The 256,086-nt window shown below is 54.7% G+C and overlaps 7 protein-coding genes and 1 non-coding gene across 11 annotated transcripts; 3 read left to right on the forward strand and 5 right to left on the reverse strand.

The window, feature by feature from the left end:
* Window positions 1-3,136: 3,136 nt before the first annotated feature.
* Window positions 3,137-30,318, forward strand: ABCA3 (ATP binding cassette subfamily A member 3). The gene is made up of 30 exons (XM_058815717.1): window positions 3,137-3,315; window positions 6,037-6,301; window positions 6,928-7,055; window positions 7,526-7,691; window positions 9,649-9,908; window positions 10,599-10,715; window positions 11,234-11,354; window positions 12,177-12,350; window positions 12,969-13,150; window positions 14,299-14,445; window positions 14,772-14,901; window positions 15,626-15,780; window positions 16,515-16,670; window positions 16,954-17,164; window positions 17,438-17,588; window positions 18,516-18,614; window positions 18,775-18,967; window positions 19,789-20,092; window positions 20,581-20,854; window positions 21,748-21,952; window positions 22,420-22,639; window positions 22,879-23,037; window positions 23,519-23,691; window positions 23,958-24,092; window positions 24,198-24,392; window positions 25,331-25,518; window positions 25,676-25,846; window positions 26,245-26,432; window positions 26,538-26,611; window positions 27,877-30,318. The coding sequence occupies exons 1-30, from the start codon at window positions 3,163-3,165 to the stop codon at window positions 28,006-28,008; spliced, it is 5,226 nt and encodes a 1,741-aa protein (XP_058671700.1). The 5' UTR covers window positions 3,137-3,162; the 3' UTR covers window positions 28,009-30,318.
* A 612-nt stretch (window positions 30,319-30,930) lies between these two features.
* MCRIP2 (MAPK regulated corepressor interacting protein 2) lies at window positions 30,931-34,450 on the reverse strand. The gene is made up of 5 exons (XM_058816216.1): window positions 34,351-34,450; window positions 34,193-34,274; window positions 32,475-32,602; window positions 32,173-32,274; window positions 30,931-31,369 (listed from the first exon to the last, which is right to left on the reverse strand). Exons 1-5 carry the CDS (start codon window positions 34,400-34,402, stop codon window positions 31,299-31,301), a joined length of 435 nt encoding a protein of 144 aa, XP_058672199.1. The 5' UTR covers window positions 34,403-34,450; the 3' UTR covers window positions 30,931-31,298.
* Window positions 34,451-35,930: 1,480 nt separating this feature from the next.
* Window positions 35,931-36,001, forward strand: TRNAG-CCC (transfer RNA glycine (anticodon CCC)). Its single transcript has one exon. It is a non-coding gene; the product is annotated as a tRNA-Gly (tRNA).
* Window positions 36,002-36,455: 454 nt separating this feature from the next.
* On the forward strand, window positions 36,456-39,190 carry METTL26 (methyltransferase like 26). Of its 2 annotated transcripts, XM_058816166.1 has the most exons (6): window positions 36,456-36,646; window positions 37,797-37,959; window positions 38,054-38,113; window positions 38,480-38,547; window positions 38,720-38,798; window positions 38,901-39,190. In XM_058816166.1, exons 1-6 carry the CDS (start codon window positions 36,456-36,458, stop codon window positions 38,946-38,948), a joined length of 609 nt encoding a protein of 202 aa, XP_058672149.1. In that variant the 3' UTR covers window positions 38,949-39,190. The 2 variants fall into 2 exon arrangements, with proteins under 2 accessions (XP_058672149.1, XP_058672151.1); XM_058816168.1 differs by lacking the exon at window positions 38,054-38,113.
* A 579-nt stretch (window positions 39,191-39,769) lies between these two features.
* On the reverse strand, window positions 39,770-42,314 carry WFIKKN1 (WAP, follistatin/kazal, immunoglobulin, kunitz and netrin domain containing 1). The gene is made up of 2 exons (XM_058816291.1): window positions 42,090-42,314; window positions 39,770-41,260 (listed from the first exon to the last, which is right to left on the reverse strand). The coding sequence occupies exons 1-2, from the start codon at window positions 42,312-42,314 to the stop codon at window positions 39,770-39,772; spliced, it is 1,716 nt and encodes a 571-aa protein (XP_058672274.1).
* Window positions 42,315-46,156: 3,842 nt separating this feature from the next.
* RAB40C (RAB40C, member RAS oncogene family) lies at window positions 46,157-82,091 on the reverse strand. Its single transcript, XM_058815866.1, has 6 exons — window positions 81,854-82,091; window positions 64,322-64,382; window positions 61,579-61,639; window positions 51,463-51,540; window positions 50,825-51,047; window positions 46,157-49,085 (listed from the first exon to the last, which is right to left on the reverse strand). Exons 1-6 carry the CDS (start codon window positions 82,005-82,007, stop codon window positions 48,805-48,807), a joined length of 858 nt encoding a protein of 285 aa, XP_058671849.1. The 5' UTR covers window positions 82,008-82,091; the 3' UTR covers window positions 46,157-48,804.
* Window positions 82,092-86,050: 3,959 nt separating this feature from the next.
* On the reverse strand, window positions 86,051-123,955 carry PIGQ (phosphatidylinositol glycan anchor biosynthesis class Q). 3 transcript variants are annotated; one of them, XM_058815786.1, is made up of 11 exons: window positions 123,828-123,955; window positions 120,095-120,785; window positions 114,344-114,475; window positions 112,672-112,792; window positions 106,103-106,229; window positions 104,819-104,972; window positions 102,118-102,229; window positions 99,620-99,700; window positions 98,557-98,671; window positions 94,495-94,556; window positions 86,051-90,177 (listed from the first exon to the last, which is right to left on the reverse strand). In XM_058815786.1, the coding sequence occupies exons 2-11, from the start codon at window positions 120,757-120,759 to the stop codon at window positions 90,025-90,027; spliced, it is 1,722 nt and encodes a 573-aa protein (XP_058671769.1). In that variant the 5' UTR covers window positions 120,760-120,785; window positions 123,828-123,955; the 3' UTR covers window positions 86,051-90,024. The 3 variants fall into 3 exon arrangements, with proteins under 3 accessions (XP_058671769.1, XP_058671770.1, XP_058671771.1); XM_058815787.1 differs by lacking the exon at window positions 123,828-123,955 and adding an exon at window positions 120,945-121,060; XM_058815788.1 differs by lacking the exon at window positions 99,620-99,700.
* Window positions 123,956-193,564: 69,609 nt separating this feature from the next.
* On the reverse strand, window positions 193,565-245,614 carry CAPN15 (calpain 15). Its single transcript, XM_058816072.1, has 14 exons — window positions 245,428-245,614; window positions 245,169-245,336; window positions 234,947-235,263; window positions 207,035-208,535; window positions 203,578-203,786; window positions 202,746-202,929; window positions 199,847-200,070; window positions 198,831-198,956; window positions 198,083-198,235; window positions 197,682-197,843; window positions 196,890-197,116; window positions 196,540-196,700; window positions 196,090-196,268; window positions 193,565-195,379 (listed from the first exon to the last, which is right to left on the reverse strand). The coding sequence occupies exons 3-14, from the start codon at window positions 235,120-235,122 to the stop codon at window positions 195,202-195,204; spliced, it is 3,480 nt and encodes a 1,159-aa protein (XP_058672055.1). The 5' UTR covers window positions 235,123-235,263; window positions 245,169-245,336; window positions 245,428-245,614; the 3' UTR covers window positions 193,565-195,201.
* Window positions 245,615-256,086: the final 10,472 nt, after the last annotated feature.

The following is a 256,086-nucleotide window of genomic DNA, read 5'->3' on the forward strand; positions in this document are numbered from 1 at the left end:
CATTTGCAGGGCTGGTTTCTATGGGAACGGGACATCAGAAGAGCAGAACTGCCGTGTGTGCTCTAAAATAACTGCAGGCTCCCGGGAGCATGTGGCCTTTGCTCGGCCCTTTCCGCTGAGGCGGTGGCCGGGCACAGCCACCTCCCAGCAGCGAGGCGGGGTGGAAGTGGGTCAGGAGGTGGGATGCTGTGGCCTTGATCCCTGCCAGTGCTCAGCCTGTCCTCATCTAAATCCACTGGCAGAACAGCTCTGGTCCAGGCTGGCAGCTGGTGCCACCACGTTACCCGGCACAGCCTGGTACTGCGGCAGGGGCTGGTGGGGACCAGGTGGTGAGGAGCAGTCTCCTATCCACTCATGCAGGCTGTGGGCAGGCAGGAGTGTCTCCTTCCTCACTGACCTCCCTGAGGATGGTGAGGGTGTGTCCACACTCGTGTATTCAGGAGACCCTTCCTCCAGGGAAGAGGAAGGGAGGAACTCCTCAGCAGGGAGAGGAACTGGGTTGCTCTCCCAGAAGCTGGTGGTGGTCACTTCTCTTGCTTCCCAGATCTTTTGCCCTGCCTTTTGGTGGGAAATTCAGTCGTGTGGTGCTTGAAGTCAGGTGGGAGCATCTCTGGCTGGCACAGCCCAATGTGCTGCCCAGCAAGGCACCGAGGTCATCATCCACCTGTGGCACTCAGCCCTCCCTTACTGCCAAATATGGGCCCAGACATGGGCTCAGGCCCTGTTCTGTCCTCTGATCATGGACATCTCAGAGCTGATCCAGGCAGCACTTCCCAAAACAGGTTTTCTCTCTTGGGTTGCAAAAAAAAATTTGTGCTTCGGATACTAGAGCCTGGAAAGCCATTTTTGCTCTCAAATCCAGCAAGAACTTTTGTAAGTTTGCTTCTTCCTGCTCTCATCTCCAGCAAGCGAAAGGTCCAGAACGAGTTTTCTTGGAACACTTAAAAACTTGGAAAATATTTATTGGCAATAATGCAATTTTCAGTCTTTGTATAGTGTTTGTGTTACCCAAGAGCTGCTTGACATTTTCCCAGCAGCAGCTGTAAGGCCCGTGGGGCGGCCGGGGGGGCAGCTTCAGTTGGAGGGTGCGGCGGGGCCAGCAGGGTTTGGGATCAGCAGCTGCTCCTGCCTCACCTGCAGCATTCGTCCTTTAAAGTGAGCCACAGCTTGGATTCCCTTGGTTTGCTCTGCATTCCTTCAAGGGGGTGCAGAACAAAGGTTTCTGCTTGGGGCTGGGGGGGCTTATTTGGGGCACTTCAGATGCTGCTGTGTGGGTGTGGGGGCCTGGGGAGCTGCTAAGGGATCCTGGGGCACAGCATGGATGTTCTGCCTGGCCACACATGGACCAGAGGCCAGCTGGAGACAAGGCACTTCGGGAGGCACCTGAAGGTGCCTTTACCAAGTCCCCATTGCTATTCCTTTCCTGCTTCCTCTGGGTGGGGTTCTGGTGGACTTTTTGGGGCTGAAGCATAAGACTTCTGCTTTTTCCTGCCTAGAGAAAGATCCTTGAACACAGATGTCCCTGCTGTTGTGGGAATCTGTCTTCTGTGCATAGAGTGGCAAAGAGCTGGTGGGGTTTTTGTGCTCTGAGAACACATCTGAGTTTAGCTTTGGGGCTGGGAAGGTGCTTGCAAAGCCAGGAGAAGGCTCTTGGTTTAGGGTTGAGCCTGGGAGGGTGTGTGCCAGGGCAGGAGAAGGCTCCTGGTTCAGAGCTGGGGCTGGAAGGTGTGTGCCAGGGCAGAAGGCTCCTGGTTTAGGATTGGGGCTGGAAGGTGCTTGCAAAGCCAGGAGAAGGCTCCTGGTTCAGGGTTGGGGCTGGAAGGCGTGTGCCAAGGCAGGAGAAGGCTCCTGGTTTGGTGTTGGGCTGGAAGGTGTGTGCCAGGGCAGGAGAAGGCTCCTGGTTTGGGGTTGGGCTGGAAGGCGTGTGCCAAGGCAGGAGAAGGCTCCTGGTTTAGGGTTGGGGCTGGAAGGGGTGTGCCAAGGCTGGAGAAGGCTCCTGGTTTGGGGTTGGGCTGGAAGGTGTGTGCCAGGGCAGGAGAAGGCTCCTGGGTTCAGAGGTGGGGCTGGAAGGTGTGCCAAGGCTGGAGAAGGCTCCTGGAGAGCTGAAGGAGCTGGTGGCACAGGGCAGGAGAGGCAGGTGGGTGTTGTTGCTGTGCCCTTGTGTGTCTCAGGTTGCTGCAGCTCTGTTGCCACCGGAGCTGTGCTCGCTGTGTGCGCTCACCAGCCCGGGAGCCAAGGTTGGCAGGGTGGGTCAGCAACCTCCATCCCCTCACTGGGGCACCCTGAAACCCCTGCTCGGCTTGCTGGGTGCCAGCTGCACCCAGGGAGCTGATACCATCCCAACCAGGGCTGGAGAATGTGCTGTGGGGCGCCTGCCAGGGCATTGCTCGTGGGTTCTGTGCCCCCCCCCCCCGTGTCCCTGTGGCACTTCCAGTGCTGCCAGGCTTTGGAGCACAGCTCAGAGCTGACCCCACAGCTGCCCACTGTGATCCTGTCAGGGTTTGCCATGCTCAGACTGGCACTGCTCCATGGGGGCTGCCCCGAGTCCGGCAGTGCGGGCAGGAGCCTCTGCTGGTGCCAGGGCTGCCCCTTCCTCCTCCGTGCTGCTCCGCAAGCCCAGAATCCCAGCCAGTGGGATAGCAGCGCTCCGTCAGGAAATGCCGCTGCAAATGGAGACACAAACAACTTGAAGGGACGGCGGATGCTTCCCGGGAGGGGGAGGAGGCAGCGGGGGATCATTCTCGAGCACCGACCTTCCCCTGTGCTTCCCTTGCCCTTTTCTCATCCTTGCCTCTCCCAGCAGAGTTTCTGCTGGGAAAGCACCCAGTGTTGCGGAACCAACTCTTCACACGGCAGGGGGTGGAGGCACAGCCTGCAATCTCCACCCATCCCAAAATAATAGGCTGCCAAGAGTTTGACAGCCTTCCTGGGGCTGGTGTTTGTGGTTCTGTAATCCTATGCTCCTGTAGTTTGAGGAAAGCTGCTGGGAAGGACCCAGGGCTGGGTACTGAAACAGCAGCTTCCATCTCTGGGAACAGCCATGCCAGAAACCAGGGGCACTTACTCTTAGGAGAGCAAGCACAATGGTTCTTTTTGGGGTGAAGCTGTCTGCTGTGGCTCCAGGCTGGGAGCAGAGCTGCCCTGGGCTGTGTGGGGTGTGGGATGCTGCCCTCCTGTGCCCAGCTCCACCAGCAGCTGGCACTCACAGCTCTCTCCTCTCTCTCCTCCAGGGTCCTGCGCTGGGCCTCTTCTGATGGGAGGATGGTTCTGCTCAGGCAGTTCAGGCTGCTGCTCTGGAAGAACTACATCCTGCAGGTAGGCTGGCACTGCACCCGGGGGCTGCTTCTGGCACTGCTAAATGGGGGCACATCAGAGCTTGCCCAGCCTCTGGCTTCGTCAGGAAACCTCCCCTGTGGACACAGGGCATCTCTAGGAGGAGAACTGGGTTATTTGTGCACGTGATGTCTTTTGTGCTGGGCTGTGTGACCTTAGGGGCTGTGCTCTGTCCTCAGTTTCCTTGTCCCTGGCTCCCCAGCCTGCCCTCCTTTCTCCTGGGACTGGGTAACCCACGCCCATCCTGTGACAGTGGGGTTTTCTGAGCTGTCTCATTGCACAACCTCCTCTGGAAGTCCTGGTGCCTCCAAAACCCACTGGAACCCTGGGGTTCTTCTTCTCCATTGCTTTCTACCACTCTCAGGAGCAGCTTTTAGGGGTCTTAAAAATATCGAACCACTGGCACCCCCTGCCAGCCACCTCCCACCATGACAGCTGGGTGGCACTGAGGGATCTGGGGACCGCAGGGTCCTGCCTGGTGCTGGCCCAGGTCACAGCCCCTTTAGGTGTTCCTGGGTGGATTCTGTGGCTCCATTGGGACCCAGAGCCAGCCCTGGCAGAGTGTGGAGGAAGAGGAGGGAGCAGGGATGGCTGCAGCCTGGCTTTACACTTTCAGTTACCGTCTGCAGCTCGGCACAGCGTTGCTGTAAAAATAACCCAAAGGAAGAGGGAAGTGCTGGCTGCACTCGGCCTTCTGGCAGCACAGAACAGGGAACTGGCCTTGGAGAGGACAAAAGGGACTGGCAGCAGGGCTGATTTGCAGCCAGGAGCATCCCCCATCCCCTCTGCAGGGGAAAATTGTTGTTTTCTGGGTGTGCTCCAGGGTGGGGATACATCTCAGTGTCTTTTCCAAGGCCACAAGCTGACTCAGGTCTGCTGTGCCAGGGTACAGCTAAAAGTCCTGTTCCTGATAAAGAAACAGAGCTCCCAAATCACCCCCAGCCCGCTGAGAGGACAGTGGCTCTCCAGAGCTGCTTGTGGTGATTATGGATGAGTATCCCTGGCACCTCTGGAATAGAGACTTGAATGACTTCTGCTGCAGAGCTGGTGAATGTGTGTGAGCCTGCAAGTTCAGGGAGGCAGAGCTGTTCTGAAGGCAGCCCAGGAGACAGGGAGAGGTTTAGTGCCATAGTAAATCAGTGGGAGGCAGCTGGGCTGCCAGGGCTGCATTATAAACCCATCAGACATCTGCAGCGTTTGCTTTTATGAGCGTGGCTTTGGGAAAGCTCCTTTTTCTCTGCCTGCCTGAAACTTCTGCTTCCTGCCTGTGCTGCTGGGGCTGGCTGTGGCTGGAGTAGACTCTTCCTGCCAGGGGAATCCCCAAGAGGTGTTTTGGGCTTTGACAGTGGGTGCTGAGAGCCAGGGTAATGGTAGTCCCCTTATCATTTCCTCACAAACTGTCCAATATCCTGTTCACCCTGGCTCCTGCAGGGCTGTCTCCCTTCCCAGGCTGCATTCAGGGCTCCCTACCTGCCCCACTGGAGACTCTGCCCACCTGAGCCTGCCCACCAGCTGCTGCATAAAATCCAGTTGCTGAGACAGCAAAGTTGTGACACTTAAGCTCTTGGAGCTCCTCTTTCCAGCCCGGCAAAGGGGGAGGGTGCAAAATCCCCGTGTCTTGTGAAGCCCAAATTAGCCAGAGGTCTCAGAAAAGGTTAATGCTGCTGCTGCAGGCACATGCTCTGAGCAGCCATGAACCTCTGTGGGCAGGGACACCTCTGAGCTGTCACTGCTGAGGCTGAGTGTGCTGTGCTACTCTTGAGCCTGGCCTGGGGTGAAGGCAGTTCCGTTTGCAGGAGGAAACCACAGAATCCCAGAATGGTTTGGATTGGAAGGGACCATCCATCCCACTGCCCTGCCATGGGCAGGGACACTTCCCACAAGATCAGGTTGCTCGATGGCCACAGTTCCCCTGGGACACCGTTTGAAATGCTAATTGACCTGGGTTGGATGCTAATGGACCTGTGTTGGTGGGGGCTGTCACTGGCTAGGAGGCATTGTGCAGGAGAGATAGCCCTGGGGGAATTGATGCATGAAGGTCCAGAGTGCAGCGCTGGAGTTCATTCTCCAGTTGCTTGAATCTCAATTAAAAAAAAAAAAAAAAAGAAAAATAAAAGAGCCACTGTGTGTAGTGCAGGAGTGGCTTGGGTATGCCCATGGGTGTGCTTGGCTCTGCTGGGCCCCATCCTGGGATGCAGATCCAACATCCAGCTGCCTGGAGCAACTCAGCTCCAGCAGGAAAAGTTGCACTGGTTCCAGCAGTGTTGCTGCACAGCAGAGCCCCAGGGCACAGGGAAGGAGCAAAGCACAAGCCTGGGTCATTCAGCCCAGCGGTGTGTGAGGAAGGCTTTGGTGGAGGCTGCTTTGAGCTGGAGCAGTGCTTAGGGCGGGGGATCCCTTGGCTGGAGAGCCCTGAAGGATGTGGGAACCAGCACAGTGTCATTCCTGGCCTCTGGAAAAACCCAGGTTGTGAAACCTTGTGGAATGCAAGAACGCTACTGCTCCTTGGTGTTCTCATGCCCTGAACCTGATGACTGTCTCATCTACCTTCTGTGTTTGCATCTTCATTTTTATCTCTTGAGAGAGAGAGAGAGAGGGAGAGTGTACTATTGGTATCTGTCTACAGATACACACTGATGGTAGTTGTCTGGATGTGTGTATTTTATATCCTTGTCCCATGTTTGTGTCTCCCCTGGGCTGCAGAAGAGGCAGATCCTGGTGACGCTGATCGAGGTGTGCCTGCCGCTGCTCTTCGCCGCCATCCTGATCGCGCTGCGGCACCGCGTGCACTCCGTCAGCCACCCCAACGCCACCCTCTACCCCAGCCAGTCTGTGGATGAGCTGCCCAGCTTCTTCTCCTCCCAGCATGCCAGCAACCCCTGGGAGCTGGCCTACGTCCCCTCCAACAGCAGCGCCGTCCGGAGCATCGCCGAGGCGGTGGAGAGAGCTCTGCCCATCAACATCAGAGGTGAGCAGGGCTGGGGCTGCTCCTTCCACCCCAGAAATTGCTGTGAGTCTTTACTCTGGGCAGCCTAGTCCAGTGGCAGGTGTCCCTGCCCATGGCAGGGTCTTGGAACTGGATGGTCTTTCATGTCCCTTCCAGCCCAAACCATTCTGTGACTGATTCTGAATCCTTGTGCTCCTGGAACACCATTTTTTGCTGAACTTCAAGGCTACCGTTTGATGGTTTTTGGTTTTTTTTTCAGTAAAATGACAGGATTTGGGGTTGCTTTTTGGTCTCATTTTATTGCAGTTTCCGTCTTGAAAAATATCACCCTAAAACAGTTAAAGAAGGTGGCAGCATTTCCCTGTGAAAGAGTATTTTTGGAAATCTTTTGGCACAGAAAATTTTAGCACTTGGTGTTCCAAGCTGTTAGAATTTTCTGTGGGAAAGCTGACTCCTGCTCTCAAGGAGGAGGAATGTCTGCGTGCCCAGGATAGAGGGCAGTATCCTATGTAACTCCCCCGTGTCTGTCAGCAGTCAGGGCACATCCCTCCTGTCCTGGACCCAGCGATGCTCCTGGGGCTGGCTGAGCAGCAGTGCATGGTGCCTTGCTGTGTCCTGTCCCTGCATCTCCTCTTTCTGCCCCACAGCTCAGGGCTTCCCCTCGGAGCGGGACTTTGAGGAGTACGTCAGGCTGGACAACCGCTCGGGCAGCGTCCTGGCCGCCGTCGTGTTCCGGCACCGTTTCCCGCACAGCTCGGCCCCGCTGCCCCTCCAGGTGAGCCAGGGCAGGTGGGACAGCATCCCCCAGCCGGGTGTCACCCGGGCCTGGCCACCCTCCAGTGAGCCAGGGAAGGTGGGACAGCCTCCCCCAGCCAGGTGACACCTGGGCCTGGCCACCCTCCAGTGAGCCAGGGAAGGTGGGACAGCCTCCCCCAGCCAGGTGTCACCTGGGCCTGTCCCACCCATTGGTGAGCCAGGGCACAGTGGGACAGCATCCCCCAGCCGGGTGTCACCCAGGTCTGTGCCACCCTCCAGTGAGCCAGGGAAGGTGGGACAGCCTCCCCCAGCCAGGTGACACCTGGGCCTGGCCACCCTCCAGTGAGCCAGGGAAGGTGGGACAGCATCCCCCAGCCAGGTGTCACCTGGGCCTGTCCCACCCATTGGTGAGCCAGGGCACAGTGGGACAGCCTCCCCCAGCCGGGTGTCACCTGGGCCTGTGCCACCCAGCTCCAACCCTCCGTGCAGGTGGAGTATGAGCTGCGCTTCAAGTACAGCCCCAGGAACGCCCCGCGGAGCGAGCAGACGGGGCTGAACCCCAACCTGGACCGGGACTGGCACACCAGTTACCTCTTCCCGCTCTTCCAGCTGCCCGGGCCCCGCGAGGCCAAGTTTGCTGATGGGGGCACGCCAGGTGAGCACGGCCCAGGACCTGGGGTCACCTTCCTACAGCACCTGGCAGGCTATGAGCTTTTTAAGAAATAGGTGCCTTTAAAAGAAATCATTAAATTCAGTTAAGTATAATGAATTATTATTTATATCAACACTAAATTTATTATCTGTATAAGGTGAACAATTAAATATTTGTTTGTTATAAGCATATATTTATTTTATATATACAAGCAATTAAATATTTATATATATTAAAATGTTAAAATTTACATATAAATCTTTATGAATATATAAATAGTTAAATGGTTATGCTTTTCTATAGATGTTTGTATTCAGTTTTGTGCATAGATAAACAATTCATCAAATAATGACACAATTCTAAATTAATATTTAAATATTAATTATTTACTGTAGAGCTTCTTAATATTTATTTATATATTAATTATAAATAATTTATTATTTTTATATTAATATGTCTTTATTTTGTTGAATTATTATTCATTGCTTAGATGCAATTGGACTATAGTTAGAATTTTGTTATATTTGTTATATTATAGCTATCCTTTATTTAAATTTTATTGTGTGACTTCATGGGCACTGCTTGGCCTCTGGGCACCTCTGCTGCGCAGGGTTGGATTAGAATACATTTTAATGTGCATGAATCATTTTAAAATTTAATTTTTTTCCCATTTCAATTTTTAATGGAAATTTTATATCACTATCCAAACTGCCCTGTGTTTATTGTACTGCTTAAGTACTTGAAAAGTAAATAGAGCAGTTCTATGGTATGGTTAAGGGCAGCCAAACCACTGGCAGAGCATGAGCCAGCAGGGACATTGTTGGAGCTGCTGCTGGCTCAGGACTGGATTTTTGGGAACTCCTCCTGTGGTGGCAAAGGAAATATTTCCCTCAGTGGGATTTCTCCCTCTGTATTCGATTTCAGTGTCCAGGGAGAGTGAGGGCAAGGAAGTGGGCGAACAGGTTTTGCTCACAGTGTGTAAATAAAGCAGAGTGTTTGCTCAGTACATGAGTTAATATCAAACAAAGTTCCCAATCTCATAATTCCACTGTTATCTTCTCTCTCTGTGGGTCATTTTAGCCCACTGACTTTCAAAATGTTCATTTGGGGTTTTGTAAGAGAACTTAAGTTCCTGTTCAGGTAACATTTGGCAGCAATTCCACTTAAAAATAAACTATTTTAAGTTGATTTTGTTATCTAAAGCTGTGTCGAGAGAGGTTTTGATTAGGGAAAAGCTCTTCCCCCAGAGGGTGCTGGCACTGCCCAGGCTCCCCAGGGAATGGGCACAGCCCCAGGGCTGCCAGAGCTCCAGGAGAGCTTGGACAGCGCTGCCAGGGATGCCCAGGGTGGGATTGTTGGGGTGTCTGTGCAGGGCCAGGAGTTGGCCTCATGATCCTTGTGGGTCCCTTCCCACTTGGGAGTTGCTGTTGGGAAATTGAAATATTTGCAGTGTTTTCTAATGCACAAAAATTAACACCACATGTGTGAGTCACAGGATATACTTCTGACTGCAACCTGTGTAGTATTGCCTATTCTTCTGGTTTACAAAGAAAAAGAGGAGAAACACAAGCCCAGTGACTTGTGGAGGTTGGTGGTGACAGAGAATCTCCCCATAACAAAGTCGCAACCATCTTGCAGGACAGCAACCATGAACAGAGTTTTCCTGGCAGCTCCTCCTAAATGATGGTTATGCAAGATCCTGGTTGGGTCTAGTGGAAGGTTACCCTGCCCGTGGCAGGATGTAGAACAAGATAAACTTCAAGCTCCCTTCCAGGCCAAACCAGTGATTCAGTGAATTTGCTGTGGTATCAGTCCTTCCCCAGCCCCCCATGTGTCAGTGATGCTTATATTGCTTTTCCTCTGCACTCCAGATTTAGTCCCTGTTCCCCTTCCCACAAGGGCTGTTTGTCCCTCCAGCCCCAGCCCCATGTCTATTCCTGGTGTGGCTCTTGCTGTGCAGGTTATCTCCGGGAGGGGTTCCTGGCGGTGCAGCACGCGGTGGACAGGGCTATCATGCAGTACCACGGCGGTGCCAGCTCTGCCAGCCTGCTGGAGAACATCACGGTGGTGGTGCAGCGCTTCCCCTTCCCAGCCTACGTCAACGACCTCTTCCTCCTGGCCATCCAGAACCAGCTGCCCCTGCTGCTCATGCTCAGCTTCACCTACACCTCGCTCAACATCGTCCGCGCCGTCGTCCACGAGAAGGAGAAGAAGCTGAAGGTGAGAGCTGGGATGTGCTCCCCTCCCTCTGCAGCTTTCCCCAATGGATGATGCCTTTAGATTAGGAACAAAATCCTTGCTGGGTGTAGAGCCAGTGAGCAGGATGGGGGGATGGCAGCGGATTAGCGAGCCCCAGGGAAGAATGTTGCTAATCCTGCTGCCATGAGGAGGCTGGGCTCTCCTTGCCATGCAGCCCGGGCTGCTGGACCACAGGGATGGTGTTTCTCCAGGGCTGGGAGAGAGGGCAACATGCCTGGGTTCCACAGCTTGTGGATTCAAGAGTTCAGCCTGTTTGAAGGAAGGTTTTTGCCTTTTGCATGTAGAAACCCGTTGTGCGTGTGCTGTGGGGGCGGCTGGAGCTCGGCCACGTGCTTACAACAGCAGGGCTTGGCTTCCCCCAGGCACTGGCTGTCCTGCCCTGTGCTGGGTGGCCCTGGTGGCACCACTGGCACCCTGCTCTGGGTTTTGGGCTCAGCTCAGCTCTCTGGGAACTCCTCCAGTGTGACAGCCCTTGTCTGGGGAGGTGGGGGACACCACACCATGCTGGTGGCTGTGCAGGACCACTCTGCTGGTACCTGGGGCTGCCACCTCCTCTTTGCTTGTTCCACGAGGGAAAGCCACCTGTGCCTTGCCCTGTCTGTGCCCAGGGAGTGTGGGTGCAGCTGTGGGTGACACTGTGACCTCCCACAGGAGTACATGCACATGATGGGCCTCAGCAACTGGTTGCACTGGAGTGCCTGGTTCCTCATGTTCTTCCTCTTCCTCCTGGTGTCCGTGTTCTTCGTCACCGTGCTCTTCTGTGTCAAGGTGAGCGTCTGTCCCCAGGCCACAAACTCTGTGCTGGCAAGGCACAGGGATGACAGGGCCACTCTGCCATGGGACTGTCCTGGTGTCCCAGGGCTCCTCCAAAGACTGGAGTTTGGGTTTCCTGGACTGAAATGAGCAGTGCTGGCCACAGCTGCATTCATGGCAGGGTCAGTCCCCCCAGAGGCAGGTGGGGATGGGAGCTCCAGGGACACTGCATGCAGAGCAGGGCCACCCTGCTCCCACAGCCTCTGCAGCTCCTCGAGCTCTCCCCTCTGCATGTGCCCACACCAGGGGAAGCAGGAGGGGACTCTCTGGGTGTTGGCCAGGGTATCCCCTGCCCCTTAGATCCTGCACCACATGAAGGCAACCTGCGTTTCCACTCTCTGGAGGGGTCTGGGAGTTTCTGGGTGTCCTCACCCACCTGAGATGGTCTCCAGCACTTGGAGAACATCAGGTCTGTGCTGCTGACACCACAGCTGGCTCCAGCAGCTCTGGGCTTCACAAGATTTTCTTGGCAGGTGAGCGAACAGGGAGCAGTGCTCACCAACAGTGACCCCACCCTGGTGTTCACCTTCCTCGCTGTCTTCTCCATCTCCTCCATCTCCTTCAACTTCATGGTGAGCACCTTCTTCTCACGAGGTGAGTCCCCCTGCGCTGCCTCCTTTTGTTACTGACACTGGGACTTGTGGAGGGGGCGTTTCTTCCCATTTTTGGCTGCATTTTCTGCACAGTGTGTGGAAAGGGATGTGGGTACTGTTGCTTCCCAAACCAGAGCAGGTCCAAGGCCTGGAGCCCCTCTGCTCTGGAGCCAGGCTGGGAGAGCTGGGGGTGCTCACCTGGAGAGGAGAAGCTCCAGGGACACCTCAGAGCCCCTGCCAGGGCCTGAAGGGGCTCCAGGAGAGCTGCAGAGGGACTGGGGACAAGGGATGGAGGGACAGGACACAGGGAATGGCTCCCACTGCCAGAGGGCAGGGATGGATGGGATATTGGGAATGAAGAATTGTTCCCTGTGAGGGTGGGCAGGCCCTGGCACAGGGTGCCCAGAGCAGCTGTGGCTGCCCCATCCCTGGCACTGTTCAAGACCAGGTTGGATGGGGTTTGGAGCAACTTGGAATAGGGGAAGGTGTCCCTTCCCATGGCAGGGGGTGGGACAAGGTGGTCTTTAATGCCCCTTCCAACCCAGAGCATTCCCTGGTACCAGCTCCTGTCTCAGGGCCTCATCTGGCTGGCTTGGCCCCGGACTCTGCTCTGGGATGGGCAGAGGCTTCTGGAGCTGCCCACCATGGGGCTGGGGCTGGGGTCAGGCTCCTGCCTTGCTGGGATGTGGGCGTGTCCCTGTGCTGCCCCTACATAACCGTGCTTAGTGCCCAAATCAGGAAAGTCCCTGGGTGGGAAGCTGCTGAGCAGTGCTGGGTGGCCTCACCCTGACGTTCTCCCTCCTGCTTTTCCCTGTGCTGGCAGCAAACGTTGCAGCTGCTGCTGGTGGCTTCCTCTACTTCTTCTCCTACATCCCCTACTTCTTCATCTCGCCCCGCTACGACCTGATGTCCCACAGCCAGAAGCTGGCGTCCTGCCTCATCTCCAACGTGGCCATGGCCATGGGGGCGCAGCTCATTGGCATGTTTGAAGGGAAAGGTGAGCAGGGCCATGTGTTCCTGGGGAGAGCAGCATCCCCTTCCTGTCAGCCTCGTATGTGGTGGGGTGCCACTGCCTTGGTGGAGAGACGTTGGACAGAAGAAGCAATTTCCTTCTTACTAGAGCTGATTGCTCCCATACCAGGGCTCTCTGAACTTGTGCCTGTGCCCCTGGGCTGTGCAATCCTCACTTTAATTACCAGAAGAATTCTGTTCTAATGGATGGGAACCATTGCATTTCCTCCTTCACAATATATATCCTTAATTTCTTTAATTTAAAAGAATTAATTTATGTAATTTAAAATTTAATTTAAATTTGTTGGTTCCATGCAGAGCCATGCATTTACTAGGTGTGGCAGTAGTGATTGGAGGGGTGATGCTGGAGAAGGGATCATTTCTTCCCAGGCAGTGGCAGAGAATGCCATGGAAGGATCATGGTGGGGTGGGGAGCCTCGAGGGGTCAGTGTCTGTTTTCCCTCCATCTGCAGAGGATCACAGAGCTGTGCAGGGGCTCCTGGTTAGGGAGCAGTGAGCTGGCAGAGGGGCTGCTCTCTGCCAGTCCTGGAGAAGATGGCCCTCCTGGGGATGCAGAGGGAGCAGTGTCCCATGTGCCTTGCAGGGACTGGCATACAGTGGAGGGACCTCATGAAGCCTGTCAGCGTGGATGACAACTTCACCTTGGCCCAGGTGCTGGGGATGCTGCTGCTGGACTCGGTGCTGTATGGTGTGGTGGCCTGGTACGTGGAGGCTGTGTTCCCTGGGGAGTACGGTGTGCCACAGCCCTGGTACTTCTTCCTCACGGTGAGCACTGCTTGCACCCCTCCCTGGGCTGGAGGGGCATCCCTGGGGACAGTCACCACTGCTGTGCCGTGCATTAGGCCAGACAGATGGCCAAGGGTGGCACCATCTGGCCTCCAAAATCACAGGGCCTGCAGCATGTCCTCACTAAAGGCTGATGCAGCTGTTGATTTTTACTGTGGATGAAGGTCATGTTGGCTTTAGAGCTCTCTCCCAGCACTTCCTGGCATGGAAGGGTGTTTTTAAATGTCTCCAGGCCCCAGCAAAGGCATTGGAGAGAAACCCCAGGTGGGAGGAGCCAGATGCAGCTATTTGACACCCCTGAGCACTGCCATGCAGGCGGGCATGGCTGACCTGTGTGTCACTGCCAGCTGCCACATGCCAGGGGTGGGTGTCACCCCTCAGCTGAGCCACCCTCGCTCTGCCAAGCCAAACACTTGGCATCACCCTCTGCAGCTGCAGCTGCGTGGGCACTGCAGCTACATGGCTGCAGGGAGAATCTGTTCTGTTTGCATACTGGAGATGGATCCTTTGTTATTTGATAGAGAGGCTTTTCCTTCTCCCTTCCAAATTCCTCATCCTAGAGTGGTTTCACGCCAGCATCTCACTCCCTCTTGCAGTCAGACTGGGGAAACAGAGATGCAGTCATTGACAAAAGCTGATTTTGCATCCAGGAGTTATTGAATTGTTATTCCCACCAGGATTTAAGGTCCCAAACACTTAGTTTCATTCCTAGAGAGCCATGTAAAAAAAAGGGGCTGTGACTGCAGCAGCTGGACCCCAGGCTGTATTTAGTGTTTTTCAGGAGCTTTGGAGGGGATGGTCATCCATGGGCTCTCCTGGGCAGGATGATTCTGCCTGAGTGATTTTACTTCTCAGTGGAATTTTTTCCATGGGGATGAAGATGGGGAAGAGCTGCTGTGTAAGCACAGGCAGCCCTGCTGTAAGGGAGAGATGGGGGAGGGCAGGAGGAGCTGTTCCATCGTGTCAGCCCTGCTGCTGAAGATGTTCTGCTTGGTAATTCCCAGGCCGAGGAGAGCAGTCTGGGAGATCCTTGGGAGATGTCAGTGGGAGGAGGGGGGTGGCCAAGGCTGGGATGAAGAGATGGGCTCTGCCTGTGCCTGATTTCTGTCTCTCCCTTCCTCCATCAGCCCTCGTACTGGTGTGGGCGGCCCAGGACTGTTGTGGGGAAAGAGAAAGAGGAGGAGGAGGACCCTGAGAAAGCCCTGAAGAGTCAGTACATTGAGGAGGAGCCAGCTGACCTCGTGTCAGGCATCAAAATAAAGCACCTGTCCAAGGTACTGACTGCCCAGCAGGGCACAAGCACACCATAATGTTGGTTTTGTAAAATCTGTTGCCTGCAGGCAGCTTCTGTGTCCTTGTGCTGCCCTGGGGCTGGGTATGGCTCTTCCCCAGAGCTGGCTGCATTTTGTGGTGGGATGAAGTGCTGTGTACTTAGAGGTGCAGTGACATCTGTATTTAACTTGTTGGCAGCTGAATTTAACCTGAATTAGACCTGTTGTCTCCTGGTAACACCCCGTGAGCATCCCAGGCTTTGCCTGCTGGGTGGAGCTGAGGCACTTGCCTGAAGCACAGCACCAACTCATGGACTTGATCTCCACAGGTCTTCAAAGTGGGAAACAAGACAAAAGAGGCAGTGAAGGACTTGACAGTGAACATGTACGAGGGGCAGATCACTGTCCTGTTGGGACACAACGGTGCTGGGAAGACCACCACTCTATCCATGCTCACAGGTAGGAGTTTCCTGCTGCAGGAGCTGATGGCTTTACCCTTGAACAAGAGCCAGACCCTGTCTCTGAGGGTGGGGAGGGGTTTTTGATCTCCTTGGAGCACCTTCAGTTTCCTGAGGCATTGGCTAGGAGTGCCAGGGTAGTGAGAGGGGCACAGAAGGAGCATGGGGGTCCCTGCTCAGCCCTCCACAAGAGTGGGATCAGCCAGTGGGTGAAATGGCAGCCAGGTTTTGTGCTGGAGAGCTGTGAGAAGAGACTGCTGTCCAGGATTGCTCTCTGTAGGCTTTGCCATGGTAACACAGATAAGGTGGATCTGCTGTTTGTCATTCTTGATCTGCTGGGCTCCAGGATACCTATTTTGGCACAAGGGACACGATGACCTTTGATTGTGCCCTTCTGCTCTCTATTGCTCTGAGCTGCTCCTGGCAGCTCAGGGGGCTCACGGGACCTTCCTGGAACTCTGCCCTGGCCCTGCCTGGCTCTCTGCACGGCTCAGAACCGTCTTTGACCTGCCTGTTCCTCTCCTGTCTGCACTGGGGGCCAGTTCCCACCTGTGGGTGCCCTGCAGCCCGTCCTGTAGCAGGAGGAAGCTGCTGTCCCCCAGGCTGAGCACGAGACAGACCTGCTCTGGTTTTTGGCAGAAAACTGGTGGGGGGGGGGATGCTCATCAGGACCCTCCACATTTCCACTGTCTCCTTGCACTGGGGTCACCCTGAGCTCCCCACAGGTCTGCACTCCCCGACGGGCGGGCAGGCCTACATCAATGGCTACGAGATCTCCCAGGACATGGTGCTGATCCGCCGCAGCCTGGGGCTGTGCCCCCAGCACGACGTCCTCTTCGACAACTTGACAGTGGAAGAGCACCTCCACTTCTATGCAGGGGTGAGCCTGGCACTGAGCAGGGGGACAGCCCTTGGGGAGGCACCTGGGCTTCTGGGGGTGAGATATATCAGGTGGGTCCAAAATGGTCAGAGGGTAGAACACCTCTGCTCTGGAGCCAGGCTGGGGGTGTTCACCTGGAGAAGAGAAGGCTCCAGGGTGACCTTGGAGCCTCTCGCCGTGACTACAGAGATTCCAGGAGAGGGATTTTGGACAAGGGCCTGGAATGACAAGACAATGGGGAATGGTTTTACACTGAGAGGGGGCAGGGTTGAATGGGATATATAGAAGAAATTCTTCCCTGTGAGGGTGATGAGGCCCTGGCACAGGTTACCTACAGAAGCTGTGGCTGCCCCTGGATCCCTGAAGGTGTCCAAGTCCAGGTTGGATGGGGCTGGAGCAGCCTGGGATAGTGGAAGGTGTCCCTGCCCAAGGCGGGGCAGTTGGCCTAAATGATCTTATAGGACCCTTCCAACCCAAACTGTTCCATGATTCCATGATAAGCAGAACAGCCCTTGCATCCCCTTCCCACCTCATCTGCAGGCTGGTGGAGGAGTGCAGGGTCTCAGTCAGCATAACTCCATGGAGCCACCCCTGCCAGCTGTGCCAGCTCCTGCAGGGGTGGGCAGGAGTCCAGCTCTGCTTCCCCACTTTCCTGTCTGAGTGTGGAGCCGGGAGTGTGGGGGGGTTTGGCAGCCCTGCAGGTGGGCTCACCCCTCCCTTCCCCTGTCTGGCAGCTGAAGGGGTACCCAGCCTCCAAGTGTCCTGAGGAGATCACCCACATCCTGAGGATCCTGGGCCTGGAGGACAAGCGCCGCTCGCTGAGCAAGGCCCTGTCTGGGGGCATGAAGCGCAAGCTGTCCATCGGCATCGCCCTCATCGGGGACTCCAAGGCAGGTGCCTTTGCTGGGTCCCCCTCACACCTGGGCCACTGCAGCTCCTTGGGGTGGCTCCCAGGCTGTTCCTCATCTGCCCTGAGCCAGTGGGAGAAGCAGGGACAGCGGGGAGCGGGCAGGAGCACCCCCACTCTGAGGGCCATGCCCTGAGGCTCTGCTGTCTGGCAGCTGCTCCCCAAGATCATTGCTGTGAGGTTTCTCCTGGGCCCTGAGGTTGTCCCTCCCGTGCTGCTGGGCCTCCCCCAGCCCTTTCTGACCTGCTCCCCTCTCCTGAGTGCAGGTGGTGATGCTGGACGAGCCGACCTCGGGGATGGACCCAGCCTCCCGCAGAGCCACGTGGGATCTCCTGCAGCAGCAGAGGAGCAACAGGACCATCCTGCTGACCACTCACTTCATGGACGAGGCAGACCTGCTGGGGGACCGCATAGCCATCATGGCCAAGGGCGAGCTGCAGTGCTGCGGCTCCTCGCTCTTCCTCAAGCGCAAATACGGTATGGGAGCAGAGCAGGCTGTGCTCCGTGTGCTCTCCTGGCCAGGGAGGAGCAGGAGAGGTATAGAGAGCAGGGAGGGCATCCATTGCTCCTTGCCTGATGGCTGGTGCTCCCCATCCTGCTGTTCAGCCTCTCCTGTGGCCCATCCCCACGTTTGCTCTTGCATCGTGTCCGTGTCCGGTGCAGAGCGGTGCCTGTGCATCCCTCTCTGTCCCAGCCCCCTGCCCAGGCTGGGATTGACCCTCCTCTCCCTTCTCTCGTGGCTCCCATCAGGGGCTGGGTATCACATGGTGATGGTGAAGGAGCCCTACTGCAACCTGGGCGAGATCTCCCGCCTCATCTGCCAGTACGTGCCCAACGCCACCATGGAGAGCAACGCCGGGGCAGAGCTGTCCTTCATCCTGCCCAAGGAGAGCACCCACAGGTAATGGCATTGTCCTCTGCTGCCCCTCCCTGGGGGGTCCCTTCTCTTCACACACTGTCTCACAGGCTTGCTGGAAAGGGGAGCTGCTCCCTGCATCAGCACTGGTCGTGGAAAATGGGATTCAGTTCCTCCTGTAGTGCTGAGGGTGGCACACACAAGGCAGGATGTTCTGGCTCTGAAATCAGATCTACAGACCCAGGAGGTCAGGGGAGCTGATTGTCTCCTTCTGCTCTGTTCTCGTGAGACCTCTCCTGCAGTGCTCCCTCCCAGTCTGGAGGCACCAGCAGGAGGATGTGGAGCTCCTGGAGCAAGTCCAGGGAGGCCACAGGGATGCTCCAAGGGCTGGAGCCAGGCTGGGAGAGCTGGGGATGCTCACCTGGAGAGGAGAAGCTCCAGGGACACCTCAGAGCCCCTGCCAGGGCCTGAAGGGGCTCCAGGAGAGCTGCAGAGGGACTGGGGACAAGGGATGGAGGGACAGGACACAGGGAATGGCTCCCACTGCCAGAGGGCAGGGCTGGATGGGATATTGGGAATTGGGAATTGTTCCCTGTGAGGGTGGGCAGGCCCTGGCACAGGGTGCCCAGAGCAGCTGTGGCTGCCCCTGGATCCCTGGCAGTGCCCAAAGCCAGTGGATATGGTTTGGAGCACCCTGGGATAGTGGAAGCAGGAGGTGGAAGGGGATGGTCAGTAAGGTCCATTCCAAACTCAAACCCTTTTGTGTTTCCATGATTCTGTGATAGCTGAGGCAAGAACAGCCAGTGGAGCCCAAAGTCTGCCCTGGGGGACAGCGGTGTGCTCAGTGCCAAGGTCACTCTGGGGGTGGATGCAAGACTCCAGCCAGCAGCAGGACTGATACCCAGAGGGTCTTTACCCCTGAGTGCCCCCTCCCACGAGTGTCAGTGTCTGATGTCTCCCTTCTCTGCTCAGGTTTGAGGCCCTGTTCACAGAGCTGGAGCAGAGGCGGGAGGAGCTGGGCATCGCCAGCTACGGCGCCTCGGTCACCACCATGGAGGAGGTGTTCCTCAGGTAGGCGCAGGGGTGACCAGTGCCCACGTGCTTTGGTGATGGCCAGCACAGCCCTCCGGGGCACTCGTTGGCTTTGGTCTCTGGTCTTTGGCTTTCCCAGCTCAGAAGAGCTGTATCCTGCCTGGATCTGTTTCATCACCTGCTTTCCCTCCTGGCACAGGGTTGGGAAGCTCGTGGACTCCAGCATGGATATCCAGGCCATCCAGCTGCCTGCTCTGCAGTACCAGCACGAGAGGCGCTCCAACGACTGGGCCATGGATGACTCCAGCAGCCTGAGTGGCATGACAGACATGACGGACGACAGCGGGGCGCTCATTACTGAGGACTGCTCCAGCATCAAGCTCAACACCGGGGTGAGTGCTGGGGGGTCAGTGCAGCAGGAATGGGGAGATGATGTGTGAAGGGAGGGGCTTGAAGTAGGGCTACCAGGTGGAGCCTCCCCCACAGTTGCTCTTGTTGCATGTGGTTTGGAACCACAATCAAATTGAAAGTTCAAGTTGGAATCTGCATCATTAAGAAAAATGATTTTTAGGGTTGATAGGGTTACTCTTTATATTAATCTTGGGATCCAAGTTGCTCTTCAAGGTGATCCAATGTGGTTTTCCACCTGCTGTTGTTCTATCGTTGGGGTTTTCCAGAAGGAAGATGAGGAAATCCATCTTCCTTCCCTCGCTAGGCTCGTGTTCCAGTTCCCTGGCAGCCCTTCATGCCCCGCTGCCTCAGCGCCTGTGATCAATGTCCCTTGTCTTCCCAAGGGCACGTCTCAAAGGCAGAGGGGGAGGAGGATGTTGCTGGGTTTGAAAAGCACAGAAGGTGTTGGCAGGGGCTGGGCGGGGCACTCGCAGGTGCTCACCCGGTAGCCCTGCAGTAATCCTGTTTGGGAGCCTCAGCTGCTGGGAGGTGGAGGAAGGTAAAGGTCATGGCTAAAGCTGCTTTTAACACCTGAGATCTCAAAGTGACTGTGACTCGTTTGGAAGCCATGGAGCTGGATGAGCTGGAGCTGGGCAGCTGCCCTGCTAATCCCTTTATAGACTTAGCTGGAGAGCAGACTCTGCTGCAGGCTGGCAGGTGCATAAAGGATGGCGGTGGTTTGGGGTCACTTTCACATCAGCTGCATGGGGTGACGTGTCCCCAGCTGGCAGGGCTCACCGTGACCCGGCCTCTCCCCTCGCAGTTCTACCTGTGCTGCCAGCAGTTCTACGCCATGTTCATGAAGCGGGCCATGTACAGCTGGCGCAACTGGAAGATGGTGGCGGCGCAGTTCCTTGTGCCTCTGATCTTCACTGCCTTTGCCCTCATCGTGGCCAAGACCTTCCCGGGCCCGCGGGACTCGTCCCAGCTGCGGCTGACACTGGAGCCCTACGGCCAGACCATCGTGCCTTTCTCGGTGTCGGGCGCCGCGGGGCTGCCGCAGAGGCTGGCGGAGCAGTACACGGAGCTGCTGGATGCCCAGCATCAGTCGCCACTGGAGGTGCTGGGTGAGGGCTCAGAGAGTGCCCCTGGAGCAGGTGGTGCCTGGTGGGGTGTCCAGGGCCACTGGTGTGGGTGGTTTAGATCCCAGCTGTGCCATATCTGATGCTTTTCTTTCCTGCGTGGGAGTGTCGCGTCATTGGCAGGACCTCTCCTCATCTGAGCAGAGCTGTCTTCTCCACAACCCCATGTTTGTGGCCACTGGAGCAGACTCCCCAGGGAATGGTCGCGGCCCCAGTGCTCCCAGAGCTCAAGGAGCTTTGGATAACACTCTCAAGCACATGGTGGCATTGTTGGGATGTTCTATGCAGGGCCAGAAATTGGACTTGATTATCCTTGTGGGTCCTTTCCAACTCATGAGATTCTATGTATCTGTGTTTCTGTGATGAGGACTAGGGTGGGCCACCAGGGCTGAGTCTGCTTGGGGTCTTTTCCAGTTGTCCTCAGTTAACAGTGGTGTGATGGACCCGCCCGTAACAGCGGTGGTGTTTGGCAGGTGGGCTGGAGGAGTACCTCATCTCCAGAGCCTCCGAGGAGGGAGGAGCCTTCAACGAGCACTACATTGCAGCCGCCTCCTTCGAGGCCGCGGGGAACCGCACGCTGGTCACGGCGCTCTTCAACAACCAGGCCTACCACTCCCCGGCCACCGCCCTCATGCTGGCTGACAGCGCCATCCTCAGGGTGCTGGCAGGCCCCAACGCCTCCATCACCGTCACCAACTACCCCCAGCCCCGCAACATCACCGAGAAGGCCAAGGACCAGCTCATGGAGTACGTGTGGTGACGGCACAGGGCTCGCTTTCCTGCTAGGGCTCCCATGGGTGCAGGTTGGCCTGGTTGTGCTGGAGTCAGTGAAGAAGCCAGGCTGGAGCTTCTCAGACCCAAATGCATCTGTGATTGCACTCAGGAAGTCAGGGGGGCAAAGCTGTGCAGATGACTTCCCTGCTGAGCTGGGCAGCCATGTCATCCCATGCACATCTCAGAGTTGGCTGTTCCCCTCGAGATACTGGCTGGGGTTAGTTTTCCTGGGTGGCCATAGTAGTGGAGGCCATGTGGCCATGCTCTTCACAAAACCCACATCCAGGGCCTCTGAACCACACCTAGACCAGAGGGGCCATGTCTGGGACCTCGCTAAGGCAGTGTGGAGGTTTGTGGTGTGCAGGGTGGGCTGTGCCTGGGGGGTGATTGACTCCCTTGAGTGTGTCTTCAGCATGTTGGCCAAGTGTAGTCTCTTCAAGGAGCCCAGTGTGGGTGTGCTGGCCACAGTTTTCTCAAGAGTGGCAGCAGAGGGGCAGGTGCTGATCTCTGCTCTCTGTGACCAGAGACAGGACCCAAAGGAACGGCTGAAGCCGTGTCAGGGAAGGGTTAGGCTGGAAATCAAGGAAAGGTTCTTCCCCCAGAGGGTGTTGGGGCACTGACCATGCTCCCCAGGGAATGGTCCTGGTCTCAAGGCTGCCAGAGCTCCAGGAGCATTTGGACAACACTTTCAGGGGCGCACAGGATGGGATTGTTGGGGTGTCTGTGCAGGACCAGGAGCTGGGCTGGATGATCCCTGTGGGTCCTGTCTAACTGAGACTACTCTATGATTCTGTGCTGTCCTTGTGTAGCCTCAGCATTGGTTGGCTGAGGTGTCCCTGCCCTAACGTGTCCCCCTGTCCCCACAGAGGCCAGACTGGCTTTGCCATTGCTATCAACCTGCTGTATGGGATGGCCTCTCTCGCCAGCACCTTCGCGCTGCTGCTGGTCAGCGAACGCGCCATCAAGGCCAAGCACGTCCAGTTCGTCAGCGGCGTGTACGTGGTCAACTTCTGGCTTTCTGCCCTGCTCTGGGACATCATCAACTTCCTCATCCCTTGCGCTCTGATGTTGGTGAGTCACCCCTGGCACCCCAATGCCCTCCCCGTTATTGGGATGCTGGGCTCTGCTCCTCAGGGATGTGTGTGGGTGCAGGGAGAAGGACAGGGCCACTGGCAATGTCTCTGTAGAAAGGACCCACTAGAAAGCTGTCCCTTGGTCCTGCTGGGAGCTGGACCACGGCCAACCAGCTGGGGCAGTGTCCTTTGTCCTCTGGCAGTGTGCTTTGTCCTCCCTCTTGCTGCTGGGACTAGAAAATGTTAAATCCATGAGATGTTGGAGAGGAATTCCCCAGATCTCTTCTGCATTCCAGTCTGCAGAAAGGGCCTCCCCTGGGGACAGCCATGGGTTGCTGGTGGGTCCCATCCATGAGGAGCTGTCTGGGTCAGTGCAGTGCTGATGTTACCCTGGGCCACTGGGACAAGGAGACATCGCCTGAGGTCAAGCCAAATGTACCTTCTCCCCGCATTGCTGTGCCCCAGGTGATATTCCAAGCCTTCAACGTGCAAGCCTTCACCCAAGACAGCCACCTCGTTGATGTGATGCTGATCTTCCTCCTTTATGGCTGGGCCATCATCCCCCTCATGTACCTCCTCAGCTTCTTCTTCTCGGTGGCAGCCACGGCCTACACCCGTCTGACCATCTTCAACATCCTCTCTGGCACCGCCACCTTCCTCGCCGTCACCATCATGAGCATCCCAGGTGGGTCACTGCCCTCTACCTGCCCAGCCATCACCAATAAGGTCCAGCCCCCAGAAGGGCTCTCTGACCCCAGGGCTGGTCCCACAATAGCCATAAAACACTGCAACAGTCCATTCTCACTCATTAAATGTGACAAAATATGTTTGGTTTCTCTCTAAACTTCAGAGCTTTTCAAGTATCAAGGTTTCTTCTCCCAAACCAGCAGTCTCTAATTCATTGATCCACCTGCTCTCTTTCAGAACTAGGCTTGGTGGACCTCTCCAAAACCCTGGATAAAGTTTTTCTCATCTTACCCAATTACTGCTTGGGCCAGTGCATCAGTGACTTCTACCAGAACTATGAGTTCATTCAGTTCTGCACCTCCTCTGTTGAAGCCATCTTCATCTGCAAGGCCTTCAGTGAGTCTCTACATCCTCACCTGGCCAGCCCCCACAGCATCACTGGGGGGTTGTGTGGGGTGGATGGTGGAACTGGGCACTGTCATGGGGCCTCTGCCTGGGCAGTAGCTGCAGGTACCATTTTAGAGCAAAAACTAGGCAGCATATTAGGACATACATAGGAAAAAATTCCTTAACTGGATCACCTTACTCATGATTTGGAGGAAAAATGTGTGCTAGGGGAAGTTTCAGAGATGAGTGAAGAAATCCCAATCCCAAGATTGGTGTCCTCAGCCTGCCTCCAGTGGGCATCTTCTGCCAGATCCCTTCCAGACGCAAATCCTCCTGTGGGAAGCATTGGGAAGAGCTGTGGGCAGGGAGCCAGTGTGGGATGAAGATAAGCCTGGCAAAGCTTTGGGCTCACAGCTTCCTCTGGAGTTTATCTGCCCCTCCCCAAAGTGTGGATTGATCCTGGAGTTGATTTTGTTCCATCTTTCCTCAGATATCAGTTATCAGATGAACTACTTTTCCTGGGAAACCCCTGGGATTGGGCGGTACCTGACCTCCTTGGCCATCCAGGGTTTCTCCTTCCTCTTCCTCCTCTTCCTCATTGAGACAAACCTTCTCTGGAGACTGAGAACTCTGGTCTGTGGCATCTGCAGGCGGCGAAAATGGGTGAGTGAAGCACGTGGGAGGGAGCTGTGCCCTCCAAGCCCAGCCCAGGAGTCCCTGTGAGCTGGAGATGGGCCCTCATCACCTACATCATCTTCCAGGGAGCATCCCTGGAGCTTGGAGGAGCCACTCCTGTTAAGTGTGTGGATTGGCAAAGGGAGTGAGGCATCTCCAGAGGGATGGATCCTCCCAGGGTTGGGGACACTGGAGGAACCCATTCATCCCCCAGCAGCCAGGTGACACAGAGTGTGTCTTCCCCCTGTGTTCAGGTGGCCCTGCTGAACAGGGTGTCTGTGCTGCCAGAGGACAGGGACGTGGCAGATGAGAGGAAGAAGGTTTTGGAGTCACCACCAGAACTGCTGTCGTCTCTCAGCAGCCCTCTGGTCATCAAGGAGCTGACCAAGGTGAGGCAGGGTGACCAGAGCATCCTGCTGCCATCTGAGCCGTGTCCTCCCGGGCCTTGCCATGCCATCAGGCAGTGACATGTGGCTCGTGTGTGGCTCCTCCAGGTCTATGACAGCCGGGAGTCCCTGCTGGCAGTGGACAGGATCTCCTTGGCTGTCAGCAAAGGGGAGTGCTTTGGTCTCCTTGGCTTCAATGGAGCGGGCAAAACCACCACCTTCAAGATGCTGACGGGTGACGAGAGCATCACATCGGGGGACGCCTTTGTGGATGGCCACAGCATTCTGGCCAACATCAAGAAGGTACCCAAGGCTGCAGGGGCGAGGGTGGTGTTGCAGACCATCCTGTGTTTGCCTGGGCTGAGCCACCTTGCAGGTGCCTCCAAGAGGACATGGTTGCAGTTCCAGAGACAGGGACAATAAATATCCCAGGGACATTGTGTCCTTGGCTGGCTCAGCTCTCCATTATCTGGCCATGAGGAAGCAGTTTCCTCTCCACTGGGATTACAGATGTGATACAAATGGTGACCAAACCTGATGAGGGTAGCAAACCCTTCATCAAAGGGTTTTACCTCCATAGCTGGAAATGTGGAAAATATTGGAGGATGGTCTCTAAAATGAGTGTATCAAACCTTTCCAGAGCTCTGCTAGGGGTGTCCTTGCTGGGAATTGCCCACTTCCTTTGGGAGAGGAAGAGATGAGCAGGGGTTAGACTTTCAGTCCAGTCCTTCCTCTACCACTGTCCCAGACTTCACAGAGTACTCTGATTTGGAAGGGACCCACAAGGACCATCAAGTCCGACTCTTAAATGAATTGGGATCCCAGGCAAGGTCAGACATGAAGAACATTCTTTGAGAGCATGCCCCAAATTGCTTCCTTCCCTGAAACTGCCTTCTCTCATGCTCTTGTCCCTGCAAGTGAGCAGGACATGGGGGAGGTACCAGCCCTCCAGCATTTTCCTTCTTCTGAGAGCCTGGGCACCCCAAGATGGTCCCTCACACTGAGGAACCAGCTTGGCAAAGGCATTGTGAGCCCACTAGCTGCTGTCCAGAGACACATCTGTCCATCCCTGTCAGCCCAGCTGCTCCAGGGGGCATTTCCCTCTCATTTTCCCCACGGTTTCAGAGCTGCGGCTCAGTTCCATCACTCTGAGAGGAGCAGCAGGGCCCGTGGGCGCCCAGGCAGCCCTGGCTCGGAGCCCTGCCCGTGAGCTGATTGCCCTGTGCTGCTCTGGGCCACAGGTGCAGCAGAGGATCGGGTACTGCCCGCAGTTTGACGCCCTGCTGGAGCACATGACGGGCCGCGAGACGCTGAGCATGTACGCGCGGCTGCGCGGCATCCCCGAGCGCTACATCGGCAGCTGCGTGGAGAACATGCTGCGGGGGCTGCTCCTGGAGCCGCACGCCGACAAGCTCGTCAGGACCTACAGGTGAGAGCAGGCCTGGCCAAACTGCTGTCCCTCCTCTGGTGTGCTGCTCCTGTGCTCCTACTGGGGCTCTGTCCCCATTCCTTGCTCCCGTTTTCAGCTGAGCTTGGTGATCTCGCAGGTTGTTTCCAACCCTAATGGTTCTGTGATTCCTCTGCAGCGGTGGGAACAAGCGGAAGCTGAGTGCTGGCATTGCCCTCATTGGTGGCCCCCCTGTGATCTTCCTGGACGAGCCCTCCACTGGCATGGACCCCGTGGCCCGGCGCTTGCTCTGGGACGCAGTGACACGGACACGGGAGTGTGGCAAATCCATCATCTTCACCTCCCACAGGTGACACCTGGCTGGGCAGGGCTTGGCATAAGAGATCAGGGAGAGTGGTGGGATCCGAGGGATGGGACACACCTCCAGGGCCTGGTGGGTGGGCATACACTGCCTGCAGCCAGTGGCTGGCTCGACCCAAATCTCCCTCCTCAAAGAGTCCAGAGCTTCAGTCCCTCCTCAAAACCTCCAGCCGCTTCCCAGAAGCTTCTGCTTGTGTCTGGTGCTTACATGCCCAGAGAAGCTGTGGCTGCTCCATCTCTGGGGGCATGCTGGACTGGGCTTGGAGCAGTCTGTTCTAGTGGAAGGTGTCCATGTCCGTGGCAGGGGGTAGAACAAGATGAGCTTTAAGGTTCCTTCCAGCCCAACCCATCCTGGGATTCTCTGAACGAGTCCTCTCCTTCCTGCAGCATGGAGGAGTGCGAGGCACTGTGCACACGACTGGCCATCATGGTGAATGGGCAGTTCAAGTGCCTGGGCAGCCCCCAGCACCTCAAAAGCAAGTTTGGTAGTGGATACACCTTGCTGGCCAAAACCCGGAGCGAGGAGGAGGGTGAGCTGCAGGCCTTCAAGGCCTTCGTGGAGAAGACTTTCCCAGGTACCGTGAGCTGCTGGAGTGGTTGCCCGCGGAGCAGGGGCAGGTGCTGGGTGTGAACTGCAGCACCTTCCCTAACGCAGAGCCTCTCCCTGCTCCATTCCCCAGGCAGTGTCCTGAAGCATGAGCACCAGGGCATGGTGCATTACCACTTGACCAACAAGAACCTCAGCTGGGCACAGGTAAGGGGGCGCTGGGAACCCTTCTCCTGCCCCTTCCCATGTTCTTGGTGCTTTGCTTTTGGTGGTGCATCCTCCCCACGCTGCATTACACTGTGGAAACCTGGCATGGGTGGGCACAGCTTCCCCGTGCTGACTGCTCCCTGCTCCTGCCCCTCAGCCCCAGGAACCCCCTGGCAGTGCTTCAGTGTGGTCCCACTGAGGCTGTGGGCAGTGGCTCTCCCCAGCCACTGATCCTGAGGGGTCCTAGCCCAGGGACACCAATAAAACCCCACAGTACAGATACAGTATGTAACCCTCTGCATACAGAATACAGGGTTAGGTATAGAGCATACCTAGTATAGCTCTCTGTATATACTGTCTACATGTACATTATCTATATGTGAATACATAGAGAGATACTCATAGTATATAGATAGTTTTCATATTCAGATCTAAGTGTATATATATATATATGTATATATATATGTATATATCTGTATATTACATGCACTGGATGTAGTGTATATCATATACTTTAATTGTATTTATACAATATATAATATATACTCAATAGGGTATGTGGTATAGGTAATACTCTATAAGATTATATACTCTATATACTCTATATCAAGTATATAGTATAGTCTATAGAGTATATATAGAGAGAGTACATAGTATACAGATTATATTAAAACTATGTATAGGATTATATAAAAACTAGAGAGTGAGTTTATCAATATGTATATCACATGTAGCTCAATATAAAAATTATGTGTATGCTAGATACAGATAGTTATGTATAGTGTATATAGTATCCTGTTATTTCTATATTATGTAAATATTTTATATATATAATGTGTTAGCAGAAGCCTTGGGCAGGGATTCAAACCCAGATATCTGTGTGTGTATATATATAAATACATATATACATGTATCTCTATGTATGTATTTGTATATATGTATATATGTGTGCATTTATCACATATAATTGTGTAAAACAATCATATCCATAGCATATGTTTTAAAATGGTGTCAGATGCTCCTGGCTTCCCCTCACTCTCCTGCCAGGGAAGGTGTCATTTTCCTGGGTCTCCCTGGAGAGCAAAGCTTTCTCTGCTTTCCCTGCCACAGCTGGGAGGTTCCCTGTCACAGTGGGAGTTCCCTGTCACAGTGGGAGTTCCCTGTCACAGTGGGTGCTCCCTGTCACAGCCTGGGGCTCCCCTCTGGTCCTGGGAGTCCCCCCACACCGAAGTCACGCTGCCTCCTGTCCCTGCCCTCCCTTGCAGGTCTTTGGGGCCCTGGAGAAAGCCAAAGAGAAATATCGCTTGGAGGACTACTCGGTGAGCCAGATCTCCCTGGAGCAGGTCTTCATGAGCTTCACTCGCTTCCAGCACTACACAGAGGACAGAGGGAAATGAGCCCCTGGTGCCCTGGCACGGACTGGCCCTCAGCCTATACATAGTATATATAGAGACAGTAATTTATATATCAGCGTGTCTTAAATACTGTATCAATGTAAACCTTCCCAGCGAGGGTGAGGGGATGGCAGCTCTGGCTCCGGGGTGCGTGGGTGTGCGTGTGTGTGCGCATGTGACACTGCCACTCTCCAGCCTTCTTCATCCATACAGCAAAAAACTCCACCCAAAAACCCGGGAGAGCCTGGATGGGTGGAGAGGGGCGTTGGACTTGGGATGGCAGAGGAGGATCCCCTGTGCTCCCTCCTCCCTGCTCTCACTCACACCCAGCGGGACGCGCCCCGCGCTCCTCACCCGCATGTCCCTGTGTTGTTTGGTGGTTGCTCGTGGTTTAGCAGGAGGCTGTCACATAGCTCAGATCCAAACTGTCCTTGGGGCAGCAGGATGTGCTGGGATCACCCCTGGGAGCACTTTGTGTGCAGCCAGGGGGGGACAGCTCAGCTCCTGTCTGGCACCTGCCTGGCATGGAAAGAGGAGGCTCTGTCTCCTTTAAGCGCTAGGGAAAGCTTGCCAAGCGTGGCTCGAGGAGCTGGCTCTGGCCCCAGCTGTGCAGGGGGAGCTGTGGTGCCAGGAGCTGGCTCTGGGTGAGAGGTAGCCATGGAGCAGTGCCCAGAGCTCGGCCTCAGAACAGCACGTGATGGGCAGGGCTGGGAGCCAGAGCTGGGGGCAGTGAGGGGTGCCCAGGGACACTGCAGGGACGGGTGAGAGGTGCCACAAGGTCCCTGGGGACGCTGTGGGTTGAGGGAGAGGTGCTGCAGGGTCTTGGCTGTGCTCTGTGGGATGTGTATGAAGTGTCACAGGGTGCCCAGGGATGCTGCTGGCCTCAGTGCTGTGCCCATGCAGGGGCTGTGCTAGCAGCACGGCCCCACACTGTGCAGTGCAGCCACAGGACCAGCTTGAAGCCAGCGATGATGCCCTCACTGTGCCCATGTCCTGCTGAGCTCACCTCTTTACACCCCACACAGCTCCAACCTGACCACATCTGTCCTGCATCTGCCTCCTCATCCCCTCTGCCCCTGACCAGGCTGTGCCAGCAGCAGGCAGGAGCAAAGGCCCTGTCCTGCCCCTGCCTGGCTCCAGGATGCTGCTGGGCACCAGCATTGCCCAGCCTTGCCTGGGCCCAGTTGGAGGAGGCAGCTCCTTTTTGGAGTTTCCCAATGACTGGGTTGGGGTTTTTTTTGTTTGTTTGTTGGAAATCTGTGTTGATTCTTGTCTGTCCTTAACTAGTCCCTGTGTCACCTGGGGCAGCCCCTTGGGAGCTGCCCCATGATCAATGCAGAGCTATTTGCACTATAGTACTACACACAATTGCACATAATTAATATTTATGGCAAGGGGGGCTGATTCCCTCCCAGTGATTGCATTGTCAGGGGTTGGGTTATATTTTTTTGGGTTGGGTTTTCATTTTTTTCCTTGTGACTGACTCATTTATTCCTGTTCAATTTCTTTCCTTTGCCTAATGTTGTTGTTCAGAATAATGGTGCATCATGTTACTAAGAATTTCCCTGGATCTTAAAGATGTGTGCTTTTATTAGTCAGCAGCCAGCAGGCCTGCTCTGACACCTTGGAGTCCTGTGGAGTTGCTGCCAGGGAGGGATTGCACCCTGGGAACATCCTGGTGGGCAGCAGAGCCAGCCAATGCCAGGGCACCATGCAGGGGGAATCCCAGCAGCAGGGACTGTCCCAGGGAGGGAAGAGAAAGGGGGGATGCTTTTAGCTGGGAGGATGGGCTGGCAGTGCCCTGAGCACAGCAGCAACTGTTCATGTTGGCTCTGGTGCCCCTGCAAGGCTTGGTGCTGGGTGGGGACACGGAGGCAGCTTCACCCCCTCCCTGCTCATGCTGCCATGGCAGAGCTGGGGGAGAGTCCACGGCAGGGATGACATCCCCTGGCCCCAGCCCTCCATCACTCTGGGGCCACCCTGGCCTGAATGAAGGAGGTGTTATGGAAGCAGCATTGCCCTGTCCCAGGGCTGGAACACCCTGCCTGGCAGCGAGGCAGGCACTGTGGGCTGTGCGTGGTGCTGCTCCTGATTTCAGTCACAGCCACAGTGCCTGGTGTGCCAGCCTGGGGCTGGGAGCAGGACCAGGAGTGCTCCATGGGCAGGTGCCAGGGGCACAGCTGCTGCTGGCACTGCTCTGGCCTCCCAGGTGGGAGAAGCAACACAGCTCCTGGCCAGCTTCTACTCCCCCCTGGCTGCAGTGTGGTTGTTGTTCCCCTCATAGGAATAATAAAGATGATTTTTTTTTTCCAGTGGGTGTTTCCTGGCCTCCTTTCGAGTCAGACTCTGTTCAGCCTGTGCTGGTCTTCTGCTCTCTGCCTGGGCAGAAGGGCATGGGGGTAGAGGGGTGTCCTACAAACCAGAAGGAGAAGAGCTCAGTCTGGCTTGAAAAGCCCATCAGCTGAGGAGTTTTTTTTGTAGAAGCAGAAGGTGGGGTCCCCATTCTCTTTACTTCAGGTAGCCACAACTATCCCCTCTCAGCTCTCCCAAACAGCCACAGTGAGGGGGAGACCTGGAGCCTTTTGGCCTCCATGGCAGTGGGCAGCTGGCCCTGGCCCTGCCATTCCTGCAGCTTTGCCCACCTACATGCTGCAGCACAGCTCTGGAGCACAGCCAGGGTGCTCAGCCCCCCTTGCAGATTCCCATATGCCCCCCAATCCCAAACATCACCTAAGACAGCAGCAGCCCCTGCTGAGCCCCGGGAGATGAGGCAGCATCGGGGCAAGGATGCAGCTGCAAGGGAGAGGAGCTCCAAGCCCTTGGATCCAGAGGAGCCACGGGTCAGCTGGGAGCATCCCCTCTCCAGGGGCACGGCGCTGCAGCCCCTGCTTCCCCTGTTCCCCCCGGCACAGGCGCGGCTCCACGGGCAGTTTCAGCGCTTTATTGTCTGGCGGTGCTGCTGCAGCACCCCCTGGCCTCCCGCGGCCGCAGGGGGAGCCGCTCCCTGTCCCCAGCGTGGCACCGCAGTGTCCCTGGAGCTGGAGGCTGCAGGAGCCGCAGCAGGCCGAGAACTGGCACTTAAGGAATCCTGGCTGGGGCTGCACGCTGCTCCTGTGCCGGGCACGGGGAGGGCGCGGGGCCGGGCATGGCTGTGGTCCGGTGCTCGGGGCTGGCTCGCTCCACCTCGGGCGTCTCAAAAACGCTTCAAAAACGCCTCCGATGCTGGGCTGTCACCAGGTGCTCGCAGCTTCGTTTCTCTTAGAAAGAAACCAAAGGCAACCTTTTCTTCCCTTTTATGAGCTGTTCTCGATTTTGGCCAGAAATTGCTGTGCCCACCAATCCTCCAGGTCGATGGGAACGAAGTCTGAGAAAGAGGGGAGGGAGAGAGGGGAACAGCTGGAGCAGGAGCAGAGCTCTGGGTGCCCCTTCCAAACCCCAGAAAAAATAACCATGGAATCACAGAATATCCTCAGCTGGAAGGGATCCACAGGAATCACCCAGCCCAGCTCCTGGCCCTGCACAGACACCCCAACAATCCCACCCTGGACATCCCTGTCCAAGCTCTCCTGGAGCTCTGGCAGCCCCGGGGCTGTGCCCATTCCCTGGGGAGCCTGGGCAGTGCCAGCACCCTCTGGGGCAAGAACCTTTCCTGATCTCCAATCTAATGACACCCCCAGGTCTCCTCCACCCCTGTGCCGTGTCCCCAAAAGGCCAGATTGGATCTACAGGGACATTCTCTTCCTTGGGGAGCTCTCAGCTGCTGTGAGAGCGCAAAGGCTGCTGACTCCAGGTGCCACCAGACAAGTGTTGTCCCCGAGCCCAATTGGTCCTGCTGGCCCCAGAAGAAGCAGGTTTCCACAGGCAGCTCCTCTCTCTCCAGCATGATGCTGAACCCCTTGGTGGCAGGAGAGGGCCTGAATCCCAGAGGAGTCAGCAACACAGTGGAACATGCAAGGGATGCAGTGGGACATCCCCACCCCAGTGCCTGGGGACAGCTGTGCCCCCAGCACCAGCAGGACAGACCCATCCAGCCCCTCTGGCACATCCAGCACTGGAATCCTCCTCCTCCTTCCACTACAGCCCCGTTCAGCTGCAGGCTGAGCCCACAGCCCCTCCCTGCACCCCGAGCCTGATGCACCCCAAAGGGCCACAACCACTGCCACTCACTTTTGAGTCCGGGGTTGGGGGTTTTCTCCACGTACTGCACGGGGCCGCAGGCGCTGTCCCCGCTCCGGCTGCTGTCCAGCTGCTGCTCTACCTGCTGCCAGGCTGGGGAGGGAACGAGGCCGGGTGGGTTTGGGACCGGCTCGCAGGGCAGGGGGCTGCGGGACAGGAGCGGGAGGCGGGAAAGGAGGGAAGTGCCCAGGCTGGGGACTCCGTGCCTGTCCCCAGCACGGGGCAGGTGCTGGGGAGGGGCTCCACGTGCTCCAGCTCCCCTGGCTGCTGCCCCAGGGACCCTGTGCCCTCACCTTCATAGACAAAGCGGACGTTCTCCTCGTGGGCCAGCGTGTAACATTCTTCAGGGGCTGAGATCTGCTGCAGCAGCAGTGGGGGCCTCTTGCCATTCACTCTGTTGAAGACGAGTTTCTGTGCTGGGCTGTGGAGGGAGGGAAGCAAGGGGGAGGTGAGGGCACAGGCAGCTCTGCCCACCCCAGCAAGAACTGGGGTGGTTCAGGTGTCCTGAACTGTGTCCCCACAGGGCACACACTCACCCACAGCTGCAGCCACCCTGCCCTGTCCCCAAGGACTGCAATGGAAAGGGACCCAGCCCCAGGGACAGGGGATTCTGACACAGGAGGGGTGCAAGGGAGCCTCCCTGGGGAAAAGCCCCAGCTGCCCATCTCCTTCCCATCCTCCAATCTAGTACCAAGTGTAGTCCCTAAGATAAAGAATCTGCCACCAAAAGTGCAGGAATATCAGGAAATGGAAGTGAAATTCAGTCAGGTACTGGACAGGGGATGTGCCATCCTCTGCAGATCAAACACCCAGGTTCACAGGAACAGCTCTGGCCCCAGCATGGGGCACACAAGGTGTCCCAGGACTGGGATGTTACACTCTGAAAAGTGGGAGCAGGTCAGGCTTCCTAAGAGCTGGGATCCCCTCTGGTGAGGGGCACTTCAACCACTCCCTGCCCAGATGCACCAACACCCACCAGAGCTAAAGGCAAGACTTGGGATGAGACCTGGGAGCACATTCAATGCAAACTCCAGCATTTTGGTTTTTCTGCCCAGCTCTAGGGCAGGACACGCTTGCAACAGCCACGTTCCTCGCAGGGCAAAGTCTAAGGGGCCCTAGGAGTGGGACTGGAGGGCAGGAGGGACTGGGAGGAGGCAGCTCCTGCAGATCTGCAGGCAGGGGCTGGGGAGGGCAGCGACTCTCAAGCCGCCACAGCCTGGGGCAGGGAGGAGGGCAAGTGTGGAGAAGCCACTCCAGTGAATTCCAGGGGTCCTGGGAAGGAGAGGAACTGGGGGGTAAGGGGGAGCTCATTTCTTGGAGCTGGAGAGGACGTGCAGAACCAGTGGGGTCCCACTACCCTGTCTGGGTGCGCTGTGACTCCCGGCCTCCAGTGGGGAAAGAGTCTCTGTAGGGATCCCATCCGCACCTCCCAGCCCCTGGAATACCCCACAGCACCCTGCCAACAGCTCCGGGTGCTGCTGCGGGACACTGGTATTCACCAGAAAGTGCCGCCCGGCTTTCGGGGCAGAGGGGAGCGCCGGCTCCGCGTGGGCTCCGCGGCCCCCGGGGGTGCGCGGCGCGGCCAAGGCGGGCGGGACCGGCGCTGGCCCCGCCGCCCGCTTCGTGCAATCGGGGCCGCCGGCGGAGGGGCTGGACCAGCCCGGCCCCGGCTCTGCCCGCACCGGGACCCCCCCGCGCCGCCTCCTTGGCGTGACCCCGCCGGTCCCACTGCCCGCGGGTTTGGGGACGGCCCGTGGGCAGGAGGGGGGGGCGGCCACCCCGGCGCGTCCCCGACGCGGGGCGGCCACGGCTCCGGGCACCGAGCCCAGGCGTGCCCGGCGCTCCGCGGGACGCGCGAGCACCGCCGAGACCCCCGGGCCGAGCGGCACCGAGCGGAGCCCCCGGGCCCCCGTCCCGCGTCCGGCCCGGCCGTCCCGGTCCCATTCCCGTTCCCTTCAAGGTCAGGCCCGGCCGCCCCGCGCCGCTCCCCGCCAAGGTCACCGGCGCTCACCTGGCCGGGGGCCACAGGCCGGGCTGCGCTCGCCCCCGGAACTCGCCCAGCTTGCTGCTCTCCACCGCCTGCTGCGTGGGACCTGCGGGGAGCGCGGGGCGTCAGCGCGGCCGGGCGGGACGGAGCCCCCGCGGCCCCGGCCCCGCGCCCCCCGGTACCTGTGCGCCGCTGCGTGGCGAGCTTGCTGGGGCCCCGCGTCAGCGTGTACATGGTGCGGGCCCCGGCCCACGGCCCCGCCGCCCTCTCGAGTGCCGCAGGTGCCCCTCGCCGGGGCCTTAAGCAGGCAGGGCCGGGCCCCCCCGGCTCCGACACGCCCCCGCGCTTAAAGGGGAACGCGCAGGGAGCGAGGGGGACGCGGAGACGGCGCCCAGAGCCCGGGGGGAGCGGGGGACACCCGCGGGACGGGTCGGGGGGGGACACAGATCGGTGGGAGGCGTGCGGGGACACGCGCGACACGTGTGTGCTGTGCAAGAGACGTGTCTGCCTTGTGGGGACACACAGGGGACGCGCACGGGATACATCGGCAGCACGCGTGTGGATTTACGGGGACACACAGGATGCAGGAACAAGCGGGGCACATGCTGCGAGCACATGTGGGGACTTCCATGGGACACAGAGGGGACATGCGGGAGACTCGCACAGGACACACGGAACGCGCAGAAGGGACATTGGACCATGCGGGGCTGAAGTAGGGGAGAGGGCACAGCAGGCACGTGGGACACAAGATGGCACAGGCGCGCAGGGGACACGGGAGTCACGGCAAACTCGGCGGGGACCCGCACGGGGACATTCGGGACACGGGACACTGGAGCCCCGGCACACACAGGGGACAGATAGGGGTCATTCCTGGGACACAAAGGACCCGGGCAGGGAAAAGTGAAGGGGTGCAGAGGCAGGGGCTGAGGTACCACCCCACGGGGACAGCGCAGGGAGCCGGGTGGGCAGCCGCGTCCCCGCCAGCACGGTGATCTTTGGAGCGGGAGGTTCCGCCAAGGTGTCCCCACGTGGCAGGAGGTGCAGACCCAGGACACGACCCCGAGCTGGTCCCCCGCCACCCCACAGTGTCCACCGGCCGCCCCCGTGGCTGGCTACAGCACCCAGAATTTTGGGGAGAGGCCGTGTGACAAACACACTGGGGTCTCCCGGAGGCTCCGGGGGCTGCAAAGCCACCCCACGAAGGTGACCTTTGCCTTTCCGCCACGTTGCCCCGGTAGAGGCTGGAGAGGGAGGGCTGTAGGAGGGTACCTCCCATAAAAGCCCGGCCTCGCCTGGCCCTTGGTGGGTGCCGGGCACGCGTGGGGCCTGCGTGGGTGTGCATCCACTGCTGCCACCCCCAACCCTGTTACTGTGCCTAAATACACCCCTGACCCACGGGATGCCACCAGTGGCTGTCACCCGCCTTGTAACGTGCTGGGGGCTGTGCCTCAGTTTCCTCCGGATCTGCCCGGGGTTTCTAAGCGCCTGTTGGCGCATCCCTGAGCCTTTCCATGCTGGGGAGGGCTGAACCCCTAATCCCTGTGCTCCAGATGGATGCCTCCGGACCTCCATCACCACTGACAGCTGCCGCGGAAGAGGGGGGCTGGTTCCCCCCCGGCCCCGTTTCCCTGGGGTGTCCGCGCAGAGCCTCACTTTGTCCCTTTTGGGGGGTGCCGGTGCTGGGGGAGCGGCTGGGCCGGGGCCGGGGGTCCCCGCGGGGGCGGCGACACCGAGGGGCAGCGGGGCAGAAGCGCTCCCGGCCGCGCCGCTGGTGTAGTGGTATCATGCAAGATTCCCATTCTTGCGACCCGGGTTCGATTCCCGGGCGGCGCAGTTACTTTTTGTCTTGCTCGATGTCGCCACAGGGCACGAAACACGCCAGCACCGCTGCTCTCAGGGCGAAGAAAAGGGGGAGTTTGTTTTCTGACTCCAACATTCACAGTTTTCCAAAAATGACAGTGAATTGGACGGTGACTGTGCCACCTCTCCAACGACACCGGACAAACCCACAGTCCATCAAATTTCTCCTCCTCCATAAAAGAATGCGAAACAATAAGTTATTTACAGAAAGTGTGTGTGAAAGTTTACTACAAGAATGTAAGCATCAGAAGGCTTAGAAAATCTCAACGACTCAGGGCGGCCGCTGCGCCTTTCCCCTCCCCGCCGTGCGTTGCTCCTCCCGCGGCGCGGGGCGGTGCCGCGGCCGCGCTTCCCCCCCGGCCCGGCCATGCAGGTCCCGGCCATGCAGGTCCCGGCCATGCAGGTCCCGGCCATGCAGGTCCCGGCCATGCAGGTCCCGGCGGCGGCGGAGCGGAACAAGGGCCCGATCCTGGCGGTGCTGCGGGAGTGCGCGGGGCCGGGCGCGCTGCGGGTGCTGGAGGTGGGCGCGGGCTCGGGGCTCCACGCCGCGCACTTCGCGCGGGCGCTGCCGCAGATGCGCTGGCAGCCCTCGGACATCGACCCGCGGGCGCTGCGCAGGTGAGCGGGGCCGGGGGTCCCGGGGGGACGGGGGAGCCCGAAGCACTCCGGGGGCACCGCCTGCAGCCCCTCCCTCGGGCCATGCACCGCGGCCTCGGTTCCCTGCTCCCCGTTTTGTTTTTTCTTTATTTATTTTATTCCGTTTGGGGATTTGGGGAAAACCCCAATATCTAATTCTCCCGAAGGCCTGGCTCTCCTGCTTAGGGCTTTGCTCCCTCCAGGAAAACCCCAATATCCAGCTCTTGGAATAACTGGATACATATTTTTTTCCCAGAAAAGACCCACTCAACAGTGGGCTCAGGCTCCACATTATTTTATTTTTTCAGGAAAAACTCCAATAGCCAACTCTCCAGCAGCTCAAGCTCCCCTGCTCAGTACTGTACTCTTTCCAGGAAAACCCCAATATCCTGCTCTCAGATGAGATTAATGTGTATTTTTTCACAGCAAAGACCCCCTTGGACAGTCCAGGCTCCCTGGCTTGACGCTTTATTTTTTCCCGGCAAACCACAATATTCAGCTCTTGCCCAGCCCAGGCTCCCCAGGTCAATACTCACTATATTTTTTTCAATAGATCCCCAATATGCAACTCCCAAACAACCCATGCTCCCCAGCTCAGGACTTTATTTTTTCCCAGAAAACCCCCAAAATCCAGCTTTCCACTGTAGAAAAAAAAAAAAAAAAAAAAAAAAGCCTGTTGGGGAGATGCTGGAACCAGCCCCTGTCCTGGAGGAGTTTTGTGCTGCCCACCCAGCAGCACCCACCACCCTGGGTAAAAATAATCTCCAGGCTGGGAGGCTGCAGGAGCTGAGACCTCGGTGGTGAATGTGCCAGAAAGGGTGTAAATAACACCAAAATCAGGAGGTGCTGGTGCAGTGGTGCCAAGGGGGTTCCCCACAAGGGGAGAGTGCCCCAAACTTGGCGAGGTTGGGCCCTGGGGCCTGTGCATCCCCATGCTGCTGGTTGTCCAGGTGCTTCCAGTTCTCCGTGTGGCAGCTGGAAGCAGAGGGCGGGGTAAGGACCCCCAGGCTGTGCTGGACCCACATCCCTGTGGGTGTTTTGCCTCTCCTGAGGGTCCGTGCAGGGCTCTGTCCCTGTCTGCAGCGGCTGCAGGGGCACCCGGCCGGCCTTGAGCTGGGCTTGGTGCCCACAGCATCGCTGCCTACGTGGAGGCCACGGGGCTGCCCAACCTGCTGCCCCCCATCCTGCTGGACGTGTCCCAGGGCTGGGAGACCTGGGGGGGCACCCAGCCCGCCAGCCTGGACCTGCTGGTCAGCATCAACATGATGCACATCTCAGAGCTGCGCTGCACCGAGGTGAGCGCCCTCCCCAGCCCCTGTCCCTGCTCAGGGGGGGCTCCCGGGGGTGTCCCCAGCCCCCTGACCTGTCCCCACCTCTCTCGTCCCCCAGGGCCTGTTCAGGGGTGCCGGGGTGCTGCTGAAGCCTGGAGGTGTGCTCTTCACCTATGGGGTGGGTCCCCTGTCCTGGTGCAGGAGCATCCTGGGGGCTGCAGGGTGCCAGAGCAGATACTGGGGGGCAGCTCCGCTCATGGCTTAGGGAGGGAGCTGGGAAATGCAGGGGCTTGGCTTTTGGGGGGTCTCTGCCTTTTGGGGCACATGCTGAGCACTGAAAGGGGCAGTTTTGGAGGAGGCAGGTCCTGTCCTCCCTCACCTTATCCAAAGCAGGGTCTGGGGTGCCTGCAGAGGGGGACAGGACTCCTTGAGGGCCGTGTCTCTTCCCGCTTGGCTTCTGTGCTTGGTGGGGGGGGCAGCCCGTGGCAGGGGACTGGGGGGCACAGGGGGGTTCCTGCCTGCAGCTCCAGCTGTGTCCCACCAGCCCTACGCCGTGGACGGCCTCATCAGCCCCCAGAGCAACGTGGACTTTGATCGCAGCCTGAGGCAGAGGTAGGACGGGGCTGGGAGCTCCTGGGGCCCATCCTGTCCTCTGTGTCCCACCCCTGCAGCTGCAGGAAGCTCCCTCCCAGCGTGGTCCTTCAAGATAAGCCAGGCCTGAGGGCAGCCCCCAGCCGGGGCCTGCTCTGGGTGTCCCGGGTGTGACCCCCGGCTCCTCCCGCAGCAATCCCGCCTGGGGGCTGCGGGACACGGCAATGCTGCGGGAGCTGGCCGAGGCCAACGGGCTGAGCCTGGAGAGGATGGTACGTGCTGGGCCCGGGGCTGAGCCTGCAGAGGATGGTACGTGCTGGGCCCGGGGCTGCCCGTGCTGCTGGGCACCTCTGAGCCCGGCTCTGTGCTTCCAGGTGGACATGCCGGCCAACAACAAGAGCCTGATCTTCCGCAAGCTGTAACCAGCCCTGCCGGCACTGCCAGCTCCTCCCGGCACTGCTGTCCCCACTGCTGCCTCCTGCAGGGTGTCACTGTCCCGCCGTGGCTGCCGCTGGGGCTGGGGACAGCAGTGATGGGGCAGAGCCCCGCTCACCCAGCTGGGGCTGGCTTGGCTGGGCAGGGTCCATCTGCCCTGGTGCCTTTGGGGCTCCCTTTGCAGTGGGGTGCCGCAGCCTGGGCCACAGGACCCAGCACAGCTGCCACAGGGGCCACAGGTGTGGGGGGGGGACAACACCCCTGGGCATGGGGGAGACTCCTTGCTCCATTTCCTCGGAGGATGCTGTGCCAATGGTGTCTCCCTTCCCCCTTTCCTCAGGATTGTGCTGTTGTCCCCCCAATAAACTCTGTGGCTTTGCCCCCCGCACCCCAGCAGCTCCCTGATGTTTTCAGCACAAACACTGGGGGTGGGTGTGTCCCCAGTTCCAACTCCAGCACCAATGAAGGGTCAGGTCCAGCACCCAGGGGTGTTACACTGGGCCCAGAGGCTTTGGTGAAGTGGGAAGATTTTATGGGTGGGGTGTTCCCAGCAGGTCTCCCACCCCTCTGCAGCCCAACCCAGTTCTCCATTGCTTCTGGACAGGCTGGGGTAGGGGTCACATGGTGGGGGAACATGCAGCAGATAAATTACAGCGGAGGTGGGAGCTGGTCTGGGGCTCAGCACGGGGTGAGGGGAGAACTACCTGACAGTGGTAACCTCTAGACACAGGCACTGGTACGGGGGCTCCCTCAGGCTGCCCCCTCATGCTGTGTCTGCAGCTCCCCCTGTCAGCACATCCTGACTCCCCTAGTCCTGGAAGCGGTTCAGGAGGTCGCAGGTTTTCTTCTCCATCAGCTCATAGATCTTCTTCACCCGTTTGTCGTTGGCGGCCCGGACGTAGCTGCTGGGGTCCAGCGTGGCCATTCCGTCGTGCACCTCGCCCATGATGATCAGGGGCCCGTCCTCCGCCGTCATGTTGGGGCAGGGGCAGCTCCAGTCCATGTCGGTCAGGGTCACCTCCAGGTACTTGATGTTGAAGAACTTGAGGCCCATCTTCTCATCCTTGAGGACGTCCTCGAGGGCGAAGCGGGCTATGCCGGAGTCCTGGTCCTCCACGATCTCCATGAGCCGCCCCACGATGGCGAAGTCGCTGCGGCAGAGGCTCAGCACCATCTTGCTCTTCAGGCGGCAGGCCTTGCACTGCAGGCTCTTGGGGAAGGGGCACACGTCCTCGCAGGTCTCCTTGCTCTCAAAGTTGTTGGTGTTGCCCTCGCAGCCGCCATAGACGAAGGAGTGGCACTGCTTCAGCAGGTGGTTGTACGCCCAGCGCGGCTCCCAGTTCTGGCAGGGCCCCTGCACCATGGGCAGGAGGCAGGTGGGGCGGGCGCTGCCCAGGCAGGCGGCTCGGCACTCCTCGTACGTCTCGAAGTGGTTCCTGTTGGCCCCGCAGCCGCCGTAGCGGAAGGTCAGGCAGGAGCCCTGCTTGGCATCGAAATGCCAGCGCACCTCCGTGGGCTCGCAGCGCCGCCGGTCCGGCTCCTTCAGGCACTCGGCGCTGGGGAAGGGCTGGGGGCTGCCGCTCCGCGGGGTCCCCCCCGGCTCCCGCCGGAGCACCGACAGCGGGAAGTCGGCGCGGAGCAGCCCGGCGGCGTTGCGGGCCGTGCAGGTGTAGATGCCGGCGTCCTCGTAGCGGGCGTTGTAGATGACCAGCTGGCCGATGTTGGTGACCACCACGTTGCCGTACATCTGGTCCGGCCGCATGATGAAGTTCTCCTCCCGCTCGCTCTGCTTCTCCCAGGTGATGTCGGGCTGCGGGCGGCCGCTCACGTCGCAGCGGAAGCTGACGGTGCCGCCGGCGCGCACGGACTGGTGGAAGGGGTTGGTGTAGAGCGCGGGCGGCACCGGCAGCTCGGGGCCCGCGCCCGGCGTGGGGCGCGCCGTGGTCTCCTGCGGCACGGGGCTGGTGTCGGGCCAGGTGAAGATGTGCTTGCAGGGCACGGTGGTGAGGCGGGTGCCGCGCAGACACGCCTCGGCGTCCATGTAGCACTTGTTGTAGTAGGTGAGGCCGTCGGAGGCGCAAGTGAAGTTGGGCTCCTTCTCGCAGCGGTCCTTGCACTTGCACACGGGCTGCCCGTCCCAGATGTCGCAGTCGGAGCCCTGCTGCGCGCACACGAAGCTCTCGCAGGACGCTGCGGGCGCCAGCGCCAGCGCCGGGACGCTGCCGTCGGCAAAGCGAGCGGCCACGCAGCTCCGCAGCCCACACACGTTGGTGCAGCATTTCTCAAAGTCTTCGCAGTCCTGCCCGGGGAGGGAGAAGAGATTGGGGGGGGACGTGGAGGTCACCGCTGTGCTGGGGCTGTGGGTGCTGTTCCCACCCCTGTGGGACTTTGGGGTGGGCAGGTGTCCCCCGCGCAGCCCCGTGCATTTTCAGCATCGCTGGGCTCCGGCCAGAGCCAGAGCTCCCCGGCACAGCTATCCCAGCCCCAGCCCACCCTCAGCACCCCCAGGATGTTTTGGGGTGCACCGCAGTGATGATGATGGTCCCTTCTCCTCACAGCAGAGAGCAACTTGCCCTTCTCAGCTTTTGCTGGCCGAGGGGAGGCAGGACCAACAGATGAATTGTGAAGGAGTCTCCCCTCGGGGTTCAGACAGCCCTAAGCGGGGTGGGGTTACCCCTGCTCAGCCTGGTGGAGCCAGGGCTCTCTGGAATGGACAGCCCGGTCCGTGGGTGGGCTCCGGCCCCCAGGGGAAATCTGGGAGAGGATTCTGTTCTCGGGCTGATGGGGTCCGTGTCCCAGCACACCCATTCCCTTCATCCCAGCCAGCCCTTTGACAGGGTGGAAGCACCCTGGGGGTGCACAAGGATGTTCTGACCATGGGACACAGTCTGAGGGGGTGACACGAGGGGGCAACAAGCAGTTTCTCTGCCTGTGGACAACAGGGGAGCCCAGCAGACAGGAGGGTCTTAGGGGGCAAAGCTGCAGCAGGGCTGCAGAGCCCGTTGCTCTCAAACAACTGAACCGGCTGTGCCACCCAGCACAGGACCCACACCACACCCCAAAGCATCTCCTTCGGCTGCCTGGGGATGCCCCCCAAACCCCGTTACCGCCGCAGCCCCCTCGCTCACCTGGTCGGCCTGGCACTCCCGCTCGCAGGTGCTCTGGGCATCCACCCACAGGTTGGGGTTCAGCTGGTTGGGGCACACGCCCAGGTGCCGCATCCTGCCCGGCTGCAGGCTGAGCCCGGCCGCCGCCGCCAGCACGGGCAGGAGCAGCGCGATGCGCAGCGGGCCCCGCTGCCGGCCCGCCCGCTGCCCGCGGGCCCCGCGCCCGCCTCTGCCCCGAGGAGCCATCGCGGCCGCCCCGCGCCGCCGGCCCGGCTCGCTGGCGAGGGCTCGGGGTAAATCACATTCAGGACGGACGGGATGAGGGAGAAGGCGGGCGGGGGGACAAAGAGTAGGAGGAGAGGACCAAACCTCTGTCCCTCAGCACACCCGGCGCCCGCCGGAGCACCGGCGATGCCGCCCGCCGCCTCCATCCATCGCGGTCGGCTCTCGGGGACGCGGCGGCAGTGGCGGGCGGCTCTCGGGGCTCAGTCCATCCCCGGCACGGCCAGCGGGGCGAGTGGGGTGGAAGGGGAGGACGGGAAGGTTGTAATCTGAGTCCCCTCCCTTCCCACTGATGTTTCTGGGTGTTTGGAATGGGAAAGGCGCTGACCTCAGCCTCTAACCCCGGCGAGCCCGGCGATCCCTGGGCAAACACGGGGGGAGATCAAAGGCAGAATGCAGAAAGTCTCCAAAGAGGGAGAGTGAAAGGGGGGGCGGGGGGGCGCACACAGAAACCCGCCCGGCCCACGGAGCCGAATTCCTGCAGGATGAGAAAAGAGCCGGAGCCTGCGGTCCCCTCGGACGGGGCGGCCGGCGGGAGGGACGCGGAGCCCACGGAGCCCACGGCGGGACCCGGCGGGCCCGGGCGCCCTCACCCAGCACCGCATCTCGGGCACCACCGGCCCCGCAGCCGAAGGTGCCGGGAGCGGGACAGCGGCACGGATCCATCCCGGCTTTCCAGCCCGCATCCCACCCGTGCCGTGCTGCGGGCACAGGACCGTGTCTGGCCTGGCGGGGTGGGTGCCCACCCAGGCCCCCCGGAGGGGCTCCCAGCCCTCCCTCCCCGGTGATTTACAGCCAGGATGTTTCCTGAGCCGCACCAGACCCCGGCACGTTGTGCTGGGGCTCAACCAGCACGTCCCGCACCAGCCCAGAGCTGGCAGGAGCCGGCCCCGGCTCCCAGGCCAGATCCCCCTAATCCCCGATGGAGACTGACCTGCAGCAGGAACATTTAATGGCATTTTGGGAGCATTAACTCTTCCGGCTCTGGTGAGAGCCTCAGCCCTGAGGGGGGTTTGCAGCCCCTGTGAAACAGCAAACCCCAGGGCGTTTTGCCCCGGGGAGCAGCTCAGCACCTCCGTTCTCCCCTCTTGGGGAGCACGTGGTGGACAGGACAAAAAAACCGGTGGGAGCCCTTTCCCTTTTTTGTTGGGGTTTTTTTTTGTGGTGGGGGTGACCCAACCCAGCCCCACTCCAGAGCTGCTTTCACATGGAATGGTTTGGTGCTCCCCCAGTCTGTGGCTCCTTGGGGAAGCCCTTTTCACCCTAGACCCGGTGATTCGGGGGACCCTCAGCACCCCCACGCTGGTGTGAGCAGGGTGCACCACAATGCTCTGGCACAGTGACCTCCAGCCAGCAGCACTGACAGTGCTGTGACCACCGTGCCACCCGTGCCACCTGTGCCACCAGCACACAGCACTGCTGCTGCCTCTGGGCTGCCCATGGTGATCCTGGGGCTCTCTGGGACCCAAACCCCAAAGCACAGCCAGGTCTGTCACCAGCTGGCCATGGCCATGCATGGAGGGCTGCAGCGTGTCCATGGCTGTGCCCTGAATCCCATTCCACAGCCAAGGTGGCTCCCAAGGGTCCATCCAGCTGCAGATGCTGAGGGAGGGTTACCCTGCCCTGGGACACTCAGGGGAGGCTGATGTTCTGCAAACAGGGAATTGCATCAGGCCAGCCCAGGCAGGAGCTGCCAGGGCCTGTACCCTGCATGCCCTGGCAGCCTGAAAGCCCCAGACTGACCCAGCTGGCCCCAGGCACTCCCTGATCCACAAACCCACGAATTCCAGCTGGGAAGGAACATGGCAGATGCACAGCACCTTGGTCCCAGAGGCACAGGGCCACTTTGGGGTGTCCCAGGGTCCTTCCAGGGGAACTGGTGCAGGAGGGAAAGGGGAACAAGACCTGGAGCCCAACTTCTGCCCATAGCCATGTCTGAGCTCTGTGTGGTCACAGCATAATGCCAGTGCCAGGCTCTGGGTTGGTTCTTGTCCCACTGCTCCTTTCCACAGCCAGAGGAGGAGTGCCAGAGGATGGCACGTGTCACACTGGAGCCTAAGGTGCCTCATGCCTGTGCTCCCAAGATCAGAAGCTGCAAGGACAAGCCAGGAACCTTCACCTCAGTGGTGCAAGGCTGGATGGAAGAATGGCAGCTGCTGCATGGCTGGAAAAGCAGCTCCCAACAACTGGAAATCCTCACCCACACCTTGGGACCCTGACCCAGCCTCTTTTAGTGCTTCTTCAGCTGAAGGTGAACGACAAAGCAACTCTTCCCACCCTGACCAAGCCCACAGAAATTCCACCATCTCAACAGTTCCCAGATGTTCACCTCCATGTGTCTAGGCACCAACTGCACCCTAGAACAGGGATTTTTTTGGGTCACTTTCAAAGATCCCAGACACAGATGAGGATTTTATGGTTCATCTTCTCCCTCCAAGACAAGGAATTGGCCCAGCACTGTGTCCTGGAGGGAAGGGTGCCGTGCCACCTATCCCTGCTCCCAGAACCCAGCAGGCTCCTGCCCCTCCAATGCACCCGTGGGCAGCTGCACCCTCATTTTCAAGCATCTTGCAGTTGTATGAAGGTCACCACCTCTTCCCAGCCTATGTGGGACAGTGGGACCAACCCAAGAAACCTCTCATCAGAAAGGTGAGTGCGGAGAAACACACTCAGTGACCAAAGCCCTGAATCATGCCAGAGCAACCTGCTCCCTCCTTTCTCCGAGGAGCAGAGAGCCTTGAAGCTCTCCCAGCCTTCCCACCCGGCTCAGGCTGTGCAGTGTTTTCCTGCCCGGCTCTTCCCAGGCACAGCTGCGGCCCCGCAGCCCCCGCTGCTCCGCCCTAATGGGCTCCGGCTGTCCCGACCCCACCTGAAACCACACACAGCCTTTGTTTCGGCCCTGGGAGAGGGAACAGACACTTCCAGAACCCCCTGAAGAAAAAGAGGAAAAAAAAGGCCTGTGTGACTCTTCCCTGACCAGGCTTTCACCTTAGCTCCAGGGTTTTCCAGGCTGCAGACACGATCTCATTTCCCCCTGCCCCCTCCCAGCCCCAGCAATTACTACTTAAGCTGTTAAAACAAGCGTGGCCAGTCTGGTACGAAGTGGAAAATCTGATCCTAGGGAAGTGAGAAGGCAAGGGAAAAGGGAGGTCAAGGGGAGGTGGGCTGGGAGAAGGGGATCAGACAAGAAGTCTCCCTCCACCCCAGGATCAAATCCCCTTTCTCTGGGGCTCCTGGTGCCTCCAAAGGCCACTCTGGTGTGACACTGGTGCTCCGAGCTCCCTGCAGCATCCTCTCCCTTTCAGTCCCATTTGTCCCAGGATGGCTTCCAGCTTGCTCCAGTCTGGGCTGCCACAGCACTCTCTGCTCCCTCAGGATCACCCAGACCCAGAGAAGGGATTTAGGGTTTGACTGTACTTGTCCTGCCCTGTGGAGCAGGGACTGGGCACAACTCCTGGCAAACTGCTGGAGAGTGTGGCTTCCTGCAGCCACCTACGGGACCAGCCCTGTTGGAGATGAGTTTGTGTTTCCTTAGGGCTCCACTACCCCAAATCAGTGGTTCTGTGAGAATCAAGAACAGATTTCTGTAGATTTCTGCAGATTTCTGCATCAACAGAACAGGAATCATGGCTCCCCAGAAAATGTAATTCAAGTTATTTTGTGGATGACCTGGAAATGGGAATATACACCTGTAACACAAACAGTCCCAAATCCCCATGCATGGGCAAAACCACCACCTTTTCCCCTTCAGCCTCTTTCCAGCCCACACAAAAACGAATACTTCTCCTTTCAACTGGCAGTTCAAAACAAACAAAAAGACTTTAATTTATACAAAACATAACCATGTAGAATCAGTTAAACAACACTGACTGTACAAAGGAATAAAAAAATAAAAGGATAGTCCAAAAAAACCCAACTCAGGAATGGTACAAGTGTTGGAGAGCAGCTACAGACTAGTGTTGACATCAGATGCAAGAATCTTTTCCTTTTAAATTAAAAAATAAAAAAAGTTTGTTGCCGGGCAATCACTCCAGGAAAATCTTCCATCCCCATTCCAGACAGGATCTGCGAGACTTCACAGGGTGACAAAACCTAAACCAACCACAGGGAAACAGCGTGGGGAGGTGGCACACGTGGCACAGCCAAACCAAAGCAGAGGTACAGCAAGTTTTGAGCCATGCAGCAGCTTGGTGGTTCCAGGAAGGATCCCTTTCTCCCTCTGTGTCCCGCACACCGGCCGGGCCGGGGGTGATCCTGGAGGAGCCGCCCTTGGCGGTGCCGGTCACCTGTTGGCCGTATATCCCTGTGCTGCTGAGCCAGCGATTGTCTTCTGCTGCCTGTTAAGTGATGGGAAACAGGTGCCAGCCATCCAGACAGGTTCTCCAAATCCCCCGGCCTTCGTGCCACCGGGACAGCCCGGCTGCGGCTTTGCTCTCGAGCCAAAGCATCCCTTCAAAGGATTCCTCTCCCCCTCCACCTGCCTGGGGTTTAATTCTGTCCTCGCTCACTTGAGCTGGGTGATAAAGCACGAGAGAGCTGAGCCAAGAGACCTGCCCATGCTGGGCTCTGCAGGGAGGGGAGGGGGAAGCCTCTGGCACCCCCTAGGTCGGCTTGGGAGGGAGGGAAGCGGTGTCCCCACAGGGGGACGTGTCCCTGCTGTCCCTGCTGCCTGGACACAGCGGGTCCGTCAGCCACGCCGGAGCTGCAGCGGCTTCATCCTGCCCACACAGTGCCCCAGGCTGCCTGGAAAGGGGGAGCAGAGCAAGCTGATCCCAGGAGGAGATGGCAGCACTGTATACTTCACTTACTACCACCCTACTCACAGTCTACACACCCTGGCCACCTATGAGAACCTGCCACCAAAGCCCAGCCCCACTGCCAGGCTCCCTTAGCTTTTGGGATAAGGGCTGAGTGCTATTTCTCAGTTTGCAGGTGAATTTCCAGCACAGGTCAGCTGTGGAACAAAGCCAGAGAGGCAGGTGCACTTGCTCGACAGAAGATCCATCCCAAGCTATTTCCCCTCCAAGATCCAGGAGCCATGCCATGGAGCAAAGCAGTTTGCTCTCCCAGTCTCCTGGGACTGCTCCAAGAGCCAGGTGATTTTGCCACTGAGGGACCTGGAGATGGCCATTTCCTCATCCCAACCTTCCACCTTCCCAGTCCCTGCTCCTTCATGCTCCAGTGGGAAGAGCCACTTCTGTCCTTTCCCACTTTCATCCAGGAGGAGCCACAGCAGCACGAGCTCAGGCAGCATCTTTGGGAAAGCAAAGCTGGAAGCAGCCAGGATCCAGGAGCTGTCATGGACAGAGGGCACTAGAAGCGATGGATGAGACTTTGCAACAATAAGGGACAAAATTTCAACATTTTTCCCCTGCTTTAGGCACAATGCTTCCACCCCCTGCTCCCAAATCCCCGATGAGAAAGCACAAAGTGAGCAAGGCCTCAGTCTGACCCCAGAGCTGCCTCTTCCTCCTGCCTGCCAAAGCACTCCAACCCCCCAGGACCCTGGCCTCGCTGCTCTGCTTCTCCAAGCACTGCCATCCCACCCTGCCTTCAGCACTCACAGGTTCTAGTGAATGGTAGGAATAGAGCAGCTTGGGGCATGTTCCATGCCAATCATCCTTTCCTTCTGCACATGTAGTATTTAAAAGCACCAGCACGAGCCCAGAGGTGAGGGAAAGTCTCTTAAAGCATTTATGTGTTTTCATTGGAAAATCCTCCACTTGTCCCCTTTGCTGACACTGGGAAAGTCAATCCAGTGCTTGTATTTACATGGCTGCATAAAATTTTCCCTGACTGCTTCTTAAAAAAACCCTTAAAAAACAAGTGATATTTATATATATGTATATATTTACATAAATAAGTGAAGGCAGCAAACGGAGCGCTGCCTTCCCCTTTCCAATTGGCCACCTCTTGCCTTGTTTTATGTTTTTTTTGGCAACAGCAGGTTAACATCCTGGTGAAAACTGTCATTAGTCCCCCGTCCCTGCTTCTTTTTGTCTACATCCAATGACCACTATTGCACCAGCAATCTGTTCAGGAGGCCAAGAGTTAAAGTTGCAGCACAGACTCTCCTTGCCTACTCCCTTAAGCCTCTCAATCTTCCATTAAATCCATTGCTCCATTGAGACTGGATGAGCTTTCTTTCCCCTTCCCCCCTCCCTAACCCGGCAGCTGCTGAATTTTCCACCCCAGGCCAAGAGGCAAAGCCCAAAGCATTCTTGGAGGGTCACTTGGCAGATCCTCTCCCCGCCAGCGCTGCGGGATCCAGCCGGCACCATGCTTCTTCCTATGCCAAGCCAAAACGTGAGCACATTCCTAACGCTCGTGCGTGCCATTGGAAAAGCAACCGTGGCCCATCTGCAAGGATCCAGCGGAGAAGGGTTCAGTGTGCAAACAGCTGTACACGGGCGGGCGGGCGCGGATCCGACAGAAGCTCGGGGTGCCCATCCTGCTAAGAGATCTTGCAGTTGTTGCGCGAGCAGTTCTGTGGGGGGCTCTGGGGCGGCCGGATGGATTTGGATCTCTTCAAGCTGTTCCCTTTGCTGCTGCTGCCGCCCCCGCTGCTGGCCAGGGAATAGGAGCGGCCGTGCATCATCACGGCGTTCATGCCGTTGGCCATGGAGAAGGATTTCAGGTGGCTCTTGATGGTGACGGGCAAGGGCAGCTTGTCAATGAGGTGCACCGGGGTGCAGGACACGATGGCTCGGCAGCACAGGTCCTGTAAGCTGAACACTGCGGGGACAAAGGATCACACGGTCAAGGGCCAGGAGAGCTCCTGGGCTGCCCTTCCCCACAACCATTCCTTACACTGCACAGCTCCAGCTCCTCAGGGAGTCATGTCAGTAATGACTGCACAGGAGTGGGAGCAGGGAGCAGGGTGTTTAGCACAAAAGCTTGGGAAATCAAGGTGAGCTTTGCTGTTGGAGGTTGGTGCTTTGCCAGACACCAGCTTTGGTGTGAACACAGGGTTAGGCACTGCCAGCCCTGCTCTCAGCACCCGGGGCTGGCAGAGCCTGGCTCACATTCCTGACAGACACTTGGCTTCTCACCCCATCCTCTGGCAACCAGGGCATGCCTGGCAAAGAGGCAACAGGGTCAGCAAGTCCTGGAACAGGACAGTGTCAGCTGGGATCTGCTGAACCCCAGGGCGCATAGACCCCAGCAAGCCAGAGCACTCAGAACATCACTCTGCCCGTCCGGGTTTCCAGCATCCTCCCAGCTCAGCCTGCACCCTGTGAGCCTGCCTGCCTTGGGAAGTCCCTCTCCCTGCCGGGAATTCCCAGCCAGGGGCCACACGAGGGCACTCGTTATCCTCCTGCCTGCCAAAGCCACGCTGCCATTCCCGAGCAGGCCGATCCCCACTCCCTGCTAGGGAGCTCCCGTTCATGGAATCACAGAACCATTTCAGTTAGAAAGGCCTTCTAAGACCATTCAGTTCAACCATTCCCCCAGCACTGCCAATGCCTCCACTAAACCATGTCCCCAAGTGCCACATCTGCATTATTTTTGAACACCTTCAGGGAAGGTGACTCCACCACTGCCCTGGACAGCCTGTTTAAGTGCCTGACTACCCTTTTTGTGAGGAAATTTCCCTTAATGTCTAATCTAAATCTCCTCTGGCACAGTTTGAGGCCATTTCCTTTTGACCTTTCCATTCCCAAGGAGGCACTCTGCAGTCTCAAATCCTCTGGAAAAGATGCAGGAAAGGTCTGTGCATTCAGCCCATCCCTGCCCACCATCCCTGTGACCTGCAGACCATGGCACAGCAGCCAGGTTGGGGACAGGAGCCCAGGCAGAAAATTTGGTGACTGGGGCTGGCAAAGAGGATTTTCTCATCCTGCTGAGCAGGGGCTGAAGGTCCATATGAGAGCAGGACACCCCACAAACACAGATCTGCTGCTGCTCAGACTGCAGTGGGACACACTGCTACCTCCAGCCAGGAATAATGTGGGAAGTGAGATTATTCTGCTTCAAACTCAACAGGCTGAGACATAACATGGAATCTGCTTGTGGTTTCCCTCCTTGTGGCACACATGCCTGGATATATGGAATAACCCAGCCCACTGCTGCATGCTGACAGCAGGGATGAGATTAGTCCCTTTCAGCTCCTTGGGCACACTGCTTCCATCCAAAACAAAGACAGGCTCAGGCAAGGGAAAGGAGTGAGGTGCTTACACTTGGATTTATCCCACACAAATGTTTGATTGAAGTACTTTCAATGTGGGAGCTTATTTGCCCTCAGCCTCATCCAGAGTAAGTGGAAAGGCAGAGGACGCCCCAGAGCACTGCAGCTCCCAGACATGCTGAGCTGCCCTCTGGAGCTGCCCGTCCCTACACCAGCACAGGCAGCTCCTGGCTCAGCTTCAGCTTGCCTGGCCTGAGGGATTCCCCCATGTCTGGAGGGTGCAGCTCCCACAGCTCCCACCCAGGCAGCCCCAGGGCCCCCCCAAGCTCCCCTCCTGCCCACTGACCTCGGTTGGGTCTCCAGATCTTCTCCATGCCGTGGCGCATGAGGACGATGCGGGACAGCTCCGTGAAGGACTCGATGACGTTGAAGTTGCACAGGGGGCTCACCTCGAAGAAGGTCATGCAGTTCTTCTCGGCGTAGGCGCGCGCCTGCTCCGTGGGCACCTGCCGCTTGAAGGCCAGGTGCAGCCTGTTCCCCACCAGGATCCGGGGCACACCTGGGGCGTGCTGCAGCAAGGAAAGGGGTGAGGAAATCATGGCTACACCCAGCATTTGCTTAGCTGCAATAGCAGCGAGGGGAAAATAAACAGAAGCTGCCCTGTGGCTGAGGGACTGCCCAGCAGCACCTCTCTGTGGTGGGGACAACTCATTTGTCACCTCCCATTTCTGAGGGAACTTTCCCAGTCCATTCATTTCTAAGAGAACTTTCCTGTCTTTTCTTGACCATTCCTGAGCCATCTCCCTACTACTCCAGATTTACAAAGAGATGGAGGGCAGACATTTATTGCTTTGCTCCACTTATGACTGCACTACCATCGTGTCCCCTCCACAGCAGAGCTGTCCCCATGTCAGGTAACACCTTGGGTGATCCCTCCCCATGTCTCTGCTGTGGATCATTGCATGGGTTCCTCCATTCACTCACCTCATCTATTTCCTTTATCCATCGGTCTATCCCATCAAAGGACCAGCGATTAGTGATGTCGTACACCAAGAGAATTCCCTGGTGGAAGACAATCAGAAGCAGTCAGGAAGTTCCATAGCAGGGCAGGACACCCCTGACACGACCCTCACATGCAGAAACCAAAAAGCAAAGGGACAGAACATTGCTCCAGCCACACCATTTGTGTGCTGATAGTGCAAAAATTGAGACAACGGGGCTGTGCTAATGCAGTCCCAGGTCAGTAGGGAACATTTTAATCCTGTTTTGGCTCTGGTATCTGCCAAATAATTTCCAAAGCTGTAGTCTCTACAGAGGAGGAGGAACTGCCTTGGTGGCTGTACTGGAGGAGCAAAACACACCTTTCTCCTGTCACAACTCTGATACAAACTTGCTGAGGCACAAACACACCTTTTTTCTATCCCCTTACTGGCAGCTGCAGTCAATGGGGAGGTGGCAGTAGGACAGGAAGGAATTTTCAAGCACATCCCTCTTCACCAGAACCTGTGTCACTGTGAGTCCTTTGCTGACAAGGAAGGAGATGAATAATGCTGATAAGCACCACAGTATCTCCGCAGACTGAGCTCTCAGGACTGGGATCCATCCTGACTTCACTGAAGGTGTTTCTCACTGTCACTGCCACACTGGCAGAGAGCAGGCCAGAGGTACCTACAGCATCCTCACGTTGACATCCACTGTCCCTGAACACCTCATCCATGACTTGCTTCCCAGTCACCTCCTGAGGTGCAGCACGTGGTGCTGGCAGCAGCACAGGCACGACTCAAGGCAGGAAAGACAAGGGACAGCTCTGAGGAGTCTCCATCTCACCCCAAGGAGGCTGGCAGGACCCAGGAGCATGGCCAGGCTGTTGGCCATCACTCAGGTCCACAGCATCTCCCAGCAAATGAGCTTCTCTTGAATCTGAGTATTTCTGAGGACAGACACAAGGAAAGTAGGCTGTGCCTGGCCCCGCAGGCACACAAGTCAGGAGCTGCTGCTTGGCACCAGTTGGGCACAGACAGCATTTATAGAATTGTCCTCAGCAGAGCCTTTCTGCAACCCTCCCATTATTTTTCTGACTTCTTGTCACTCTTCTTTGCAATAAAGGACATTCCAAGTGACAACAGGCACTCCAAGCTGACTTGGCAGAATCACAGTACAAGATGCCTGGAATGGGAACTAGGGAGGAGGAGATGATGCTGTGCTGAGAGAGGAGGAACCCAGCTGGGAAGGCAGTGCTGGATGAAAGGGAACCCAGCAGCAGCAAGGCTAAGGGCAAACCAAACCACACCATTGAGCACCAGGCTCTGCAGAATCAGCTTTCCCTGAACCAGGGGCATCCTCCAGGAACAGCCATCCCCTATAGCAAAGCCCCAGCATAGGCAGAGATCTTAAACTGGCAAAGGAAAGTGTCAGCTTTCAGCCCAGTCCTCTCTATGGACTGAGCAGAGGGAAGGAGAGAGCTGAGACACTCCCAGCATCAGCCCTGGGATGAGTCAGGGACCTGGAGCAGCCTCCTGTACCTTTGCTTACTGAAATGAAAGGTGTGCTACACAGATGGGAAGCACAAGCTACCCAGTCCTCCCAAACCCCAGCTGTACAGTCCCTGCTGCTGCCAGCCCCTGTGCTGAACTGAGAGCAGCCTGTGCAGAAGCTCTGTGGATGATATACCTCTAATTTACAAAAAAATCCCCATTAACATGAAATGTGAAGCACACAGGAATGATAAACTGGCATCTGGGCCACAAAGGCACCTGAATCCTCATAATGAAGTCACATGTGGAGCTGGCACTAGCACTGCTCCCCCCTCATGGAGCAGCAGCCGTTCCCGGAACGCTCTGGGTGTGCCTCGACCTTGTCTGCCTTTCCCTCAGCTCCTCTGAAATAAGCAGCTCTCAAAGCCTGAACAATTTTATAATTTTATAACAATTCAGATGCTTCCTTGAAGAACAATTCTGATTCTTGAGCTGCACCCCCAGCCTCCCTGCCCACTGCTTCCAGCCCAGGCAGTCCCTCTCCAGGTGAAGTTTGTTTTTTCTGTCCTTGCTGGCCCTCCAGCATCTCCACATCTGCACTTGTACCCCCACAGAAAGGCTCAAATGCACAAAAACAGAAGGGCAGAGGGCACAAAAGCCAAGCCAGATGGGTTGGCTTGATGTTTGACACTCCAACACAAAGAGCAAGCCCTTCAAAGTCTGGGTTTGAGGTTGTTTGTAGGACCTGAAGTGAGTTTACATAATGGCAGAAATATCTGTGGGGTGGGGGGGAAGCATCTTCAGTTTCCTTCAAGGAAAGTCTGGAGCTCCTACCTAGAGTCTGTAATTTTTTGTAGCCCCATTTCTAGGACAGTCCAGAAACTTCATAATCAAAAGAAGTGGAGTTTTTTTTTGTTTTGGAGGACAAAAGGATCAGTTTCTCCAAGATTTAGAGAGGAAAAGTAAGAAGGAAGTAATGATTTTCTGTAATTAAAAAATGCCACAAAACCAAAGATACTGCTTCTCAAGGACCCAATCTGGAAATACCTACTAGCAGGATACATCACATTATAATTGCATATAAAAAAAAAAAAAAGAAGACTCTGTGCTTTCTTTTAATTTTTCCTCTATTTGTTTTGATTTCCAGCTTCCATGGCTGTGTGTGAGAATTAATGACAGTCAGGAAAAAACAAAGCAAAGGGTTTGATGAGCCCCTTCCAACACAAATGGCCAGCAAGATAAATAAAGTCTACTTGCTTCATTTCTGGATGGACAAGTTCCTTCAGCCAAGAAAAACAGACCCAAGACCTAGTTTGTGACGATTATTTCTGCCAGGAATATGCCTGAGGAGGAGAGAGTTTTTAAACTTTCTGGCAGCTTCTGCTTGGATCTTCTTTGAATAGGAATAAGGATAAAACTTGAGCAAAAACACACCCCTAATTTCTCAGCAGGATAGAAGGTCAAGATCATGATTTCTAAATGTAAAACATGATCCTTTGTCTGCCAGCTGAGCCTCCAAGCCACACCATGGCTCCAATATCCACATTTAGAGCCTCCATGGCTCCAGCACCCACATTTGGAGTGCAGACTGTCCAGGAGAGCTTCTCAAAGGCCAAGGTGCCCTTGCCTTGCTCCATCCCCATCCTGCCCAGCTGGGTATGGAGCCCAGCTGTGCTGCAGCTCAGCAGGGGCAGCAAGAAGGCTGCTCAACCCCTGGCCAGCTCCTGGTGCTTCAGAGAACCTCACACAGCTTCCAAGGAGCACTGGCATGCTGCAGACACCACGTTTCCAGAGCATGCATCCCAAATGCACTGTCACTGCCATTGCTGCCCCAGAGAGAACAGCACTCAGCCCTGCACAGGGAGGGGGCTGGCTCCAGCTCTGCACACAGTTCCAAGTAAGATCTGTCAGGCTTTTTTAAAGTCTCCTTTGGAATAACGCGCACAGAATTTTAATTTCCCCAACTCAACAAATGAACAGTTTCCCATTTGCAGCCTAATTTGTTCTCTAAGTGCTTAGATGGTTGTCAACACCGTATTATCTCCACAGCTTTCAATTTTTAGTTTCACAAAGCCCTTTTGTACCATTATGTACCCCAGGTTCCCACAGTATGGAGTGAAAAGCTCCACGCTCAGCTTCTCAGACCAAGGAGACCTGGAGCCCTCACAAGCCTCCAAAATCCTTCCTTCTTTTCCTCCTCAGTCTGCCTACAGCTTCTGTGTAGGCAGAAGCTGACTGGACTCATCCCCAGATCCATCTGGGGTCTTTTCACAGTTGGATTTTCAGAGTTCGTTGCCACTCTGGTTTTGTTCCACACTACTGGGATTGGCACAACCCTCAGCAGCCAGCGACAGAAATTTCCACATGAGTGCCTCCCATAGTGAACAAGGAACACAGACAGAGCACCAGTTATTGTATCCAGCAGCACATGTGGACACTTACTCTGCCAAAACCCAAATTTGCTTCCAGCAGGAGCTTACACAAAGATCTGTCCATGTAACTGAGGTGGTGATGGGGAAATATCATCTCTGCCTGCTTGCAGCAGGTTTGGACCAGGTTTATAAGCAAAAAGCTTTTAAAGGTAAGAGAAAATCAGCTTGCACACTCTCAATGCAAAGCAGGCTTGTCCAAAAAGACTTCCCAGATGGCTTTAGGGGCTTCCAGCACACAAGGAGCTGCTAGGAACACTTGCACAACTGCCAAGGACCTCAGCCCAAGGCAGGCAGGTGACAGGGTGGCCAGGAAAGTGTCACTTGCTGATATTCTCCACTGACGGAAAAAGGCTGCTGCTGAAGAAGGCTGAAGAGCCCCTCAGAGTGAATTTTCTGTCCCACAGGATGAAATAAACCTTAACCAGAAAGTCCAGTGCTGACAGGAACCAGAACACTCTGTCTCCTGCCTGCTCTTTCACATCTCCATTTATCGTGGCTTTCCAGCTGGCACCTCTGACACTGGCTCATGGACACCCTGCTGCCAAACCTCTTCCCAGCATTGGGGGTATTTATCACTGAGCTTTTGATAAGTATTTTGCAGGCAGGGCAGGCTCCTCCAGCAGCTGGGCAATCCTGTCTGAATGACCCAAGGCAGGTGAGGCATTTGTTGTAACCAAAAGAGCCATAAGGGAGGGCTCAATCTACACCTGAGTCTGCTGAGCTGCCAAAAATCCACCACCTTCCTGCATACTAAGAAGCCCTGAACAGGAGAAACAGCAGCTCCTCAAACCACCTGCCTAAGCTGAACTCAACAATATTCATAATTTCTTTAGGGCTGCAGCTTTGCTGCAAGATGGAAGCATTTTATCACACTGTCTGGGAAGGGTTTGGCAAGCCACACTTTCAGAAACAGTTTAAATCACTGGCATATGAGGACATCAGGAATGATCTTGACACTGCTTCTTCCTGGCTGGATCAGGAAGCACCACCACAGCTCCTTCTCCCCTCTGTGATCACTCTTGGAATAGTTTGCATTTGCTCACAGCAGCCAGAACAGTCACAGCTGCTCAAACAGCTGAGATCAGCCAGCCAGCTCTGCTGCAATGACTGAGACCTGGAAGCCAAGAAGAAAAAAAACAGGAGTCCAAGAGCAAAAAAGGTTTCTGCAGCACTTTTAAGCACACTAAAGGTGTGCTTAAATATTCTTTTCACTGTACCCCATGCTGTGACAATTAACATAAAATCCTTGTGCAGCACAGCAAGCTCCACTGCCCAAGCTGGCTCTGCAGGGCACAGCACTGCTTGGTTTCCATCTCTGCCTCCTCCCTGGCCCTGCAGTCACCATCACTGGCTGCACACTCCCCCTGCCCCATCTGTGCCTGGAGGCCAGTGCTCTGCTATCCCAGACACAAATGCTCCTCTTTTGCCCCAAAAGGAGACCCTGAAGTGATGTGCTCAGGACCTGCTGGCCCATCAGAACCAAACAGAGAAGGGGTTGAAGTGGAAACTCAACACCTAGGGAAGCAAGAGAAAAGGAGAGGGCTCCCAGGCACACCAGCACCACAAGCCCCCACCTGGAGCCCAAGAGCTCTGTCCCTGACAAGATCAGATCTGCTAAAGCAGGGCAGGGAGGAAGGCAAGAGCCCTGTGATCCTCAGAGCAAACCCTGAGGCAGTCATGCTGGAAGAAGGGGCTGGTTCTTGCTCAGAGCCAGCTCATCAGGGGCAGCAAGGATGTTTTACTGCAGATAATTTCAGGAGGAAGGAGCTCCTGCTGAATGTGACAGTCACATGGCTCAGGATCCAGGCCAGTGGGGTGGAGGAGAAACTGGGGAAGGCATCAAGGAGTCCTTTCCCTGGGGAGGGAGCAGCCAATTCAGCCTGAGCACTGCACCAGGCTGTGCCATGAGGGAAAAAAGAACTCCCAAGAAGGTCTGCTTGCTGTCTGGAGACTGTTTTTCCATGTTGCAACTTCTCCAGGGTCTACTTCAGAAAATTCAGGGTTTTTTTATCACTACACTTGAGAAACAATAGTGTGTGGGAAAGTCAGGCATGCTTCCCTGGCTTGGAGGTACTTTTCATACCAAGTGTTCTCTCAAGCACTGGCTATTCAGACCTGGGCAAGGGCTGCCAGGTTGCTGAGCCAGTCTCCTGCTCTCACAGCCAACCTGTACAAGTTCTCTCTGGAACCTCATTCTTCAAGCTCCCCTTGAGCTCTTTAGTCCTCTACTCAGTGAGAACCTTCCACTAATTCTCATCATGAAGGTGCTCAAGGCCAGTTTACACCAATCTGTTCCTGTACAAATATCACACTGAATTCAAACAGAGCTTTTCCCATGCTGGCACATCTTTCCTGTGCTGGATTTGTTCTTCCTGAGCTGTTGGGTTGTAGTTTCAATAAGCTGTTTCTCTTGCCTCCAAGGGGATTTGCACCAGCCTTCCTACAGCAGAAGTCTTCAAGTCTGATGATTCCAAGACAGTAGAAAGGAAAGCAAACAGCCCTGAATGCATCCTGGAGACCACACCTGGAGTACTGCACCCAGCTCTGGGGCCTCCAGCATGAGAGGGATGTGGGCATCTTGTAACAGTCCAGAGGAAGCCACAGAGATGCCCCAAGGGCTGGAGCCCCTCTGCTCTGGAGCCAGGCTGGCAGAGCTGGGGGTGCTCACCCGGAGAGGAGAAGCTCCAGGGACACCTCAGAGCCCCTGCCAGGGCCTGAAGGGGCTCCAGGAGAGCTGCAGGGAGACTGGGGACAAGGGATGGAGGGACAGGACACAGGGAATGGCTCCCACTGCCAGAGGGCAGGGATGGATGGGATATTGGGAATTGGGAATTGTTCCCTGTGAGGGTGGGCAGGCCCTGGCACAGGGTGCCCAGAGCAGCTGTGGCTGCCCCTGCATCCCTGGCAGTGCCCAAGGCCAGGCTGGGCAGGGCTGGGAGCAGCCTGGGACAGTGAAAGGTGTCCCTGGACATGGCAGGGGGTGGAACAGGATGGGCTTTAAGGTCCCTTCCAACCCAAACCACTCCATAATTCTAAATCACAGAACTCAGAAGCATTTCTGTGTTTCTCTGCCAAGACCACATTGGTTATGCTGTATTTATGCTAAGGCCATGCCAGAAGAAGTCAGCTTCTGCATACCGAAAATAACTGGAGGTGTTGGAAGTCCACCCTTGCAGTCACACAGGCATTTGTTATTCAAAACAAACAGTCCTCTTCTTTGGTTAACCATTCAGAGTATAAATTTTGATATTTTCTTCTTCCACTGAAAGTTGTGGCGAGTTATTTAAGAGACGTGGTATCTGTATTCCTGCTAATACAGGAACATGGGAGCCAACCACTTGTGGCTGAAAACAATCTGAGTTTTACTCCAAGCCACCTGGAGAAGACTGTACAAGGACTCCAGCCATTTTCAACAGGCATTTTCCCTGTGGTCATCTCCTGGGCACTTCCAGAGGGCCTGGAGAGACTTCCCTTGGGAATTACCTCTCCTCATCCTAGGCTGCCTTGCTCCTTAGGGCTGGTTTGCTGCTTTTAAGCACTGACTGTTTGTGCAGACCAGGATTAAAGCATCACAACAGCACTTTGCAAAAGGCATTTGTTGCACAAGCAGAGGGCAGTCTTGAGGCAAAGGTGTGAGCTACACCTTGCTGTGCAAGGGAGCTCCATTCTCCAGCATTCAGCAGTGAAGTGCTGTCTACAACTTCCTGAAAGAAGGTGGGAGTCAGGTGGGGATTGGTCTCTCCTCCCAAGTAACAAGTGACAGGGTGAGAAGAAGCAACCTCAAGTTGTGCTAGGGGAGGTTTACATTGCATTTTGGGGTAATTTCTTCATTAAAAGTGTGGTCAGGCATTAGCACAGGCTGTCCAGTGCACTGGTGGAGTCAACATCCCTGGATATTTTAAAAAAATCCACGCAGAATGTGGTGCTGAGAGACATGGTTTACCTGGGCCTTGGCAGTTCTGGGTTCCTAGTTTGACTTGATGACCTCAGAGGGCTTTTTCAGCCTTAGGGATTCCATGGCTCTCTAAAGCATTCACACTAGAGGTCCCCCTGTCTGGCTGATGAGGTTCACTGTCTCTCAGACTCACTCCTCGGGAGGGCTAGGCAGTGAGATGGATGAGGCAAACCTTGCTGATGTTCAGGTGAGAGTTCCTGCAGCAATACTGATAAATACAGCTGAAGAAGGTCAAGAGCCTCACTTTGAGGAAGGACGAGAAAATCAATCCCTTTCAAGCCTGCGGGCAGCCAGGTACACGACACCTTGTGGCACCCAAGGGTAGTGTCCAGGGAGAACAGGCTGCAGGAATCACAGGGAGGTGCTGTGCCAGTGCCTCACAGCTCCAGGCAGGTTCCAGACAGATGTGTCCCTCTCCCCATCCAACTGGAATGTTCTCATCACTGCCCATTTCAGCTCTGCCCTGTGCCCCAGTTTGCCCTGTGGCAGCAGCAGGTGCAAGGTCTGGTGTGTGGGCTCAGGCTCTGAGGGTGCAGTGTCTCTGCAGACACTTGCTCTGAGGAGCTCCAGGTCACACCAAGGGGAGTTACCACAGTGCACAGTGGCTGCACAGAGGGCCAAAAGCCCCCAGGTGACATTCCTGGACACAGCAGCTGCTGCTTTCCATTCCCAGTGTGATCTGACACAGCAAGGTCTTAGAAAGAGCCTGATCAAAGCTGAGTTCTGTGGTCACCAGAAAACCACACTGACCAGTTCTGTTCACCTCTAACTAGTGAGGGAAGCCACAAGGCCTCAAGCCCACAGGTTCCATGAGAAGGTTCTGGATTCCTAATCCCTGGAATTGCTCAAGGCCAGGCTGGATGGGGCTTGGAGCACACTGGTCTAGTGGAGGGTGTCCCTGCAGATGGGAGAGGGTTGGAATGAGATGAGCCTCAAGGTCCCTTCCAAAGCAAACAGTGATTATGTGATGGGGGTTACAGATTTTTTCTGAAAAGTAGTAAAGGCTGAAAGAAAATGCAATGTAGAAGCTGAAAGAAACTCAGACACAGGACTGAACATGTGAACAGGAGATCCTGCACTCTCCCACCGCAGAACTCCACCAGGAGCACCAGGAAATTGGCCTCTGCTTCAAAGGAGCTGCCTCAAAGCATCCAGACCACCAGAGATGTGCACTAACATGAATAAACAGGACATGGGGAGATCTCAACAGCACACTCCAGGTGAGGGGCTCCTATGTCTAGAGCACAAGTGAATTTGCAGGAAGTCAGAGAAAGAGAACAACACAGATTCTGCCAGTTAGCAAAGCAAATGTCTACAGATACAAGCAGCAAAAAGCCAAAAGTGGTAAGAGCTTGAGTAGAAGTAAAATGTTTCCCAAAGGCTGGGAATCTCCCAGGATACTGGCCTGCTTAGGAGGCTGACAGACAGCTTCTGACTCCTAGTGCCTAACAAAAGAGGAATTTTCTCCAAAGCTTTACAACTTGAAAACAATAAGGAAAATAAAGGGGCTCATTTAACTTAGGTAAACTTTATCCTGGAGGGACCCTGCCATGCTACTAAAAGGACAACAGCAGAACTGTCTGAAAGCACTATTAAACAGCAATTTATTAAATGCAATTTTCCAGAGGACCACGAGATTTTTGTGCTGTTGAGGATCTTGATGTTATTCTGGAGCAGGGCCCAAAGAAGAAACTCAAAATGTAACACTGTGCCTCATGTTTTGAGGAACACACATACTTTACGTTCCAATTGAGCTGCTCTAGTTTCAAGTCTGCCTCAGACACACAAGTAGGAGCCACCCCTATTTTTGGAACTGACTCGAAAGCAACACAGACTGGAAGAACTCCACTGGGAAAGCCAGTGCCATATTTAAACAAATTTTAAAAACCTCAGAAAGTAGGAGCTCCCACATTAAAGCTGAGGCAGATCTAGAGCGAGAATTGCCTCATCCTCCCTGACGACCTCTCAGCCCTCCTCTAGAAATTAAGAGTGAATATTGTCTGCACAGACCTTTTCTGTAGGAGTTTAGCAAAGTCTGCCATTCACTCCCTTCTCTCCCACCACTTCATAAGAACAGAATCCCAGGCAACATGACAACACTGAGTGTCTCTTGTCATCTACAGAGATCCTTTTGGTGATCAGTGCATTCCTCTTCAGAGCTCTTTACTATGGCAGGAAAGACTTACACATCCCAAAGTTCAAGCACATATCCCATCAAAGCCCTGAAAGCAGCACTTACCTGGGCTCCCCTGGAGTAGGATCTGAAAATAGTGCAAAATCTTCCTTGCCCTGAGGTGTCCCTAAAACACAGAAAAGTTACAGCTATGAGAGGTGGAGAACTGACTCCCATACTGCACATCTCCTACTGGCCATAAAGAAATAAAATAAAATAAAAATCAGGGTTGATCTAGTCAGATCTTTAGGACAGGCAGGGTACCCAAAGTCCTCTGCACTGTGGGTTCTTCTGGGGAAGAACTGGTGAATACATCTCCACCTTTGGGTAGAGGTTGTCACTGTCATTGTGCTTCCCATGGAGAAGACACATGCCCAAACCTTGGGCTGCAGCACTGCTGGATGATGTGTGAGGGTATAAGTCATTTTACTCCCTTGGGCAAAGGATTTTCTGCCTGGTTCCCTTCAGTCCACAGGAGTTCAAAGTCAGAGTGAGTGTACAGAGGTTTCCCAGCCATGGAGAACAGCCAACCTAAATATGACCACTCACAGGAGGAGAAACTGCCTTGCACTAGGCTTCACCTGTTTTTCCACTACATTTTAACCAAAATAAAGGGAATTCTCTTGGAATTCTCTTTATACCCAGATCCCTGACAGACCTGGTCTATATACCCTACAGAAAGTGAGGATCAGGAGTGGGGTACAGTGTTTCTAGACCACTGTGACAATAAGGGGCCTTTCAGTCACTGTAACTTGTCTTGTCTGGACAAGGTGCAAATAAGTGTGACAACACTGCCAGCACCTCACAGTGACCTTCTGGAATAAGACAGCAGAGTCCAGCACTCTGATTTAACCAGGATATACTGAAATGTGTCAGGCTCATCAGAGACACATTATGGTGTTTCTCAAATCTATTCCCTGGGCCAGGATAAAAGACACTTTAATGACCACTGAGAAGGCTGAGGAATCCCTCAGCCCCAGATTTGCAGCTCTAGGAAAAACACATTGACCTCACATGCAGGACAGTCATTTTCTCAGATGTAAAGCTTTGTAGGATCCTGGACATCAATCTAACAGCCTGTGCTTACACATCCTTCTCCCTCAACAATCAAATACTGGGTAAGTAATGGTAAAAGATTACTCTAAGGCATCATCAATCAGTGTTATCAGCTTTTCAGTTTCTGTGCTGTTCTCCAGCTCAAGAATTACATTATAAAAAGGGAAGCACTAAGTTACTACACACCTGGGGCTGAAATGTTAAAATAGGTTTCTTACAAGAGAGACAAGAATGCAAGTGGCACATAAAAACATGGAGGCTACAAGAGATAAATTAGCTGCTTCTGTTCTTTTTTGTAAGAAAAATGAGGACATTCAGCTTCAAAGAGCAGGGGTGTAATTAAACCACCAAACTACACACTGCCAGAGTCAGTCACTGAGGCTTAGAACATGGAGTTCATTCCTATTTAACAATTCACACATGTTACTAATATCCCTGTTACTTGACCCAAGCATTTCTAAGGGGATATTTAACTCCATGTTTTAGGACTGTGTCATTCCCTAATTCCCAGATCTGGGTGAAAACCAGGGTAGGGACAGACAACCTATCCTGTCCTTCCCTTCCTCTTTCATCTCCACAGCCTGCTGTGTCAGCTCCTCAGCAAGTCAGACAAAGCTCAGCCAGAAGGGCTCCAGCTGTCCCTCAGGTGCTGACAGATAAGGCTGGGGTTACCCCTCCCATGCAGGGCTCTCCATCTGTGTCCCAGGCTCTGGTCACTCCAGTCAGTCCTGCTCCCCAGGGGCCCACCCCACCCTGAGGTGGTGATGCCTCCTCACTGCTTGTTTGAATTTTCTACTCAAGGCCTTGAGAAATATCCAGCTGCTGAGGGACCAAGGGTTTCACCTGTTTTATTCTTCTGCTTTCCTTCTCTTGTTTCTGTTTCTCATCCTTGGATATCAGGAAAATCCAGTATTGCTTCCAAAACAATACCAGTCCCTCAGTGATTGAGAGCAGTACAGGAACATAGAATGATGGAATGGTTTGGTTGGAAGGGATGTTATACACCAAGCAGCTCCACCCCTGCTATGCAGGGACACCTCCCACTGTCCCAGGTCACTCCAAGCCCTGCCCAGCCTGGCCTTGGGCACTGCCAGGGATCCAGGGGCAGCCACAGCTGCTCTGGGCACCCTGTGCCAGGGCCTGCCCACCCTCCCAGGGAACAATTCCTCATTCCCAATATCCCATCCAGCCCTGCCCTCTGGCAGTGGGAGCCATTCCCTGTGTCCTGTCCCTCCATCCCTTGTCCCCAGTCCCTCTCCAGCTCTCCTGGAGCCCCTTCAGGCCCTGGCAGGGGCTCTGAGGTGTCCCTGGAGCTTCTCCTCTCCAGGGGAGCACCCCCAGCTCTCCCAGCCTGGCTCAGAGCAGAGGGGCTCCAGCCCTTGGAGCACCTTCATGGCCTCCTCTGAACCTGTTCTAACATATCCATGTGCTTCTTGTGCCAGGAGCTCTGGACAAGAGAACTACAGGTGGGGTCTCAAGTGCAGAGTAACAGTGAAAATGGTCAGTTATGACAGACAATGACTGAATTCAGACCATTCCAGCAAAGAGTAGCATGGTGTTTGTGCTACTTGACTGACAGAAAGGAATCTTCTTTGCCAGAGTAACTTTCAGGGAAAAACAGCCAGGAAGTCTCACCACACCCCAGGGATGGTCCACACTCTCCACAGCCTGGTAGAGCATCCCCCAGCCCTGTGTCCCTGCTCACCTGGCCTGAGCTCCCAGGGCTTGGGTTACAGAGGCTCAGAACACTCACCAGAGTTCCAGCTTGACCCTTCTGCCGTCCAACAGGATAGTAGTGGTCTTGTAGTCAATTCCTGAAAGAAAAGCAATGAAAAGCTGAGCAAACCCTGAGAACATCTTCAGAGATGCACAAGAACCTTGCTCTGCCCACATGGAACTCTCATTTCATGTTTCCTAAAGGGATGTATTCTCCTTGTTCTGCTGCCTCTTTGAGGAGAGCTACAGAGACCTGACAGGACCAGACTCCTGCTCCATGGCAAAGGCAGCTCTGTGGAGCTCTATGAAAACACACTTAACCCCTACATTGCTTCTCACTTCTCCATTGTGGTTTTAAACCTCTCAGAACTTGAGTTCTAGGAGAAATTGGATGGGGCTTAGAGCAACCTAGGAAGATGTCCTTGACCATGGCACAGGGGATGGAAAAAGGTGAGCTTCAGGGTTCCTTGTAACCCAAGTCACTCCATGATTCTCAGAGATTCAGTGATTTGTAGCATTATCCCACATGGCAGTGATAAATTAGACTGCTAGGGGGTGAACAGACAGAAACAATTTGGATACATCTCTGCTACATCAGCCTGCAGTCCCAGCATTTCTCAACCGCAGCAGCAGGGCACTTTGGGAGAGCTTACAGGAAGGCTGTCCAAAGATTGCTGTCCCTCCTTCTGAGCAGCTCTGGGGTGTGGATCACAGGGGGCAGGTAAGGCAGGACACACTCCCCCCTTGTGAAGGCCTGAGAAGCAGCACAGACATCTGCTTTTGCTTTTCACAGAGCCCCAGCACTGGAGCAGCAGAAACCCCACAAACCACAACAACCAGCTGGGCTGGCATGCAACTCACTCACACAAGGGGCGTCACTACCTTCAGATACATCAGAAATTTGTTAAAGCTGGGAGCCTGTCTCACAGACAGACTGAAAAGTTTGAAAAGAAACATCTCCCCTTACAAGCAACAGGCCCAACCCACATGGAACACAGCATTCCCTGCAGCCCCAGGCACAGGGCAAGAGGCACAACTGCACCTCCCACCTCCTGCCCAAAGCTGAGGGGCACCAGGAAAAGCAGCTTCTCTGCAAGCTCTTGTTAATGAGCTTCAAGTGTAGTGAAATTGCATAAACAAAGCAGAGAGCACCATTACTGCACACCCACTGAAGCATCAACTAATTTACAACCTTTTAATAAAGCACAGTCACTTCACTCTAATTACATCAACTTTAGTTTTTCTTCTTGCCAACAGATATCAAACTTTGAATATCTATTAAAACCCCACACTGTGTTATGTGTTATGACCTGCATTTCCCTTTTCCTGCAAGGAGAGCACTGCCCTGACAACCAGACAAGTTTGTCAATAAAGCAAATGGATTTTTCTGAGTCATCCGCAGGAGTTCCCTGTTAGTGAAAACAAATTAGATTTCAGCCTTCATAGGGTGCTATAAAAAGCAATAAAGATAATTATCTTAAATTCCAACTATTTCCAGTGCTGCATCACAGAAAATAGGCAGTTTACATTTTATCTTCCTCCAGAGACAAGTGAATGATCTGTATTTATTTCCAGGCAGACATAAATCTCCCTCATCCCCAGGGATGGTGAGGAGTAGTGGGAGTAAGGCTGCTCTGCTACCAGAAGGGAGCATCCAGACATTTTCCCCTGCCAGCTCCTGAACCAGGACCTGCTGGGCTGTTAGGGAATAGGCTAATTCAGCCCATTGCTCTGATTCAGATGCAAAATCCCGACAGACTCTGGCCCCTCCTCAGGCACAAGAGCTCCCTGTCAGCAGTGAGTCCCAATCACCCCCAGTGCCAGCAGGGCACAGCTGGAGCAGCTGTGTGAAAGCACCATGGGTGGGAACAGGGACAGTTTTCAGGGCACCGAGGCCACATGCTTCCAAAAATGCCACTGCTGAGCTGAAACAAATCGCTTGACTACAGCTTTTAAAAGTGAGAGAGGTTCAGCTAAACTGGGAAGAGAAGGAAACTTGTTAATGGAAATGTCAAATCCGCAGATGTCGTCATTGTGCTCCTCGCCCGCTAACTGCCCAGCCTACATCCCCAGAGGAACATGGGGTCCCTGTCCTCAAAACTCATGACCTGGTCACCAGAGAAATGCTTTAAATAATCCATGTTCATCTCAAACTATACACATACTTTAATCCAGAGGGACACCAGTTTTTGGGCGTTGCATATGCTGGCCCAAGGAGGTCACACACACTCCAGTTAAAAGCAAGCTGGTATCTGGTTATGGGCCGAGGAAAGTGCTGCACTTTTAAATGTACAAACACCCAAACTGAGACTAAAGGTTTTGGAGCAAACTCTGCCTACAAGCTCATTAATGAAAGACAAAAATCTGCACAACTGCAATGTTTTGGAGAAAATTTCAGCTTCCCTTTTCCATAAACACTCAGTGCATCAGGACAGCTCAAAGGCACTCCCTGGTTTTGGTCTGTTATTTTAGCTGGTTAGCACTGAGTATGCTGCAGTTCACAAGCACAGCTCTCTTGTGGCTCTCCTGGTGAGACAAAACCTGCATCAATTTGGAGGTGCCCTCAAAATCATGGGACTCTGCACTGTGCTGAACACCAGTACTGGCCCCTTTCAGTCCCAGTAACCCACAACCATGTCCTGAGCAGCAGCCCAAGGCACTCCCTCATTTACAGCTCACAGGGAAGCTGAGCAGCCAAGCTCCCTTTCCCAGGCCCAGCCTACAGCTCAAGCTCAGCCCTGGCTCCCTCCTTGTCCCAGAGATCTGGGGACAGAGGGTCACAGCAGCCACTAGATGCCACCTCTGCTCTGATGCTGCTGGCAGTGCATGGCCACGGCCATACCAGGGCTGCCCCTCCATCTTTACATTTCAGGCAGCACAGACACAAGGGAAGTTTTCAGAACTTCTTTTCTACAGGTGACAGGGTTTCCCCCACCTGAGCATCACTCTGCTCACAGCCAAGCACAGCTGATTTCGGGATGGACACTGAGTGGCTCTGATGCCACTCCCCTGACAGAGAGGGACCAGCCCCAGCACGGGCTGCTCCCGCAGCACACCCGGCCCAGCACGGGCTGCTCCCACAGCACACACAGCACGGGCTGCTCCCACAGCACACCCGGCCCAGCACGGGCTGCTCCTGCAGCACACACAGCACGGGCTGCTCCCGCAGCACACACAGCACGGGCTGCTCCTGCAGCACACACAGCACGGGCTGCTCCTGCAGCACACACAGCACGGGCTGCTCCCGCAGCACACCCGGCCCAGCACGGGCTGCTCCCGCAGCACACACAGCACAGGCTGCTCCCGCAGCACACACAGCACGGGCTGCTCCCGCAGCACACACAGCACAGGCTGCTCCCGCAGCACACACAGCACAGGCTGCTCCCGCAGCACACCCGGCCCAGCACGGGCTGCTCCCGCAGCACACACAGCACAGGCTGCTCCCGCAGCACACCCAGCCCAGCACGGGCTGCTCCCGCAGCACACACAGCACGGGCTGCTCCTGCAGCACACACAGCCCAGCACGGGCTGCTCCTGCAGCACACCCAGCACGGGCTGCTCCTGCAGCACACACAGCACGGGCTGCTCCTGCAGCACACACAGCCCAGCACGGGCTGCTCCTGCAGCACACACAGCCTAGCACGGGCTGCTCCCGCAGCACACACAGCCCAGCACGGGCTGCTCCCGCAGCACACACAGCCCAGCACGGGCTGCTCCCGCAGCACACACAGCCCCAGCACGGGCTGCTCCCGCAGCACACACGGCCCAGAGATCCGGCCCTGCCCGGCCCCGCAGCAGCAGCGCTGGGGGAAAAGAAACCACTCTTGTTTAAAGCCTATTTTATATCAACTGATCTCTTTCTGGGCCGATATTACCATGATGCAACAAAGCAAATGAGGCTCAGAGAACAAGTCTGGGCTGTTCTCTGGGATTTAGCATTCAGGCCGACTCCTGTGTTATTTTTCCAGCCCTGCTTTAGACTCCTGTTATGCTGATGCCATCCCAGCCCCATTCCTGCAGCAGAGAGATGACCTGGCACAGAGGGATCTGCTGTACCACTCCTGTATCTGCCAGCCTGGCACAGAGGGATCTGCTGTACCAAGCCTGTATCTGCCAGCCTGGCACAGAGGGATCTGCTGTACAAATCCTGTACCTGCCAGCCTGGCACAAAGGGATCTGCTGTACCAAGCCTGTATCTGCCAGCCTGGCACAGAGGGATCTGCTGTACCACTCCTGTACCTGCCAGCCTGGCACAGAGGGATCTGCTGTACCAAGGCTGTATCTGCTAACCTGGCACAGAGGGATCTGCTGTACCAAGCCTGATGTCAGACACCACACTCTCCTCCATGGAGCTGGGTTCCATGCTCCTGGGCAAGGTTCTGGGAAATCCCAAACCTTTCCTTCTTTCTTTTGCCAGTTGCTCTAAGGAAAATCTAAGAAAGCAAGTCATTTTCCCATGGGAATCCACAGGATGTGTTATAGGAAACTCTGATCTCTTCCAAATTACTCATGCCAAGCCCAACACACTTGGCATCAGTATCACCTGAAAACTCCACACCCAACCTGAGCTTACTTAAAGCTTTCACCCAAAAGATGACACTTGATGTAAAAAGGAAAAGTTAAACCCCTCCAAGAGAAATGGTAACTTTTTCCCAGCACTTGATACCACTTTGTATCAGGCTGTTACCTTTCCCCTGGGAATTCATGGCTCAGACACACGTGTATGTCCACTCTGCCAAGCTTCTGCTCTGCACCTGCATGAGCAGCAAAAACACAAAGGAGGGGGCAGCGGCCAAGCAGGTACATGGGTCTGGAAGTCACACTGGAAAAGGGAGAAACACAAGGGAGATGTGCATTTCATGCTCTCCCTTTAAAGAGGTTGATCCCAGGAAAATTGCTTTAAACAGCTCAAGTGAACAAAGCTCTATAAATATTTACTACTGAAACATGGTGGCCTGTTTTTGTGGGTTTTGTGTGGGTCTTTGTTTCAGAGAAGAGGAGACAAGTTTGCAGCTGTACACTCATCAGGTGGCTCTGCCCTAACACCTGGGTGGAGGCCAGGAGGGCACCTCCCCTTAACAAGGCAGGTTTGAGCAAAACCCAAGAGCAGCAAGTGCCTCTTTCCTCCTTCAGCTTCCCAAGCTGATCCCCACTGCCCTGGGGGAGGGAGATTGCAGCTCCCAGGGTAATGCCAGAGCCAACACTGCTGCTGTGGTCACTGGTCCACATCAAGTGTCCTCCTCCAGGGATGCTCTAATGATCCAAGGCCCAGCTAACACACACATCACAAAGGTACAACCAGGGATGAAGGGCTCAGCCCACATTAACCAAGCCAGCAGCAGGATTTCCTGAGACCTTCCCCAAAAGCTGCCAGCACCATCTCCAGTGGGTATCTGCAGTGTCTCTAAGAAGAACATAATTTATTCACAAATCTGGGCCAGGAGACATTCCAGGTGATGCTCAAAAATCTCTTTCCAAAGGAAAAAAAATGAAAAGTAGTAAAAATAAATCAACGTACTCAAGTGAAACACTGATATAGTTTTAAGACTTAAAGCTTGCTTTCCTTCTGAGGGAGACTCCTTGTCACTTGCAGTCATTTCCAGTTTGTGTGAGTCAGATTGGTCAAAGATGCTTTTTCCACCTCATTTCTTACATGAATGTTTCTGCTTGTGGGAGCTTGGAATCCACCTCGCTGTTAGTCCACCCACAAAAAAAAAAAACCCAGTGCACATTATTTTAACTTCATTAAAACTCAGTTCCCCCAGCTTGCAGACATGTGCTATATGATGCAACCTCAGCTTTTTTCCTCCTTTTAAAGATTAAATTTGGTTTCATTTATTTTTAATTCAAAAGAAGATAACCAACCTGCTTGCAAAGAGATACATAAGGTCAACAGGCAAAATTGGAGGTGTGCAGTGATGATGAGCCAAGGCCAAACCTTTACTCAATGCATCATATAAATAAGAAATAAGATAAACTGAGTGGACTTTTGTTACCTGACTAATGCTGCAATTCAGTGGATTGTTCCTTTATCTACAGACATAATTAAGTCAGAGTGGCTGCATTCTGCAACTCTTGATGGCATCTGAGCACTCAGAAGAGGGCTAAAGGTGAGCTGTGCCTGGCCTCTTGCAGCCCTGCAGAAATGCTCTGCTTGACTGGGAAATCTTAAGGCTGGCTCAGAAGCCACAGAAAGACTCAATGTGTCACCACAGAGCCTCACCCAGCCAGCCTGGTGATGGACTTTGGTTTGTGACTGTCATTAGTGCAGCTGAAGCCACCACACCACAGATGTGTAACTGAAAAAGTTGCATTTTCCCCCAAACACCCCCGGCTCCTCTGTTTGCTCACAGGTCATCAGCTCTGTACAAGGTCTGGGGCACTCAAAAGGCCTCACTAAAGCTTTGTAGGTTTAGTGCCACACTGACCACTGGCTGCTGGGAGGAGGGGACAGCACAGGGCTGGAATGAAAACATAGAGAATACACATCAAATATTTAACTTGCTGAGATTTCACAGTGAACTCGAGTGAGCCGCTGTGAAGGGCTGGTCATGCTGTGTGGCAGCACAGAGGAGCCTCAAGAGAAAGGGACACAGAGCTCTGGGGGCAGGGAGCTGACAGATTGAAACATGCCATGATCATAAAACACCAACAGTATCCAGCCAGGAATTTGTAACCTGTGTCGTGACAATCCCTCCTTACCACACAGGGAAGGATCAAAGCCACAATCACTCAGTGTGCAGCTGGGCTTAGAGGCATGTTCTCACTGCCACAAAGGTAGATAAGCACTTAGGAACACTTCAGAGTTGGTCAATGGACTGCAAATCCTTTACTGTGTGTCTGCAAAAGGAAAATATCAAGGATGAATCTGTGGTGAAGCTTCTCAGCACCAAGGATCCAGGAGCTGTGACTAAGCAGGGGTGGGTAAATTTGGTTTTAAAACCTTATCAACAGTTTTGTCAACACTGTGGGTGCCAAGAACACCACAGCAATTGTGAATTTTTGTGAGAACATAAACCATGCATGAGAGCCCTGTCCCTTCCAGCCAGGGGTCCCCAGGAGGGGTCTGGTGAGGGTGTCCCCTCTTCTGAGCCCTCTTGCAGGGCTGGCACAGCCTGGCTGGGTGTCACTCAGGCTCCCCCTGGCACACCTTTGGGGACATACCATACATGTGTTTCTGTCACATAAACTAGCTGTCATCTTACTGGTGTGTATGCAAGACATGAGCTGCTGAAAGGTCCCTCCCTCTCCCTCCAAAGGGCCTGTGCCAACCTTCCTGCTGGATTTAAAAAGGAAAAAACAATTTGTGCTGCACACAGTGCAGAGGCTGCCCCTTCTTCAGTGCTGGAACTGGAACTGCACTCTGCTAAGTCCAGCCCAAGGCCATTAATGCAGAAATTCATTTATCCCAAATGCCAGTGATACCCCAGCAGTGTCCAAAGGCTCCTTGTGGATTAAAATGTCTTATTTTATGGTTTTGTTGTTCTGGGTTTTTTTACCTCACCAGCCTGTGAGTGAAAAGGCAGAATTCACCTATCAGAATTGGTTGTTTGTGGGTAAAAGCTGATAGAGGAGGACTTGTTGCTTCACTTCTAGTCAAACAAGGCAGACTGGCATGGAAACCACAGGTGGCCAGGAGCTGCTGAAAGCATGTTCAGAGCAAACAGGTCTAACCAAGTGTACTAATCCAACACCAAACCCACTCCCAGGCAGAAGGAGCTGCTGGGCCAGCACCCAGGTTATGCATGCACCCACAGATGCAGCTTTAAGATCCTCTAGTTTCACAAGCACTTTAAAAACAGGCAGAAACATCTGTAAGAAGATACCACAGGTGCATTATCTTCCATCCCTAGCTTAGAGGAATAGTTACTGTCTCTGTCATCTGTAAGTGATACTAAATTGTTCAGAAAAAACGTGGCATGAGGCACAACATAACAGATGTTGCAAATGTGGCATCAACATAACAGATGAAAAAAAGAGAATTCAAGCTATTCAAATAGCAACTGATGAAGTCACCCAACCTTAAAAAGTGTGTACAGCAGCACATTAACAGCAGCAATTGAACTAGTCAGCTCAGAGCTGCGAGCCACGGGAAAAATCCCTTCCAAACAACACATGAGCTCATCCTTTTGAGTCATGCATTCAATTACCTACTCTTTAGAGAGAGAAACAAATTATCATCACCAACAACAGGGGTCAACCAAACACAGGCGGATTCATCCCAGGTCTGTGCCTTTCAGTGTCACAGTTTACTTCACAGTATCACTGCTCTGTTTTGAGCAGGATGAGAGAAGTTCCCCAACAGCATCACAGCAGAACAGCCCAGTTCTGCCTGCAGAGCTGGGACTGAGGGTCAGCAAACGTGATTTTACCTCTGTGATCCTATCCTGCACCCTAGCTGAGCTTTGGGAACGGGATCAAGAAACCCAACGAGCTGCCAAGCACCCCGTACAGACACCTGTTGAAACTGAGAGAGAACAAAGCCTTTCAATTATCTGTAGTTACCCAGATTTGTACATTTTCCCCTGAAAAACATACTCCATCTTCCACTCACAGCCGCTTCATTTCAGCTGAGAGGGATTTCCATTTAGCCTGGAAGCCTTTCACAGGAAGCCTGCTCACATCAGTTCCCAGGCATCTTCATCTCCAGCTGAGAGGGTTTGGAGGTGGGGATCTCCGGCAAATAATTGCTTGTTTGGTTTTGTAACCAGCCAAAAGGAAAACATTGATTTGGAGACCTCGAAGAAGGGCGGATTTGCAGATTTCACTTGCTCACTGCTTGCCACAAGCCCAGCACCGTTTCAGCAGCTATATGGTCCTCACACAGAGGAACTTTGTTCTGGGCACACTTAAGGGGGACAATTGCATCAGAAAATGGCATTTGAAGCCAGGAGCAAATCTGTTCCTAAAGCTCCAACAATTTCAGCAGACACCCGGGAAATCCCAGAAACAGTCCAAAGTCAGTCCAGAACCAGGGATGTGAAGTGGATTTGTGCTTTAGAAGAAAATCAAGAATGATTTTATGCACAGAAGCGACAACAAACAAAAGAGTTTCTTCATGCCTTGCAATTCAGATCTCCATAAAAACCACACAGCTGCAGGCAGAAACAAAGGCAGCCTGTGAGGGAAATCAGAGGGCACCATAACAGTCTGCATTGTTGCTGGATGACCGTACAAACATCAAGATATGCTGGGAGACAAAAAAATCCCCAACACTCAAAAAAATCCAAGCGTTTGTCCAAAATGCTTTGAATATCCTATCCCTCCATAGTTACACTTCTGTGGACACTGTGCAGGGGAACGCTGCCCTGCAGCATCAGAGCCTCGAGGCAGCCCCACACCGTGCCTGGGCAGCCTGCAGGGTGCATGCCAGCCTCAGGTGCACACCTGCTCAGGGATCCTGCAGAGGCTGCCTCTGATCCTGCGATCCCCAGCCACACCTCACTGGCATTTCTGGGTTTTGCCAGCAACAAAACAGCATTTCCAGAGCCATGCTTCACACCCAAACACCCAGAGAGAGCTGCAGCCCTCAAGCTGGGTGTAGACAGGTTAAGCAGACACTTGCAGAGTTCCCAGAACAGCCACAGAGATTCCACTCCCCAGGAATTTCTCTGGCTCCCAAGTTTGGTCTTGCTGCACCAACCACAGCCAGGAAAGGGCTGCTGCATGTTGGGAGCACCAGGATGGCTGCTAACATTGGTTTCACCTTTCCATGGGCTGTTTCCAATGACAACAAATCTCCAGGGGCCTGACTTACAGTGCATGGCAGGTGTGCTCAGCTCTCCCTCCTTGTCCTTGAAGGATGGACTGGCCCTGTTGGCACAGCAAGCACCTCAACACACACCTGTACAAACTCTGCTGCCTCACAGCAGCTCTCAGCAGCCTGAAACCAGGTTTTCCAAGCCCAAATTGGAGCCTCCCAGGTCCCCTCCTGACCTACAGGACGAAGATCTCACTCCAGCTACCCTGGCAGCCACTCTGGAGCACTTTTGCTGCCACCAGGGAAAAGCCAGCATTTGACATTTAAAAAACCAGAACAAAGTATTGAATTTCAGCCTTTTAATAAAGATGAGTCCTACAAGAACACAAGTGTGTCTCACCCACAGAGGTGTTCCACAGCAAACACACTGGCTGGCAGGGTGAGCAGCACAGGTAAGATCTACCCTGCAGAGTTTCATCTCCTTGTGCCACAGCACAGGCTGCAGTTTCCTGGATGGATTTTACCACTAAGTTGCTCAGGCAGCTTGACGATGTAAGAAAAACAACAATTCTTGGGACAAGAAAGGATTTAAGATTAAATAAATGATGGGCAAAATGGGGTGAGGGGTGGGTTGCTGCATTTTCTTTGTTCATTGCTTGGTTGGGTTTTTTTCCATCTAGTTCTTCTCCAGTCCACTTGGCCTCCACTCCAGAACCATGGGCAAAAGGCCTGTTACAGGTGCTGCTACAGCTGGTACCAAAGGAAACAAGGCAGGGTAATTTCTGTGCCCAGGACTGAGCAGGGAGCAGGGCCAATCACCTGCACAGAGAGGCAAATGGTATAACAAAGCCCCAAATGGTGCCAGGAACCCAGCAGCCTGGCTGGAAACAAGTTAAAATCTCTAAAAAAAAGAATTTTTTTTTAACTCTGCATTTTATTTAAAAGGTTACCCCAAAGATGCTCAGAACCTTCTGTTAAACTGCCATTTAATTACAGCCTTTCAGTGTGCCCTTTCTGCCTGTCTCCTCCTTAACCACTCATGGTTTAAGCAGCAAATATTATGTTTGAATTGCACAAAGATTTTTGTCCCAATTCAATGCCCAATCCTGCACAGAACATGCAGGACATTAAGAATTTCAGGTGTTATATTTATAGGAGAACAGGTGTCAAAGTCTTAAAATGATCTAACAATATCTAGAATGAGCCAATGGAAATGAAAAAAAGATGAAGCAGAAAAGAGGAAGAAAATCTAAAAAGCTGTGGCAACATAAAAATCCTTTCAGCAAACAGAAGCTCTATAGGAACAAACAATCTCCAAGCTATGTTGCAACCTTACTATTTACTACAACTTTTGCAGAAGCAAACAGACTCTTTGATGGAGGTTTCTTGCCTTGAGCCACCACCCTGTGTGCCCCATGGTAATTTTCTTTCAGGTGAGTCTCACCTTACAGCAAAGCCTTTAGCAAAACAAAGCTGAAGGTTTTCACATTGCAGCTTCCTTCCTCCTCCAGTGCCTGCAATCACACAGGAATTGATATGACATAATGCTCCTCTGGAGTGCCAGGGGACAGTGAGGAGTAAAGGGAGAGAAATCCAGATTTTAACCAGCAGGGTGATAAAAGCACAGCTCAGAGCCTAGCTATTCTCAAGTGCAATGGAAAGATGCTCTGTTGTTCTGAGACATCGAGGCTGCAGAGGAAAACATGCCAGGGAACAGCTGGAAACAAAAGCTGGAGGAGGAGGAGGAGGAGGAGGAGGAGCAGACTAACTTCCGTGGTCTTTCCTATGCAGCTTAAATACTGAACCAACCAAAAACCTCCACACCAGGAGAGGTGTGGACAATTTTGGTGTGGAATCTGGAGAGAGCAAAACCTGCCTGCTTTTTACAAACCAAAACCACAGCGAAACTTTTAATCCCAGTTATCAGAAGAACATTCCACCCATTTCAGCTTTGTACTGCTCAGCTCCCATCACCTTTGTGCACTCGGGGCTCTGGAACACGTTTACAGCCATAAAAGCACAGCTTTTATAGAGGGATTAGGGGTGGTGAGAACTCTGCAGTGCAACCCAGAACTTTGCAGAGTAGGTCCCTCCCCAGCTTTATAAAATCTCCACAAAAACACAACCCTCCTCAGATGTTCTGCACACATAACAACCTACACTGTTGTGCACATCTAATCCTGACTAGGGAGAGACACCAAACCTGCCAGACACTCACTTTGGGGGTTGGGTTTTGGCTTGATGGGGATTTTTTTGTTTGGCTTTGTTTTGGAATTTAAGTTTAAATCACAGCTGGTTAGTCCCACAACAAGCAGGGCTGGAGGTTCAGCACTGTATCTTTGGAACTATTTTTCACACAAAGGTTATGTAGTAAACAATGGAGAAACAAGAGATGCTGGAGCTGTTTCTGAGTTGCCTGCTCTGATGAGATCAGCTCTGCATCTCTGATGACAGGGAAGTGAACATCCCTGAAGGACACTGATGCAAGTGCTGGCAGACAGCAGGAATTGCTGCAACAACCACTCTGCACTCTGCAAGCCATCCAAAGAGGTTTCCAGCAGCACAACCAGCACAGTCCAGCTCAAACATTTCCTGCACATCAGTTGTGCAGCCACTACAGGAACGTGATGGCTGGGCTGCACTTGGAACACTTTGCCTCAATCCTCCTTGCACCAGAGAGCTAAAGCCTCAAACTGAAACATTATTCCAAGCATTATTCCAAAGAATCCAGTCCTGCCAGAAAACAAAGAGCAGTTTCCATGGGTGTGCAGCAGCTGAAGCAGTGGGGCAGCCATGGCCAGGGACAGGGCTACTCCAGCAGAGCAGGACACACCGGGTGGGAGCAGGCCAGGTGAGGAGGAGGAGGCAGCAAAGCAGCACCAGAACCAAGGCTTCCCCTTCCCTCCCTGCTGATGCCAGAGAGCCCTGACAGTGCAGCAGCAGACAGCTGCTGTCAGAAACCTGGGCTCAGCACCAGTAGCTCTCATGCCTATGCCCAGCAGGTGCCACTACATCAGTGCTCGCCCTGGCTGAGGTTTCACTGCACACGGGGTCACCCAGCAATTCCTGTCTGCTCAGGAGGGTCAGCCAGTTTGAAGAGACGTCCTGTGCTTACACAAGTTCAAGTTTAGAGCAGAGCTGCTCAGCTACACACTTTTTAAGGCTGTGAAAAGCAAACCAGTGTAGCAGGACCTGCAGCCAAACACGGCAGCACCACAGAGGCTGCAGATCAGAAGTGAGAGACCATGTCCATGGTCAGTCTTGGAAACCCAGCAGGCAAGGAGCAGAAGCACTGGGAAATATCTCTTCACATGCCCTCCATGGCAGCAGGGAGGATCACACCAAGTGTGTCCTCACCCTGTGCCTGTGCAGGCTGCTGCAGGACAGGTTATCTCCTGCTCGGCATGGAACTACCAGGGGAGTTTCTGGTTGCACGCTGGTGCCTGAGGGGTCACAGGACAGATCAGGAGAGGAACTGCTGTAAAGGAAGACTTGGAAGAAACATCTTAGAGATCTCCAGATTCAGACAGTTGCACAAAAACAACCAGAGGGAAAAGACATCCAAAACTGTGGATCACTCAGACAAACAACCTGGTAATTAACAGCAGCCCCCAGGCAAACTGGAAGGGACCGACCACCTCCAAGGGCTGGGCAGTGTCTTCAGCTGCCTCTCCCGTTCCTCCTGGCCAGGAAAGGGGCAGGAAGCTGCACTGCCCCAGCCCTTGCTCCTGGCAGGGAACCCCAGCCCTGGTGGGCTTGCTGTTGCTGCTGCCCAGGAGCTGAATTCCTGCACCTCTGCTGTTGGGGAAGGGCTCTTGGGAAAGATCCAGTTTTCACCTGAACCACAAAACCTGTCAGCAGCACTTGAGGTGCCTTTTCCCTGACATTGCCTTGGGCCTGGATAACAGTGGGATGCAGAGCACCAAAGGATGGTGCCTGAATAAAGGTACTAAAGCCCAGCCAAGGGACAAGGTTGAAAGGAGGTGCTGGGACTCGGTGTGTTAGGGCTGGTGTCAGCACCAACTCTGTGCAGGGCAGGGCTCTCATTTCAGCTTTTGTGTGCTCAATGCAAGATCAGAGTGAGGACATTGGCTGCATCCTCATCACTTTCTTAATACAAGCTGAGGACAGGGAAAATAAAAATAAAAATCCACCCCCCTTCCAGTCAAAGCCATCTGCTCCAAAACACGCTCTACTCTCTCCCTAACACACATTTTTGCTTCTTTCCTGTGGGAACAGCAGCAGGTGAGGGGGAAGCAGCGGCAGAAAAAGCCCTCCATCATGTGAGGAGGGGCACATCACCCTCAGTCTGTGCTGAGCCCAGCCCTGGCCCTGTTCTGGGGCAGCAGCCCTGTCTCCCAGGGCAGCCCCAGCCCTGTCTCCCAGGGCAGCCCCAGCCCTCTCCTGCCGAGCACTGAGAGCTGCCCTGACTCACCAGGGCTCAGCTCAGGGCTGGCTGCTCCTGCAAGCCAACAAACCTGCTGGGTGAGCTCATTCCAGCACATGAACAACCAGCTATTCGAGAGTGGATGTGTGACACGGTGGTGACAAAGCCACCGCGGGTCCCTCAGGTGAGGAGCAGCCTCGTGCCCCTAATGCATGGCATGCACACTGTCCCTGCTTCACCTGCAGCTCCACCACAGCCATGGCCCAAACCACCCCAGGACCAACACACTTCTGTCCTGCTTCAGTGCTCGGGGATGGATGAGGACAGCTGTGTGATCTGTGCAGGGCACTCACCCACAAGTAAAGCAGTTTCACTGAGTCTGGTGTAACCCCAGGCTCATGGCACAGAGCAGCCCCTCCCTGCACCTGGGGAGAAGGAGGCAGCACTGACAGCACAGAGGGCATTCAGGGAAAATGCAGGATTTCAGGTTCCCAGGTGAGATTCTCCAGCTTCCAGAGCAGCAGAACCTCTCAGAACAGCATCCTGCCTCCACAACTACACATTTGGGAAAGGGAGGGTGAAAGCTGGGAAGAAGGACAATGTTGGAAGCCCAGAAAAGCATTAATGTTCTCCCTGTCCAAACAACAGTAGGAGGGCTTAATTCAGGGTCTTCTGTGGATGGCCAAGAAAAGGCAAAAGCTAAGTCCAAACCAGTTACAATATGCAGGGAGCATGCTTGGCTGATGCTCCTGGAGACTGAGACATTCCATAGCTCAGCACAAACCTAGTAAGGAACACACAAGTGACACCTGGACATCAGTTTCCTCCTCAAAATGCCACCTTTTTGTCACTAGGAGTTCCATACTCACTGGCCTCACAGCTTGGTGCAGCAATGGTGCTCACATCTCCTGCACCAGGAGTAACAACCACCTCTGCTCCCACAGAGGAGCTTTATTTTGCCAGCAATTTAAAGAAAGGACATTGCTGAGGCCTTGCTATGCACCACAGGAACTGCAGAGGCTAATATAAGATGTGCCTGATTTAGACTGAGATGCCAAGCTCCAAGGCTGTGCTGAGAAGTGACATTGCTGTTCAGGGATCCTGGAAAAGGATGGACAGAAGCACCTATGGTGCTCTGTGACAGACACAGCTCCCACTGCACCCCAGGCTCTCAGATACTGGACACAGGCAGGCAGAGGCTGCTTACAGCACCTAAAATCCAACAGAAAAAGGGCTTTTCATCACTCAGCTGTGTGCTGATCCAACACCCAGTGCCCACGGAGCAGAGAGGAATCCCTGGATCCCTTTTCTAATAGGCTGGGTAAGAGCAGCTAAAATACAGAGCAGCTAAAATACAGAGCTACATTTACAGAGCTTCACTTCTGAGGGTGTGCCTTCCCCGAGCTGGAAAGGACAATCCATTCCATGCTGCATCACAAAACCTGGCTGCTCACAACTGTTTCCACAAAACAGAGCAAAAGCAGCAGACCCTAACCAGACAGAGAAGGCAAATGCTCTCTCTCCCATCCTGCCAAGGTCAGGGACCTGAGCTCCACACGAGATGTCCCCACCACAAGAGCAGCTCAAAGCACACACCAGTTGTACTTTCTGCACTGACCAAAACAGTGGGAGATGACACAATACTCATTTTAAAATTGGGATGTGGGATATGGGAGGGGATGAGGACAAGGACAACGTGCTTACAAGCAGATTTACAAAGACAACCTCCACATAACATTCTGGCATTGCTGTTTTGGGATGGCATTAGGTACGTGCCAAAGAGGACGCCAGGCTCGAGCTGTTCCCAAAACCCAAGAGCCCAGGGGATGGTGTCTGTCAGGGAAGGAGCAGCATGCCCTGTCAGCACGTCCCAGCTGTGCCAGAGGCACAGGGAGTTCCACTGCCAAGGCTGTCAGCAGCATCAGCAGGATCAAATTCACTTGGATATCAAAGCCACTCCAGCTGATTATCCTAAAGGTGCGTCGCCTCCCAGAATCAACAGAAGCAGAGCCTGTCAGAGCATATATTACTGTGAAACAACAGTGTGTGACCTAATTCTCTAATTAGGAATGGGCTCAATTGCCCACAGAGGACAAGGGAAGGTTCTGAAATCATTCACTGAGATTTCTTTTTCCAACAAAAAGATGCTGGTATTTAGTTGCTACAAAACAGTGGGTTCTGAGACAAAAGGTCTACAGCCATAGCCAAAATCCCTGTTCTTTGGGTGTAAACCAAAGACCCCACTTAACTCACTCCTTATTCCTACCCTGTCTGCTTCAAACCCACTTCAATCAGAAGACAATTCCAGCTGCAACATTTCACTTAAAACAGCCACCCCGTTACACTCTACATAGTAAACACCAACCCCACGGAGCAGTCCCACAGCTCCCGGGTGAGACAGGTTCTCCAGAAACACAAACTCTCTTCAGGGAAGCTCTGAAGGGCCCAGCACCTCCTCAAAGGCAAACCACACCAGCCCAGCCAGGCACCCGAGGAGATGAACGATAGCAAAGCCTTCTCCTTCCTGAAGAGCTGCTCCCATTTCACAGGCAGCTCCACTTCTGAGTCACCACCTCCCGGTAAATCTCCGTGGAGCAGGTGTGCATTTGCATCAGCTCCTGGGGAGCTGGTGGTGGCTCCAAGGACCGAGTGTGGTCGAAGCCACACCACTCTGCACACTCCAAATTTGGCCCGTGCAGAGCACCAAGGAGCTCCCGATTCCCTCGGGTTCCTGATACAGGCAAACCTCGGCACTACCTGCTCCTGCCCTGGGCTCCAGCGATGATGCAGGGTCCGAGCCCTTGGGGATGTTATTGTGCACGGAGGAGGGGAAGGATGACAGATTGACACCCACAGCAGGACCCGCACCCCGCCAGGCCGCGCTACACCGTAACTGCAGGAAATGCACAGCGCTACTCCTTGGCTCTTAATTACGGTCTTGTGATAGCGTAGTTAATGGTCTATCATGGGCTCCATTAGGAACCTCGACGCTGGCAGGAGGTGGATCAGCCAACGCGGCCGCTCCCGGTACAGCCACCGAGGCAGAGCGGCTCCGGGCTGGGAATCAGGCTCCAGTTCTTTTGTTACAGCCCCGGCTTCCTCTGGGAACGGCTCGGTCCTTGTGGCAGCCGGGGAGAGGGAGGGAGGGCAGCCGTGGGACCGCTCGGGAAGGGTCCGGCTGCGCATCCCGGGATTACATCAGACACCAGCCCCGCTGCCCACATTCTCCTCCAGATTTGGGGCATTTCAAGGAGCTGAGGAGGCCTCTGAGCTGCCTGCCACGCGCTGCGCTCCCAGTTAATGGAAAAAAAAAAACAAAGGAAAAAGCAAAACAACCCCTCCCTGGCCGCCAGCTCGGCGCTGGGGTGACGGCCCTCGGGGTCCCCGCGGGATGCGGTGACAGCAATGGCGGGGGAGGTGACAGCGGCAGGGGTGTGACAGCGATGGGGTCCCGCGGCCCGGTGCCCCCCAGCCCCCCTTACCGTTGCTGTAGGCGTAGGGGGACTCGGAGGCGCCGTCCTGCAGGCTCTCCAGGATCTCCCCCTTGCCCACGTCGCTGTCCCCCACCAGCAGGAACTTGAGCAGGTAATCGTAGCTCTTCACCGGGCTGCCCTGGGTGCCCATCCTGCCTCTCATCGGCGGGGCGGCCCGGCCCGCATCCTCCGCCCGCCAGCCTCGGGCTGCGGCCTCTGCCCCGCCGCCGCTCACCGCTGGCCGCGCATCTTCCGCCGGGGCCGCGCTGGGACCTGCGGCGGAGGAGGAGGAGGAGGAGGAGGAGAAGGCGGAGGAAGGGCCCGGCCCGGCCCGGCCCCGCAGCGCCCCCGCCGCTGACACGGCTCCGCTCCGCCCTCCCACTCGCACAAAGCGCCGCCGCCCCACCGGGCCCCGAGCCCGCTCCGCCCCGCCGGGCCGCAGCACCGCGCCAGGTCAGCCCCAGCTCCGGTCCCGCCACCCACCTCAGCCGGGCAGGGCCGCCCCCGCCTCACGGAGCCGCCGTGCCCGCCCGAGCCCAGGCGGCGCCTCGGCCCCGCTCTCGCCGCTCCCATAGGCTAAACCGCACGTCAATCAGAAATGGCCACGCCTCCTCCACATATTCGCCGCTTCAATAGGCTCAGAAGCCTATCAATCAGAAGCGCCCCGCCCCGGCGCGCCCCTGAGAGCTCAAGGGGCAGGGCCAGTGGACGGCTGGGCGGCTGAGGACTACAGCTCCCGGCATACCTTGCGGGAAGCGGAGCATGATGGGATAGCGAGTCGGGCGGGGAAGTGCTCGACGCGGGAGGGACTGGGGGAGCGGGATTGGGGGAGCGGGATTGGGGGAGCGGGATTGGGGGAGCGGGATTGGGGGAGCAGGATTGGGGGAGAGGGATTGAGGAAACCGGGACTGCGGGGGAACCGGGATTGGGGAACCGGGATTGGGGGAGAGGGATTGAGGGAACCGGGATTGGGGGAGCGGGACTGGGGCACATCCGTGTGTGCGGGGCACCCAGGTGTCATCCAGGACGGGGTGGCATCCAATGTGAGCTGAGCATACCCATGGGAGGGGCTCGTAGATGGGGGCACATCCAGATGTGTGGGACATCCAAGAAGAGGCGGCACCCAGGATTTGGGACATCCAGGTGTCAGAGATGTCCAGGTGGGTGGGCACGTGGGTGGGAGGGCATACAGGTGTCCTCCTCCAGATATGGGGTGGGCATCCAGAAAGAGGGGCACCCACAGTTTGGGGCATCCAGGTGGGTGATCATCCATGTTATGGCAGGCGGCGGGTTTTGGGGTGGGAGGTGTGTGCACCCCGTTGTCGGTGGGGCAGGGGGCAGCCATGGGGACGTGCAGCGTGTCCCCAGGGAATGGGGCTGTGGGTGCTGTACCAGGCTGTACCTGGATGTTCTCCAATGCAATCCCTTGGCATTGGCCTGAGGAACCACTCCCAAACCCAATCCCAGGGGATTCCCCATGGAAGGTGTGGAGGATCCTCTCCCTGCCACCATTGCTGACAAATCCCTGTGCTGAACAGAGCATCCAGAGCTGGGCATTTCACCATCCACATTCCCAGCCTGCTGCTCCAGGGAATGCCATGCCCATGACCCACATGCCCTGAGCCTGTGAGGATCCTGCAGCTCCTGGGGGAGCTCTGCTGGCTGCTCATGCCAGGGGGTCACTCATGGATGGAGAGGGAGAGGGGATGGATTCAAGGGGGATGTTTTTATAGAACCACAGAATGGTTTGTGTTGGAGGGGATCTCAGAGACCACCCAGTGCCACCCCTGCCATGGCAGGGACACCTCCCACTGTCCCAGGCTGCTCCCAGCCCTGCCCAGCCCGGCCTTGGGCACTGCCAGGGATCCAGGGGCAGCCACAGCTGCTCTGGGCACCCTGTGCCAGGGCCTGCCCACCCTCACAGGGAACAATTCCTCATTCCCAATATCCCATCCAGCCCTGCCCTCTGGCAGTGGGAGCCATTCCCTGTGTCCTGTCCCTCCATCCCTTGTCCCCAGTCCCTCTGCAGCTCTCCTGGAGCCCCTTCAGGCCCTGGCAGGGGCTCTGAGGTGTCCCTGGAGCTTCTCCTCTCCAGGTGAGCACCCCCAGCTCTGCCAGCCTGGCTCCAGAGCAGAGGGGCTCCAGCCCTTGGGGCATCTCTGTGGCCTCCCTGGGCTCTCTCCAGAGCTGTCCCCTCTCACAGGGATGGGGGGCTGCCCCATCTTTGGGGGTCTCTGTCTGGCTCCCTCTCCTCTCCCACAGCCTGAGGGCTCCTGTGCTGCCCTAGGGCTCTGGATCCCTTTGGGCCCTGTGCTCGTGAGGGGTTTGTGTCCTGTGGGACAAGGGGATCCTCACCCTCAGCTGCTCAGTTTGGCTTCTCCATTGGCAGGGCCAAACCCAGCCCCCCTCTGTGCCCTCTGCCAGCTCCCACGGCTGCTGCCAAGCACAGTGAGAGCAGGGACAGGGGAAAACAAAACAGCAGCTAGAGCACACCCAAAGAGCAGCTAAAGCCACCCCAAAGAGCAGCTAGAGCAACCCCAAAGAGCAGCTAAAGCCACCCCAAAGAGCAGCTAGAGCAACCCCAAAGAGCAGCTAGAGCACACCCAAAGAGCAGCTAGAGCACACCCAAAGAGCAGCTAAAGCCACCCCAAAGAGCAGATGTCCTCCTGCAGCCACTGCCATCCCTGGCCACTGCATTGCCAGGGTAAAGGGGCTTGGAAGGTGAAGCCTGTGCAGAAACACCCACCCAGGGCACAGCCTGGTGGGCAGAGCAGGGGAAGGGGAGAGGGGGACATGGGGATGTTTCTTTTCTCCAGGAGGAGAGAAAAGCCTCATTTCTGTCCAACAGCCCAATGGATCCAAAGCAGTGCAGGTGGACAGGAGAAGATGAGCAGCAATCTCCTCTATTTTATTTCTTTTCTGAGCCTCTGGGTCTCAGTCCTGCTGCTCCACAGGGCCAGCCAAACCCTCACTCATTCCAGGGATTTCTCCTGTCTTTGGTGGGATGGTGGAAACCAAACAGAGCCCAGCCAGGTGGGAATTGTGGCAAGAGGTGGGAGGCAGAGGGAGAGGGGAAATCCTGGCAGGGGCTTGCTGCAATGTGGGGACTTTGTCACAGCCATGCATTCAGCTGGGAGAGGGAACAGGAGAAAGGGATGGAATTCAAGGGAGTGAGTGCTCTGGTGTGAGGAGAGAAGGAGAGGCCAGAAGGATCCACCACTCCCAGGCCCAGCTTGGGCTGCTGCTCAGATTGTGCAGAGGATTGTCCCCTGTCCTGCCCCTCACACTGAGCACACCCCATGGGCAGGGCAGGCCCATGGGACACCAAGGATCCCCCTCTGGATCACAGAACACCCAGAGCTGGGGGAGCATCATTTCAACCACCTCCCAGGCCTGACGTGGCATCTTTGGATCCTCCTTGCACAGGCTTTGTGTTTTGGCCTTGGTAGAACAATTATAGGTGGACAAATGCTGAAATACCCCAGTGTGTGAGAGCAGAGGTGTGGGAGCAGCCCAGCCAGGCCCTGGGGTGGGCATGAACAGCCTGGATCAGCTGAGGCTGCAGCAGCTGCCCTGCCTGTCCCTGTGCTGCTCACAGCCACACTGTGCTCAGCAGCAAGGCAAGCTACAGGTAAGGGCTGGATGTTCCTCCCAACATCTTTATTCTGGAGTAATCAAAATCTGATTAAAAGGTTGAGTTAACCAATAAAACCTATCAGTAGAACAAAGCTCTCCATCCCTAAACTTGCACACAAGCACTGGAATGTGCAGCATCCCTCAGCCCTGCTGCAGCTGGCACTGCTGGCACTGTCACTGTCCTGCTGTGCCACTGCTCTGCCCAGCACTCCTGCCTGCACAGCTGGAGCTCTGATGAGCCTGAAGCCAGGCAGGACTCGTTCCTGGACTGGTGCAGGGGACTGTGTGTGTTTCACATCACCAGGCTGCATTTTACATCACCAGGCTGTGTTTCACATCAGGGCTGCAGGGGGAAGGAAGTCATCTTCAGCTGGGGCTGGTGGTGACATTTAGAACAAGCCCTGTGTCACTGCTGTGGGAGCACTCTGCTCCTGCTGAACGCCTGGTGCCTCACGTGAGGGAAGGAGAAATGCACAGTGGCTTTGAACTTCCCTGCCAAACCTCATCACAAACACTCACACACTTCTAATGAAACTCTCAATGAGTCAGTGCTCTTTTATAATACTTTACTCAAAACCAGAAAACACTGTGAGGAGGATTGATTACAAGAACTGTGAAGTTCTCACAAACTTCCCCAGTGCCAGATGTTCACTAACAGTGGATGGCAGAGGAGCTGCAGCCTGTCCCTGCCCCGAGCTGGGCCTCGGTTCTTCCCCCAGACACCTCCACTGCTCCCAGCCCCAGCACCTGCCTGGGAATGCAGGGCAGTGTTCTGTCACCTGCAGCACTCATCAGTGCAGGAACACTCCTCATATTTAGCTTGCTGAGATGGTAAATGGGGGGTTTGAGCTTTCCTGTTTTGAGGCCCAGGCATGGATAAGGGCTGGAGCCAAAGGTGACAGACTCTTGCAGCAACCCCTAATGCAAAATGGTGGGCTAGAGACAAAGGTGGTGGGCACTGTTCTCATCCAGGAAGGCAGATCAGCTGCCCACATGGGGCTTGGATTGCTCTGAACGTGTTTATCCTGCACCCAAAGCTCCCAATCCAGCTGGGAAGCCCTGTGGCCTCCTGTCATGTGGGAGATGAGCTGAGACCCAGAGCCATCCCCTGTGTGTGCACAGCACAGTCCCCCTGCAGAGCCCAGGGCTCCACACTCTGGGCTGTTCCCTGACACTGCCAGGTTTGGGGTACTGCTCCCCCTGTGAGCTCAGCACAGGCAGGAGTGTGGCAGGAAAGGGCTCTCTGCTCCCAAGTCCAGAAAAGGACCAAGGAGCAGGAAAGGGATCTGAGTCAATGCACAGGCACCCCCTAACCAAGGCTCTTTCCCCCAAAAGGCAAAGGGGCTGCAAGCAATGCCTGAAGAGGGGGAACATGAGCAGAGATGGCACAGCACTGCCAATGCTCTCATTCCTGAGGCAATCTGAGTTACGGTGTCACCGAGCTCTGCACAACACCAGGACGAGAGTCATGAACTGAAACACTTCAAACCCTGCTGGGAGAGGGAACAGCCTTTCACTGAGGGGGTCACCAGGCACACCTTTCACTGAGGGGGTCACCAGGCACACCTTTCACTGAGGGGGTCACCAGGCACACCTTTCACTGTGGGGGTCACCAGCCACACCTTTCACTGAGGGTGTCACCAGCCACACCTTTCACTGAGGGGGTCATCAGGCACACCTTTCACTGTGGGGGTCATCAGCCACTGGCACAGGTTGTTGGAGCTGCCATCCTCAGAGATAGCCCAAAGCCAGTCCTGGGTGACCAGCCTTGGGTGGCCCTGCATGAGCAGGGGCTGGAACAGATGATCACAACCTCCAGCAGCTCCCTGGGATGGTGTGACCAGCAGGTCTGAGCATAAAGGCTAAACCACTGAGGGATAAAGTTATGCAAGAAGATGGTGTTGGAGCAGCAGGAAGAGGCAGCACAGGGCAGAAGGAAAGCAGCTCATTCTCTGCAGGGTGAAATGTAGATTTTCCTTACACTACTGGAAGTCAATATATGGGCTGTGTATTTGTGCAAGAGTCTTTGTGTGGGCCTGAACAGGGCACAGTCCAGCAGCAGCATCAGGGAAGACTCCCAAACCCATAACCAGAGCTTTCAGTGCAGTAATTACTGAGGTTTCCTTTCAGCATTGTCACACGCTGTCCTGGTTAGGGGAAGAAAGTATTTCTCCAAGGCAGAATTTCTCTCTAGGATAGAGTTTTTCACACAGTGAATCACATTTTCCTTCACAAACCCCCTGCCTAAGTAAAGAGGGGATTTGTGGCAGCACTGGGAACCAAAGGTGGGAGAAATAATAATAAGGAAATGCAGTATTAAAAGAAGTCTGTAAGATTAGAGTCTTTGACTGATATGGCTGGCAAAGCCTGCTTGCTGCCTGCTATAAGGGGTGCATGGTAGGAATGGGAGAACTGGAATTTTTAACTACTTCTCATCCAAGAGCTGCTCTGGATAACATGGATCTGAGGACAAATCAGAGCCAGAGCCTTACCAGCAGCCTCTTCCCGGAGGAAATGCCAGCACTGGGCCAGTCTGTGCTGCTGTGGAAGATGAGGCAGACCCTAACTCTAATTAGAGAGATGACATAAGGTCAGGTGCTCCTGAGCAGGATGTCTGCTGCACTGCTGTAATGTCCCTGCACACAGTCGGAAAGGGTGGGGGAAGACTCTTCCAGCAGGGACTGGAAAGGAAGAGGAGAGACATGGCAAACATCCAGCAGGAGCAACTCAGATGCTCAGATACCACTGCAGGCAAGGAGAACAGCCAGTGCAAGGAGCAGAGAGGCAGCTCAGGCACCACTCTGGGTGACACAGGAGAACTGCAAGCACAAGGAGCTGCCACTGCCCAGCTGGGCTGCTCAAGGTTCTCCCTTGCAGAAGACTCAGGGTCTCAGGTTTGAGGAGGAGCTTTTCCTTGGTTTGGTATTTCCTCACGCCAGAGTCAGTATCAGCCTTCAGTAAACAAACCCAACACTGGAACATCTGATACATCTGGCAGGGTCCCAGTAGGAAGGTCACAGCTGCTGGTGTTTGTGGCTCTGTGCTGTCATTTGGGCTATCATGGCATTTGTACCTAAGGATTTGTACCTTGATTAGGACCAGCATGAACTGTCTGGTCCCACAGACAGATTTTAAAAGCCAGGATATTAGAAACATTACTTTCACAAGACCAAAAATAACAAAGTTTCTCACAGCAGTCAGCAAACTGAACTGTGCAGGCGTGGGAGGAACCAGGGGATACCATTTAGAAGCTCCACAGGAAAGACCAGAGGGAGGTGAGGTGTAAACCTGCTCTGCTCAGTGCCAGGTGAGGATGGGGCTCATGACTCTGACTTCAGCTGGAGTGAAAATGTTATTTACACCATTCATCCACTGAGTGCATCACAGCTTGCAGTTATTCACACCTGGAGTGCAGAGAATTCCTCAGGTAGTGATCATTCCAGGACAAGAAGATGCTGCACAGGAGTTTTAAGCCCAGAACAGCTTGTTCTCTGCAGTTTCTGCAGGCAGGGATGCCCCAGCCAGAGCCTGTAAAGGCAGATGGTGAGGGGGGCTTTGCCACACTGGCTTTCCCAGGGATTTGCCCTGGCTCAGGGTGACAGGGCACCATGTAGTGCCCATGTAGTCCTGCATCCCTCACATGGCCCTAAGAAACCTCAAAGGCCTTGTCTGAGCTGGGGCAGAGGAATGAGCAGAGCTGCAGGAAGTGTATTTTGGGTCAGGACTGTATTTTGGGTCAGGACTGTATTTTGGGTAAGGACTGTATTTAAATTTGACACAACCACTGATGCCCAGTGGGACATCCTGCAGTGCACAGGCACTCTTTCCAAGAGAGAGAATAGGAGACACATCAAAATGAGACCAGAACATGGAAAGCCAAGCACTCCTGCACTTTGGAAATGTATCCAAAGCACTCTCCCAAGAGAAATCACAGAATCATGATAAAACAGTCTGTGCTTCTGGGCCTCCAGCCTCACTTTCCAACACCTCTGGTGCTGCAGTGAGGGTGAGTGCAGGCCCTCCTCAAAAGAAGTTAATAAATATCCCATGAGCTCAGACACCCAGCTGTTCAGTTTTCAGTGTAGGACTCCACGAGCTGATTCTCCACATGGTTTTGATCAGCTGGCTTGAGGTCTGAAGCATAAAAACATGCTCTGGCTGAAGGCACCACAGCATTGTGGCTCCAAACCACCTGAGGGGCTGATTTGCTATGGCCCTGTGAGCTGACATGGAAGGAGAAATTCATCCCCAGACCATTTGGGAGCTGCTCCCTCCGTGACACTGAGTGTTGGTTTCATGAGGCACTGATGGGTTTCACCTTTTGCTTCCAAAATAATCATTAGCATAATATACAAACACAGTGCAGGGGAGGAGAAAGTTGAAAAATAATGTTTAAAAATACTTGCCTTTAAAAATTCAGCCCTTCCTATGTTATCAAAATCTGTTTAAAGGGATGAAGCAGTTGCTGGCTCTGAGCAGCCTTTGGTCCCAAAGCATTAGTTGTTAAGTTTTTCAGGTCAAGTTCCCAAGTTCTTCCACTGTCTTTAGTTCTGCTTGTCTCCTTTGTGTTTCCAAGGGTAGATGAGCTCTCCAAGGAAGAGTTTCTTGCAGAGAGATGCCCAGGAGTCCCTGGGATAGCAGCTGTAGGTGGGCAGTCTGTAGGTCTGGACCACACCTCCATAGGAGAGGGGGTTGATCTGTGTGGAGAAAGAGGGACAGCAGCAAGGGCAGCATCAGTGCTGCTCCTCACACAGCACAGAACCCCTCCCTGCCTTGCTGAGGCTGTTTATCCTTCTCCTGCATCCCCCAACATTAATACATTGAGTTTGGCAGGGGGTGATACTAGAATCATTCCCAAGCAGAGGGGCAGACAAGAGCCAGCATGAGAGGAATGGGAGGGGAGTGTGTTACACACCAGTGGAGGGGACAGTGGCTGGAGAGACAGCAGACAGCAACAGAATCACAGAGTCATGGCATTTTTGTAGTTTGGAAAAGACCTTTAAGATCACTGAGTCCAACCCTTAAGCCAGTACTGCCAAAGCCACCACTAGCCCATGTCCCCAAATGCCACATCCACACTGCTTGTGAACATCTCAGGGATGCTGATTCCACCACTGCCCTGGGCAGCTGTGCCACCATCTCACCACCCTTCCCATGAAGAAATGTTTCCTAATATCTAATTTAAATCTACATCTAGTACTGCACTGGGACTCCAGGAACTCCTCTGGAATTTGGCTGTACCTGTTATGAGCCAAATATTTCCCAATATCTAATTTAAATCTACATCTATACTGCACTAGGGATGCACTGAGACTCCAGGAACTCCTCTGGAATTTGGCTGTACCTGTTATGAGCCCTCAGCCCACAGCTGGGTGTGAAGTCAAACCTGGTATCACCTGAAACCACCCAGTGGAACCAAGTGTCAGCACAACAGGATCACACCAGAGCTCCTCATTACCATTTTCAATTAAGTCTCCTAGGCTGAGTTAATCTTTTTTAATTTGACTTCAATCAGCCCCCCGAGTCTGTGCCCACGGTCCCCAGTTGCTGCACTGACCTTCTGAAGACAGGGATGTGAACAGACATTTACTGTGCAAGGGGTGACAGAAGCATGTCAGACCTTGGAAATGCTCATCCCAGTGAAGCACTCAGGGTAGGGAGGCAGCTGAAGTCCCCAGAATGGATCCAGTGTGGCAGGAAAAGGATGCACAGCCACCAAAGGACCAAAAGAGATGGCACAGAAGTGGTGGGGCTTAGGGCATAGACCATGAGAGATGCCCAGGGTGGGGACTTACAGAGCTGGGTCAGTGGAGAGAAATGGAAGGACATCCCTCTCTAGCAGAAGGGTTCAGCTCTGCTGGAACCAACCAAGCAGCTCTGGGAAAGGAGACTGTGATTCACAGCACAGAATCCAGCCACAAAGGAAAGAGAGACAGCAAACCCATGCACAGAGTCACTACTTGGTCAAAGCTGAGTATTTTTTTTGTCCACTAAAAAGCATCTGGGTTTCTGGGAGTTTGCCTGTGCCACCAGCTTGCTTCAGCTGCTTGGAGCTCATGGAGTGCTGAGGGATGAACCCCCAGTGCCTACAGAGATGGAGCCCTTGGAAAGCAGGGTTGAGCTAAGATTTCCTTAGAACTAACCCTGGAGATCTTTGTCAAATTAGTTTCAAAGTACAAGATTGCTCAAGCAGAAGGGGAAATGCCTGTACACAGAAGCATCTCTAGGAAGTTTAGACAAAAGGTCAGGGCAGCTGCTTGCAGGGAAAATTATAAAATAGAATAAACAGCAGGGGGGAAAAAGGCCAAAGAAACCTGTCCCCAGCAGTAACAGCTGTAAAACCCAAGGAACAATTTCTGCCCAAGTAACAAGTAAAACCCAAGTAACTATTTCTGCCCATTTCCTCAGCTGTAGGCAAAGCAAAGTGTCTGAAGTGCAAACATGCTGGGGGAGGAGGACAGGAACTGCTGCTCCACAAGGGAGAGACACAGAGTGTGCTCCTTTGGCTATGAGCTGTGTGGGCTGGGAGGTCTGACACAACATTTCTTGCTGAGAAGCATCTCTGGGTGCAGTGGTGATACCCAGGGGCAGCACTGGCCACTGTAATAGCCAGGGTTCCTTACACCCAGAGCAATTCACATCCCTGCCTCTCCTGGTACCAATGCAAGCAAACAGGCAAAACTCATTATTAGTGAAGAGGCAATATTTGTTCCCCTTATGAAAGTTCTGTAGGTCAAAGCTGTAACAAACCCTGCTAGAATATCCATCCTAATGGAAATGTTCCCTTCTCCCTTCCTCTGCTGTTTAACCCTTTCCAAAGCAATTGCTGGAGAAGATGAGACTTTCAGCAGAAGGTACATGAATGGATCAAACTCATTGTGATCTAGAATCTCAAAATCTCAGACTGTTTGGGTTGGAGGGAACCTTAAAGCCCACCCAGTGCCACCCCTGCCATGGCAGGGACACCTCCCACTGTCCCAGGCTGCTCCCAGCCCTGCCCAGCCTGGCCTTGGGCACTGCCAGGGATGCAGGGGCAGCCACAGCTGCTCTGGGCACCCTGTGCCAGGGCCTGCCCACCCTCACAGGGAACAATTTTTGCCCAATATCTACTCCAGACCTGCCCTCCTTCAGCTTAAAGCCAGTTTTCTCCCTGGGCTATCACTTCTGTTGAGCCACACTGCCAGAAATATTCCTTCTTGTGCACCAAAAGAAATGACTTTAAACACTAATGAAAATACTGACCTATGTAAGAGTTCCTGAAGAATATTAAGTAGCATATGAAATGGAAATATCATCCCCCATCCTCTGCCCCCCTCCAGGGTCTGGACTTTGCATTCCAGAGGCACTATCTTAAAAATCAAAAATAATCCATTGGCTGAGCCAGGAGCTGGTTGGGAATGCTCAAAGCCAGCATTATTGATTTCTAATCCATCCCCAGTGCCCCACAGGACAGCTCAGACTATCACCTACAGCTGCAATTATTTTGGGTGTAGGTCCATGCATCCAGCCTGACTTCACCAGACACTGCTGCAAGGGGGCTTCCACACAGAGAGGGGGCAAAGCCACTGCAGATTCTCAAGAAAGGCACATCACTGTGTACAATAAATAAGAATTTCACTTAAAAATAGGTTTTTTAGACTACCCTCTCCAAAGGCCTATCACAAAGTGGGATATTCAGCAGAATTTCTGACACAAGCCCATTTTTTACTTCCACCAGCACAAAGAGAGAAAAAAATTGCCTTTTCTGACTGTCTGCTCATTACTATTGGAACAGAAGGCTGGGACAGACATCTACAGCAGCACTTCCACCTCTTGAGTGATGACTTGTGCTATATTCCAGATAGAAAATGGATCTTCCTGCAGTGGTCCAAAGAAAATTCATCACAGTCATATGACTCATTGCCTTTGCTCTTTAAGTCGTGGTCTTTTCTCTCTGGAGAGTCCATCCACCTCATCTCACACACACTGATGCCAAAGCCTCTGCTCAGCACCTCCTATGCCTCATCTCTGGTGTCTGGTTTCCTTTCTCTGGAGTCTCCTGGCCATAGAGGATGGCAGATTTTGGTTCTTACACCACAATCCCACTGAAAGGCAGGAGCTGGGAAGACAGCTTGCTCAGAGAATGCTGGTTTTGCCCCAGAGGACATCTGTAGAAAGGATTCCCTCTGGAATTGCTACTAGCTGGTTTGCTGGTTCCCTGCTAGCCTGACCTTTGCTGAAATTGGGTGGGACAGTGATGGAAAAAGCAAAAGGACTGAGAAGCTGCAATTAAATCTTTCCCACTCACTCCCCCAGTGTCCAAGTGCTTTTATAAGTGTTATACACTACTGGCAGCCTCTCCTCTTTAGGATGCAGAGAGCAAGAAAAGCCTCTCTGGGACATGGCTGTGTTCCTGCTGGGTCAGGAGATGGAAATTTCACTCCTGAAAGTGTAAGGAGAACTTCCCTGCTGCCAACACCTCATTTCTTTTCAGAAGATAATTTCCTTTAGTATCTTTGATGCCAGAGCATGGAATGGGGGGGTTACAAAAGCACAGGTGAGCTGTGCCCATACCCCTCACCAGGGCAACTCTGGAGAAAAGCAGGAGGCCCTTTCCTCTCTCATCTTGCCCAGGCTCTCATTCTGCTCTCTCATGGAGCAGCCAAAGCTTTCCAGCACCACTGGAGGGGAAGAGCTTTTCCTGCTGCTTCATTCTGCCTTCTTTTTCTTCTCCCAGTGTCAGCAATTATGAAATGAAGCTGCACAGAGGCAGGAGGTGATAATGGCATGAGTCCCAGAAGTAACACAGCTCTGTGCTTCTCCTTCTACCCTTCTGCATTTCACCTCACACCATCCAGGGCACTGCATTTCCTCCAAACAGGACACAAGCACAGAAAGCAGCAGCCAGCCACAGCAACACGAGATTATTTCCCTTGTTTCAGCATTTTAGAGCTGATAATGTTGAAGTGGAGCCTTTCAGTGGGAGCAGCACAGAGGGGCTGGGGTCACTCTGGGGGAAGGCACAGGGGCCTTACCTGCATCAGGAGACGTAGAGGTTTTCCATCCTGCTGCTCAAGGACTCTGAACTTCACTCCAGCTGCAAAGACACAAAACAAGGAAAGCAAACCCATGGGGGGATTGTTGGGGTGTCCTGTGCAGGGCCAGGAGTTGGACTCGATGATCCTTGTGGTCCTTTCCCACTCAGGGTATTCCATGGTTCAATGCCTGGAGCACAGACCATGAATTTGCTGCCCAGTGCTGTTGGCTGAGCACTGATTCCCTAGAAACTGTCTTCAACCTTTCTGGATTTGGGAACATTCCCCATTTTCAACAGGAAGCATGGATTGTCTCTCCAATGCTTTAAGCCTAATGTCACAGCTCCATTAAAAGTAACCCCTCCCTCCTCCAGCTTGAAAACTCAGTCCTAGGGCAAGCACAAAGCCTAGAAATGAGCCAGCCAGACCTGAGGATGGTAGAGTGACTGGAAAAACCTTCCAATTTCCCCAAACTTCCATCAAAATGGGAACTCCATGTTAGCAGCAGGCAGAGAGCCCACCTTTAATTTGTGCTCATGTGGACAGTGCAAATCTGTCCCTTGTTCAGGCTGAGGGAGGGAAGTGGCTGACCTGGAGGCACTGAAACATTTCAAAGCAATCCCTGCCCATTAATCCCAGCATCCAATGTTTTTAAGAGGCTAACCCCATCCAACCTGCCACTTTCCTATTTTCTCTTGGATTTGCCTCATTGCTGATACTGTAAAGATAAATAGGAAAGATCTTGGATTCCAAGGGTGACACAGCGCACACACATTTAATACAATGTTTCAAAGGTAACAGCTTGGACCAGAGAGGCATTTTTCTTACAAAGATGTCAAATTACTTCACAGAAATAAAATCACCAATCCATCTCTGCAAACCTGTTCCAGCCAAGCATGCCCTGTTATTCTTTCCTGCAGGTAAGAAGATGAGCCAAGACTAAGGCACAGATCAAACACTGACAGGACCACAAACAGAGTAACACTGCTCACCATTGAAAGTGTAAGTGCCATTGCTGCAGAATCTCTATGACTCTTGAACACTGAAAAACCAAAATGTTTTCTCTTTTCCCTAAAGCTTTGAATTAATTAAAATCATACAGTTCACTCCTGGGATAGAATGCTTTTCTCTAGCACACAGCTCTGGTTTAAACTCTCTCCCCAAATCATAAAACTTTTTCTGTCCAGGACAGGAGGGATTTATCTGCATTTTGCTGGATTATATTGATAGAGGGGCTTCCCCCATGGCTTGAAATAGATATTTGAGTACCCTGGGCCTAAACAAGCAAATGTGCTGGATGACCAAAGTGCTCAATGTGATTCACAGAGCTTTGGCTATGAGGAAGTGTCTAAGCCATTCCAGGAACTACTTTTCTGGCAAACTTTGTCACAAAGAGACAGAAACAAGCAGGCACTGAAGGTTCAGATATGTGCTTGGGCACTCTGGAGTCTGACCCCAGAACAGTAATCCATTATCCCAGCAAATGCTGCTTCTCTAGGTCCTGGCCACACAGCTCCCTTCTCAAGATACAAGCCAACACTTTCTTAATTAGATTATTTAATTGCTCAAGAGTCTTAAACTTCTAAGAAAACACGAGCACAAAAAGGCTATAAATTAATTTTAGAATGACCTGCAGGTGACTGCAGAGCTCAGGACTCTGAGCAGTTCCCTCCTCACAGGAAGAGGGGAAGGCTCAGGCTCCTGCAGATCACTCCAGCACAGAAGAACCTGAACTATTCCCTGACTTCCAGCCAGCTCCAGAGCTCAGGGCTCTGCTTTCCCTGTACAAAGGCCTCAGCAATGGCACAGGAGAGCTCAGGACATGGATTCATTTGCTTTGTTTCACATGACAGCACACTCAAGTGAGGGTTTGTACTCCAGCAATTGTGGCAGGTCCAGCAGGACTGTGACAAAACCTGTCCCAACAGGTTTTGGGACAATTCCACTGTGAATGTTGGGAAAGGGAAGTACAGGAAAAACAAGCTGGCCTGTTCACAATCAAACAATGCTGGTAACCTGTGTGTGGGCACTCTGAGAGCCCTGAAACCCCTGCTGTTCCTTTCTTCATGCTGTGAATCCACATCCCAACCAAGCTGGCACCCCTTGAGCTGGCACTGGGTGCACAGAGGACATCAGCTTGTGATCTAGATAAGACAGGCTTTTGGAAGTCATAAATATGTCAATTTGGATGCACAGAAAGAAAAAAAATGCATTTAGTTTCTGTGTGTGGATGGATCATTCACCTACCCCTGGCCTGGCCTTCATCAGTGAAATATTTTGTCAGTTCAGACACTGAATCAAAGAACTTGGAGGCCACATGCCACAATGAATTCAACTCCCTTTCCACCAGCAAAAACTATTCATTCATGTTGGTAGAACCATCTTGATGGTGCTTGTAAATCAGCTGCCCCAACACCTGCCAGAGGATGTCTTCTCCAAGTTCTGAGTCTGACAAGGGAGGCAGCACCTCAGCAGTGAGCACACCATGTGATGTGTACTCTCTCAAGTCCTCTGAGTTGGATTCAACTGCTCCATCTGTTCCTGTTGCCATGCCACAGTTTTGTGCTGGGGCAGGGACACAGGCTGCAGAACTGCTCAGAGATGCCTCTTCCTCTCACAGGCAGCAGTGCCAGTTAAGGAACACAGCTGAGAAGTCAATCCCTGCTCAGGTGGGGGCTTGCTTCCTGCAGCAGAGACCTGGCTGAACAGGAATGAGGAGAAGTAACCTGTGGCCTTACATAACCTAAAGGAATTCGTGGTGTGAAACCTCTCAGTGGCACCGGGATTTCCTCCTGCCCTACATCCTGCACATTACTGGGTCAGGTTTCTTCAGCATCTCTGGTTCCCCAAAGACAGCCCTGAAGGGTTTAAGAGGTTTCTGCCAGGAAATTCACAGGAACCTGCTGAAGGCTCCCATGGAAAAGCACCAGAGTTGGTAACAGAGCTCAGCTCTACCTTCCCAAAGCTGAGCCTGGCAGTGCTCCAGCAGACAAAGCTGCTGAGGTTGCCTCGAGCTTCCTCTGCCTTTGATGACTGGCCTTGGTTTACTGATGATCAAGCTCTTTCTTCTATGCTAAATTCCTGCTGCATGCTCTTTAAAAGGATGGGAGATAATAATTTAGATGTGCTTGACTGTAACTAGATCAACCATAGCTGTGGACAGTCAAAGGCATTCCAAAATGGGTCCTTACTCTGGTGCCAGCCCTGGTTTATGGTTATCCAAAGTGAAAAAACAATGACTGGTTTCAAAATGGTGACAGATTAGTCGCAAAAAGGGAATGATTATCTGAACTCTGCCCAGAGCTTTGAAATTCATCCAAACACCAGGGCTTCAGCCAGTCAAAGTCAGCATAGAACTGAAAGAGCTCCATTGATTTGCAACCACTGCAGATCCAACCCTTTGGAACAGCTGATATTCCAAGTATTTTTGTGATCTGGCTTGTTTCAGAGGCCAAACACCCAAAGTTACGAGCTTGTTTTACAGAACTATGTAATATCCTGATTTGGAAGGGACAAGGATCATCCAGCCCAGCTCCTGTCCCTGCACAGACCCCCCAACAATCCCACCCTGTCCATCCCTGGCAGCGCTGTCCAAGCTCTCCTGGAGCTCTGGCAGCCCCGGGGCTGTGCCCATTCCCTGGGCAGCCTGGGCAGTGCCAGCACCCTCTGGGGGAAGAACCTTTCCTGAGATCCAACCTGAACCTGCCCTGGCACAGCTCCATGCTATGTTTGACTCACAGAAGTTTTACCTGACCTGGTAGTCTGGAACTGCAATAAAATATGACCTTGTTTATATGGTGCTTGTTTGGATGCAATTTTTAGTGGCCAAGGACTTTCTAAAGGTTCTCCAGATTCTGCTTCAGGTTCAGATTTCTTTCCATTGACATCCTCATCCTGCTCCTTGCAGGAACTGGTTCACAGCAGCGACACCTGCACAACTCAAGCCTTGGGTTCTTCCCTACCCCCACTGCATCCTCAATCCAGGAGTGACCCAGTGCACCAAAATCAAGCACATAATGCAAAATGCTTGAAGTGCTGCAGGGGCAGAGCTGAGGGACTCACCTGCGAGCCTGTAGGATCTGCAGAGGCGAAGGATGAGGGAATAAAGAGGCAGGGAGTCAATCAGGTCCACCAGCAAGTGTATGAGGCCCTGCACAATCACCACCAGCAAGCGGAGCTGCAAAAACCAGTTTGACAGAACATCTCAGGAAACAGGAGATTAAACACTTGTAAATTCCTGAGCTGAGCTTGGATCTAACACTGCTGTGTGCTAAGCTAAGGCCTCCCAAAGTGGGTGTGATGGCTGGAAGTGCTGAGCATCCAGACCCTGTGTCCTCACCAGTCTGGGTTTAAGGGGTAACTGGAATGAAGCTCCTACAGCTAGAGAAGCTGTGACCTGCAAGGACATGAGAACTATTCCACTTTCAACAGCCACAGTTGGAAAGGAAGCCCAAATTCTCCCACTTTGAGTCAATTCCATCACTGTGTACCAGTGAATGTAAATTTTCCTCTCTCCAACAGTGAGCTGCAACTGCTCATTTCAGCCTGGAGAAACCCCACGTAGAGCTTAAGCAAGGCAGAAATGAGCTTCCTGCTCTGTGTTTTCTGTCCCTGCATAAAGCACCTCCTTTTGTCACAATGCAGTTATTTTCTGCTGCCAAGCTCATCTGAAAAGAGAGGGCTCAAAAAAGATGCTGAAAGCATGTGATGGCCACTGTCTGTGGAAAATTTGGCTCTGGGCAGACTGTGGAGAGGACTGGTCATGTTGGGGGAAGGAAAAAAAATAAAGAAGTTTCAAACCCCTGAGGAAAGCTTGGCTGAAAACATTTAATACAGCAAGTTAATTCCCTGGAAAAAAAGTTCTGGATCAGACTAGAGAGGCCATCACCACAGATGTGGACAGAAACATCAACTTCTGAGAGAAAGTAAAGAGAACAGTTTGTCTTGTGGACAGGATTTGCTGGGAATTTCCTTTGGAAAAATACAAACCTGAGCTGATGTGAGAGAATCCTTCCTAAGACATCCACATTTTTATTTTCTTTATGGATGACCATAAATGTCTAGGAAACCATTTTTTACTACCTCAGAAGAGAGTGTTTGACTTGTTTCAAGGGTTAAATCTTACCAGGGTAAACACCAAATAATACAGTGCAGTTGTAGGCAGAAGGAACAGCAGGATTGTGAACAGCAAAGTGCCAATAAATAACTGGGGAAAAAGGAAACACAATCATGAGCAGAGCAATGGTAAAATAAAATACATTACAAATAAAAAATAGGAGACTCTGAGGCAATAGAAGTTTGCAGGACTTCTCAATGTGTTTTTATCTTGCCTATGGGAATAATGCTGTTATCTTGGATATTTTCAGTATTTCCCCTCTCACTGGACCTTCTTCAACACTCCTTATTATGGGAGTACATTTGGAAAGATAAAAGCTGGATCCTGACAGCACTTTTCCTTTACAGACAACATTCAAGATTTCCCATTTCAGGCCAGCTTCCTTAGGAAACTAGACTTAACTGATCTTGCAATTTTTCCATTCTCTGTCCCCAAAAGTTTTAGAGCCACTGACCAGATTTTACCAGAGAAATGTGGAAAATAACAAAGAAGTGGTAATTTGAATGGGAATTCTGGAAAGAACTGAGAAGTACTTTTGTTCCTCCTTGTTTTAGCAGTGCAGGCACCTGGTGCAAACCTAACAGAATTATTTGTGATAAACATTCCCAGCAGCAACTGGCTGAGCTTCCAGCCACAGGAATTCTGTTTCTTGCTCAGTGGGAAGGTGGGAGAGAAGCTGGAGTCAGGGAGCAATATTTAGAGGATGCAGGAGAAAAATCCCTAAGGAAGGAGGTGCCATTAGCTCCACTGCCCACAGAAAAAGTTATTTTTATTCTGGGCCAGCGTAGGTTGGCGTAGGTCTAAATAATTCCAAGTGGGAGAATTCAGATTTATACCAAACAGGAACCTGACTCTTCTATTTCCAGCTACCACTTCCAGATGAGAGAGGCCACAGAAGAACAGGGCACTGCAACCTCTGCAAAAAGGGACCCTGGCTGCAGGATGTCATGAAAGAAAACAACCCAGCAGCCACAGCACAGAGGTGGATCAGCACCACAGCTTTAGGGATGTAACCAGGAATAAATCACAACCCAATCCATTCTCCTCACAGCAGTTGTTTCCCCTTTCTCCTATCACTCCACTGCAGTTGTTTAAACCTCCAAGAGTCTTTTAGGTCTGCTTTGAATGTCTCTTCCTACCCGGCCAGCAACACAATTCCCTCTGGTCTCCAGAGCAGCAGGATGAAGCCTCAAGTGCCAAACCAATTCTCCTCAAAGTACACAGGGAGGAGATGATGCAAACCTGGCACAGAGGCTTTTAATCACCAAAGAAACAGAAACCAGCTCTCAGCTGTGGTGCAAGAAGCTCAAGGTTATCTGTTGTAATAGAAAGAGGAGCTGACCCTGCAAGTTTCCAAATATTATTGTATTATTTCAGTGATGTTTGCAGCTGCTGGCCTGCAGCAGTTCAGTCTCTGTTGGACTTTTGCATGGCATTTCAGAAATTAAAAAGAGCTTACAGCACTTCACAAAGAACTGCCTCTGCCTGAGCGAGAGTGTGTGGGCCAGGCTCCAGCACAACGTGAATGAAACAGGGCCTTTTAATAGAAACGCTGCCACGGCTGTTACTGTGGCAACACTGCTGGGCACCACATTTCCCACTGCCTCCAGCCCTCCCCCACTGCCACTCCAGGCTCAGAGCTCCGGCATCTGCAGCACCCAGCACAGCTCAGCCTGCAGGGTGGGGATGGGATGGGGTGGGATGGATGGGACGGGATGGGATGGGAGGGGATGGGATGGGATGGGATGGGATGGGATGGGATGGGATGGGGTGGGATGGATGGGATGGGATGGGATGGGATGGGGTGGGATGGGATGGGATGGGATGGGATGGGATGGGATGGGATGGGTGGGGTGGGATGGGATGGGATGGGATGGGTGGGATGGGATGGGATGGGATGGGATGGGATGGGATGGGATGGGATGGGATGGGATGGGATGGGTGGGATGGGATGGGATGGGATGGGATGGGATGGGATGGGATGGGATGGGATGGGATGGGTGGGATGGGAGGGGATGGGATGGGATGGGTGGGATGGGATGGGATGGGATGGGATGGGATGGGATGGGATGGGTGGGATGGGATGGGATGGGATGGGATGGGATGGGATGGGATGGGATGGGATGGGTGGGATGGGATGCTGGAGAGCAGGGATAGAGTGCAGGATAGGGAAGAGGTGAAACAAAGGAGTGCAGGGCAGGGAAGAGGCACTGCAGGGAAGGGGAGGGGTGCAGGGAATGGAAGTGGTATAGGGAAGGGAAGAACTGCTGCAGGTAAGGAAGGGGTGTTGGAGGGCAGGGAAGGAGTCCATGGCAATGAAGGGGTGCTGCAGGCAGTCAAGGAGTGCTGTAAGGCAGCAGAAGAGCCGTGGGCTCAGAGCGTTGGGACATGTCCTTGTTCTGGGCACCACAAAGGCTCCTGTGTCTGTGTCCCAGTATCAGTCAGAGCCGGAGGGAGGGCATCACTGAGGGCAGTACCCTGGGGTGTCCCCAGGGCTGTGGCACTACCTGGTCCAGGTCGTAGGAGCAGGAATCCACCCGCTGCCGCAGCACGTTCCACTTCTTGCCCCGGAACAGGCGCCACAGAGAGGACAGGCCGTAGATCTTCAGGCAGTAGAGCCTGAGCAAAGAGAAGACTCTGCAGCACAGCTGGCAGCTCCCAGCTCCAGCAGCACCCAGCTGTCACCAGCACAGCCCCACACCCACTCACCCACCTGCAGAGCCAGGGGGGGCAAAAAAAATACTCTGGGAATGCTGCAGATAAACCCCCATGGCTCAGTCAAGCCTGTCTGGGCTGCTCCCTGGCACGGGGCTGCTGCAGCCAGCTCTGGGCCACTGCAGGGCTATGGCCATGCCATGGACATGCAGCAACCACCAGCCTCATGGCAACACCTTCCCTGCAGCAAAAGGGTGCTGAGGCCCTGGCACAGGGTGCCCAGAGAAGCTGTGGCTGCCCCTGGATCCCCAGAAGTGGCCATGACCAGGATGGATGGGACTTGGAGCAGCTGGGGTAGTGGAAGGTGTCCCTGCCATGGCAGGAGATGAGCTTTAAGGCCCCTTCCCACCCAAACCATTCCATGATTCTCTGAGAAGAACCAGCAGGTCTATTTCCCCAAGGTCACCTGTGTCTCCCCAGTTCAGATCTGTCCCTTCCCCTGCCTTCAGACCCTTCCAGACACAGCTGGCCAAGATATTACCCCCACACCTGAGTCAATGCAATGCAATTGTGCCTCTGCAGCAGAGACACAAGGGAGAGGAGTGGAGCCCCTGAAGCATCCCTAGTAGCCCACAGCTCTACAAATCCTTAAGAGTGGGAAGAGACCAGTGAAATGCTTGGTGGCCCCTACTGCATCCCTTCCTTAGGCTTTCAGAATTTGGTGCTATGAGACTTGGAGCTACTTCCCTCACAGAAAATCACAACAGTGAGGGAAGCTTGAGGTGACAAGGGGTGGGAAAAAGACACCTCTTTATGGAGTAACAGCAAGGAAGAAAGAGCCCTTGCAATGGAGAGGAGGCACAAAGTGCCCTGGGCAGCAGTGCCAACACACAGGGATGTAAAGAAAGGGTACATGGCCAATGTGTGGGGCAGAACAGAGTCTGAGAAAGCCTGAGCTGCAAAAGCCAGACTGGCAAACCAGGCTAGCTAAGGTGTGGAGGCTGCTCAGACTTCACAGCAGCAATGTGAAAGCAGAGGTAAGGAGTCTTATCCAAGAGAAGAATCTGGTTTGAGGAACACCAACTGCTTCAAGGAATTGGCAGGGTGCCTCCAGACGGGCAGGCACAGCTTGGTGCACTAATCCCTAGCAGGAGGGAGCCCAGGACAGCTCCTCCAGGGTCTGGCACACACCTGCCCATGGCTCTGACTAAGGCCAGGCTCTCCCTGCACCCCTGACATGACACCCAGTGGGTGCTGCTGCAGTGGCACCTGCCCCACCTGCCCTGCTGCCTGCACACACATTCCTGCCCTCGTTTCACTCTGTGTTTGCTCCACAGGGGATCTCAGGCATCACCAGCACCTGAACCAGCAAATCCTTCCTCCTGCCAGCTGCAGGAATTGAAGGGGCTGTGCTGGCTGTGGGTGACTGCTGACTCTTCCTGACTCTCCACGGGGACAGCACACAGCTGTACACTCTGTACTTCTGACAAACACAAGACAGGTAGGCTGGCTCCCTGCAGCTCCAGGGAAGAACAATCAGCTGACAAAATGCTTTTCCTGCTTCCTACTACCACTCTGCACAACCAGGATGAGCAAGGCCATTCCTCCCAGACCCACACAGAAATTCCAGTGATTACAGGAGTTGGGAAGAGACCTCCCACTCCTGACATTACTGATTCTGGGTGTGTGACCTATGCTCACAACAGACCTGGCTCATCAATCAGGTCTCAATATTTCCAACCATCCCCTAAACTACCCATATCTAAAGATTTACTATTTCTTGTGCTGTTTCCTGTGTAAAGTCTGAGGAGAGACAATGGCCATTCTGTACTTAATAAGGCAAAAGGTCCTTTATCTCTTCTATCCATCCCATCTCCCTGGCAAGCACATCCTGTGGCCTGTGGGACTCCTTGGTGCAGCACAAGTAAGAGGAGAGCAGGAACAGAGCACAGTGATGGGCACCTCTTGCACAGGAAGCCCAATATGCCCTAGATGTGCCCCAAAGCCCCTTGCAGTCCCCCCTGCTCATTCAGAGCCTCTGCCCAGCTCTCAGGCCATGGGACCTTTGAGACAATGACACCAGGATAGTGTCACAGACCCTCTGTAACCCCAAACCTGCCACCTGTGCTCCACAGTGCAGGCAAGGACCTCTGAAGCAGGGCAGAGATAGGGATTTTGGGGGTTCTCCTAAACTGCAGGGGTTCCCCTGTCCTCCTCATCTTCTCCAGTTCCCCTCCAAATCTCTAGCAGGGTGCAATGGAGGAGAGTACTATGAGCTGGATCAAAGGGATGGGGTGAGCTGCTTTCTTGTCCTCTGCCTGTCATGCAGTTTCATTTTTCCAGGTCACTACCACAACAGATAAATATCTAAATGGAGGAGAAATGAAACATGGCTTGCTTGCACTGCTGTGGCCATCACTTCTACAGGCTTAAAAAAGACTGCAAGAAATTACTGTGGGTTAAAAAGTGAATTCAGGAGAACTACACCAGGACTGAATGCTCCACACAGCCTGAGGGGTTTCCAAACACAGCCCAGAGAGGGAGGGGACTCACCTGGCCCCGTAGACATAGAAGCAGTAGATGTGGAAGGTGAGGAGCGCGATGATGTCGGACAGGATGCAGAGAGCCACGGTCAGCCCCAGGCAGGCCGACAGCCCCACGTACCACAGGATCATCTCAATGAACGGGGACAGCAGGTGGATGTAGCCTGGGGGACATGGCACAGGGTCAGTGTTTGACTGGGTCATCTCCCTCCTGACCCTCTCAAAAGGCTGATTCCCCTCGCCCTAGAACGCTGCTCCAGAAATCAGAGCCATGACAACATGGAAGGGCAGCTGGAAAACTCCTTTAGATGCCATCTTCTCTTTAGGAGGGCCAACAAAAACTCTCCTGCCCAAGTTTCTGCCCACTGGGAGGATGGGGAGGAGTGTGCACAGCTTGAACACAGCAGTCACCATTCTCCACATGGGATTTCATGGAATTAGCATGGCATGGTTTGGGTTGCAAGGCACCTTAAAGATAATTTAGTGCCACCCCCTGCCATGGGCAGGGACACCTTGCACCAGACCAGGTTGTTTCAATCCCTACCCAATCTGGCCTTCAACACTTCCAGGGATGTAACATTTGATTTCCTATATTTGTGTCCAGGTTCTTAAGTACATTTTTAACTGTACACGTCAACCTTTACTGCAACCATTCCTGGTTTTCTGCTCTTCCCACAAAAGCCCCCTCATATGGCTTTTGTAAAATAAAGCAGTATGGACAAACAGTCTCTTTCATCACCAAAGTGAGGCAAAGTCACAGAAACAAGACCATACTTGACTGGTAAGCAAAGCAAATCAGTAAAATAACTGTGGAGTTCATGTCCATCATGCCTGTACTCCTCCATCAAGGATAACAAGAGTGTTTTATTTCAAGGAAGAAACTGAAATAATAAAATTGCACTGAGCTGAAGTTTGAGATAGCACAGGGCTGGCATTTGCATCCTTGCACACTTCTCATCCCTATTCCAAGAGCTGCTCCTCTCACATGGCAAGAGCACAAACCCCTCACAGCAGCGCCTTCCCTTGGACACTCACCACCAGTGACACCAAGGAACTGAGCCCCAGCAGCATCCACACTTCTTGCAGAGCATCAATACCAGCACTTTATTTAATATGCATGAATTCCTTGTGTGGGAATCCAACTTTGGCTTCAGTTCCCACAGCAGGAAGACTCCCAGACAAGTCTGTACTTGCAGAAGTGCATTTTGATTCATTACTCACCTCTAGGCAAACATTAAACACTCAGAGGGAAGAGATGAAAAGGGAGGCTGGAAAGTTAAACAATTTCACTTACTGATCCACAGATGGATGTGATAAAGGAAGAAGCGGCCCAAGACTTGATCCAAGGCTCGGTTCATTTTCAGTCCAGCTGGGGCTCCCATCAGCCACTGGAGCAGGTCCTGCAGCTCTTCAGCCACGTGCTGCAAGCACAAGGAAACCAGGCCATGGAGAGAACAGACTCACACTGAACAGGGCCAGTGCACCCTAACTGCTGCCCCCCCAAGTATTCCGCCACTACCTTCAAACCAATGTGAAAAAATCCAAACAGCTGCTTTACAGACAGCTACCTAAATCAGAAATGCAGTTTTATTAACTCCTTACTGAATCAAACACAACAGCTGAGAGGAAACTGAATTGCTTCAGTGGTCTCTGTGCTGGGAACACGGAATTATGTCACCTCTGGCCACCTCTGGAAGGCTTGCACTGTGGGATTTCTTGGGGTAACGAGGGTTCTGGAAATAGATGGCAAACACTGGTGCACAAATCCACTTCTGGGGACAGTCAAGTGAAAAGTCAGAGCTGAGTTTGGGAAAGGCTGTTAGGATTTTAAAAGGGGGGAAGGTGGCAGTGCACTAATGGGCAAAAGAGAGTTAATTTTTATAAACAATCTGTGTTTGTTTAGAGCAGGGTAGAAAACACTGAATTACATAAATGTATTTCGTGCACACACTCTCTTGATACATTGTGGTGTACTAGACAATATCCCTGATCTTGCCTATCACACTCTGCAGGCTTCATGGGTACTCATGGCAGCCCAGCAACAAAGCAGCCTTGGAATCACTGAGGAAAAACACGAATGGAGGTGCTCCCCACATCACTGAATCAGAAAATCATCATGGTTGGAAAAGCCCTCTAACATCAAGTCCTATGAACCTTATACTGCCCGGTGCAGCACTAACTTACATCCCCAAGTGCCACATCCACATGGCATTTGAACACTTTCAGTTACTCCACCACATCCTGGGCAGCCTGTGACAGTGCCTGACCACCCTCTTCATTAAGGAATTTTCCCAATATCCAACTTAAACCTCCCCTGATGCAACTTGAAGCTCTTTCCTCTTGTCCTGTCCCTTGTTCCCTGGCTGTCTCCTCCTGTCAGGAGCTGTGCAGAGCCACAAGGTCCCCCCTGAGCCTCCTTTGCTCCAGGCTGAGCCCCTTTCCCAGCTCCCTCAGCCCCTCCTCGTGCTCCAGCCCCTTCCCCAGGTCTGTTCCCTTCCCTGGACCTGCTCCAGGCCCATGTGCTGTCACTTTACTGCTGCAGAAGAAACCCAACCCCAGCTCTGGGCTTGTTCTTCCCTACCTCAAATGTGCGCTCCAGACTCTTCACTGAGGGCTGTTATTCACTTTTTCTGGTGATTTCAGCCCAGGCTGGTGTTATTTATTTGTTTTATCTCTCCACTCCACTACTCCACACTCCCCTTGCAGCTGGGTGATTTTTCTCCTCAGAACTTCACACCTGCCCTGCTCCCCTGAGCTGAAACCATTGCTGAGCACCAGTTACCAAGCTGTGAGCTGAGGGAGCTGATAATCTTCAGCAAACAGGTGGGGAAAACATCTGGAAGAAGTAACCCCTTACACTGTCCCACATGGACAGAGATTGTGAGGAAAAGCCCCCTTTCTCCAAAAATCCCACTTACAGTCCACACAAGTGAAGGGCACTGAAAACTACCCACATGCAGAACCACCAAGCCACACTCCCTAAAGTGATGCACTGTAGCCTACTTTCTTATCATTCACGTGTATAACTTCCCTGTGGAAAAAAATATTTCCAAGGAGTGGTTCCATTTTCTTTATTAACCAATAGATGCTGGCAAAATGAGTTTGTAAACATTTACTTTTAATGCAGTGGCAAAATTAATGGCTCCATTTTCAACTTCTCCAAAAGGCTTGTCTTTCTATTCCCTTCCTTTTCAATCTGTCTCACTGCAAGTCAGGACTGATTGGATCCCATGGAGCTCACCTCTGTGGCTGAGAAGCATTTGCTGCTTTATAAATAGATTGCTTTTAATATTTAAAGTGTTGGATTGGTAACTTAGAAAAAGCATTTGGGGATTTTAATGAAATATTTAAATGCTTGAAAGCAGTCCTTCAGCAAGGCTGAGTTTTAGCAGGGAGTATTTCTGGAGGCTGCCAGTCCCAGAGGTGCTGCTAAAGCCTGGCAGGGGCACGTAGCCCTGGGAAGGTGCCCTACATTGCTGGTATTGAGCTGGGCAAAACAAGAGTCCTGGAGCATAACCTTGCAGGTTGTTTTCCAGACAGATATTTTAGGACTGATCAATAGCAAGCAGAATGAGGAAAGGTGACGGTGAGTCCGATTCTCCTCCTGCAGTCATGAATACTGAATGTGGGCATATTAATAAATCAGATACAGTGGTTTGGAAGTGTTTCATAACAGGGTACTAGGACATGACCAAACTGGAGAGAGACTGGTGCTAACCAGGGTTAGATGAGCTCACTGTGGAAATATTCTCTTTCCTGTCATGCTCTTCTTCCTAGTTTCCATGTGCAGAGGTAAATGCTGTTGTGACATGGCTTGAGAAGGACACACAGGGCACTGTGATACTCCAGGGAACAGAGCTGGGAAGGGGCTGGAGCACCAGGAGGGGCTGAGGGAGGTGGGAAGGGGCTCAGCCTGGAGAAAAGGAGGCTCAGGGGGCACCTTGTGGCTCTGCACAGCTCCTGACAGGAGGGGACAGCCGGGGGGTTGGGCTGTGCTCCCAGGGAACAGAACAAGGGGAAATGGCTTTAAGTTGTGCCAGGAGAGATTTACATTGGATATTGAGAAAATTTCTTCACTGAAAGGGTGGTCAGGCACTGACAGAGCTGCCTGGGGCAGTGGTGGAGTCCCCATCCCTGGGGGCCCTTGTGGCCAGGGGTTAGGGTGAACACAGGGGTGCTGGGCTGATGGTTGGACTTGGTGATCCTGAAGGTCTTTTCCAGCTTTAAGGCTTCCATCTGGTGCAAGTCAGAGCATGCAGAGGCAAAGCTGTCCCTGTCAGACACACCTGCCCTGTGTCTGTGGCAGGTGGTTGGGGCTCTAAGATACACTATTTTATAAATTAACATCTAAAAATATTTTTCAGGAAGCGCTCTCTCTGCTGGCTTTGTTTATGGATCAGTGGAACAAGACTGACTAGGAGCATACATCCAATTATCTCCAAGCCCCAGAAAAGCTTTTGCAGGCACAATCTATGATAAATATGTAACTGTTTCAAACAGATTGCAACTTAGGAAAAAGAGACATCAGCAAGGATAAAAGAGATAAAGGGGGGAAAAAAAGGAGATGGTTTATGAGCAGCTCTGTTTAAAACCAGTGCAAATCTTTGAGTCAGGTATTTCTGAAAGAAGGCTGTCTTGTGGAAGGCAAAAGCAAGGACAACCATTGGGAAGCCTGGTGGGATCAAGAGTAGGAGGAAGGTAGGAGTTGTGAGGGCACCTACAGAGAGACGATTATTCAAGTTTTCCATTTTTGGATTTGAAAGGCTGCTTCAAAAATCAGTCTTTCCTAACAGCTCCTTGCCAGTTACTCCCTGGGTGTCTCTGAATCACATCTGCCTCACTGAGTGACAAAAGCAGCTTGTTATTACAGCCAGCACAGTACAGCTCACCACGCTAGAAAAGTGGGAGCTGCACTCAGAGATGTCTCGTGCAGCATCAACAATTGCCACCCAAGTGCTGATTTGAGATCCATTTTATCAGAGGATAAAAAATGGATGGTCAGGGAACACAGCTTGAACTCCTGGCAGCAGGCTGAGCTTGTGACCCTGGCAGTGCTGAGAGTCAAAATCACCCACCTGCACTGCTTCCTCCCAGAGAAATGTTGGTTGGAATAAACCCAAGCACTGCACCCAGAGGCCACACAGCTAGGATTTTGTCAATGTTAAAATCAATCAATCAAACCAGTAAGGTTATGTGTTATATAAGGGTAGTCTGTCAATATTAAAATCAATAAGGTTAAAGTGAGGTTATGTATATAGACTTATATAGACAATCTTATAGTTATGTATAGTTATATATATATAGTTATAGTTATATATATATATAGTTATGTATATAGCCTTATTATACATAACAATCTTATTACAGTAGCAACACAGAATATCCTGGGTGGAAAGGACCTTCAGGGATCATTCAGTCCAGCTGCTGTCCCTGCACAGACACCCCAACAATCCCACCCTGGGCATCCCTGGCAGCGCTGTCCAAGCTCTCCTGGAGCTCTGGCAGCCCCAGGGCTGTGCCCATTCCCTGGGGAGCCTGGGCAGTGCCAGCACCCTCTGGGCATATGAGATACCCAATGTTGTATTTACCAACAGACACAGAGGTGTAGGGTCAATGCTATCAGCATATCTGGGCACAGCTCACAGCAGAAGAGTGTTAGGGAAGGAACAGGGGCTCTCTGCACACAGGGAATGCTGAGTTACTGAACCTGGCAACACACAAGCACTTGAGAAAGCCCAGTGATGGGAATAATGCAGACCAGATGGACACTCAGCAGCAGAGAGGAAACCCACTGCTGAATGGCTGAGGGGAGATTTTGCTGTCATACTGGAAAAGAAGTGGTGCTGGCTTGCACACCACATGCTGAAGTCATTAGTATATTTTGGGATCACTCAGATCTGCATTTTTTAAGGCCTGCATATAATGCATATAAATCAATGCCCAGCAAAGGGAGTAAAAAGACTCCAAAAGATTTTATGTCCACAATCTCATATGCCTGAAAGAAGAAACTAAGGCTAGAAAAAAGAAGAGTTGTGAATGGCCTGAACTGATAAGCCAGGAAAAACAGGGAAGAAAGGCACTGACTGGCTATCAGCCCCCCCAGCCATGGAGGAGTCAGCACTTCCAGGAATGAAAGCAAACAGCTCCTGGTGATAGCCAGGCACCAGAGTCCACACACGGCGGAGGAGACTTGCTGAAGACAGCTGTCACTATGAGGCAAAAGTTGAGTGACAGATGAGCTAAATTACTGAAAGAGGAACAAACAAGCAACCCTCACAAGAAAGCCTGTCCAGGACAGGTGCTGGGGTTGGACACACCTTGAGCATGGAGAGTGTCCATCTGCCAAAGACACTGGGCAGATGGAATCCCTCCCAGAGCCACCTGTGCAACCAGGAATGCAGCCAAAGCCACTTCCCTGCAGACTTGTTAAGAAATCAGATTTCTGAGAGCTGGGCACTTCCAGTAATCCCAAAGGAAAAGCTCTAGAGAACTTAAACTTCTCCAGCTGAAATATCTGTAAGGGAAAAGATGTAAGAATAAGGCTTGGAAGAATATTTGCAGTGTATAGCTCAAACACAAGACCAAGTGTCCTGCAACAAATGTGCTTCTCCCTACCCACCAGCACTGCTGAGTAGTGCCTACAGCACACATGCTGTCCTTAAAAGTTTGACTTGAAAGACAAGAAAACCAATAGTCCTGATCCACAGCTATGCTGGACAATCCATACATGCTTTCTCCAAGTCCAGCAAGTACAAGACTGATCAGAGACCTTGCAATAATTAAGGAGCTCAACATGGACCAAAAAGACTGTCGTGAAAGGAAATGTGAGGTCTTCCCAGGAAATGCAGCATAAGTAGGAAAAATAAACCACTGCTGGAATTTTCTGATCAAAATCAAATTCTTCTCAACCAAGAAGCTGGAGAAAGAGCAGAGAGAAGACATTCTCCAGCTGCTAGAAAGAACCCAATGGAAAGAGCCATGTAGAAATGAAAGAAAAGTGGGCAGAGAAAGGATTAGGCTGTGCAGCTGCATGGCAGGGCTCAAAATTGGCTGCACATGTAATCCCAAGATACAGAAGCTCTTAAAAGAGAGCTGACCTCAGATTAGTGGTCTGGTCTCTAGCCTCTGAAGTACATTATATGTTCCTTACTGCCACTAAACAGATAAACTGGAGCTCTGCATAAAATGAACCACCAGAAGAGCAGGACAATGTGGCTCACACCAGCTACCCATGAATTTCTGCTGATGTTGGGGGATTTCAGTGGGCAAGAGGAGTTCTGTTTAAGAAAATCACAACACACAGCAGGTTTTCCTTGTCTGGCCATATCGCAGAGCTCTTAGGCAGGATTTCAGGTGTTTGTACCCTGACCAGCAAAGCCTTTGGACTTCCCCATGAAACTCCTTCCACAAGCACAGTTGCACTGCTTATCATATTTGACTTTCCAGCAGTTTATCAGACTCAACCCAGGTTACAGCATTTTTTTCACCACAAACACCCCATATAGCAACAACTTGAGGACACTTTCTGTCGACTCCAGAAAAAAATAAAATAAAACAAAAGCACTATGGCTCCATAACCACCTAACCTGCAGCTGCAGAGCTCTGTCCAAGCCATAATTGTTCCTTTAGAAGCTTGAGGAGCCCTCCCATAAACATCTAATTACTATTCACAGCACATGCAAAGCAGAGCTGAGTTTCTTTTGAGCAGCCCCAACAGGCCTGATTTGAAGATTTCACTGTTCTTGAGGAGACCTAATTTGCATGACTTCAGACAGGTCTCTCAGAAAGCTTGTGTGAGAGGCATTGCCTCCTTAAAAACCAACCCAGAGCAGGTGAAAGGGGATCAGATTTGGCCAGACTTACGTCAGCCACAGGTATGAGGGTGTCAGCAAGGTGACCAATGCGGTTCTTCCTGTACAGCCACGACATCAGCAGTATCCCCAGGGCCACATCAATCAGCAGAGACACAAAGATGTTGGCTTTCCTGCAGGCAGGGCAGAGAGAAACAGAGTTAAAGGAAGGACAGTGTTTAATGTTTCAATGACAGTTGTTGGCTTTGCTTATGTAGCACCTTTAATGTCCCAGGGACACCAGGACAACTCATTGAAGAGGAACAATTTTGGAATATTTTCATATCCACTGGTGTGCTGCTCCTGTAGCCAAGCACAGGAGAGGTTTGTTCAGCCTGGAGAAGGGAAGACTGAGGGGACACCTCCCAGCTGTTTACAGCTCTCTCCTCAGGAGCAGCTCTGCTCTGTGACCAGGGACAGGACCCAAAGGAGCAGCTGGAGCTGTGCCAGGGCAGGTTTAGGTTGGAGATCAGGAAAGGTTCATCCCCAGAGGGTGCTGGCACTGCCCAGGCTGCCCAGGGAATGGGCACAGCCCCGGGGTTGCCAGAGCTCCAGGAGAGCTTGGACAATGATCTCAGGGGTGCACAGGGTGGGATTGTTGGGGTGTCTGTGCAGAGCCAGGGGCTGGGCTGGATGATCCCTGAGGGTCCCTTCCCACTCAGGATATTCTGTGATTCCATGATTCTAAACTCAGAGCCATTCACAGCCTGCCACATCACAAAACCTTTCTTAGTAGGGAGCAAAGAGGGGATTGAAGCAACAAGAGGAATGTTAGACAGAAAGGTATATGCACACTCAGGGGGGATTTACCAATTACCTGTACCAAGGGCAGCAGCACTTGGCACATCCACACTGAGATCAGATGGCTTTCCCAGACAAGGCAATAAATAGTGGTTCTGGGTTCATACACAAACCCAGAAGAGCTGCTGGGCTGCCCCTTCCTCACTAGAGTTTCTGAATGGAATTCCATGACGTGAGTTACTCAGGAATCAGACAGAACAATCACAGTTACTTCTGGCCTTCAAATCTGTTAATCTATTTTAAGTGTTCCCTGGGAGTCTATTACTGCAGGATCAGAGAATCACACAGAACAAGACTGGCTGTGGAAGAGCTGTAGGGTATCCAATATCTATCTCAGATCTCTGCTCTGCTCCTCTCACTGTGCTGCATGTTTGCTTTTTCCCTTAAACTTTGTTACTGTTCTAACAGTGTAAGTGGAGTCTCTGGTCTGCAGTTTCTGCACAAAGAGCTTTCCCAAAAGAGTGGGTGAAAGAGGGGAGCATTTAAACCTTTCTGCTCTTATGGAAAATGCCACTGAACACTGATGGATGGCTGTGGTTGACAGCAGCACATGTGAAAGCAATGTGCCTGTGGGAGTAGTGACAGCAAAGCACTCACACATGGGTGCAGCACAAGCTTTTGGGGTGCAATATCCCAGTTGCCTTTCCTAAGCTAGGGAAAAAGGCAGGTATCTGGTAAAAGACATGATTAACACATAAAAATACAAATATACATGCATATGAATAGAGTGTAGAGTAAAGATATGCAAACTAGCAGGGAATAGAGGAACATGATAGGGTGCAGTGAGGGCCTAGTTCTGTCCAGGCATGGGATACAAGGTTTGGGTTCCCCACAGGAGATAGGGATAGAGCCAAGACACATCTAACTTTACATGTACTCCATACCTCATCAGCTGATTTTGGTTTTGAGCCTTCTTGTTGCTGCTGATGACCTGGAGGTGCTGCAGGCGGTGTCCCAGCTGCTCACAGGTTGAGAGTTTGCTCCACAAGAAAGACAAAGGCCAAAACTTCAGCACCCTGCAAAACACATGGGAATGTCTCCTCTTGCCTTTGCCATGGTGCAGGCCAGCATCCAACATCCATGCAAAACACTCAGTGTGAAGTTAAGGTTGGGCAACCAGAGCGGGTGATTAGATGTTAATGACTCTCTGAAAGGTTAAAAGAATTAAGGCAGCCTTGCCAGACCAAGACATGCAGACAACCCAAGCTCTCATTTGCACTCTGTCAAACCATGTCTCACTCTTCCAAGGAAGCCACAAGGCAATCCTGATCCCAACCTCTACTTTGGATACATCACTGGGCTTGCACAATGCTCCAATCTCCAGGAGAGCAGAGTCAAGTTGTGTTCAGTGCAACAATTCAACGTGGTGTAACTGCTGCACAAACCCCAGTGTTACTCATTACAGATTGTGGAATGGGTTGAGTTGGAAAGAACCTTAAAGCTCATCCCATCCTACCCCTGCCATGGCAGGGACACCTCCCACTGTCCCAGGCTGCTCCCAGCCCTGCCCAGCCTGGCCTTGGGCACTGCCAGGGATCCAGGGGCAGCCACAGCTGCTCTGGGCACCCTGTGCCAGGGCCTGCCCACCCTCACAGGGAACAATTCCCAATTCCCAATATCCCATCCATCCCTACCCTCTGGGAGCCATTCCCCCTTGTGCTGTCCCTCCATCTCTTGTCCCCTCTCCCTCCCAGTACCTCTCCCTCTTCAGTCCCCAGTCCCTCTCCCTCCCTCACATCTGCTGGAGCCCCTTTAGGCACTGGAAAGGACTCTAATGTCCCCCCAGAGCCTTCAGCTCTCCAGGTGAATCCCTCCAGCTCCCCCAGCCTGGCTCCAGAGCAGAGGTGATCACAACTCTCTGTGTGGTGTGAGCCTGGTATAACAAATAGCTGTGCCCTCCATGCAGTTTATGTCCCTTCCCCCCTGCTTTTCTTTTTTCTTCCACTTGATCCTTCTCTTCTTTTTTTTTTTTTTTTATTACTTCCAAATTCTTTTTTCAGGGTCTTCACTTCTACCTTCTCTCCACTGCCTTGCAGTGACCAGCATTATGTAGATAACCAACTTTTAGCATTTAATTAGGTTTCAAAGTTAACATCCACATTAGGCCTGTAGGGGAGGAAACAGTCACAAGGTTCTTTTCTTATGACTCAGAAGAAAAGTACAAAATGATGCTCAATTATTTTGGGGAGTTACTTTTATTACCACACAACCTATAAAGCAAGGATAGTTGGTGATTTGTGCAGGCTGAAGTGACACAGCACTGGGAGCAGGCTGGTCACAGAAACCACAGCAACACATGGCACCAGGTTTGGTTTGGGGGATAAATTCTGATGTGGCCATAATTTGGATCACTTCTCTCCTGTACACAGGACTACACCACCCAGCGCAGTTGTTGCACTATTTTCACAGTGTTTTACTGGTTTTTGTTAAAGGTCCAGGAATCCATGGTCACTTTTAGTCACTTTATCTACTCTCCTGTGCTGCTCTGGCACTGTTTTTCAGGTTACATTCATTTCACACAGTACCATTATTCCTGGTATCCTGCTTCACTCTGGAAATTGCACAGCTGCCTGGACCATTCCTGAGCAGGGCCTGGAGATGGATGTCCCTGCAAACTGTGTGTGCCTTGCATGGATTTCACCCAGAGCCTGCCAGCCCATGCCCAGCAGCAGATGCCTCCACAACAGGCCAGGATGGGCACACTGGGCTGCCCACTGCTATTTATGCAATTCACACCAATCACAAAGGTACAGTTCCTCCAAACCCTGCTCAGTCCCCTGGGGCTGCTGTCCCTCTCCTCCCCACACCCTCCTGAGCCCTTTGAACCCCACTTTGTGCATCATTTGTCAGCTGAAGGACCAGAGTGTTGAAGTCCGCCTCTTCCCCCTCCCTCCCCATTCAAATTTCAGACACATTGGGTTTGAAGCACACGCAGTGTACTGTGAATCATTCTTAATTTGAGGTCTCCAAGTTACTCAGCTCTGCTACAGCCTCCCACCTTGGAGACAAATGAATGCACTGTTCCTCAGCTGACTTGTCAGGAGGAGGGAGCTGGGGCGGTGGAGAAAAGAGCAGTGCAGGGGAGGGAGAGGGGGTGACTGCTCTGGCCACGGATCACACACACCTGGCCTCACAGATTCACCAAGACACCAGAGCAGATGAGTTTTCCCTTCCAATTATGCCCCAGCTCAGTGGTTACAAACTCTGGTGTGGCAAAACTTGACTAGAGCAGAGAATTGCACTTGAAATGTAAAGAAGGGGAAGGAGGAACGCTCTACCTGTGGGATTATGTACAGATGGCTGAAGGTGAAGAATTATGGGTCAAACACCAGCTGCCAGACCGTGTCAGCTCAGGCAGAAAGCAGCAGCTCTGGGGCCTGTGCTACAGCACACACTCACCGGGTGAGAGCCCCATCCTCTCTCAGCAGTGGGTGTCTCTCACCATCCATGGCTGCTCCTCAAGCTGGAGGCAGCCAACCCCTGGCTCACCCCCAGTCTGACACCCCCAGAAGGATGGAGAGAAAGGACAGGCTGCTGTTGTCTGCCTGAGGAATGTCTTGCACAAATGGGAATGACTCCCAAAGCAACCTCAGAGCACCAAAACATTGTGCAGCCTGCAATGGTTCAGCTCCTCAACTGGACACCATGGGCCCAAAAACACATCCCAGGGATGTCCCTGTCTATGCTACAACTGACTCTCTTTTCACTCACCACCACAAGCACAATCCCTATTCCACTCACACAGTTTCACATACATACACATACTTATTGAAATAAAAATACAAACACACTGCAAAAAGCTCAATAGAGCAGCTGCAAGATGTGCTATGGGAACTCTCCTCTCTGTGAGGACTGAGGAAGAGAGCAAAAAAATATTCCTTGTGTGGTCTCCTACCCCTTTGCACATTGACTGTGCATTGCCAGAAATACTCCCACTTGTTTACAACACACTATATAGAACCATTTTCAGGACTTCAATGGAAAACCAACCAGATAAAAAAACCCAACAAAAATCTAGTCATGTTGTGTCATTGCATTATCTAAGCAGCAGGAGATCTTTGGGGTATTTCCAAATATATGGAATTTTTGCAATAAATTAACACAGCCTCCATGAGTAAGCCTTGATTTTCCAATTCATTTTTTTCCCAAGAGTGAGAGGGGAATTTTCAGATATCAGATGAAAAGCAATCTTTCCGAATCTGGATCACATGCAAATATTAAGCTCCATTAACCAGAACCCCTGTGTGTTTTCTTGCTCCTTGCTACAAACTGCAGGAGCAGTGCCTCCCTTTGGATGAGGAATTGGAGGTGTTTATAAACAGACTTTTTTAAAAACGAGCACATGGAATTTACTGCCTCAAGATTAAAACATCCTAACGTCCCCAAGAGCAGAGACCTTCAGGGATAATGGGAATGCTGCCCCCAAGTTCCTCGGAAGCAGAATCGCAATGGCCACCCCTCAGCACACGGTGGTGCTGCAGAAATGCCTTAACTCAGGATGTGCAGGACCTGGGAACACGGGGTGAGCTTGGAGGGATGGCAGGGACTCACTCCCTGAGATTCCCTGCAAATATACAGGGCAGCAGTGTATATATAACAGGGGCATATCCAAAAATCCCCAAACCTCCTCAGCCTGAGAGCACATTGCTGATCTCTTGCTTTAGCCTTTCAAAGCTGACTATCCCTTAACATCACAAAAAAAAAAAAAACAGATAGAAAAAAGTCCTGTGACCTGAAAGAGAAAAAAATCAGTAAATCTTATTTTATGGGATGTCCTGTCCCAGCATGGGGAGGAGGGGACTGGAAGGACACCTGCATGTGACATCTTGAACTCTCCCTGCCTTGAGTATGTTGGCATGAAGGAGGTTCTGCCACACATCATGTGGTACAAAATGGAACCAAATTCCTTCAAATCACTTAGAAGGTCAAGCAGGAGACTTGTTATAAAGCCAGGCACTAATCTCTGTTCTCCAAGGTTGATGTTTTAAAACACATAGGAGATAAGTAAATATAAAGTTGATACCGGGGGTGAATAAAACAAAGGAGAGAGAAAGCTCTGCCTCCCAAGGTTGAGGACAGGCTCAGTGCTGGTTTGTGCACAGCAAGCCTTGCATTCTGCCTGCTGCCAGGTACAGCAGGCTGCTGCTCTCCCTCAGAACATCCATCCTGGCCCTAGGAAAAGCTGAAGTCAGAATTCCTGAGAAGCTGGGTAGCAGCTATCTGGGCCCAACCTGCCACTGAGCTTGAGCTCCCAACTTGTGTTTGGACTGCAGACTGAGACTGGATGCCAGCAAGGCTTGAGCTTAACCTGACTCCAAGCCTGGCCTGAATCCTGGCACCAGTTGAGGTGGGACCAAGTGAGACCACAAAAGAATCATCCTGTCTGTGGTGATGGCACACAAGCAGAAAAAGGACCTTTGGAGCTGACTCCAAATCTTCTGCCCAACCACAAAGCTGGGACCTAATCACCATTAAGAACCAGTAACACACAGTATCTACAGAGCAGTCCCAGGACACAGGGGTCCTTGATGATATCAGGTTTGAATCTCAATCTCTTCCAATAATCCAAAACTGGACAGTTTTTCCTTTGTGGACCAGACTGTGTAACCCAACTGCTCAGAAAATTTTTGCATGGGAAGAGTTTCACTGTAATTCTTTTACAACTGTATCACACAATTGGAAACCTGTTAAATACCTCCATTCCTTTAGGCTGTACTTAAAAAGATTTACCCATGAATATAGAAGTAGCTGTTATCAAAATGTCATCAATTACAGTGTCTTCTTGCAGCTTAGAACCAAAACTCCACTCTCCTCTCTGTCACAACCTCACCAGGCAGCTGCAGTGGTGGAATCACCATCCCTGCAAGTATTTAAAAACATGTGGCACTTGGAAACATAGGGTAGTTTGGTGGCCTTGGCAGTGCTGGCTTAATTGGACTTGATGATCTTAGAGGGCCTTTCCAAGGTAAATGATTCCATGATTTTAAGTTTCTTCCCTGCAAATCTGCTCAGAATTAGCTTTCAGTCCAAGCACTTGCCACGTATCACATTTGGAGCATCCTATTCAAGCTCACAGTTGTGAGAACAGGATTTCACCAAGGATTCAGGCTGAGCAGCAATCCCTCTAAACTTCTGTAAAATGCCAAGGTTGAAGCACCACAGTCTCTTGGAGAGAGGATGGATTTAGAAACAGTATTTGGATTTGGATTTGGATTAACAGTATTTGCTGATGTTTCACAGCTGCAGAGGGAGTCACGGCAAACAGGGAGGAGGGAGTCCCCAGCTATGGAGACTAAGGACAGCCTCACATCTTTCTGTCAGCCATAGAACATCTGGAAATCCACTGTTTCAGCTGTGATGAAACTGAAGCAGGGCTGAACTATCCCTGTTGCAAATGGGGAGGACATTCATGCCTCCCCAGAAAACCTCCCAGCTCCATGAAGAGCTCTGAGGGAGCCTCTGGCCTTGTGTTTTCCTGTTGGAGTAGAGCTCCAGCAGGACCTCCTGCAGCAGCCTGTTTCCAACAGAACAATTTTCTATCACATTTCTGACTGAGGCTGAGCAGTAGTCCTGCAATGCCTAACCAAGAATTACATTTCCAGGCAGAACAAGCTGGGTGATGCCACATCACCTACCTGCTCCTGCAGATCCCAGAGAGCAGAGAGAGCAGGAGTGTCAGCAGCATGCAGGCAGGCACAGAGGCCTGCTTCAGCAGCTCCACGATGATGCTGGCCTCCACCCCATCCGACTGCCAGTGGGTCAGCTTGATGGGCCCCTCGTCGTACCTGTCTGTCATGAACAGCACCTGGCTCCTGGCCACCGTGTCAAAGATGGCCGAGAGCTTTGAGGCATCCTCTGCCCCCTGGCCAGCTGTGTCCAAAGGGGGGTGCAGATGGGAAAGCATGACCTTGCGCTGGTCATAGTACACCAAGATGATTTCTTCCTCCTGAGGGTTCGTAGAGTGTTTCTGAAGGATAGAACAGCTCCAGAATTTGCTGTCTCCCTCTTTGCTTATCTGGATCCATGGCTCATGGCAGAATATGGTCCCAAGGTCTTCCAAGAACTCACTGAGACTCTCCTCTTTCTCCTGTTTGCTATTGCTCCATGAGCCAAGCACAGAAACACTGACTTGAGTCACACGCTGGACTTCCCCAAGGTACTGCTTCACCTGCACAGGGATGAAGGGGAAGTGCACCACAGCAAGGATGACAGCAGAGTTCTGCTCGGAGATCCAGCGGCCGATCAAAATGCCGCTGTCTGCTGAGGAGCAGCACGATGGAAAGAACACCTTCAGTACCATGGCAGTGACCCTGCAGGGATGTACACCTGCCAATAAACACAAAAATTCAACTTGAGCATGGTGAGTAAATGCAAGGAAAATCTGAGCTGGCCAAAGCCACCAGAGAGGAGAACTAAGCATGTTCAAAAACACTAAGCCAAAGCACATGAATAATGCTATCAGTGACAGGCAACAGCCATACACACATTCAGGGGGTTCCTGATGATCTGCAGTCTTTGAAGTGAGGGAAGGTGAGCCTGGAGTTTCTTAGTAAAGCCCTTCTCCCAGTCCTGGAAAGGTCTTTCACGGTGGTACACAGATAAGCACAGCCCATCAGACCAGCCAGGACCTGGCATTCACCCAGCCTTAGACCTTGGATCCCATATTGCATGTGCTGGAGCACCTCCTAGAGAAGGGAATACATCACAGCTCACCATGGTGCCTCTGGGGAGTATTTCCTGCTGCCACCAACAATCAAACACTGGCTCAGTCTCCTTTACCACCTTACAACCCAGACCTCTGCAGCAAACTCACAGAGCAACCTTGATCCCATCACTCAGCTCCTCTTGCCTCACTCCTCTCATTTGGAAACTGAGATGATAATTTTGTCAGAAGGGACTACAGTGATTAATTGAAGTAGTTTTAATTCATTAGATTCAACAGCCTAAAAAATGAGAAGCACCTCTACTTTATCAGTGCTGTTTATCTTTAGTGCTTTTCTCCTCCTCATTAAAAACACATCTCAGTGGCCTTGGGAGCCTGTTGCAGAAAGGAGCTTTGAGGCAGTTGACAGTGTCTCTTTAAATAAGGTGGAGGTTTCTAACAGGACTGTAATTGCAGTAAGGAGGGCGCTGGCGCAGAACAGCAGCATCCGGCCCCGCTGTCCTTTCCTGTCCTTCAGAGCTGTGTGAGGGATGTGGAACTCCACAGGCCCCCGGGGCTGCTCCTCTGCAGGGACCAGTCAGTTGGAAAGGGAACACAGAGGGGATTTACAGCAGGGACAGAGGATGCACAGCGGGAAGGGCCTGGTGGCTTTTTCCTCTCCCTTCAGAGAGGAGAGCTGAGCCAGTAAAGCTCAGCACCTGGGAATTTCCTACAGCACGGAGGGATGGAAGAGCAGCTATAGGGAGTGATTAACCTCTGGGGTTAATCACTTACAGTGGGATAATCAGGGGACTTGTGGACTCCCCATCCCTGGCAGTGCCCAAGGCTGGGTTGGACGGGCCTTGGAGCAACCTGGGACAGTGGGAGGTGTCCCTGCCCATGGCAGGGGTGGAACGAGATGTTCTGTAAGGTCCTCTCCATGTCAAACCATTCTATGATCTATGATTCTTCTGAGATCCTGCTTCCTCACAGACTCCAGGTCTCTGAGGTTATCCCTCAGGTCAAAGAGGGAGAAATGAAGTCCCTCTGTGGCCTCCAGATCTTGCTGAGGTTGGAGAATCCCTGGTGAGCAAGAGCCAGTGCTGAGTGCATTCAGGACCTGCAAATGCTGTGCTTCCAGCACCACACTGCCAACAAAATCCCTCAGGAGAGGGAAGTCTTGGGATATTCTTTGCAGTTTTGCAGTAGAAGGGAATATTCAGTCCAAGGAAAAATATCAAAGACAGCCCCATGATGTTTTTCCTATTGAAAGAGGGAGAGTTGTTGTGAATATCGCTACAGGAGACTCTCAGTGTCTATGCACGGCTGTCCTTAAAGGTCTGTCAATCCACTGGACACTTCAGAGACGAATTGTCAACTGTCTGTTCATACACACACTTATTTTTCACTGAGATTGTTTTTAAAGATAGCCACAATCCTCTGGGAACACTTCTCATGGAGCAGAAACACTTGCCATCCTTATCTTCTCTAGTTTATGAATTTCTCCTCTTACATCTTCCCCAACTTTTAAAATTAACATAGTTTTATGCACGCAACTCCTCCGGCTATAGCTCAGGTCAAATGATCTGCCCTTTGGCTGCTTGAAACATGGCAGAGAAGATTCTGATATGATTTTCAGGCTGTACAAAATATCTTGATAGTTGAAAACCTGGCTGATCAACTATTGTTATGTTAATGTTCTCATATTCCCAAATCCACGACTTGTCATTCATCCACCTCATTCATTTCAACAGACTGAAATATCAAATGTCATCACAGTCAACTGCTTCACTGCTGCTAATTTTAACAGAAAAATCTTACCAATGCTCATGCAGTCCCTGTTCATCAAGTACTTAAAATCTTTGAGATCCACCTATTTCTGCTGAAAACATCCACCTTTCCCTGAGAGCACCAATGCAATGATCTCAGGTCACCAAAACAAACAAAATAAACACCTCCTAAAATGTGTTAATGCAACAAATGAATACAGGACCCCAGGGCTGATTAATTCCAGAACTTTTGTTAGAAAAGCAAAGGTGAACGGTGGGATGTGGCCAGTCTCACCCCAGAGGCTGTCCTGTGGCCACAGGGTGCCAAGGGGGACTGATCCTACGGCAGACACACACCTGAGAATCCCACGATCCTTGCAGGGGGGTTAGGGCCAGGATCTAAAGAATCATAGAACCATGGAATTGTAAAGCTTGGAAAAGCCCTCTAAGACCACCAAGTCCAGCCATTCCCCAGCAGCACCACCACAACAACCACACCATGCCCTCAAGTGCCACATGCACACGGCTTTTTGAACACTTCCAGGGCGGGCATTCCAGCACTGCCCTGAGCAGCCTGTGACAGTGCCTGAGCGTGCTTTGCGTGACGAAATTTCCCCATCTATCCTATCTGTATACAAATTAAACTTCTCCTGGCACAACTTAAACCCATTTCCCCTTGTCCTGTCATCGTTCCCTGGGGGCAGAGCCCGACCCCCCCGGCTGTCCCCTCCTGTCAGGAGCTGTGCAGAGCCACAAGGTCCCCCCTGAGCCTCCTTTTCTCCAGGCTGAGCCCCTTCCCAGCTCCCTCAGCCACTCCTGGTGCTCCAGCCCCTTCCCAGCTTTGTTCCCTCCCCTAGACACGCTCCAGCCCCTCAGTGTTGCGAGGAGCCCGGCGGGGGCTCCCCGGTGCCCGCGCAGGCCCCGCGCCCGGCCCGGCCCGGCCCGCCCCGCTCCTACCGCCCGCTCCGCTCCGCCGCTTCCGCCCGCGGTTGCTCGGAGACGCCGCTGCCGCCGGGCCGTGCAGCGGGACGGGCCCGGCCGGCGCCGCCACCCGCCGCCCGCGTTCCGCGGTGCCCCGGCTCCCCGCTCCCCGCTACCGGCCTGCCGGGCCCCGCCGGCCCCGCTCCCGGCAGCGCCGCTCCCCGGGCTCGTCCCGGCGCCTTCCCGCGGGCCCCGAGAGCGGCGGGGCCGCCTGAGCCGCGCGATAAGGAGCGGCAGTGCCCCCGCCTGCCCGGCCACCGCCCGCCTGGAGCGGGGCCAGGGGCTCGGCTGTGCTCACGGGACACTCTTGGCTCCATCCCCACAGGCTGGGGGCTCACCTGTCCTCACAGGACATCGCTGTCCTCGCTTCCCAAAATCGAGGGGCTCCACTGTTCCCACAGGACCCTGCTGTCGCTCATCCCACAGGCCAGGCATGTTTCCATGTGGGACCCCATTGTCCCTCATCCCCAAAGTCCAAGGACTCACCTTTCCATGTGGGACCCCATTGTCCCTCATCCCCAAAGTCCGAGGGCTCACCTTTCCATGTGGGACCCCATTGTCCCTCATCCCCAAAGTCCGAGGGCTCACCTTTCCTCAGGGAACGCCATTGTCCCCCATCCCAGTGGCGAGGGACTCGACTGTGCTGATGGGGCCCTCTTGACCCCCATCCTGACCGCCTCAGTGGCCCTGGCCCAGCGGAGACCCGTGGGTGCCCACAGGTGCCCAAGAGCTCTGTCCTGTGATCCGACAGTGGGCTTGGGCCGGTGAGCTTGGGAAGATGCTGGGCAGCATGAGCAGGTTCCACATGGAAAGGGAGAGCAGGTGCAGAAGTGGGGGTGGGCTAGATAAAAGGTTTGGGGTTTTATTTTAGTTGTTGGATGCCACAGAATTGGAAATAAGATGGGGGAGATTACTTCTTCTGGGAGGGAACACAGCCTCCTGGGACTGACCAGGCTGATCTCGCCGTTCCTGCAGACCATGCAGCCCTGCTTGCCTCACTCTGCAGGGAGAGGGGTCCTGGAGAGCCCCACGGGGTGTCTGCTGTTCCGAGCCTGTTCCAGGGCCAGGAGGGAACAAGGCCTTCTCCAGGGATCATTTGGGATGAAAGGTGGTGACTTGGGTCTGGGACATCAGCAGAGACCATGGAGTTGTTAAGTTCCATGCCTACACCGAGGGCTGGAGCGGGGAGAGGAAAACGCCCCTGTCTGTGCCGGCACACCCTGCCCGCCTTCCCCTGGCCCTGCAGATAAAGGCAGCAGACTCTGCCTTTATCCTGGCTCTGAGCCCTCCTCTCCAGAGGACAACAGGGCAGCTCCCACCCCAGGGTGTGGGCCAGTGTGAGGAGTTCCACGATTCCATATGAAACGTACTCTGTGTAGTGGTTGTTGCTTCCCTGTAGAGGTCAGGAATGCAGCACAGAAGGAGTTACCTTCATCCTACCCTTTTCCTGAAGTCTGCTGCAGACCCAGTGTGCTGTTCCCTGATTGCAAAACCCTCCCTAACAGCCTGGGAATGAATTAGGACAGACCAGTTGGCTCAATCATGCCAGGCTCGACAGGGCTTGGAGCAATCTGATCTAGTGGAAGGTGTCCCTAGTTATGGCAGGATGTAGATCTAGGTGATCTTTAAGGACCCAATCCAAACTATTGTGTGATTCCATGACTCTGTGATAGAGCATGGACTTCTAGCATGGCCTTACCCCTCTGGTCAAGCTCTGGCATCAGGAAGATGGGACCATAGCACATCAAAATCACATGGGGAGAGGAGAAATATTTATATCAGCTTTGGAAAACACACAAGAAATCAAGCGTGTGGTGATAACAAGTTTGCCAAGGCACCAATGCAAGGCCAGTGCTGAGTAGCTGGGTCATCCTTTACATACTCTCGTGGATCCGGAGCTGGTCTAGTCCTGGAGAAGCTGAGGGCCATCAGGCAGTCAGGTCTGGGGCAATGTCCAAGACCAGGCTGGACAGGGCTTGAAGCAACCTGGGATAGTGGAGGGTGTCCCTGTCATGAAATGATCTTGACAGTCCCTCCCAACCCAAACCATTCCATGATTCCATGAGCACCAACAGATGCACAGCTCAGCGGGGCTGCAGGGGAACCAGCCCTCCTCTCCACCTGTGTGTTTGGTTGGGGTCAGCACGTGATGCCCCAGCCTTGGTGGGTCTGTACGGGGGCCTCACACAGTACTTAAAGACTTTGACACAGTTCTCCACTGTGTCTGCCACAAAGAGGTGCCCAGAGGAGGAGCAAGCCATGCCAGCGGGCCTCTGCAGCCCTGTGGACACCAGGCAGACGGGAGCTCCATGCTCTGGGAACAGGTGGACTGTACGGTGCTGCTCGTCTGCCACCAGGATGCTGCCATCCGTGTCCACGCAGACCCCAGCAGGGTTGCCAAACTGGTGTCCATATTTGCTGCTGAGGGAGCAGAGGAGCTTACAGCTGCTCATGAAGACCTTGACGTCTCCACACTCCTCGCTCACCACAAAGCCTCCACTGGGCACCGGGCTGACGTAGCGAGGTCCCTGCAGATTTGGGACAGCGTGGGCATTGAGAGTCCTGAAGGCATGGTCCAGAGCAAAGCTGTGCACTTGGCCTTGTGCATAGTCTGCTACCAGGATCTTGCCCATGGAGTCTACTCCAATACCCCTGGGAGAACCAACCTTCTTGATCTTTATCCATTCCCCCTTGGAGAGGCTGGTGTGAGGGTTGAAGACCCAGATGGCTTCATTCACCATGTCAGCTACAGCCACCATTCCCATCCTGGTCACAGTCACATCTTCGGGCAAGAAAATGCTGCCTCCCTTGCCCGTTTGCTGGCAGGGCAGGGACTGCAGTGTGTGGCCTGTGCTGCTGAGCACATGGACCCAGGGAGCACTCTCAGCTGTCACGTAGATGGAGCCATCCAGGGAGCAATGGATGCCACTGACACCCCCGTAGCGGCTGCCGGTGGGGTTGGGGATCTGCCGGACCAAGTCATCCTGGCAGTAGTGGAGGAGGTTCTTGATGTTGTCCAGATCTCCACACAGGCTTTTGGCCTTATCTGCCAGCTGGTGGACCTGGTGCTGCGTCACCATGCCCATGCCACGCTGGCTGTGCAGCAGCGGGCTGGCTGACTGCAGTGTGGTAAATGACTTCAGCTGGAGGCTGTAGATGGTTTTCAGAAGCTTCTGCTTCAGCTGGCTGGTCTCCAGCGTGTAGTCCATGACAAATCTTTTGTCCCTGTTTGGGGGAAGCAGTTAGGACCATGACTGTCCTTGCCTGCTGCCATTTCTGGGGCTGTGCTATGGTGCTTGCTTTCTACCCAGGGTCAAAGTGTTGGTGCTAGTCTGGATTAATTCATGCTAGGGAGACCATGTCACTTTATTACCAGCTAATTATGAAATAAAGACAAACAAGGACCATGGCATAGAAATTAAAAGGTCAGCAAACTGGACCTGCAGCTGGAGGAACAAGCTAAAAAGGTCCAACAGCTCCAACAACTCAACTGGTGTCAGATGTGGCCTGAAGATTTATGTGTAAAGGTGAGCCCTGTGTGTGAACTTATTGAATGGGACCTCAGACTTCCCAGTTCCTGAGATAGTGACTTCTTTCAGGTCTTTAACACTTGTTACCCCTATTTTCTGTGAGCCTCACCTCTCCAAACCAAGCTCAATCCATGGTAACGCTTGAGTCACTCAGGGTGACCATTCCTTGACTCCCACATGTCAGATGTCAAACGTGGCCAGTGAATGTCCTTGCTCAGGGCAGCCCCATCCCATCCAAGTAGTTTAATAGAATCGCAGAATATCCTGAGCTGGAAGGGGCCCACAAGAATCACAAGAATCAACTCCCAGCCCTGCACAGACACCCCAACAATCCCACCCTGGGCATCCCTGGCAGCGCTGTCCAAGCTCTCCTGGAGCTCTGGCAGCCCCGGGGCTGTGCCCATTCCCTGGGGAGCCTGGGCAGTGCCAGCACCCTCTGGGGGAAGAACCTTTCCTGATCTCCAACCTAAACCTGCCCTGGCACAGCTCCAGCTGTTCCCTGGGTCCTGTCCCTGTCTCAGGGAGCAGAGATTAGCACCTGCTGATCCAGTTATTTCTGAGGTAGCCAACAACTTGTCAGGAAGAAAAGGGGAGATTCTGCTCTGAAACATACATTCAATCTTCACCAATTTTTTTCAGACAAAAGAGCCACCATAAGAACCCAAATTTTCCTTTTGCACTCTCTCCCTCAGTTTTAAAACTTTTTAAAGGCAGTGATGGGAACCCAGTTTTGCTATGTTCTCCCCAGGCCTGGCTGGAGCATGGCTTACAACACACAGCCAGGAGCTGGCAAGTGAAATGTTAAGAGAAATATGACCTCATTAAAGCTCCTAGAGAGGCATATCTTTATTTTGCTTTAAATGTGATTATAATTAAAATTATAATGGGCACACTTGACTGTTTTGAGTTGTTTGCAAGCCATCACTCCACTTTTATTGCCTCATGTCCCAGGATTGCCTGGATCATGTGCCTTATGCTGCTCACAAAAGTGACATTTCCCCAGACCACAGCTGAAGAAAGCTAAGGCATACGATGCCAAATGGTCCCTCTCATGTGCAAGTACTGCAACTATCTAAAAGCCATCCCTGCATAATCACAGAGTACCAAATGCAAATATGAAATGGTGGGAATGAGAAAATACAGATGGAAATCCAATTTCTGCTGCTTTGGGGCCTGGGAACAGCTTTTTCTTCCCCATGGTGGTTATGCCTTGTGCCTCCAGCAGCAGAGATCTGCTTGGTGGAAACAAGCCCTCCATTCCTAGGACTGCTTGTCAGGGTCCTCCTTCAGAGCTGGACAGAGTTCTTAGTCCAAGAAGCTGGATTTTACAGCTGGGGAAACTGAGTCACTGCCAGGGAGGCGATGTGCCAGCTGCCACACACCCCTCATCAGGAGCATCCATCCCACCTCCTGGGCACTGGGCACCCAAAGCTGCCATCAGCCCCTTGATGATGTATCCTGAGCCTAGCTTGAACTGCCTGGGGTCCAAACCCAAGAGGAGGGCTCTGACAGTGTCCCCCACACAGCTCAGGCCAACCGCCTGTGGATAGCAGCTCAGCAGCACAGATCCTGTACCTCAGTCCTGCTGTCCTGGGGCTGCCTGTCCTTCCCGGCAGCGCTGGCCTCCCGCCGCCTCTGTCCTGCTCCTCGCTGGGCTCGGGGCAGTGGGATCAAGGGGTGTTGTGTTGTTAGTAACAGTTGATTGCCCTGAAGTCTGGGTAAACACAAGAACTCCTTGTGCTGACAACCAGAAGCAGCAAGACAAGGGCTGTTCCACGTGGTTTGCACTCCCTTCTGGTCTCCTGCCCAGACACAAGGTGCCTTTCTCCCAGGATCAGTCTGTGTCCCACCTCCCTGCTGGTGCCAGAGGGAGGCACTCAGCTGCCTGGGAGATTTGGGGCTTTTATGTAGAGGCAAAAGGGCTGATTTGCTGCTCCTCTCCCTTGGTAGCTGCTGGGGTGGGACAGGGAAGCTCACAGGGTGAATCAGGGCTGCTCACAGCTTCACCCCTGCCTCCCCATGTGCCCCAGCCTGGGCACAGGGCAGCTGTGTGTCTTAGTCTCCCCACTTACAAAAGGAGACTGGTGAGTTTTGCCACATCAGGCTTTGGAGAAGCTATTCTAGAAGAGGCAGATCAGCCAGGACTGCTGGAACAGCCCCCATTTCCATCTCTACACTGCTCGACCCAGGCTCCCCACAACTGCACAAAACCATGCTTGGAGTTGATGGTGGCATTTATTAGTTCTGCCCCAACAAAGAGAGTCAGGAGTAAAAGCAGAGTTAGCAAGGAGCAGCCTGCAAGGGGCTGCTCAGAACCTGCTCTCCCTTCCTAGCAGTGATTCCTGACAGTGCTTCCTGAGAGTGCCCTCCCCACCTTTGCCCACAGTGAGCTCAAACCTGGAGCTCACAAACCACCTTAAACCTGGAAAAGTTGTGAAGAAGTTTGTGTCTGTTCATTATTCAGATGGGCCAAATGTGAGTGAAGCTTTGGTCAGACTCAGCCATGTTTTGGGATGCTTGGAGGGGCTCCATGTGCCTTGCTTAGGACTAAGGGAGCAGATTGGGTCCTTCTGGCTGCAGGAGCTGTGGGATGGGGATCTGCCTCCCAAGTCCCAGGGCTGGATGCTCTTCTCAGCAGGTATTTAGGGCCCTTCTGGCCCTGGATCAATGTATCCCTGAACCTCACACTGCCTGCCTCAGACCTTTTACCAGCCAAAATTACAAAAATAACTTGACATGACAAGTGCTGGGGCCGCTCCATCCAAGTCCCAGCAGGATGGGAGGCAGCTTCAAAAACCATCTCCCAGGGCAACAGGGTCTGACCTTTTGTTTTTCTGTTGTGTGCTCCATCACCAGGATAAACAAACACAGCCTGGCCCTGGGGCTCCCATTCACCTTTCCAGGACCGCGGCTCTGTCACAACCTGTTCAGAAGGCACCCCAGACCCCAGGAGAGGCCTGTGTCATGGCAAAGCCCTGGCACAGCCCATGCCCATGCCAGCTCTGGAGCTGCAGGGGTCAAGGACAGGGGCATGGTCAGCCTGCTGCTGCCAGAGATGGACCGAGGGAAAGAGAGGTCATGTTCAGTTCAGGCTTTCCTGGAGCACATTCCTTGCAGGTATAAGTGGCAAAATTCACCCCTTGTGGCTTCTCCTCCTCTGATACAGGGGCAGCAGCTCTTGGTTGTGTGTCCACCAGGAACACACAAGCCCTGGGTGTCTGCCAGTCCCTGTGCCCAGGGAGACAGGCATGGTGCCTGCCTGACACGCTACAAGCGTGCAGGGAGTCAGGAGAACCACAGCTGGAGTCAAGGTCATTGCTACCAAGTCACAGACTTGTGGGAAAACAACCCAAACCCATCCACTGAGAATGTTTCGCTCCCTAGAGCACAGCTCTATGACTGGGGAGAGTGTGACATCGAAAATCCACAGTGTCAGTCCAGTGTCACATGTGGGGCTGCAAAACCTTGCTGTGGCTCTGGTCCCTGCTGGACATCAGAGCACTCTGGCCCCACGGATCCCAGCAGTCCCCAGCCTGCTCCACACCCCTGTCAGCAGCCAAGGGCTGGGGGAGTTTGCTGGGACTGCAGGGACGATGAGGGGACGGAGCGGGGTGGCAAGGGGTGGGTGTCGGGCTGGACACAGGCTGGTCATTGCTGGCCATTGCTGGTCATGGGTGGTCATTGCTGGTCATTGCTGGCCATTGCTGTCACTGCTGGCCATTTCTGTCACTGCTGGCCATTGCTGGTCACTGCTGGCCATTGCTGTCATTGCGGTCATTGCTGGCCATTGCTGGTCGTGGGTGGTCATTACTGGCCATTGATATCATTGTTGGTCATTGCTGTCATTGCTGCCATTGCTGTCATTGCTGCCATTGCTGGCCATTGCTGGTCATTGCTAGTCACTGCTGGCCTTTGCTGGTCATTGCTGGCCATTGCTGGTCATTGCTGGTCATTGCTGGTCATTGCTGGTCATTGCTGGCCATTGCTGTCACTGCTGGCCATTGCTGGCCATTGCTGTTGTTGCTGTCACTGCTGGTCATTGCTGGCCATTGCTGTCATTGCTGGTCACTGCTGGTCATTGCTGGCCATTGCTGTCATTGCTGTCACTGCTGCCATTGCTTGTCATTGCTGCCATTGCTGGCCATTGCTGTCATTACTGGCCATTGCTGTCGTTGCTGTCACTGCTGGCCATTGCTGGCCATTGCTGTCATTGCTGTGATTGCTGACCATTGCTGGTCATTGCTGGCCATTGCTGTCATTGCTGTCATTGCTATCATTGCTGTCATTGCTGGTCATTGCTGTCATTGCTGGTCATTGCTGGCCATTGCTGTCATTGCTGTCATTGCTATCATTGCTGCCATTGCCGGTCATTGCTGGCCATTGCTGTCATTGCTGTCACTGCTGGCCATTGCTCTGTGCGGACACCAGGCGGCCCCGTCTGTCCGAACAACCGGGAGTGATTGGCACTGATCATCCAAGAGCTGGAGTGCACCCTGTGTGTGTCCGTGTGTGTGCAGGGGAAAGTCGGATCTCAGGACTGTGCGAGAGGTTTCCGTGGGAAGCTGGAGCACCCGCTGCACATCTGCACACAGAAAACACGATCTCAGCCTGAGCAGCGCCTCTGTCCTGGCTGCACCCCCCACTGTTCATGGAATGCTTGCAGTGTCCAGCTGGGGACATGCAGGGACTTGGGGACACTGGGAGACACAGTTCTTGGAATCTGATCCCCCACACAGACTGAGACTGGGCGGGGGCTTCCTCAACTTCGTTCTGTGGAGGTGAGAGCAAGAATTCAGCTCCTCTTCAAGTATCACAGAAATTCCTCTAGAGAGGAAAGCTGTAACTACTCTGGTCCCTAAAACTGACCTGGCCCTGTCCTCTGGCCAGCATGGACACCCTGGAATCCCTGCTGCTGGTTAGCTAACCAGTGGAAAACATTCTCCAGAGTCTGATAAGGGCTCAGCTGACACCTCAGCTTCTTTCTCCCTTTCTCCCTTCTCCTCTGCAGCCTCCCTTGCTCACGAGGCTCACAAGAGGATTAGGGAGTTAATCCTCTTTGGGACATCAAGCTCCCTGTTAAGACTGCTGGGAAGGGCCAGAAGCTGTGAAGCACAGTGGGGCACTGCCACAAAGCCCCTTTCATGCCAGGAGCAGCCCTGTGGATGAATCCCTGTGCTGGTGGCAGCCTCTCCATTGCCACCACCCCCTTCTCCACCCAGCCAGAGCACAAGGCTGTCCCCAGGGCCATGGGTAATGGTCCTATCAGGCTGTCTCCTTCCACCCCATCCTGGCCTCTCCACCTGGTCTGGAAGGGAGGTGGGAGGAAAGAGAAACATCCTCCTGTCCTGGCAGAGACCAACAGCCCAAGGCTGTGCAGGATGTGGGAAATGAACAAAAGCTTTCTGCAAACACAGCTCCATGCTCAGCCTGTCCAGCAGCTCTGTAGAATCCCAGGGGCATGGCTATTACTGGAGCAAAGTGATGTGCTGGAAACATTCCCTTATGGATGATACTGAGTCAATTGGTCTTTCACAGAGGGATTGCTCCAGCTTCTCCTCTGGAGAGGAAGGGTCCAGTCTGGCACTGCTGGTGTGCCACAGGCTGTCATTAGCTACAGGTGGGCAAGGAAGCTCCTGCACCTCCACTTTCTCTTCTCACTTCCCACCCAAACCACAAATTGTAAACATCCTTGGGTACTCTGCACCTAAAATCAGGGAGGAAATAACAGTGGCTGAGTGCTTTTACTCCCTGAGCCTGGGATCTGGGAAAACGATGTGGGTGTTTTGGTTTTGCAGCAGCTAAGTACCCAGCTATGCTGGTGCTCCTGGGTCTTCAGGAAGCTTCTGCCTTGCAGGAATGTTTGCTTCTTCTCTCTCGACGCTTCGACCCTTAGCATCTCCTGCACCCCAGGCAGCAGTGGGGAACACTCAGCCACCGTGCCCTGGCACCACTTGGCATCTCCAGTGCTGCTCCAGTCCCAGTGGGCATGGGCCCCTTGCAGGCAGGGAAGAGGGCAGGAAGGCAGGAGCTGATCAAACAGCAGCAGCAGCAGCCAGGATCTCACCCTGCCTTAGCCTGCAAAGCCTGAGGGAAACCTTCTCTCTGCTCAGCTGGGCTGCCTTTGGAAGCATCGGCCCTGGTGAGAGCCCGAGCACTGCTCTCACCCACCCCAGCTCTTTTAAGTGCTTAAACCCTCACTGCTTCCCTCCATGGGCCTTTGATCCAGCTCCAAAGCTGGAAAGGTTCTGCCCTGGGCAAATACCCAGGGAAACGATCCATTCCGAGGCATCTAGAGCAGGGAAAGGAAACCTCCAATTGCAATAACAGATGGGAAAACCAAGCAGGGAAATTTTGTAGCCTTTTGTACTGTTTTTCCTCATGTAAAGCTGAGGAGGTAGGATAGCTGCTCCTCCACACTGGTTACACACTATGGGGAGATGGAGAATGCAGCTGCTGCCGGAGCAGATCTGGAGCTGCAGTCTCAGGAACTGCTCTGCACTTCAGTGTTTGTGGCTGATGGAGGTTGAAAAGTTCATGTGGGTCCCAAAATACATCAGCAGTGCAGCAGTGTTCCTGTCAGAGCCAGGGGACAGTCACCAGGGCACAGTGAGGTGGCTCGAGGCACAGGTGCCACGACAGTGGTTATGGTGGGGAGAGTGGTGAGGAACAGTAGTGCTGCTTCCACAATCAGCTGGGAGCAGAGAATCCAAGATAAGCCACAGGCAACGTGTGGAGTGATGCTTCTGGCTGCCTCTGCTCCTCTTCTTCCCACAGAGAAGCTCCCAGGAGGATCAGGAGGACTTGCTGTTCTTCCCCAGGAGCTGCAGTCTGGGTGAGAGCAGGAGGAGGCCCAGGCTGGGCTGTCCCTCTGATCTGCATTGCCCTGGCAGATCAGCCTTGCCAGGTCTCAGCACATCTGTGCTGCTTCCCTGGTGTGCTACCAGCCCTGGGGGCAACATTTGTGCCTCGAGGGCAGTCACAGCCTCCCCTGCTTGCTCCTGCTGTGCTAAAGCTTCCAAAGAGGAACAATGCTGGGAAGATGTGTGATGAAGAGACAAGGGGAATGGTGTTCTCCTGGCACTGTTAGTACCTTCCAGAACACTTTGCTTGGAGCTCCCAAGAGCACCACCAGTCCTTACTTAAGTTGGTAGGGAAACTACCCCCCCAGCGTGCAGTCATTTGGCAGAAAGGAAACCTTTGCAGCCTTTCCCCTGGTGGGAAGTGCAAGGTGGCTTGGGACAGGCCCTCTGGAGTGATGAGACCCCTTTGGGGTCAATTCCTGATTTGTCTCCCCAGCCCCAGAGTCATCTGAGCCTGGGAGCTTTCCCTGCCCTTGTGTCACATTTAAAGTTGCCCTGTCAGTGCTGCAAGGCCGGGTCATTGCCTCCCTCCTGCCTGAGATGGAGCAATTCTGCTCCAGGTTGGCCTTGCAGCTTCACATGTCTGCTCAGAAATCTCCTGGCCGACCTTGGCCCTTCTTGAGCCCACGTTTGGTAACTTTCCACTGCTCCGAGCTCCGGCCTGCCCACGTTGGGGTAAGAGAAAACTGGTTGTGGTGGGCAGGAACCACTTCTTCTCCCCAGCTGGTTCCACCTGGTAGCCCACAGTTCTGAGTGAGTGCCCAGCTCCCCAGGCTGCTGCAGGTGGGGCCCTGGCACAGCGGGGTGGGGCACCTCAGCACTCACCCTCCTGCTCATCTCAGCCACGGCTCTGGATTTGTGTGGTCCCAGATCACTGGGCTCTCCCCCACCCAGCTGCACATTGCTGTGTGCGAGAGATGAACTCCCCCAGCAACAAACGTGTCCCCATTTCTTGGTGTCACACCCAGCACCCTGCTGATGCTTGGCAGCATCCAGCTCGGGAGATGACATTGGTTCTACCACATCTTTTACTTGTGGGCAAACCCCAGGGAGTTTGCAGCTCCATCCCTTGGACCGTGGTTTCCCTGCCAGGCTGGAGAGCAGTGGGAAGAGGTGATGCCCACCACAGCCCCAGCCATCCTCCATGCAGGTGGATGAGTCCTGGGACTCCTGCTGACTGTACCTCTGCAGCAAATGTCCTCTTCCAGCGTGGGATCCACCCCTAGATTTTGTCAGCAGCCCTTTGCCACCAAGCTGGGGAAATCTGGGGACACAGCATTTTCAAGGGTCTCTGGGATGCTCCCACCTCATGCTCGGGGCTGTCCTGCTCACAATGAGCAGCCTGACATTATGTCCTGCCATCCTTCCCCAGGAGCTCTGGTCCCATCCCTGTGTCCCAGAGTGTCTAGTTTGCCCCTGCACTCTCTCCCCTTGCTCTTGACCCTGGCAGGGCATCCAGCCAGAGCCCAGAGTCACACCAGTGTGGCTGGAAAACTGGTTGGGGATGCAGCAAAGCCACCCTCTGTGTCCTCCACTCCCAGCTTCCCTGGGGCCATGTCCTTGTGCCAGTGGGATGGGGAGCACAACAACCTCCTCTCTTACAAGGAACTTGGAATCTGGTTCCTTCCACTGCCTTGCCTGAGATAAGCCTTCCCTCAGGGTTTGTTTATTAGGAAACTTCCCTCCCTCCCAATCCCTGAGCTCCATTGCTCTTGAAGCTGGAGAAGGAATTCTTGAGCAGGAGCAGCTGTACCCACCTGGGGTTAGAAACCCATAAAAGTTGTGCAGCTCCATTGACCAGGAGCTGCTGGGCTCTGAGCTTGCCAGGGACCTGCTGTGACCCCATATCCCCCAGCCCAAGGAGCAGGGGGGCTGCCTCACCAGGGCAGGGGAGGGATTTGGCTGGGTCCTCCATCTGTTGATTGGGAGTGGGCTTGGATGGCAGGAAAATGGGGGGGACATGTAAACAGGGGGAGTGTGGCCAAGCATGGCCAGGAACGATGGCTATCGTGGGCCTGCGGGTAAAGGGTGGGTAATGGCTGCTATCAGATGCCTTTAGGGTGACCAAATAGCCGTGTAATGGCTCCTGTGCTGCAGTGGGCTGAGGGCCCTGGGGGTGCAGATTGCAGCCTGGATAAGCCACCCCTGTAGTTCAACTCCCATCCATTATTTAAATGTAAGGGTAAATGCTTTCATCTTTTCAGCTGCAATGGTGCCACCAGCTCAGCCACCTCCCTGGTGGCCTGCAGGCAAGAGTCCCTGGGGAGGGGACTGCCTTGGACAGCCATGGCAGGGCAGAGAGAGGAGCCATCCCCTCTGTGGGGGTGCTACCAGCTCCCCTGGGGACAAGGTGCAAAGGCTGATGGACAGGGTGGAACTGGGGACATGGGGTATGACCAGGCACCCTCTCTCTGCTCTTCCCTGCACCAGAACTCAGAATCTGGTTTTGAGGTCCCAAAGTCCAGCCATGGTGGATTGTGAAGGAGATGGTAAGAAAAGGTCATGTGTGTGTGCAGAGACTTCTGCAGGAGCAAGAACTGTTGTGGTAGGATATGGGGAATGACTTCAAACTGAAAGACAACAGGTTTAGATTACTGATTACAAAGAAATTCTTCCCTGTGAGGGTGGTGAAGCCCTGGTACAGGTTGCCCAGAGAAGCTGGGCATGGATTGTGCCATCCCAGGAAGTGTCCCAGGCCAGGTTGAACAGGGCTTGGAGCAACCTGGGATAGTGGAAGGTGTTCCTGTTCATGGCAGGGGGTGGAAAGAGATGAGGTTTGAGGTTCCTTCCCACTCAAACCATTCTGGAATTCTGGGATTCCATGAAATAGGACACTCATAGCTTCTGTGAGGACATAGCTCAGCCTGACTTCTGCTGTCAGACACAGAGGGCAGCCCCTGTCCCCAGCACAGGACAAGCCAGGGGGAACCTGGTGTTGATCCAGCAGAATGAAAAAGTCAAACCCACCCACATAAACACAGACCACACTCAGCCAGTGTCAACATCTGGCCACATCCTGCTGGTGGCTCACCTGGCACCTCAAAAACAGAGGCTCTATGATAGGAACTGTGGCATGAGACTGCTGCAGCCAGAGCAGGCAGAACTCCTAGAAAAGAACAAGGCAGCCAGCAGCAACTTCCACTCGGAGGTTTTCCCTTTAATGGTTTGGTTTTTGTTTTGTACATTCGTAAAACTGTGAACAATAAATAGTGTGTGATTGGCCCCCAGCTTCCACTTGCCCACCCAGCTTTCTGCAGAGGTGAGGGACCCAGGGAGTGGCACAGGCAGGGCTGCTCTACTCATGGCAGGTGCCCAGCTCACATCATGGGCCCCACAGAGCGAGGCAGCACCCCAGCTCTGGCGGCAGGATGGAGTCAGGGTCTGGGGACAGAGAGGTGACAGTGTGCAGGTAACATCTCAGCTAGAAAGGGGTGAAAGGCAGCATGGCCTGGTGATCTGGACGTGGATCTCCTGCTGAAGCTCAGGGCTGATGGTCCAGGAGCTCAGCTCCCCCTCTGGTGTCCTGAATCTCCAAGGTGCCCATGTTCAGATGGGGATCTGCTAAAAAATATGGGATGATGCTTGGAACTGGGAGGAGATGTGGTTTCCAGGTAGGCAGAGAGATCTACATGACTTCTTGTTCCTCAGAGGAGGTAAAAGCGGGGAAGGATATAATGGGAAAATGGGATTCCAACTTCTTGGCTGTGCCTGTGGGTTTCCTGCTGTGACTGGGGTGAAGGTCAAGGCATGGAAGAAGAGATGGTGAGGGGGGAGAGTAGGGAGCCCTGAGGTATGGGAACAGGGAGGGGCTGGCAGAGGGGGTTTGGGCTGCCAGGGTAGTGAGGGGGCTGGGGAGAGGAGGTGACAGCAGGGCATGGGGTGACAGACGGGCACAGGATGGTAGAAGAGGCTGGAGAGAGACTGGGAGGCTGTTGGGGGAGGGTAATGTGAGCAAGGTGCTTGATGTGGAGGGTCTGCTGTGCTGATGGTGATCTGGCATCCAGAGCTGACAGCACAATCCACACCCAGAAAGGCTGGCAATGCCACCTCCCTGGGCTCTGGGAATGAGGAACTTCCACCCAGGTTCTGGGATCAGTTCTGGTGGGGTCTTCTCACCTTCTCTTGTGGGACCAGGGCCATGCTGGGAAGCAGCAGAACATGGCCCATCAGGAAGATCTGGAGCTGGCTCAAAAGGACAACACTGAACATCTCTCTGAATATCCCCCTTTCCCCTGCCCCACACTTTCCTCCAGAGAGAAGAGACCAATAACCCCACAAGGGCCCTGTGCCCTAAGCAAATTCTTGCAGTGAGAAATAAACCCCTTTGATGATGTGGAAGCTTTGTCCAGAGAGCAATCAGGTGAGAAGGGCCAACTCTTCATTTGTCTGGGTCCATCAAAGCGCCTGGGAATCCCAGGTCCCACACGGGGCCTTGCCTTCTTCAGCCACTGCAGTGGCCCACACTCTTTGGGCCCAGAGTGTGCAAAGCTCCTGGGATGTGCTGTATAAGTCCCTTATTTGTGGCTTTGCCACTGTCTTCTTTGTCCTGCCTTCCTGGCCCCCATCCCAGAACTTCCCATTTCAAGGAACAAGCCACCAAGCTGGGGGAGGACCTGGGTGCTAACAGAACACCCCACCATGTCCTGAACACAAAGTGTGAATGGGAGAGGAATTGCTTCTCCAGGAAAGCACTACAGGGAGGGACTCCAAGAGTTCCTGACCCAAACATGAAGGCATCCTGAGCCAGACCAGATGTATCTTACAAGGGTGGTGGGGACAGGAACGTGTGACTGCCCTGCAGTGGGTCGCAGTCTGCCCAACAGAGTCAGAAACCCCCAGTGAACACAGGGAGAATGTTTTGGGAAGGCCAGTGCTGATCCCACAAGCAGCCTGGATGGTTGGATCTCCAGTGCTCTGTCTCAGGGTGGTTGCTCAGCATCGCTCCAGCTTGGAACAGGCCAAGTTTGTCCCTTCACAGTTGTTTTTGGGGTTTGTGTTCCTTGAACTCTGTGGTTCACAGCAGCATCCTTCTCACCCTAATTCCATTTGAAGGATTAAGACTAGTGGGCAGGAGCTCCTGGGAGCTGAACTCTGCAGTACTGGGCCCTTGGGGAGGAACATGCATCATATCTGCATGGGGAGAGAGGGAGGGAAAGTCCTTTCTGTGTGAAGGCAAAAGGAGGACCAGGACACTGGATGGTCAGTGGACAGGAACAAATCCCCACAGCCCAGCATTCGCAAATGGCCTGGGCAAGAGAGCTCAGGAGCCAGGTGTGGAGCTGGTGGCTCCTGTGTCACACTTGTCATTGTGACTGGCAGGATGTTCTTGTTCTCCACAGTGCAGAAAACTCTTGGCCTCTGGGGCAATCCAGGTGGCCATCTGGTTCCTGGCTGTGATCCTCCAGCCTCTGTGAGACAAAGCCACTGTGTCTTTGCTCTGTACAAGGTGACAGCCATGGTCTGTTTGAGCACAACCTGGACCAAGGCTCGGCCCTGTGTAGTCCCTCCCCTGTCTACAGATTGTGGGAACTGGGTGGCAAATGTCCCTGAGTGTCCCTGATGAGAGGGCTGGGTGAGCCTTTTGATGAAAGCTTGGTGCTTTTGGCAGTTTTCTCTTGGTGTTTTTGGCAGTTTTCTCTTGATGCCTGCCCCTTTCTAAGGGAGTTCCAGGACTGGGGTGCTGAGGCTGGGAGCATGCAGAGCCCAGCAGCACTGTCCGTGACACATTGGGGAGCACAGGGACTGGGTTTTTACACCTGGTGGATTCAGCCAGGGAAGCTGCTGGAACCCCACACTACGTGGTCCTCCCAGGCAATGGTGGAGCTTTCATCTACGACGAAGAGGAGGAGTGGAGAGGTGGGACGCTGGGAAGTGAAGCATGAGGTGGTCAGTGAGATCCAGGAGCTTTGGAGCAAGGTGAGCTTAGGGGTCAGCATGCAGAGGGCTGTGGACACACACGGCGTCGGTGTCGGCGGGGAGGCCGCAGGACAGGGAGCGCTGCACGGCCCGGCAGCCCAGGGGCCCGTCCTCGGCGCCGGCCGGGAGCTGCGGGCCCTGCGTGCTGCTGGAGCGGCCATCAGAGCAAAGCAGGACGCTGGAGTCTGCCTCGCACTTGGTGGGCCGGCTGTAGTAGGGCTCCATGACGTGGCGCAGCTCCAGGGGCACCGTGAGGGGCAGCACCTCGGCCTTGATCACAGTGCCCAGAGGGGCCTCGGAGGAGGCCGCCCGCAGGCTCTCGGAGCGGCTCATCTTGATCAGCAGGTCGATGGTTTTGTTCTCGGCCTCCAGGAGGCAGTTGGGCAGCCCCTCTCCATCTCCAGCCTCCCCGGGGGCCGGGCATTTGCTGAGGGGCCCTTGGTCTTTGCCGTGAAGCTTCTCGCTTCCCAGGCTCACGTTGCAGGGCTCCTTCTTGGCCTGCTGGACCTTCTCCAGACCTTCAGAGGATCTCTTCACCGACAGGTCCAGCGGTCCCTCGTGGGGTTTAGTGGCTTTCTCCAGTGCCTGGTGGATGTGGTAGAGCTCTCTTCGGATTTTGACCAGCTGGTCCCTCAGCTCTTTTTGCCCAGGGGTGTCCTCCTTTGCCAGATCAGACAGTTTCTTCTCCACCTCTTGGTACTCCTCCAAGGTTTTGGACAGGTCCCCAATAAGCACGGTTGTGGCCTCAGGGCCTGTCATGGCAGAAGTCTCTTGGGGTTGGCTCTGCTTGCAAAGGCCGTGGTCCAGGGCAGCACCCACAGAGGGAAGGACTTCAGTGTCATTGCCCCTCTCTGGTTCCTCAGGCTGGCCTGTGAGGACATCTGAGTACCAGTGGTCCAGGGCCTTGGGGATGTGGCCAGGATTGGCCCTTGGACCACTGCAGAGAAGAAGTAAATACAATCAGATGGGGAAAAGACAGGAAAATCCTCACACTTATGTCCAGGGCCAGCATTGCCAGATTAGCCAGGTTTCCTCCACTGGCTGCTGCCAGTGTGAGACCCTTCCAGGAAGGGCTTTGGTCAGAGGGGGCAGAGCCCTGGCTGGACCTGCTCCTGGTGCTGCTCTCCCAGAGGAAGGTGGATCCTGACACACACTATTTTGTGACACCGACAAAGGGAGAGGCCAGCCTGGAGAGATGGTGCTGATCCCACCTCAGCTAGCCCAGCCTGGATTCCCCCTCTTCTTGGAGCACTGGAGAATGTTGATGGAAATGACTGTCCCACAGTCCTGAAGGCCCAATTGCAGGGAATCTGTCCAGCCAGTCTGAGGGCATGGAAAGGGCACATGGAGATAGAACACCAGAGATCTTCTCCACAGAAAGCTCCTCTGGGTGTCAGAGCTGTGGGTTTACTGTGACATTTTTCTTGGAGCCACAGCTGGACTTGCACAACCAGGGGAGGAACTGAAATTCTGTTTAAAGGAGCTGTGCACATTTCTAGCCCCAGGTAAAAGGAAATGTTTGGGAACGTGACCCTCCTTCTGGGCTTTGAAACCAGAAGGTGAATCAAAGGAATGCAAATGTGTATGTTTAAAAATAGACAATTATTCCCCCAGCAAACCTGGGATGTTTGGGGACACAAGAGGTGCTTTCCTGGTGCCTGGGGAGCACAGGTCCATCCCACACAGACACCACATCACCTCTGGCTCCATATAGATCAGGGGAAGGCAAGGGACAGCAAGTGTGACACAGCTCAGGTGCTTGGCTGCACCTGGGGGCTTTGAGGCCCTGGAGGGCAGGGAGCTCTGCTTGGGTGGGCACTGGTGTGGACCACCAGCCTGAAGAGTGCTCAGCTCCCTGGGACTCATCCCATGGATTAGAGGGAGGAACAGAGAAACAAGAGGATATGGAGATAAACAGTGACAACCTGAAGTGAGGAGGAGGCAGAGAGATCTCAGGCACCTTACCTGCTCTGGTAGCTGAGCTTCCCAGGCATCATCCTTTCGGGTCCTATCAAATCCAGCCCATTGGCAGGGAACTTCCTCTTCAGCGGGTTTCTTGGAGGGCTGCTGGTCTCCAGACAGGTCACCACTGGCAACTCTGTCTTCCTGACACTGCTGTGAGTGAAAGCCGCATCCTTCATCCCCACCACGGTTTGGTAGATGTCAGTGGCTGACTTCTTGCGTAGGTTGCTGAGGCCCAAAGCTGGGTTGCCCTCCTTCTCCTGGGACAGCCATTTCTCTTCTTCTTCCTGCCCCACCATGGCAGAGTGGCTGAGCTCAGAGCCTGGCTCCTCCCGGACACCTTTGGCCCAAGGAAAACTCGTCTTCAGCACGGGAACTTTCAGCAGCCCGGGTTTGTTTGGCTCACTGGAAGGTTTGGATTGGGGTGGTGTGGGCAGGACCGAGCCCACCAGCTGCTGGGGGTCTGGCTTGCTGGAGGACATCTTGCTCTCCGTGGAGCCGAAGGTGTGCTCGAAGAGCAGGGGGTAGTAGAAGCGGGGCAGGAAGGCTGAGCGCTCGGGGCTCTGCAGAGGCTGGAAGTGAGAGGCATGGGGGTGCATCAGCTGGGCTGTGGAGGCCAGGAAGGGCAGCTGAGCCAGGTGAGGGTGTGTTGTCGTGCTGTTGGCCATGGTGGGGCTCAGGTAGGAGAAGAGACTGGGGTTCAAAGGGTAGTTAATACCCAGCAGTGAGAGGTTCAGGCCCTGAGGTTCGTGGTAGTCGCTGTAGGCTGGAGGGGGGTAGCACGGGATAATGTTGCTGTCAGTACAAGGTGGGGAGACCTCAGGTGTGTTCCTTCTTTGCCCATTTGCCACCAGTTTCCACTGCTCCATCAAGATCCCACCACTGGCCAGGCATTTCTTTGGCACTTTACAATGCTTTGGCTTTGCATCTAGGTCAGGGGAGGCCATTTCCCTGCTCTTCATGACATGGTTCTTGAGAGAGAAGACATCTGTGATGATGAAATCGGGCTCCACCTCCTTGCAAGGCTTGTTGTCCCTCTTGTTCTTGAAGCCGAAGACCAAAGTGTTCACTTCTGGTTCAGCTGGGTCACCTTGGCAACCTGGCTCTTCATTTCGCTCTTTCTTCTGCCCCGCATCCATCTCCCTCAGCAGGCCAGCAACATCCTCCTCCTCCTCCTGGAACTGGCCCCCTTCCTCAGCAGCCCCTTCAGCAGGCAGGATCTCCACCCCAGCCATCGGCTTCTCCTCGTGGCCATCCCTGCTGGGGACCTGCCTGGTGCGGGTGGAGGCTCCGGGGGTGGCCGGGGGGTCACAGGTGTCCTGCTCGTCCTGCCGGCCCCGCAGCCGGGAGCTCTCCGTGTGCAGCAGCCGCAGCTCTGGGTGCAGCAGGTTGCCCTTTTTGTAGGGCCAGTCGGACTCGATGAGGAGGGACAGGGAGTTCTTGCACAGGCTGTACTTCATGTGGTTGTACAGGTGGGACTTCTCCATGCAGGTGAAGGGACACTGGAAGCATTTGTAATTGTAGGGTTTGCCCCATGGCCTCGGGATGTAGTGAGGCTTCTTCGGCTTCCTCTCCTTGTGCTTGTAGACCGAGGTCAGCTTGCAGCCCCCGTCGTCCTTGGACATGGTGGAGGCTGCCTGGAGATGGCTCCTGGCGGGAATGGAGGGGCACGGCAGGTGAATCTTCCCACGCCTGTCTGGGAAGCACAATGTGCCCTGGAAGAGGGACAGCATGGAGGTGGTGAGCTGTGCCTGCAGCTCCCAGGGAGATGGCTCTGCTCTGTGGGCACCTCCTGGCCCCAGACAGGGGAGCCTCAGTATGGAGCTCCAAGGTTTGAGAATTAAATCCAGGCTGGATGGAATTTTTGATGGAATTTTTGCCCAAACCCTGCAGGTATGCCTGTATACACTGATCCCATTATCAACCCTCTTCTCTGAAACCACCCCAGAGGAAAAGGAAAACAAACACTATTAAAGGCGTTGGAGCTAAACCACCTCAAACTGACATTGAGGTGCCCAGGTGACCTGCCTGGCCAGCCACAGCCTCTCTGGGGCAGTCCCAGCTCAGCTCAGGGACCATTTCCCTGCTGAGGGCAGGGGATAAAAGAGAAGAGTCACAGCCCAAATACCATGCTGGTCATGGACTCCTACAGCTTTGCCGTCTCCTGGGGTAAGGCAGTGCCAGAGCCTACCAAGGTGTTCCAAAGCTCTGGCACCAAAATTGCTGCAGAGCTAGGCTAAATTTGAAACCTGCAACCCTGCATGTGAATGTGTGATCCAGGAGCAAAGAGGGCAGTGGGACTGATGGACTGGATGGGAGAGGCTGCAGACTGCCTGCCTGAAACCTGCTGTTACTGCTGGAAAAGCAGTGCAGCCTCCCTGGCCCCGTGGGACTGACACTGTCCTGTGACAGAACAGGGATAATCTGGCCTGGAAAACCAATCCAGGCTAAACTACACCTCCCTCACTTCCTGGTGGTGCCAAGATCAAAATGTCCAGCCAATATCCCTCACAGGACACTGACACTGGGCTGCCCCCCTGTGCTTCCCACCACAACCTCCCTGGGGACAGCAGTGTCATGCATGTACCACAACCTGGCCGATACCAGCTCTGAGGTGGGCAGGAGGCACAGCTCCCCCACTCCTCATCTCACAGAGAAGTCAGACTGCAGAGGCACCAGTCTGGAAATTGGGCTCCTTCACAGATGACCAAGCAGTCACAGGACACCCAACCCCGATGCAAATGCCTGTGTCACCCCTCCAGATGCTGCTTTGCTCTGGAGGGACTTGCCAGCTTCTCCTGGGGAGAGCAGCAAATTTGAGGGCTCATTCTGTGTGTCTGGGGCTCATTTCTCAGGGGCCAAACCCTTCCCCCACTTACCAGGTCTCAGGGTAGAGCTCTGCCCCAGAGACCCTGCAGCCAGGCTGGTGTGGGAATGCAGCGCCCAGAAAGGCCAGAAGCAGCTCCAGATTGGCACCAATGTGGCAGCTGGAGCCATTTGGGGAAAAAATCTGCTCCCTGGCTTCTGGGAAGAAGGAGACAAGGTTGGGAGGATGGGAAGGGAAACAGCATGTGTCTCTGGAACTTTGGGCAGCTGGGACTGGGAGTTGCCTGGGGCCAGGCCCCGGCAGTGGCTCAAGAACCTGACAGCCCTTGCAACAGGCCCTGCTCCCCAGCATCCTGGAGTGTGCCTAGCCATAGCCCACATCCTTCTGCACACAGTCTGGGGCTTCCCTGTGCGGCTGGGGCACCATTGCAGCTCCCAGGGCAGGGGGATCAGCACAGCAGGGCCAAGGGGCTGGGATCAGAGTGGGATGGGCAGAGGAGTCCTGCAGCAGCACCACACCAGAGGATGGATTGCCACATGGCTCCATGGTAGTGCTCACCTCCCATGGCTGGATGGCATTGCTGCTGCTCCCCTTAGTGAGCCCACACCTTGGGGCTGGCCTCTTGCCCTGCAGCCCCACTGCCCCGTGCTTTTTTCCCTAATCATCTGCTCCAGGTACACAGGGATATTCTGGCTGCAGCCTGCAATACCAGTGGCCCTGGGGGACACAGTTCTGTGGGGACAGTCCCACCAGCCCCATGCCTAGGCAGTGGCTGTGCTGGGATGAAGGATGCTCCCATGCTCTGGTACCCACTCTCCTCACCAGGGGCACCTAGGGGCATCCCCTTCCCCTGGGAGCATGTTTGTGTGATAGAATTACCTGCATAGAACCCTTTCCAACTTCTGTCTGAGGTCTGACATCAAACAAGGGAGTATATCCCACCTGACATGGGGACAAGGAATGAACCACACTGTGGCTTTCCCTGGGGCTGGCTGAGCTGCAGGCAGGGCTGGGGGACAACTCCTGCATGCCCACGATATGGGCTGAGCTGGTGCTTGACCCTGCCACTAAGACCTGCTCATGCAGAAAATAGGCAAAAACGTCCCCTTGTAATGAACCCACATCCCCTGGGATGCGAGGGGGAGCCCCGGGGGTGCAGCCCTGACCTGCAGCAGCCCAGGCTGGTTTCTCCCATCACAGTGGGAGAGAGCTTGGGGCTTCCTGCCTGCAGGTTCACCTCAGCACTCCCCAGTGCCCGCGGGGACATGCCTGTCCTTCAGCCCTCAGCCACGCTGTGTGTGCGTCACACCTGTGAGCTGTGAGAGCTTCACACACGCTGTGCTGCCCGCGGGAGCAGAGGGGATGCAGCAGCAGCTGGGCAGGATGGGCCCCTCCGAGCATCACTCCCTGGCTCCAGCCACTGAGCCTGGAGTGCCCTGAGCATCCTGGACCTGCGTGTCCCTGGTGCCCTGCCCCTTGTCACCCTGCTAGAGGGTGAGAAACCAAGAGTGGCGGAGCGGGGAGCTGGGCGCCTCGGCCCCGCTGCGATGCACGTCGCCTGTTTGCAGGTCAGTTGAACAAACATTTGCTGTTTATGTGCCAGAGGCAGATTAAATCTTTGCTGGAAGACTGGAACTGGTTGTTCCATTCCTGCACACCTGATCCTCCTCCTCCAAGGCTGCTGCAAGAGCTGCGTGTTCCCCTCCTGTGCCCGGTGGTGCAGAGGATGGCAGAGAGATGTCCCATGAAGGGACAGGCAGCTCGGCTGCTTCCACATCCTTAATGCTGCGGAGAGCAGCAGCAAAGGAGGAGAAGGGGAAAGAGCAAAAAGGAAGAAAGTAGAGAGTGGGGAAATGCCCTGTGTGTGAGGCAGGCGGGCTCCGGCATCCCCAGAGCCGGCTCAGGCCCCGCGGAGCCGGCAGACAGGCGTTGTGGCTCCTGGTTGCTGAGCAGTTCCCGCACCAGCAGATCTTCGTGGTCTGCTGAGTCTCTCTCTGCCACAACGCATTATTTCCAGTGGGCTGTCAGCTGCGGCGGCGGGGGCCGTGCCTGGGGGCAGCACCGCGCACCTGTGCCTGGGAATTGCAGCATCCCCGCTCTCCTCCCCGGGACCGCCGAGGGGAGAGGGGCACGCTCCGATGGAGGAAGGCGAGGGGAGGAGAAAGAGAAGGGGAGACAAAGGGAAGGAAGAAGAGAGAGATGCCCACGAAAGAGATCTGCAGTCCCTGGTGCTCCAGTGCTTAAAAAATGCAGGCCTGGTCTCCAGGGACAGGGATGCAGAAAGGGCACACAGCCACTGGGGCAGCTGAGCCACAGCACCTCAGTTGTCCACCCAGCTCACATCTCAAATAACAGCCAAAACTTGATTTCCGGCATGTAGGACAAGCATCTATGGTACTGCTCCCATTTTCCTAACGCATCAGCCATCCCAGCAGACCTGGTGCCACTGGAGGAAGCACAGAGAATGCACATTCCCACTCTGAATCTGCAGGAGCTTCTCTGGAAGCTGTGGAAATGTTTAGCTCCTGAAGCACGTGTAGCCCCATCCCCATGCTGCAGCAGGGAGTTCTTGGCACACCACCCAGAGCTTCATCCTCCAGCTTGTCCCCACAAGTCTCAGTTGATGCCCCCCAATTCTTTCACTGGTAGAAGCAAGAACCATGGTCCCTGTCCACCCTCCAGACACATGGCTCACCACCACAGCCCTGCTTCACCATCTCCTTTCCAGACTGAAGCTGGACACAGGGCCAAACCCTTCCAGATCCCACTCCCTTCCCTGAGCCTGCTTCTGGTGTGTGGCAGCCATTTGCAGGAAGGGGCTCAGTGCAGTGGGCTTCCTGCACCAATACAAACCCTCTCCACCCCTAGGTGGGCATGGGAACTTGCCCTGATCTGCTTTTGCAGACTCCCAAGAGTTTTTCTGACTGGAACAAAGACCCCATCTCTCAAACTGATGTCCTTTCTTTGCTGCTGACCTCCAAGTGCTTCAGTGCTGACTGGGAGGCTGCCAGGGAGCTGCAACGCTCCCATGGAAATTGGCTACCCTCAACCTTTCCCAGATGGCTGTAGGACATGGCATGAAGGAATGGGCTCAGGAAAGGCACTGAAGTTCTTCTTCTGTCAGTGTTGTAGTGATGAACCTCCTGCCTTGCACCTCGTTCTACAGCTGAGGATTCCTGTGGTCTCTGCTTCTACCCTCCACAGGTGGGATTTCACTGGTGGTGCCCTGCACACCCAGCACCAACCACAGCTTCCTTCCAGGCTGTCCAGGCCACTCATTTCCCAAGGCTCAGCATCACTCCGGTCTGTGTGGCCCTGGCATTGCTGTTTGTCACCCAGGGATGCATTGCCCTGGTGACTGTGCCAGGACAGGACAGTGTGGAGCAGAAGCATGGCCATTCGGTGGGATCTCACACCAACCCCACCAACCTTCCTGCTCCTGCCGTTACTGGGCTCTGCCTTTCTGGAGATTCCCGTGGGGTTTGATCCCGTTTTCCGCAGCGCCGGGGCTGGAGCAGCCGGGCAGCGGGAGGGGAGCGGCTGGGCCGGGAGCCGCGGATCAATGCAAACCACTTTCCCTACACTGCACGCTTTTGCCGCAGGGGCTGCTCGGCTATTAGCGGCTATCGGGTCCCTTTTCCTTTTCATAGCCTGGAGTGGTGTGATTTGAGCTTTTAAGCGTTTATCGGAGCTGGGATGAAGGCAATTGGCCACGGCAAAGCAGCAGGCGCTCGGCAAGAGGAGGGAAGCGTGGCTGGTGGGACTGGGAGCTCTGCCCTCCCCAGCCTCACCCTGTACAGCCGCTCTGTGAGGGACTGAGGCCATCCCACCACCCCTGCCTCTGGCTCCTACATCAGCAGCTTTGGAACTATTCCCACCTTGAGCTGTGCCTTCCTCCAGCTTGATCTCCATTCTTGCACCAAAATCTCTTCTCTTCCCAAAAGCACGTCTTCAGAAGAGCGGGGGTTCCCTGTCTCCTCCAGTCAATCTTTCCATGTCTGCCCACCCACCACATCTTCATGTCCAGGGCCAGAGGCTGTAGCCCATGTCCACAGCTCAGTGTGGCTCTGCTGCTCAGGGGGTTCTTCATCATCGCTGCTGTGTCTCCATATCTGGGCTCACCAAACCATGTACTTCACACCCCAGGGGCAAGACAAAGTCAGAGTCATGGTCTACAAATGCGACAGCATTTGGATTCCCAGCCTTTGGGTTTCCACCGTTGGGAGGGATCTGGAGTTTCTGGCTGGGGAAGCTTAGCTCTCCTCACAGGTGGATTTTGGTGAGACCCGAACCCCAGCCCAGACATGGGGTGGGTCCATCTTTGTGATCATTGCTGCCTTTGGATGTGCAGGTTGTCTGGCATCTCCTTCCTGTCCTTGGGGTGTCCTTCAGCCAGATGAAGAACGTACTCCCCATAGTCACAGCACCTCCACATGTAAAGCTTTCCCTCATTTTGTGTCAAATCTTCTCCCATTTGTGCACTTCCTCAAGGAGTGTTGCTATGTCTCTGACCTCTCCTCCAGCCTCCACCCACAAAAAGTTGGCCTGAAGGCTCCCTGTGGCAACCCCAACACCCCGTGAAAAGCATTCAACCAAGTGACAATGGGCTGGAGTCATCATCCTCTGCCTGTGACACTCACAGCACAACTCACAGGCTCCCTGAGAGATGAGATCAGGCCGTCACAGCCTCCAGGCTACTCTCCAGAGACCTGAGGGTCCCTCACCACAAAGGGCTTTCCTCCCACAGCCTTTCCTGCTGTGAGCCCTTCGGGGGAAGAGACAGGTCCTGGTGAGGAGATATCAGACTGTCTCTCCACATTATATCAGCCACCCGCAAAGCTTCTGCCTCAGCCCCACTCTGAGAGCTTCCTACATCTTTCTCCACCTCCACTCTAGCTGCTAATGGAGCCTCAGGAGACCACAGGCTCCCGGCCATGGAGTCAGCAGCTCATTGGCAAAATGATCTCCAAACTTGTGAAGACATCATCAATGTCCGAATGAAATGTGCAGCTGGATAGAGGGGAAGGTGTCTGTGCAAGCCACGAGGATCAGCAGTGGGGTTGGCATGCAGGGATGTGCAGGGGAGGTCGTGCCCAGGCTGGCATGGTGAGCATGGGCAGCTGGAGAGAACTTGGGGGGCTTAAGAAGTGTGTGCAGCTAGAAGGGGAATGTAGGTCCAGCCATCCTTTGTGCTAAGGTCTGTGTCATGCCTGTAATGTGCAGGGCTTTCCTGTTTCCAGATAAAATTCCACAGCTCTTTCCAGTTTCTATCGCCTCTGAAATTCCTTTCCCCACTTACAAGTTTCTTCTTCTCCTGCTGGAGGAGATGGAGCCAAGGATGGCTCCCACTGCCTGTGATCACCTGCACGGGGAGGTTCCCTTTCAGCCTCTGGGGATCTCCAGAAGCTCTTTCTGGTCACTGGCACCTGTCCCCTCTGTGCGCTGTGGCACACCAGCAGCAGTCCAAGACAGCAATGTGGGGCTCAACTCTGCCCTGATTACCAAAATCCACTTCTCTCCACCATAGACCAAACCACCTGAGTGTCCTCAGTGTGGACACAGAGATTAGATCAGCTCTCTGCCCACACCAGCACAGGTCCCCAGTCTGGGTGTGGACAAGATTCCACCTCCTCTGCCACCTCCCCTGCAAAGCAATGAGCTCTGTCGTACAGAGGTGAATTAGTCACCCCTTGACCAAATTGAAGGCTCCCCGAGGCTCCCTGAACTTCTACATCCCAGTTCCTCCTAGTAGAAATGTTTTCATCCACTTTACATTTATCCTTGGGCAGTTCACATTCCATAAATGCCCTCCACTTTGCTTCTCCTGGCCTGGCAGAGCCCAGCTCTTTTTGGGTCTCTTTAGGCACTCCAAAGATGGCCAAAGGTTCCCATATTGATACAGCCTTGCTCTCTCCTACCTGCTGTTCTTGTATCTGCTGCTCAGGTGTCCTGATCCACCAAATCACTCTCCATTTCCCAGGTGCACCTTCTTGCAGTTCAGATTCACCCCATATTCTCTGGGGACAGGAACAGGAGCCTTCACCCCTGCTCTGCCTGCCCCCTCCTGCCTTGCAGCCCAGCCCTCTCCTGCTCCTGGATGTGCCCATTGCTGTGTCCTCACTTATCCTTTGCAGCAGGAGAGGAGCTTCACATAAGGACATCCCAGGCGTTTCCCTCACCCTTCCCTGTCCCCATTCTTCCTGCTATCTTCAGAGCCTTTCCCATCCTCTCCTTTCTTGGTCCAGCTCCTGGCAGTCAAGATCCTGGCCCTGCTCATGTCTTGGATGTGGCTCCTTTCCTGCAAAGCTGCTTTTTAGCTCATTTGCCAGGACATGCCCTGCTGCAGGGGGCTGCTGCATCCCAAATGCAGGACTTTACCATTCCCTTTCTCCAGCTGGGAGCTGGCACAGCCCATTGAGCCTGGCAGTCCAGCCAGTTTTTGACCCACCTTGCCTTTACATTTCCAGTTTGGTCATGAGGACATTGCAGGAGACCACATAAAGGGCCGTGCTAAGGTCACCTAAACAGGATCCCTTTCTCTCCCTCCCCTGTTTAGGCAGTCAGTGCTCTCCTCACAGTGGGCAGTTGTGCTGCTCTGGAAAGATTTGCACCCAGAAATCCACCCTGGCACCTTCTTGCCATCCTTGAAGATGGAAAGGACTTCAAGGAGGGCTCACAGCTGTCCCAGAGACCAAGATGATGTCTGGTTCACTCTGGGTGCTCCCTGATGGGTCTGAGCCCTGTGTGCTGCAGGGCCAGGGGCCATTGTGTCCTTGCAGGGACCTCTGCACGTCTCAGCAGAGACTGGGATGGAGCTAGCAGTGCCCACAGCTGGCCCTCTTGGGGCTGTCTGGCTTGGGTCAGTGTCCCCAGGGCCTTGCAAAGCAGAGCATTGCTGGTGGCAGCACCCAGCCCTCGTTTGGGACCACCCCAGGCAGCCAAAGAAGTTTGCTCAGTACATCCTCAGCGCAGACCTGACTGCCAGCACACACTCAGTCACTGCCTCCCCTGATGGACTCTCCTGCCAGCTCAGGGGGCAGGAAAGGGGGTCACAGGGAGCACACCTTGCACAGTGCACCCCTTTGTTTTCTTGGCTGGGGTGTTCTCCCAGGGAAATCCCCAAAGATCCTCCCTCCCCTGAGTCACAGGACAGGTCTCTTTGTAGCCATAGCATGGCCAAGATGGGGCTGTGATTTCAATCCTACAAAGGGGGGTTGCAATGCTGGGGCCCCTGCGAGGGGCCTTATCCCCGCTCCTCCAGCCACCTATTTTGGGATGGAGGCATTTAAATCATGGCAAGGTCCAACCAGCCACCAAGGACCTGCCACCCGCTAAAGACTTGTTATGTTTAAGGTTAAAGCCAATAAAATAAACTGGGAAGGGGGGGATTGATATGCTGTGGGTAGTTTTGTGACCACATCCATGAAATCCAGTCCACTGCAAAATCCATTTCAAAATAGGAACAACCCCTGCTTCTCCTTTCCCTTCCTTAGGGGAGCACAAAAAATTCCACCTGCCAAATAAAAATCTAAAGGGGAAATGGTTCAATGCTGGTTGGGAGAGCTTGGGGACAGCAGGGAAACTGCAGAGCAGAAAAGCTGGTTGGGATGGGCTGCAGGGAATGTGGAGGAGCTCTGCCAGGCAGAAGCCTTCTCACAGGGATGGGACAGCCTGGCACAGGGCCAGCACACAAGGACACCCAAAAACCCTTCAGGAGAGGAGCTCAGACTGCTCCTGGGGGATACAGCTCCCAGCAGAGAGGAGGGAGGAGGCTGCTCTGAAGGGACACAGAGCACACCAGGCGCCACATCACACCCTGAGCACAACACATCTCTTTGCAGCCTCTCTGCAGGCAGATTTCTCTCCAAAACATGTTTTTCTTCGTATTTATTTTTATTCTTATATACATATTTATTCTTGGGCAGGACCCCCTGCAGTACTGTGGGCAGCAGGCACCTCTCTACCTTCCACCGGGTACTTGGTGTTTGCTTGGGCTCTTAATGCAATTAAGGGTGGTGCTGCCTGCTGGGATCCTCCCTGTGTTTCCAGCTCCATTGCACCCCAAAAATGGGCTAAGCTGAGCTGCTCAGCCCCTGGCCCCACACCGTGGCTGCAGGGTGGGGACAGGAGCCGAGGGCGCTGCTGTGACTGGAGGCAGAGACGCAGAGAGGGCAGGTGGCACTTGGCCACCAAATTGCCCAGCGAGGTCTGCGCTGGCCGAGGGATGACCAGGAGGAGTAAGAAGGGCCCGAGGCAAAGCCACCGGGAGGAGGCAGGGATGTTATTAGCGGTGCAGGAAGCGGGAATTCAGCTCGTTAGGCTGCGCTGTGCCGCAGGACGAGGTGGAATGGCCGTGCAGCCGCATTCCTGCGGGTCCAGTGCTGCACACTGCCGGGAGCAGCAGCTGTGACAGTCCCCGGGATGCCTGTGCAGGAAGGGGTCTGTCTTCATCCCCCCTCCAAACCTGGATCCCCCTCCCTGCCTCTGGGTGGGGCAGCTGTCTGAAATTCCTTGGGATCTCCGGGAAAGAGTGAGAAGATGTAAGGGAGTGAGGAGTGCACATCCACAACCTCCCATCACAGATTTTCATGGAGGGGAACCCAAATCCTCGTCATGGAGGAGGAGTGAGAGCAGGGCAGCAGCGTCCAGTGGGCACCAGAAACTTCTCCCAGGGTTTGCCACCACCCTGATGCACAGCTGGGCCTCACTGACCTCATTTCCTTACCTTTTTTCAAGAAGCCCCTGACTGCTGTGGACTACTCTTTCTAATGTGACCTTTTGATTTAATTGCCAAAATCCCTACAAACACGCATTCCCTGGCGTGAGGAAGTATATTCCTAGTTGACACCATTAAGCATCCTCAGTAACTCACCTCCTCTGGCAATTCAACAACAGCTCAGTTTAGTTTTCACTTCCTTTAAGAAGGATTTAGAGGATAACAACTATAATACTGTCTCACTGTTAAATTTCCCCTTTCCCCTGATTTGTATTTTTTCACAATTGCAAACATGCATCACATCTCCAAACCTGCAGAAAACCATTGATCTTTTTGATTATTACCCAAACGTGGAGAGTTAAATTTGTTAAAATTAACCTGCCCTCTGTGCCCTCCCAGGCTGGTTCCCTTTTCTCAATGTATCCTTTCATTTTCCGGTGGGGAAACCAGTCAGACCTCTGCAATCACCACACGGTCACGGGGAAAGCATCCAAAATCCTCCACAAAGTTTCTATTGTCAGGGACTCGCGTGAGCAGATCCCCGGTGAAGGCAGTCGGACGAGTCATTAGGAGAGCAACCCAAGCAGAAAGGCCCCATATGACCTCCCCGGTGCCGAGTGCCTTTAATAATCAGGAGTTACACGGCTTGCAAAGAGAGCGGGGAGCGGGATCAGAGAGCATCACTTGGGAGCACTCGGCTCCCTGCTCCCAGCGGTTTGCACATCCCGGGCACCGGCTCCTGCTCCCGCCTGTGCCGTGGCACAGGGTCCCCTGGGCACCGCCAGATGCCCAGAAATTTATTTGGGACAGTGCATAACTGGCAGGAGCAGGCAGCTTTTATCAGGGGGTTGTTTTCCGCTCCAGTCCTCGGTGGGTTTTGTTCCCTGCCCAGACCCGCAGTGAGTCTCTCTGCTGCCTCCAGCGCCGTCCACCCTCCGCACACCGCATCCCTCCCCAAAACAGATTGAAATGTCAGCACTTACAGCTCGGCCCCCGTCCCGGCGGGGTCCCTGCTCAGGGCCGGGGGGCTGCGGGGAGGCTGTGGGAGCGGGCCGAGGGCTGTGCCCCCCGTGCGGGACACAGCGTCCCCAAACCCCGCCGAGGCGGGGGGCAGCTGATGTCCGGAGCCACTCCTGAGCATTTACAGGCTTGTTTGCAGGAAACATCAAACTCGGCAACAGAAGCTCCAGCCCAGGAGTCATCGCCCCCGCCGTCCCTCCCCACCCTCTTGCTTGGTCTCATTTGTACCGATTTGCCCCGCAGGCTTCGCGCTGATTTGCCGTGTCCCTGGCAGGGCTTCGACCGGGGAGGGGGAGCGGGAGCAGACGGGGAGCGGATCGGGGGGAGCAGCCACGGGGAGGGTGGTGGGGACCAACAGGAGCCTGGCTTGCCAAAAGCAGTTCAGACCTAGAAAAAGCTTTAATGTGCACAGACGGAGCAGGCTGGAAGCAAAACCAGCTGGGCTGGAAGAGAACGTGCTCGGCAAGAGGCTGGTTTGGGGCTGGGTGCGTGCGTGGCTCCGGGCTGGCTCCTTGCTCCAGCCCTCTGCCCCCGGAGGCAAGGCAGAGAAGGGAGGGGAAGGTTACATGTAAAAATTCCCCTTCCAACATCAACTTTTCTTATCGACGAGTGATGGGCATGATGCCAGCCTGGTTTTCTCCGGAATTAATGATTTACCTGCTCCTGCCACCACCCTTGCCCTGACATCTTCCCGCACCACATCTCCGACTCAAGATCCCCCTCTATGCCACGAGATGGGTCCTCTGGAGCTGGGACAGTCTCACCATCATCCTCACCTTGTGCCCACCCTGGAGCTGATACCATCACTGTACCCTAATGCCCTGTGTGGGCTGAGCACCATCACCCATGGAGAGAGACAGAAGCCCCATGTGGGGGTGATTTGGAGCTTGGGTGCTTCCCTTCTCCCCTTGCAGGTCCTTTTCTCCTAGAAGTGAGTCCCAGACCATCCAGTTGGGGTGTCTGGCACCCAGCAGGGTGTTTCCCTGGTTGGAAGGACTGTGGGAAGCTCTATCCCAAGAATCTCCTCACAAGATGTTAGATCCAGTCCAGGCATCTGCATTAGGCTGTCCCTGCATGGCATGGTTTAATGCAATTCCTTAAAATCGGACCCTTCCAAAACCTCCTGATGCTCTGGGCCGGCTCATCTCTTTGGGGCCAAGAGAGGACACCCTGTGTCCCCCTCAGACTTGGCCCACCAGCTCCATGTCCTCGGTTGATTATTTCACTTCGGTGCTGAGGCTCTGCATACAGCACCGGGCACAGCATTGGGGACGCCCCCGGCTCTGCACCCCCTGTTCACGAGGGGCCCCTGGCTGTGCTCTGTCCCCGCAGCGTGGCAGGGACACAGCCCTCGCCGGGCTCTCCGCAGGCAGCCGGCCCCAATCTGCCGTGGCTTAGGGCCACCTGTGCTGGCTGCCCGCGCCATCTGCGAGGGGCGGCTGCCACCCCCGCCCGGGTCAGCGAGCAGGGCGCGGCGGGGCTGGGGCAGCTCCGGCCGGGTGGATGGCACCGCATCCCGGAGCGGGGAACAGGAGGGGATGGCAGCAGCCCCCCGCAGGTTCCTCGTGGGATCTGCTGCCGAGGGGCTTGGGGGACGTTCGTGAGCCCTTTAGTGGGGACAGTGCGCACCCCGGCCGCGCCGACTGGCTGCAACCCCTGCTCCTGCTGCCTCTGGTGCAGGGACACAGAGGTGGATCCCGGGGGGATCTTTGGGGGCCTCCTCAATCCGGACCCCCTTGCACTGAGCTCGCGGCTGAGCATGGGGACATCCCGTCCCCTCCTGTCCAAGGGTGTCCCAATGGGAGCAGCCAAAGGACCCCGGGAGCCTGTTGGCAAAGAGATGTCTCTGCCCTCCTGCTCGCCCTGGTGGCAGCCACCATCCTCTCCTCCCTCCCTGCTCAGCTCCAGGAGCATCCTGAGAGCTCCCGGCCGCGGCCGGAGCCCCCGCGTGTCTGGAGCCCCCGCGTGTCTGGAGCCCCGGAGCCGCTGGAGCCGCTGGAGCCCGGCACCGGCAGGCTCAGCCCGGGGTCCCCGCCTGTCCTGCTCCCAGGGGACGTCGTCCTTTGATGAGCCGATAACGGAGCCTACCCTGCGCCTTCCTACAGGTAGCCGGAAAGTTTTATTCGTCACCGGCTGCTGGAAAGGTCACGGCGTCCTCCTCCCCCTTCTATTTCTGGCCGTGCCCTTTCGCCGTGAGCCGGGAAGCGCTGCCGTGCTCTGCACCCCGGACACGCCGTCTCGGTGCCGGGTCCCGGGGGCGGTGGCAGCGCTACGGGCAGGATGCTCCGTGTCTGCCCACGCCGCCCGGGCTCTGCAGGGACCAGAGAGACCGCTGCAGGGCGGGGGGAGCCGTGTGCCATCGGCTTCACGGGGAATAATGGGAATTTGGGGGTGCTGCAGAAATCACCGTGCCCCAAAGCCGGGGGAGGTGGGTCTGGCCCCGGGGGTCACCGGCACTGGCACCTCCCGAGGCACCGGGACTGCCCGGTCGGTGCCGTGCCTGGATCGGGGTACCAGGGCTGCCCGGTCGGTGCCGTGCCTGGATCGGGGTGCCAGGGGTGCACGGTCGGTGCCGTGCCTGGATCGGGGTGCCAGGGGTGCACGGTCGGTGCTGTGCCTGGATCGGGGTGCCAGGGCTGCCCGGTCGGTGCCGTGCCTGGATCGGGGTGCCAGGGGTGCACGGTCGGTGCCGTGCCTGGATCGGGGTGCCAGGGGTGCACGGTCGGTGCTGTGCCTGGATCGGGGTGCCAGGGCTGCCCGGTCGGTGCCGTGCCTGGATCGGGGTACCAGGGCTGCCCGGTCGGTGCCGTGCCTGGATCGGGGTGCCAGGGGTGCACGGTCGGTGCTGTGCCTGGATCGGGGTGCCAGGGGTGCAGAGGGAGGGTGGAGGGTCGGAGGGACCCCGGGAACCTCGCCCAGGGTCGGTCCTTCAGCATAGACACACGGACAGCTCTCAGCTGCCCTGCACAGATGGGAAGGGGAGCCACGGGAGCATTCCAGCACTGCGGAAACGTGGGCTGTGCGATGCCCCCGGGTTTTACTGCTGCCACCCAAAAGTGGGGAGCAAAAAGGGAGCACCCCTCACTGAGAGCAGGAGGCCAAAAAAGGGGATTCACCCTGAAAACTGCCCTTTGCTCTAACCGTGCAGGTTTTTTCTGACGCTGAGAAATAGCCAAAGCTTCATCTGAGCTCTTCCTGTGGGTCAGGCAGGACGAGCCCAGGGATCCACCAGCCTTGCCAGCCGCTGTGGCCTGGGATCACCCCGGACCCAGCTCTGCGTGCGTGGGTTGGCTTTCAGCTGCACAAGGAGCCCTGCAGACCCTTTGTACCCCAGAAAGGGACCCCCATTAGAGCTCACAGCACCCCAGCGTGTCCAGGGAGGGCTGTGAGCCCAGGAGGAGCTGCAGAGCAGCCCAGCTCCCCTTCCCAGGGTCCCCAGTTTGCCCAGGCAGAGTTGCACCTCTCACAGTACAGAGCCTCTTCCAGCTCTGGGCCAACCTGGAGAAGGTTAAGAAAAGCCCCGGGGAGGTTTTTCATCCCTCTTTGTTCATGGAGCAAAGATATTCCCAGCCCTGAATCTATAGATTGGCCCTTAAACTACAACAATCTCCGGGGAGCAGAGAAACAAACGTAGATTTTGGTTGCAGTTTGTTGTGTTTTGTGGTTTTTTTTCTGTTTCTTTTCCTACACAGACAGTCTTTGCCCAGGAGGGGTTAGCATGAAAAATGCATGTGGGGATTGGGGGAGCGGGGGGAGTGGGAGGAAGGAGCTATCGATCAAGCATCTCTGAAAGCCATGCAGCTGTGCCAGCCCCTGCCTCTGCCAGCCCTTCCTGGCGCTCTCAGTGCCAGGCTCGGTGCTGGCCCTGCCTTTGGGATGGGGTGCCTGATGTGCCCTGGATCCCAGGCAGGAGCCCGTGCTGCAGTGATCAGATGCCTCTGCCAGCCCTTTCCAGCAGTGCCAGTGCCAGGCTCTGCGCCTGCCCTGCCTTTGGGATGGGGAGCCTGATGTTGTGCCCAGGAAACCGCCCTGGATCCCTGAGAGGAGCCCAAGTTGCTGTGATCAGATGCCTCTGCCAGCCCTTCCCGGTGCTCACAGTGACAGGCTCAGTGCCTGCCCTGCCTTTGGAATGGGGTGCCTGATGTTGTGCCCAGGAAACCACCCTGGATCCCATGCTACAGTGATCAGATGCCTCTGCCAGCCCTTCCCAACAGTGCCAGTGCCAGGCTCGGTGCCTACCCCGGGTTTGGGATTCAGGAAACCGCCCTGGATCCCGCAGAGCGATCAGATCCTCTGCAATCCCTGCTCTGTGTGCGGCTCCTCCATCCAGGCTCACAGCTCGCTCCTCGCTGCACAGCATGTCACAAATGGGGCCTTTTCCCCCAGATCCAAGGGATTCTCCTCCCAAGCTCCACAGAACCATAAGGAGGATCTGAGCAACAGCGGCAGCTCTGCCCTCTGTGCCCATCAACCCTCCTGCCCGCCCCACACCTTCTGTACTAATCAGAAATAATTATAATAATTGCAAATAATAATGATCCTGAACCTGATGCAAACAGGGACACAGCCCAAGTTTGAGGGTGGGCTCCAAGGCAGGCAACCAAGCAAGAAGATGGGCAACCCAGCCCATCTCACAGACCAAGAAGAGCAAGCTGGGGCATCTCCAGATCCAGCAAGAACCAATGTTGGCAGGAGATCAGGGACACAAGTCCTGCTCTCAGCTTTAGGAGCTGTGCTGTGTCTGGCCCCGGCAGAGCTGGTGCTCCTAACACAGCTGCTGCTTCCCACAGTCAGTGACCTCGTAGCTGTGTCCCTGAGAAACCCAGGGTACAACCCCTGTATCAGGGTAAGGCACTGCAGGGGTAAAACCTTCTCCAGATGGTGCTTATCGAGATGGGAACATCAAGAAATGGCGCTGGAGTGGACGCTTCATGCTATCGCTGTCTCCCCCACCAAACCCAGCACTGCTAAGCTAAACCAGTCTGGAGCCTGGGAGAACCAGAAGGGCTGATTTTAAGCATCACCTTGGCTGAAAGTGCCCTGAAATTTGTCCCAAATGTGAGATTTGGGAAGGGTGTGAGAGGAGAAAAACAGTGAGGAGAAAAGCAGTGAGAGAAAGGGATTATATTATCCCATGGTGGGGAAAAATCCCTGACATCTTTGCTTCTCCCTCCAGCTGGGCATTGGGGACCTCCTGCTTTACCAGTGGCACCAGGATGTGGCACCCAGCAGCTCCAGCTTGGTCTGATTTAGCTGAGATTTTGCTCAGTTCCTGCCGTGTTCGGTCCCTGTACACCTGTGGGGAGCAGCTCGGTGCCCTGCTCACAGCTGGGATTTTGGGGTCTGAACATAACCAAGGGGGCTCAAAAAAACTGGAGAGGGGCTGAGCTGTCCTCATTTCAGTACAGAAATCTGAGAGCATTTGCTACCAGGAATGATTTTCAAAGATGTGGAGCCGTGGGGAAGAGGTGTCCTCTTATCCGCTGTGGTCCCAGCCAAAGGCAGGGGACTCCCCAAGACCCAAGGCCCTGTGCTGCCTGATCCCAGCCATGCTGAGATGCTGCAAGCCCTCGGATTTCCACCCCTCACGCAGGAAAAGCTCAGAGGGAGCAGAGGGAGAGCTTGGCCAAGTCACCGACCCCAGCCTGGCACAGACCCTCGGCTCCCTGCCAGCCCCCAGCACATCTCGGCCCCTGGGTCCATAACCCAACACTGAGGCAGTCACACCTGAATGCCTTCAGGATGGGCATCTCCAGCCGTGCCCGCGGCCCCGGGTGCAGAGTGCTGTAGAGGTGAGCCCAGCCCCAGCCTGGGTTCTGGGGACACAGCCGTCCCCTCCTGCCCCAGCCTGGGTGCTGGGGACACAGCCGTCCCCTCCTGCCCGTGGCAGCCGCAGCTCCGCTCACCGAGGTGCCTCGGACCCTGCAGGTTCTCTGAGTGCCCTTATCTGAACACAATCTTAATTACACCCGGTGGCTGAGCTCTGATGCTCCCCTGGGCTGACCCTTCCTACGTGTACTGGGGCACTGCATCGAGGGCTACCAGGGAGCCAGAGAGGGGGAAACTGAGGCACAGAGCAAGCATCCTCAGCCTTCACCCACAGAGCAGTTCTATCATCTCTGCACTTACTGGGGGTGTATAAACCCAAATGCACCGAAACATTAATTTTAATTATTTTGTCCATCTTTATCCCCATTACAATTACAGATCCCTTTAGCCTGGGACTGTCAGGGCTTGTCCAAGACCGGCAATTCCTGGAGGTTCCCCAGCCCCAAACAGCCAGGGTTGCTGAACCCCCACATCCCCAGCAGGCACAGCCGATACCCCAAAGCACAAAAACCCCTCGCTGCCCTGAGCTCGGGAGGCCCCGCCGAGCTCGGAGCTGTTGCTAGGATGATTTTCCATTGAGCAGGACACGAACTATCCCCGGCACAGAGCCTGCTCCCCCTCCGTGGGGCCGCGTGTGTGGAGCGGGGATGCCGCAGCACTGGGCTGGGCTGCACAGACCCCCCGACCCGCACAAACCCCGCACACTTCGGTCCAGCCCGCGTCCCCTTCAGTCCCAGCTGGGAAGAGCTTCCCTCGCAAAGGAAATTCCAGCGCAGGAAGGTGAAGGCAGCCAGGCAGGCGCTGGAGGCGGCGGGCTGAGCAAAAGTGCTTTTTAAAGTTGTTTGATGGTTCCTTTTGCTGCTTTGTCAGAGGCAAAGGGACCCCAGCGGGACGGGCCGGGGATGGGCGGGAGATGCCGGAAAGCAGCCGGGCAGGAGCAGGCGCGGACCTCGACAGCAATTAGTGCAAGTAAAGGAACGTCGGCTGGCCCGGGATGCTCTCCCACTCACGGTGCCCGTGTTTGCAGCGACAGAGCTGAGGCTGGGCTCTGCCAGATTCCATCGCTCTCCACCACTGTCCTGAACTCCGCTGGCACCAAAAACGCTTTAAAAATGCCCTCTGACAGCAGCAATAACTGCCCCATCCCAGCTGCCTGCACGGAGCAGGTCCCTCGCACGTTCCCCCTCCCTGGGAGCCCTCGGGGAGAAGGAGGCGAGGGGCGCTCACCTGCACGCAGGGCTCCTCTGCCTCGCTGCCGCTCTGCTCTGCCTGGTGTTCGCTCTGTGGAAGTGGGAAGCGTTTTAGATCATGCACTAGGTTATATATTGTCTGCAAGTCTGGCCCTAGGGCGTCCATCAGTTGGTCTTGCTTTGCTCCTGCCCCTATATGGAAGATGCATCACATGCTCCGCGGCTCCCAGCTATCTGCCTGGCGAAAGAGGAAAAGAAGAAGGAGAGGAGAAAGGGGGAAGAAAAAAAAATTTAAAAGGATCTTCATCACCATGAAAGAGACAGGGAGAATTTCTCAGTGGAAAATCCACCAGCCAGAAATCCCTGCCTGACCTGAACTTTCCCGCTCTCCTTTTGTTATCCCTGGCTCCCAGTGCCCCTTTCATCTCTGTTCAAGGCCGGGGAGATGTGAAGGTGCCTTCACCTTGATCACTCTCCTGCCTTGCTCGGAGCAGGTGAGGGACTGCAGCTTCTGCCTGGTGCTGCTGTCCCCCTGCAGCTCTCCAGCTCTAAATATTTATCCCTGCCCAGCCATGCCCCCCGAGCTGCCAGGCAGGGCAGGGATGGGGCTCTCCCAGGGCTTCCCAACCATCCTGCCCCAAACAAGCTCAACATCCTGGGGCATCAGGGCCATCTCACAGGGGCAAAGTTACTGAGGTGGCACCTCCTGGGGTGGGGCTGGCCAGGAAAGCTCTGTGTGGTGCTTGGAATGGGGGCTGCTCCCCTCACCCACCCAAGGGAAAGGGGCTGGTGGGGAGCTCCCAGCACAGTCAGGTGTGAGTGTCCTGGCCACCACCACGGTGAGGACATGAGGGACAGGCAGGAGCTGCTGCATCTCCTGTCCTGCCAGATATCCTGAGGATTTGAGGACATTTCTCCAGAAGAAGCAGGAGTTTCCTCCCTTTCCCCTATCTCACCTCCCCAGCAGGGGTGCACAGCTGGTTGTACAGAGCAGAGGCTGCAGAAATCCCAATTTCATCATCTTCTGCACCAAATCTTACCTGGTGGCTTCTCAAACCTTGGTACCACTGCCACCACCCCACAGCTCCCCAGGGCAATGTGCAGGCCCTGCTTGCCTGCTTGGCCCCTGTGTCTCCGGGCTGGGAGCCAAGCAGGGCACATCACTCTCCCGTTGTGATAGGGCATTCCTGGCTGGAGCCTCTCAGGGAAAGCCTTGGCCTCCCTGTCCTCAGAAAGGGAACTGGAGCTGGTGACATCCCTCCCAAGCCCAGAGTCATCCCTGGGGGCTGATGTCTTCTGGTGCTCTTGGTCACACAGAGCACAGATGGGTCTCTGTCCACAATGATGGGTTCCTGTTTTCATTAGAAATATGGTGGGGGGGCTTATGTAATGTTTTCATTTGTATTCTGTTAAGGTTCAAAACCTAAAAATTCTTCATCAATAATTTCATTTGTTCCCTTCCCAAACATCCCAGCCATGGCTGAGCTGACAGTGTGCTCCAAGGTCCCAGACCCTGCCCACAAACCTGCAGTTTCCTCTGAACTGTGTTTCTACCTTCTTCAGAAAGAGAGGGGGAAAAATAATTTTGTTACACCAAAATTATTTAGTGAAGCAATTTTTTTCTTCACTAAATTACTTAGTTGAAGCAATTTTGGAACCTTGGATACACTCACATCTGAACCTGGGTGAGGGATTCTCATCTTCAGGTGGCACAGACATGGGGAATTTGAGGTGGCACCTGATAGGACCTCTAAATACAGCTGAGCCCCATGAGATCATGAGCAAAGATTTCCTTATAACACCTCAGGAGCTGAAGGGCCAAGGGCCAGCCTGGTGATGTGTCTGCATTGAAGGGTCTTTCTGGGCAGGAGGCATCTGGAATCACAGAACCATGGAATATCCTGAGCTGGAAGGAACCCAAAAGAAACATGAGTCCAGCTGCTGGCCCTGCACAGACCCCCAACCATCCCACCCTGTACACCCCTGGCAGCGCTGTCCAAGATCTCCTGGAGCTCTGGCAGCCCCGGGGTTGTGCCCATTCCCTGGGCAGCCTGGGCAGTGCCAGCACCCTCTGGGGGAGGAACATTTCCTGATCTCCAACCTGACCCTGCCCTGACACAGCTCCAGCCATTCCCTGATCCTGTCCCTGGTCACAGAGCAGAAATTGGAGCTGCCCCTTGGGAGGAGCTGCAGCCTCCAGTGAGTCTCTCCTCAATCTCCTCTTTTCAAACCAAGTGACTTCAGCCACTCCTCACCTGGCTTTATTCCCCTCTATGCCATCCTCGTGGACTTCTTCTGGTGGCTTTTTAATAGCTTTGGATCTCTTTTATGTTGTGGTCCCCAAAACTGCCCCCAGAACTCCATCTGAGGTTGTGTCTGCTGCCTTTGGTTCATCACAGCTGGGCTGAGCTGAGCTCTCTTCCCTTGGAGCTCACACTCCATCCTGCAGCAGCTCAGTTCTCACCATTCTGAGGATCCCAGAGGCAAAGCCATGGAGACACCAGTGCCTGGTCTGAGCATGGTCCACACGGACCAGGATTTCCTCAGAGTGCCACATTCTCACAGCATAACTGCTTCTGGTATCTCTGTGTGCTCTGGAGCTTTGTGCTGTTGCTGTAGAGGGCCCATGGCAATGCCAGGAGGTCTGGTCAGCCCAACCTCAGCTAAAATAGCTGCGTCAGAGCAAAGGATGTTCCCCTGGAGCTCCATCTTCAGGCGCACACTGCTGTCAGACCTGACCTGCTGGGGCTTTGTGAGAGCTCACAGCTCTTTCCAGCTGAGGAGCAGGGTCCCCTGCTGGACCCTTCTCTCAGTCACAGCTGTGATCCTCAGAGCAGGACAGTCCCACCTTCGTTGGGGATGGCCTGATGGAATGGTTTAGGGAAATCTTTCTGGAGACAGAGCAGGTGCTCTCTCTTTCTGGGTGCTCTCCTCAGGAGGGAAATGGCTCCTTTCTCTTTAGTTTGAACTCCACTTTGTTCCACTTCAGCTTCTTCCTGAAGTTCTCAGTAATTTTCAGCAATCTTGAACTCGTGGTTCTGATAATGGAATTTCTTTCTGGATCCACACTTATCCTTGTGTTTTACCATACAGAAACACACTTTCCCAGCTTTGAGGCTGGGTAAGGGCCCCATCCCCCTTGCCAGGATCCCCACCCCACTGAACACCCTCCTCTCATGCTGATGCCACTTTGACACGCCCTCCCAGCAGGCTGGAGGTGCCCCTGCCCAGATAACAGAGCTGATCCAGCTGGGAAGCTCAAAGGCAGCACAGCTCAGACCCTAGTGGGAGACACTGCTCCTGTTGCTGCAGGACCCAGGGAATCTGAGTCCTGGAGCAAATCACACCTTGTCCTTGCTGAGCAGGCTCAGTCTGCTCCCAGGGGATGGCAGCAGGAGTGAGGGATGGAAGCAACCAGGATAACTGATGTGCTTGTGGTTCTGTACTTGTGAATGCTCAGAAACTGGATGGCTCACAAGGGCTTTGGGATGGGAGGGATGGGCAGACCTAGCCAGGCTCTGCTGAGGTGGGAGCTCCAGCAGGAGTCACTGAATATGGAGGAATCACACCTGGTTCATGAAGTCCCCCTGCTTTGAGCAGAAGGAAGCTTGGGAGTGCCCAAGAGAAATCTCCTGTGAGTTTGCTCTGCCTGTGTCCTCTCCCCTTTGCACTGTTCAGCACCACCAGAGACTTGGCTAGAAGGAATTTCTTCATGACCTTGTGCAGCCAAGGCGTCCCCTGTGGTGGGTTCAGACACTGGAGAAGATGGGCAAGTCTCAGGCCAGTTCCAGAGGGACCCAGATGATATTCTCTAGAATCAGTTAAAGTTTTCCCTTTTAGGTAGACCTGTTCCCTTTATTATAATCTTTTACAAATGAAATTGACAATTAGCAGCTGTGCATATCTGTTTTCTGGAAGGAATTTGTTTCCCTGAGAACCAAAGGAAGGACCAGTTCCCATTCCCATGGAGTTTTGAATCTGGAGGGTTTTGTTCTTCTGCCCAGAACTAAAGACAGTGTCCCCTGTTCTGCTTTGTCTATTCAGCTGAAAGTCCCACCCACAGGGTTTTGCTGCAGGTCTCAGAGTTGACAACTCAGGTGCCTACACATCAGTGCCTGGGACAGGTGTCTGTGCTTGGGGCCTGAAATTCTGAGCCTGAGCCTGGTTAAGGAGGAGAGCCTTGTCCTGCAAGGAGCCAGCCTTGCCTAGGTCAGCCCTGCCTCTGCAGCTGGCCTGGAGCTGACAGAGGAACTCCCTGGGAGCTTCTGGGGTCCTGTTGGGGCAGCTGCCCCATTGCCCTGTGCAATGCTGGGGGGGAGGCTGGGAGGAAACCCCTGCCAAGAGGGGGCACTTCCATTGTTCTGTGTGGTTCAGAGGTGATGGAGACCCTCGTACATGACGGAGAAGACAGAGGGGCCTGAAGGGGCTGTGGCTGCAAAGTCCATCAGCTCTGCTGTGACAGAGGAGCTCAAGAGGCTGGAGGCAGCTGCTGTGGCAGAACGAATCTGGAGCCCACATCCCTCCCTGCTGCAATTAAAAAGGCGGAAAAGGGGAAAAGAGCAGCTTTGCTGGTGACCTTTCCCTGCTGCAAATCTCAGCCCGCCCCACTTCCTACACCAGCATCAGGAGCAAACAGCCGGGCTGGGACCTGGCAGGCCTGCAGTGGCACAGAACTACCCGAGGAGCCTGCCCTGCCCGTGTGCGTGTGCACAGCAGAGTGCTGCTTTCTTCCAGCCCGCAGGCTGCTCCGGGGAGGGGGAGCGGGCAGGGCTCGCTTGCCAGCTCCTCCTGAGGTCCACTGAGAGGTGTCTGTAGGGCTCATCTCAAGAATGTCAGAGTGCATGTGCTCTGTGAAACGGCCTTTCAGGAGGCATCAGCCCGGCTGTCACGCAGTGGACCACAAATCGGGAGTGACAGCTGTCTCCGTGTGCACCATCCATCTGTGGCAAATGTGTCAGCTAGCTGAACACTCCCGAGGAAACTGCTACAGAGCTGGGAGAGGAGACAGAGAGAGACAGAGGGGGAGTGAGGGTGAGGGAGAGGGGGAAAACACAGCAGCAACAGGGGCCACGACCAGCAACACCTTAACCCACCAGGGCCAAGGGTCTGGGTGCTCCTGGAGGAGGGAACAAGGGGCTGTGGTGTGGTGGCACCTCCAGTGCTCGGTGGAGATGCCCATTAAACACCAGCCCTTGGCCCTCCCAAGCCAAGAAGCTCCAAACCATAAACATTGATGATGCCATAAAGCTGTCACATGTGGTGGTGTCACCGTGCCACAGTGCAGGGAGCCGGACAGCTGGGCTTGGAGGGGCAGCAGGTCTGGGGGAGGATGCAGCAGTGCCAGCACCACCCCAGCTGCTGATGCTGCTCAGGACCAAGGACAGGGTTGGGCACTGGGGCCATGGTGGGACAACCTGTCTCTTCCTCTGATGGATGTCACCTCCTCCTTTCCTCCTCTCCCCTTCTGTTCTTTCCACCACACTGAATTCTTCATCCTGGCTGAATTTGGTGCCGTGGGACATCACAGCCACGGGAACTGCATTTGTTTCACCATGCTTCTGAAGCAGGTCCATGTGGTTAACAGAGAAAAGGTGATGATTCTTCCCTTGAATTTCTTCACTCATCCTGTTCAAATGTCCTTGAAGAGGGGACAGGCAAAAACTTGGTACTAACTAACCACTCACTCCTTCTTCAGATGATACCCAAAAAGTATTCAGTCCCCTCACCTGGCCTGTGTTTTTGTTGCTTTTCCAATAATACCTTTTGAGATCCTCCACCACAAATTTACCATCGGCACAAAAAGCCCTTGGAGCTGTTGTACCAACTCTGGGGAGCTACCTGCTAAATCATGAACTGGAATCTTTCCAATGGAAAGCTGCTTGGAGTATTGTCCATGTATTCCCAGAGACCAAGGAGCTGGAAGCTCCAGGCCACCAGCCAGGGGTGACACTGCACCTTGTCACCAGCTCAACCCTGACAGTGAGCAACAGCTCGAGTCTCTCAGAGCCAAAGGCCCAGGCTTCATTCCTGGGCACTGTGTAGGCACCTTCAGAGCTGTTTGGAAGGGGGAGAGCCTTCCCTTGCTCCTGTGGAGGTTGTAGGACAGAATTAAAGGAAGGTGCATTGGAGGTCAAGGTCTGAGTCTTTCTCTGTAGATATTTCTGCTTTATGGTCCCAGCTGACCTCCAAATTCCAGTTGACAATGGAAAACTGGGTTGTTTCTGGTCATGGGTGGGGCCACAGGAACGATTTAATTTCCAGCCCTAAGTTTTCCAGCAGGACAAACCTAGTACAGAGAGAAAACTTGGCCAACACCCGTGTATGGGTTCTGCAATGACAAAACACCAGCTTCCTGCCCCAGATCCCAAACTTGGGCCAGACATCTCCACAAACCTGGGGCATTTCCCGGCCCAGATGCTGCTGCAAGGACTGTGAGGAGCTTTGTCCATTCTCCAATGGACAAAGGAAATGGATGGGATGGGATGGGATGGGATGGGATGGGATGGGATGGGATGGGATGGGATGGGATGGGATGGGATGGGATGGGATGGGATGGGGTGGGATGGGGTGGGATGGGATGGAATGGAATGCCTCAGTTGGAAGAGACCAACAGTGACCATCTAGTCCAGCTGAAGTCCTTTCAAACATTCATGATCTGAAGCTGGGAACTGCAGCAAGACAAAGCTCTCCTTTCCTCTGAATTCACCGGTGTTGCAAGGAAAACTTTCCAACAAGGGAGGCATGAAATCCCTGGCACTGGCTAGGGCAAGCTGGACATCTCCCTCACTGCTGCTGAGGAACCCCCAAAGCACAGGCAGTGACATTTCCACGCTGCTGCCCCGAGCAGGGACTGGGGATGTTCACAGGAGCAGAGGAGAGGAGCCAGTGGGGCAGGGAGGAGGGGCTGGGAGTGAGTCCATCAGCTGGGAAAAGGGAGCATTGTGTAGAAGATCCGTGATCTAAACCACTTTTCATGCCAAAAACTCTATGCAGTAAGAGCTAATTACAGTTTAAATCCCAGAATAAGCAACATATTCCTCCTCCTGTTGGGTTTGAATGATAATCCCTCTAGTAGTGCTTATTTATAACAGCACTCGGCACCAAAGTGAGCAGTGAACACAGCTGAAACCTTGTCTGGGAGACAGGAACCTGTCAGCCAACAAAGCCAGTGAAAGGTGTTTCCACAGGGAAAACATGGAAAAGACATGCAGGAAATTCCCAGCTGGTTTGCAACACCCAGGGTGGTTGGAGGGAGAGCTGCACAGAAAAGTAAATCAGAAAGTTCAGTGACTGGGTTACCAAAAGCCACATTGGTCTGGCAGAGGTGAGTTCTCTGCTTATGAACACAGGGGATGAAGGTGTTGAAAATGTGAAACAATTTATAGAAGGATTAATTCTGTATTTCTCAACCAAATAAGGACCACTGTGAATCAGGGCAGACGAGTTTAAGTAATCTGTGGAATAAAAATTATCCCAGAAACGTAGGAAGGTGAGAGCAGAAGCAAATATAGTCCCAGCATCAGCTGTCATGGGTAATAGAGCCTCATGAATCAGGCTCTAAAAGAGAGATTTCCTCCATATCATAAAAATTGCAGCTTCTCTGGTGGCCTTGCTGGCACTGGGATGGGCCCAGCCCGTGTTTGATTTGAGCGTGTGGGGATGATCACATGAGGGACAAAGCACAGGGAGGCTGGGCAGAGCAGAGGGAGGTCCTGCTCTTCAGGTGGCTTCCAAAAGTTCTCCAGAGTACAGATGTGTATTGAGGGGTTCCCAAAACAGCAGCAAGTGGCATCTTAAATTTGGGTGTGGAACACTGAAGAACAGAGGGGAAGAAGGATCACAGCAGCATTCAAGGGGAAAGTAATATCAGAAATTCAATAAAGCAAGAACTGCTCTGATCAAGGTGTCCTCAATTCCAAACTGAGCAAAGGTGGCTGAAACAACAATCTGAGTAAGATGAAATGGAAAGCTGAAGTCTCCATTCTGTTAGTGTGAAACTCTCCTATCTTGTGCCTGTATCAAACACACACCCAGAGGTATTTCACATTAAATCTGGGCAGCTGAGACCACCAGAGAATGTGCACTTGCCCAGAAAATGCAGGAACAGGATGGGTAAAGAAATGCTCAGTGACTCAGAGAGAGGAGCTGGCTTTTCTTTTCTTTTCTTTTCAGGGATTGAGCTCTAAACCCCTGCAGGAGCACAGGAGCTGTGGGAGGCTTTGCACAGGACCCAGTCAGCACCTTCACCCTCCAGCCCACCTGGTGATCACCCCTTGTGCCATGTCTTCCGAAATATTAGGCTGGACAGAGAGACTGGGAGCTTTCTTACCCATCTGATCTTCTGTTTCATCACTGGAAAATGCTTTCACAGATGTCCTCGTTGCCACAGGTCTTTGGTTGGCAGCATTTCATGGGCACATGTGAATTGCATACCTATAAGGCTCCCCTTGGCAGGTCCTTCCACTGCTTGCTGATCCTTTCTCCTCCAAACTCTCCTAGGACTGAGCTGTGGTCTGTGTTTGGTGGCCTGGCCATTTTCTTGGCAGCTGGGAGAGATTTAAACTGACAGAGGGCAGGATTAGATTAGTAAATAGAGAGAAATTCCTCCCTGTGAGGGTGGGCAGGCCCTGGCACAGGGTGCCCAGAGCAGCTGTGGCTGCCCCTGGATCCCTGGCAGTGCCCAAGGCCAGGCTGGGCAGGGCTTGGAGCAGCCTGGGACAGTGGAAGGTGCTCCTGCCCATGGTAGGAGGTGGAATGAGATGATCCAGAACATCTCCTCCGGCCCAAACCATTCCATGATTCAGTGGAATTCAGTCTGGGACTGTGGATGCAGACAGAGCTGATCCTGCTGTTTTCCTGTTGGGATGTTTCCCCTGTTTGCCCTGAAGAGCAGCTGCCATGGACACACTCCTGCCTCATGGATCTCACCATGCTTGATCTTTTGGGAAAATGCTTTTCCCCAGCCCAGTAAATACCCAGACTGCTTTGGAAACTGCTCTCCTTCACCCTGCCTTCCCTCTCTGTGCTTGGATCTCACAGCTTGGTTTCTAACAGGGGAGCAGGCAGGGCTGTCATGTCCCTGCCTTGCCGAGGTGCCTTGCTGGGTCCCAAAGTCCCACACAAGGACCATTCCATGGGCTGGTTTCCAGCCCCTCCCAGGGGCTTGGCAGTCTCAAAGCCACCAGAGAAGTGTCCTAGGGTGGTGTTATGATGCTTTTATCCTCATTTCTGTTCTGTTTATGCTGGATATCGTGTTTTGTGCCTTCAAGACTGGCTCTGAAGAGCAAAGTTTTGTTTTGGTTTTGTTATCAGCCGCTCCCCCACAGCTGGCAGGACACAGAGACAGGGCAGTACATGGTGCTGCTTTGGCTTTTTGCTTTGCTCTTCACTTTGCTCTTGCTTCTGCTTTGCTCCTGCTTTGCTCTTGCTTTTTTGCTGCTGCCCATTAGTTAGTTTAGCTAAGCAGTCCAATTTTTCCCTGGACTGTTTCTCCTTTCCTTTTTTGGACCAACCTGAACCTGCTCCGGACTGGGACCTGGGAAACAGTGAGAGTTTGCACCTTGTGGCTGCAGCAGCTGCCCCAGCACCGGAGGGACTGAGAACAGAGCGAGCACCCCCAAGAGAGACTTTCTGAATTTGTCATCTTCTTCAGAGTGGTGAAAGAGTGGTTTCATCTGGTATTGTTCCTTTTGTGTGCTGGGGGGTGCTGTGCCTGTTCAATAAACAGGTTCTGTGTGCTGGGGGGTGCTGTGCCTGTTCAATAAACAGGTTCTGTGTGCTGGGGGTGCTGTGCCTGTTCAATAAACAGGTTCTTTCCACTTGTCTCCAAGGAATCCTTCCCGCTCCGGTTGGGCACAGGGGCCGTGTGGGTTTGCTTTCTGGAGGGGCCCCTTTGGAGGTTTTCTCCAGGACAAGAAGCCAAATGGGGGCTCTGTCACCCCTTCCACCCAGCTGGGTTGGGAATGTAAAAACGCCAATCACTTGTTTTTAAAATTTTAAAAGTTTAATAGTAATAAAATGGTTATAAAAATAGTAATACAGTTAGAGTAGTAATAATTTGGACAAATTGAATTAGGACAATATGAGACAATAAAGACAAAGAGTTATGAAAGGTCTGGGTACCTTTTCTGGGCAGCATGAGCCCGAAAAAGGACACCCATTAACAGAGGATTAACCCTTAAAAACAACAGCCTGTTGCATATTCATACACTTCATACATGATGCATAAATTCCATTCAAATACAAGATTCTGTCTGGTCATCATCAACTTTTTCCTTCTAATCCTAACAGCACCTTCAAGGTGAGAAGAAGTTCATTTCTTCTGATAAGAGGACAATAAATTCTTTTTCTCTGAAAAATTTAAGTGTCCTGTGGCTGCTATCTGGTGTGAGTGCCTCATTCCTTTCTTAAAAAAATCCCACTAACATAGTTCTTATTTTAACTACAAAAGTTCCCTTTTAGCTACAAGACTACATTTATCATATTATTAAAATGTTAATACAGCACTACTAATCAATACATCAAAATACATATGGTAAATTGTTGCAGTGTGTTGCAATTTCCCAGTCCCATCCCAGGTGTGGAATACCTCTCTGGGCTGTCAATTAGTCTTAACATTCCAGCAAGGCCATCGTGTGGTTGGTCAGGTTCAAAGGATGCCCTTCAGGCCTGGGGTCATTGGCCTGTCTATGTGTCCCTTGTCCCCTGAGACCCTGCCTCTCTCACCTGGTTGGTGCTCACCTGTCCCTTCCCTCCCCCTGTCCCTGGGCTTAAATTGAGCCAGAACCATGTGCTCACAATTCTCTTGGAGCTGTTAGCAAGATTCAGACATCTGTGACCATGGAATAAAACTCTGGATATAAACCCTCTGACAGAATCCATCTCCTTTTCCTCTTCACCCTCGCCTGAAGCCTTCCACCTGAGGTAAACTGAGTTTCTACAAGCCTGGATTTGTTTCAGTGCCCAGCTGCCACACCCAGCCAGCCAAAAGTGTCTCTGAGGTGAAACAGCACAGTTGCCGCCTTTGGCCCAGCAGCAAGGGTCAGACCAGGCACAATCTACCTGGTAATATTGGGATCTTACTGCAATATTTGGGCGCCCAACGTGGGGCTGTAAATATCGGCCATATAATACGCACTTTTCACAGGAAGATCTGTGCCAGCTGCAGACCCGAGCCTGTGCCCCTTGTCTCTGCCCCACCCTGGTGATGGGTGGCACCTGCAGGGTGCAGGATCCCCAGCACAGAGGGGCCAGAAGTGAGGCAGGGCAGGGCAGGGCAGGGCAGGGCAGAGCAGGGCAGGGCAGGGCAGAGCAGGGCAGAGCAGGACAGGGCAGAGCAGGGCAGGACAGAGCAGGGCAGAGCAGGACAGGGCAGGGCAGGGCAGGGCAGAGCAGGGCAGGGCAGGGCAGAGCAGGGCAGAGCAGGGCAGGGCAGGGCAGAGCAGGGCAGGGCAGAGCAGGGCAGGGCAGGGCAGGGCAGGGCAGAGCAGGGCAGGGCAGAGCAGGGCAGGACAGGGCAGAGCAGGACAGGGCAGAGCAGGACAAGGCAGAGCAGAGCAGGGCAGGGCAGGACAGGGCAGGACAGGGCAGGGCAGGGGAGGGCAGGGCAGGGCAGGGGAGGGCAGGGCAGGGCAGAGCAGGGCAGGACAGGGCAGAGCAGGGCAGAGCAGGGCAGGGCAGAGCAGGACAGGGCAGGGCAGAGCAGGGCAGGACAGGGCAGAGCAGGGCAGGGCAGAGCAGGACAGGGCAGGACAGGGCAGAGCAGGACAGGGCAGAGCAGGACAGGGCAGGGCAGAGCAGGGCAGGACAGGGCAGAGCAGGGCAGGGCAGAGCAGGACAGGGCAGGACAGGGCAGAGCAGGACAGGGCAGAGCAGGACAGGGCAGGGCAGAGCAGGGCAGGACAGGGCAGAGCAGGGCAGGGCAGAGCAGGGCAGGACAGGGCAGAGCAGGACAGGGCAGAGCAGGGCAGGACAGGGCAGAGCAGGGCAGAGCAGGGCAGGGCAGAGCCCTGGCCCAGCACGGGAGGCTGTGGCAGTGGCAGGAGCAGGGCTGAGCCCCGGGACCGTGTCCGCTCCACGCTTGCTGGCTCCGCGCTGCCTGATGGGCTCCAGCTGCCTTCAAGAGCCATTAACACCAAGACATGGACAGAACAGCAACAAAAGGCTCTGAAGGTGTCCCTTTCTTGCCTCCTCACTGGGTTGGGGTGACAAAACCTGTAGAAGACAGGTGCAGGACAAGAGTGAGGCTCTCGCAGCTGAAAAATAAGAACAGAATTAAAAATCAGCAGAAGAAAATGGGCAAAAGCCCCTGCAACCTGTCTGGGATGCTTTTGCCACCCAGGGAAGAGGAAATGAAGTTCAGAGGCCAGCAAAAGGGGTTCTAAAGGGTGGGAAAAGCCATGGTGGGAGCAGCTGCTTTCCTGGATTTACATCCCAGTCTCTTCCCGCCTCACTTTGTGCTCTCTGTCCTGTGACACACTGCATTCACTCACTTCCCCAGCTCTAAAGAGACCTTCCCGTTCTTGTCCCCTGTCATATCCTACCCTGCAGGACCTGAGGCAGGATTTCCTGGAGCCCTGGTGCTGGTTGGATGACCATGCACAAACTGGGTGGCCTGGTGGTGGCAGACCACTCAGTTTGTCAGTATTTCCTTGGGAATTTGGGTCTTTTCCTGGACAAAGCCCAGGAAGCCTCACAAAAATTCTTACAATTTTTCAGATTTTGACTACTTTGTCCAATTCAGTTGAAATGGGGCCAAGCACTTAGGGAGGGAGGAGGCTGGGACAGGCAGAATGACCTTGTCCAGGCAGCTGCACCCACAGCACTGCACTGGAACTGTGAGAGGGACCAGGACAGGCAGGAGCTGGGAGCAGGAGTAGGGATGGGCTGGTGCTGCTGGGCGGCTCACCAGCACCTGGCAAGGCCAAGGCTTGCTGGAGCCATACAATGAGGAATTGGAGACAAATCCATGTCAGTTGACACAGCCTGGCTCCCTTCAGCTGCTCTGACAGGTTTTTGGAGAGGATGGAGCTTGGCCAGTGACAGAGCAGCTCTGTGGCCAGTTGCCTGGGAAGCACTGGTCTGATCCATGCAGCACATTGATTCAGAAAAGAGGGGAAGATAAAAATAACCTGCTGCTCATTGAACAGGCCAGGCCCTGGCTTGGGAACCTCTCCCAGCCAGGAGTCAGCTCTGGCAAGTTGTGCTTGGGTTGTCATTTCTCCTGCTCACCACCCACCTGCTTCTTAACCTGACATGGGAATTCAGTGAGAAATGGCAGAGCTGGAGGGAGTTGGGAAGATGTGAGAGGCACGGGAAGGAAGAGGGCAGGTCCTGCTCTCTGGTCCTGCCCAGAGCCCAGGGTGGACAGCAGGGAAGGAGGCCCTGTGGGATGGAAATGGTGAGGAAGGTCTGGGCGAGGGTCTGAGCCCACCTGGGCTGCTCCCAGGGCTCAGTGGGGTCGATGGAGGCACCAGGGTGCTGCAGGGTGCAGGGAGCAACGGGGAGCACTGTGATCCTTCACTGTGACCCACCACAGGTGTTGGAGGCAGAGCTGGTAACTTCAGCATAACAAATGTGTGCAAGACGACAGACCAGAGAGAAACGGGAGGCTGAGCAGCTCTTTCAAGCAGCCAGGGAAGAAAAAATAATCAAAAAAAGCACTTTGGCTAGAAGGTGCTTTACAAAGTATTTATGAGGTGGGCTCGTTAAAAATGGATAAACTGTGCAGTGAGGCTGCAGAACTCCTGCAAGCACCAGGAATGGGAACTTCTGCTGCCCAAGGAAGGCCAGGAGGAGCGAGCCTGAGCTCAGGGGAGCAGTGTGGACATGATTGCTGTGCAGCCACACTGGGCTGCAGGACCTGCACAGGTCCTGTTGCTCTGCCTTATTTGTGTTCAGGATCTGGTTAGAAGGGATCTCCACCCCTCATCTTCCACCTCCTTTCTGCAGGAGCTGGAGTAACTCCTGACACCAGGATTGTGCCTCACACGTTTTAGGTGCTACTGCATCCAGGCTGAACCCACTAGCAGCTTTGCAAACCTGGCTGCTCTGCACAGGGAAAAGGAGTAGGCTTGGATGCAAAGTGGAGCACGGGGCACCCTCCATCTTCTGCACAAAATGCTCCCAGCCAGAGCTGACCACAGGTTGGACGAGCCAGGAATAGCAAAGAAAGGGTACAACCTGCTGGGACGCAGCTCTGGACGTGGCAGACGAGGAGGAGAGAGGAGAGTTTTGCAGGGCGTGGATGAGGGACTGCAGACAGGTGGGAGCGGTGCGAGGTTGGGTCAGCGCAGCGAGGGTGAGCCCTGCTCTGCTGCCGGCCCTGCCCGCTCCTGCTCCCGAACCTGCACGGCCCGGGCAGCCGGATCCATCCTCAGCGTTTCCATCCTGCTCGGACAGATCCCACCCTGCACCGTGTCCATCCTGCCCGGGATGATCCCATCTCCCCAGCCGGACCGATCCCACCCTGCACCGTGTCCATCCTCCCTGGATCGGTCCCACTCCCCCAGGCGGACCGATCCCACCCCCACCGTGTCCATCCTGCCCGGGACAATCCCACTCCACTGTATCCATCCTCCTTGGACTGATCCCACCCCCCCGTGTCCATCCTGCCCGGGACAATCCCACCCCGCCGTGTCCATCCTGCCCGGGACAATCCCAGCCCCCCGTGTCCATCATGCTCGGACCGATCCCACCTCCCACTGTGTCCATCCTGCCCAGGACGATCCCAACCCCCGTGTCCATTCTGCCCGGGACAATCCCACCCCGGCGTGTCCATCCTCCTTGGACCGATCCCACCGCCCCCCCCGTGTCCATCCTGCCCGGTCCGAACCCCCTCCCCCCGTGTCCGCCCTCCCCGTTCGGTCCCCCCGGGCCGCTGTCCCCGCTCCCGGAGCCGTGGGCGCTGCGGCAGCCGCTGCCATCGTTGCGGGCAGCGCTCCGCGATGTGATGGGGAACAGCTGCTCGGTGCAACGCGACCTCCCCCGGGCCGGGTCCCCCCGCTCGCAGCACCCGGCGGGGCGTGAGAAAAAGAGCAGCGCTGTCAGGGCCCATCAGCGCTGACGGGCACGGGGGGAGCGGCGGCGGCGGAGCGGGGATGGAGCGGCGATCCGGGATCCTCGGCACGCGTGGGGCTGGGACAGGATCCCTGGGGCAGGGGATGTGCCCCGGGTCGGTGCTTCCCGCAGCGGTGGTCGGAGAAGAGGTAAAACAGGAGAGGCTTTGAGGAGGAGGAGGAGGAGGAGGTGGTGGTGGTGGTGGTGAGGCAAAGCCAGCAGGGTCTGTGTGCCTGGGCAGCAGCCTGGCCTGGGTGAATGCTTCTCTCCTGGTGCCAACCACAGCACCTCAAAGTTATCACAAGCTTCTCACCTGGTGCAAACCACACACCTCTGTGTCTGCTGTGCACAGCTGGGCTCTCCCGGTGTCTCACACTCAGACCATCCCTCTCTGCTTTTCCCATTCACGCCCCCTGCTCTGTCCGGGCCGGCGCTCCAGGAGGACAGATGTTCCCAGCTGTGAGGAGCCAAACACGCATCCGCTAAAGGCACGGCTCAGCCTCTCGGCAACCCCAGCCGGGAAAAAAGCTCAAATCCCGTCTGGGTGGGTGAGAGGAGCCTTCCTGCTGCCCTCAGCTCGGTGTCAGTGCTGTGGCAGCGCGGGGGAGGGCAGCCAGCGCTGGGGACAGCAACAGATGGGAACGACTCTGTGCAGCTGCGAGCCAGGGCCGGGGCTGCTGGGCTGGAAATGGAGCTGGGCTGGGGCTGCTGGGCTGGGGCTGCTGGGCTGGGGCTGCTGGGCTGGGGCTGCTGGGCTGGAAATGGAGCTGGGCTGGGGCTGCTGGGCTGGGGCTGCTGGGCTGGGGCTGCTGGGCTGGGGCTGCTGGGCTGGAAATGGAGCTGGGCTGGGCTGGGGCTGCTGGGCTGGAAATGGAGCTGGGCTGGGCTGCCCAGGGGCCCCCCTGCAGCACCCCCGGCCCCTGGAAAGGCCACAGGGAAATGCCTGCAGGAGGCAGCACGGGGAAGGGCAGCCATGGAGCTGGGGTGAGATGTGACCGTGTTCACAGGGGTTCTTGGACTGGGGAAGAGACAAGGATCTGACTCCATGTTTCAGAAGGCTGATTTATTATTTTGTTATATATACTACATTAAAACAATACTAAAAGTATGGAAGAAAAGGTTTCATCAGAAGGCTGGCTAAGAATAGAATAGCAAAGAATGATAAACATTTGTGGCTTGGGTCTCTGTCCGAGCCAGCTAGGCTGTGATTGGCCATTAATTAGAAACAACCACATGAGACCAATCACAGATGCACCTGTTGCATTCCACACCAGCAGATAACCATTGTTTACATTTTGCTCCTGAGGTTCTCAGCTTCTCAGGAGGAAAAATCCTAAGGAAAGGATTTTCCATAAAAGTGACAGTGAGGGGCTGTGGGACTGCCCTGTGACTGCCACAGGAACGTGGTCACTCCTGCTCCCTGCTGGAAATGCCCTGTGCTGGGCCACTGCCAGCTGAAATGATCCCCAGAAAATGGGGCTGGTGCTGAGGAGAGAGAGCTGCTGCTCTGGGAAATGCTGAGACGGGGGAAGAAAGTCCTTCTGTCCCATATCAGATCTTCTTTGTAAAAGATTCACAAAATCATGGAATGGTTTGGGTTGGGAGGGACCTTAAGGGTCTGCTGGTTCCAACTGCCTTTGCCAAGGGTCTCCTCTCAGATTCACATGGTAATGGTTCCCTGGCCAAAATCCCCAGGTCACACCCGTGTCAGATAACACCCCACAACACTCCAAATCTTCTCTGAGGATCCTGGAGCCCTCACCATGTCTTTACTCAGGCAAATATTCATCCATCACTGGCACAGGATAAAATCCAGACTCCAAACATCATCCTATGATGGATGGCACCTCCATAAGTACAGCAGGCTTAAAAAAAACCAACAGCAGGCTGGGACTGCTGCTCACCTTCCTCAGCAAAATGCAGGGGAGCACCAAGGTGTGCCCCATGAGCCTTGAGCTGCCAGGCTCTGTGCAGGGGAGCTCAGCACCCTGGGGCCCAGCTGAGAGCAGAAACCTGCCCCTGTGCCTGATGAACCACTGCTGCTGTGGCTGTGCAATGGGGTCTGGAGTCTGGCTGTGTCTGGCCAAGACCAGACAAAAATCATTTGTAGGGACCCTGCAGCCAAGGCAGGAGCTTTCTGTGTAATCTCACTCAGGAGCACAATTTCCATGGAAAAGGGGAAAAGCTGAGGCTTCTCCACACCTTTGTCTACCTGCTCCATCTTTATCAGGAATCTTTCCACCATCCTAAAGGGTGAAACCTCATTGACTTGGCCCGTGACAGCCCAATGTGTAGAGGTGGATTTGATGCTCTGGAGACCTGAGCTGCACAGAGACCCTGACCCTGTTCCCTCAGGCCTCTGACGTCCCTTCAGGCGAGCAAGAACCCTCAGTCATTAGAAAGGCTGCGCTGAAACTAATTGCCCCAAAAGAGAAAAGCTTCACATCCCATCCCCAGGCCCCCAGGCCTTTAGGATTTCTACAGGCAGCATGAAATTAGTAAATTGCTATTTGTGTGATTCCCTAGACCCTTGCCCATAGGACATTTTTGCTCTGTCATATAATGTAAACTGCAGGCTTTGGATGTTCAGGGAATCAGAAGTAACTGGAAGAAGGAAATGTGATGAGGTTCCTTGGAGAGCTGCAGGCTCCCCAGAGCCTCTCTGGGAATGCAGCATCACACGCAGAGCTGAGAGAAGCACTGACCCCTCCTCAGCTGAGCACATCCATTTCCTCCAATGTGCTCATTGCTGGGGAAGAAAGTCACCATTACAGCCAAAATTAAAAATATTATAATGAATGGATGAATTTAATGGCAAAAGATTTCTCTGCTGGTTCTGATCCTTGGTGTTTTTTGGTCCTTGTTTGTCTCCTTTATTTCAAGGTCACTCAGTGCAATCTGGGTATTTCTGTTACTGGTCAGTGCTGAATTTGAAGGTCCATCTGTGGACACAAATAATCATTCAGAGCAGAGGAACTGGGACAGACATTCCCAGCCCTCACTGGAAACACTTCCTGACAGCAATACCAGGCTTGGGGCTGCTCCTTGCCCTGACCACAGACAGGGGAAATGCTGGGTGCCCCCAGAACTCTGCACCTCCTCCCACCTCCAGACACAGAATTGCAGAGCATCTCCAGCATCTCCAGCAGGAGAGGGACCCACAAAGATCACCCAGTGCAGCTCCCTGCTCCCTGCAGGACCACCTGGAGCTAAACCATGGCACTGTGAGCATCATCCAGGCGTCTGAAATTGGGTAAATTGAATTTTGCTCTGGCTCTGAAGCTTTCCTGTCCTCCCAAGTGCTCACCAGGTACCTTTGTTCCAGGTGGGTCACTGTCTCACCCACCACGGCATCCATCACCTGTATAAAGGAGAAGCTCAAAAGATGGAGGATGAACATAAAAATCATGGAATTGTATGGGCTTCTCTTGACCATGAGATGCTGCTGGGGAAACCTTGTTCGAAAGGCTGAAAGCCCTCTGCAGACACTTCTCCCTGGTTTGGTTTCAGAATAATTCAAAACAAAATCTGGAATTCCCTCAGCAGCTCCTCTGGCACCAGAACAGGGCCAGAGGGATGAGCTGACCCTTAACCATGAGTGATTAACCATTAATTAGCCATGAACAATTAGCCATGGTGTGGTGCTGCCCTCCTGGTGTCTGCTCAGCTGCTGCAGCCACGTGAATCATCTCCTTTTCTCTCCCATGGGTGGTGTCAGACAAAAGGGAGCAGTGGAGTGGACACACACTCTGCAAAGGAGATCTCAGAATCACAGAATCACTCAGGCTGGAGAAGCCCTCTGAGGTCATTGAGCACCACCACTGACCCAGCACTGTCCCCAGGTGCCACACCTGGGTGGCTTTTTCACCCCATTCCAGGATGTCCTGGAATGCTGGTCCAGTGTTTTGTGAGCAGGGCAGGTGAGGGAGGTGGGAATGGCTCCAGGCTGCTGCAGGAGGGGCTTTGTCCAGAATGCAGAAGCAGAGAGTGAAGGACAGCAGGAGGGGATATGAAAGCAGGGCAGGCAGGTGATGTCCTCTCATAACTGCTCTCCCAGGTCCAGCCTTGCCCTTGTGCATGTTAAACCTTCTGCCCTGGTTTCTGACCCCTCAAGGCCAGCAGGAAGGGGGTTCCAGGTTATTGTCCTGGGCACAGAGAGCTCTCCAGCCAAACCAGAGGGGTGCTGCTGTGTTTTGCAGGGGTGCTGCTGTGCTTTGCCAGAAATCACAAGAACACTTTGATAAGAGATTTGTCTCTTGACCTTCAAGCAGCAAACTCCATCCCCAGTGCCCCACCACTGCTGCCACCCTGCATCCCATTTGGCCTGGAGGTGCCTGGAAGAGGGTGAGGAGCTCTGTGGTTCATGGATCCCAGCTCTCCAAGGCACAGGAGGTGTCTCAGCACCGTCAGCATGGCTGGTGGTTGTTGTCATTGCTGATTTCTGTACTCTCCTGCCCCTTCCTCCCTGGCTGGTGTGGTGGCCCTGTCATTACCAGCTTTCTCCAGCTGCCTGTCAGGGTCCTACTGGCCTCAGCCTTGCCTCAGGCTCCTGGATAACAAACAAGGCACACAAGAGTCCTTGGGCTTCCACGGACTTAATTAGCTGGTGTCATTTTAGGGATGTGTGTCCTGCTGGAGACACAGACAGCTCAGGAGCATCTTTAAATGCATCCAATTAGAGAGGCCACAGGGACAGCTCCAGAGTGCAGGGGCTGCTGTGAGACCTCACTGTGGCCTCACTGAGGCTGGGGCTGAGCTGCTCTCCCCCTGGCAAACACCAGGCTCTCCTCAGGTGGGACCTGTCACTGCTGTGGCCCTGGTGGCACTCACAGCATCCTGCCTGGTTTTTCTCCAAGAAAGCTGCCAGGGAATCCTGTTGTACTCAAAGCTTGGGTAGATGCTGGGATAAAATCAGTCAGTGTTTGCTGCAGTTTTCAGCAGCCCTGGATCTCCAAGGAGCTGCTGGCTGGAGTCTTTGGGCACAGCACAACTCCCCTGTCCCTTCCCCACTGCCAGGTTCTGCTGTGTGTGACAGGCTGTGTGCCAATTCTCACCGTGACCACAATCGAGGAGTTGGACTTGGTGATCCTTGTGCTGAGCTGGTCCCTCCCAGCTCAGGATATTCTGTGGTTCTTTGATAGTCCAGCCCAAGGAGATCCTTTATCCCTTAGGATGGTTCCCTAGGGAGTCCAAGGAGGCACATCTATGCCCTTCATGGGCACATGAATTCCTCTGCAGGCTGTGACTGAGGGCTGCCAGCACAGGCACCCTCTCCCCACTGCAATGAGCTCCTGCCCATGGGATCCACAAGGAGAAGCTACCCTGAGGTGCCACCGAGGGGCAGTGGCTTGGGCACCTCACACAGAACCTCCACTGGCATGGCAGTGACCTGAGTTACCCTGAAACCAAATGAGAGGCCAATGGAGTGAGGATGTGAATCACAGAACCACACAAAGGTTTGGGTTGGGAAGATCTTTAACGCCCACCAGTTCCACCCCTCCCTGCAGGGACAGGGACAACTTCTACTGGACCAGGCTCCTTCCAGCCCCCTCCAACCCGGCCTTGGACACTTCCAGGAATGGAGCAGCCACAGCTCCAGTGGGCACCCTGTGCCAGGCCCTCACCACCCTCACTGTAAAAACCTTATTTATATCCTACCTAAATCTCCCCTCTTTCAGTTTAAAACCACCACCCTTCATCCTATCACAACAGGCCCTGCTGAAAGGCTCATCTCTGTGCCATGAGTGTTAGAGGATGTTTTCTGGGATGTGTTTGTTCTCTAACATCTGCACATAGCTGTTTGCAAAGCCCTCGTGGGGAGCTCTGCATTCCAGTCAACCATTAACATCTCCGGCCAAACACGAACACGCTGCCGGAGCCTTCCTGTGCAAGGTGAGCTCATCCCTTCTCCCTGCCCACACCCTGGCTCTGACAGGTCACCTCTGGCTCCTGCCTTTCCCCCGGGAGGTCCCTTGGTGTCCCCATCCTCCTCTCCTGCCCAAGCCTGGCTGCTGCTGCAGGTGACAGCACCCACAGCACCCCCTCACCTCCACCTCGACTCCCTCAGCAGGAGCAGCCGGGTCAGTCCTTTCCCTGGGGCTCAGAAATGATTAAATCAATTAAACCCTGGTGGAAGTGGGGTTCCCATCCACTCCCAGTCCCAGATGTGGTGCTGAGGGGCCGCTCAGTGTCAGTGGCAGCCCGGCTCCGGCTCTCAAAGAGTTAACGCCGAGCAGCACCATTAATATTCTCACTGATAACCCCAAATACCAGCTCTGCACGGCTGTCGCTTTCATTAGCGCCGGGAAAATGAGCCCTTCAAAATAGGACAGGCGGCTGGGGGGGGGCGTGGGGAGGAGGGCTCTGGGGCCAAACATGCGATTTTCCGTGCGATTGACGGAAATTAAACCGCCCTCCCCTGACGTCAGGGGCCGTGGGGCCGTGGTGGAGGATTCCCCAGCCCCCCTCGGCCCCGAGCCCCCCGGCCGTGCCCCGGTGGGCGCCCCGAGCCGGCAGCGGGAGGTGTGCGGGGGCTGTCACATCGCATCAGCCGCGGCCGCCGCTCGGATCAGGTCCTTCCCTGGCCGCAGAGCCGGGTGAGGAGACACAGAGGCACTGGAGCGGCTGGCACTGCCAGGGGAGCCGGGCACGGGCACTGCCAGGGGAGCCGGGCACTGCCAGGGGAGCCGGGCACAGCCGGGCACGGGCACCGCCCAGGGATGGGCAGAGCGGGCAGACGGGGTTTGGGGTTTTCCTTTTCAGATGTGGAAGGGAAGCGAGAGCCCCGCTCGGTGTGTGGGAAAGTTTGTCTTCTGTTGGGGAAGATGAAACGGGAAAGCCTTATAGATATGATTGCCTGGCAAAAGATTTTGAGAATAAGGAAACTATAAGAGAGATTGAAATGAAAGCAAGCTTTGAGATACCTCAGTTACTGAACAAATGGAAAACAATGGCATGGCCAGCTGAAGGTAATCCCCTTTTGATGGAACAACACCCTCTGCTTGCAGGCAGGCCCAAGGGTCAGAGCAGACCCTGCCAGCTTGGCAGAAGGGGCCCAAAGAGGAGTTTATAGGGCTTAAAAAGTAACACAGTGTGGTAATGTAATGATTCTTATAGGCTGTATGGAAATGCTACAGGATTTGTATCTTGTACTAGATTGGTTAGTGAGAATTAGAATATTCAACACAGAAGAAGATTTATTGTATTGTAATGGGAACCTTGCTGTCTCAGCACTTACTCTTACCTCTTGCCTTTTACTCTCTTATACTTTTACTCTCTCACCCTCTCATCCTCTCTACCCTCTCTTCTCTCAGGCTGCTCTGAGCTGTGTTTGGCAGCTCCCAGCAGGGCCCTGCCCCCAGGCCCTTTGCAATAAACCCCAAGTTCCTGACCTGGCTGCAGAGATCTCTGTCTCCATCCGTCCCCATCCTGCCCCCCAACACTCCTACAGTCTTCCACATAACCTGTCCAGGAGGTGCAGAGCCCACAGCACCTCAGACCTCCTGAATTTTGCTTTACCAGGTGTAATCTGAGCCCCGGGGGCACTGGGACAGGAGGGTTCAGCCAGGGGCCGGATCCATTCTGCTCTCCAGCACAGCCTCACAGAGGGGATCCCAGGGAAGTTCCCAGTTGGATTGTTCTTTTCAGCTGTTGCATCTCCCAGTGTTTCAGCTGTCCAGCTTCTTTGGGATGCTGCTGTGGCCAGGGAGAGGGATCTGAGGAGATGGGGAAACTGAGGCAGGAGCCAGGTGCTTGGGTACAGAGGCTGCCCAAAGACATGATGGGCAGGGCTCAGGGCTGGGGCTGTGATGCTGTTCTGTGATGCACCAGAGGAGCCACAGAAGGAGCAGCTGCAGGGGTGGAACCACAGCCTGTGGCTGCTGTGGCACTCTGGCAGGACCACACCGATTTGTGACACCGTGTCCCCATCCAGGTCTCATTGCCGTGGTGAGAAACAAGTCCTGAAAGATGCTGAGTGTGTGCCAAGGCCCCTCAAAGAATCTTGGAACAGGTTGGAAGGGATCTCAAAGCTCGTCTTGCTCCACCCCTGCCACGGGCAGGGACAATTTCCACTGGGTCAGGTGTGGAAACAGTGTCAGCTTGGACACTCCAGGCCCTGTCCCAGCTGACCCTGAACAGTCACAGGGATCCAGGGGCAGCCACAGCTTTGTCCTTCTCTTCCTGAAGGAAGGCACTGAAGCAGTTTATGTTCAAGCCAGGCATTAACCGGGGAATGAAGACCCACTCTGACCCATGCCCAGGGAGGGTGATGACCACGACAAACCTGTCCTGACCCACAGAGACATCTCTGAGGGTGCCAGGAACCAGCCAGGACTGGAGTCCTGCAGTCTGCACAGTCCTGGAGGACACAGCCACGGCTGCTTGTACAAGGAGTGTAGCAGAGCTCCATCCCATTTTTATGGACCTCTGTGATGGTGCTCACAGGGGTCCAAGGATGAGGGAAGAGATGAGGATCTGACTCCATGTTTCAGAAGGCTGATTTATTATTTTATGATATATATTATATTAAAACTATACTAAAAGAATAGAAGAAAGGATTTCATCAGAAGGCTGGCTAAGAATAGCAAAAGAAGGAAGGATAACAAAGGTTTGTGGCTCAGACTCTCTGCGATTGGCCATTAATCAGAAACAACCCCATGAGACCAATCCCAGATGCACGTGTTGCATTCCACAGCAGCAGAGAACCATTGTTTACATTTTGTTCCTGAAGCCTCTCAGCTTCTCAGGAGAAAAAATCCCAAGGAAAGGATTTTTCAGAAAACATGTCTGTGACAGACCTCCATCCCCATTGCATGGACCTCAGTTTGGGGGCTGTCCAGGCACAGAGCTGCCCCTGCCAGCCCCAGCCTGCTGCTGGCCCAAAGGGTGCCCTGGAGGAGGCTGCCCTGCACCTGCCAGGGTGCCAGCACATCCCTCAGCCCCTGGTGCTCCCCCTGCACGGCACCAGCTCATCCCCACGGAGCATTCCTGGGACCTGGAGTGGCCTCTGGAGATGTTCTGATCCTGCTCACAGCCCACCCCTCCCTGCCCTTTGGGGTGCCCCGCAGAGCTCATCTTCCAATCTGCCCAAGCAGGGGCTGTGCCCAGAGGTGTCCTGGCACCCAGGCATGGGGTCTAGCAGGGGACAGCCCCAGCAGTGACCTGTGGAGAGGGACAGAGGTGTCCTCACCTGGCTGCAGCACAGCCGGGGCTCGCAGGGGGAAAAGAGGAGCTCACGCCAAAGCCAACACAAGGTGACACAGCTGAGAGGAGGAGGGGGCTGCATCTCTCTCCCCACCTCTGCCGCTTCCAAGCTGATGTCCGCGGTGCCGGGGAACCAAACCTGCGGCCGGGGGAGCCAAATGGCAGCGAGTGCGACCCGCGGGCCGGGCTGAGCCCTCGGCGGGAGCAGGCGGCAGCGTGTGTGACAAGCCAGAGCAGCATGGTGGATGGCAGTAATTATCCTGCCGCCCACAGCTGAAGGGGAGCATATGGTAAGGAAAAGGAAACTAACTTGTATTTTTCCGCACCCCCGGGCTCAGCCTTTCTGGGGCTGTCACAGTCGATTTGTGCTGCCTGAGCTGTTTCGCCCCGGCCGCCGCTGATCCGGCGGCTCCTCGCAGGCAGCGCCGGGGCTGGGGCTCGGTGCCCGCTGCTGCCGGAGCCCCCCGAGCCGGGAACGGCTCTCCGGGGGCTGCGACGGCCACGGTGCCGCTCCCTGTCCCTGTCCCTGCTGGGACACGGCAGTGACAGCCACGGTGCTGCTCCCTGTCCCTGTCCCCCTCCTTGTCCCTGTCCTCATCCCTGCTGGGGCAGCCCAGTGACAGCCACCTTCCCACTCCCTGTCCCCGTCCCTGTCCCTGTCCTGTCCCTGTCCCTGCTGGGACACCCCAGTGACAGCCACGGTGCCGCTCCCTGTCCCTGTCTCTGTCCCTGTCCCTGTCCCCATCCCTGCCGGGCCTGCCCAGCGGGCACAGGGTGGCACTGAGATCTGGGTGTGCCAGGGCTGCTGCCGTGGATGCCCTTGGAGCCCCTGGGGATGCAGAAGCCCTGAGGAGCCCTGGGCAGAGCAGGACACCCACCCTGGCAGGGCTGGGTTTGGGGAGGTCTCTGCAGCAGCCCTGGGGTACCCAGCAGCTCTGAGCTGTCTCTGCTCTCCAGCCTCACCAGGGTTTCCTGAAGCTGGGCTGTTCCCCACTGGAGCTCCCAGGCAGCCCCTAAAAGCCACCACAGTCCTGTACAGAGCCCTCCCTGAGCCACACACACTGTGTGTGCTGTGGGCACCCATCTGTAGGGTCCTGGAATGGTTTGGGTTGGAAAGGACCTCAAAGCTCATCTTGTTCCATCCCTGCCATGGCAGGGACACCTCTCACTGTCCCAGGCTGCTCCCAGCCCTGCCCAGCCTGGCCTTGGGCACTGCCAGGGATCCAGGGGCAGCCACAGCTGCTCTGGGCACCCTGTGCCAGGGCCTGCCCACCCTGCCAGGGAATGAATTTTCCCTCTACTATGCAATCTAACCCTGCTCTCAGAGGGTCTCCATTGCACTGACACCCTGGCATGCTGTGGCCTCTCAGGTGGCCCAAGGTGGCCATGACGTGGCTGAGAGGGAGAGCTGCTGCCTCACTCCAAAGCTCTCTCCCAGCCCATCCTCTGTCCAAATCCTTGTGCCAGAAGTGAGCCAGGAAGCCATGGAGGCAGCAGGCAGCTGTCCCTGCTGGAAGCATGGTGGCTTCCATGCCAGCTCATGGCCAGTGGGGATTTCTCGGGTGTGGGAAGGAGTGGGATGTCTCCATGGAGCTGCCAACAGGCCTTGGGGTGGTGAATGCTGCTGATGTTGGCCTTGCTGTGAAAGGAGGGTCCAGTGCTGAAGCTGAGCTCCCTCAAGGCTCACAATCCCCTCGTGTTGTGGTGCAGGGCTGTGTAGGAATCACCTGGGCATCCTTGGTAGCATTACCACAGACTGGTTCACCTGCCAGCCGGGCATGGATTCACCCCTGGAATGCAAACTTCCATTTTTCACTGAGAAAGGGGAAGTGGGAGTTTCCAGCTCCTTTCCAGATCTGCTGCTGCTGCCTAGGGGCTCCTGGAAGGGCTGGACAGAGACACTGTTTCCATGCAGTGGGATATAAAACCAGTTTTCTCACTATTGCTGGTGCCTCACGGGTACAGGGCAGTGTCTGGGGGTCTGGTGTGGCTACAGAATCTCTGAGAACAGACCTGAGCCTTGTGTGGGAGGTGGGGACCGTGCTCAGGCTGGTTTGAGACCTCAGCTCAGAACTCTTCAGGATAAAATACCAAATCTGATCACCAGGCACCCTGCTTGACCCAAAGAGGGAGGATTTGCAGGGGTCTGCTTGGCACAGGGGCCTGCAGGTCACAGATGCAGCCCCAGCATCCAGGAGAGCTTATTTCCTTAGGAGTAAACTCCATGAGCAGGAGACCCCACAAAGCCCTCAGCAAACACCGGCAGGGAGAGGGGACATGAGGAGAAGAGGGCTGGACCCACAAAGGCCCTGCCCTTCCCACAGCTCTTGAGGTTGTGGGGGTGTCTGGAAGGCAGAGCTGAGTTCCCAGGCTGGAGGAGGTGAAGGATGCAGCCGTGGTGCAGGGAACCCTTTCCTATGTCCCTCCTCGTGCTGGATCCCTTGGGTTTGCCTGTGGGACACCAAAAGCAAAACCCCCACCCCAGGGCTCCCCACCGACCCCAAGGGCCCTTTTTTTGGGAAAATTTAATTTGGGGGGGGGGGAAACAACAAAACCTGAGCTTAACTGCTGCAGCCAGGGCAGAGGGAAGGGAGCGGTGGGGTGGGCTGGGAAGGAGGGGACCCCCGGGAAGCTGCGGCTCGGTGCCTCCTCCCCCTGCGGGTCCCTGACCTCCCGTTTGCCTGTCAAGAGCGAGCTCCGCCACCGAAACACCCCCTGTCAAATTAGTGAGTCAGAAGACGTAAGAGAGACCACCGCTGCTAATTTGTACATTAACTGGTTCTGACAGAAATATTTCACAAGTGAAAAAACAGAAAATGTGCCTCAAGACAATGTGCAACTTCCGTACCAGCAAACTTCTGCTTAACTGTGCGGTGCCCGAGGAGGGGCCACCCCCGCCCCGCCGGGAGCCCCGCGCTGGGTTTAGCCCCGGGAGATGCTTCTGGAAGGCTGGAGCAGACCCTGGGCCGTGGGAGGGGGCGGGCGGCCGCAGAGTCCCCAAAATGGGGAGAGGGAGGGGAGGGCAGGGGATCCTGGCACCGTTATCCATCGGGAAAAGGGAATGGCAGGGTGGAAGGGGCTTGGTGAGAGACCCCTCCTCACCCACGATAGAGGGGTGCTGCCCCTCCGTCACCCACCCTGCTTCCCGCAGCTGCCCACATCAGGGTCTGCCGCTTTTTGCCCCCAGCCCAGGACAGGACCTGCTGGGGCTGTCCCCGTTGTCACCGTGTGGGACCAGCCGTGGGTCACCAGCTACGGCCGCTCTGCCGGGAACACCCACGGGCTCAGGCAGCTGCCAGCCGTGCCCACCCCGCCCCGTGCCCACGGGGGAGCGGCGGGGGGCGAACCCTGCCCGGGACCCACGGAACCCACGGGACCCCCGAGCACCGGCAGCTCTCGCCACCCCGAGCGGCCGCGGCCGGAGCCGGTGCCGAGCCCCGGGCAGCAGAGCCCCGCGGAGCGGGAGCAGGAGCTCCGCGGCTGCCGGGGCTCCCCCGTGCCCCCTCCCGGTGCCCTCACGCCGTGCCCGGGCCCCGCGCGGGGCTGGCACCGGAGCGCGGGTGGGAGCAGGTCCTCGGGCCAGCAGCAGCGAGCACATGATCTGTTGTGGCAGGTTCCCTGCAGCCTGGAGCCAGCCCCGAGCGAGCGCTGGTGATGGCTTTAATTGCTTTCAGATTCGATAGCCCAGCCCGTGACAGCCCGGCCCCAGCTGTGCCGGCCCGGACCCCGCGCCCGCTGCCCTCGCATGGAGCCCGTCAGGAGGAGGAGGAGGAGGAGGAGGAGAAAGAGGAGCCGTCCCGCGGTGGGATCTTCCTCTTCATCCCGGCAAAGTCTTCTCCTTCTTCCCTGTCTGGGTGACCCCCTGAGTCTCATCCCTGGGGAAGCCGGGAGGGACAGCGTGGCACCCAGGGATGCCATGGCAGCCCTGCTGTGGAGCCACCCAGCCGTGTGCCACCGTGTCCCCAGGTGAGCGCCCACAGAGGCTCCACCTCGCCCTCTGCAGCTCTGCAGTTCCCCCGTTCGGAACTGGGGGGATGCTGGAGGGCTCTGCGCACCCATCGGAGCTGGGTGAGGAAGGTGGCGGGTTCGCGATGCCACCACTGAGGCTCAGGCTGGTTCCCTCTGCCTGTGGCCTCCCAGCCTGCCCGGCCGTGTTGGGGGACTAGGGATTGCTCTTCAGATAAAACGAGCCTGTCCCAGATCTCGGGGGCTTTCTCCCTTATCTGGAGGGGGAAGAAGCTGACCCCAAGCATCAGGTCCTCATCCCACCGGCTGGTGGCTGGGGAGGAGCTGAGGGGGTCTCTGGTGTGGCTGGCCCTGACCCTCTGGTGCCTGTATCCTCCTCCTCCTCCTCTTTCCCGCTGCTGCCGTGGTCCGAGGTACCTGCCCCGCTCCAGCCCAGCCCGGGTGCAGGTAGCTGCAGGATCCGTGATGTTCCCTGCCTGGCATGGAGCGTGCCCGAGGGAGGCAGGATGAGCACCCTGGCACCCGAAGCTCACCCATGCACGCACGGCCCTTCAGCAAGGCGGGGGCCCACCCGAGCTCCCCGCTGGCACTCAGTGCCGGGGGTGCCCGTGCCCCGTGTCCCTGCTGAAGGGAGGTGCCCGGTCCCGCCGGGGGTGCCGGGCTGGGGATGGGGCTGGGACTGCCTGCAGGGACCCCCGTCCCCGGTGCCGGTGCAGGTGAGCGCTCCTCCGTGCCTCGGCAGCTCCTGGCAGAGCCCGGGAAGCGGCGGAGGATGAGGAGGGGCCGCTCGCATCCCGATCCATTATTGCGGGCAGCGCCGGCGGGCGCCCGGGGCAGCGGCTGCATTATTGACGAAGGGGAAGGCAGGCCGGGGCGCAGGCAGGGACCCTCCTGCAGGGCTCAGCCCCGGGCAAAGCACTTCGCCTGCGCCGCAGAGCCGCAGAGCTGCCGGGCCTGGCCCGGGGCAGCGGCCGCAGCCGCCGCAGCCGCTCCCCACAGCCCCGTGCTGCGGCCGGGAGCGCCCCGAGCCCCGAGCCCCGAGCCCGGGCCGGTGATGGGCGCTGGGCACCCATGGGCACCCGCGGGAAGGAGATGGAGGTAGAGGAGAGCACCCTTGTGATGCTCACGCTGGCACCGGCGCTGCAGCTCTGCCCCCCTCACCCCAGCGCAGCGCTGGTGCTGCTCTTTTTTAAGCTTCCCTCTGTCTCCAGGCGGAGATTTGTGGCGTAAAATGCACAATATGTTCTATCTGCCCTGTGGGAGCCATAAAATATTCACCAGCAGCTCCCATTATAGTCAGAGTGAATCACAGAGAGCTCTGGAGCCCTCGCTCCCTGACGGGCCCCCTCCCGAGCAGGGCCTGGCGGGGCCGGTGCCCGGGCCGGCCCCACAGCGAGGAGGAGCAGCCGACCCACAGCGAGGAGCCGGTCCCGGCGCTGCCTCCGGGGATGTTCCCCGGGCCCAGCGGGTGGTGACCGTGCTGATGAAACGGCAACTGCCTCAGAGAATCCCAGACTGGTTTGGCATGGAAGGGACATTAAAGTTCATCCCATCCCACCCCTGCCATGTGCAGGAACACCTTCCACTGTCCCAGGCTGCTCCAAGCCCCGTCCAGCCTGGCCTTGGGCACTGCCAGGGATCCAGGGGCAGCCACAGCTGCTCTGGGCACCCTGTGCCAGGGCCTGCCCACCCTTCACCTTCATCACCTTCACACGAGCATCCTTGTGTGTGCCCTGGGAGGAGCAGCACCAGGGCTGTGGGTGGAGGGGACCCGCGGGATGGCAGCTGCAGTGGGGTGGGCTCACATGGCCCTGGCCCTGCCCTGGGTGGGCTCACATGGCCCTGGCCCTGCCCTGGGTGGGCTCACATGGCCTCGGCCCTGCCCTGCTCACGCTGTCCCACCAGACGAGCTGGTGCAGGGACACCCCTGGGGGTGATTTGTGCTGCCATTTTTGCAGCCACAGCCCCTTGGGTGAGGAGTCACAGCCGTGCCTGCACAGTGGGACAGCCCTGCCTGCTCCCTGCCCCACCTGTCACACCAGTGCTTCTGCTCTTCACACGGCTCTGTACCACAGCACTTCTCCATCTCCCCTCCACAGTGTCCTGCGGTCCATCCTTCTCTTCCATCCATCCTTCCCTTGACCCGCTGCTCCCTCTGCCCATCCCCATCTCCCCCTCCACACCTCAGGCTCGAGACTGACAGAGCCAAGGGATGACAAATTTCCTGATGAAGCAACACCCTCCTCCAGAGCTGATGTGTCAAACACAATTTTATCTTTTGCCACACAATTATTTGTAATTATAAAACAGTTAATGCTGCCTCAGCCCTTGGGAATTGGGCACAATTAGGGTTTGATTTCACCTCCAGCCCTTCCATGGCTACACCACAGCTCTCAGCCTGGTCTCTGATGTTGGGGGTGTTCTGAGGGCTCCCAAAGTGTCCGGGCAGAATCATTAGGACAATGTGCCACACACGTGTGTTTTCCTGGGGGATGGTGTCCCCTGCACCCCCAGCCTGCCTGAGTGTCCCCGGCTGCAGCGGGCACTCCGGATTTGCTCTGGTGTCCTCCTGCCACGGCCGGGTTTGGTCCCAGGGCATCGCGGGGCTCACCGGGACGCGGAGCCGCGGCCGTGGGAAGGCAGGACACGATCACCCACCTGCGCTGGTCACCACGACAAGAGCCACCGCCGGGTCACCGCGCGATGTCCCAGCGTGTCCCTGGCGCTGAGCAGCACCGAGCGGGGCCGGGGCACCGCCGGGATCGCCATGAGGCGGCAGCGAGGGCGGCGCGGCCGCGAGGCCTCAACCCGGCTCCTGCTCCTGAACAGACTGAGGGAGAGGAGGGAGCGTGGCCGTGCCCTCCCCGCCAAAATCAACTCTCCATCTGTTTCTCCCTGGCTGAGGCTGATGGCTTGTGACAGGGCCTCCTGAATGCAAAGATGTTTCGCCCGGAAAAATCTATTACAAGTTGCTGTAAGAAAGAGCGAAATCCTCTCCTTCTGTCTCTCCCTACTGGTCTCAGGGTGCCCACCCCGGGCGAGAGCAGCCGGGGCCGCCTGCGCTCAGCCGGAACGTTCCCCCCGCGCCAGGCGGCCCCGCCGCCGGACACAGGCACGGCCGGAGCGGGAGCAGGAGCGGGGGAGCAGCGAGGAGGGAGCAGCTCCGGCATCCCCAGCCCGGGCACGGAGCCGGGCATGCAGCGGGCACGGCCATGGAGCCGCCCGGCACGGAACGGGTGGGGAAACTGAGGCACGAGCGGGAGAGCGGCCATGCGGATGGTGGGTGCCCTCTCCCGGCCGCGGCACGGCCCTGCGAGAGAACAACGCTCATTTTATGGGATTTCTGCATTTTGCTTTTGTTGTGCTTTATTTCTGCCCCTCTCTGTGCTCGTGCATCCCCAAGTGCAGGAAAACTTCCAATTCCCCTTTTTTGGTGCTCAGCTCTCCCCCCAGCACCGACTGTCACTGCTCCACGGAAATGCCTTCAAGACCCATTGCTTTGACCCCCAAACCGCCCACTCATCCCTTTTGTTCTCTTCCACAAGAAAACCAAACAGCTTCAGTAAAAAACAAAACTTTATTTGGTCCATCAGAACCTGAGTTTGAAAACCACCCATGGATAATTCATATCATACAGGGATTACTGATCTGATTTACAATTGATAAAATATCCTATGATTTTGAAGAGCTGGACAGTATTTACAGGGTTAAAAATATTCACAGCTCAGAAAGACATAAAGAGAGAGGAGAAAAAAAAGTGAAGGACAAATCATCTCAAGGAGGAAGGAGCTGGAGAGAGAGAAAACAGATCAACAAACAGAAATACAGACAGAGCTTGGCTCAGCAGCCCCAGCGGGGGGGCTGGGAGGTGCCAGGGCAGCCCACCCCCCCTGCCACCCCCGATCCCCAGGGGACACAGAGGGGCACACCCTGCACCCCTGCCCAGCCCAGCTGCTGGTGCAGGGTTTGGGGCGCAGGATTTGGGGTGCATGGCCCCTGCCAGAACAGGGTCCAGCATTGCCCATCAGCCTCCCTCAGCTGTAAATCCACACAGCTCAGGGAGGAGACAGTACACAGGGGAACCCCCAAACCACACACACACACACACACAGAGAAACACACACACACATGTCAAGTCAGAGAGCCACGAAGCCCTGAAAATGTGGGGTGCAGCTCCCTCCCAGGATCAGCCCCCACCTTGGAGCACCCACAGGGCCAGCAGCACCCCGAGGTGCAGCCTTTGCCTTGTGCTCACTGCCTCCCACAGCACTCGGGCTCCGGAGGAGGGGGCTCTCTGTTCCCCCCCAGAACCACCCCCTCCCCAGCACATGGACTCGTGGTAACTCTGGGTCGGTACCTGCTGCCCAGCCTCCCTCCATGGGGCACGGGGGGGCACAGAGGGCAGTGCCAGGGGCTGAGGCCAGCTCGGGCCATGGCTTCTCTCCAGGCACTGCTCCCACGGCTGCCTTTGCATAGTAACACTTGTGTGACAGGGACAGGGGCCCTGGGTCACAGCCCCTGCCTGCAGCACCCTGGGGCCCTGCTCCCCACCCAGAGCCGAGCAGGAGGTGGTGAAACCTCTGAGTTTCACCCCAATTACAGCACAGCCCCCTCAGCAGCAGCTTTCTGTGCCCTCTCCCCACCAGCCCCAGCACCCAGGATGGGTGGGGGGTCCCTGGCAGGGGTGGCACCACGGCAGCGTGACCCTGGCACCCCCCAGCCCAGCCTCAGCACCACGCTGGTCCCGACAGCAGACAAAGGGGGCAACAAGACAGAGGGAAGGGCCCAGGGACAGACGGAGGGTCACACAGACGGACAGACATCAGAGGTATATTCTTCTTTTTGCAGCGCCAGTGCCCTGGTGCCACGGGAAGGGGCAGAGTCCTGAGCGTGGTGCCTGGGAAGGGTCTTGACAGCAACCTCCAGCCCCTCCCTGTCCCACAGTCCCCGGGGCGGGTAGAGGGCACCGGGCCCAGCACAGGAATGGGGCAGGTGGGATCCTGAGATGGCCCCGTGCCCCCAGCCGCTCCTCCTAAAGTGCCTGGGGGCAGCGGTGCCAGGGTGGCTGTGCCAGGGTGGCCGTGCCAGGGCAGCGGTGCCAGGGCTGGTGCTGGCCCTGAGAGCTCACCCTAGCCCCATGGCGTGGGGCAAAGTGCTGGGGGTGCCACTCCAGCTGTGCCCCACAGCTCAGCGCTGGTGGCTCAGGGGGGCACCCGGGCCAGAGGCTCGGTGACAGGAACAGGGTGGTGGGGAGGGGAGGGGGAGGCTCTTCGTCATAGGGGCCGGGGCCCGTGCAGCCCAGCGACCTCGGGCGTGAGCAGCGGGTTGTGGGTGCCCTTCGTCAGCATCCAGTCATTGAGGAAGGCTTGGGTGGCCTTGCGGTGCGCCAGGCGGTGCGTGATGGAGAAACCAGCGTTACCCTCCAGCTGGGACAGGATCACCAACACCTGCCTGAGGAGAGAGCCAGGGGCTCAGGGCAGCAGCCTCCACCCCTGCAATCCCACCTCTGTCCCGGCAATGCCACCCTGTCCTGGCAATCCCACCTCTGTTCTGGCAATCCCATTCTGTCCTGGCACTCCCACCTCTGTCCCAGCAATCCCATCCTGTCCTGGCAATCCCATCCTCTCCTGGCAATCCCATCCTCTCCTGGCAATCCCACCTCTGTCCCAGCAATCCCATCCTGTCCTGGCAATCCCATCCTGCCCTGGCAATCCCATCCTCTCCTGGCAATCCCACCTCTGTCCCAGCAATCCCATCCTCTCCTGGCAATCCCGCCTCTGTCCCAGCAATCCCATCCTGTCCTGGAAATCCCATCCTCTCCTGGAAATCCCATCCTCTCCTGGCAATCCCACCTCTGTCCCAGCAATCCCATCCTGTCCTGGCAATCCCACTTCTGTCCTGCCAATCCCACCTCTGTCCTGGAAATCCCACCTCTGTCCTGGAAATCCCACCTCTGCTCTAGGAATCCTACCTCTTTCCTGGCAATCCCACCCTGTCCTGGCAATCCCACCCTGTCCATGCCTCCTGCCAGCCCTGGCTCTGCCATTCTCCAGCCTCCTGCCAGCCCTGTCTCTGCCATTCTCCAGCCTCCTGGCAGCCCTGGCTGTGCCTTTCTCCAGCCTCCTGGCAGCCCCTGTGACCCACCCCTGCCTACCCCAGACCTGTGCAGGGGGGGGACGCTGTCCTGTGTCTTGAGGCTGCCGCGCGTGGACACCACGTTGAAGCTGTCGGTGCAGTCGCACTGCACGTGCAGGTAGGACTTGGGGTGTCGGTTCTCCACCACCACGATGAGCCCTGCCCAGCCGTGGGTCAGGTAGTAGCAGGTCATCCCCTCACGGCCCTGGGGCACACAGCAGGGAAGGGGATGAAGCCTCTGAGCACCCCCATCCCAAAATCAAAACCCCTGCACTGGCATCCTCCACTCTAGCCAAGGGCAGCCCATCTGCTGGGGTGCCCCACGCTGCCCCAGGGAGCAAAGGGAGTGGGCATCCAGGGGTGGCAGCCAGAGCTGGCACAGCCCTGCGGAGCCCCTGCCCAAGGACCCCACAGGTCCAGGCTCCCTCTGGCAGCATCACCCCCTCCCCACTGCAGCCCCCATGCCCCCCACCCACCTCGTGGCGCTCGCCCTTGTTCTCGGTCAGCAGGATGATGGCATCAGCCAGTGTGGTGGGCTGTGCGTCCACCTGCTCCACCATCACCAGGCGGGAGCTGTAGATAGCCAGGATGTAGCTGGAATAATCAGTGGCTGGTCGGCTGCTGGTGGGACTGGAAGCTGCAGAGACACCCAGAGGAACAGGGATCAGGGAACTGTCACCAAGGCCACAATCCCATGAGCATGGTGCTCCTGGGCTGATGCATGTGCAACATGCAACAGGCAACCTCCACCCTGAAGAAGGTCCCCATGAGGAGGACTGAGGGCTTTGGCACCTCTCCCTCTCCCAGGGCCCCTCCATGGCCTCACCCTGGGCAGCAGGGCCGGCCAGGGCAGCGCTCCAGTGGTTGAAGGCACAGCACACCACGGCGTACTCGCCCGGCTCCAGCATCACGTCGCAGTTGACGAATTTCTTGACGGCTCGTTTGCTGTGGGCCATCAGCCTGCCCAGGCTCAGCTTGTTCCCACTGGTGAAGGTGGCCCGGAAAACCATGATGCACAAGTCCAGCAAGTGGCTGTCCACCGTGTCTGACCTCCTGTGCCAGGAAGGAAGGGTCACACGTCACCCAGGACACAGGCAGCAGTTCCAGGGAAGAGCTATCCCACTGCCCCAGGAACCAGCCCTGCATTCAGGAGTTGGGTTCCAGCTAAACATGAGCAGTTCCCAAGATATGGAGAGATGGGGGCCCATCCCTGAGCTCTGTGACCCCGAGGGATGCCAGCATGTTTGGATTTCTTCTGGGCTCACAGAACCACAGAATTGTGGAATCATTAATGTTGGGAAAGTCCTCTAAGACCATTAACTAACCATTAATCCAGCACTGCCAAGGTCACCACTAACCCATGTCTCCAAGTGCCACACCCATAAGATTTCTGTGCCAGGGCCTGACCACCCTTTCAGTGAAGAAATTTCCCCAATATTTAACCTAAACCTCCCCTGGTCCAACTTGAGGGTGTTTCCCCTTGTCCTGTCTGAAAGCAGAGCCTAACCCCCAAGTGGCTGCACACTCCTGTCAGGAGTTGTGCAGAGCCAGAAGGTCCCCCCTGAGCTCCTTTTCTCCAAGCTGAGCCCCCTCAGTTTCACTGCCCTGCCCAGCTCACCTGCTGCCCTCCTGGAAGAGGGCAAACTCCAGAGCTGCACGCTCCAGCACCGTCAGCGACGTCACCGTCACCGGCCCGTTGGCCTTGTTGGGGAACATGCCCTGCACACGCACCTCGTGCCAGTCCGAATGGAGCTTGCAGATATCCACAGAGTCAAAATACCTGTGGGGAAGCTGGGCTCAGTCCTGATGGGGCACACTGCACGCTGCAGGACACCCACATTCCCTAGGCATGACCAGTCCCGCCTGCCCCATCATGACCCCACATCTCATTTTCCATCCCTGTCCCATCATGACCCCATGTCCTGTTTTCCATCCTTGCCCCATCATGACCCCATGTCCCATTTTCCATCCCTGCCCCGTTGTTCCCCGCCCCACAGCTCTGCTCTGGCCATGCCATACTTGATGAAGTCGCTGTACTCCATCCAGAAGACGCCCTCGCTGCTGCCATGGGGCATCAGGTCGTGGCGCAGGGGGAGCGGCCAGTGCGGCCACTCGTCCGACCAGCTGCCGTTCCAGGAGAAGCGGCCCCAGGGGTTCCGCAGGCGCAGCAACCTGGAAGGGGAAGGGGAAAAGTGTCAGAGACTTAGGAGGGAGGGGAGACCCAGCCTGCCCCCCACAAAGGACACCCTGTGACTCCTGCCTTCTCACAGCATCCCAGAACTGATGTGTCACCCACATCGTGGCCCCAGGTGTCCCTGTCCTGCAGCTCTGCTCCTGCTGCTGCTCCCTCTGCCCTTCCCTGCCCAAAGGGCCTGCTGAGAGTGACACGGCTGAAAATACAGCTTCCTATAGCAGCCCAGATGTCAGGGTGGCACCCATTTCTATCCCCCCTCCATTCAAAGATAAGCAATAAGCAATATGCTCTGAGCATCTCACTGAAGTGAGAGCTCAACTCAGTCCTCTGCATCTTGTGACATAGGTCAAACATTCCACCCCTGGACATGGAGCCAGCACCAGGCAAGGACAGCTCATATGATAACAGCATTTATGTGACACCCCAGGATGGTGTCATCCTTGCTGGCCTTGAGGATGTGACACCAAAGAATCCCCAGTTCACCACGCCCTCAGCTATCCATCCCCAGGTTTCCTGCTGGTTCTGCAGGCAGGAGCAGCTGCAGAGGCATGGCAGGCTCCAGCCCGAGCTCACCTGAAGCCCTGGACATCCCTCACGTCCAAGATGGAATAGGCGTGCCGGGGCCGGAGCCCCATGCTCTCGTAGGCCACATCATCCACCTTCATGTTGCCCCCGCCGCAGGACGCGCCCATCAGGAACCTGCACAGGGACACCAAACCCTCGGGGTCCTGCCAGGCTTGGCCTGGGGAACCTCATCCCTGCTGTTCAAAGCATGGGACACCTTCCTCCCAGGAGGCTCCTGGATGCTCCCACTCTGCAACAACACTCCTGGGATCAGTAACACTCCCCAGGCAGTGCTCAGCCCTGCCCCAGAGCTCCCTCCCCTTGCCCACGTGCACGCTGAGCCCAGGCTCCAAGGAGAGCTGCTTTGCACTGGGGAGCTTTGCCCCAAACCTCCCCTGATTTCTACCAGGGCCCAGGGTCCTGCCCACTTCTGCTGGCTGGCAGAAAGCCATGGAGAAAAGCAGTGAGTCCATCAGCTGGACAAGCTAGCAGGGGTGAGGACACTATTGGGGGCAGGAGGTCTGCAGCAGTCAGGTTTAGGGGGACACCATGTGCTGGGAGCTATCCATCTATGTGACCCCATACCCCAGCCTTCAGCCCTTCAGCAGAAGCTGCCCTCTTGCCTTAGTGATGAGCAGGAGGTGTCTGGTTTGGCTGTGCCCCTCTAGACCAGTGCTAACCCGGTGTCATAAGCAAAGATGTCACATACAGGTGGGAGACATGGACAGGATCAAGCATTCACAAGACAGAAAAGCTCAAAGCAAAGGGCTCAGTGCCACTTCCTAACTCCTGCAAGACAGCAGTGACGTGCAGTGGAAGGTCACCAGGCTCTTAATTTCATGAGAGAATCACAGGAGAAATAATTTCTTAGAGCTTTGAGTGGGAGCTCCACCAATGCTCCAGATGAGTGGCACGGGTGGTGGACTCCACCCCAGGTGATGCAGTGACCCCTGTCCTGAGCCTCTAAAGACAAGAATGTTCCCCCTCACCCCCTCTGCAGCATCCCTGCTCCTGCCCCACCTTACCCAGCCTCCTTGGAGCTGAGCATCTTGGCCCAGATGAGGTCGGTGTCGATGGGCTCCTCGCGGGGGTTGGTGGAGCTGACCTGCAGCATGAGGCTCTCGCAGGGCGCCCCGGTGAGCGTGGCCAGCCCCTCGATGGCGCGCCCGGCCTGCAGCGCGAAGTACGAACCGTGCAGCTTGGCCAGAGCCTTCTCAATGAGGGCCACCCACAGCTGCTTCCTCTGGGCCTGCAGAGACAGGGAGGGACATGTCAGCCCTGGGCAGGGGGTGGGACAGCCCTCCCAGCCATCCCTGCCAGCCATCCTGGCTGGAGAGGCGGCAGCAGAAAAGCCATGCCAGGAGCTGGTCCCCTTGGCCATGGGGGACCCGTTCACTCTTTGCTCAGTGTTTTGTTGCTGAGTTCAATTCCCCTTGGGAAGTCCTGGAATGAACACCCAAGAGGCCTGGGTGCTGACAGAGCTGCGATCCTGAGCCCCTTCTGTCCACTTCAACCTGAACTTAGAACCATTTAATAATGGAAGAAGACACCAAGGCTCCCAGAGCTCAAGGAGCATTTGGACAACGCTCTCAGGCACAAGGTGGGATTGCTGGGTTGTCTGTGCAGGACCAGGAGTTGGACTGATGATCCTTGTGGGTCCTTTCCTACTCAGGACATTTAGGATTCTGTGATGTGGAGCACATCTGGAACAGCTGCCTTTAAGTCACACACCTCTGCAAACCCAAACCAACACCCCTTTGGCAGAGGAGGTTCCCCAAGCACACCCACCCAACTGCTTGGATTCTACCCAGGCAACACAGACACTGCTTCAAGGACAAGCTCCAAACACTTGGACTGGCAAAGTCCTCTACTCCAGCACATGGAGTAACTACAAGGCCTAATTACAAGATGCAAGTTTTTTCCCAGCAAATGGGGTTTGGTATCCGGTGCTTGGAGAGCAGCAGGGAAAATCACTGGTACATTGTGCCTGTATGACTCACAGGTGGCAGCCAAGAGCTGGCAGAGGAAAGGAGGGCAGTGAAGATTTCTTTCTGACGGATAAAGAGAGCTTAAAAGTGCTTTTTGCTGGTTTTTGGGTCCCTCACTCAACAAAATCCATGTTGTTTATTTCTGCCTGAACCACAGCCAGGGAGCTCAGATAAGAGCCTGATTTTCTTTTATTTTTAAAACTCTGATTTTCCTTTTATATCCCCCACATCCAGCTCCCACAGCTGAACACTCAGCAGAAAAATCTCATCACGATTCAGATGCTCCTGGAAACAGAGGCAAGTCCAGCCCATGTGAAAACCTCAAATCTTAAAAAAGCTCCAAAAGCAGACTTGAAATTCATGAAAGATGGAAGGAAAAGGTAAAAACCTTTTAGGGTCAGGGTAAATCTTATGCTGAAATAAAGAAATGCATCTGTATCCTCTGTCTACTGAGAGACAGAATGTAGACACAAACTCCTTCTTCTCCCCTTCTCTGAAGTTTGATTCCTGTCCTGACATGGCTGTGTGTCAAAACCCAGAGGACTGGATTTGCAGAATGAAATCCAAGCCAGCAGCCCCAGTCCCTGTCTCCTCCTGACAGTGGTACTTTGTTTTCTTTGGCAGATTTTGCCCCCTGAGTTTCAATAGAGACGTTCTCAGTCTCCTTCATGGACATGATCCCAGCAAGAGCCCCTGGGCCTGGCAGGCAGGGCAGGGCAGAGCAATGTCCTGGAGGGGCTGAGGGAGCTCCACTGACCCAAGCAGATGCCACCCCAGCGTGCTCAGAGCAACTGGGCACTGGCTTGGAACAGGTTGCTCCATGTGCCATCCCCTTCCTTCTCCACAGGCCCTCCCTGGCACAGCCAAGCTGCCAGACCTCCCCTCAGAGGAAAGAAACAGCTTTCCCTCATTCCCTCGCAGTGCAAAACACAGGTTAAAGTGTTTTCATTTTATATGAAGGATAAGGGTGGCTTTTCCTGCAAGTGAAGGGGCTGTGGTGTAAGGAGTGAGGGAAAAGCAACTGTAAATGAAATTTCTTCACTGCAGCCTGGGAAATGCCAAAAGGGGTGTAAATAGATGGATATTATGGCTTCAAAGAGTTCAGCTGTCTTGAGGACACAGTAAAGAGCAGTGTCCTGAGCTGCAAACAGGGTGCAACACGTGCTGGATCTTCCATTTGTGTCACAGCATGCCCCAGCAACTCCAGGCCTGGGGCAGCTGGGAAGTACCTGCTGGGAAAGGACATGGGAGTGCTGGGAAGTACCCACTGGGAAAGGACCTGGGAGTGCTGCTTGGCAGCAGCTGAACGTGAGTCACATGTGCCCAGGTGGGCAAGAAGGTCAGTGGGACATGGGATAACATTGAGGGGCTGGAATGTGTCCAGAGAAGGGAATGGTGCAGGGAAAGGGCTGGAGCACCAGGAGGGGCTGAGGGAGCTGGAAAGGAGCTCAGCCTGGAGAAAAGGAGGCTGAGGGGGGACCTTGTGGCTCTGCACAGCTCCTGACAGGAGGGGGCAGCCGGGGGGATCAGGCTGTGCTCCCAGGGAACAGGGACAGGACAAGAGGAAACACCCTCAAGTTGCGTCAGGGGAGGTTTAGGTTGGATATTGCGAAAATTCCTTAATGAAAGGTGGTCAGGCATTGGAATGGGCTGTCCAGGGCACTGGTGGAGTCACCATCCCTGGGAACATTCAAAAAACAAGTCCATGTAGTACTTTGTGGCATGCTTTAGTGAGCAAGGGGTACTTGATCAGTGGTTGGACTTGATGATCTTTGGGGCCTTTTCCAACCTTAGTGTCTCTATGACTCTAAATGCAGGACAAAGTAGGGGCCTCACATGAAGCCCAGCAGAGCCTCTTCTCACTGCCTGTCCTGGGAGTGCCTGGAATGAGCCTCCCTGAGCCCTGGGGCACTGCCCATATCCCCGTGGCACTGACCTGGGAGAAGAGCAGGTAGCCGCACTCGTCGCAGGGCAGCATGTCATCCACCAGCACCGTGGTCCACGTGCCGTCCTTGCACAGCCGCACCTGGTAGGCGCCCTCGGGGCACAGCGTCCTGGTGATCATCACCCGCTCCACCAGCTCGGGCCGCTCGGCCAGCACGGCCAGGGCGCTCAGGAACCTGCCGGGCAGGCGGGGCGGCCTCAGCGTGGGGCATGGGGCATGGGCAGCACGGGCACGGGGAACGGGCATGGGCAGCACGGGGAACGGGCATGGGCAGCACGGGGCACGGGTATGGGCAGCAGGGGCACAGGCAGCACAGGCATGGGCAGCACGGGGCATGGGGCACCGGGCATGGGCAGCACGGGGCATGGGCAGCACGGGGTACAGGCAGCACAGGCATGGGCAGCACGGGGCATAGGCAGCACGGGGCACAGGGCATGGGCAGCACGGGGCATGGGGCATGGGCAGCACAGGGCACAGGGCATGGGCAGCACAGGGCACAGGCAGCACAGGCATGGGCAGCACAGGGCACGGGGCATGGGCAGGATGAGCATGGGCAGCACAGGCATGGGCAGCAGGATGGGCATGGGCAGCAGGGGCATGGGCAGCACGGGCAGCATGGGGCATGGGCAGCACTGGGCACGGATCACAGGGCAGCACAAGCCAACCGACCGCGCAGAGCTGGGAGGGGGTGAGGCAGAGCATGGGCTACAGCCTGGGGGCATAAAGGGGTTTGAGTAGGGCTGAGTGGGCAGCGCTGGAGCTGGAGGAAGAGGAGGGAAGAGGGAAGGGGCAGGAGGGTGTCAGTCGGCTCACTGGCCCCTACCAGCAGTTGCCCAGCAGTCCCTGCAGGATGTCCGAGGGCCGCGGCGTGCGGAACACCGACCACTTCACCGAGCGCTCCTTGAAGATGCTGCAGTTGATCTCGTGGGGGCGCAGCCACTGCTTGACCCGCTGCTGCACGCTGTCCCCCTCCGGGAACCCCACCGACTTGGGCCCGGGGGGGAAACTGTCGTCCACAAAATTGACTTTGTTCTGTGAGGGCAAAAGGCAAGAGAGCATCAGTGGAGCCGCTCGGGACTGGGGGGTCTGGAGAGCCTCCCTCTGCCCCCATGAGAGACAGCAGAGCCCCCAGCCCTCCTGCCGGGCCCAGGCAGTCCCTTCCCAGCCCTACAGGGTGACAGGACTATGCTGGTGTCTGCTGGCAGCGAAGAGATGCCTCCTGTGCTTCAGGTCCAGCATTCAGCCTTGCCTCAGGCTCACCTCTCTGGTTTCAAGCTCCTGGCTGTGACTCCAATCTGCCTTTTTCTGTTTCACAGGAGCCTCCCTGGGCAGGGACCGTCTCACACTTTGTGCTGGTGCTAAAAGCTGGGCTGTGGGGGGCCTTGGCTGCCTCCACAAGCAGCAAAGCCTGCAAACAGCAAGGCTCCGAGGAGCCACCTGGCATGCAAACACACCTCAACCAGCCTTGTCCCTGCCCCAGAGGGGACACGCTGGGCTTGGCAGCCCTGTGCCAACCCCAGGCACATCCATGGGGGATGGGAGGGGCAGCTTTTGCAATTGCATTCATCCAGACCACAACCAGGCAAGCAATTTCAGAGTGAGGGTATCCCAGGTCCCAGCCCTCCTGCAAGAGCTGCTGCATAAATAAATAGGATAGTGGAAGGGTAGGTAATCCCATAGGCATTAACCACAGGGATGGAGGCACAGAACTTCACCAAGTGGAGAAGGGTGGCTTTTTCAGTCTAACACAGGGTGAAGTGAGAACAGGTGTTTCTTTGTTATTGTTAATTAAATTAAATTAAATTCTTTCAGCAAAAGCTGACTCTGATTTAAATTAGCTTTACTCACACCCAATTAGTAGTTGACCTCCTCTTTTGTGGCAATCCTACCTGAATGCTTCCTTTGTGGTGCCCCTATCAGCAACTCCAGCTCCTCTTTTCCAGGAGGGTGTTTTTCAGCTAATAGCTGTCCTGCTCTCTCAGGGAGCATCTGCCCTGTGCAGCTGAGGAGCAGCCACCAGCCTGGCTGGGGACCTGGCTGTGACCCATCCCTGCACATGGATCTCTGGGCTCTGCAGGAACTTGCTGTGCAGGGCTATGAGGACACGAGGGAGAGGATTCTCCCCCTCTGCTCTGCCCTTGTGAGACCCCAGTTTTGTCCATCTCTGGAGGACTCAGCATAACAAATACGTGGATCTGTTAGAACAGGTCCAGGGGACACCATGGAGATGCTCTGTGGGCAGGATCCTCTCTGCTCTAGAGCCAGGCTGAGAGAGCTGGGGGTGCTCACCTGGAGAAGGTTCCATGGAGACCTCAGACCCCTTCCAGTGCCTAAAGGGGGCTTATTAGTAAGAGGGAAAGCAATTTTTCACATGAACAAGGGAATGTGAAAATTTTCACTGATGAGACAAGGGAAAAGTTTTAAACCTAAAGGGAAGAAATTTGGACTGGGTACTGGAGAAAAATTCTTCCCTGTGAGGGTGGGGATGCCCTGGCACAGGCTGCCCAGGGAAGCTGTGCCTGCCCCATCTGTGGAAGTGTTCAAGGCCAGGCTGGACAGGACTTGGAGTAACCTGGTGTGGTGGAAGGTGAGGTGGGTTGGCAGGGTTGGAGATGAGCTTTAAGGTCCCTTCCATCCCAAACCATTCTGATTCCATGATTCCAGTGGAAGAGGCCAGCTCTGCACTGCTCCCCAACAGAAGAGAAAGGGTAAAGCTAAAATAGGCACCACACACTGAGAAGGGTTGGAAAAGGCATCCCTGGAATAGCAGAGGAAGGAAAACCCACAGCAGGAGCTCGAGCAGAAATGCTGGCAGGGAGCAGCAAGAGGAGCTGCTCCACATGACGTGGGGCAGGGGGACAAACAGACGGAGCAGAACTCGGCCAGCCTGGCTCCTCCAGGCAAGGCTGAGCAGCCTGGGCAGCAGGGAGCTCACAGGGACCTCCCCTGCCAGCCTGACCAGGAGCACAGGGACAGGAGCAGCACTGTCCCTCCACTGCTGCCAGGCCTAACCTCACACCTGAACAGTGCCAGAGCACAGCTGGGGCTGGGCTGGAGGGGGAATTTTGGGAGATGGATCTCACAGCCCATTACTGTGGGTTAAGGAGCACAACAAGCTCAGCTGTGGGACAGGGCAAGGCAGGCTCCCCTTCCTGGCAGTGCCACGCTGCTAATTCAGCCTGGCCATCATCATGATTCATCCTTCAGGCCTGATTCCTGATGGAACAGATGTTCCCTGCCTACAAAAGAGGCTATTCACTTGCTTAAAAGATGGGGATAAGCAGAATCTGGGTCTCTGCTATAAAGACACCCACGCCTGTTAGGAAGGACACAGAGCAATTAAAAAAAACCACAAGCCCAAACAAGATCATTCTCAGAGCTTCCCTCCTGAGCCAAACATCTCTGTTCCCTGGACTGTGCAGTGGAGGCACAGGAATGGACACGATCCTCAGACCAGGCAGGAGAAGCCTTGTTTGTACGTCAAAATGGGACTGCAACTCCCTCTCCATCTGGTCCAGAAGAGCTGGAGGCTTGCCCCAGAAGGAGGCCAGAGAAAGCAGCATTCACAGGAGCTTTTAATGCCACACAGGGAAAAAAAATGAGGCCAACAGAGTGGTGTTTGAGGCTGAAACCCAACTGACTGGACCAGACAGCTCACAGTGGGAAGGTGTGTGCTGGCACGTCCTCCTGAGACCTTCAACTAGAGCCAGCCTAGAGCTGCAGCTCAGCTGCCTGCCCAGAAAGGGGGAGCCATTTGTGCTGCACCTCTTCATTTGCAACACCCAAACCAACAACACCAAGGCCTGGCCCATGGTTCTGAAACACCTGCAGCTGCTGGCAGTGGCAGTAGTTCCTGTGCCTGCCCTCTCATCCCGAGCCTCTGCTTGCTGCATCCCAGATTTCCTGCATCCATGCACAGTGTGCCACCAGCAAACCTGGGCACACTCTCTGCCTTTCCCACCACTAGACACTGGAAAGAGATGGAGTGACCACCTAAGGATGTCCCTTCATCCCAGAAGTTCTCTCTCACTGATTTAAAATACCACTGGCTTTCAGAGCTAACAGGCTTAGCGCAAGGTTTTAGACTTCTTCATCCTTGCACCAGGAGTGGGCTGTATGGGCTGTTTTCACCCTGGAGATCACTCTGCACCAAAATACGACATTTCAGTGCCAACAACCAGCATGCAGCTGCTGCAAGGGAAGATCCCTGGAGCCCAACGCATGGAAGATGCTGCCCCACACCTGCGGGAGAGGCAGGAACAAGCAAGCACTGCACCCACCTCCCGGCAGAAGGTCACGATGTTTTCCCACAGGGCTTTGGCCTCGCCCTCATCCGTTTGCCTCCTCTTCTCCACGTGCATGCTCTCCCTCCTCTTGAGGGGCTTGAGGCCCTTGTGCTGCGCCACGTACTGCTGGGGGGTGTGGCAGGCGCCGCAGTGCTTGGCCTTGCCCTCGTTGAGCAGGGTGCAGGCGGGGCAGGCCCACTGGCCCGGCCTGTCCTGCGCCGCGGCCGCCGGGGCCGGGAACAGCCGGGCCACCTTGCGCGCCGAGGGCGCCTTGGCGCCGCACGAGCAGCCGGGCCTGTCCCTGTCCCTGTCGCAGGCGCCGCAGTCGGGGCAGCGCGGCCCCGGCTCCCCGCCGTGCTCCTGGAAGCCGTGCAGCTTGGAGGAGCCGCACACCTTGCACTTCTGGGCCTGCGTGGGGTTCTTGAGGGTGCACTTGGAGCACGACCAGGTGGTGAAGTCGGGGCTGGAGGGGCTGCACGGGGTGAACCTCACCGAGTCCCCCACCAAGTTGATGGTGTCGCTGCCTTTTTGGGTGCTGCAAACCTCGCACTTGCTGGTGCCGGCGGAGTTGAGCAGGGAGCAGGAGCTGCACTTCCAGTGGGACGGACTGACCTCCATCTCCTCCTCCAGCACGCTCAGCCGTTTGTTGGACAGCAGGTCCGGGAAGCGTGCGGCAGGGGCGGCCCTGGCCTGACCTTGGGGAGAGCCCTTCTGCCCCACGGCGCCCGTGGCCGTGGGCTGGGAGCCCTCGGGGCCTGGCATCTGCAGCTGCGGGGGCACCTCCCGCCGGCTTCGGGGCACGGGGTTGTTCTGGAGCCCCGGGGAGAAGGGGCTGAAGGCTGGGATCTTCTGCACCTCTTGTTCCATAGCCACGGGGCCCGGGGTGGCCACGGCATCACCATCAGAGATCTCTGCGGAGACCGAAGGCTGCGGGGTGGAGGGGGCCATGTGGAACCCGGCCGGGGTGATGACTTCAGGGACGACCAGCGCCTCTGGTGGGATTTTGGGCAGGGAGAGCTTGCGTGGGCCACCACAGGCGGAGCAGGAGTTGGCCACGGGCGTGTTGTGCAGGGTGCAGCGCTGGCAGGCCCAGCCGCTCTCCAGCTCTGCTTCATCGGGGCTCTTCCCCTCTGAGTCCTCACTGCTGCTTTCTGCCTTGGCAGCCTCCTCCTTGGACGTGCCCTTGGGCTCCATCAGCACGGCAGGCTTGGGCAAGATGCCATTGATGACGGGCAAGGGGGAGCCACCGGGTCCTGGCTCCGGGGTGAAGCCACACACCTCACAGGTCTCCTTGCCCAGAAAGTTCCTGAAGGTGCAGCGGGCACAGGCCCACTTCTGCTCCTCCACGCTGAGGCGCAGGATGTGATTGAGGTCGGGCTTCTGGCGGGGGGCCTCGCAGATGGAGCACTGCCGCTGGCCCACGGGGTTCAGGAAGGTGCAGCGCGTGCAGGACCACTCGCGGACGGCAGCCATGGAGCCAGGAGAGTGGGAGTGGCTGCAAGAAAGAAGACACAGCGTGAGGCTGAGGCCAAGGCCACCCAATAGGCAGAGGTACCACGTGTTTCCTGGGCTGGCATGGTCAGGACCTTGCTTCCAGGAAGAGAACAGCCATCAATCTAGTCACTGCTCTATTGATGCTTGATCCTCTGGCACTGACAAATTCTCCAGCTGTATGGCAATGCATTGGCTTCCATCCAAAATGCTCCAGGAAGGGCAATAGAAGCAGCTCAGCACCCACTGACCCCATTCCCACAGTGGGGTTGTGCCCTGTAAGCAAACACCATCTCTGTGCCCAACCCTGGCACTTTTTGTGTCTGCAGGGCACAGACACACTGTGGAACTCTTGGAACTCTTGGGAGGAGGTGACACCCTGCTCTGCCTTCTTGCTGTTCCAACATCAACTCTTTTCTCCTTCTCTGCTCCACCCCACCTCCATCTCACTTTCTGCTCCTGTCTCCCTCCTCCCCTTTCAGCTCCCCACTGGGATAACTGTGTTATCCCACACCAGACACCACCAAGCCAAGGAAGGCAGGCTTTGGTGTGCAGAGGTGCTTCTACCTGGCTGTAGGTTTTGGGGCTGGAAGCCTGGCCCAGTCAGCCTGGGAGCAGCAGCTCCTTGGTGCACCAGTGCCAGGACAGCTTACCAGCAGCTTCCAAGCTCAGCAAAAAGGAGCACCATGTCCCAGCTCCAGCTGCTTCCCCACTTATCTGTGAAGTAGGTAGAGAGGCCATAATGCCCTTCTGGCTATACCAGCTCTTGGTTTCAACCTCCAACGTTGCCTGGGAATGCCTGAAACCCTGATGGGAGAACGGGTCCAACACATGACAGAACCACCTTGTCCTGGGGCAGGAAGTCACAATTTCGTTTCCTAGGCAGACTCAGTATTCCAGAAGTGCAGCAGCAGCAGCTCCATGGACCCTGATGATCCCCGGGTTGCAGGGAGCAGCATTCCCCCAGTGCAGCCCTCCCGGTGCTTTCAGGCTGCCATGTGTGCACTCACACTGAGACCAGCCCTGCATGGTGCTCTTTGTCCCCTGCTCGGGGTCATTTCCTGCAGCTTGGAGCAAAGGTGGGGCTCAAGCAGAGTTTTCTGCTTCCTCCTCCTTCACACAAGGACAAACCAGCCCTCCCTCATTTGAGCATGCACTGGGAATCTGGAGCCCTCCCTCCACGCACTCCTGCTCCCAGATAAGGTGGCCAAGTCATCAATCCAATCTTGAACCCCAGCTCCAGGTCAGCTGTGCCTCTCTTCAGCAGAGCGGGCCCCTTCCAAGCCCTTCCACCCTGCTCTGCTTGCCTGAGACCACAGACAGGCCCATTGTGCAGAAAAAGCCTCCAAGCCCATCCCATGCCCTCAGCTCTTCCCAGGAAGAGCAAAGTCAGACCTCCAGAAACCAAGAGCAGCCCAAGTCATGGGAGCTGCACCTCAGCGGGCTCACCACTGGCTCCCTCTCCAGCATCCCTACAAGAACCAAGTTCAAGCAGCACAGTGGCTGGAACAAAGGGGAGGAGGGTGTTTAATCCCACAGAGGGCAGGCACAGACAGCTCCAGATGCCAGTGCAGCCTGTGGAAGGAACTGGGTCCTGGCTGGCCTCCAGAATCCCAAGCAGCAGCACCTGCACACACAGCTTCCCAAGGCTCTGAGCAGACTGCAATGCAGCAGCAAGGTCTGGAGGGGCAGAGGATGCAGCCAGAACCCCCCTGGGGAGGAGGGAAGTGACCCTGCCTTTGGTTGGTACATGAGAAACTCTCCTGGGAACACTCCAGCAGCAGCAGCAATCCAACCCCATTTCCACACCATGCTCCACAGCCACTGGAAGAGCAGCTCCACCTCACAGAGATCAGATATAACCTTCAACTCCCTTCTTAAATCAAACACTTTTCTAAATAAAGCCTGAAATCAAGAAATCCATTTTATTGCAAGAGAGAGCTTGAAAATTCATTCTGGTTCATATGTGGTGCCTGCATCGTTTGAACTCTGCAAGGTGTTTATTTACTGGAGTTATTCCCAGCTAAGAGAAATATAAACATTGATTTTTCTGCCTCAGGTCCTACAGCTGGGAGCCACTGTACATCCCTCTCCCCTGTGGCAGCACCATGTCCACAACATCTGAAAGGGAGATCATTCCTCAAGCAGAGGAGGGGAAGGAGCAGCCAATGGGGCCATGAAGGGCACTGTGATCCTGTTACATCCATTTGTCTTTCTGGTGAGGTTCATCAAACCACAGGCATCAGCAAAAGGCAAGGGAAGGCTGTCAGCAACCTGTGCCATCCACCTCCAGCCTCCTCCATGCTGTGCACACAGTGCAGGAGAGCACTGGCTCCAAAAAATCTGCCCTGAAATGCAGATGCTGCAGCGCTGTCTGTGGACTGGGACAAACAGCCACCAATGTTCCTCCTGTCCACCCCTCACACACCCATGGTCCTACCCAGCAAGGAAAGGCTTCTAACAATGCCACCATGGGATTGTGGAAGGAATCACCCTGTTCCTTCCCACAGAGAGGAGAAAACCTAGGATGACCTACAAGACAGAAGTACCACACGAGGGGACACTGGGATAAGGCACATCCCCAGACCTGCTTGATGTGGCATCAGCAACAAGCTGCAGGCTCAGGGAAGGCAGCACCATTTCACTTGGCTGGGCAGGAGATCCAGGCTCCAGGCACTGGGAGGGAGGTGGAAGCCAGGGCACTGAAGTGTCCTGGAATGGCCCTGGGGAGCTGTGACATTCTCTGGTCACACTGTCCCCCTCCTGGTCCCATCTTCTCACCCCTTGCAACAGGAGTGGGCCCCTAACACTCTGCAGCTGCTGCTGGGATTTCCACCCACTTGACTTCCTTGGGAAAACCAAAAAGCCTTCCAGAAGGGCCATCAGCTCTTCCCCCAAAGGTCCTGCAGTGGCAGGGCCACCAGTGTGACAGGCTTTGGCAGGAGACTCCCCTGCCTTCTGTTGCACATGGTGGTGCCCAGCAGCCACACGGTTTTCCCTGAAAGTGAGTGGGAGAGGACACGGGACACCCTCAGCTGTGCCCCACAGTTCTGGGTTCCCAGCCACCAATCACCCCCAGCCTTGGCAACTGGCAGGACACCAACCCTGCCTAGGACTGATGGACAATTCCAGTCTCTGCCTGAAATAGAATTAAATTCAGGGTCCAAAGATCCCAGTGGACACCAGGCTGGATCGTGCCTTTCATAGTCCAACCTGTACCAGGACGTGGTGGATTGTGGCAGCAGCCTCTGTCCCACAGCAACAACCTCCTCCCAAAACTGAACCAGCTGAAGGAGAAATCCATCCTCAGCCTGTCCAAGCTCCACACTTCTCCTTAAACAGCCTGGCTGGCTCCTTTCCCAGCAGGCAACAAGGCTGCATGAGGAAACAGGGTTATCTCCAGCACCTATTCACCAGGCCCATCTGCTGCGTGTTAACACAGTCACTCTCCAGCCCCAGCAAACACAACTGAGATAAACATTGCCTGCCACCTTCCTGGGGGAGAGGAGCTCCTCTGAAACCAGGGACCTGGCAGCACCCACACACGGGAGGGCTTTCCTGGGGGACACTTCACAGGTGACACAGGGCTCTGCACCGGGCAGCACGGAGCTGCTGGAGGCTCTTTTGGGGTGCACACAAAAAGGGCACCTTGGGGTGCAGGGACAGGGTAACAGGCTACAACCCCACACCTCCAGCAGCATGGATCCACATGGCTGTGCTTCCCACCCCTGCAGCTCTCCCCAAGCAAGGCAGGAGACATCAGCTGGCAGGAGGCACCACCATATTGGCAGGCGTGCCCCTACCTTGGCAATCACAGCAGTGTAATTATCATGCTTAAAAAATAATATAGAAAGTACTCTAGCAAGCAGGCAGCTTTCAGCACACTGATCAGGTCCCAGGGAACCTCTCTGCTCCAGGGATTAAAAGGTTCCAGCTGGTCACCTTCCAAAACCACTTCAGGACAGTGATATCCCCGCCCCAGGCTCTGCTGAGTGATGAGTTTGCTGAGCCCTGTGTATCCAGCTGCTGCAGAGCCCTGGCTCCTACACAGCCACCAAACTGCCCCAGGGATGGCCACCACCTTTGGGAACCCTATGGGACCCAAGTCATCTCTGAAGCAATGCAAAACAAGGAACAAGGCAGGGTGGGAAATGGGGAAGAACCCAAAAACCTGCAGTTCGCATCCTTCCTGCTGGCAGGAAGCTGGTGATGTGCCAGGGCTGTGGGATGTGCAGCTGAGCTCCAGGGCAGGAGATGGCACCCAGCCCTGGGCAGAAGCACCCTGGACTGCCAGAGAACACCTTGAGGTGACCTGGGCACCGGAGTGAGAGATCCCAGGGCTCTGCTGCAGAGCCCACACTGACAACAGGATTAGAGGAGATTGTGTCAATCACACACAGCAGCACAATCAAGCTGTTTCTCTAAATAAAATTCCTCCAGAGCAGCTCAAGTCTTAAAACTTATGGCTTGGTTTCTCTCCCGCAGTAAATAAACAAATAAATAAAAATCAATTGTTCTCGTCAGCAACACAAACCCCAAGCTCTCTGACACACAATGCATCCCAGCAAAATCCTCCCTGACAAATACAAGAAAAAGCACTTGAATTTTGTGGAAGAAAAGAAAAGAAAAATTACCAAAAACCCCTAAACAAATCCTGCCTCGATGTCTGCGAGCTGTGAATCCCTTCCCCTCAACCCCATGCTTTCTATTCCATATTTCCCATTTAATTTTCTTTCAGTAGCACTGCGGACCCTGACCTAAGAGAGGACTGCTGAGCCTTCTCCCACACAGACCTACCACATGTCCAGAGCCAGCAGGAGCAGAAGGCACCTGTGCCCACCAGGAAGGGGTGCAGGAGGTCAGGAGCCACTCAGAATCCCTCTGGCAGTGCTCTGTTAGGAGCACACGTGGCTTGGGATCATGAAGCCCAGGCAAGGAGATGCTGTTGGCTGAGCTGACTCACTCTTGCAGAGCCAGGCAGGGGCTGGGAGGCTGGACCTGGAAGGTTGCAGCAGATCTACTGGCAGAGCAACACAGAAACACCAGGAGCTGGGACTTTCCACTTGGTACAAGTTTCTATGGAGCATCAGTGGAGACAAACAGCCTCTGATTCACACTTCTGAAGCCCTGAGGTTATAAGGGAAAGTGTCGCCAGTTCTGTGCTGGCATCATCCAAACAGGGCAGGTTGCATAAGTGCTTCCAAATCCTGCCTCCAAAGTGAAACAAGAAAATAAACCAGGCTTTAATACCAGTGACCTTCATCCCAGCCTTCCAGGACCCTTCCAACTCAGGATATTCTGTGTTGGAGAGACATGGACAAAAATAAAGTACCAGAAGGGACCTGTCTCTTTGCCCTTTTCTCCCAGGAGTGCTGAGCAAGGGCAGAGACAGCAAAGAGACCCCCCCCAAACTCAGCCACTCTTTCTGGAGCACTGGATTCAAGTATCTATGTCAGGCAGTGCCAGGTCCCACTGCAATGGCACAAACACTCCCAAAACCCAGAGGCTCTCCATGTGTGTGCAGGAGCAGCACCCCACTTCCACAGGAGCAGCCATGGAGGATCCCAGAGCAAACAGGGCACAAGAAACCTCAGGGTGGTCTCCAGCTCAAACTCCTGCTTCAAGCTGAGTCTCTTAAAGGGATTGCAGCAGGTTTAGACAGTCTGGTCTTGAAAACCTCCAAGGATGGAGACTTCACAACCTCTCTGGACAGCTGTCTGTTAGTCTGACTGTCCTTGGACAGAAATGCTTCTCTTTATACCCGGCCTGAAACTTCCTGTTTCATCCTGTTTGTTGTTTCCTGTTCTCCCACCATGTGCTGCTGTGAAGAGCCTGGTTCTGACCTCTGGATGATGTCTGCAGGTCCTGCTACAGCTCCTGCAATGCTTTCTCTCCAGCTGGAACTATTCATGGAATCACAGAATAGTTTGAGCTGGAAGGGACCTTAAAGATCATCTCATCCCACCCCTGCCATGGCAGGGACACCTCCCACTGTCCCAGGCTGCTCCCAGCCCTGCCCAGCCTGGCCTTGGGCACTGCCAGGGATCCAGGGGCAGCCACAGCTGCTCTGGGCACCCTGTGCCAGGGCCTGCCCACCCTCACAGGGAACAATTCCCCATTCCCAATATCCCATCCAGCCCTGCCCTCTGGCAGTGGGAGCCATTCCCTGTGTCCTGTCCCTCCATCCCTTGTCCCCAGTCCCTCTGCAGCTCTCCTGGAGCCCCTTCAGGCCCTGGCAGGGGCTCTGAGGTGTCCCTGGAGCCTTCTCCTCTCCAGGTGAGCACCCCCAGCTCTGCCAGCCTGGCTCAGAGCAGAGGGGCTCCAGCTCCAAGTGACCAACTCAGGGGCCTCCTCTGGACTCACTCCAGCAGGGAAACTTGGGTTGAATTCCTGACTGAGCCCAGCTCCTTCCCCCTCTCCTTGCAGGACTCACACTCCAGCACCCTGACCACCAAAACACCCCAACACCAAAAACAGCTCCAAAAACATCACCACTTTCTTCATGCAGCCTCTGACACCAGGCATCCCCTTCAGCCAGCACCAGAGCTGGGGCTTTGCTCTGAGCTCCCTTTGTCCCTTCAGTTGGTGGAAGGAAACCACAACAACTACAACTACACAAATTCCTCCTTTTGTTGGAGCACTTGAGGAAATAAAGACTTCTTGATCCTGAAATATTAATTTTTGAGCACTCCAGAGCTTTATCATATATTTATATCTGCTCTCGCTCTTTAATGTCAATCCAGGACAAACTGTCAAGGAGTTCCCAGAAACACAGCTTAGGTCAGGGATGGAAAACCAGCCAAGGGACCAGCCTGGTCCCCTTCCATGACAAACTCTCCTGTGGCCAGGACATCCCTTCTTTCTGGAGTTATCAGTACTCCTGACCATTCACTGGAGCAGGACAAGCACATTTATGCAGAAAATTGCATTTTCTACTGGTGATAACCTGCAGTGAATTGAAACAGGACAACTGGAATTGTCCTGTTTAATAAAGCAATGGTGGCAGGCAAAAATCCCTCATCAAAGCAGAAGGGAGGGGAAATAAAGGTCTAATTCTGCAGCAGGAAACCATGCAAGGGTGAGCACTTGATGATAAATGGGGCCATAAAAGACTCAGCAACACCACACAACCCTCCCTAGAGGTGCCAAGAAGCTCAGACAGACACAAAGAGTTTCCCAAGCTGATGATGCACTCCAGTTCCTGGGAATTTCTTGGTCCCAGTTCCTGGGAATTTCTTGGTCCCATGGCACAAAACCTCCAGATGGTTCTAGCACAGTTTCTATTGAGTTTCTTCTTTTCCCACACTGGACACAGCTCCAGCAGCTCAGATGTGCTTCAACAGCCAGGGAAAGAAGAGGCTGAGAGTTTTAATGAGAAGTTCCCAGGGGAAAGCTGATCTCTGCTAATGAGAGGTCTGAGAGAAAAAACACTGGCCCAGCTGTACAGGGTGCACTCAGCACAGAAGTTTTTCTGGCAGCCAACAAAGCCACAGAACACACTCTCAAACTGCAGCTGTCCCTGCAATTTACTCTCTTGTCACCTCCCCAAAATCTAGGATTGTCTGTCAGATGTGAGGGTGAGAGGGAACATCTTGCTGTGGGACAGGCAAGAAAGGACTTCATAGAATCACTTCATAGAATCACTTCATAGAATCACTTCATAGAATCACTTCATAGAATCACTTCACAGAATCACTTCAGAATGTCCTGAGCTGGATGGGACCCACAAGGATCATGGGTCCAACTCCTGGCCCTGCAGAGACACCCCAACAATCCCTCCCTGTGCACCCCTGAGAGCATTGGGCAATGCTCTGTTAATTGGGAAAGCTCAGTGCTTGCAAGTGGGACAGAGAACACTTCTCTATCCTCCACCAGCCACAAAGAGACACCAAGGAATGTGTTCAGAGTGTGGGGGAAACAGGAGGAGGGCAGAAGCACACCTGGGGCAGGGGCACCCTGAAAGCTCCTGTGACACACACAAAAGTCTCACTTTGATGTCAAAAGGAAGTTGAGGAGACTGTCCTGGCTTGCAGAGTCCTTTTCATGGCTGAAATCCCTGGATTTGCTCAGGAAAAGGGAGGGAAGGGGCAGAGTTTTTGGATCTGCCCATCTGCAGTTACTGGAGCTGCTGCAGGAGTGCCAAGTGGCACACACCTGGAAGGAGTGTGCCTTCTCTCTGAGCCTGGGGACACACAGGGAGAGTTACCCTGAACTGATGGACTGGAGACAATAGACTTTCATCATTCTTCATCAAAGCAGAATCACAATCTGGAAGGCTTGTCTTGTGAGAAAAACAGGCTGGGCATGATTAGCCTTTAATACACCTTAATTGCTGCAGTGTTGTAAGAAATGAGCTCTCAGAAGAAAACCAGTTTGACTGGCAGAGCACAGGCACGCTGGGACAGGACCATTCCCAAAGGCTCTCAGCTAAAGAGCAGCTTTCCCACATGTCTGCCAGGGCAACAATTACAGTCCCTGGGGATACAAAAGGAGGAGGCAGACTGAGTGTTCCAAGGTCAGCAAAGTCCAAGTTCCAGCTTTGCTCGAAAGCTTTGCAGGCTCTGGATTCACGAGCTCCTGATGAGGTCTCACCCTAGAGCAGCACCTCCTGCACCTGTCCCAGGTTATTGAGATGCAGGGCCCAGATGGGATGGCCAACAGCAATGTGACCTGTTCAAACCCAGGATGGAGGGACTCAGCAGCACAGGATCATCCTGGGACAGGCTCTGGAGCAACAAGGCTGGCAGGAGAATGGCCCAGGAAGGTCCTTCTGCAGCCCCAGCCCTGGAGACAGCCACCAGCACAGCCTCAGCTCCTCCCAAGCTGCACCATTTCTCATTAAGATCAATTCCAGCCTGTTGTTATAATTAATAACCTCATCTTGCCTCCCTGCATGCAAGCAGGGGAAATTTCTGCAGCTGCAATCAGACTTTACTTCAAAGAAACCAATTTAGCAGAGCGCTTGCTGCTGCCATCATTCCTCTTACTCAATGACTTTATTTACCTTTTCTGTACCTAATTTCCCCAGCCCTTCGTGTGCCTGGGGAAATTAAAAGCAAAAAATACCAAGCTCCATTTGCACCCAAATACTATAGCAGAAATTTGTGTCCTTAACTTGGGCCAGCATTGTACCATGGCCATTAACACATTGATTTGGCTTGAGGAGGTGATGAACTGAACAGCCTTGCTTTGACTGCACAACACTGACTTTGACCAAAATCTACATAAAATGGATATTTAAACCCTCTCAAGAGCAAATACAAAAAGGAGGTACAATAGTTTTATAGGGGTTTGTCACAGTGGCATGAAATTGGTGTAGAAAGCACAAAAGACATCTGGTTCTGCCAAAACATCAGGGAGTGCTTCACCATGCCTGCAGCTCCCAAAAAAGCGGCTTTTTCAGGGGAAAAAAGCCCATAGTCCCTCCAGCAAATGCAACACAAGAATTTAATTTTTTTTTTTTGTCAATAAAAGGCCTGATCCTTGAAGACTGATGGCTCAATTTCTGTTGGATACTTGGAGCTTCAGCTTCTTGCACACTTGGAGCAAAAAATCACTTTGAGAAATGTATTTTTGTATTTTAGAAAGCCTGGTAAAAATTGGATCAGCTACCCTGTATGGTTTTTATAACTACACTCCATCTGTGGTCTGAGCAGAAAAGTTTTCCATGTAAAATAAACTTGTCCAGAAAACTTTGTGACCACCTAAAACAGAGCAAGCACTGAACATGTGAGCAGGTCACATCACACAGGGATGGGAACAGATCTCCAAGCCTCCTCTGGTGTTAGGACAGTGTGAGATGTACAGAAATCAGGGAGTATCAAGAACAGCAGGGAGAGGATTTATGAGCAGGACATCTGCTCTAGGACTAGCACGATGCTGGGGAGGAACAGCTGGGAAGATGATGTTCTTTAATACTGCTGCTACACTAATTCATTTCAAATCATGGCAGGCTTTAATTAAAAAACCCAACAAAATCTTGAGTAGGAGAAGCAGGAGGGATGGCCAGAAGAGTTCAGCATGGAAGGGTTTCAGATGGAAGGTGTGAGGGAAAGGAGTGGAGGATATCTCCTTGTGTGTCTCATCTGGACAGCCAGGTTTGGCACAGTTTGAGGAGCTGCAGGTGATGCTCTGTGAGCAGCTCCACTCCCCCACCTCTCTCACAGCCAGCACCACCAGCTCAGCTCCAGAACACCCCCCTGTACCTTCAGAGAGTAAATTAAATCCCTTCTTCCCAGCAGGAGAAGGAAATTCAAAGCCCTTTGCTGCCTTTGAGGTCTGTGCTGCTGCTGGGGATGCCCCACGAGTGTGGAGGGGGCTCCTGTCCCCCTCCCAGCCCCCTGGGGGTTCTGGGGTGCTGCAGCCACCATGGCACAGCCACAGCAGGGGCTGGGAGGGCACTGCCAAGCCCCCTCTCCTTTTGTCCCCCCAGTTCCCAGCCCTACATCAGGCAGGCTGCTATTTGCTTCACAAACAACAATCCTTTCCCCTAAGTTCTCCCTGATAAAATAAATCAAAGCATAGCTCCAGGGTGCAATTAAGACAAAAACCAACAGTAATAAGAGCTTGGTACCATTTGGGATGGAGGGAGAGAGAAAGACTCATGTAGCCATGAGGTCTGAGGCTAAGGAGAGCAGGGCTGCAGCCTGGCAGGTGGAAGCAGAGCCCCCAGCCTCCTCTTCCTCCCCTCCTAGGGCTTTAACTTGGCCACATCCCAGCTCCTGGCAGAGCTGCACTGGGAACTCTTCCTGCAAACGAGGAAAGTTCTCAAGCCAAGCTCTGCAGCGTCCCATGCCAGAGCAGGCAGTGCCCTCCCCAGGGCTGCCAGCGCCACTGGGGCACCCTGGGCAGCACCAGCCCAGAGAGCTGGGAGGCAGCAGGGCACTGAGCTCCATGGCCAGCAGCTGTCAGCTCCTCAGCATGATTAACAGCCCTTAATGAAGAGCTAAGCCAGTCCTGGACCTCGGGAAAGCAGCTCACAGTTAACATCCCAGCCAACAAGCTTTGCACTGATCTGCAGGGAGAAACACAGACTGCCAGGGGAGGAGAGAGGAACTCTGGCAGCTCCCAGCACCCCTGGAGTTCAGTGTGGCTGATCAGGGCACAGCAATGAAGCCTCTGCAGCACCCAGCAGTGAGGGACACGGAGGATGGAGGGTCCAACAGGCACTGCCACCATCAGCACACCCTGCTCGACTTGCCTGGACATGGCACCAGCTCCTGTGGTCACAGAGGCCAGAAGGCAAACCTGAATGCCCCCTCTCCTACATCAGGAACCTGTCCAAAGATGCACAGGGCAGAGTCCCAGCTGATTTGTACACACACACACTCACACACACACTGGGCACTGCAGTTTGTACACACACACACACTCACACACTGGGCACTGCAGTTTGTACACACACACACACACACTGGGCACTGCAGTTTGCACACTCACACACACACACGCTGGGCACTGCAGTTTGCACACACACACACACACACACAGGGTACTGCAGTTTGTACACACACACACACACACACACTGGGCACTGCAGTTTGTACACACACACACACACACACACACACTGGGCACTGCAGTTTGTACACACATACACACTGGGCACTGCAGTTTGTACACACATACACACACAGGGCACTGCAGTTTGTACACACATACACACACACACACACTGGGCACTGCAGTTTGTACACACATACACACACACACACACAGGGCACTGCAGTTTGTACACTCTCACACACACACACTGGGCACTGCAGTTTGTACACTCACACACACACACACACACAGGGCACTGCAGTTTGTACACTCTCACACACACACACTGGGCACTGCAGTTTGTACACACACACTCACACACACAGTGGGCACTGCAGTTTGTACACACACACTCACACACACACACACACACACACACACACACACAGTGGGCACTGCTCCACACACAACTCCAGTGCACTCCCACTCCCTGCCAGCTGCTGGAAAAGACACAGCAAGGCCTGGTGCAGCTGTTGTGCTGGAGCCAGGCCCTCCCACTGTACTGACCTGTGCTGGAGAGGGGCCACCCCAGACAGCAGCGAACCCCCCAGCCTCACAGATGGCTCCTGGCCCCTGCCTTTCCTGCTTCTGGAGCATTGGCACCTTCTCCAGCTCTGCTCCCCTTCCCATGTCATGTCAGGTCAAGCAGCTGAATGCAAGAGCACACAAAACTCATTGCTGCATCAGGCAAGCTTTGGGGAGCCTGTTGCCAGCTGCAGCAGGCTCTGCTCTCCTGGCAGGCTTGGAGGGAGGAAGAGGAAGAGCAAGGAGGGGGAAGCAGCCTCAGGTGCTGCTCAGACTCAGGGCACAGGGACCAGCATCTCCCCCACGCAGCAGGAGGAGAAGGAATTCATTGTGACAAATGCCGAGAGCCTGCAGCAGGGTTGGCCCTTCCTGTCAGAGCTGCTGAACCACACCAGGAGAAGGGAGGGCCTGGCAGTCAAGTGGGATATGCATCACTCCTGGGGGGGAAACCATCAGCAGCTCAGGAGAAGCAGGCTGCAGGAGATCCTGCCTGCCCACCTGGGATGCTGGTGGGCACTATGTGAGCCAGCACTGCTCATCCCCCTCTCAGGGCTGCTAACTGCCACCCCCAGTGTCCCCTGCTCCAGAGGGGTCGTGCCTTGGCCCTTCAGCCTCCAAAAGGGATTGAAGGTTTGGGCAGAAGTGTCTGGAATGGGACATGGGTTAGGCAATGCAGCACAAGTGAGATGTTTGTATCTGCAACTCGAGCTCATGTCGCAGATGACTTTTATGAAAAATCCTTTCCTTAGGATTTTTCTTCCTGAGAAGCTGAGAGGCCTCAGGAACAAAGTGTAAACATTGATTATCTGCTGCTGTGGAATGCAACAGGTGCATCTGTGATTGGTCTCATGGAGTTGTTTGTAATTAATGGCCAATCACAGCCCAGCTGGCTCGGGCTCTCTGTCTGAGACAGAAGCTTTTGTTATCATTCTTTTATATTCTTGGCTTAGCTAGCCTTCTGGTGAAATCTTTTCTTCTATTCTTTTAGTATAGTTTTAATGTAATATATACCATAAAATAATAAATCAAGCCTTCTGAAACATGGAGTCAGATCCTCATCTCTTCCCTCATCCAAGAACCCCTGTGAACACCATCACAAGCTCATAAGTGAATTCTTGTTGAGTGTGGAGAGTTCACTGTACAGAAGCACAGGAAATAAAATTCTTAAATTTTAAGGAACCTGAAATAAGGAGAATCTGGGATGCCAGCTGTGTGAATTAGCCAGGAGAGAAGAGGGAGAAGCCCCTCCTGAAGCAAAGGAATTCCAGTGTCCATTTGGTCTCCAGTGAATATAGAGAGATGGCTGTGTCCTCCTCAGCTTGCAACACCTGCCTGCCTGCCACATTCCCTTTTTCCACAAAGTATCTGGTGGGGTTCCAGACAGAACTGGGACTGATTTTCCCACTGCAACCTAAGAAACACCATCAGCATCCAAAAGGAATATGGCTTCACACCTGTACAGACTTCTCTGTGCAGCTCTCTGCCTGCAGCAAACAGTGGTGTTTGGAGAGCCTTGGATTCTTCTTCCACGGGGATTAGACAGCAGCCAAAGCACTGACAGACCACTAAGTCTAAGACAAATTCAGAAATGAAATGTGAATCTCTCAAGCCCTGGCAAAGCACCTTCACCATGCTCTGAATTCCTCTCCCTGTACAGCAGAATGATTTCCCAACCTTTGGGTCAATCCTGAGCTGCTTCCTGAGCTGCAATAGCCACGAGTAGGAGCACACACTTTCCTGCATCCCAGAATAGAAAGCAGCTGGAGTCGCATCTGAACACTGCAATGGGAACATGAAAGACTTCCAGACACTCCTCTTTTTCCACTGAGCCTTTTATAGGCTCCTCTCCCCACTCTCACTCCACATACAGCTCCTTCAGCTGCTGATTTTCCACAGGTGCTGAACTCCCAAATGCTCTTGGAGGCTTTTCCTTTTTAAAATTAATTCTATTTAAATAACAGGGCATATGGTTTATTACAGCTAGTAAAGGGTGTGTGTGTGTGTGTGAGTGGAATCTGATCCTGAGATCCAGAGGGATCCCAGAACCTCTGAGCACCCAGGCACCAGTGCCTGGCCCCAGAGGAGCAGAGCCAGCTCTGCCTGCAAACATCACCCCAGTGAATGAATTGCCAGCTCAGCTACATCACACCAGGTCCTTCAGTGCTAGTGGGGAGGTTTACACCAGCCTGGAGACACCAGGACTGCTGTGCCCTTTCTGGGACAGCTGCCACCCCCTGAACAGGATGAGGGCCAAATCTTCAGGACAAGACCAGTGCCAGGATCTAACCAGGAGCTTCCATCACCCCAGTGCCACCAACAAAAGCTCTATGCTTGAGTTGGGTGAGCACAGCTAGATAAAGATCCCACAACACAGGGGCCCAGCTTCTTTTGGGAGAGAAAATGATCCCAAGGGATCCTGCTGATGTGTCCCTCACCCCAGAGGGCAGGGGACCACAGGAGGAGCTCACAGATCTGGGCATGGAGATCCTTGGAATAAGTGTGGATCCACTCTCTCCAGGTTCCATTTGAAACGGGCTCAAGGGTAGCACAGGCTGCTCTCTGAAGGAAGCACAGGGGTGTAGGATGCAGGATGCAGGCAGGGAGGAATTTCATATGAAAAGTGGGAAGGAAGGGAGGTACTGCTGGGGCTGACAGCCACGGTTGTTTCACAATACAGCCTTACCTGCTCTCAGCAGGGAGGGGAGGAGGCAAGGAAAGGAGCAATAGGCTGAACTCATTATGCTTCTCTCTCATCAGAGGAGCTGGGACAGCCTCAGCAAGGAGGGTGGACTCGTGGGACCAAAGGACACTTGTTTCCATCCACTTAGCTCCCCACACCTGAGCTATGTTTGAACAGCCACTTCAAAAGCAACCCCTGAGGAAAGCAGGCTGGATGAAGAGGAATCTCTACTTGTTGTTTTCATTTCTCTGTCTTTAAGCCAATTAAGGAATTTCTTTTTAAGTGAGGGTCTGTGGTCTGCCTCAAAGAGCCTGCACTCCCCAGAGAGCAGAGCAGGGTGAGGTGCCCATCTGGAGCCAGCTCTGCAGGGACTTGTGCTTCTCTACAAAAAAAGAAACTCTCCCCCAAAGCCCCAGAACCTCTCTGTTTTCTAACACACTTCTGCAGCAGGTGCCTCTCCCCTTTGCACCTTGGTTTTCTCACTGGAACATCACACAAAAAGCAAGTGGTGGTGACTTCAGGCAGATTCTCCTTGTGTCTTTCAACACCTGCCCAGTGTTTGAAGTATCCAGCATGGAAAATGCCTTTAAAGCTTCACACCCAGCCAAGAAGGGCCAAGATACAGGCATGGTCTGCAGTTTATCCTGGTTTCATATTCACAGAACCACAGAATGGGTTGGAAAGGACCCCAAAGTCCATCTCATTCCATGGGACACCTTTCACTATCCCAGGCTGCTCCCAGCCCCATCCAACCTGGCCTTGGGCACTGCCAGGGATCCAGGGGCAGCCACAGCTGCTCTGGGCACCCTGTGCCAGGGCCTGCCCACCCTCACAGGGCACAATTCCTTCCTAACATCAGAACATTTCCAAGGACACAGAACCAATCTGGAAAATGTTTGCTGGGACAAACAGCTCCTGGTGTGGGACTGTGCAGACAGATCCCTTGCATGGACTAAATGGCAGAAGTTTTGCCTTTCACACACCACTCAGCTATTTTCCATCACTCCTACCACAGCCCACGGAGGATACACACATTCTGCATCAGGTAACAAAAGCACCTGTGTGTGCAGGGTAGTTTGGAGGGACAGGTGCATTTGCTCAGATGCAGAGCATCACACACACACACCACCCTGTACTGTCTTCAACAACAGGGAACAACTTTAGCATCACACACCTGAACAAGAGCATTTAGAACTTATGCTGGTACCCCTCCTATTCCATGTTCGAGGTTGTTTCACATCACTTCCCAACACACCTGATCCTTGAACTGAAGGCTGGGGTGGGAGAAGAATTTTCCTGTTTTTCAAGACTAGAGAGATGTGGGACTAAGGCTCTAGGCCCATAGCTGGAAAGAGCCAGGAAAACCTGATGGGACTGTAAAGTCAGGACTCACCTACATCCCCTTACTCCCAGTGCAACTCCCCTCACATGGGGAGGCTGCAAGAGGAGATTTACTGGTGGCTGCCAAGCCAAATTGCTGCTCAGCTAAAGATTTATGCTGCAATTTGTAATGCTGTTGAAATAGAATTGGAAGAGTGGTGGGGGAAGAGAAAGAGGGAATGAAAGAGAGGGGAGGGGAAATTGGTCAGGAGCAACACCAGGGCACCAAAGCTGTTTGCTCCATCTCTCACATCTCCATTGAAGCAACCACTCTGCATTTCCAGCTGCTGTGCTCCAGCCCTCAGACCCTGCAATGCCAATGCCTGGGCTGGCTTTGCAGCTGGGCACACACAGGTTCAGTTAATAGAAATCCATCCATCTCCACAGCACCTGAACTGTCATGCTCCATAAATACACCTGGCAGAGAATGGCACAAAAGGGACAGGGCATCTGCAGGCTGCTCACATGACTTCCACACTGCAGCCACCAAGGACAGGAGAAGGGACACCCCCATCCCAAATGTCACCCACTGCCTCCTCATTCTGGCACTGGTTAAACACCATTCCTACCTGCTGAGGTCAGAGGTGAGCTAAAATATCCACTGCACCTCCAGGAATTTGCCAGCTCTGCCCACTAGATCTGGAGGAAAAGGCTGTCAGGGCATGGATTGATATCCCTGCATGTGCAAAGAGCCATGGGCTTCCCCCACCCAGGCCCCCATTGCCCCCTCCCCTGAGAAGCCAAGGGAAGGCCAGAGTGCCCTGCAGCTCCCAGGGAATCCTGACTCTGCTCTGCACAACTGGGTGACACACAGTCTTCAAAAATCAAAAGCAAAACCTCTCTAGTGAACTTCAACAGAACAGCTTTCCTTTGACATCACCCCTTCATCCCCATGCCCTGAGCCAGCCCTCTGTCCTGTACTGCCAAAACCATGGAGGGATTTCAGGATTACAGCCAAGGACACTTTGGCCTTTCAGCCCTGGGCATCCCTGCAGAAAGAGCAAGGCCAGGCTCATTGCTCATTCCAGGAACCACCCTAGGGCTGGGGCTTTCAGTTTGCTGAGAGGTCAAAATGGATCCAAACTGACCCCAAGGCACTGGGGAGCTCTCAAGCCCTGCCTGAAATATCTCCTTGAGGTGCCCCAGCCAGCATTGAGTGCAGCAAGGAGCTGGGAGAGGATGGGATGCTGTGCACAGGCTGAGTCCCACCCACAGCAATGGATCTGTTTGTGTGAGTGCTCCTCACCTGTACAGGCCACTCCTCTTTCTCATGTGCTCAACTTTAGAGGGGACAGCTAGCCACAGTTCCCTAGAATATCAATGGGATAGAACACACTGCCCTTCCTGTGGTTTGGCTGGGAATGCTTCATCATGCACAGCCCACTTGGCATTTTCATCTCCTGCCACTGGCAGCTTCTAGGACAGTCCTGGGCAACATTGAGCACCAGTGTGCAGGTGAAATAGCTCAGGGTGTGCAGAGGGGAGCCTGGCCTGTATCCTCTGGCACAGGATCCTGTGTGGGCAGTGACAGGGGCTCCCTCAGCACAAAACCCTTCCATGCACCTCCTGGCCCATCAGCACCAGGTCAGCAGTGCCTTGAGGCCATCCCAGGCAGCTGCCAGTCACAGATCACCCTCCAGGATCCAGTAGCAAACACCTCCAGGCTCCAGGAGCACACAGGGCACACCAGAATCCCACACAGTCCCAATGCCCCACCAAACACAGAATTCCACACAGTCCCAATGCCCCACCAAACACAGGCTCAACACAGGAATCCACACTTGGCCTCAGATTCAGTTTGGCATCAGGGTGCCCTTTCAAAATGGGGCTGTGTGGTTTCTCCAGCCTCTTGGACACAGAGAGGAGGATTTGGTGGGTTTTATGGAAGGGCCAGGAATAGAGCAGAACAGTGCTGTGCTGGGGCAGACAGACCCACAGGACCACCCAGCACCCCAAGCTGCTCCTTCTGCTCATAGCCCAAGCTCTGGAGCTATTGCCACCTTAACTGAGGCAGCAGCTGAGCCTGGCTGGCTCCAGGAGCAGGCACAGGCTGGAACTACCAGGGAAACCCCTCCAAGTTATACTGTACCCTGGAGGCCTCCAGGCTGGGTAATTCAGACTGCAGCACTGTTTACTGCCTTGTAAAGATGACACACACTTAACTCAGTGCTGTGACAGCTGGAATCAGGAGGATGCTCCTGGCTGCAGCACGTGCCATTAACCCTTCCGAGTCCATGTGCCAGAGGGAGGCATCCTGCATCACAGCAACCCCAGGGAGGCCAGGCTGGGGCTGCTCCAACAGCTCAGTGTCCCTCCCCTGCAGCACAACACTCAGTTTTCTACCAAGGAGAGCAGCTCCTGCTGTTGTTTGAAGCTCCTGAACCTCATCAAGTCACAGACACGCTCACAGGCAGCCCCAGGTAAGCTCAGCACACAGACTGCTCAAGGACACCCTCAAGGACATCACTGCTGACCTGCATGGGACACAGGAGCAAGGAGCACACGTGTCCTTGAGACTGAAATGCTGCACCAGACACAGACACTGTCTGCTGCTGTGCCCTCCCTAGCACTGCCACCAGCAGCAGCCCCTGAGCAGGCACTGCAGTGCCCAAAGACACATTTACTGCAGGAGAACACAACCCAGGGACAACAGGCCCTGCAGGAGAACACAGCCCAGGCACAACAGGTCCTGGGGGGAAGCTTTGCTGCAGATTCACTGGGCTGTGTGTGAAGTGCTCAATGCCAGTCCCTGCACGGGCCACAGGGGCAGCAGCAAAGCCACTGGTCACTCCATTCTTGCCATGGGCTGCGGCCTGAAGCTCCTGCAGAACAACAGGCTTTCCATATTCCAGATGCAGCAAATGTTTCCCTGTTTGTCCCTCCCCACAGACAGGCACAGCAGCTGTGGGTGAGGCAGCAGGAGAAGCTCAGCTCCTGGGCAGGGAAGGTGCAGCTGGTGGCATGGCTCTGATGGAATGTCCCAGCTGCATGGGGCACGTGCCAGCCAGCACCAGGGCTCTGAATGAAGGGTGGCCTCTCCTTGGTGTCCCAGGGAAGCAGGGGAAAAAATACAGCTATATAAACACACACACACATCTATCCATCTACCTATCTATAGCTTCACTTTGCCAGGCAGGGAGATTAAAATCAGATTTTAAGGAAGACAAAAGATCCTCCTTGTGTCTGTTGTGGAATGCTGTGTAAGACCAAGGAGTGCAGACACTGTCCTCTCCCACGAAAAGCTGGCACGATCCAGCCCCCCAAAAATCCCCTTTTGCCGTAGCCAACCTGCCATGCTCCAAGTGCCAGAGCTCAGCTCTGTGTAAGCACAAGCCTAGTGTGTGATGCCCAGGGAGCACTGGGAGCAGCAGGGCTGGAACCTGAGCGTCTGCAGCCCCAGCTGAGCTCTGCACAGCTCTGGGCAAGGGCAGGCAGGGCCCCCCCAGCCCCCTGCAAGCTGCTGCCTTGGCAGCCTGCGAGCACCTGCAGCCCGAACTCTGCTCACCCCCACACGGCAGCCCCAGCTCTCCTGCTGCCATCCAGAAGAGCTCCAGGCTGCCTTCACACTCCACTTCAGCTTCCTTCTGGTGTGGATGTCCTGCTGCAGCCTCAGAAATGCCATCTGTAAGGCAGGAGCAGCTCCCTTCTCCTGGGATCAGCTCCCCACAGCTCCTGAGGGTGACCTGGAGCACCTGCCCCTCTCAGGGCAGCGATGCCCGGGGTGCTGTGAGCTGGCAAGGGCTCTGCCTGCCATCCTGGTGCCCTGCCAGGCACAGTGGCAATGCTGGCAGGGTGAGAAGCATGGGAAGGTGCCCAAGTCAAGGAAAAGCCCAGGGCAGTTTGTTTGAAGAGAGTGACTGAAAAGGCACAGGCACCTGTGCGTGGGTTGTGGGTCCCCAGGCAGGAACAGAGAGATGCAGCACAGCCTGGCAAGTGCAAACAGCACCCAGGCAGGGCTCTCTTCCCTCTGAGTGCCCTTCTGCTGGCAGCAGCCCCGTGCTGAGGGTTGCTCCATCCCAGAGAACAAAGGCCTGCAGAGGCTCCCTCAGCACAGCCTCCCCTCCACGCTCAGCACCAGGCTCTGGCTGCACTGGCATCAAGGGGCCTTTCAGGGCTGGGGATCACGGGGGAAGAGGCTGCAGGGAGGTGGGTGCAGCTCTGAGCACCCCCCCAGCTGTTTGTGACTCATGTTAGTCAGATTCCAGCCCAGAGCCACCAGTGTCAAACTGGATTAAGTTACTGGTTGGAGAAATCCAGCACATGCCTCTCACAGCAAGCAGCACCTGGGAATCTGAGAGGGGAGCAAAGGGCCTGGAGTGATCCCAGGGAGTGCAGGGGGCAGAGAGGGAAGGGAGCTCCCAGCAGGATATTCCTGCCTTCACCACTCCTCTCACAAAGCCACACCACGAGGTCACTGCACGCCCCTGTCCCTGCAGGACAGATGCTGCCCACTGTTAGCAGGAGGTGTTTGCATTTTCCATCCTGATCCTGAGAGAAGAAATAACCCTCCAAACACACACCTTCCTACAGTTCCTCCTTCCTGCAGCAGCTCAGCCAGGCTCCTGAGCTTCCCACTATCACCAAATCCATGCACCAGCTCCTGCCAGAGGACTGAGGCCATTCCACAACTCCAGGCCATGTGTGTGACACCTCTCAGGGGGACAAGGGATGTGCCATGAGACATGAGACCACGTTCCTCTCTATGCAGCCAAAGAAGCAATGCAGGGTTACTCTGGAAAAAAAAATCCTTGCTCTGGCTCCTCTTAATCTTAAAAAATTTTTAAAAACCAAAAAAAAATCACAAGCTGCCAATTCCTCTCCCCCCCCCCCACCCTAAACATCCAAAGCAAAACTCCCCAACACCTGCACTTGGAGAAGAACATGAACCCCTGGTCCTGGAGCAAAAGTGCTCAGCTCCTGCAGACAGAAGCATCCCCCAAACCAGGTAAAGATGCTGGTTTTTCTCAGGTGCTGGTTTTTCCCTTCTCCAGGCTGGCTCTCTCAAAGGGACAGCTCTGCTGTGCTCTCCATGCTGTGACAGCAACATCCAGGCATTTTGCTCAGCTTTGGCCAAGCCTGCCATGTGAGATGAGGACATGCTGCAGCTGCCTCTGCCCTGGATCTGACCTCCTTTGAGGCAGGATGGCTCTTGTGGGACATGGAAATGAGCAAGGTTGGAGGGCACACAGGGAGCAAAGGGGAGGGTTTGTTTGGGGATCTATTGAGAACTCTGCTCTCCACTCTCTGAGATATTTGTGGCTCCAGAGCTATAAATAGCCCTAATTTAAACAACTAATAGGCTTTGTGACCCTGGAGCAAGCAGTGCATGGGCAGGGCTGGGAGCCTCAGGCAGATGAAAGAGGCTCCGTGCTGCCAACTCCCTGGCACTGCAACTCCTCCTTGAGCAAGACACTGCTCCAGATCCCACAGGCTCTGGTGAGAGCTGGTGAGCAAACAGTTACAAACCAAACATTGCCATCAAACAGGTATCCACAACAACCTGCAGCATCTTTACTCCACCAAATCCCAGCTGAACTCCTCAGCAACTTCCAGAGGGAGCACAGCCCACACAGGGATGGATCCACCTCCCTGCAGCCCCTGGGGAGCACAGGCTTCACTCCTGTGCTGAGCAGGCTTGTCCTGAGTATGAGAGCTGCTGGCAGTGCCCTCTGGTTTGGGGCAGAGGCTCCTTTTTCTGTGGACACACACTCAGAGCATGTGCTAGTGATCCCCATCTGCCCCACAGCCACATCTGCTCTTTGCATGGGGGCTTAGGAAGGGACATGGACCAGATGGACCCCAGAGATCCCTTCCAGCCTCAACCAGTGGGTGAGGTTGATGTGGTTGAGGTCAGTGATTCTTGGAAAGTGCAAAATAAACTCTGAGCACACCCAAATCCAGGCAGGTTGCTGACCAAGCCCAGGATCTGTGCCCAGCCCAGCTCTGTTGGGGTTCCTGTCCTGCTGAGGCTGCCAGAGCTCCCAGGGCCGATGCCCAGCCTGAGATCTGATGGCAGAAACAGAAGCAGCTGATCACCAGGTGATTGATTCCCTGCAGTCACCTGATGCTTTACCAGGAGCTTTTTTTCAATAATCTCATTTCTCTGGGCTCTGTTTTCCCCAACAAGAATCACACAGAAACATTTAGTTGGGAAAGGCCCTCTAAGTACATTGAGCCCAACCACTGCCCCAGCACTGCCAAGACCACCAGTAACCCAAGTGCCACATGCTTTATGAACACTTCCAGTGATGGTGACTCCACCACTGCCCTGGGCAGCCCATTCCAATGCCTGACCACCTTTTCTGTGAAGAATTTTTCCCCCAGCTTGCAACCTGAACCTCCCCTGACACAACTTGAGGCTGTTTCCTCTTGTCCTGTCCCTGTTCCCTGGGAGCAAGCAGAGCCTGACTCTCCCTTAGCTACACCCTCCTGTTGTCAGGGAGCTGTGCAGAGCCACAAGATCCTCCCTGAGCCTTCTTTTCTCCAGACTAAGCACTGTCCTGGTGTCCTCCAGACACTTCTGCCTGTGCTGCACTCAGAGCTGAAGTACCACAGGAGGAGGCTGAAGGAGCAGCACAGAGCCACATCCCTCCACACAGCTCCCTGCCACAGTTCCATATGCCAGAGTTCAGCTAGGAAAATCTCCACCAGCCTCAAAACAACTCAGAGCCCGCAGAAAAGGCCCCTGTGATGCTGCCCAGCAGCTCTGACTTGCTGCTGTTCATGGATTTAAGCCAAGGGCTCACAAACAAGACACTCAGGCTTGCCCAAAGATTCTCCCCAGAAGTGAGAGGTGCTTCAGGAGCAGGGGATGGCACAGCAAGTGCCCTCCCACCACTGCCAACAACAAAGCAGGTCCCCTCACTTCCCTCAAAAGCAGGGAGATTTACATATTTTTAGCATACCATAATAATAAAATAAAAGAATAATAAAAGAGTGTGTTCCTCCCTCCACAGTCATTGAGACCCAGAGGTATTTCATTCTGCAGAGGCTTTTATAGAAAAATAAAAATCCTTTGCAGAACACTGCACGAAACCCAGGAAATGAATATTTTATGGAAGAGAAGGGAGTTCAGAGAGCTTCAGCTAAAGTGAGTAGTGGGCAGAGACACCCAGGTCAGCTGCACAGACCTTGCAACCCTTTCCCCAAAAGCCTCTCCTAAGAGCAAAATCCAGAAGTTCTTAGTACTCAACAGGACACTCTTCATGAATCCTGGGAGTGAGGAGGAGGTGAACAGGAACATTCCCTCAAATCTCATCAGGAAACAGTTCAGAGCCCAAATTCCCTCCTAACCCCTTGCAATGAGGAAGGATGCACCTTGGAGATGTGCCACCATCCCTGGAAACCACTGTGATCCCACAGCTCCCAAACCATCCCACAGGGGCAGCCACAGCAATGGAGCCATGTCCTGCTGCCAGCACCAAGCCTGTGGCACTGCCCCTTCCTGCTGCCAGCTCCAGGAAGGGTCTGGCACATTGGGAGCTTGGCCAGGATGGATCTCTTGGCTCAGCTGAACCCTCCCACCCCACAACAGCCCAAGTCAAGCACATGAGCAAGACAGAGCTCATTGTAGCTGAGCCAGAATTTGGCTGCACACAGCTACCAGAGGTGAATTTAAACCCAACATCTTTGCCCTAAGCAGAGATTTCTGCAATCAGATCCCTCCCCCATGCACCTAATACCTGGTACCTCCAGTCTCTCAATAACTTGTCCTCTTGGCATGCTGGGAAAGGGACAGACTCCTGTTTAAATGCTGACACACAGAAAGAGACTGTGCAGTCCTGTCCAGAAAAGACCAGGGACCCCAATCTGGTTGTCACAAGTCTGCTGCTTCTACCACTAAGACCCTTTTTCTACTCCCTCTTGTCTCCCTGTCTTCAGCAGACAGGGAATTCCACACCATCAGCCTCACCCAGGCAACAGGAGACACTGAAGCCTCCTCCCAGGTTCTAAATCTTGAAAGCCAAACAGCACTGATTTCTCCCCTTATTCCCATCCCACCATAAGGAATGACTCCCCCAGCTCCCCCATCAAGTACAGACCAAAGTCACTCACTCACTATTTGTGTCCCTGTTTTTCTGCCAAGGAAGGTTTGTGTTCATCCCTGAGACAGCTCAGAGCAGCTTGGCTCTGTGCTGCTCCACAGCAGCCAAAGCATTAGCATTATCAGCTTTGAAGGTGGCTGCAGGCAGGGACAGAAAATCAGCAGGAAAAGCAAAGTCTATCCCAGAGCTCCTGCCCAGCCTCAAATTGACTCCCCAGTACTCCACTTCCTTCCTACACGACGTGACTCCGGGGACGAGGACAGGCACAGGCAGGATACCTACCCTGACTTGTTCTATTGACTTACTTAATTTTTAAAGGAATATATTTATCTGTTCCTCTCTGGAAACCAATCCCCCGCTGCTGCTGAGCCCTGGGGCTCCTGGGGAGGGCGGCCCTTTGATGCCTGGCAGCCTGGCTGATCTCAGCAGGGCTTTTGAACCCACTTCCATCACCAGCGCCTGCAGCGAGCTCTTCCCACGCAACTCGCTGCTAGTGAATCACAGCCCCTGCTCTTCCTGTCTGCAGGAACCACGCCACACTGAGTGGGGATGAGCTCTGCCCTCCCTTTAGCAGGGGAATCAGGAATTATCACAAAAGGCACTCCTGTCCCCACAGGACACCGGCGTTATCTGCGCCAAGACCGGCAGTTCCTGTTCTTGCCCCCACATCCGCTCCACCACCAAGGCTGGTTCTTCAGGAAATTTCTTTCCACATGTCAAGATATCACTTAGTTCCTCAAACTACAGACTTGGAGCCATGAGCAGCCTCAGCTGCAGAGACACTGCCTTTTTTAGTGCCCAGGGCCAGGTGTACACTGGAAGTTCCTAAATTACCCAGCTGTGGCTGTGCACAGCCAAACCAGGGAGTTATCTGTGAGCTGAGACACCTTCCCAGCTCCTCAAGGCAACAGAGGGATAACCAGCAGTCCAGAAGGGATAATCCTGCAGGAAGGGCCCAGCTCTGTTTGCAGAATCCCTCTAAACCAGAGGAGACAAACCCACACAGCACAGAGCACCGAGCAGAGCTGTAGACCAGCCACACAGGCTGGCACACACAGCAACAGAATTTGGGAACTGCACAAAATATCTTTTTTAAAAGTACTCAAGTCTATCCTAGAGAGTAAAGACAACAACTTATTGGTTTCACACTGTTCCCAGCTCAACAAGAAGACCCAATAAAGGAGCAAAGCCTGACATTGCTGGAGGCTCTAGAGTCATGCACCAGAGCCCAGGAAGCACATCCTGGGCCTTGAAGCAGCAGAAGGCAGGAAAACAAGGACTGCACCACAGATACTGCACCAACATCACAGCAAACACCTCCAGGGGAAAGCCAGGACAGCTCAGGGACACTCAGCAAGCAGCTACTCCTCAATGACCAGCAGCTCCAAACAGACTCAGGCAGGTATGGACACCCATCCAGGCTGGAGTCCACACAAAGCAGGCATTAGGCAAAGGCTCAAACATTATCAGTACAAAACACGGCAGCCTCTACAGCCAAGCCCTCGGGCAGAGGGGTGGTGGATGCTTTTTGATAAATCTCTCTCTCAACTTGTCAGAGACTGAATGCAGGACACCAGCCCCCCAAAACAAGAGAAACTCCTCAATGCAAGTGGCTGATGCAGAAGGGGCAGAGGCAACAGCTCAGAGATACATCTGAAATGCTGATTTCATTGAGGTGGGACAGGAATTGAGGGCTGGAAACACTAATCTGGTTTTAAGAGTAATTCTTTTTTGGTGCGTTTCATTCCTGTGGATCTGTTATCAAAAGCATTTCACTGCTTTTGCACGAAAACAGCTTCTCTGGCTCTTCCAGGTTCAGAAACTCTTGCAACTTGGTGCCACCCAACCTGGAGACACAATCCTCCACCTGAGACACTACAGTGTGGCTGGGAGGCCAGAAAGAAAAGGAGCCACGAGAACATGGCAAACAAGGAACTGAGATCCCATTCCCAGGCAGCCACCTTGACAATTTAGGTGAGGGGGGAAGAGCTGGGATGAGTCCTGCAGCCCATTCTGCAGGACATCAGCCCCCCATGTAAAGCCAGGGTCTGGCACCACTCAAATCAGTGAGAATTTGACTCTGGCTTCCCGAGGAACTGAACTGAGCCTCTGAATGCAGGGACCCAACACTGAGTAGGATGCAAAGCAGCCGGTGTGGCAGAGGCAGCGGCGGGGCTGAAGCTGAGAGGTGAGCAGTGGGCAGGGGGCAGGGAGAGGTGAGCAGGCTCCTCTCATCCTTACCTGCGCAGCCGGTGCTGGAAGTGCTGCTGCTGCCGCGTTATAAGGGCACTTTCCCACACGGGGCCGCCGGGGCTGCTCCTATACCAGCCCACGGCCGGGTGCCCCGCGTAGGGCGAGCTACTGAAGCCATGGTCCGACTCCGTCTCTGCGGCCAGCGATGAGGCAGAGCTCCCCATGGCTGCCCCTGCCCGCCACGCCGAGATTGAGCCTAGGTTAGCTGGGAGCCAGCGGCATGGGCAGCTCGGGCGGCACGGGCGAGGCGCTGCGGCATGGGCTGCTGCACAGATCCCAGCACGCTGGACAAAGGAGGGTCGGTTCTGATCAGAGTTGGAAAAAAAAAAAAAAAAAAACAAAAAACAACAAACAAACACAGAGAAAGGGGAAAAAAAGGAAAGAAAAAGAGAGAAAGATAAGGTACGATTTCAGCAACAACGCTCCAGTTTTAAAGCCTATCAATGCATGCTCTGAGCAGGGTCCCCGTCCCAGAGCTCACTGGGAAGGGAAGGGAAGGGCTGTGTCACTGAATCAGCTTTTGCTGCTGGAGATGGGGAGTGTGGGGGCTCTAGAAAAGGCTCCCCCCAAGTTAAGCACCAGGAGCTCCCAGGCACAGGGAAGCACAGCAGAACCCAGCACAAAGTCCTTCACACATAGGAAAGAAGCAGAAAACGGGACAAGCCAGGCCCACGTGGAGCCCAAACCAGCAGCCCTTGGGGACCACACACACCAGGTTAGACTGGGCTCTGACTGGCACACAGTTCTAGTTACTCAGCTACAAGCACTGGATGGTTTGTGTGCTTACATATTACATATAAAATAAAGTATTCCCCTTTTCCTGTTTCCCACTAACACCCCAGTAGGACTGGAACTGGACACACTGGGGATCTGCACAAGTATTTTCTGTGACTATTTACTTTCAGCCCAAGGCAAGTTTTAGCTGATCCTGAGCACGCCGCTACCCACAGAAGCAGGTCGGGGGCTTTGCTTCTCCTTTTCTCCCTCTCTCTTTCCTACTTTTCAGAATTTATTCTTCAAGCATGCTCACAATTAAACTCCAGAAACATTTCATGTCCTCTGTATTAAAAGAAGTTGAAACACACACACGTCTCTCCTTCAAGTGAAAAGGCAGGACAATCTGGATGCATGTCAGGAGCAGTGGATCAAGGTAACATTTAACAGAGCAAAAAAGAAGAAACAAGGAAGATGGGAAAATTAGCACAGCTGAGCTTATTCAATTACCCACCAGGATTTAAGGAGATGAATGAACCACAGAAAGACCTTTGCAAAGAAACTACTTTTGCCGTAAAAAGGCTGAGATGAGGAGTCCTAAAATACAGCTTTTCAATCCCAGGATTGATCTAAGGGATCAAGAAAGGCCTTGATAGATAACAGACTCCCAAAAGGAGCAGCTCAAGGAACAGGTGCAATTTTGTTACAAGCTCAATACCAGAATGTGCCTGCATAAGGTCATTAACTGGAGAATGTTAACTGCTCTGTCATGGTCTCTGTAGCCTGCAAAGCCTGGATGAACCAAACAAATCTGAAAAAAGTCCAAGAACACAGTTTTCCCTACCTCCTCCTTGTTTTAATTGGGCTGTCTCCCTGCTGTGTATCAGCTCCCCCATCCCCACTACCAACAGCAAGGTTTCACTGATTTCTGCACATCCACCCAAAGTGGATCCCTGGCACACCCCCTCTCATTTCCTGCTATTCAAGCAGTTAATTTGTAACAAATCTGATTTTCTGGCTACATGAAAGCCACACGATGTGAGGGGAAGAGCACTTCCAAATACCATCAGTCTATCTGGAGACATCAGTCTTCCCACACCTGTGGTGTCTCTGGCTCTTCCACCCCATCCCAGCAGCAAAGGCACAGGGGATGCAACTCTGACACCTACTAGAGGAACAAACTGTCTCTTACCTCAAAACCTCAGGTTCTTTCATGATAAAATAGGTAAGTAAAGGCAAGGTGGGTAGAACAGCCCCTCAATGCAGGCAGAGCCAATCCGAGGAAGGATGCTTAGGCATCAGTAGCCTTTTTCCCCCTTGAGTTGGGTTAAACTGCCACATAAAGCAATTCCACAGCCTGGTTCAAGATCACTTCCTCAAGCAGGTAAAGCAGAACCCTTGGTTGCTCCAGCTGCCCATGGAAATGCCAGTTTCAGCTCATCCCAAGAGGAGGCAGACATGCCTGCTGCCCACATCGCTGCCAGCTGCCACCGCGGTGCTGCTGTCCTCCAGGAGCCAGGACAGGCAGCTGTGCTCTGCAGTGGGGAAAGGCTGGGAGCCCTGCATCAGAACCCGCAGTAAAACCCCACACTGGGTGGAGTTGGGAGAGGAAAGGAGCTATAAATAGGTGGAGGATAACCACGCTAAGTCGGAGTGATCTCCGAGACTGTCTGGTCTAACTGGGTTGCTTGGCTGTGAGTGCTGCGTGAAATCGGATTTCTCCAGGCAAAGCAGTAAATCCTTCTCCTCAGGGTCATCCTCATGCCAGGTGAGAGCAGCCAATGAGTGATACTGAAGGGGGAGCGTTGCCCAAAGGTGGGGAGAGGGCAAACCAGTCTGAGAACAGGAGTGGTAGCAGGTTCCAGCCCAATGCAAAGCAGTACATGCTCACCATGCCGAGCCCCAAAACGCCTTTGACCAACACTAAGCAAATGAGGAGCCTCCAAGAAGTCAAGGTGAGAATGGAAACTGCACCCCAGAAAGGGAAAGAGTCATTAAAGAAGAAGAAAGCCACTCTGGAAGCACTCAGCCTTGTTTTTGAGGAATTTCTGCCACTGGGCAGGGAGCTGCCCCAGGAGATGACCTGCAGGCACGTGGCTGAACAGGGGAGGCCTCAGTCACTAAAAGGGAGCCAAGTGCCAGGAGTTCCTTTGTCTTGGCAGAAGGGAGCAGGATTTTTTCTCTAATTAACAAAGCACTGCTTCCACCTATCTAATCTGGGGAGGAAGCAACAACGTGAACAGATTGAAGTGTCTTGAGAAGGGTGGATCTCACTCATGGAAATTATCAGTTAAGCACCTTAGCAAGATGCTGAGTTTGGATTTTGGTTTTCTGCCCCTCACAGCTGCAATAATTACCAGGTTTGAACTGATGCTGGGTAACTGCTCTCAAAATATCCCTTCCAAAATGAAACCAGGTTTGATGTTGCCAGCCACAAGCCACTCCCAGCTGTTTAACCTGATCTGTGCTACATGATGCAGACCCTCCCTCAAATTCTGCACCACACCCTGGGCAGCAGGCATGTACACAGTGTGCAGGACAGCAAAGCTGTCCCATGGAGCTCCTCCTGCTGCCAGGACAGCCTGGATGCTTCCACATAACCTTATTCCTCCTCACCAGTGAGCAGTGCTGACCCTTGGGCCCCAGCTCTCGTGTCACAGCAGAGCAGGCAGGAAGGGTGGGGATCTACCCAACCCCCTTTCCTTCCCTCCAGTTTCAAAGCAGGTTTTGGCTCTGAAGAGAGAAAAAAAAGAAAAAAAAAGGGAACTAGCCCATGTGTTTCAATGCCTCTAGGAAGTTGCAGGATCAACTTTTCCTAGCATCAGCCTCAAACTCTTCCCTTTGGCACGCAGCAGGAAGAGGAGACAGAGGTCCCTGGAGCTGCTGCAGCCACTGAGGAAACCAGGGAGGCAGGCTCACCCCAGCTGGTCCCTCATGCAGCAGCCCCTCTTTGTGATGGGATATCCACATCCTCCTTTTCCTGGTAATTTATTGATCCACGTGGCACGAGCCAGCTTTGCTCCTGCTTGAATTTTCCAGCCTCCCTTGGTTCTCAGTCTTGGAAACTTGGGGACAAGACTTTGCCACTTCATTAACTCCTCCACTCCCCCAGCCTATAAATCAAGTCAATTCTGAGCTACTCCCTTGCTCCAGGGAAGATCCAGGAATGAAAATACCATCAGACACACTGAGATCAGACAGCTCTGGTCTGAGGTGAGGGCCAGCAGCTGGCCCAGGAGAAGGCTCACCATGTACCTGAGGGAAACACATCCCTCAAAGCTGTGCCCAGAGGAAGCTGCAGGAGATTGAAGGTGAAGTACCAGCCCTTCTCCTCCCTCTGCTGTGGGAGCTCCTCTGTCTGGGGGCTGACTGAGATCCACAGAATGTACTGAGTTAAAAGGTACCCAAAAGGATCCTAAGTCCAACTCCTGGTCCTGCACCAGGACTCCTCAACAATCCCACTTGTGCCTGAGAGCATTGTCCAAACACTCCTGAAGCTCTGGCAGCCTGGGGGCCATGACCATTCCCAGGGGATCCAGATGTGCTGGGAGCTGGTATACCACCATCCCCAGCAAAGGAGGAGCTCTCTGCCTTCTGCCCCATGTCAGCTGCTGCTGGCAGGGAGAAGCCAGGGCTCCTGAAGAGCTCTCACTGTCCAGTGCCCACACACAGCCCTGGAGGAGCAGTCTCCTCCCTGGGGACTGCAGGATGTGACTCACACCCTTCAACACCAAGGACAGCTGGAGGAGCTGGGGCTGCAGGGGGGAATCCAGCTGGAGGAGAGCACATCAAACATCCTGGAGGAATGGACAAGCCTTGGCCTCCCACCAGTGCTGCCTCCGTGCACAGCAGATCTGCCCTGAAGGAGGCACATGCCCAGGGAGGCCAGGGCAAGCAGGGAATGGTGTGCAGGGCTGGAAGGTGCACAGCATGAGATGTGGCAGCCTAAGGAGGTTATAAAGTGCCAGAGCAGGTTGGGATAGCTAAGAATGCAAAGGGGAGTCTCTGATGGTGTTCTGCTAGCCAAGGAAGGAAAAGGAGCTCAAACATTTGTGTGATCCAGCCAGCCCCCAGCTCCAGGCAGGGTGGCAGGACTTGAGGATGTGCAAAACCACGGCTGGAATTCACCAGGCTGAGATGACCCTGAGAAAAGCAGCAACCCCAGGAGAGGAAGTGAAAAATCCTCTTTTTTTCCACAAGGCAGTAGGGGAAGAGCAGACAAGCAACAAGACACCCACGTCAGGCAGACACAGCACTGAAACCCAAGCTGCAAACACCAACCCAATGAGAGCTCCCTGGCTCAAGTGCAGCAGGAGAGCTGGAACACTCTGTGCTGAGCAGGTGTCCTGCACACAGCTGGGGACAAGACAAAGTTTTGCTGTTCTTTCTCCCTGCCCTCATCTGCCAAGCCAGCCCAAGTGCTGCAGTCTTGGCAGGAAATGAAGGTGTCAGCAAGTTCCAATTCCTTGCAAAGCTTCTACCAGGGAGGAGTGGGAAGGCAGCTCCAAGGACAGACTGAGGCAGGGGTACAGCTGGAGGGATGGGACAGTGGTTGGCACGTTCTGCTGGGATGGGGGAGGCTTTTCCAGCCCTTGTCCTCCACACAGAGCTCCCCAGGGCTCTGTGACTCAGAAAGCTCTGCCTTACCTGCCAGGGCCAAGGAGCCTTGAGGTGTGCAAGGCACGAGGATGACAGGCAGAGTGCAAACACTGCAGATGGGAGGACACAGAAAAGGGAGAGAAGGGTGAAACTCACCCACCCAAATGTTTGTTCTGGGGCAGAGGGCTGAGGGAAGAGAGTCAGATATTGTGGCCTGGCAGGAAACTGAGGGGACAGGAAGCTTTAAGTGAGCTGTTTTGCAGGTCTTGGTGAGAAATAAGACCAGTACACAACTTGCAGAGATATCCCTAGCTGAAGTGAACTGTCTGGAAGCAGATTTCCAGATGGGCTATTAATGAGGTAACAAGATAATTGAACCTGGAGTCCCAGACCAGCACAGAACAGGATCTCACACTCCATGCCACAAAGTCCAGAACAGCAGCACAGGTCTCTGGCCACAGACACCAACATGCAAAGGTAAGCTTGAGGGTCTTTAGCTTCTTTCAGCTGCTCTGAAACTGGTTCTGGCCCAACTTTAGCCCAGAAGAAACTCATACACAGCAGCTGAATTGGGCTAAGCTGCATTAATGCACAGCATTGACTCTTTGTAAGTGTGCAGGCAGAGGAAGAGGTGTCTGAAGTGTGAAGTGAAAGACTGATAGGAAAAGCAGATGTATTGCAGAGCCAGCTTGGCCACACAGCAACTATCATCCAAGTCTGAACAAAGTTTCCTCTTCTCCCTTGCACTGGACACTGTAAAGCAGTGACAGATAATCCAGGGAGCTCCTGGAAATCTATCCCGGTCACTTTGAGAGAGGGGATTACACAGATCTGAAAGGGCAATCAGCATCTTAATCACAAGCAGGAGGGAGAAAAAGAGGAGAAGCAGGAAGGATTTTTCAAAATAAGGGTTAACTTCAAACCTCATCTCCACTGACAACTGTGTAGCAGTTTCTGAACAGCGTGAAAATGGCAACAAGGGCGCTGCTGCAGAAGGGTCTGAGCGCACACACGTTTAAGAAAACCCACACAACGAAATCCCTCCAAGCCCAGGGCTCTATTAAGTCAATTAACACTGCTCCATTGAAGTGCAGCGAGCCGCGTGTGTCCCGCAATTCGCGGCCAACTGTGGGGACTCCGGAGCTCAGCACGGCGTGGGTGGGCTGGCAGGGCCCTCCCTGCACCAGCAGCCAGGAAAAGCCACAGGGACACTCACAGGGGAAGGAACAAAACAACACCAGGCACAGCATCCAATCCCGGGAAGCTTTAGCAGCAGATCTCATTTCCAGATCTTTTCCTCCCCGTGTTTATAATCCTTGCAGCAGAGTTCTGCCATCCTACTCAGCTCGCAGGCTGCCCCAGCTACAAAAGATGTCAGGCTGAAAAATCACCTCGACAGACTGCCTGCTGAGACCAGTTGCATTATAAAAACAGGAAGCTCTTGCCTGCCTGCTCCCAATATGCTGAGGATTGAATGGGAAGGAGCATACGCAGGGATGCTTTGCAAGAAGAGCACACACATGGGACTCTTGCCAGGAAAAATGCATCTTGAGTAACACATGTGCTCTTAGTTTCCTCTTTTTTCTGAAAGGTTTAACTACACTCTGAGCTACCCAGCAGCAATCAACCACTTTTTTCCCCTCTTTCTCACTTATAGCAGAGTGTTGCTTGGTAAACAGCAGATCTTCCTGTCTGAGGCTGTGCCAGCCTGTGCTGAACAGAACTGTTGTTATTGCACATTCACAGCTAGAGATAAACATGAATAAGAGCCACGAGTAAGAGCCAGGCACTGGTTCTTCAATACACTGCTTTATCAGCTTCACCTTGATTCAAATGTTTCTGACATCTCTCCCTCCCGAAGGGGCAAGGTGGCACAAGTAGCAAGGACAAACACTAAAAAAGAAAAGACAAAAATGACAGCAGCACATAAAGTGCTCTTCTGAGCTCGCTAACATTCACAAACTGTGCAGCTCACAGCTCCACCTGCACTTGAAACACTCAAAAGCACAACAAGGAAACAAATGGGCCCAGCCAACCCAAGCTGCCCAAATGGGAAAACAAAACAGCCTTCAGCACATTCCTCAGGACAAATCTCTAACCAGAGCCACAACTGCTGCAGGACATAAAGGTTACAGAGAACCAGGGAAGGAAAAAGATGTGCAAGTCATCATCTCATCTGCAAGCTAACACTCTGCAATGACACAGGCACAGCAAACCAACCCAGGAAAAGTGGACACTGGAAGCTGAGGAGGGTTTCTAACCTTTCCAAGAGCAGACCTCTGGACCAGCTGCTCCAGAAGCACTGGGGGAAAAAGCACAGCATGAGTTCCAATAATTAGTTCCTGGACAAGTTCATGACCTGCATGAGATGACTGCCCATCTTCAGCAGCATGGAACTGGACTTGATGACCCATGAAGTTCCTTCCCCCCATCACTCAGCAACCCAAATTCATAGAGGCCCAGACATAGCACAGACACAAGGTCATTCCCAAAGGGACAGCAGGGATTGTATCTTCAGCTCATGCTAAATTGACAGATAAGCAGATGAAGGGCTGGCCACTGCAGAAGGGAGGGGAAGAGAATTGCAGCAAGAAAGTCTCACAGCCAGTGAAAACTCAGGGCACAGACTTGGAAAGCAAAGCCTGAGAGGTGGAGATGTCCCCTGAGCACACTGTCCCCAGACACTCCAGTCACAGCTGTAATTCTAACACAGATTACACAGACAGTAAATATATCATTTGCCCAAGACACATCCAATTGCATCCCTTCCTAGAGATAGCTCCAGTCCACACTGCAGTGCCCAAGCCACACAGGCAGCAGCACCCGGCTGTCTCCTTCTGCCATTCTAATGCAATTTGGCCTTCCCTGGCTTTCATCAGGCACCACATCCCAATTTCCATCCAACTGGCCTAGATTTAAGCCAACACATCTCTAGCTGTGCCTCAGGCAAGCGCAGAGGTGGAAGAAGCCTGTCAGACAATGGTGCCATTTGGCATTTCCATCACAAACAACCAAGAGATAAAAGCACAATAATTGCTGAGAGCTGCACAAGAGGCCCCTGCCTTCCCCAGGAGCACAGGGAACTGGGAGAGAACAGGGAGGTGAGACAGACTCAGGGGGCAGAGAGGAAGTTCCTCATCTAGAATCAGAATCACACAATGGTTTGGGTTGGAGGGAAGTTTAAATTCCACCTCCTACCACCCCCTGCCACCTTTCACTATCCCAAGCTGACTCAAAAGATCCATCCAACCTGGCCTTGAGCACTTCCAGGAGTGGATCAGCCACAGCTTCTCTGAGCAACAGGGAAGCACAGCTCACAGCACAATCATTTAATAACAGAGCACCACATTACTGCTCACCACCTCTTCACCTCCAGATGACACCTGAAAAACACATCAATCCTTCTGCACACTCATGTGGCAGCCATGCCATTGCTTCTGTTAGGAGATTATCCTGTATTGAAATTACAGGTGTGGAATAACACCTGGCACAAGGAAGTGATACAAACAAAACAGTTCCTGAGACCACCACAACCTCCCCTCTCCTCACCAGAGTAGCTTTACTGGCTCACTGTCTCCATCAAAGTGGCTCCTCTTCGGCTACCCCAGTGCAGCTGGAATTGTAGGATGTGTTCAATTACACACACTTTAAGCAGTATTTTCTGGGAACAGACATTTGAACAAACACAATGGTCACATGAGGAAAAGGCTGTACTCTGAGAGGGCTGATACACAATGCAGATGGTTTGAGTAATGGTGGAGCAAAGCCAGGCAGCCATGTGAGGTACCTCCAGCATGAGGAGGGAGCTGAGCTTTAACCAAGGGCTTTAACCAAGGGCTGCTGGCTGCATCCTGAACCAAAATGGCAGATGGAGAGGAGCTCATGTTACTGGAGCCACTCCCACATGCCTTGCAAGGCACATCCACAGGCCTGAGCCTTGTGTGGTGCTGCAGACCCCCAGGCTCCCTCCAGCAGGCTCTGCTTGCTGAGACATGGCAAGGTCAGGAGCTTCTGGAAGACATTCCAAGGCTGCATCAAAACAGATCCAAGAGCAGGAACACCACCTCATCCCTCTCAGCCATGAGAAGGAGCCGTAGTGGAGATGTGACCAACACCTGCCTGCTGACAGTCACCAGCCAAACACCAGAGTGCTCATGGCCCAGCTTCACTGACCAAAGCCATGAGAGGTTCCTGCAAACCTTCTGCTGTGGCTGGGCATCAACAACACATAAAGATTCCAGCTAGTCCTTAACAACCAGCCAGGCCAGACCACACAGCAAGCACCAGTGTCCATCTTACTCATCCAAAGCCCGAACCTGGATGAGGCCACATCAACCTGGATCATCTGAATCCAAGGAAACACCATCACACACTGTAAATGCATCCTGAAGGTCTAAGCTCAGACTGGCTTCCCAGCACCTTGTCCTGCCTCCAGGCTCTGAATTCCCAGCCACACAAGGCACAAGAGTCACCTCTCTGTCCCAGTGGGCTGGGAACTGCCACAGCTCTGTGGTTACTGCAGGCAAACCCATGCAGAGTTTCTTCATTTATTGCCCTGTCCTTGCACTGCCTCAAACACACCCTGGGACAGCCACGTGAGATTAAGATTGCGAGGTGCTGGAAGACCCCACAATTTCTCTTCACTTTCACAGTTCCTTCTTCACATGAGGAAACCAGAGGACATTGATATTCCCACCATTTAAGCACGTAGCCTTCACACAGCCAGCACAGAAACACTCAGAGGAGGAATTCAAACAAGGAAGAAAGACAAGAACCAGAGGCATGAGAGACACAAAGCAGGGTAACTGTGCTCACAAACCAGAGAGAAGGCCTCCTTCCTTCCTTGCAGCCCCTCCCAGCCCAGCCCAGTGCCAGCTGAGTCAGAAAAGCCTCTCACCCAACACGATTCCTGCTTGGCAGGGGCAGTGCTGGTCGCTGGAGGGTCAGCCTGGTGTCCTGCTGCTGGCACCCACTGAGAGGCCTGGCTGGAGGAGCATGCTAGAAGGTCCCTGCACCGAGCACTGGGAGCACACCAAGCCTGGCAGGAGCAGCTGCTGTCCCCAAGCTGCTGGACAGAGAGTGAAAAAAGGCATGTAAGAATAGATGACTGCTGAGACTCCAGACCCATCAGCATGGCACCAGCAGAGACAACCAACCTCACATTGTTGGTCCCTCAATCAGCATCCCCTTGAACTCCAGCTTGCAGGGCTTCCCAGGACATCCAGCTGGAGCTTGGTCCCCCCTGGAGACAGCTTTTGGGTCAGCTCAGACTCTCCACTCGTGCTCTCGGAACTCTTGGCTGTGACTTTACAGTTCCGTGCCCACCACTGGCCTCCCTCCCTGCTGGTGGCTGCTGCTCAGCATCCTGGTGGGAGCTGTCATCAGAGCAGGGATGGCACACCTCAGGAGCACAGCAGGATGGGGCACAGCAGGATCACATGCAGGAGGACTCTGGACAGCTCTCCACAATTAGCAACAGGGCAGGATCTCCCGAGGGGCCGGACGGGAACGCAGCGATGTCTGGCGGGGCACGCTGCCTGAATGTTCAAATACAGAAACAGATGTTAATTACTCTGCATAGCCAGGACATCATTACCAGCTACATCTCCTGGAGATTCTCAAGTACAAATTCCTCTGATTATGGCAAACATGCCCATCCCACCCCCAGAAGCCATGACGTTTGATAGTTGCCTCGGCAAACCTCCCTCCTCTGAGATATTTCCCCTTCCTCCTTCATCCTCTGTGCTCTCAAAACAACCTATTACCATGAAATTCCTGCTTTGGAAAAGTGCTGTCTCCTTTGGGACAGGCTTTTAGCAGATGGAGGCAACAAGAACCCTTGTCCATAAGTGTCTGGCTCTCCAGCACACTCTCACTTCCTCTATTTTAGGCTGGGGAGGGAGGACAGAAATAAGGATTCAGCTGGCACCATGTGATCAGTGAGCCTCTTTAGCAGCATGGCAGAGCAAGGGACCCCATTCTGCCCCCTCACCTTGCTCACCATCCCCACAGCCACACCATCAGATGCAGTGTGATACTCCTGGGGTAGGTGATGAATTCACAAAGAGCTTTTCTCTTCCAGCACTCCCCAGCACTGACAATTCCAGGCAGTGGGGAGAAGGTGCCCTGTGCTGAACACCTGGACAGGTGCTGCTGAGGGAGGGTGTACAGAATGGGCCAGGAACACCACTCAGGAGCAGTAATGAGTAAATAAGGGACTGATTCAGGAACCCTTCAGGCTCAAAAGGACCACCCTGATCCTTTTAGCCCAAGGGTCTGTGCAGCTGCACAGGGAATTCCAGGCCCACAGCCCCTCCAAGGCACTCACTGAGTTGCTCCTGCACTGAAAGGCAGGAGAATCAGGAGAGCTAACGAGGCAGGGAGACCAACACCAGCAGCCAGAGCACCCCCCAAGTGCCACATCACATCAGTATCCTTGCACATTCCAGGGGATAGGAAGGGAAAGCACTCAGCCCCCAGCAGCTCAGCACAGACCTGCTGGCCAGGACTGGAATTCCAAGGACTTCCCGAGCTCTGCCTGCTGGCCAGAGTCTGCAGGAAGCAGACTGACAAGGGGCAAGCTGGAGAGCAAGACCTTGATCACATCAGTGCTGCAGCCTCTGTGGATTGAGCACAGAGCTCAGCACACAAAGACCCTGGTGCTGTGCTCCCACTTCCACAGACCAGCACAAACACAGGGGATTTGCTGCCAGCAAAGCTGTCCATGAGTAACTTTCTCTTTTTGTTACAGGAGCAGAAGGACACAAGTTGGGAAGCTGCCTGTGATATCCTCAGTAAACTGAAATCACCTGGGCTGGGAACAAGATGCTGAAGGGGAAACTTTGGTGCCACTGGAAGCATCACATTAGAAATGGAGCTGGGCAGCATCGCTGGAGGAGGACAACAGCTTTTTGTAAGGTCTTGGTCTCTATTTCACCAAACTGAGAATGCACTGATAATCCTGAGGTTATCAGGGCTGCTCATGCCAGGGCTGGGGCAGGACACCAGCTCAGTCCCCTGACACAGTGACACTGCCACCATCCCTGGTGCTGAGCCTGCTCAGGCCCACAGCATTTCCTACAAAAGGGGCTGCACTGCAGGAACAGAAAAGCTCTTTCTTTTTTTATGAACACTCATTAGAGTTCACACCGTTGGCAAAGTGTGGAGGCATGCATTTGTGGAGGAACAGAGATATGGTTCCAACACTGGTTTTAATGTGCAAGCCTAAAGACTCGGCTTCAGTTTTTAGAAATCAAACTTGATCATCTCAAGCTGGCAAAAATAGCCCCATGTTCCCTTGAGTTATTTTCTTTTCAAATAGGCAGGGTACAGCACAATAGGAAATATCAGCAGTTATGTATTCAACCTCCAGAAACCCAACGGGCCAATTCCAGCAACCCACGGCAGCTTTCCAATCCTCCCTGATCTATTTGCTGGAGTTAGTCTGAAAAGCAGGCTGCCCCCGAGCCATTCAGCAAACTCCACGTCCCGCTAATTACATCAATATAAATGTATTATCTTGGCTGTCAAACACGGGCTGCCTCAACAGGACAAGGCTCTGCCATGGAAATGCAGGAAAACAATTGCTCTTTCTGCTGGTGACACATTTCTCTGGATCCTATTTCCTTGCCAGGGCTCCCCGTTCTCCCTAGGCACCAGGGCACCAGCGTTCTTTTCTTCCAGAGCAAGAGGAAATGGCACACAAAAACCCTCCTCATCCTTTGAGCAACTGAACACCAAATAATTTTGGGAACACCACCAGCATTTCCTCTCAGCCAACCTGAGAGCTGCCAGCACACGGGGAAGGGAGCTGTGAGGGCAAGAGTTAAATGTTTCTCATGAGCAGGCAGCAGCTCTTCAGCCTCTCTTGGCTTCCTCAGCTGCCATTGCTAAACGCAAGGCAAGTGTCAACACTCCAAGCAGCAAATGTGACAGAAATTGGGAGCAGCCTGCTCCTCCCTGCCCAGCCTGGTGACTGGGGCCTGGAGAGCAGGGAGCCTCTCAGGAAGGCTCCAAGAGCAGGCAGCAAGGCTGAGGTGAGCACAGGCAGATGCAGAGGAGCAGGGAGGCAGCTCGCTTCGCTCCAGAGTGGGATTATGATGGAAAATGAGGAGGAAGCCACTGACTCACCTGTCCCACCCGCATAAGCAGCTTTCCCACCCAAGGCTGCACTGAGTGTGACCTTGATCAGAGCCCCAAGTTCCAGCAAAACAGGGGCTCAACAAAGTTCTCCTCAGCTCCGGGCACTGGGAGAGAGGCAGGACACTGGGCTGACACACACTGTCCAAATCTGCCTCCTCTGACCGCAGGCAGCCACAGTCCCTCGCTCCAGCTTCCCTCTGCTTCACAAAAATCCTCACTTGGAGAAATGCCACAGGGTCAGGTCCTTCCCAGAGCCCTCTGTTCACAGGAAGGGTCAGAACAAAGCCAGAAAGAAACAAGCCTGGATTCAGATGAAGTGGGAAGATGGGAGGAAAACAGCATTTCTCCACCTAGGAGCAGACGATGTTTCCAGTAGCAGGGATTAACACAACCATGGGCAAACGACACAGGGTGAGTCTCTCTCTAGATCTCACGTGCAACCAGCACAAACCTGGAAAGCCCCCACAAAACCTCCAGGACAGAAGAGAGCAGCGTGTTTTCCATGAGTCAAAGCCAACTGCTCTCAGCTGGCTGAGGGAACACCAGGGCCGTGGCCACTTCCCTCTGCAAAGGCAGCAGAATTCCAAGCACAGATAAAGGGTGCCAGAGCAAAGATAAGGGGGGAGCAAGCAGGAGAGTGAGGGGCAATCAGTGCATCTGCTGAGGACATCGAGGCTCCTCTGTGGGGTCACCCAGCCCTTCCGCCACCACGAGACAGCTCCGAGTCTGGGCACGCCGCCTGACCTTTTTTACGTGCAACTTTAGCACTTCTGGGTTGTTTTCCAAGATTTATTCTGATTCAGGAGACACCGTGCCTGGCCCACGCCTCCAGTTCCCTTATGCACCAAGTCATCAGGCTGGAGGAGGCTGCTCTCCCTCCTGCCAAAGCAACCGGGCTTAGCAAAGCCAGCCACTCACATCAGGCCTTCAAAGGGCTCTCCAACCATTCCACCCCTCCCGCGAAGGGAGCAATGCTGGGTCTTGCCTTCTGCCTCCAACTCCTAAAGCCTTGGATGCAAACAGAAGCTGATGCAACTCAAAATGAGTTAATATCTCCACACACACAAAATCAGGGTAATTTGAATCATGCCTTGCACAGGTTATGCTCAGACAGCTCAGCCCTGCTCTGGTGCACTCAGGGGCACGAGCCAGACTGTTCAGCAGGATCTCAAAAAATGGCCAGACAAAAGCCACCAGCAGACTCTTGGAGTCACAGGCAGCCAGTCTGTCACTGCAGGTGTGCTCCAGTTTAGGGAAGAGCACAGCCCTGAAGCACAAGTCCCAGGTGACAACGTGCAATGCATGGCAAGATCTCTGCATTCAGAGCCACAGTCTGGGATATGGACCCCTCACCTCGGCTCCCTCCAAACACATCTCCCAGTCTCCATCAGCTCTTGACCCACCCACAGCAGTGCAGCAGTGTCCTGCACCAGTGCCCCAGGCCATGTGAACGGAGCAATTCCCACAAAACCTTCTGTCCGACCATGGGAACCCACCCAGCCGCATCCCGGGCCTGCAGGCCTATGGAGAGCCAAGCTCCACTGAGATCCCCAGCTTGGAGGAAACAGTCTGACATTTCAAACACAACGTTCACATTATCCCATCTCCTCTAACAGGCCCACGGATGATCACCCTGAGCAGTGGTTTCCTGGTGCTTGGGGGGATGCAGCCCAGGGATGCACCCCCAGGAGGAGAGGGCTCAGTAAATGGAGAGGCTGGCAAGCACAGAGCTTTTCCATCCTCTAAGACTCCTGCATCCAGGACCTGGAGGCTGAGATGCTTCAGCTGCAGCTGAGCTGACATGCAGCAAAATCCAGGGGTCTTGACGAGACACTGGGACTCAACAGCCTTAGGATGTTCAAGACCCAAGGGTAACAGCCAGACAACTGATTCTAAAGGGCGAACTCGCAGAGGCACGAGAAACTCTGCATAAAGCCCTGCTCAGCCCCAGCACGGGTGTCTGAGCTGGAGGTGAGAGTGAAGAACTGCAGGACAGGCAGCCCGGGGCGCTGGGGGCTCTGCCGTGCTCCAGCCCGGGGCCGGCGCTCGGCGGTGCCCCAGGCGTGCCCTGCCCGCGGCAGGACCAGGAGCTGCGGGGCGCGGGCAGGGCAGGCACTGCAGCCTGAGGCGGCCAGTCACGGAGCCGCCCCGTCCCCCCGGCTGCTGCACGACCCTCAAGCCCGTTAAAACCCCTCCGGCCGTGCGGCCGGGCCGGGGGCGAGCGGGGCCCCCGCAGCCCCCGGGTCTCCCCACAGCCCCGGGCAAGGCGCCCCGGCCGCCGCACAGCCCCGAGCCGGGACCCCGGCACCGCCCGCCCCCCCGGGCCGCCCCGGCCTCCGGCCCCCGCGCGGGCCCACCGGCAACAGGTGGTGCGGGGCGGCCCGGGGGCGGCGGGGCCCAGCCGACGCCTCCGGCCGGGAGAGCCCCGGGCGACCCCCGGCGCGGGCGGGAGCCGCGGCCCGCGGGGCTGCAGCGGGAGGCCCCGGGCGGCCGGCCCGTCCCCGCTCCCTTCCCCCGCGCCCCCGTCGCCGCTCACCTGGGGGTGGAGGCGCCGCGCTGCCGCTCCGTCCCCCCGGCCCCGCGCGTTCCCCCGGGCGGAGCAGCTCGCGCCCGCTCCGGCCGCCCCGCCGGCCCTTCCTCCCGCCCGCCCGAGCCCCGCGCCCGCCCTACGCCGCCGCCGTGGCGCAGCGCCCCGTCCCGGCCGCGGGCGTGCGGCGCGGAGACAGCGCAGGGACCGTCGTGAATAGCGCGGCGGGACTACGAGCCCCGAGGGGCGCCGCGCGCAGGAAGCGGAAAGCGGCCGCCGAGCGGGGCACCGGGAGCGGCGGTTCGGGGCCGGGGCAGGCCCGGCGGAGTCCCGGGCAGCGGCGGTGGTTCGGACCCGAGGGAGCGGCGAGCTCCGGGCGCGCGGAGGGCGCGGGCCGCAGCGGCCGGTGAGGGGCGGCCGGCGTTGTGCGGTGGGCGAGGACTACGACTCCCAGCGTGCCTTGCGGCCCGTGAGAGAGCGCCCACCCCCGGCCGGGGGTCGCAGCGCAGGCGGCGCTGGCGTCGGGGGCGGTGGGACCCGGAGGGGTGAGGGTCCCGGAGGGTCCCGGAGGGTTTCGGCGTGCTCCGGGGATCCCGTGGCTCCGTTCGTCCGAGGCCGCGGTTTGGGAAAGGCGGGTGCGTGGCCCTGAGCCCTCGCACTGAGGCTCCGTGCGCCCATGAGCGTCCCCGGCGCTCCCCTGAAGGCGCCGCCGTGAGGGGATGGAGGATCCGGGCGTTCCCTGTGCGGAGCAGAGCCCGCGGCTGAGCCAACCTGGGCAGACACCGCTCATAATTACAGCTTTAATGACCTGGCGGCACATGAAGCGAAGGTGGGGCCGCAGGGATGTGCTCGGCGCTGCGGGCGATGTGCAGCCGCGGCTCGGCGTGGGACGGGGAGCGGGGCCGGGCCGGGGTCTGCACCCACCCGGCCTCGCAGTTCCGACCCACGTCCCGAGCCAAACCAAGGCCAGACTCGCCGGGCTAAGAAGCGCCTTCACACCCTCCCACCCCACAGAGATGAGAGATGAGCAGCCCCCCGACTCTCCGTGCTGGGCTGCTCCCTCCCGGAGCCGTGAGGGAAAACAGAGAGAGGGCCCCAGATGGGACCCAGCCCAGCTGGTCCGGCACACCCTGATGGATGTCGCTGGTCGTTGTTCCAGCAAAAGCAGCATCATTTCAGCCACCAGTCTTGGAAGGCAATCACTGCCTGCTAAGTGAAACATGACAGTTGCTAAAGAGTGAGGAGAATATTCTCTTCAGGCTGTTGGACCCTCCCCAAAGGGCACCTCAGGCTTTCTCTGTGGGGTGCTGAAATGGCAAATGTTCACGGAACCTTCTGTAGCACAATGCAGGGACCAAAAGCTGATGAAGAGCTTGGGCTTCCCTTCATCCCTCTGTAAAATGTGACTGCCAGTCATATCAACACATTTATTTGCAGACATCTTTTCTAGAGGCTGCAGACAGTTCTGCTGCTGTTCTTTGGTGTGGGCCAGGGGAGAAGCAGCCCCATGCTGCCCTCACTCAAGATGGGATTCCTGGTCTGGGGAAATTGAGGGCTTGGTGCTCCAGCAGTGCCTGAGGAAAGCACAGAGCAGGTATTCCCAATATCACAGGATTATGGAATATCCCAAGCTGGAAGGGACCCACCAGGATCATCAAGTCCAACGAGCCCCTACAGCTCCTGTGGGCTTCAACATCCTCACAGCACAGAGCCCAGCCCTGGCATGACAGGGACTTCCTGGCTGGAATTATGTCACCAGCCTGGCCATCTTTATTTGAAGAATAAATGTGTGAAGCAAACTTGGCCCAGTTAGAAAGGGGTTTCAAAAAGTGAATGTTTTCAGTGTGTTCAATTAGGAATTACAATCATGGGAAGGTTTGGGTTGGAAGGGACTGTAAAGCTCATCCCATTCCCATCCCTGCCATGGCAGGGACACCTCCCACTGTCCCAGGCTGCTCCCAGCCCTGCCCAGCCTGGCCTTGGGCACTGCCAGGGATGCAGGGGCAGCCACAGCTGCTCTGGGCACCCTGTGCCAGGGCCTGCCCACCCTCACAGGGAACAATTCCCAATTCCCAATATCCCATCCATCCCTGCCCTCTGGCAGTGGGAGCCATTCCCTGTGTCCTGTCCCTCCATCCCTTGTCCCCAGTCCCTCTGCAGCTCTCCTGGAGCCCCTTCAGGCCCTGGCAGGGGCTCTGAGGTGTCCCTGGAGCTTCTCCTCTCCAGGTGAGCACCCCCAGCTCTCCCAGCCTGTCAGAAATTCAATGAACTGGGATCCCCATTCCCTAATTTTAGCTGGATAAACTGAGGTCCATAACTGGCAGTGCCCATCACATCTGTTAGCACTGCAGAAAGAGGTTTCCAGTTATTCCAGGATAATTCCTGTTCCTGTCTTGGATGATAAAGTGGATCTAACATTCAGTTGGTGCAGCAGAGGCATCAATATTGCAGTGAGCTGCATTCCTGGGAATGAAAGGTGAGAGGGATGTCACCTCCTGCTCTGCCCTGAGCAATAATAGAAACAGAAACAATAATTTCCAAGTGTTGTTGCCCAGCTTCTCTTCCACCTGCCATGCCTCCTAAAACCATTCCAGGGCTTTTCCTGGAGCTGCCTGGACCATCCTGAGCTTTTCCTGACCATACAAACCTTGCTTTCCTCTGGCTGCAAAGGTTCTCCCCCACCACCAGCACTTCCCAAATCTGTCAGAGGAGAGTGTCAGCCAGCTCTCCCTGATGCCTTGTGCAGGCTGGCCTGGAACAGAGACTGGGCAGAGTTACAGAATAAAGCAGGGATTTGTTAGGAGGGCTCAATGGATGCACCTTGGGCAGCACAAGAGCCCAGCCAGGGCTGCACCTAAGATGAACCAAAATGGTCACAAAATGAACAACTGGTCATGGGGTCTCTCACTTTTATAAGTTCTAGACTATTTACATATTGGAGTTCATTATCCAGTGACAGCTTTAAGTTATGCAGTCCCATCCTGCTTATTTTTCTCCATTGTTTGTGCTCTTGGGCCTGATATTTGGATCATTTGTCCTTAATCCCCTGCTAGACAAGGAATTGTTTTGTCTCCCTACTCTGTGAAGAGAGCTTACCATTCCCTAATACAAAGTTCAGAAGTGCACACTAAAGCAGTGCAGAATCTGAAAAATAGATTCTGAAAAAAAGCCAAAACCTGAGGCACCATCCCCACGCCATGGACAGGCACAGTGAGATCCAAGCAGCCGTGGATCGATGTGTGTCAGCCCAGACACGGCTCTGGATGTCTCTGAGAGCTCCCCTGGCCCTGATCCCGAGCTGCTGTGCCATGGGACACCCCAGAGCATGGCAGGTGGCCTGGAGCAGACCCAGCTGGCCAAGGCCAGGGTACACACCCAGGGCTGGCAGGGACTGGAGGATGCACAGAGAGAATTCCCTGTTGTGTTCTGGCACTGCTGGAACCAGCACCTCCTGCCTGAGGCACCTCAGGTGAGAGAGAAGGAGCGTTGGCATGTTCCACATGCCAGGATCTCCCACAGGATTTCCCAGGACACCAAGCTTGACTGAGCCTTCCCTCAGTTCTCACCTCTGCTGTGACCTCCCCTTCACACTGGCAAGTGGCTTTTCCTGGTGCCTGCCCTCAGCCCTGCCAGCTGCAGGTCCTGGTGGCTGTCAGAGGGCAGGACAGAAAGCCTTAGATCCATCACTGTTTTGGGAGGAGATTTCCTCCTTGAGCCGTTGCAATGGAAGGTGCAAGGCAGGTGCAAAGAAGTGTTATAGTAGCTTCTTTGAGTTAGGTTTAATAAGCTTTGGAGGGCTCTAACACACCTTGGATAGCTCAGCTATCTTTGGAGGCATAAAAATTGGTAGGATGGCTTTTGTTGCAGTGTTGGAAACAGAAAGGTTTAATAAAAGGCAAAATAACAAACAGAAAAACGGAGCTGGGTGTCAGATGTTCTTGTTCCTGGTAAAACACTTTACAAAGCCATTCGTTTCTTTGTTTTCCTCTTTTTTTTTTTTTTTTTTTTTTTTTAGTTAATTGCTTAGGTGGCACCTTTTGGCTTCTGTTTAATTAGCTATCTTTAAGTTTGAGGTGAAGTCCCCTGGGCCTATGACGTGGCTTTTTTCAGCTAATCAAGCAGAGAAACTTCTGGGCTTCTTTCTTTTTTGAGGGGACAAAGGATAGTTTTGTCACTCAGTCAACAGGGGACACACTCTTACATCTCACCCTTTCTATACATCTAAAGAGGAGAAAGGAACATGAACTGAAAAAGTTTTGTTGACAATTTGTAGTTCTGCTAATAATTTTTAAATTTGGTTCTAATCTTCTATCTTAACAAGGAAATGCAACCCTTGACTAAATATATAATGTATATATTGTATAAGGGTGGGCAGGCCCTGGCACAGGGTGCCCAGAGCAGCTGTGGCTGCCCCTGGATCGCTGGAAATGTCCAAGGCCAGGCTGGGCAGGGCTGGGAGCAGCCTGGGACAGTGAAAGGTGTCCCTGCCCATGGCAGGGGGTGAGTCAAGATGATATTTAAAGTTCCTTCAACCCAAACCACTCCATGACTCTGTGATTGTCTATGTGTGCATCTATCACTGGTCAGTGGTATGTTTTTAGTGGTAGGGATCTCAAAGTTATGTAGATGTAGAGCTGTGTGTAATATCTGTGTGTGCAACACTGAGGGCACCTGAGGGAACCATGTGGTACAAACCCAGATTTTGCTTTCATTGTCAAGAGAATGCATCTCCCACATTTGTGGTGTGAGGGAAATTGGACTCAGTGACTTTGAGAGGTGCAGGGATGGCCCAGGGGAGATGCACCCTGTCTTTGTGGAGGCACATGGTCCAGCAGCTGTCAGCAGTGCCTGGGCTCACACCAGGCTCGTGGCTCCTCCTGCTTGCCCAGCACCACGTGCTGTCACCTGCAGTGGGACAGCTCAGGGGATGGAGGTGAATGCTCCTGCTGCAGCTGTGCCAGGACATGTTCAAGGTGCTCTGGTGTCTTTTTTTATGTGGTAATGACACTCAAACCTCTCCCTGCTTGAGGGAAAGGTATCCATCCCCTCTGTTCAGGGAGGATTATCTGTTCCAAAGCCCCCAGGTGATCCCAGGGCCCCACACCTGTCCCTGGGACTGAGTCTGTGCCTAAAATGGCCCCCTGGG

This window comes from Ammospiza caudacuta, chromosome 17 (assembly GCF_027887145.1).
Source record: "Ammospiza caudacuta isolate bAmmCau1 chromosome 17, bAmmCau1.pri, whole genome shotgun sequence".
Taxonomy (NCBI): Eukaryota; Metazoa; Chordata; class Aves; order Passeriformes; family Passerellidae; genus Ammospiza; species Ammospiza caudacuta.

Excerpts from the sequence above, each read along its gene's own strand:
- MCRIP2 (XM_058816216.1), bottom strand. The coding sequence starts at position 34,402 with ATGTACACGCTGACGCGGGGCCCCAGCAAGCTCGCCACGCAGCGGCGC. Across the intron at positions 34,275-34,350 it reads CGCCACGCAGCGGCGCACAG|GTCCCACGCAGCAGGCGGTG; the intron begins GTACCGGGGGGC and ends CGCTCCCCGCAG. Across the intron at positions 31,370-32,172 it reads CCCCAACCCCGGACTCAAAA|ACTTCGTTCCCATCGACCTG; the intron begins GTGAGTGGCAGT and ends CCTCTTTCTCAG.
- ABCA3 (XM_058815717.1), top strand. The coding sequence starts at position 3,163 with ATGCTGCCCTCCTGTGCCCAGCTCCACCAGCAGCTGGCACTCACAGCT. Across the intron at positions 3,316-6,036 it reads GGAAGAACTACATCCTGCAG|AAGAGGCAGATCCTGGTGAC; the intron begins GTAGGCTGGCAC and ends CCTGGGCTGCAG. Across the intron at positions 14,902-15,625 it reads CACTCTATCCATGCTCACAG|GTCTGCACTCCCCGACGGGC; the intron begins GTAGGAGTTTCC and ends AGCTCCCCACAG.
- METTL26 (XM_058816166.1), top strand. The coding sequence starts at position 36,456 with ATGCAGGTCCCGGCGGCGGCGGAGCGGAACAAGGGCCCGATCCTGGCG. Across the intron at positions 36,647-37,796 it reads GACCCGCGGGCGCTGCGCAG|CATCGCTGCCTACGTGGAGG; the intron begins GTGAGCGGGGCC and ends TGGTGCCCACAG. Across the intron at positions 38,799-38,900 it reads GGCTGAGCCTGGAGAGGATG|GTGGACATGCCGGCCAACAA; the intron begins GTACGTGCTGGG and ends CTGTGCTTCCAG.
- RAB40C (XM_058815866.1), bottom strand. The coding sequence starts at position 82,007 with ATGAGAGGCAGGATGGGCACCCAGGGCAGCCCGGTGAAGAGCTACGAT. Across the intron at positions 61,640-64,321 it reads AGGGTCAAGCTGGAACTCTG|GGACACCTCAGGGCAAGGAA; the intron begins GTGAGTGTTCTG and ends TCTGTGTTTTAG. Across the intron at positions 51,048-51,462 it reads GGATAAAGGAAATAGATGAG|CACGCCCCAGGTGTGCCCCG; the intron begins GTGAGTGAATGG and ends TCCTTGCTGCAG.
- CAPN15 (XM_058816072.1), bottom strand. The coding sequence starts at position 235,122 with ATGGGGAGCTCTGCCTCATCGCTGGCCGCAGAGACGGAGTCGGACCAT. Across the intron at positions 197,844-198,082 it reads GAGTACAGCGACTTCATCAA|GTATTTTGACTCTGTGGATA; the intron begins GTATGGCATGGC and ends GCTTCCCCACAG. Across the intron at positions 197,117-197,681 it reads CTCTTCCAGGAGGGCAGCAG|GAGGTCAGACACGGTGGACA; the intron begins GTGAGCTGGGCA and ends TTCCTGGCACAG.
- PIGQ (XM_058815786.1), bottom strand. The coding sequence starts at position 120,759 with ATGGTACTGAAGGTGTTCTTTCCATCGTGCTGCTCCTCAGCAGACAGC. Across the intron at positions 106,230-112,671 it reads CCCTCATACCTGTGGCTGAC|CACGTGGCTGAAGAGCTGCA; the intron begins GTAAGTCTGGCC and ends TTGTGCTTGCAG. Across the intron at positions 102,230-104,818 it reads TTCTATGTCTACGGGGCCAG|GCTCTACTGCCTGAAGATCT; the intron begins GTGAGTCCCCTC and ends CTCTTTGCTCAG.
- WFIKKN1 (XM_058816291.1), bottom strand. The coding sequence starts at position 42,314 with ATGGCTCCTCGGGGCAGAGGCGGGCGCGGGGCCCGCGGGCAGCGGGCG. Across the intron at positions 41,261-42,089 it reads GGGAGTGCCAGGCCGACCAG|GACTGCGAAGACTTTGAGAA; the intron begins GTGAGCGAGGGG and ends CTCCCCGGGCAG.